This window comes from Oncorhynchus mykiss, chromosome 11, assembly GCF_013265735.2.
Source record: "Oncorhynchus mykiss isolate Arlee chromosome 11, USDA_OmykA_1.1, whole genome shotgun sequence".
Lineage (NCBI taxonomy): Eukaryota > Metazoa > Chordata > Actinopteri > Salmoniformes > Salmonidae > Oncorhynchus > Oncorhynchus mykiss.
In genome coordinates this window covers 65592681-65881038 of record NC_048575.1, presented here as the reverse complement: position 1 = coordinate 65881038, position 288358 = coordinate 65592681, and the positions used below count along the sequence as shown (strand labels likewise).

At 44.2% G+C, this 288358-nt stretch overlaps 4 protein-coding genes across 15 annotated transcripts; all 4 read right to left on the bottom strand.

The window, feature by feature from the left end:
- Nucleotides 1–22588: 22588 nt before the first annotated feature.
- LOC110536247 (neuropeptide FF receptor 1) lies at nt 22589–95729 on the bottom strand. 3 transcript variants are annotated; one of them, XM_036936147.1, is made up of 5 exons: nt 80700–83151; nt 80181–80416; nt 45778–46202; nt 28108–28207; nt 22589–27759 (listed from the first exon to the last, which is right to left on the bottom strand). In XM_036936147.1, the coding sequence occupies exons 3-5, from the start codon at nt 46154–46156 to the stop codon at nt 26739–26741; spliced, it is 1500 nt and encodes a 499-aa protein (XP_036792042.1). In that variant the 5' UTR covers nt 46157–46202; nt 80181–80416; nt 80700–83151; the 3' UTR covers nt 22589–26738. The 3 variants fall into 3 exon arrangements, 1 of the variants encoding a protein (XP_036792042.1); XR_005034719.1 differs by lacking the exons at nt 22589–27759; nt 28108–28207; nt 45778–46202 and adding exons at nt 57616–59117; nt 89016–89069; nt 95361–95729 and having other exon boundaries at nt 80181–80394; nt 80700–80783; XR_002475390.2 differs by lacking the exons at nt 22589–27759; nt 28108–28207; nt 45778–46202 and adding an exon at nt 57616–59117 and having other exon boundaries at nt 80700–83116.
- A 22675-nt stretch (nt 95730–118404) lies between these two features.
- Nucleotides 118405–204350, bottom strand: LOC110536245 (methylcytosine dioxygenase tet3). 6 transcript variants are annotated; one of them, XM_036936140.1, is made up of 12 exons: nt 201698–204350; nt 190034–190765; nt 180890–180949; nt 149701–152575; nt 135765–135855; nt 130191–130284; nt 128920–129128; nt 128147–128297; nt 127824–127913; nt 125695–125832; nt 125119–125479; nt 118412–124762 (listed from the first exon to the last, which is right to left on the bottom strand). In XM_036936140.1, the coding sequence occupies exons 2-12, from the start codon at nt 190421–190423 to the stop codon at nt 123084–123086; spliced, it is 6138 nt and encodes a 2045-aa protein (XP_036792035.1). In that variant the 5' UTR covers nt 190424–190765; nt 201698–204350; the 3' UTR covers nt 118412–123083. The 6 variants fall into 6 exon arrangements, with proteins under 6 accessions (XP_036792039.1, XP_036792038.1, XP_036792040.1 ...); XM_036936141.1 differs by having other exon boundaries at nt 202334–204350; XM_036936144.1 differs by lacking the exons at nt 190034–190765; nt 201698–204350 and adding an exon at nt 181755–182114 and having other exon boundaries at nt 118405–124762; nt 180852–180949.
- Nucleotides 204351–204478: 128 nt separating this feature from the next.
- Nucleotides 204479–214059, bottom strand: LOC110536244 (AP-3 complex subunit mu-2). Of its 3 annotated transcripts, none has more exons than XM_021621922.2 (9): nt 213944–214059; nt 213183–213467; nt 212805–212976; nt 212368–212505; nt 212146–212231; nt 211500–211633; nt 210659–210866; nt 207933–208077; nt 204479–207534 (listed from the first exon to the last, which is right to left on the bottom strand). In XM_021621922.2, the coding sequence occupies exons 2-9, from the start codon at nt 213453–213455 to the stop codon at nt 207434–207436; spliced, it is 1257 nt and encodes a 418-aa protein (XP_021477597.1). In that variant the 5' UTR covers nt 213456–213467; nt 213944–214059; the 3' UTR covers nt 204479–207433. The 3 variants fall into 3 exon arrangements, with proteins under 3 accessions (XP_021477597.1, XP_021477598.1, XP_021477596.1); XM_021621923.2 differs by having other exon boundaries at nt 213710–214051; XM_021621921.2 differs by having other exon boundaries at nt 213694–214050.
- Nucleotides 214060–214923: 864 nt separating this feature from the next.
- kat6a (K(lysine) acetyltransferase 6A) lies at nt 214924–275173 on the bottom strand. 3 transcript variants are annotated; one of them, XM_021621915.2, is made up of 17 exons: nt 274864–275173; nt 271526–272942; nt 245755–245863; nt 245355–245470; nt 245000–245081; nt 244493–244607; nt 243711–244057; nt 243327–243439; nt 242322–242437; nt 242038–242179; nt 241034–241195; nt 240324–240417; nt 223927–224158; nt 223529–223712; nt 222720–223427; nt 222289–222556; nt 214924–220488 (listed from the first exon to the last, which is right to left on the bottom strand). In XM_021621915.2, the coding sequence occupies exons 2-17, from the start codon at nt 272183–272185 to the stop codon at nt 217181–217183; spliced, it is 6756 nt and encodes a 2251-aa protein (XP_021477590.1). In that variant the 5' UTR covers nt 272186–272942; nt 274864–275173; the 3' UTR covers nt 214924–217180. The 3 variants fall into 3 exon arrangements, with proteins under 3 accessions (XP_021477590.1, XP_021477595.1, XP_021477593.1); XM_021621920.2 differs by having other exon boundaries at nt 243720–244057; XM_021621918.2 differs by having other exon boundaries at nt 271526–272939.
- Between the last annotated feature and the right edge of the window lie 13185 nt (nt 275174–288358).

Sequence of the window (288358 nt, the reverse complement as noted above, 5' to 3'; positions counted from 1 at the left end):
TTTACCTACCTCATCCCCATACTGTTTTTTAAAATGTACTTTTCTGCTCTTTTGCACACCAGTATCTCTACTTGCACATGATCATCTGATAATTTATCACTCCAGTGTTAATCTGCTAAATTGTAATTATTCGCTCCTATGTTCTATTTATTTTCTACCTCCTCAAGCCTTTTGCACACAATGTATATAGACTCTTTTTTTCCTACTGTGTTATTGACTTGTTTATTGTTTACTCCATGTGTAACTCTGTGTTGTTGTCAGTTCACACTGCTATGCTTTATCTTGGCCAGGTCGCAGTTGTAAATGAGAACTTGTTTTCAACTAGCCTACCTGGTTAAATAAAGGTGAAATAAAATCAATTTAAAAAAATGTCAACCCCAATACATATATATGTTATTAAAATGGCTTAAAGTACCACCACCGATTTCTATATGGCTAGCCATGCTAACATCTTATACGGACGGGAGATAGCATATAGCATAATTTTTTTCTAACCCCCAAAAATTATTATTTCGAAAACAACTAAATATATACAAATTGGATTTTAGTAACCACATTGTGGTAACAGATTTTTAAAAATATACACTTTGTAAGAACAGATTCTTTGAACATCCGCCAATGATGCTGTCCTTGTTCTTCCCCCAACTGTCTGTGTTCCATTGATCTCTTTACCGCATATACAGTAACCAGTCAAAAGTTTGGACACACCTACTCATTCAAGGGTTTTGCTTTATTTTTACCATTTTCTACATTGTAGAATAACAGTGAAGACATCAAAACTATGAAATAACATATGGAATCATGTAGTAACCAAAAAAGTGTTCAATCAAAATACATATTAGATTGTAGATTATTCAAAGTAGCCACCCTTATGTTAGATAATTACGGTATAGCCTACACACGTGACAGTTAATTGACACGTGGTGTGAGAAGGTGCTATATCGGCCCTGTAATGGCCTTTTGAGGTGGGGTGATCAACTTGCTTGGTAGAAAATAACTGGAACAAAAGACATGGCTCTGGGCATATGCTGTAGGTCTACCATGCTGTTCCTTCTAAAGTGTTAAAAACACAGGGTTGCAGAAATCAGCCAGCAAGCCCTCAGCGGATGGCATGTCCCCACAGATAGCTGACAGTGTAAGCCTGTGATGCATTTTAAGCCTGTGATGCGTTCTGCAGCTTTTAGCACATCCTGTATATTCTTCTGCCTTCCTGGAATTGATTCAAACTGCTCTTCATCACTGTCTTCCACCTTTATCTCTCTCCCTGGCATTCACTCCTAGTCTGAATATCATTATTTTTAGCTAACATTCCACTCCTTGGCACTCCTGTCTGGTAAGTGGGAATAAAATGGATTTAATTGTAATTTTTGGTTAATGATTTACACAAAATACTGTAATGTCAAAGTGAAAGAAAAAGTAAAGCAGTAAAAAAATGTAAAACTAATATACTACAGTATATCTTGATTAGATACGTATTCAACCCGAGTCAATACATGTTATAACATTTTAACCTATAATCTATAACCTTTGGCAGTGATTACAGTTGTGAGTCTTTCTGGGTTGTGAGTCTTTCTTTTACAATATAAGCTCTGGTAAATTGATTGTTGATCATTGCTAGACAGCCATGTTCAAGTCCTGCCATCGATTTAAGCCAATTTAAGTAAAAACTAACCAGGCCACTCAGGAAAAAAAAATTATTTAAATGTTTTATTTCACCTTTATTTAACCTGGTAGGCTAGTTGAGATCAAGTTCTCATTTACAACTGCGACCTGGCCAAGGTAAAGCAAAGCAGTGCGACGCAAACAACACAGAGTTACACATGGAATAAACAAACAAGAGAGTCAATAATACAATAGAAAAAAGTCGATATACAAATGCAAATGAGGTAGGATAAGGGAGGTAATGCAATAAACAGGCCATAGTGGCAAAATAATTACAATATAGCAATTAAACACTGGAGTGCTAGATGTGCTAGATGTGCACCCCAGTAGAGATACTGGGGTGCAAAGGAGCAAAATAAATCAAATAAATATCAGTATGGGGATGAGGTAGTTGGATGGGCTATTTACAGATGGTCTATGTACAGGTGCAATGATCTGTGAGCTGCTCTGACAGATGGTGCGTGAAGTTAGTGAGGGCGATATGAGTCTCCAGCTTCAGTGATTTTTGCAGTTCGTTCCAGTCATTGGCAGCAGAGAAATGGAAGGAAAGGTGGCCGAAGGAAGAATTGGCTTTGGGGCTGTGCTACGGGTGGGTGCTGCTGAAATATACCTGCTGGAGAGTGTGCTACGGGTGGGTGCTGCTATGGTGACCAGTGAGCTGAGATAAGGTGGGGCGTTACCTAGCATAGACTTATAGATGACCTGGAGGCAGTGAGTTTGGCGACAAGCAAGGGCCAGCCAACGAGAGCCGAAGTCAAGGTTCGGTAGGATAGTCAGTTTTACGAGGGTATGTTGGCAGCATGAGTGAAGGATGCTTTGTTGCGAAATAGGAAGCCAATTCTAGATTTGATTTTGGATTGGAGATGCTTAATGTGAGTCTGGAAAGAGAATTTACAGTCTAAACAGACACCTAGGTATTTGTAGTTGTCCACATATTCTAAGTCAGAACCGTCCAGAGTAGTGATGCTGGACGGGCGGCAGGTGTGGGCAGCGATCAGTTGAAGAGCATACATTTAGTTTTACTTGCATTTAAGAGCAGTTGGAGGCCACGGAAGGAGAGTTGTATGGCATTGAAGCTCGTATGGAGGTTAGTTAACACAGTGTCCAAAGAAGGGCCAGAAGTATGCAGAATGGTGTCGTCTGCGTAGAGGTGGACCAGAGAATCACCAGCAGCAATAGCGACATCATTGATGTATACAGAGAAAAGAGTCGGCCCTAGAATTGAACCTGGTGGCACCCCCTTAGAGACTGCCAAAGGTTTGTCAGACTGAACTCCGATTTGTCAGACTGAACTCTGTCAGAGAAGTAGTTGGTGAAACAGGCGAGGCAGTGATTTGAGAAACCAAGGCTGTTGAGTCTGCCGATAAGAATGTGGTGATTGACAGTCGAATGCCTTGGCCAGGTCGATGAATACAGCTGCAAAGTATTGTCTCTTATCGATGGCGGTTATGATATCGTTTAGGACCTTGAGCGTGGCTGATTTGCACCCATGACCAGCTCGGAAACCAGATTGCATAGCGGAGAAGATCGGTGGGATTTGAAATGGTCGGTGATCTGTTTGTTAACTTGGCTTTCGAAGACCTTAGAAAAGTAGGGTAAGGATAGATATAGGTCTATAGCAGTTTGGGTCTAGAGTGTCTCCCCCTTTGAAGAGGGGGTTGACCGCGGCAGCTTTCCTATCTTGGGGATCTCAGACGATACGAAAGAGAGGTTGAACAAGCTAATAATAGTGGTTGCAACAATTTTGGTGGATAATTTTAGAAAGAGAGGGTCCAGATTGTCTAGCCCGGCTGATTTGTAGGGGTCCAGATTTTGCAGCTCTTTCAGAACATCAGCTATCTGGATTTGGGTGAAGAAGAAATGGGGGAGGCTTGGGCAAGTTGCTGAGGGGGGTGCAGGGATGTTGACCGGGGTAGAGGTAGCCAGGTGGACAGCATGGCCAGCTGTAGAAAATTGCTTATTGTCGCAGATTTATCGGTGGTGACAGTGTTTCCTAGCCTCAGTGCAGTGGGCAGCTGGGAGGAGGTGCTATTACTCTCCATGGACTTTACAGTGTACCAGAACGTTTGGGAGTTTGTGCTACAGGATGCATATTTCTGTTTGAAAAAGTTAGCCTTTGCTTTCCTAACTGCTCTGAAAAGTTGCATATCGCGGGGGCTATTCGATGCTAATGCAGTCTGCCACAGGATGTTTTTGTGCTGGGCAAGGGCAGTCAGGTCTAGAGTAAATTGAGGGTTATATCTGTTTCTGGTTCTAAATGTTTTGAATGGGGCATTCTTATTTAAGATGGTGAGGAAAGGACAGGGTGCCCGTAAACAGGGTGCCAGTGTTTACGGATTTGGGATTGTACCTTGTAGGTTCATTGATCATTTGTGTGAGAATTGTGAAAGCAGGTCCTCCAGCATTCAAGTGACCAGTCCGTCATTCTCCTCCTCGATCATGAGATGGTGGGGTTATGGCGTTGGAGCCATGGGAGGCCGTGAAGCCCCCCTTGATCACAATAGGGACAAGGCCCTGCCTGCGTCACAGCTGCGGGGAGGCATGTGACCCCTACCTCCATGGGTTCAGGCTCTGATACAGAGTGGTCACTGAGGAAGGGAGAGAAGTGATGAGGGTACCGACGCTCCCGAAGGTTATCCAGACAGATGGCTATTGCGATAAGTGCGTCCAAGGAAAGGATGTCGTCTCGACATGCCAGTTCCGTCTTGACCACCTGGTGCAGTACTCTTCTGGCTCATTCCATCCGCTGGATGCTGTTACTGTCCGGAAGGTCAGCGCGTACTCTGCAGCGGTCTGGTCATCCTGCCCCAGTTGGAATAGGCGCTCACCCCCTTCTCTGCCCTCTGGTGGATAATCAAAGATAACGCTGAACAGAGCCATGAACCCCTCATATGAAGCCAGCTCCTCCTCTCCTCCTGATGGCCGTATCTCACTCCAATGCTTGCACAGTCAGCAGAGATATAACCATGACAACGGTTAGGTGTACCAAACTACTAACATTCTTTATTTAAACTTTTTTATTTATCAGATTAACTTCCGGCAGGTCAGCGCGTACTCTGCAGCGGTCTGGTCATCCTGCCCCAGTTGGAATAGGCGCTCACCCCCTTCTCTGCCCTCTGGTGGATAATCAAAGATAACGCTGAACAGAGCCATGAACCCCTCATATGAAGCCAGCTCCTCCTCTCCTCCTGATGGCCGTATCTCACTCCAATGCTTGCACAGTCAGCAGAGATATAACCATGACAACGGTTAGGTGTACCAAACTACTAACATTCTTTATTTAAACTTTTTTATTTATCAGATTAACTTCCGGCGCAGACAGAGATGATCCAGAGAAACCCTGGATCATTGTTATTCTAACTTCCTCAACGCATATAAGGCCCCCCCCCCCGCCCTCCTTTCGAAAGCTGACCACGACTCCATTTTGTTGCTTCCAGCCTACACACCCACGCTCAGGTCTGTTCAACGCTGGTCCGACAAATCTGATTCCACGCTTCAAGACTGCTTCGATCATGTGGATTGGGATATGTTCTGCATTGCGCCCAACAACAACATTGACGAATACACTGATTCGGTGAGCGAGTTCATTAGAAAGTGCATCGGCGATGTTATACCCACAGCAACGATTAAAACATTCCCAAACCAGAAACCGTGGATTGATGGCAGCATTCGTGCGAAACTGAAAGCGTGAACCACTGCTTTTAACCAGGGCGAGGTGACAGGAAACATGACCGAATACAAACAGTGTAGCTATTTATTCCCTCCGCAAGGCAATCAAAAAAGCTAAGTGTCAGTATAGAGACAAAGTAGAGGCGCAATACACAAGAGGTATGTGGCAGGGTCTACAGTCAATCACGGATTACAAAAAGAAAACCAGCCCCGTCGCGGACAAGGATGTCTTGCTCCCAGACAGACTTAATAACTTTTTTGCTCGCTTTGAGGATAATACAATGCCACTGACACGGCCCGCTACCAAAACCTGCGGACTCTCCTTCACTGCAGCCGACGTGAGTAAAATATTTAAATGTGTCAACCCTCGCTAGTCTGCAGGCCCAGACGGCATCCCCAGCCGCGTCCTCAGAGCATGCTCAGACCAGCTGGCTGGTGTGTTTACGGACATATTCAATCAATTCTCATCCCAGTCTGCTGTTCTAACATGCTTCAAGAGGGCCACCATTGTTCCTGTTCCCAAGAAAGCTAAGGTAACTGAGCTAAACGATTACCGCCCCGTAGCACTCACTTCTGTCATCATGAAGTGCTTTGAGAGACTAGTCAAGGACCATATCACCTCCACCCTACCTGACACCCTAGACCCACTCCAATTTGCTTACCGCGCCAATAGGTCCACAGACGATGCAATCGCAACCACACTACACACTGCCCTAAATACCTATGTGAGAATGCTGTTCATCGACTACAGCTCAGCATTTAACACCATAGTACCCTCCAAACTCGTCATCAAGCTCGAGACCCTGGGTCTCAACCCCGCCCTGTGCAACTGGGTACTGGACTTCCTGACGGGCCGGCCCCAGGTGGTGAGGGTAGGTAACAACATCTCCACTCCGCTGATCCTCAACACTGGGGCCCCACAAGGGTGCGTTCTGAGCCCTCTCCAGTAATCCCTGTTCACCCATGACTGTGTGGCCATGCACGCCTCCAACTCAATCATCAAGTTTGCGGACGACACTACAGTGGTAGGCTAGATTACCAACAATGATGAGACAGCCTACAGGGAGGAGGTGAGGGCCCTCAGAGTGTGGTGCCAGAAAAATAACCTCACACTCAATGTCAACAAAACAAAGGAGATGATTGTGGACTTTAGGAAACAGCAGAGGGAACACCCCCAATCCACCCGATGTCACAGGAAGGCCATAAAGATCATCAAGGACAACAACCACCCGAGCCACTGCCTGTTCACCCTGCTATCATCCAGAAGGCGAGGTCAGTACAGGTGCATCAAAGCAGGGACCGAGAGACTGAAAAACAGCTTCTATCTCAAGGCCATCAGACTGTTAAACGCCACCACTAACATTGAGTGGCTGCTGCCAACATACGGACTCAACTCCAGCAACTTTAATAGTGTAATTGATGGAAATGTATGTTACATTTTTTTTTATCACTAGCCACTTTAAACAATGCCACTTAATATAATGTTTACATACCCTACATTACTCATCTCATATGTACGTATATGTATATACTGTACTCTATATCATCTACTGCATCTTGCCATCTTTATGTAATACATGTATCACTAGCCACTTTAAACTATGACACTTTGTTTATATACCCTACATTACTCATCTCATATGTATATACTGTACTCTGTACCATCTACTGCATCTTGCCTATGCCGTTCTGTACCATCACTCATTCATCTATCTTTATGTACATATTCTTTATCCCTTTACACTTGTGTGTATAAGGGAGTAGTTGTGGAATTGTTAGGTTAGATTACTCGTTGGTTATTACTGCATTGTCTTAACAAGATGCACAAGCATTTTGCTACACTCGCATTAACATCTGCTAACCATGTGTATGTAACAAATTAAAATGTATTTGATTGTCTGTTGTTTTTATGATGTAGTTTTCCTTAAATCGTTTTTAATCATAACAAGAACATCTTTGTAACGGATGTCGTCTGGAGATAGAGAGGCGGACCAAGGCGCAGCGTGGTAAGTGTTCATGTCTTTTTAAATAAACAAACTGAACACTGGAACAAAACAATAAACGATGTGAACAAAACAAAACAGTACCGTGTGGCCAAAACACTCGGAACACGGAAACAAACACCCACCAACCAAAAGTGAAACCCAGGCTACCTAAGTATGATTCTCAATCAGGGACAACAATTGACAGCTGCCTCTGATTGAGAACCATACTAGGCCGAACTCAAAAACAAACATAGAAAAACAAACAGACTGCCCACCCCAACTCGGTAGCGCCGGACAGGCGGGAGAATCCGGCAGCTCCGGAATGAAGGGCGATTCCGGCATCGCCTGGCTGGCTGACGGCTCTGGCGGCTCCTGGCTGGCTAGCGGCTCTGGCGGCTCCTGGCTGACTGACGGCTCTTGCGGCTCCTGGCTGACTGACGGCTCTGGGGGCTCAGGACAGACTGGCGGCTCTGGCGGCTCAGGACAGACGGGAGACTCTGGCGGCTCAGGACAGACGGGAGACTCTGGCGGCTCAGGACAGACGGGAGACTCTGGCGGCTCAGGACAGACGGGAGACTCTGGCGGCTCAGGACAGACGGGAGACTCTGGCGGCTCAGGACAGACGGGAGACTCTGGCGGCTCAGGACAGACGGGAGACTCTGGCGGCTCAGGACAGACGGGAGACGGGAGACGGGAGACTCTGGCGGCTCAGGACAGACGGGAGACTCTGGCGGCTCAGGACAGACAGGAGACTCTGGCGGCTCAGGACAGACGGGAGACTCTGGCAGCGCTGGGCAGCAGGAAGGCTCTGGCAGCGCTGGACAGGCGGGAGCACCTGTAGGGAGAAGATGGAGAGACAGCCTGGTGCGGGGGGCTGCCACCGGAGAGACCGGACCGTGAAGGCGCACTGGAGCTCTTGAGCACCGAGCCTGCCCAACCTTACCTGGTTGAATTCTCCCCGTAGCCAGGCCAGTGCGGCGAGGTGGAATAGCCCGCACTGGGCTGTGCTGGCGAACCGGGGACACCCTGTGTAAGGCTGGTGCCATGTACGCCGGCCCAAGGAGACGTACTGGGGACCAGATGCGCAGAGCCGGCTTCATGGCACCTGGCTCATTGCCCACTCTAGCCCGGCCGATTCAGGGAGCTGGGATGTAGCGCACCGGGCTAAGCACGCGCTCCACCACCATAACACGGTGCCTGACCAGTACGACGCCCTCTCTCTCCACGGTAAGCACGGGGAGTTGGCACAGGTCTCCTACCTGACTTCGCCACACTCTCCGTGTTCCCCCCTCAATACATTTTTGGGGCTGCCTCTCGAGCTTCCAGCCGCGCTGCCGTGCTGCCTCCTCATACCGGCGCCTCTCTGCTTTCGCTGCCTCCAGCTCTGCTTTGGGGCGGCGATATTCCCCTGGCTGTGCCCAGGGTCCTTTGCCATCCAGAATCTCCTCCCAAGTCCAGTTCTCCAAATATCGCTGCCTCTCCTGCTGTTGCTCGTTACCACGCTGCTTTGTCCTTTGGTGGTGGGTGTTTCTGTAACGGATGTCGTCTGAAGATAGAGAGGAGGACCAATTTTGCGGCGTGGTAAGTGTTCATGTCTTTTTAATAAACAAACTGAACACTGAAACAATAAACGATGTGAACAAAACGAAACAGTACAGTGTGGCCCAAACACTCACACGGATACAAACACCCACCAAAAGTGAAACCCAGGCTACCTAAGTATGATTCTCAATCAGGGACTACAATTGACAGCTGCCTCTGATTGAGAACCATACTAGGCCGAACTCAAAAACCAACATAGAAAAATAAATATAAACTGCCCACCCCAACTCATGCCCTGACCATACTAAAACAAAGACAAAAACAAAGGAACTAAGGTCAGAACATGACAATCTTTAACCATTGGAACTTTTGATAGCTAAGGATTTCGCAATGAGGTTAGCTTTTTCGGCTGTGTCCCGGATTCCTGCTAAAAAAACACAATCATGCTAACAGAGCAAGATAACGCTAGCATTGCTAGAGACAAAACACCAGTGTGGTATTTATGTCTACATCTGGGCTCAAATGCACTAGGTATGAGATGATATCTACGCAAGATGAGTCAAATAAGATGGAACTGATGAATGAACATAAATTCTTTGTCTATTCCAAATGTATCATCATCAAGCAGCTTGGGGAAGAAATTCTCCGGCTGCTAGCTCAGCTGTGGGAAAACAAGATGGGCTTTCCAAGTACCTCAATGCAGCCCAGACACACAGAATTTCAGTTCTGAAGGGCCGACCAAGGTCCACTGTCACCAAGGCTCCTATGTCCAAGACATCAACTCCCCCCTGCCTAAAGTTCTAGCCAACTTCTCTAATATTGTCACCATTGTCACTCACGTTGGATTTAATGACATTTGCTTTCGGAAATATGAGGAACTGAAGAAGGACTACAACATTCTCTTGATCAGCCTGGTTTGCACAGGGAAGAGAACAGTCATCTCTGGCCCCCTGCCATGCTATAGAAGGGGTTCCGAATGAGTTTTTGAATAACTCTGCAAAGACAGGAATGTCTCCTTTTGTGACAATTTTGACTTTCTGTGGGAGCAACCAACACTCTTTAAAAGAGATGGGATTCACCCTAACCACAGTGGTTCCAGGATTATCTTAATCAACATAGTGAACTGCTTAAGAGACTGACGCTCTGGTTTTGTTAGCGCTCCAGTCCTCCCTGTCATAATAAGCAACAGAGGACATGGAAATTATATTATATCCAAGAGAAATAGAAGTGCATTAAATGTAAGTAATGTAATGTAATGTAATGTAAATGTAAGTAACCTAATCTATGTTCCTTTAACTGTTAGCTCCGAGGGTATTGTCTGCAATAATTATATGTACATAGAATTTAATTCCACAATTTGCAATGAAACCGTGTGCCTTAGGAAGAAGCCCACTGTGGGCAGCCCACTCAGTACCATTAACTCAAATGTAAATGTCACTGACATGTCTATTCTGGATCAGCTTCTCAGAATAGCACTAAAAACAAACAAGCAACCCAGAAAAGGACCCCAAAAAATCCCATAATAACATACGTAGCCTGAGAAACAAGGTTCATGAAAATGACAACTTACTAACGTCAGAAAACATTCATATTCTGGCCATCTCTGAAACACACTTAGATCATTCATTTGATGATGCATTAGTAGCTATACATGGTTATATATATTAGAAAGACAGTGCAAATGGAAGAGTAGTTGCCATGAAAATACAGAGTCATATTCCTGTTAGGCAGAGAGAGGATCTCATTCTCGTAGGATAGTTGCTCTAGACCACCAAATGCTAAAAATCAGTATTTGGAATAAATGTGTGAAATTTTGGATAATGTTTGTGATTTTAACATAGAGGTACACTACCGTTCAAAAGTTTGGGTCACGTAGACATTTCCTTGTTTTTGAAAGAAAAGCACATTTTTTGTCCATTAAAATAACATCATATTGATCAGAAATACAGTATAGACATTGTTACTGTTGTAAATGACTATTTTAGCTGGAAACGGCAGATTTTTTATGGAATATCTACATAGGCGTAGAGGCCCATTATCAGCAACCATCAATCCTGTGTTCCAATGGAACGTTGTGTTATCTAATCCAAGTTTATAATTTTAAAAGGCTAATTGATCATTAGAAAACCCTTTTGAAATTATGTTAGCACAGCTGAAAACTGTAGTGCTGATTAAAGAAGCAATAAAACTGGCCAGATACACTAATTGCGTATCTGGAGCATCAGCATTTCTGGGTTTGGCCAGAAACAAATAACTTTATTCTGAAATGTGTCAGTCTATTCTTGTTCTGAGAAATTATGGCTATTCCATGCGAGAAATTGCCAAGAAACTAAAGATCTCATACAACGCTGTGTACTACTCCCTTCACAGAACAGCGCAAACTGGATCTAACCAGAATAGAAAGAGGAGTGGGAGGCCCCGCTGCACAACTAAGCAAGAGGACAAGTACATTAGAGTGTCTAGTTTGAGAAACAGAGGCCTCACGAGTCCTCAACTGGCAGCTTCATTAAATAGTACCCGTAAAAAAACACCAGTCTCAACGTCAACAGTGAAGAGGCGACTCCGGGATGCTGGCCTTCTAGGCAGAGTTCCTCTGTCCAGTGTCTGTGTTCTCTTGCCCATCTTAATCTTTTATTTTTATTGGCCAGTCTGAGATATGGCTTTTTCTTTGTTTCTTGACCTAAGAGTTGAGGAGAGACTGACTGCATCACTTCTTCAAATTATAAGAAACATTCATGTGTTGAAAATCCCAAATAGTTTGCATAGTCAACTTACACACAGCTCTGACACACACACTTACCCCACCAGACATGCCACGAGGTATTTTCACAGTCCCCAAATCCAGAACAAATTCAAGAAAGCGTACACTATCAAGGTCAAATAGGCATTGTGTCATGAGGTGTTTTTGAAACCAGGTTTGCTTTTAATTTGAGCAATATGAGATGGAACGGAGTTCCATGCATTAACGGTTCTATATAATACTGTACGCTTTCTTTATTTTTAATTGTTATTATTATTATTTAAAAAAAAAATTTTTTACCCCGTGGCCTCCCGGGTGGTGCAGTGGTTAAGGGTGCTGTACTGCAGCGCCAGCTGTGCTATCAGAGACTCTGGGTTCACGCCCCAGGCCCTGTCGTAACCGGCCGCGACCGGGAGGTCCGTGGGGCGACGCACAATTGGCCTAGCTTCGTCCGGGTTAGGGAGGGCATGGCCGGTAGGGATGTCCTTGTCTCATTGCGCACCAGCGACTCCTTTGGTGGGCCGGGCGCAGTGCGCGCTAACCAAGGATGTCAGGTGCACAGTGTTTCCTCTGACACATTGGTGTGGCTGGCTTCCGGGTTGGATGCGCGGTGTGTTAAGAAGCAGTGCGGCATGGTTGGGTTGTGTATCAGAGGACGCATGACTTTCAACCTTCGTCTCTCCCGAGCCTGTAAGGGAATTGTAGCGATGAGACAAGATAGTAGCTACTAAAAACAATTGGATACCCCGAAATTGGGGAGAAAAAGGGGTAAAAAATAATAATAATAACAATTAAAAATAAAGAAAGCGTACAGTATTATATAGAACCGTTAATGCATGGAACTCCGTTCCATCTCATATTGCTCAAATTAAAAGCAAACCTGGTTTCAAAAACACCTCATGACACAATGCCTATTTGATCTTGATAGTTTGTGTGGATGAATTGGTATTGATATGTAGGCTGCGTGTGCCTTTTGTTATTTATTTTTGAATTGATGTAGTTCGGTCCTTGAGCTGTTCTTGTCTATTAATGTCTATCAGGTATTTCCAAACTGGGGTACGTGCAAGGAGAGACAAGCCCCATACTATTGTGGAGGACTTATTCTTCCTTCTGCCGCGGACATGGCTGGGACAATGCTGGGGAAAATAACTATCCAGACAATGCCTTCATCAAACAACACTGTTTCACGACGCATCAGTGATATGGCAGGAGATGTTTTGAAACAATTACTGCTTCGCATATAAGCCAGTGAATTATATGCTTTACAGCTGGATGAGTCAACGGACGTGGCGGGCCTGGCACAGGGTATCGTTATATTTATGGGGGATCAAATAAGGAGGATCTCCTCTTCTGCAAACCACTGGAAACCAGAACAACATGAGAGGATATTTTTTAAGTACTGGACAGCTTTGTGACATCAAATGGACTTTGGTGGTCAAGACATGTTAGTATCTGTACTGATGGTGCAAAAGCCATGACAGTGAGACATAGTGGAGTTGCTCCCGACACCACTTGGGTATACTGCAGCATCCACCGAGAGGATAATGCTGCCAAGGGAATGCCTGACAGCTTGAAAGACGTTTTGGACACTACAGTGAAAATGGTTAACTTTGTTAAAGCAAGGCCCCCGAACTCTCGTGGATTTTCTGCACTGGGCAGCAACCATGTAACGCTTTTACAACATACAGAAGTGCACTAGTTATCAAGGGACAAAGCATTGACAAGTTTTTTTTTATTGAGAGACAAGCTTAAAGTTTTCTTTACTGACCATAATTTTCACTTGTCTGACCGCTTGCGTGATGACGTGTTTCTCACACGACTGGCCTACCTGGGTGATGTTTTTCTCTGAATGATCTGAATCTAGGATTACAGGGACTCTCCGCTACTATATTCAATGTGCTTGACAAAATTGAGGCTATAATTAAGAAGTTGGAGCTATTCTCTGTCTGTATTAACAAAGACAACACACAGGTCTTTCCATCATTGTATGATTTTTGTGATATGGCGAAGCACCTGAGTGAGTTGGGTGCGCAATTACGCAGGTACAGTTGAAGTCGGAAGTTTACATACACCTTAGCCAAATACATTTTAACTCAGTTTTTCACAATTCCTGACACTTAATTCAAGTAGGAATTCTCTGTCTTAGGTTAGTTAGGATCACCACTTTATTATAAGAATGTGAAGTGTCAGAATAATAGTAGAGTGAATTATTTATTTCAGCTTTTATTTCTTTCATCACATTCCCAGTGGGTCAGAAGTTTACATACACTCAATTAGTATTTGGTAGCCTTGCCTTTAAATTGTTGAACTCGGGTCAAACATTTCGGGTAGCCTTCCACAAGCTTCCCACAATAAGTTGGGTGAATTTTGGCCCATTCCTCCTGGCAGAGCTGGTGTAACCGAGTTGGGTTTGTAGGCCTCCTTGCTCGCACACACTTTTTCAGTTCTGCCCACACATTTCAAATCAAATCAAATCAAATCAAATTTTTATTTGTCACATACACATGGTTAGCAGATGTTAATGCGAGTGTAGCGAAATGCTTGTGCTTCTAGTTCCGACAATGCAGTAATAACCAACAAGTAATCTAACTAACAATTCCAAAACTACTGTCTTGTACACAGTGTAAGGGGATAAAGAATATGTACATAAGGATATATGAATGAGTGATGGTACAGAGCAGCATAGGCAAGATACAGTAGATGGTATCGAGTACAGTATGTACAAATGAGATGAGTATGTAAACAAAGTGGCATAGTTTAAAGTGGCTAGTGATACATGTATTACATAAGGATACAGTCGATGATATAGAGTACAGTATATACGTATGCATATGAGATGAATAATGTAGGGTAAGTAACATTATATAAGGTAGCATTGTTTAAAGTGGCTAGTGATATATTTACATCATTTCCCATCAATTCCCATTATTAAAGTGGCTGGAGTCGAGTCAGTGTCAGTGTGTTGGCAGCAGCCACTCAATGTTAGTGGTGGCTGTTTAACAGTCTGATGGCCTTGAGATAGAAGCTGTTTTTCAGTCTCTCGGTCCCAGCTTTGATGCACCTGTACTGACCTCGCCTTCTGGATGATAGCGGGGTGAACAGGCAGTGGCTCGGGTGGTTGATGTCCTTGATGATCTTTATGGCCTTCCTGTGACATCGGGTGGTGTAGGTGTCCTGGAGGGCAGGTAGTTTGCCCCCGGTGATGCGTTGTGCAGACCTCACCACCCTCTGGAGAGCCTTACGGTTGAGGGCGGAGCAGTTGCCGTACCAGGCGGTGATACAGCCCGCCAGGATGCTCTCGATTGTGCATCTGTAGAAGTTTGTGAGTGCTTTTGGTGACAAGCCAAATTTCTTCAGCCTCCTGAGGTTGAAGAGGCGCTGCTGCGCCTTCTTCACAATGCTGTCTGTGTGAGTGGACCAATTCAGTTTGTCTGTGATGTGTATGCCGAGGAACTTAAAACTTGCTACCCTCTCCACTACTGTTCCATCGATGTGGATAGGGGGGTGTTCCCTCTGCTGTTTCCTGAAGTCCACAATCATCTCCTTAGTTTTGTTGACGTTGAGTGTGAGGTTATTTTCCTGACACCACACTCCGAGGGCCCTCACCTCCTCCCTGTAGGCCGTCTCGTCGTTGTTGGTAATCAAGCCTACCACTGTTGTGTCGTCCGCAAACTTGATGATTGAGTTGGAGGCGTGCGTGGCCACGCAGTCGTGGGTGAACAGGGAGTACAGGAGAGGGCTCAGAACGCACCCTTGTGGGGCCCCAGTGTTGAGGATCAGCGGGGAGGAGATGTTGTTGCCTACCCTCACCACCTGGGGGCGGCCCGTCAGGAAGTCCAGTACCCAGTTGCACAGGGCGGGGTCGAGACCCAGGGTCTCGAGCTTGATGACGAGCTTGGAGGGTACTATGGTGTTGAATGCCGAGCTGTAGTCAATGAACAGCATTCTCACATAGGTATTCCTCTTGTCCAGATGGGTTAGGGCAGTGTGCAGTGTGGTTGAGATTGCATCGTCTGTGGACCTATTTGGGCGGTAAGCAAATTGGAGTGGGTCTAGGGTGTCAGGTAGGGTGGAGGTGATATGGTCCTTGACTAGTCTCTCAAAGCACTTCATGATGACGGAAGTGAGTGCTACGGGGCGGTAGTCGTTTAGCTCAGTTACCTTAGCTTTCTTGGGAACAGGAACAATGGTGGCCCTCTTGAAGCATGTGGGAACAGCAGACTGGTATAGGGATTGATTGAATATGTCCGTAAACACACCGGCCAGCTGGTCTGCGCATGCTCTGAGGGCGCGGCTGGGGATGCCGTCTGGGCCTGCAGCCTTGCGAGGGTTAACACGTTTAAATGTCTTACTCACCTCGGCTGCAGTGAAGGAGAGACCGCATGTTTTCGTTGCCGGCCGTGTCAGTGGCACTGTATTGTCCTCAAAGCGGGCAAAAAAGTTGTTTAGTCTGCCTGGGAGCAGGACATCCTGGTCCGTGACTGGGCTGGATTTCTTCCTGTAGTCCGTGATTGACTGTAGACCCTGCCACATGCCTCTTGTGTCTGAGCCGTTGAATTGAGATTCTACTTTGTCTCTGTACTGACGCTTAGCTTGTTTGATAGCCTTGCGGAGGGAATAGCTGCACTGTTTGTATTCGGTCATGTTACCAGACACCTTCCCCTGATTAAAAGCAGTGGTTCGCGCTTTCAGTTTCACGCGAATGCTGCCATCAATCCACGGTTTCTGGTTAGGGAATGTTTTAATCGTTGCTATGGGAACGACATCTTCAACGCACGTTCTAATGAACTCACACACCGAATCAGCGTATTCGTCAATGTTGTTGTCTGACGCAATACGAAACATGTCCCAGTCCACGTGGTGGAAGCAGTCTTGGAGTGTGGAGTCAGCTTGGTCGGACCAGCGTTGGACAGACCTCAGCGTGGGAGCCTCTTGTTTTAGTTTCTGTCTGTAGGCAGGGATCAACAAAATGGAGTCGTGGTCAGCTTTTCCGAAAGGGGGGCGGGGCAGGGCCTTATATGCGTCGCGGAAGTTAGAGTAACAATGATCCAAGGTCTTTCCACCCCTGGTTGCGCAATCGATATGCTGATAAAATTTAGGGAGTCTTGTTTTCAGATTAGCCTTGTTAAAATCCCCAGCTACAATGAATGCAGCCTCCGGATGAATGGTTTCCAGTTTGCAAAGAGTTAAATAAAGTTCGTTCAGAGCCATCGATGTGTCTGCTTGGGGGGGGATGTATACGGCTGTGATTATAATCGAAGAGAATTCTCTTGGTAGATAATGCGGTCTACATTTGATTGTGAGGAATTCTAAATCAGGTGAACAGAAGGATTTGAGTTCCTGTATGTTTCTTTCATCACACCATGTCACGTTAGTCATAAGGCATACGCCGCCGCCCCTCTTCTTACCAGAAAGTTGTTTGTTTCTGTCTGCGCGATGTGTGGAGAAACCCGTTGGCTGCACCGCTTCGGATAGAGTCACTCCAGTGAGCCACGTTTCCGTGAAGCAAAGAACGTTACAGTCTCTGATGTCCCTCTGGAATGCTACCCTTGCTCGGATTTCATCAACCTTGTTGTCAAGAGACTGGACATTGGCAAGAAGAATGCTAGGGAGTGGTGCACGATGTGCCCGTCTCCGGAGTCTGACCAGAAGACCGCCTCGTTTCCCTCTTTTTCGGAGTTGTTTTTTTTTTGGGTCGCTGCATGGAATCCACTCAGTTGTCCTGTTTGTAAGGCAGAACACAGGATCCGCGTCGCGAAAAACATATTCTTGGTAGTACTGATGGTGAGTTGATGCTGATCTTATATTCAGTAGTTCTTCTCGACTGTATGTAATAAAACCTAAGATGAGCTGGGGTACTAATGTAAGAAATAACACGTTAACATTTTCTATAGGACTGAGGTCAGGGCTTTGTGATGGCCACTCCAATACCTTCACTTGTGTTCTTCGGCTTGCAAGCCTCCCCCTTTTTCCTCCAAACAAAACAATGGTCATTATGGCCACACAGTTGTATTTTTGTTTCATCAGACCAGAAGACATTTCTCCAAAAAGTACAATCTTTGTCCCCATGTGCAGTTGCAAACCGTAGTCTGTCTTTAAGGCTTTTTTGGAGCAGTGGCTTCTTCCTTGCCGAGCGGCCTTTCAGGTTATGTCGCTATAGGACTCTGTGGATATACAATGTGATTTTCTGGATTTTTGTTTTAAATTCCGTCTCTCACAGTTGAAGTGTACCTATGATAAACAATTACAGACCTCTACATGCTTTGCAAGTAGGAAAACCTGCAAAATCGTCAGTGTATCAAATACTTGTTCTCCCCACTGTAGATACTTTTGTACCTGTTTCCTCCAGCATCTTCACAAGGTCCTTTGCTGTTGTTCTGGGATTGATTTGCACTTTTCACACCAAAGTACGTTCCTCTCTAGGAGACAGAACGCGTCTCCTTCCTGAGCGGTATGACGGATGGGTGGTCCCATTGTGTTTATACTTGCGTGCTATTTTTTTGGACAGATGAACGTGTTATCTTCAGGCGTTTGGAAAGTGCTCCCAAGGATGAACCAGACTTGTAGAGGTCTACAATTTTTTTCTGAGGTCTTGGAGGATTTCTTTTGATTTTCCCATGTCAAGCAGAGGCACCGACTTTGAAGGTAGGCCTTGAAATACATCCACAGGTACACCTCCAATTGACTCAAATAATGTCAGAAGCTTCTAAAGCCATGCCATAATTTTCTGGAATTTTCCAAGTTGTTTAAAGGCACAGTCAACTTAGTGTATGTAGACTTCTGACCCACTGGAATTGTGATACAGTGAATTATAGGTGAAATAATCTTTCTGTAAACAGTTGTTGGAAGAATTACTTGTGTCATGCACAAAGTAGATGTCCTAACCGACTTGCCGAAACTAAAGTTTGTTAACAAGAAATTTGTGGAGTGGTTGAAAAACAAGTTTTAATGACTCCAACCTAATTGTATGTAAACTTCCGACTTCAACTGTACTTTCTCGAAACGGATGACACAAACAACTGGATTCGTTATACCTTTCATGCCCTGCCTCCAGTCCACTTAACCATATCTGAAGAAAAGAGCCTCATAAAAATTTCAACAAGCAGTTTTGTGAAAATATAATTTAATCAGAAGCCACTGCTAGATTGGGTTGCGCTCAGAGTATCCTGCCTTGGCAAATCTCGCTGTTAAGACACTGATTCCCTTTGCAACCATGTACCTTCAGTGTGTGAGAGTGGATTCTTGGCCCTCACTAGCATGAAAACTAAATATAGGCACAGACTGTGTGTGAAAAAACACTGAGACACTCTCCAATATAACGCAACATTGCAGAGATATGTGCTTCCTTTCAAGCACACTCTTCTCATTAAGATGTGGTGATCTATTCACATGTTTTTATGAACAAATAAGGTTTTATATGTAAGATGGCTAAATAAAGAGCAAAATTATTGATTATTATTATTTCTGCCCTGATCCTGTAAGAGCTCTTTGTCACTTCCCACGACCCGGGTTGTGACAACAACTCGTAATTTGAGAGTGCGCTGACCCTGGTGCTAGAGGGGGTACGCAGCTGGAGGTTGAATGTTTGAAGGAGTTCGGGTTTGGGAACCACTGTTCTGTATCATGTCATGTTTCATGTTTTGTATGGACCCCAGGAAGAGTAGCTGCTACTTTTGCAACAGCTAATGGGGATCCTAATAACATACCAAAAATGCTCATGTGCCCACTCAAAAAGAAGCTCCAAGCTGTAACCAGCACCTTCAATCTGGTTCAAGTCATCAGTCTACCTACCAAGGCATTTACAAACAGAACAGGAACGACATCATTCACGTGTATTGATCACATCTTTACTAATCCTGCAGAAATATGCTCTAAAGCAGTATCCACACCCATCAGATTTAGTGATCACAATATAATAGCCAAATCTAGAAAAACCAAAGTTCCAAAGTCTGCAATTAAAATTGTGTATAAACAATCATACAAGAGCTTTTGCAATGATTCCTTTGTCGAAGATGTGAAAATTGTTGGTCTGATGTGTGTAGTGAGAAGGATCCGGACGCTGCAGTATTTATGAAACTGCTTCTTCCGGTTACTGATAGGCATGCAGCCATCAAGAAACTGATTGTTAGAACTGCCAAATCCCCATGGATAAATTATGAATTGAAAAACGGTATGGATGAGATAGATGAGGCAAAGGGAATAGAAAATGAGTCTGACAACACAGCAGACTGGCAAACATAGATATAATTGAGAAATCACATGACTAAACTAAATAAAAAGAAGAAGAAACTATACTATGGAAAAAAGATACATCAATAATTATAGTAAAAAGCTCTGGAGTTTTTTAAATTAAATTCTCGGCAAGAAAGCAAACTCGGATCCATCTTTCATTGAGGCAGATGGCTTGCTCATAACAAAACCCTTTTGATATTGCCAACCACTTTAATAACTTTTTTGTTGACAAGATTAGCCAATTTTGGCATGACATGCAAAAAACAAATGCTCAGCCTTCATATTCATGCATAATGGACCAAATAATGAAAGACAAGCACTGTAGATTTGAGAGGTGAAAATATTGTTGCTATCTATAAATAAGGACAAACCACCTCGTACCGACAACCTAGATGGTAAATTGCTGAGGTTTGTAGCGGAATACATTGTGAATCCTGTTTGCCACATCTTAAATTTAAGCAGAAGGCGTGTGCCCTCAGACATGGGGTAGGCAAAGGTTATTCTGCTACCCAAGAATAGGCTGACCAATCAGACTTTTACAAGTGCTAAGCAAACTTAGGGAAAAATTGTGTTTGATCAAATACATAGTTATTTTACATAAAACTAAGACTTTCAGCATGCTTATTTTTTTATTTAACTAGGCAAGTCAGAACAAATTCTTATTTACAATGACAGCCTACCCAGGCCAACCATCCACTAACCCAGACGACGCTTGTGCTCCCCCTATGGGACTCCCGATCTTGGCCGGTTGTGATACAGCCCGGGTCTGTAGTGACGCCGCTAGCACTGCGTTGCAGTGCTTTAGACCGCTGCGCCACTCGGGAGCTTATAGGGAAGGGCACTCAACATGCTCGCCACTGACTCAAATGACTGATGATTGGCCGAAAGAAATTGAAAGTAAGTAGATTGTGGGAGCTGTTTCGTTAGACTTCAGTGCAGTTTGTGATGTCATTAATCATAACCTATATGCCTTATTATGGATTGAGAGTTACCTATCTAAAAGAACACAGAGGGTTTTCGTTAATGGAAGACTATCTCATGCAAATTCAGTTGAGTGTGGTGTACCGCAGGGCAGTGGGCAGTGCAATAATTTGTTTTCTGTTTTTACAAACTAACCTTGAATAAAGCCTGTCTGTCTATGTACGCTGACGACTCAACAGATTACACGTCGGCTGCAACAGTAAAATAAATAACTGAGACACCTAACATAGAGCTCCAGTCTGTTTTAGAATGGGTAACTAGCAACAGGCTAGTGATAAATATTTGAAAAACTAAAAGCATCATTTTTGGTACAAATCACTCGCTCAACACTAAACTTTATTTAGATCTATTATTGAATAATGTTGCTGATAAGAGAAGACTAAACTGCTGGGTGTAACCCTAGATAGCAAGCTTTCATGGTCAAAACCTATAGACTCGCTAAAATGGGAAGAGGTCTTCTCCATGATAGGGCATTGCTCTGTCTTCTTGACATCTCAGTCAACCAGACACGTCCTACAGGCCCTAGTTGTCACACCTGGACTACTGCCCAGCTGTGTAGTCATGTGTGGCAAAGGAGGACATACTGTAGGTAAATTGCAGTTGGTCCAAAACAAAGCAGCACGTATCTCACTTAGATATACATGCCGGGAAAGTGTCAGCAACATGCATGGCTCAAAGTTGAGGAGAGATTGACTGCATCACTATTGGTTTTTGTGCGAGGTATTGATTGATGTGTTGAAGGTACCGAACTGTCTGTTCAACCAGTTGGCACACAGTTCGGACTCTCATCGGTAGAGCACAAGACATGCAACCAGAGGTCTCTTCACAGTCCCCAGGTCCAGAACAGAGTCTGGGAAACACACAGTATTAAATAGAGCCATGGCTACATGGAACTCTCTGCCACCCTAGGTAAAGCAAGCTAGCAATAAAACCAATAAAAAAGCACAGATATTTTATATATGTTGTATTGCAATTTGCACTGTATTAGACCTAGATATTGTGTGTATGTACTGATATGTGTGACATTTCACATTTATGTATTTCAGTCCTTGACTAATAATGTTCTGTGCTATGTATTATGTCATGTTTATGTGGACCCCAGGAAGAGTAGCTGATGCTTTTGCAGCGGCTAATGGGGATCCTAATAAATACCAAATACCAAACAACTTGTGTACATTCTTGAAAAATATAACTTATAAATGTCTCATGAGTGTAGTTCAACTGTTGTGCCGCATCAGAATCCAAAATATTAACTTGTTTCACTCCAATGTTTGTAAACAAAGTAAATGTTAACTACTATATAACCTCAAAACATGGTTAAAACTACAATGTTTTACACCATGGATGGTCAGTCCTTGCATCCATAGCTCTGTCTATGAATTTGAGCGTGGTTACATTTCTCTAGCCCCATCCCTCAGATTTGTTCAGAAACAGGGCGTGCAGAACTCTTATTGTTTCTACTGCTGATTGCCGCTATAAAGCTAGTACACCCTGGTAAAACTGCCACATCCATTTTTGGACATTACAACAACAAAGATGTTACTGCAAACAACAAACAGTTTTTTCCCCCGCTCTGACGTCATTGCATGTGGGATAAGCAGAAGAATATGTACAGCATTTTTTTTTTTCACCATTCTGCCAGACGCTACTCTCAACAAAAACAATAACAGACACTGTGGAGAATAGTTGCGCTGTTTACCCAAATGCGGTATGATCTTTAAGAGAAGGATGATTAGAAAACTTATATCATATTTTTTAAGTGCAGAACACCTTACACTGCATTTTCAAAATACATTTATTAAGCAATGTTCCTCCACCCACTTTATAGACTATTTTCAATGCAAGGCACCATTTAAAACACATGGTGGAGTATCAATTTACATGTAGCATAGCAACCAATTATCACAATTACCATGTTCATGTTTCAAGACAGATTCAATTAATAGCACTGATTACTTTCAATTTGATTTGATTGAAATCTGTAATATGAATAATTTTGACTAATCTGTCATTGCAACATGAACTCAGGTTAAACATGGTTTGTTATGATAAAACAATTACTCCCAGAACATCAATAATATCAGGATACATAAACATAAATTTTCAAACACGACTCCCACTACAAATAGATAACACAAACAGTAATCTGACAATCATAAGATGTAATGGGTTAATTACATTGATCCTGCATTAGTATATACAAAGTGGCTCTTATCCCATCGTTAAATAAAATATACAAAATGCCATTTGGGTATTGTAAAAAACATTCTACTACAACCTGGTAGTCTTGCCTCACAGGAGAGGCTTCCAGTTGTCAGAATTATACCTGTGTCAGCAGGCAGTAAGTAGCCTTCTGTCTGTGTCAACTGCATAAACACTTCCATTACAGATTGGGTCAATACAATTTCCAATTTAATTCAGGAGGTAAACTGAAAATCCAATATTCCTCAAGGTTTTCCAGTGAGATGTGATCTCCAAAGTGCAAAGGGCATGAGGACTTAAGGTTGACATTAGGATTGGGCCAGAGCTTATCTGGTGCCATGCCACTGCCTAAACAAAGCTACCCTGTCTTCTGTTTTCCTCTATTTCTTTCTCAGGAGGATCATGTTGAAGACAGGCCTGAGACCTCAGCCGTGCTACTACCTGTCTGGACAGCACCTAATCCAGTTTGGACATCCTTTGTTGTTCTGACAACAAGCTTTTTTCAGTTTTTGTCCAATATTTATTAAATTTACTGAGGGTCTCAGCAGATCCTTGTTTTTATCTGTTATTTCTACTCTGGTCCTGCTGGCACTGTTTTTTTACTCCCACACATCACCACAGAGGAAATGTTATTTGACAAAACTGACACATTTGAAATAAACCCCAACCCTGCTTCCTTTAAACAAAAAACAGTTGCATGCATTTCCAGTCTGTAAATGGGAGAATCTGAAAAGCCGTTGACGCCATGCTTTCTCCTTTCGCCCCATCCCCTCCTGCCCACAAAGCTCCCACCACAAAATAAACCACATAATACAATATACTGTGCACAACACAAATGTGGAGGCTTGCAGTACACCAAGCAGCATAACGCCATAGCAACCATACTGTGTAAAGACTAACACAAACATTATTCAGCAGATCTTTTTGCAAGCAAGCCGCTTTGATATTTAAACAGTTGCAAATGAGGCTGTTATCTTTTTTTAGATTGTATTTGTCTTATCAGGTTACGGTTTGTTATCTTGTGTTCTATAAAATATTAGCTAGATTGAGTTTTGTAAGGACTTGCCAGATGATTACCATTAAAACTATATTAGTAGTAAATTAATTAGGTCTCTATGGGTACAGTAACCATAACGACATTGCTTAACAATGACATATGGAATAGAAAAATAACAATTTTTTTTTGTGTCATACCACTGACCTGAGCGTGCTTTTCAGTTGAATTAGTGCTCTGTCTTTTCAGCACCTGAGTATGTCTACCCAATGATGTACGGTGGGGTTGAAATTATTGACACCCTTCAAAATAACCGTATAAAATAAACAATTCAAATACTAAATTATATTGTATGCTGGAAAAATTTTGGAAATTATATTATTTTATACTAATTCAGAGAAAGAGATCGTTTAATAACAAGTAATACTTTTTTATAAAAAAAATATTGACACCCCCGTTTTCAATACCTTTCAATACCTCACCCTGCGAGGATAATGGCACTGAACCTTTCTAAAATGTTTTATGAGTTGGAGAACACATTGGGAGGGATCTTAGACCATTCCTACATACAGAATCCTTCCAGATCCTTGAAATCCTTTGTCTGCACTTATGGACTACCCTCTTCAATTCAAACCGCAGCTTTTCCATGGGTTTCATGTCCGGAGACTGAGCTGGCCATTGCAAAATGTTGATTGTTGTGTCCAAATAAACATTTCTTTGTGAATTTTGATGTTTTATATTTTGTATTAAAATGTTTAAGTTCAAAGTATGCATTAAGGTGTCTGTAATAAAATGTTGTTTGCAAAACTAATGTACACAGGAATATTTTTTTTTTTTTTTTACAATGGTGGAGGAATACAAAAATGGCTGCATAGTGGCTTCAAAACAGCAGCCCCTGTCAATCCTCTAGTGTTTATACTAGGGATGTATATAAACTCTAGATTGCAGATGCTATATATTGGCCAATGAGAGGCTTTGAAGTCACTGGACGACCATATTGATTTTCCTTAGAAGAAGCAGTCCTCCAAAGGAATAAATGGAATTCTACTGTATTTCAATTAAATGTTTCAAGCACACAAAGACATGTATTTCATAGTGGGGACAGTAACATTAGGTACTGTCTAGAAATGATACTTTAAGAAAAATGTTTTTACATATTTTTGTATTTGTATGTTTTGCTCACATAATATAATGTAAAGGTAGCCTCAGTGATATGATATAGATGCATAAAGTAAACATTGTAGTGGGTATAGAGCGTTGATGAGCGAGGCTCATCTTTTCTGTTTTTTTTGTTGCCCTGGCTACTACGCTGTGAACAGCATGAATGGCACCCCGTCAGTCATCTAGTGTATATATAAATCATTGCTTTATACCAGGGGTTCTTAAACTTTTTCAGTTTGAAACCAAAATTAGAAGTGTAACGTCCTCCAGTGACCCAAATCGTCCTTCAATTACCCAAATGAAGAATAAATCATGTGTGATTAGAGATGTATTCTCATAACTCTTGACCCACCTCTCACATGCCCAGGGCCCACATAGGGTCACGATCTACAGTTTAAGAAACCCTGGTTTATACACATACATTTGGTCCTACCAAACTCTAGGCAAGGCATATTAATATTTCCCTAGTTAGAAAAACTGTCTGGCTAGCCCTTAGCAATATTTGTGAGCGTTTGTTTTGTTTGACTCAGCCCCTTTTGGTGTTTTCATCAGTCCTATAGAGTAAGGGCATTCTCAGAAAACTTTAACAACACCTTACATAAAATACATCTTTCTCACTCCTTATTAAACTGATATGCTTGTTCAGTAACATGTACAAATGTATTGATCAATAAATAGTTTGGTCCCTGTTTTCACTAGCGACAGGGACTAGATTTCAGTCCAATACTGCTTCTCCAAAACAGTTATTTTCCACCTGTATACTTTTTAATAGTTGTTTAAAACGTATAACTTATTGTGTTAGTCATTACTCTTATTTTACTTTTTTTTTTAAATATTTCACTGCAATGTTGAGGTAGCTCGCAAGTAAGTATTTAATTGCACCGCTTACCTGTGTATACGATGAATAACCTTTGATTTAATTAGATATCATTTGATTTGTTGTGCTCTGTAGTATCAGATAATGCACTTCCCCTCTGTGCGGAAATTTGTTTTGCTTCAAGTTTCAAGATTGAATTGAACCAAACTGCCTTTTTCTGAGGCATTATGTTCTTTGAGACATTTTAAGAGACATCTATATTGTTGACAGTGTTCAGATTGAGACTACTTTAGGGCTAAAACGTTGACATTAAATAGTCTCAACTATATCCCCTCTCGTTGTTTTGCTGACAATGTTCAAAGAAATCTTCACTGAGCAAAACAGAATTAATTTTCCACTAATTCATATTACAAGCAAAAACAGAATAAGGGTATCACCATGATTGATGTATTTGCTTTGCTTTGCTTTGTTCTCTTTCTTTTCAAGTCTATCTTTGGTGTTTGGAGAGTACTTAGTGGCTCTTAGATTATAGTTTGTCAGACATTTTCAAATCCCTATACAATCTAATCTAATGTTGAGATGAGTCCACTTCCTTCACAATGAGTTCACACATGCCATCTGAAAGAAAATAAAATAAGATGGTGCCTATCTTTTCTATGCATTAAGTATGCGTTTAGATTGTAAATGTAATGTACATCTAAACGTAAAATATTATTAGGGATGCTGAAAGCACCTCCACGGTTTACATCCCCACTAATGATCCCAGGCCTGACAAACTCCCATTGGGCTGGTCTGCTCGTCAACCTGTAGCCCCTTTTTGTTCATCCCATTTCCATTCCCTATTCCTCCGCCTGCCCCAGTCCCCCCAACCTCAACATGGACCGTGTTGCTTCCCACCTTAGAATTCTTCTTCAACTCCAGCTCAAGGTGGACAGAGTGCATCACATTACCATCAGTATACACTTTGTTTCTAGCCCCAAATGGGAGAGGATTGGGGTTGCTTGTAGGCTCCCTCAGGCCGCCTCCACCCTCTCCACCATTACCCCCACCCCCTGCTCTGCCTTCCCGGTTTCCCCTCCCTGCTACCTCAACCCTATTTCCCGGGCGGCAGCAGGAGTTGGTCTGGTAGACTGCCTGGAAGCCCCTCTTGAAGTTCTCATTGAAGTATCCGTAGATGATGGGGTTGACAGAGGAGTTGGAGAAAGCCAGCCAGTGGGCGAAGGGGAAGATGTATCCTGTCAGGAGCTCCAGCTGCTCCTCGTCCAGCCCTGCGTAGTCTGTCAGCAGCATCAGAGTCCACAGGGGCAGCCAGGACAGCATGAACAGCAGGGCTACTACGATCAGCATCTTGATCACCTTGATCTTCTTCTGTGAGATCAGATGCCTGCCCCCCTCATGCCTGGCTCGAGGAGGAGGATGTGCTGCATCCTGAGGCTCTCTTCTTGACACCACGGAGGTGTAGAGCTTCACGCCGATGCGTCCGTACATGACAGTGATGAGAGCCAGGGGCACCAAGTAGATGTGGGCGAACAGCACTGTGGTGTAGACCTTCCGCATCTTCGGGTCGGCAAAGTTCTCGTAGCAGGAGTACAGGGGGTAAGTCTTGTTGTAGTCCTGGTTATACACCATGTAGTGATCGGCCACTTCCACCACGGTCAGGGCAGCTGCTGAGGGGCACATGATTACCACAGCCAGGACCCAGATCATCGCTATGGTCACCTTGGCAACTATTAGGGTGAGTTTGGGTTGAAAAGGGAACACAATGCAGCGGAACCTGTGGAGAGCGGAAATAGACAGAGGAAAAGGAAGAACACTTGCTGTTTGTTTTTTTGGGGCAAGGCAAATCTATTTCAAATCTGTGTGAACTTCCATATTTTATCAACAGCTCTGCAAACCTCTCTCTATCCTGCCTTCTATCTATCCAGCCATCCAATCAACAAGTTTAAACAAGTTAAAATAATGAAGCAAATAAACTGTAAAAGAGGTAGAGGAAGAGGCATTGGCAAACCTAAAAAAAACATTAGGTCATTTATGGATCAAATCTACTATTCTCCATTCACCACCACCACCTCTCCTTCACACCACATGCCCCTGCCTCTCTGTAGATCTCCATCATACCAACCTGTCTACTGCAATGGCCACCAGGGTGAAGACTGAGGCAGCTACAGACATCCCCTGCACCAGACCACTCATTTTACACACAGTGTTGGTAAACGGCCAGCCTGTCAACAAAATAAATGACAATTACCAACAACATCATCTTGTAAAATAATTGTAAATAAAAAATATAGACTTTCCCAGCAGCAATTTGTGTAACTTGAGTGTGTACAGTACTAGGCCATATACAGCACAGTGGAGAACACGTGTGTGTTGAGTGGTTAGATTCTGCACAAATGGGAGTATAGATTTGACCCTTCTTCATAGAAGATCTGTGTTCAGTGAAATGAATGACAATGAATGATCTGGCCTAATCGTCAATAGAGTATAGTATTAACATACTGCCATTTAATTTTCACCCAGTTATTTATTTTTCTTTTTTTCTTTAACCTTTATTTAACTAGGCAAGTCAGTTAAGAACAAATTCTTATTTATGAGGACGGAACCCTACCCAAACCCTAACCTCGACGACTCTGGGCCAATTGTGTGCCGCCATATGGGACTCCCAATCACAGCCGGTTGTGATACAGCCTGGAATCTAACCAGGGTCTGTAGTGACACCTCTAGGACTGAGATGCAGTGCCTTAGACCGCTGTGCCACTCGGGAGCCCAAGTTTGTGTGGCTGCAGGCAAGGGAAACATTCTGTTTTTAGTGTGCTTTGTATCATATTGTACAACAGCTAATGAAACTAACACTGTAAAAATGGGATTGTTTTTTATTTATCAGTGTTATTTCCTCGTAGTTGATGTTTAAAAATAAAATCCACACAGGCCCTTCTAATCAGCAGGCTTTGCATGGGTGGAGCTTTGGCTTCCCTGGTGACATCACCAGGCGGTATAGTCCGGCGGCTAAAATTTTTGGAGAATTGTGGCTTTTGTGATAGAGGCATCAAATTTTACACAGCTAGGAGTAGTCCTTGTAAGTATTTTAAGCTATACTGCCATCGCATATGTTTTCATATTACCCCAGCTCCCTGGGGCCATATTAGACAAGAGTCACATGGCTATATCATCATAGATAATACAGTGCCTTAAGAAAGTATTAATACCACATTTTGTTGTTACAGCCTGAATTCAAAATTGATTCAAAAAAATATTTCACCCATCTATACACAATACCCCATAATTACAAAGTGAAAACATGTTTTTAGACATTTTTGAAAATATATTGAAAATGAAATACCGAAATATCTAATATACATGAATATTCACACCCCTGATGCAATACATATATGTTAAAATCACCTTTGGCAGCGATTACAGCTGTGATTCTTTCTGGGTATCTAAGAGCTTTGCCCACCTGGATTGGTTGTCAATCATTGCAAGACAACCATTTTCAAGTTTTGTCATTGATTTTAAAACTGATTTAAGCCAAAATTGTAACTCGGCCACGCAGGAACATTCACTGTCTACTTGGTAAGCAACTTCAGTGTAGATTTGGCCTTGTGTTTTAGGTTATTGTCCTGCTGAAAGATAAATTCATCTCCCAGTGTCTGGTGGAAAGCAGACTGAACCAGGTTTTCCTATAGGAATTTGCGTGAGCTTAGTGCCTTTCCGTTTCTTTTTTATAGTGAAAAACTCCCCAGTCCTGAACAATCACAAGCATACCCATAACATGATTCAGCCACCACTATGCTTGAAAAATGGAGAGTAAAACTCAGTAATGTGGTATTGTATTTGCCCCAAACACAACACTTTGTTTTCAGGACATAAAGTTAATTGCTTTGCCACATTTTTGGTAGTATTACTTTAGTGCTTTGTTGCAAACAGGATGCATGTTTTGGAATATATTTGTATTCTGTACAGGCTTCCTTCTTTTGACTCTGTCAATTAGGTTAGTATTGTGGGGTAACTACAATGTTGCTGATCCATCCTTAGACTGGTTTCCTTCCTCTCCTGCAACTGGGTTAGGAAGGACGCCTCTATATTTGTGGTGACTGGGTGTAGTGATACACCATATAAAGTGTCATTAATAATTCACCAAGCCCAAAGGGATATTCAATGTCTTTTTATTTACCCCTCGACCAATATGTACCCTTCTTTGTGAGGCATTGGAAAACCTTTCTGTTCTTTGTGGTTGAATCTGTGTTTGAAATTCACTGCATGACAGAAGGACCTTACAGATAATTAATTGTGTGTGGGGTACAGAGATGAGGTAGTCACTATTATTGCACACAGAGTGAGTCCATGCAACTTGTTTAAAAATGTTTAATCCTGAACTTTTTTAGACTTGCCATAACAAAGGGGTTGAATACTTAATGATTTAAGTAATTTCAGCTTTTCATTTTGTATTAATTTGTAAAAATGTCAAAAAAACATAATTCCACCTTGACATTATGGTGTAGGCCATTGAGAGAATGTCCCAACTCATTCCATACATTGAAACTAGTTCAGTGGAGTTTACTCTTTCCATCTTTCTCCCTGTAGCAAGCCTCGCTCTTCTCCGCTGTGAGGAAATGGGTGTTTCAGAAATCTGTGAATCATGGAAAAATACAATGTTTTACTGAAAGCGTACCGCCAAATTGGCTATTTTTATCAAAAGTATTATCGGTTTTGTCACGCCTACTCACGCTCTCGCTCTCCGGCGCTCAATGTCGCTGGTCTACTAACCACGGGCCCTGGCAACCATTATTACGCACACCTGCTCCCCATCATTACGCACACCTGGACTTCATCATCACCTTGATTACCTTCCCTCTATTTAGTCCTCAGTAATATGGCAGTATTGGTGTGTTTTCATGTTCAGTACGCATCCCCTGTTTTGTTCATTTGCCTTGCATCATTGTTAGTATTCTCCTCTCCTTCTGCACCTACTTCCTGAGTCTCTGCGTATACGTGACAACTTGAGTCAGGAAATGTGTACCTTTGCAATTATTTTATAGCATTATTTTATGTGACCATCTGACAAGAGCAGAGATGGTTAACAGCTAAGCATATGCGCTTGTTGGGGGATCCCTGCTATGTAAAAGGACACTACATCCCCTTACTTTTTGGTGGGAGAAGGAACTGGTTTGTGAGAAAGGAATAACAAGCTCCCCCCTCCTTGCAAGTATCACTGCTCTTTATTAAGCTTTACATACTGTCTTCAAGGCCTTCGTCAAAGGTTAATAAAGAGCAGTGTGCGGGTTTGTTCTTTTTTCTCATCTTATTCAACTGTTACCATGCACCTGCAACAAAGATAGCTCAGATGTGCGAGTGCCTTTAGAACGAACTGGTTCAAAAGTTTAGAGAGTTATCAAAGGTAAAGTTTGTTCTGAAATGTGGAAATCTTAAGAGCTGGTGTTCGGTCCCTGGTTGCAATTTATATATGCAATCTAGGGAAGAAGGCACAAAATGTCACAGATGCAGAAAATTGTTCATAGCAATTAGAAGCAAATACGATGTAAATATTACGTTGCTAAAGTATTACGTTGCTAGGTGTCTGTGGTAAGTACTTGAACGGCGGCGACTATGAAATAGATCGAAAATTATGGGGACAGATCCCCGAAGAGTACTCAAAGATACAGCTACACCATGGACCATGTTACACCATGGACTGGATCTGGTGCAGGGCCAAAATACAGAGCCGTGTTTGAGAAGAAAAAGCAGCAAAGTGATCGTGTGGAGGTTCAGTTACGGACAAATATATTGGCACCCTTACACTTTTCTTAAATAATTCCCTATTTATTCTAAAAGAAGTTGAAATTTAAAATAAAATGTTGGTCTCCACACCTTGGTATTGGATTTCCAACATGACAGAACCAATTTTATTTTTGTAAATTTAAGTTAAATAAAGACAAAGGGCATGGTCAAAATGATTGGCAACCCAGAGCTAGTACCTGCTAGTAAATGCTATTTGTAGCCATTGATGGGCTTGCTGCATATTTCTACTGGCAACAGGGAGAGGGAGAGAGCAAACTTGATGGGAAGATGGATGGAGACAAATACAGGACCATTCTGGAAGAAAACCTGATGGAGTCTGCAAAAGACCTGAGACTGGGATGGAGATTTGTCTTCCAACAAGACAATGATCCAAAACATAAAGCAAAATCTACAATGGAATGGTTCAAAAATAAACATATCCAGGTGTTAGAATGGCCAAGTCAAAGTCCAGACCTGAATCCAATCGAGAATCTGTGGAAAGAACTGAAAACTGCTGTTCACAAATGCTCTCCATCCAACCTCACTGAGCTCGAGCTGTTTTGCAAGGAGGAATGGGAAAAAATGTCAGTCTCTCGATGTGCAAAACTGATAGAGACATACCCCAAGCGACTTACAGCTGTAATCGCAGCAAAAGGTGGCGCTACAAAGTATTAACTTAAGGGGGCTGAATAATTTTGCACGCCCAATTTTTCAGTTTTTGATTTGTTAAAAAAGTTTGAAATGTCATTCCACTTCATGATTGTGTCCCACTTGTTGTTGATTCTTCACAAAAAAATACAGTTTTATATCTTTATGTTTGAAGCCTGAAATGTGGCAAAAGGTCGCAAAGTTCAAGGGGGCCGAATACTTTCGCAAGGCACTCTAAATAAGGGATACAGAGTATATTGAAAGCAAGTACTTCCACAAAGGTATGATTGAGTTAATTAAGAAATGAACATCCCATAATGCTTAGGGTCATGTATAAAAATGCCAATTTGCCCATTATTCTGTGTAACAGGCTAAAAGACAAGATCTAATTTACTTTGAAAGAGGGGTCTCAAAGAACCATAGGGGGTTTAAAGTGTGTGTGTGTCTCAGTCACCAGATCTCAACCCAAATGAACACTTATGGGATATTCAGGAGCGGCACCTGAGACCGCTTTTTCTATGACCATCAACAAAACAACACATTTTTGTTGTGGAAGAATGGTGTCGCATCCTTCCAATAGAGTTACAGACACACGTAGAATGTATGCCAAGGCACATTGAAGCTGTTCTTGCTTATGGTGGCCCAACACCCTATTAAGACACTTTCGGTTGGAGCTTCCTTTATTTTGGCAGTTACATGTATATGTTTCCTTTTTAATAAGTGGCAAAAAAGTGCCCAGAAATCTATCCAAATTTCTGAATATCGAATATACACTGAACAAAAATATAAATGCAACATGCAATGTTTTTTTTTATTTTACTGAGTTGCAGTTCATATAAGGAAATCAGTCAATTAAAATAAATTCATTAGTCTATGGATTTCACGTGACTGCGAATACAGATATGCATCTGTTGGTCACAGATACACTACATGGCCAAAAAGTATGTGGACACATGCTCATCAAATATCTCATTCCAAAATCAAGTGCATTAATATGGAGTTGGTCCCCCCATTGCAGCTATAACAGCCTCCACTCTTCTGGGAAGGCTTTCCATAGATATTGAAAAATTTCTGCGGGGACTTGCTTCCATTCAGCCACAACAGCATTAGTGAGGTCGGGCACGGATGTTGGGCGATTAGGCCTGGCTCGCAGTAGGCATTCCAATTCATCCCAAAGGTGTTAGATGGGGTTGAGGTCACGGCTCTGTGCAGGCTAGTCAAGTTCTTCCACACCGATCTCGACAAACCATTTGTATATGGACCTCACTTTGTGCACGGGGGCGTTGTCATGCTGAAACAGGAAAGGGTCTTCCACAAAGTTGGAAGCACAGAATCGTAGACTGTCATTGTATGCTGTATGAACCATGAAAAACAGCCCCAGACCATTATTCCTCCTCAACCAAACTTTAAAGTTGACAATATGAATTAGGGCAGGTAGCTTTCTCCTGGCATCCGCCAAACAAAGATTTGTGTGTCGGACTGCCAGATGGTGAAGCATGATTCATCACTACAGAAAACGCGTTTCCACTGCTCCAGTAGCAGTGAGCATTACACCACTCCAGCCGACGCTTGGCATTGTGCAGGGTGATCTTAGGCTTGGTTGCAGATGATTGGCCATGGAAACACATTTCATGAAGCTCCCGACTAACAGTCCTGTGCTGACGTTGCTTCCAGAGGCAGTTTGGAACTTGGTAGGGAGTGTTGCAACCAAGGACAGACAATTTTTACGCACTACACGCTTCAGCACTCGTCGGTCTCGTTCTGTGAGTTTGTGTGGCCTACCACTTTGCGGCTGAACCGCTGTTGCTCATAGACGTTTACACTTCACAATAACAGCACTTACAGTTGACTGGGGCAGCTCTAGCAGGGCAGAAATTTGATGAACTGACTTGTTGAAAAGGTGGCGTCCTATGACGGTGCCACATTGAAAGTCACTGAGCTCTTCAGTACAGGCCATTCTACTGCCAGTGTTGGTCTACAGAGATTGCATGGCTGTGTACAAAATGTTATACACCTGTCAGCAACGAACATGGCTGAAATAGCCAAATCCACTCATTTGAAGTGGTATCCACATACTTTTAAAAGTAGTTTATCATTGTAATCAGCATACTTCTGGGGAACATACATCAGTTTTTAGAGTGTTTACTATACATGTAAAATATTGTAACTAGGCATGAGGACATTACAAAAAAACTAATTTGGGTCACTATATCAGGTGTGTTTCCTAATCGATTCCACGATTGATTAATGATGTTTGTCCCCCATGAGACACTGCAGATGCAGAAGCATACTTCACTTTCTCAAAATACCAGAATGAATCTAAGATAACACAAGAAACCTGTAATACATTTTTGCATAGGATGTTTTAGTTGCGCAATTTTATATCTAACTAAGCTGTTTGGTGCAGTATTTCTCAAGTTCAAAAATGCGCAAAATGTTGTCTTATGTAAACAAATTCAGAGCTGATGGGAAGGTCTGTCTCACTGTCTATGTTATTGGAGAGAGCCTTCACTGCAGTTTTTCACCTCATGTTAGTGGGCAAATGGACATTTTCAAATCATCACCCAACCTTAATTTGCTTCAAAGGGGTTGTTGCTTTTTAAAGGCCGTCACTCTTTAAAGTAGACCAATATACAGCATATTTGTGTTCTCCACATCACCCCACACATTTTAAGCTATCATTGGGCTTTATTTACCTTTTATTTATGGAGATATGGACATGTGCCTACTGTCCAATATGGCCCCATGGACCTACTGTCCAATATGGTCCCATGGACCTGGTTGGTGGCCATATTTGAAATGGTTGCTAGGGGGGGTAATGGACAAAATCTGTGATGGCACTATAGCCCAACATAATTATTTAGACATGCCCTAGCGGTGTGTACAATTTCGTGCCTCTTATTACAAACTTGTCCCCTACAATCAGACCACTCCCAGACAGTCCAAGCAAAATTCTTGAGTGGCCTAGTTACAGTTTTCACTTAAATCGGCTTGAAAATCTATGGCAATACTTGAAAATGTCTGTCGAGCAATGATCAACAACCAAACAGACAGAGCTTGCAGACTTTTAAATAGAATAATGTGCAAAAAATTGTCAAAGTCGTAGACTGTTAGGGTATAGACTGTTAGGGTCACTTGAAGTCACAATGAATATAGGAATACACACACTCCGTCTCTGAAGCATAGTAGATGAGTGTGTGGTGACGGCAGTGGGGATAAGTGACAGGGCTTAAGACACCCATTAGCTAATGGATCTCTGAGAGAAGAGAAACTTCCTCTCTCTCTCTCTCTCCTCCCTGCCACACATCACACCCCCCACTGCACTTAACCCCACCGGTCTCATCCCGTCCCTCCCCTCCTCCCTCCCATCCCCCCCTCTGTCTATCAGGCTGTCAGGGGTTGGAATGGGTGGGGGGTGGGATCCTGCCCTCCTCCTAATGCAGGCATGTGATTGATAGATGACTAAGTGAAGATATAATTTAGCAATCAGGGCTGCTGGGCTATTTATCCTGGCTGACAAGGGGGTCGTTAAGCATAGAGCATGCTTGACCTGTGCCTGTGAGGAGGCTGTCGCAGGGTATTGAAAGGGAGGAGGTCTAAATATAATACACTTATAGCTGCCATTCAAACAATACACACTCCACACCAGACAAGGTGCACTGATGGGCCTAGGATCACTAGTCTAACCATGTTTTCAGTGTGTACGACATTTGTCTCAATTCTTCTCTCGTCCCCTCTTTTTTTTCTATTCCTCCACTTTCTCAATAGTGTGGGACTATGGTTACGCGCAATGCTGTCGGGGGTACACCAAATAAAAATGTGATTCACATTTTCAAAAAAGTACATTTATATTTTCCAACAGGGCTATACATTTGGGTGACGTTTTTTTCTCGCCTCAGTAGCCTTCTTTCCCTGCCAAAAATAAAATTAAACCATCTAGTGTTCAGAGAAATAACGCCACAATGTCAAATACAGGTAGCTTAGTCAAATAATTAACAAACCAATCACATTAACCGTTACTCTCTCGCGGGAAACCTTCACTCTTGCGCAGACATTTAGAAATGAAACATAACAATTTGAAAAATAAGCCACAAGAGTTTTTTGAGCGAGAATAAATATGACTTTCGAGTAGAGAGACGTGTATAAAAGCAACAGACACCATTAATAAGAAGGGGCTAGAAGCATCTTATATGGTGAGCTACCGAGTGGCTAGGACAGGCAAGTCCCATACTATTGTGGAGGACTTTTAATTCTTCCTGCTACCGTGGATATGACTGGGACAATACTGGGGGAAAAGGCCCAAAACAATATACAGACAATGCCTTCATCAAACAACACTGTTTCACGACGCATCAGTTACATGGCAGGAGATGTTTTGAAACAATTACTGCTTCGCATACAAGCCAGTGAATTGTATGCGTTACAGCTGGATGAGTCAACAGATGTGGCCGCCTGGTACAGCTCCTGGTATATGTCCGTTACGTTTATGAGGGATCAATTAAGGAAGACATCTTCTTCTGCAAACCACTGGAAACCAGAACAACATGATAATATATTTTTTAAGTACTGGACAGCTTTGTGACATCAAATGGACTTTGGTGGTCAAGATGTGTTGGTATCTGCACTGATGGTGCAAAAGCCATGACAGGGAGACAGAGTGGAGTGGTAACGAGCATGCAAGCAGTTGCTCCCAACACCACTTGGATACACTGCAGCATCCACCGAGAGGCTCTTGCTGCCAAGGGAATGCCTGACAGCTTGAAAGACATGTGGACACTACAGTGAAAATGGTTAACTCTGTTAAAGCAAGGCCCCTGAACTCTTGTGTATTTTCTGCATTATGCAACGATGTGGGCAGTGACCATGTAACGCTTTTACAACATACAGAAGTGCACTGGTTAACAATCGGCAAAGTACCGACAAGTTTTTTTTAAATTGAGAGACGAGCTTAAAGTTTTCTTTACTGACCATAATTTCCACTTGTCTGACCGCTTGCATGATGACGAGTTTCTCACACGACTGGCCTATCTCGTGATGTTTTTCTCTCGCCTGAATGATCTGAATCTAGGAATACAGGGACACTCCGCAACTATATTCAATGTGCGGGACAAAATTGAGGCTATGATTAAGAAGTTGGAGCTATTTTCTGTCTGCATTAACAAGGACAACACATAGGTATTTCCATCATTGTGTAATTTTTTGTGAGCAAATTAATTCTAGCTTACGGACAATGTCAAATGTTATATAGCGAAGTACCTGAATGAGTTGGGTGTGCAATTACGCAGGTACTTTCCCGAAACGGACGACACAAGAGGGCCTCATCGAAATTGCAACAATCGATTCTGTGAAAATATAATTTAATCAGAAGCCACTGCCAGCAAATTGCGCTGTTAAGACACTGATGCCCTTTGCAACCACGTACCTACAGTTGAAGTCGGAAGTTTACATACACCTTAGCCAAACACATTTAAACTCAGCTTTACACAATTCCTTACATTTAATCCTCGTAAAAATTCCCTGTCTTAGGTCAGTTAGGATCACCATTTTATTATAAGAATGTGAAATGTCAGAATAATAGTAGAGAAATGTAATTATTTCAGCTTTTATTTCTTTCATTACATTCCCAGTGAGTCAGAAGTTTACATACACTCAATTAGTAGCATTGCCTTTAAATTGCTTAACTTGGGTCAAACATTTCGGGTAGCCTTCCACAAGCATCCCACAATAAGTTGGGTGAATTTTGGCCCATTCCTCCTGACAGAGCTGGTGTAACTGAGTTGGGTTTGTAGGCCTCCTTGCTCGCACACAGTTTTTCAGTTCTGCCCACACATTTTCTATAGGATTGAGGTCAGGGCTTTGTGATGGCCACTCCAATACCTTGACTTTGTTGTCCTTAAGCCATTTTGCCACAACTTTGGAAGTATGCTTGGGGTCATTGTCAATTTAGAAGACCCATTTGCGACCAAGCATTAACTTTCTGACTGATATCTTGAGATTTTGCTTTAATATATCCACATAATTTTCCTACCTCATGATGCCATATATTTTGTGAACTGTACCAGTCCTTCCTGCAGCAAAGCACCCCCACAACATGATGTTGCCACCTCCATGCCCCATGGTTGGGATGGTGTTCTTTGGCTTGCAAGCCTTCCCCTTTTTCCTCCAAACATAACGATGGTTTATTATGGACAAATAGTTATATTTTTGTTTCATCAGACCAGAAGATATTTCTCCAAAAAGTACAATCTTTGTCCGTGTGCAGTTGCAAACCGTAGTCTGGCTTTTTTTAATGGGGGTTTTGGAGCAGTGGCTTCTTCCTTGCTGAGCTGCCTTTCAGGTTTTGTCGATATAGGACTCGTTTTACTGTGGATATAGATACTTTTGTACCCGTTTCCTCCAGCATCTTCACAAGGTCCTTTGCTGTTGTTCTGGGATTGATTTGCACGTTTCACACCAAAGTACGTTAATTTCTAGGAGACAGAACACATTTCCTTCCTGAGCGGTATGACGGATGCGTGGTCCCATGGTGTTTATACTTGCGTACAATTGTTTGTACAGACGAAATTGGCAACTTCAGGAGTTTGGAAATTGCTCCCAAGGATGAACCAGACTTGTGGAGGTCTACAAATTTTTTTCTGAGGTCTTGGCTGATTTCTTTTGATTTTCCCATGATGTCAAGCAAAGAGCCACTGAGTTTGAAGGTAGGCCTTGATATACATCCACGGGTACACCTCCAATTGACTCAAATGTTGTCAATTAGCCTATCAGAAGCTTCTAAAGCCATTACATCATTTTCTGGAATTTTCCAAGCTGTTTAAAGGCACAGTCAACTTAGTGTATGTAAACTTCTGACCCACTGGAATTGTGATACAGTGAGTTATACGTGAAATAATCTGTAAACAAGTGATGGAAAAATTCATGCACAAAGTAGATGTCCTAACCGACTTGCCAAAACTATAGTTTGTTAAGAAATTTGTGGAGTGGTTGAAAAACAAGTTTAAGTGACTCCAACCTAAATGATATGTAAACTTCCGACTTCAACTGTATGTGAGAGTGGATTCTCGGCCCTCACTAGCATGAAAACTAAATACAGGCACAGATTGTGTGTGGAAAATGATTTAAGACAGACTCTCTCCAATTTAACAGTTACGTGCATGCTTTCAAGCACACCCTTCTCATTAACCTGTGGTAAGTTATTCACAATTTTTGATGAACATATAAGGTTATATATGTAAGATGGCTAAATAAAGAGCAAAATGATTGATTATATTATTATTTGTACCCTGGTCCTATAAGAGCTCTTTGTCGATTACCACGAGCCGGGTTGTGACAAAAACTAACACTCATTCTTATGTTTAATAAATGTATCATATAGTGTGTGCGTGGCAGGCTTACAATGTTGGCAAAAACAACATTTGAGAGTGCGCTGACCCTGGTGCTAGTAGTGACGCCTCTAGCACTGAGATGCAGTGCCTTTGACCGCTGCACCACTTAGTTACCTGTCCTCTGTTTAGAATATAAAAAATAAACATGTCCAAACATTCTAAATGTATAATGTATTTGATTCATACATATTTCTTAGTCTCGTATCACCAAAAGAAGCCAGATTCTTCAGGTCTGGGATAGGACTAATTACCGGAATCTGTGTCATCCCCCCATTCAAGGAAAATGTTATTCAATGTTGCTCAGTGACCTCCCACCTTTTAAGTTAAATGTTATCCTACAGGTCGATGTTGTCCACTACAGCAGAACAGGTCCACTCCCAGGTAGGTCACCATGTAACACTACAGCCTTTGTGTTCTGTCGAGGGGTCAAGAGTAACTAACCAAGTCTGTAGTGGTGCTGGGCCCTAACTAGACAATGGGGTCAGGAGAAATACTGAAGGACAAAGTTGTCATTGTATAACATTGCTGAGAAAATTACTGCTTCTCTATTGGTTTTCTTCTCTCTGTTCCTGCTTATCTACGTGCTACCCCTAGCATGTTGTGTAACAAAGCTTTACACAGGACAATCCATATGCGTTGATCACTGATGCTCAACAATTGTGTTTACTGGCAGTTTATTTGCATGTTTAGACATGAAGTGCAGCGAACCTATTATTGTACTGTATACCTTTTATATCCAGTCATGGTGGTTACATCTTTACCTGCCTCCCACCCTGCCACTCTACTCCTCTATCCATAGCTTGGATCTCATTATGGAGGAAGTTTGCAGCACTGATGTTGCCGTGTCCCTGGTCCATTCATTATTCATACAACAACAGACTGAGACTGGCCTGACCCACAGAGATAAAGGCTGGGGAGGAAGGAGGGATGAGTGGAGGAGAAGAGGAAGGCAGACCCAAGTCATAGACTGTTATCTCTGCTACCGCACGGCAAGCGGTACCGGAGTGCCAAGTCTAGGTCCAAAAGGCTCCTTAACAGCTTCTACCCCCAAGCCATAAGACTGGTGAACAATTAATCAAATGGCCACCTGGACTATTCACATTGACACTCCCCCTTTTGTTTTTACTCTGCTGCTACTCGCTGTTTATTATCTATGCAAAGTCACTTTACCCCTACCTCCATGTACAAATTACCTTGACTAACCTGTAACCCCGCACATTGACTCGGTAACAGTACCCCCTGTATATACAGTAGCCTCGTTATTGTGTAACTTTTTATTTTATTTTTGACTATGTTATTTAGCAAATATTTTCATAACTCTATTTCTTGAACTGCATTGTTGGTTAAGAGCTTTTAAGTAAGCATTTCACTGCGGTATTCGGAGCATGTGACAAATACATTTTGATTTGATTTAAAAAATGGACAAATGCTCTTAGAGACTTACCCAGAAAACTCACAGCTGTAATCACTGCCAAAGGTGATTCTAACATGTATTGACTCGGGTTGTGAATACTAATGTAAATTAGATATTTCTGTATTTCAATTTCAAAAATTTCTCAAAACATGTTTTCACTGTCATATTGTGTGCAGAGAACTTTACATTTTTTATCCATTTTGAATTCAGACCGTAAAACAAAATATGGAATAAGTCAAGTGGTGTGCATACTTTCTGAAGGCAGTGTACTTAATTGTGACCCAGAAATGATTCAATATTGAGACCAAGCCCTTGCCTGTGAAGCCCTTTCTACTTTGTGCATGCTATATGAACAATGATGAAAGTGTTTTTGTTAAGAGAGGGATATGATTTTTGAAACTATAATAGGAAATTGTTTCTATAACTGCACAGTAAGTAATCACCGCCACCTTGAGTGAGGTCAGAGAGCATGTCAGCCTGACGGAACAGCCCTTTTGAATGAACTGTATAAAATGATGAGTTAAGAATTAACATACCAGAGAGACGTTGAGCTGCAGCTCACATTTAAAGTGGTTTGAACTCAGAATCTCAACACGAGGTAGAGATGATAAACTCACCTCTCGGACAAATCACTGGTACGGCTGATTAGCTGCCCTAAGTAAAGTATCTAGAAACGCAAATTTAAGCGGGACCATTCTACTACTCTCTTCAAACCATCATATTCCGCTACTCTCATCACCCCACTGGGAACCATCAACATGGCAGGCTCGCCTATCTTCAAAGAAGCATCTTTCAGGGCGAATTGGAGGAGAATAAACTTGTAGTTCTGTTCAGAACTACACAACAAGTCACCGGATACCGGATGACTGGAGAACAACATTAGAAGATGTGTGGGGACACCTTTTTGACAATCAAGGCCTTAGAAGCATTCTGAGAAAAGGCCCAACCCCCTTTCCAAGGTTGCCCTGTTCAGATAGATACACAGCGAACAACACGGGAAACAAAAGGCATTTTTCACGTGAATACATTCATGATTTTTCTCCAAGCAGGTGGTGGTTCGTGTATAAAGTATAAGTGAGACTAGTTTCTAAATGTAGCAACGTTAAGTGTCTCTGTCCCTCTCTTCCTTTCTCTCCATGTCTTTTGTAACAAGCAGCCATATTGTTGTCAGTCCACCAGGGACCTGTTTCTTATGTATTAAGTGTATATGTCTATCCTGTGTTACTATTTAGTTAGCTAGTAAATAAATAATTAAACCAAGTTGTGTAGTACTGAATCATCAGTAAGGCTCAGGTTTTTGCAGATGAAAGGATACAACTGTTCAGAAGGATGATATGATATGAGGTTATGATTAATAAGTTGACTGTTTATGGATGTGATAGTTGTTTTATTTGTTTTTAACTAGGCATGTCAGTTAAAAACTTATTTGGAATAGGGGGCAGAATTTTCAATTTTGGATGAATAGCGTGCCCAGAGTGAACTGCCTCCTACTCAGTCCCAGATGCTAATATATGTATATTATTAGTAGTATTGGATAGAAAACACTCTGAAGTTTCTAAAACTGTTTGAATGATGTCTGTGACATCATTCAACAGAACTCATATGGCTGGCAAAAAATCCAAACAGGAAGTGGGAAATCTGAGGTTTGTAGTCTTTGAACCAGCCCCTCTCGAATTCACAGTGGGATATGGGTTATTTTGCACTTCCTAAGGCTTCCACTAGATGTCAACCGTCTTTAGAACGTTGTTTCAGGCTTCTACAGTGAAGGGGGGCCTTATGCAAGCTGTTTGACTAAGGGGTCTGCCAGCAGCCTCATTCTCAGTCACGCGCATTTCACATGACAGGTAGCTCTCGTTCCATTGCTTTTCTCCAGACAATGGAATTCTCCGGTTGGAACAGTATTGAACATTTATGATAAAAACATCCTAAAGATTGATTCTATACTTAGTTTAACAAGTTTCTTCGACCTGTAATATAACTTTTTGAACTTTTTGTCCGACTGGACCTGAAAGCGATTTTGGATTTGTTTACCAAACGCCCTAACAAAAGAAGCTATTTGGACATAAATGGACATAAATAGACATTATTGAACAAAACAAACATTTATTGTGGAACTGTGATTCCTGAGAGTGCATTCTGATGAAGATCATCAAAGGTAAGATAATATTTATAATGCTATTTATGACTAATGTTGACTGCGCAACATAGTGGATATTTCTTTTGGCTGGTTTGGGCTCTGAGCGCCGTTCTCAGATTATGCTTTTTCCGTAAAGTTTTTTCTAAATCTGACACAGCGGTTGCATTAAGGAGAAGTATATCTAAAGTTCCATGCATAACACTTGAATTTTCATCAACATTTATAATTAGTATTTCTGTGAATTCCTGTGGCTCTCTGCAATATCACTGCATGTTTTGGAACTACTGAACATAACACGCCAATGTAAAATAAGATTTTTGGATATAAATATGAACTTTACCAAACAAAACATACATGCATTGTGTAACATGAAGTCCTCTGATGAAGTCCTCTGATGAAGATCAAAGGTTAGTGATTAATTGTATGTAAAGCATTTTTGAAATCAGACACTGTGGCTGGATTAACAAGACTTTTCTTTAAAATGGTGCCTAATACTTGTATGTTTGATAAATTTGATTTATGAGATTTCTGTTGATTTGTATTTGGCACCATGCAATTTCATTGGCTGTTGGCGAGGGGTTCCGCTAGCGGAACGGGGTTCCCCAGTCCTAGACAGGTTAAGAACAAATTCTCATTTACAATGACAGCCTAGGAACAGGGGCAGAACGAGGATTTGATCTAACAACCTTTCGGTTACTGGCCCAATGCTCTAACCACTAGGCTACCTGCCGCCCCATAGGTAAAGACCTTTAGAGTTTAATTCGGGAGAAGGTAACTCTAGAACTGCTCTAGTGGTGCCCCAAATCCCAATTAGTTAATTGTTACATGATTCATTCAATTGGGTAACAATTAAACATAGTTAGTTAATTAGATAAATAACAGTCATCAGATTAATGAAAGTAAATTCATGACAAACATGTCAAAATACTGCACCAGTTTTTAAAGGCACCAACTTCGTGGAATGACCCTGGTACGTCCATTTTTGGACTTATAAATGAATGATGTATGCATTGATTCTTGAAGAATATAACTTATAAATGTATCATGAGCTTAGTTCAACTGCCGTACCACATCAGAAACCAAAATAAAAGCTTGTTTTCATTCAAAGTACATGTTCACACCTGAAATTCTGATGAATCTCTGTTGCCTCTACACTAAATGTCTAAATTGATAATTGTACATTGGCCTATGTCTAATATGATCAGTGTACAGTAGGGTAACGTGGGGTAAATCCCCCCCCCCCCCCCCCCATTTTAATTTTCCAACACTTTCCCTGGCTGATTCATAATGATGTGGCATCAACTATGCATGGACATTTTAATATGAGGATTAATTAATTAATCATATTATCTAATTCACTTTCTAGCAATGTCATGTTAATTATATGGACAGGCAGGATTTGAATTGGCATTCACATTGGTCTTGGGTTGACAAAAAGATAGTGGACAAGTATAACATTTTTAATGCTTATAGGCATCCATTGGTCCCTCCAAAATCTAAACCCAGTCTATGAACAATAACATATTAATGTTTGCTTATGTGCTTTCTTTTTGATGAGTCATTCAATTCACAAATTACTTTAATATCTACATACCAGACCTGAGTGGAAATGGATCTGACTCAATCTTTAGGTCTGATATTGATGTGTCACGGATATTACACTATTCATGGATTGTTTCTAGAGTGGAATTAAGTTTGTAGTTAAATTCACATTGATCAACACATTCACCTTGATATAGAGTTAAATGAATGGGATGTAATCAGTGGTGTGAAGTAAAAATACAACTTAAGTAGTTTTCGGGGTATCAGTACTTTTCTTTACAATTTATATTTTTGACCACTTTAACTTTTACTTCACTACATTCCTAAAGAAAATAATGTACTTTTTACTCCATACATTTTCCCTGACACCCAAAAGGACTTGTTAAATTTTGAATGCTGAACAGGACAGGAAAATTGTCAAATTCACACATTTATCAAGAGAACATCCCTGGTCATCCTACTGCCTCTGATCTGGCGGACTCACTAAACACACATGCTTTGTTTGTAAATGATGTCTGAGTGTTGGAGTGTGCCTCTGGCTATCCATTAAAATAACAAGCTTAATATAAGGAATTTGAAATGATTTATACTTTTACTTTTGATACTTAAGTATATTTTAACAATTACATTTACTTTTGATACTTAAGTATATTTAAACCAAATACTTTTATACAAGTAGTATTTTACTGGGTGACTTTCACTTTTACTTGAGTCATTTTCGATTAAGGTATCTTTACTTTTACTCAAGTATGACAATTGGGTACTTTTTCCACCACTGGATGTAATAGAGTTGATGAAGCTGAGTTGCATTATCCTGCTCAGTTGCATTCGCCAAACTCAGACAGAGTTGAGTTCACCAGCTTAGTTAAACCAAGTTGCTTTACCTACCTGTGATGAGGTTGTCCACAAGAGTAGTGGGGATGCAGAAGATGCCCACCAGCAGATCGCTGACTGCCAGGTTGAGGATGAAGAGGTTGGTGACGGTTCTCATGCGACGGTTCCCCAGCACGATCAGACACACCAGTACATTACCCACCATGCACAGCAGGAAGATGAACAGGTAGGCCAGGATGAAGCTAGCAGCCACAGGGAGGGAGTGCTGGTAGTAAGGGAAGTAGGTGATGTTGTTGGTGGTGGTGTAGTTGGAGTCGTTAATAGCTCTGTGATGGAGGAGGAGGTGATTGGAGGTGGTCAGGGCTGTCATGGTGTCTGAGGAGCCCTCCAGTTCAGTCAGTCCCTCCTCTTCACCACTGTTCCACACCTCCATCACTTCTTCCTTCTTCAGGATGGATTGGTCTGATAACACACTACACCTTGTGACACAAACAAAAACATACAATCAGGAACTATTGTGAAATTCTAATGTATTCATTCACTGTGTATCCATACAGTGTGTGACAGTGCTGGCCATACCCTGTGCACGTCAACAAGATTAAATAACTGGACTGATAAAAATGGTCAAAATCAAATAAATATTTATTAGGCTATAAAACAGATGGTTTTAAGGAAGTTAAAACACACCATGCTAAAAGCTTATTAAACACAACAAAAACTGTTGCTGCAGAGCACATATCATGTCTACATCTCCCTCCCACTGTTCAAATAGACAACCTTTCAAGACACAGACCAATTAACACACTCAAAGGTCAACACACCTGAACACACTCAAATTGACAACAAACGACTGACTGTTGAAGATGAAGTTGATGGTAAATGTTTAAATATATGGAATGGTTTGAACAACGAAACTGTTTTGGGCCCAATTAACACACAAGTAACAGAATCGCACATTTAAAAGGTATAAATGAAGATGCATTGAATGCAATAAAATTAATCTTCACACAGTGTACAGTGCCTTGCGAAAGTATTCGGCCCCCTTGAACTTTGCGACCTTTTGCCACATTTCAGGCTTCAAACATAAAGATATAAAACTGTATTTTTTTGTGAAGAATCAACAACAAGTGGGACACAATCATGAAGTGGAACGACATTTATTGGATATTTCAAACTTTTTTAACAAATCAAAAACTGAAAAATTGGGCGTGCAAAATTATTCAGCCCCTTTACTTTCAGTGCAGCAAACTCTCTCCAGAAGTTCAGTGAGGATCTCTGAATGATCCAATGTTGACCTAAATGACTAATGATGATAAATACAATCCACCTGTGTGTAATCAAGTCTCCGTATGAATGCACCTGCACTCTGATAGTCTCAGAGGTCCGTCAAAAGCGCAGAGAGCATCATGAAGAACAAGGAACACACCAGGCAGGTCCGAGATACTGTTGTGAAGAAGTTTAAAGCCGGATTTGGATACAAAAAGATTTCCCAAGCTTTAAACATCCCAAGGAGCACTGTGCAAGCGATAATATTGAAATGGAAGGAGTATCAGACCACTGCAAATCTACCAAGACCTGGCCGTCCCTCTAAACTTTCAGCTCATACAAGGAGAAGACTGATCAGAGATGCAGCCAAGAGGCCCATGATCACTCTGGATGAACTGCAGAGATCTACAGCTGAGGTGGGAGACTCTGTCCATAGGACAACAATCAGTTGTATATTGCACAAATCTGGCCTTTATGGAAGAGTGGCAAGAAGAAAGCCATTTCTTAAAGATATCCATAAAAAGTGTCGTTTAAAGTTTGCCACAAGCCACCTGGGAGACACACCAAACATGTGGAAGAAGGTGCTCTGGTCAGATGAAACCAAAATTGAACTTTTTGGCAACAATGCAAAACGTTATGTTTGGCGTAAAAGCAACACAGCTGAACACACCATCCCGACTGTCAAACATGGTGGTGGCAGCATCATGGTTTGGGCCTGCTTTTCTTCAGCAGGGACAGGGAAGATGGTTAAAATTGATGGGAAGATGGATGGAGCCAAATACAGGACCATTCTGGAAGAAAACCTGATGGAGTCTGCAAAAGACCTGAGACTGGGACGGAGATTTGTCTTCCAACAAGACAATGATCCAAAACATAAAGCAAAATCTACAATGGAATGGTTCAAAAATAAACATATCCAGGTGTTAGAATGGCCAAGTCAAAGTCCAGACCTGAATCCAATCGAGAATCTGTGGAAAGAACTGAAAACTGCTGTTCACAAATGCTCTCCATCCAACCTCACTGAGCTCGAGCTGTTTTGCAAGGAGGAATGGGAAAATTTTCAGTCTCTCGATGTGCAAAACTGATAGAGACATACCCCAAGTGACTTACAGCTGTAATCGCAGCAAAAGGTGGCGCTACAAAGTATTAACTTAAGGGGGCTGAATAATTTCTGAATAATCCAATAAATGTCGTTCCACTTCATGATTGTGTCCCACTTGTTGGTGATTCTTCACAAAAAAATACAGTTTTATATCTTTATGTTTGAAGCCTGAAATGTGGCAAAAGGTCGCAAAGTTCAAGGGGGCCGAATACTTTCGCAAGGCACTGTATCTCCAGTGCTTTGAACTTTTCTGTAATTTGTGTAAGAATTTTTCATAGCCTACTTATACTAAACAAAAATATAAATGCAACATGTAAAGTGTTGGTCCCATGTTTCATGAGCTGAAATAAAATATCCCAGAAATGTTCAATACTGTATGCACAAAAAGTTGTGTTCACAAATTTGTTAGTAAGCATATCTCCTTTGCCAAGATAATTCATCCACCTGACAGGTGTGGTATTTCAAGAAACTGATTAAACAGCATGATCATTACACAGGTGCACTTTGTGCTGGGGACAATAAAAGTCCACTCTAAATTGGAGACTTAAATACCCTGACCAAGTGAGATATACATGGCGGAGGCTTAATCAAGCTAGTCGTCTCGACTACTTTCTTATGTCATTCTCTCAGGCACTTAAAGTTAGAAAAGTGTTGATAGGGGACAGAATGCGGTCGGATCATCACATAATTGGCATATGTATTACCCGTACAATATTTCCACGTGGGCGAGGATATTGGAAATTTAATCAAAGCCTATTAAACTGCCTTTTTCCAGACATGACATAGGTACAGCAGATCCCCTTATTGTACGGGAAACTTTTAAGTGTGCCATTAGAGGCCATGCAATTCAGTACTCATCTATAAAACAAACGCAATTTAGATCAAAAGAGTCCATATTATCAAAGGAAATTGAAGGATTAACAGTACAGTTAGATATCAATAAAAACTGTAAAATAGAGGCACAGAATAAGTCAGAGGAAAAACTAAAATAAATGGAGGAACTTATTCAAGAAAGATCCAGTGTAATATATTATAAAAATAAAGCGAACTGTATGGAATATGGGGAAAAATGCACCAAATTATTTTTCAATCTTCAACATAAGAAATGCTACCAAAAAAATGTATTAAAACTTGTTACAAATGATGGAGTCATGCATGGTTCACCAAATTATATTTTGAAAGAGGAAGTAAAGTACTTTAAGAATATGTTTTCATTTCAGTCTCCTCCATCTCCACTAACAAACTAATTGTATGGATTTTTTCCCTAATAATAATGTAAAATTAACATCTGTACAAGGCCAAACATCATGTGAAGGCCAAATTACAGAGTAGGAACTTCTTGATGCAATTGGGGCCTTTAAGGATGGGAAAAAGTCAGGGCTATATGGCATACCAGCAGAAGTATACCAATTTATTTTTGATCTACACAGAGGACCATTATTAGCATGTTTTAATCACTCCGATATAAAATGGTAGATTATCAGACACTCAACAAGAAGGTCTGATTTCATTATTACTGAAACAGGACCCAAATGGTATATATAAAGATCCAGTCCATTAGAAAAATTGGAGACCTCTTACACTTCAGTGTTGCGATGCAAAAATCCAAGCAAAATGCTTGCCGCATAGAATTTAAAAAGTATTGTCAGATATTATTCAACCTAATCAGACATTATTTTTACATGGACGATACATTGTAGATAATATAAGACAAGTACTGGAAACAATATAAAACTATGACATTTCGGGGACACCAGGCCTGGTTTTCATAGCTGATTTTGAAAAGGCTTTTGATAAAGTACGACTGGAGTTTATATTTAAATGTCTAGAATATTTCAATTTTGGGGAATCTCTTAAAAAATGGGTTAAAATTATATATAGTAACCCTAGGTGTAAAATAGTAAATAATGGCTACATCTCAGATTGTTTTAAACTGTCAAGAGGAGTAAAACAAGGTTGTCCACTATCGGCATATCTATTTATTATGGCCATCAAAATGTTAGCTGTTAAAATTAGATCAAAACAATAATATTAAGGGATTAGAAATCCATGGCTTAAAAACTAAGGTGTCATTGTACGCTGATGATTTGTTTTCTTTTAAAACCATAATGATAATCTCTCCACGGCCTCATAAAGGATCTAGATACTTCTGCTATCCTCTGTACTGTATTGCGTATTGGATCATTCAAAAAATGCTAATTCTACATTACCATGTAGTTTACCAATTAAATGGTCTGACGGAGATGTGGACATACTCGGTATACAAATCCCAAAAGAAAGAAATGATCTCACTCCAATACATTTTTATAGAAAGTTAGCAAAAATAGATAAGATCTTGCTACCATGGAAAGGAAAATACCTGTCTATATGTGGAAAAATCACCCTGACTAACGCTTTAGTCATATCACAGTTTACCTATTTGCTTATGATTTTGCCTACACCTAGTGACCTGCTTTTAAATTATATGAACAAATAATATTAAATTATTATTTGGAATGGAAAGCCAGACAAAATTAAAAGGGCCTATTTGTATAATGAATATGAATTCGGAGGGCAGAAATGATTAAATATTAAAGCATTAGACCTCTCACTAAAGGCATCATTCATACAAACGTTATACTTAAATCCAAACTGGTTCTCTAGTAAATTGGTAAGAATGTCTCATCCTGTGTTCAAGAAGGGCCTTTTCCCTTTATTCATATTACACCTGCTCACTTTCGGTTGTTTGAAAAGGAAATCATCTCCAAAATATCGTTATTTTTTAAACAACAAGTTGGTTGCAATTTCACTTTAATCCACCTGAAAAGACAGAACAAATAATTCAACAAATAGTGGTTCAACTCAAATATACTAATTGATCAAATATATAGATTTTTTAAAGGTATAATTTTTGTGAATGATATCATAAATAGGACTGGTGGAGTTGTCACACATACAGCTAACACAGACATGGACATGTCTGCTCTACCCAAAATTGCAGCATTGCCACAAAAATGGAAGAGGCAAGTAGAAGGGGAAAAGGGAAGGAACTTGTATGTCAGCCCTGTATTAAAGAACATAAATGGTTAAAGAAAAGTGTGATAAATAAAAAATTTAAAATGTCATTTAACTTCTTCGGGGTAGGGGGCAGTATTCAGAAGTTTGGATGACTGAGGTGCCCAAAGTAAACTGCCTGCTACTCATGCCTAGAATCTACGATATGCATAGAATTGGTAGTATTTGATGGAAAACACTCTGAAGTTTCTAAAACTGTTTGAATGATGTCTGTGAGTATAACAGAACTTATTTGGCAGGCGAAACCCCGAGCACAATCCATCCAGGGGAAAAAATGGAGGTCAATCTGTTCTCCATTAGTTTTCTATGGCAAGCCCGTTTTAATAGAAATATGATTGCAGTTCCTATTGCTTCCACTGGATGTCAACAGTCTTTAGAAATTAGAAAGAAGTCACAATAATTATTTTAGCAAAAATGTTTATTTTACAATCTGTAGAAGCTATGAGAATAGAACGTTTCAATACTTTTGTGAAGCATCACTGCACAGTTGAAAAATATATGGCAAATAGAAATCCAAAATGGATTATGTTGAGAGATAGATGGGAGGGGTTGAATGGAGCTGAAGGGTGGGATTAATAACAAGATAACCAATGTAAAACATACAGGGTCTGTAAAATGTATATAGGTTCAGAACTTTTGTGAAATATCACAGTTACAAATAGAACTGGATCAAACTGGATGGACATCAGAAAGAGAGGAAGGACTAAAAACAAATAAAATATAACTATTATAAAATAAAATGTGTATAAGATATAAAATGAAGGTATAAGCCTAAGTGTTTATTGGTTTACTCCAATTGGGGGAAGGGTGGTAGGGTTTGCGGGGAACAATAAAGGTATATTCTATTCTAAAAAAAAGTATGTACTGTATGTCTAGATAGGTATGTATATATGTATGCATGCGTGTATATATATTTACCCCAAAAATATATGGGGGATTGGAAATGATGCAGACAATTACATTGATGGAAGCAACATTCTTTCCGCAATATTAATGATCCACAACAAAAAAAAAACTGAAAAAAAGTGCAGTTTTGTCACACAACCCAATGTCACAGATTTATCAAGTTGAGGGATTGTGCAATTGGCATGCTGACTGCAGGAATGTCCACCAGAGTTGTTGCAAGGGAATTTGTTAATTTCTCTACCATAAGCCACCTCCAACGTCACAAGGGCCCACCCAGGAATGCGTCCCTGACCAGTCATGCGAAATCCATAAATTAGGACTTAATACATTTATTTCAATTGAATAATTTCCTTCTGTGAACTGTAATTCAGTACAATGTTCGAAATTGTTGCTTGTTGTGTTTATATTTCCGTCCAGTATACTTTGGCCAATACATCACTTCATACTTGGTAGTGCACAAGTTTGGCTATTGGGACAAAGACAATGTAATCTACCTTTGATCTGGGCTTGAGGACATTGCTTTCAGAATGAATAACAATGATCTCATATCACAAATGTTTCATTGTAGTAATGTACGCTTACCTCATACACACTGAGATGAAGCACAAGGATGCAATTATGTGCACATAAAACTCAAGTCCACATCTACAAACTAGAGTGATGACTATTTTTACAGTATATTCAGAAAATAATATAAAAAAGTACTATAATTTAGAACAAATCCATATAGAAAAGTGGTAGTAATTGGCTCAGCTGGACACCTCAACCACTCAACCTGTCCTTGCAGGAATGAAATATTGGTAATGACTCATATTTGTTTCATGACTTATCTTGAGGCTGGTGAAATGATGAAACAGCCATTGAAATGGAAGCTCTTCAAAACATGAGGCAGAACAATACATTATGTTACCTTCTTGATAATGTAAAAATTACTGCAAACATCACTGAAGCCCTTTTGACCAATAAGCAAGCAGGTCTAAATGACGCTTCGAAATGTACTGTAAATATACTTTTTTAAGTAACAAAATGCCCACACCCACCCCTCATAGAACTCACTCAAAATGAGTGTTTATGAGCACGAATAACAATTACTCTAGCAACTATAATGGAGAGGCGTGACACTCCACATTATAGTGTTTATAAACATAGATAATGACTTTGCCACTTAGTAAATGCCACGCAGGGCTACAGGCCAGAAGGTTTAGGGTTGCTGACCACCACAGACGAGCTCACTCTCCCTGCCTATAGGCCTACCATACTATCAGCGCTGGCTGCATACAATCAGCTAGGGGGAAATCAGATTTAACATTTTGATGCCATATTTATAGTTCTATAAAATATATGCAACACATTTTCCACCAATAGGTTTGTGTGCCAATGTACCACACAACCAATTAACAAAGCATACCGACTTTGGGTGTTTCGATATCATGGTTTGCCTTTTCAACACCTAAATAAATATACTATGACTATGTCAATCTCGACAAACAGAAAATACATCCATCCATACCTTATAGGCCTAACCAGTATTGAAGGCTTGGCTTGTCATGAAACCTTTTGGTGTTTTATAACGATTTCTCTTTCCATTCATCAAATGGACGCTGCACAGTTTGGGTTTTGTCAGTTAAAAACAATGACTTTCAGAAAGTATTCATACACCTGGACTTATTACACATTTTGTTGTGTTACAGCCTGAATAAAAAATGGATTAAATAAAAATTCTCTCACCCCTCTACACACAATAAATACCCCATAATGACTAAGTGAAAACATGTTTTTTATTAAATGTTGCTAATTTATTGAAAGTTATATACAGAAATATCTCACTTAAATAAGTATTCACACCACTGAGTCAACACGTTGTAAAAGCATCTTTGGCAGCAATTACAGCTGTGAGTCTTTCTGGGTAAGTCTCTAAGAGCTTTCCACACCTGGATTGTGAAAAATTTGCCAATTATTCTTTCAAAAATTCCTCAAGCTCTGTCAAATAGGTTGTTGATCATTGCAAGACAACTCAGCCACTCAGGAACATTCAATGTATTCTTGGTAAGTAACTCCAGTGTATATTTCATCTTGGGTTGTAGGTTACTGCCCTGCTGAAAGGTAAATTAATCTCCCAGTGTTTGCTGGAAAGCAGACTGAACCAGGTTTTCCCTTTAGGTTTTGCCTGTGATTAGCTCCATTCCATTTATTTTTATCCTGAAAAACTTCTCAGTTCTGAACAATTACAACCGTACACATAACATGATGCAGTCACAACTATTCTTGAACATATGGAGAATTGTACAAAGTAATGTGTTGTATTGGATTTGCCCAAAACATACACTTTGTATTCAGGACAAAAAGTTAATTTATTTTCCACATTATTTTAGTGTAAACAGGATGCACGTTTTGTAATATTTTTATTCTGTACAGGCTTCCTTCTTTTCACTCTGTCAATTGGGTTAGTATTGTGAAGTAACTATAATGTTATTGATCCATCCTCAGTTTTCTCCAATCACAGCCATGAATTAAACTCTAATGGTTTTACAGAGCGGTTTCCTTCCTCTCAGGCAACTGAATTAGGAAGGACGCTTGTATCTATGTAGTGACAGGGTGTTTTAATTCACCATCCAATGTGTAATTAATAACTTCCCCATGATCAAAAGGATATTTTTTTACCCATCTACCAATAGGTGATCTTCTTTGTGAGGCATTGGAAAACCTCCCTGGTCTAAGTTGTTGAATCTGTGTTTGAAATGCCCTGCTCGATTGGGGGACCTTACAGATAATAATTGTATGTGATTTTTAAAAGTGACCGGGATTGCACAATAAAGTCGGGGACTTATTTCCATTGTAGTCCCTATTTTTTACATAAATACATATGAAATTACATAGATAGACACATTACAGAAATAAAGTGGTTATGGTTGGTATGGCTTTGAGTTGCTATGGTAGTTTTGTTCCACTCAACAGCGCCTGTAGATAAACACAATTTCTTACCAGATAAAGTCTTACATTTAAAAGAGTGAATATTAGAGTCTCTGGCTCTGGTATTATGCTGGTGGACATCTCTAACAAATGTAAAATAGTTAGATAGGTACCTGGGGGCTGAGTCCATGAAAATTCTGTGGACCAGACCATGTTAATTAATGATACTTTTTTCGCCCCACAGATTGAGCATTTTAAGCAGCTAAACTGGCTATCTCCAGATGAGTATGAGGGGGTGGGGGCATAATCAAAGTGACACTGGACTAGTGCAGTCTTTAGGGTGTCTATAGCTAGGTTTTCATCCAATTGGTGACACATTTCATACGAATGTCTAAAATCAGCATATGCACATTTTCGTTTCCACCAAATTGACTTGTTGCAGATAAAAGTCTGTGCCTAAATACATTTAAAAATAACTGTGTTTAAAAATAATAAAATATAAGTTAAATGGGTTTGTGATGGAACATTTTATGTTTGTGCTTTTATAATAACCAATGTCTTTGTACTGTTTGTGCTTTTCTAATAACACATTTCTGTGTTCATGCGAGTGACTGACTAGTGGGGATTCGTTCAGTGTTTTCAATTTGGCAGTAAGCCCAGAACCTTTTTTTGAGAACGAAATTCTCTCAGTTTCAAGGTCTCAGCTTGGAGAGAAGAAGCCTCATGACGTATTGGTCAGTCACATGCATGAACCAAGCGTTAATGATTAATTAATTATGAATGATGAATAAGCTAAATCACGCCTGTAAGCAGTATAAGAGATCTAAACGGGACTGCCCCGAGAGAGCTCCTAACAGATATGTGCTATGGTGCCTCTACAGTTAACTGTTAATAAACAATGATTAATTGAAGATTGATTTCGCGTGTCCCTGTGTAGAATTTCCATGACATGTTTCCATCGCATTTTGAGCTCTAGGCCTACTGGTGGTTTTGTCACAAAAAAAATGTTGCGTAGTTATAGCAAATGTGCCCACTAGTGTTGGCACGTGCGCTCTAGTCAATAGCTCGCAGATACAGTGCGGTATAGCCTAAATTATGTGATAACTATGGGTAAGAACAATAATATTTGTATTTGTCAAATGGCAGCCAAGCATCGATCATCATGTCACCAAAGTCAGACACTCGATATTTATTGGAAAGGTGCATCAAGATCACTGTGCAATTTCCCCACCCTGTGAAGTTCATAAGTTATTTAATCTGTAGCCTAATAAACTACATGGTTTCCCAAGTCGTAATGGGAGGACCACACACACCATACTGTATCATCACATGGCTCCCAAGTGTACTTCAATACGATGGTTATTATAGCAATATTTGCGCATAAAGGCATTTACACCTCCATTTCTCTCCAAAAATATTTTACAGACGGAAAAGGATCTGACCATGTCAAACAAACAAAGTCTCTGTTGGCATTTATAAACTGTACTGAAAATTCCTGTCTCCATCACAGGTGTCGTGATTTTTATTTTATACATAATGAGTTTACCCACATAACTATAGATGGAAACATGGTCATTAGCTTGGTTTCCATCCAATTGGAAACAGATTTTTACGTGAATATTCATCAAAACAAGGCTCACATTTTCCCACCAGAGATGTGTTTCCATCAAATTGACCTGTAGTGGATAAAAGGCTGTGGGTGATGACATAGTGATATAATATACAGTAAGGAGAAAAAGTATTTGATAACCTGCAAAATTGGCAGTGTTCCTACTTACAAAGCATGTAGAGGTCTGTCATTTCTATCATAGGTACACTTCAACTGTGAGAGACGGAATCTAAAACAAACATCCAGAAAATCACATTATGATTTTTAAGTAATTCATCTGCATTTTATTGCATGACATAAGAATTTGATACATCAGAAAAGCAGAACTTTTTGCAATTACAGGGACCATAAGTTTCCTGTAGTTCCTGACCAGGTTTGCACACACTGCAGGGATTTTGGCCCACTCCTCCATACAGACCTTCTCCAGATCCTTCAGGTTTCAGGGCTGTCGCTGGGCAATACAGATTTTCAGCTCCCTCCAAAGATTTTCTATTGGGTTCAGGTCTGGAGACTGGCTAGGCCACTCAAGGACCTTGAGATGCTTCTTACGGAGCCACTCCTTAATTGCCCTGGCTGTGTGTTTCAGGTCATTGTCATGCTGGAAGACCCAGCCACGACCCATCTTTCCTATTGTTGATTGTGAGGTTATTCTAAGACAGCAGGACAGCAGCCAAGTCGATAACCACCATCATGGGACCAGCCTTAACACAGTTAAGTTAGTCCAGGGTCTAAACGTGGCCGATCTTGAGTTCAGTTGTATCCTACTTTTCTTTAATCAATTTATTAGAGTTATCTCTTTAATTAATCTCTTCTAGTTCAGCGTCAGTTTGACATCATCTTGATTGTTATGTTCATTGGCTTTCTGAATTACCGTCTTGTCTCTCAGTTGACAAATACTCAGTTCATTTCTGTAATATCTCTTGGGAAATGTGAAGATAGTGATTCAATCATAGAAAATTGTGTGCTAAGTGGTTTGTGAGAATATTGTTAAGTAAATGTGTACTGTACAGTAGACACGTCAATCTATCTCCAATTAAATGAGACATTCAGTTGGAATCATTCTAATTGTCACCATGACTATTTCTTCACGCAATATCGGTACATTTAAATGTTTTCATGCCATCTATTGAAAACTTTTTTATTTTACTTGGTACTTATTTTAGACATGATGCTGTAGAATTGAGTTCTCAGAAAAATATAATCAAAGCTAGTGGGCACTCATAGGAAAGGACATGGTGGGTATAATGGAGCAGTAATGCCATGCCCATTTTGAATAAAACATTAGATAAGGCAAGAAAAATGTCACAGTAAAGTTTTAAACCCATTTACTGAGGCAGCTTTATGGTTGCATTTGACATCTGGGAAAGTTTACTTTTCAAAATGATTTCCAAGACCACAACCACTTCCCCTTAGACTCATCGATCCTTCAGTTCATATTGCATCCTTGACGGAGTCGTGTACAATGATCATTACATGCTCTCTATGGCTGCGTTTACACAGGCAGCCCAATTATGCAATTTTTTCCCCCCGCTAATTGCTATTTTGACAATAATTGTGCAAAATATCAGAATTTGGCTGTCTTTGTTAACATAGCCATTTTATGCTCTCAAAGAATTGTACAATGAGAGACATTTATAATAAGTGACCTTAACCTGACATTTTTTCTGTCATTGCCTTTTGCACAGATACATACTGTACCTTCCTGAAACAGCATACTAGAAGGCCACGGAAAACAGTGAACATATTGTTTGTGTTCCCCTGCTCTGACGTTGATGCCGTATGCCAGATCTTACAACACCTGGATAGGTGTTTTACCTATCCGCTAACCACATATGCTGTCGCAATCTGGTGCCCGACTGCACAGTCGATGATATGGCACGCAACCATTGGTAGACGCATGCAACGTCAAACCAGAAGAACGCAAGCATTGCTGACCCTGGCCTGACATATATAGAGGTTGTGTCCGTAATCAAATACCTACAGTATACTTGCATTCTAAATAGTAGACATTTAGTGTATGCGAAAATATAACCTTTTATAGTATGTGAAATGTAATTTTTAAAAAATATAGTTTAAATGCCAGGATGTCATACTAATTTGTCCAGATCTGCAATAGGCTAAATAGCAATCATATCACACAAAAACATTCTAAGCTGCATACACTTTTTATATGAACCGACATGAACAAATCGGAATAGCTGATAGGGCCGCCGGGCTCTGCTGCTGCCTATATGCTCACTACGGAAGTTGTGCGGGTATCAATGTTTACAACTTCGATGAGAGGATGAAGCGGAACCATCCTTCTGGCCACGAAAAGAGAGAAAAAAAACACCATGAAAGTGAATTGCGGGAACAGCAATCAGGTAAACTTGTGTTCTCTCCAAGTTTGATGTCAGCAAATAACAGTAAAGTTGATGTGCTAGCTTGCAGTGCATCTCTCTCTAGTCTGTCTGTCTTGGTAACCTAGCTGGGCAGTGCATCTCTTGGTCGGTCTGTGTCTTGCTTGTTTACCAGCCACTTCCAGGGGTGTGTTCAGTTACTTGGTGCCTGACAAAAGAGAGGGAAACACAACTATTTATTACATTTGATAAATATGTGTGTGCACAAAATTAAACTCGGGCTTTCCAATAGCAACCTCTGTGGGGACCAGTCCAGACAATATACGGGCGTGATGACACTCCTCATAGGCGCACAATTTCAAAACAAGACAATGATTATCTAGTCTCTCAGTCAAGGTTTAGTTACAACTCTGGACTAATGCAAGATGGAAAGCAATGGATTGACATTGACTATTGATTTATATATTGAATTTGAAATGTTGATTAGCTGGGCATATGGATGCTGATCTCTCAGTAAATAACCAAGTATTCAGCCAAGCCATAGTATAAATACTGTAGTATTTTATATTTGAAAATGTATAAAAGGAAATCTGGGGAAGACCGTTTGAATGGCCTAATGCAGCTGATAAATTAATAATAGTATTGTTATCTATAATATACAGGTGCTATGCTTAAGTTTGTCAGCAGAGGAGATGCTGGATCATCAGCCAGTACAAGCACAGACTCAGTTGATCCACATCCAGCCAGTACTAACACAGACCCAGTACAAAATGGCTTGACATTAACCAGGTTTCCATCCAACCTTTTTATGCGAGTAAAGTAGCATACATGTCTGATAAAATGTCAACACATCAAAGAATGCAGTCTACAAATGAAATAAGTTATGATGAACTTCACATGATGGTGAAAGTGCACAGTGAGGAGGTTGATGCTCCTGTCGATAAATATTGAGGGTCTTATTCTGGTGACATGATGATCGATGCTTGGCTGCCATTTGACAAATAAAAATTTGTCAAATAAATTTGACAAATAATCTTGTGACAAAACCATCAGTATGCCTAGAGTTGAAAATGCAATGGAAACCCATTTATGTTGTATTTGTTATTGGGTACATGGGAATTTAACCGCAAACTGTATTTTTATGTGTACTACATATTTACACACAGTCAATTTGATGGAAAGATAACTGATTGGAAAATGCTCCAGGGTTTCCCTTAGCTTGTAATTGTCGGCATTTGGCCAAAATTTTTTGTTTTAAGCCCATAAATCAAATTGTATCAGGCCAACTTGTCCAAGAGAGGCTGTCTATCATAGCCCACACCCCGAATTCGCACTTCAGCAGCATTTTCTCACACCTTGTGTGCACTTGATGCTGAGGAGAGAGCAAAAGAGGAGCCTTGACCTAGGCTACTTTTGATTGCGAAGATGGAGGCTTTTTTCATTGAAGTAAAACAAAAAGTTAGAGGAAAAAAAGTATGCATGGCAAGTGAAAAGCCTACAAGGGGAATTTAATGTAAGTTTTAATGGATGTAGTGGAATAACCTGAGAATGCAGGCTACTATGCAACTCCCTATTATTATTGTATACCATTGTTATCATTGTAGGCCTATTTGTTAATCTAAACCAGTTCTTTCAATATGCAAAACCTGTTTTGCTTAATTCTGTTGAGACATATTCATTGGCTAAATTAAATTAGATCTGTCTTTTTAATTGTGTGCTCCATATTTAGTTTGAGGTCTGTTGTAAAATAAATAACAGCCTATTTCTGTCAAAAGTTTTGTGAAGGTTTAAACCAGTTTGAAAGTGTTTGGTTTCATTCTGTTGAGCCATGTTCTTTGGCAAAATTAAGTTCCAACTGTAATGGTGTGTTTGCCACAATATTGCTTGTATTTCCCCTATAAACAATAGCTTGACTTACAGTGCCTTGCAAAAGTATTCGGCCCCCTTGAACTTTGCGACCTTTTGCCACATTTCAGGCTTCAAACATAAAGATATAAAACTGTATTTTTTTGTGAAGAATCAACAACAAGTGGGATACAATCATGAAGTGGAACGACATTTATTGGATATTTCAAACTTTTTTAACAAATCAAAAACGGAAAAATTGGGCGTGCAAAATTATTCAGCCCCCTTAAGTTAATACTTTGTAGCGCCACCTTTTGCTGCGATTACAGCTGTAAGTCGCGTGGGGTATGTCTCTATCATTTTTGCACCTCGAGAGACTGATTTTTTTCCCCATTCCTCCTTGCAAAACAGCTCGAGCTCAGTGAGGTTGGATGGAGAGCATTTGTGAACAGCAGTTTTCAGTTCTTTCCACAGATTCTCGATTGGATTCAGGTCTGGACTTTGACTTGGCCATTCTAACACCTGGATATGTTTATTTTTGAACCATTCCATTGTAGATTTTGCTTTATGTTTTGGATCATTGTCTTGTTGGAAGACAAATCTCCGTCCCAGTCTCAGGTCTTTTGCAGACTCCATCAGGTTTTCTTCCAGAATGGTCCTGTATTTGGCTCCATCCATCTTCCCTGTCCCTGCTGAAGAAAAGCAGGCCCAAACCATGATGCTGCCACCACCATGTTTGACAGTGGGGATGGTGTGTTCAGCTGTGTTGCTTTTACACCAAACATAACGTTTTGCATTGTTGCCAAAAAGTTGAATTTTGGTTTCATCTGACCAGAGCACCTTCTTCCACATGTTTGGTGTGTCTCCCAGGTGGCTTGTGGCAAACTTTAAACAACACTTTTTATGGATATCTTTAAGAAATGGCTTTCTTCTTGCCACTCTTCCATAAAGGCCAGATTTGTGCAATATACGACTGATTGTTGTCCTATGGACAGAGTCTCCCACCTCAGCTGTAGATCTCTGCAGTTCATTCAGAGTGATCATGGGCCTCTTGGCTGCATCTCTGATCAGTCTTCTCCTTCTATGAGCTGAAAGTTTAGAGGGATGGCCAGGTCTTGGTAGATTTGCAGTGGTCTGATACTCCTTCCATTTCAATATTATCGCTTGCACAGTGCTCCTTGGGATGTTTAAAGCTTGGGAAATCTTTTTGTATCCAAATCCGGCTTTAAACTTCTTCACAACAGTATCTCGGACCTGCCTGGTGTGTTCCTTGTTCTTCATGATGCTCTCTGCGCTTTTAACGGACCTCTGAGACTATCACAGTGCAGGTGCATTCAGACTTGATTACACACAGGTGGATTGTATTTATCATCATTAGTCATTTAGGTCAACATTGGATCATTCAGAGATCCTCACTGAACTTCTGGAGAGAGTTTGCTGCACTGAAAGTAAAGGGGCTGAATAATTTTGCACGCCCAATTTTTCAGTTTTTGATTTGTTAAAAAAGTTTGAAATATCCAATAAATGTCGTTCCACTTCATGATTGTGTCCCACTTGTTGTTGATTCCTCACAAAAAAATACAGTTTTATATCTTTATGTTTGAAGCCTGAAATGTGGCAAAAGGTCGCAAAGTTCAAGGGGGCCAAATACTTTCGCAAGGCACTGTACTTTTGATATTACCCTAATAAAGTTGAAAAACGTTTGTGAACGTTTGGTGTGGCTATTATTCATCTTTAGCTACTGCAAGCCTATGATATTAAGGCAGTGTGGCCGACGCTCCAATTAACTCTTGAACTTGAAGTGAGGGAGAATGTTCCTCATAAGTAGCTATCAGAAAAGTGAGTGCTAGTAAGAAAAGACAAATGATAGTGTTTGTTCAAGAAGACAATAGACTGAAGGTAGGGAGGGGCATCACTTAGTCATACACACTGTCAATCTGTACCTACACAGTATGCTTGTTACATCTCTTTAACCTGAATCACACTAAGAGTGTGCAGTATAATGCCTATCTGAAGGAAGCAGCTGGTATTCTGAATGAAACACAAATTGTATTGTTGCTGGGATGGGGACTGATAAATTGCCTACAGGTGGAGAGGTTGACTTTCCCAGCAGTTTGTATCAGAGGGATGTCTACAACAGAGGGAAGCAATGTTTTCTTATCAACTTCTTATCAGACCCTACTGGGCATTTCCATGTAAAAGGATCCATGAGCACCAACATGTGATAGGAGCATAACAAATTGGATGTCAAATGAAAGCTAAGAATCTATATTTTATGGGAAATGAAGGCATAGATACATTTTTCAACCATTTTCCATCTTTGAAATTAGGCATAAGTAAAGGCTTTGATTTCTGGTCAAACAGACGGAAAAGATGTCTTAGGAAAAAATTCTTAAAAGCTACCAGAAATACATCACAACACAATGTTGACGTAAAGACTCCTGCCAACTAACATCAACACTCTTAAGGGGGGGGGGGGGGGGGGAGAAATTATTTCCCTTCTGTAAGTATAAGAAATATTGCCTGGTAGACATTTCCTAAGAACCCTCATGTAATTCCATTACCAAAAACCCACATATCTAAGATATTTTCACATTTGTCTCCCTAATGTGGAGGGAGGATAATGAAAGTTCACAGAAGTAACAAGTAATGGAAAACCTACCAATTAGTTAGTGATTTTACTGATATATTTTTTTAAATGAATTATTTAGTAGTACAAATCTAAGGGATTTACTGCAGCTGAATTAGCAAAAATGGGAAATCATAAGTTACAAGCCACAGTTGTCACCTGCTAAAATCCTCCCTTCCACCGGCATACTGTTATGTTCAGCGGAAAGCTGTTCTTTCTTTCTGTCGTCTGGTGGTCAAACCAAGAATGTGACAAATCTGGACAATCACACCCTCCCAGTCTCTCTCTCTTCCTTTATCTCCCTCTACTTACTGTCACCTCTCCCAGCTCTTACTGCCACCTACACATGTGTCCCCTCACTTTCCATTTTCTTTAACCAGCATCCTCAGCCACTGAACACCAACCGACACCGGACTTCCATGGGTGTTGAAAAGTGGTTGAAATTTGGTCAGTCCACCTTGGCCTTGATGTTAATGTCCACAGACAGACCAGACTGGACCAAATCTGAACCTATCATAGATGTATGTTTCATAAGTTTGGATAGCACAGTACAGTGAGTAGAGCACAGTAGAGTACAGTCCAGTACAATGGTAAAGTCCAATACAATACAGTAAAAGAGTATAGCAAAGAAATGTAGTATAGTACAGTAGAGTATTTGTACTGTACTCTAGTGTACTGCTATGCTCTACTTTACTGTACTCTGCTGCACTGTCCAAACTTGTGAGACATCGGGAGAATGACATTCATATCCATAATTATGCATTTCTGTATAGTACAGATCAGGCACCCATTGATTTCATTCCATTACCGGGTGTAAATCCACTTCACTTACTGTAACCAAAATAGATTTGTTCAAACTTAAGGTGTCATGTCATAGCTGACACCCCAGTCTTTCTGCAGACATCTTTGAATTGTAATTCGGGACAGATATTTAACAGAGTTTCTGAAAAACGTGGTCGCATTAAAACCTGAGAGAATATCGTAATTCCTTTAACAAAGTTTGTGTCTGCACAGTTCTTCCACTAAATAAGTTTTTGTAAATTTTTTAGTGGACACAAGTAGTTCTTGTGCAAAGAATATGGTTTGTTCAACACTGAAATCAATGGATTTGAGTCAAAGCGTAATTCCATAGCCCTACTGCAAAATACTGTACCTCTCATACAAAATACAGTGGTTGACTTGTTGCTGACCTCTGGAACGTAGTGTACTGTACTCCTGGAGAACATGGCATCCACTCTAAAGACCCTGGGTCTCATAAAGTAGGCCTAAACAGTGGGTATCATTGTAACGTTCGTCGTCCTCGGATGAGGAGGAGTAGGAGAGATCGGACCAATATGCAGCGTGGTTAATTTATTCAACAGAACACTAAACTAAATAACAACGGCGAATGAAACGAAACAGTTCTGAAAGGTGACATACAGAAAACATTCGCCCACAAAACACAGGTGGGAAAAGGCTACCTAAGTATGATTCTCAATCAGAGACAACTAACGACACCTGCCTCTGATTGAGAACCATACCAGGCCAAACGCAAACACAACCTAGAAAAACAAACAGACTGCCCACCCCAACTCACGCCCTGACCATACTAACACAAATACAAAATAAAGGAACTAAGGTCAGAACGTGACAATCATAAGTATTCACCCCCATTATATTTATTTATTTAAAACTTTTTTTTGCGTCAAAGGGATTGAAAGTAGTGATGCACCGATATGACATTTTTGGTCGATACCGATATCCAATATTTTCCTTGCCCCCCAAAAAACGATACCGATATTTAAAATTTTAGCAACCTTTTATGCATTTTAGTTCAATTAAATAGTTAACACACACACACACACACACACACACACACACACACACACGCATAACAGTCCTTGGTTCGAATCCAGGCTGTAACACATTCGGCTGTGATTGGGATCCCATAGGGTGGCGCACAATTGGCCCTGCTTCGTCTGCATCACCGTCATTGTAAATAACAATTGGTTCTGAACTGACTTGTCTCGTTAAATAAAAGGTCTCACACACACACTGACCAAAAAGTTATTTTGTTGGCATTTACGTATGTCCCCATTACCAGTAAAACATAATCAAAACCCATTTCTTTCACTTACTTGCTCTGCTGTTTTGTTGTTCATTTGATCAGTCATTTCATTATCAACAAGGATTTCTATGGAACGCCGTTTGGGTCTTTGCATGTCAAAAAAATATACTCTATTTGACATGTCATGACCTATCAGGACCTGAATATGACTGCAAGTCACGTAATTTAACGCATTCATACATTTCTTACGTAGTTATTAAACATTGATTACACTAGCACTCATATTTCATATGTCAAAACGATTCATTGATACGTATGCAATGATGCTGGTAAAGTTGTTTCACGCACCTACAGTGCTGGTCATAAAAAAAAGCTAGCTAGCTCATGGATGCAAACAGTGGCGGCAGGTAGCCTAGTGGTTAGAGCATTGGGCCAGTAACTGAAAGGTTGCTAGATCGAATCCCCGAGCTGACAAGGTAAAAATCTGTCCTTCTACAAGGCAGTTAACTCACTGTTCCTAGGCCGTCATTGTAAATGAGAATTTGTTCTTAACTGACTTGCCTACTTAAATACATTTTAAAAAACAATGTTCTTCCCCAAAAGCATAGCAAAATGTCAATCTGTTTCAGTAGCTATATAGTAAGCTAGCTAACTATATGGCTTGGTGTCACCATCTAAAATAAACCTAATTTATAAGACAGTTCTTATTTGATTAATGGTGGTCGGACCCATCTATGTGAAGCTAGCCACAATAGTGGACATTGCCGTTAGCCTTCAAAATAAGAGTATGCCATAATTCTACTATTTCTATTAATTTGCATCACTGGCAATGACAGTTTTATTTTGAAGGCAAACCGCAAATTCCGCTATTGTGCCTAATCCTTATTGTGGCTAACTTCACAACACATAACCCAGTCCGGTCGAGCCTCACCAGCCAGATGAACCTAGCTGGCTGCTTATAACGTTGGGCAACAGGGTTAAGTAGCTGGCTAGATATTTATTTTCATGAACTGAAGTTCAATTTCAACAGGCGAACAACAAGTGGCAACCTAGCTAATACTTACTCACAAGGACTCCTAAATCATTGCTAAGAATAATGAAAATTACTGCAGTTAATACTGGTCATTGTTTTCAGACTGGTTGTATTGGTGCTAGCTAGGTACCAAGCTAAAACTAGCTACTCCAGGAAGTTGCGGTCGAACAAATTATGCTTTACTACCAATGCGGTATTGTAAACACATCTTTCGTGGTCGGCATTTGCTTGTTTGCAGACTTTTTTGTACAGCTTTGACAGTGCTACTGTATCTTTTTTGACACGCAAAGACCCAAACGGCGTTCCATAGTATGCATGTCATGTAGCTCCGGTAGGGCAACATCAGAAAATAGCGCACTTGGTAGTGTGCACCAGTGCTCGACCAGTCGGCGAAAGCCAACATCACCCACAACGAAGGGCAATGCATTCCATTATCTTGGCTTTCATGGATTTCACCTTTGAGTTGTCTCGCTGAAATGTTCTTACTCTTTCAAATGACTGCTCGATCCACACAACAGACATTGGGTGGGCTAGGTTAAGAATGCTATGTTGCACGTGTAGCGCAACATTTTAATGTTATATAGGTATGCACGGTAGCTTTGACATTCGTTTTTGACATCTGCGTTAAACTAGACATCGGCTGATACCGATGTTGGCATTTTTAGCTAATATCGGCCGATTCTGATATGTTCACCGATATATTGTGCATCCCTAATTTAAAGAGATTACATTTTTTTTGTAATTTACCTACACAAAACACTCCACATTGTCAAAGTGAAAAGAAAATTCATACATATTTTTACAAGTTCATTAAAAAAATCTTTTTTTTTTCTTTTAAAGGATTCCGCCCCTTTGTGAGGCGGCAGGGAGCCTAGTGGTTAAAGCGTTGGGCCAGTAACTGAAAGGTTGCTGAATCGAATCCCCGAGCTAGCAAAGTACAAAGTAAAAAGTTGTTCTGCTCCTGAACAAGGTAGTTAACCCACTGTACCCAGGTAGGCAGACATTGTAAATAAGAATTTGTTCTTAATTGACTTGCCTAGGTAAATAAAGGTTAAATAAAACATTTAATAAAAAATAGTTTAGGCAAGCCTAAATTAGTTCAGGAGAAAAATGTGGCATAACAAATGACATAATTTGGCCTCACTGGGTCAAATAATAGGGGTTGACAATTTTTTAATGACTAACCCTTCCTCTGTCCCCTACACATACAACATCTGTATGATTCCTTGGTCAACCTACATGGAAAAAAAATACTACAGTTTACTAATGAATACTAACGTGTAGAACTATATAGTCAACTGTAGTATACTGTAAAATTCTATACACTAATATCCCACGATCATGTGTAGTATTAATATAGAATGTTGTAGTATACTGTAGAATTGACCTGTAAATACTACAGTATTATCCGAAAACAAAACACTGTATAAAAAATGTCAGCAAAAACCCTAATCCACCAAATCACTACACTTTTTTAATCATTGTAAATAATACAGGATAAAAATGTAAAGATACCCTGCTCATTCTCCTCCCCCATACCCTGCTCATTCTCCTCCCCCATACACTTAATAGGAACCAGTAACTTTGAGACAAGAAAACTTGTTCAACTTAATATTAAAACGTGCTCTTTATGAAAGAATATTACAATTAGGTGAAATAAATGAATACAATATTCATCAAGTTACACGACTCAAAAGGCACTTAATTGGTGGAAATACCCAGACGCCCTTATCCAGAGGGTCTTACAGTTAGTGCATCTATCTTAAGATAGCTACAGTGGGGCAAAAAAATATTGTCAACCACCAATTGTGCAAGTTCTCCCACTTAAAAAGATGAGAGAGGCCTGTAAATTTCATCGTAGGTACACTTCAACTATGACAGACAAAATGAGAAAAAAAATCCAGAAATTCACATTGTATGGATTTTTAATGAATTTATTTGCAAATTATGGTAGAAAATACATATTGGGTTAATAACAAAAGTTTATCGCAATACTTTGTTATATACTCTTTGTTGGCAATGACAGAGGTCAAACGTTTTCTGTAAGTCTTCACAAGGTCCACACACTGTTGCTGGTATTTTGGCCCATTCCTCCATGCAGATCTCCTCTAGAGCAGTGACGTTTTGGGGCTGATGCTGGGCAACACGGACTTTCAACTCCCTCCAAAGATTTTCTATGGGGTTGAGATCTGGAGACTGGCTAGGCCACTCAAGGACCTTGAAATGCTTCTTACGAAGCCACTCCTTCTTTGCCCGGGCGGTGTGTTTGGGATCATTGTCATTCTGAAAGACCCAGCCACGTTTCATCTTCAATGCCCTTGCTGATGGAAGGAGGTTTTCACTCAAAATCTCACAATACATGGCCCCATTCATTCTTTCCTTTACACGGATCAGTCGTCCTGGTCCCTTTGCAGAAAAACAGCAACAAGGCATGATGTTTTCACCCCCATGCTTCACAGTAGGTATGGTGTTCTTTGGATGCAACTCAGCATTCTTTGTCCTCCAAGCACGACGAGTTGAGTTTTTACCAAAAAGTTATATTTTGGTTTCATCTGAACATATGACATTCTCCCAATCTTCTTCTGGATCATCCAAATGCTCTCTAGCAAACTTCAGACGGGCCTGGACATGTACTGGCTTAAGCAGGGGGACACATCTGGCACTGCAGGATTTGATTCCCTGGCGGCGTAGTGTGTTACTGATGGTAGGCTTTGTTACTTTGGTCCCAGCTCTCTGCAGGTCATTCACTAGGTCCCCCCGTGTGGTTCTGGGATTTTTGCTCACCGTTCTTGTGATCATTTTGACCCCACGGGGTGAGATCTTGCGTGGAGCCCCAGATCGAGGGAGATTATCAGTGGTCTTGTATGTCTTCCATTTCCTAATAATTGCTCCCACAGTTGATTTCTTCAAACCAAGTTGCTTACCCATTGCAGATTCAGTCTTCCCAGCCTGGTGCAGGTCTACAATTTTGTTTCTGGTGTCCTTTGACAGCTCTTTGGTCTTGGCCATAGTGGAGTTTGGAGTGTGACTGTTTGAGGTTGTGGACAGGTGTCTTTTATACTGATAACAAGTTCAAACAGGTGCCATTAATACAGGTAACGAGTGGAGGACAGAGGAGCCTCTTAAAGAAGAAGTTACAGGTCTGTGAGAGCCAGAAATCTTGCTTGTTTGTAGGTGACCAAATACTTATTTTCCACCATAATTTGCAAATAAATTTATTAAAAATCCTACAATGTGATTTTCTGGATTTTTTAAAATATTTTCTAATTTTGTCTGTCATAGTTGAAGTGTACCTATGATGACAATTACAGGCCTCTCTCATCTTTTTAAGTGGGAGAACTTGCACAATTGGTGGCTGACTAAATACTTTTTTGCCCCACTGTAGGAGAGACAACCGCATATCACAGTCATAGTAAGCAAAACATTTTCCTCAGTAAATAGCAACAGCAAAGTAAGTATCAGCAAAGTCAGTGCTAGTAAGAAAAGACAAATGCGAGTGTTCGTTCAAGAAGACAATAGACTGAAGGTAGGGAGGGGCATCACTTAGTCATATACAGTTGAAGTCGGAAATATACATACACTTAGGTCGGAGTCATTAAAACTTGTTTTTCAACCACTCCACAAATTTCTCCTTAAACTATAGTTTTGGCAAGTCAGTTAGGGCATCTACTTTGTGCATGACACAAGTAATTCTTCCAACAATTGTTTACAGACAGATTATTTCACTTATAATTCACTGTATCACAATTCCAGTGGGGCAGATGTTTACATACACTTAAGTTGACTGTGCCTTTAAACGGCGTGGAAAATTCCAGAAAATGATGTAATGGCTTTAGAAGCTTCTGATAGGCTAATTGACATCATTTGAGTCAATTGGAGGTGTACCTGTGGATGTATTTCAAGGCCTACCTTCAAACTCAGTGCCTCTTTGCTTGACATCATGGGAAAATCAAAAGAAATCAGCCAAGACCTCAGGAAAAAATGTGTAGACCTCCACAAGTCTGGTTCACCCTTGGGAGCAATTTCCAAATGTCTGAAGGTACCACGTTCATCTGTACAAACAATAGTACGCAAGTATAAACACCATGGGACCACGCAGCCATCATACCGCTCAGGAAGGAGACGCGTTCTGTCTCCTAGAGATGAACGTACTTTGGTGCGAAAAGTGCAAATCAGTTCCAGAACAACAGCAAAGGACCTTGTGAAGATGCTGGAGGAAAAAGGTACAGAAGTATCTCTATCCACAGTAAAACATGTCCTATATCAACATAACCTGAAGGGTCGCTCAGCAATGAAGCAGCCACTGCTCCAAAACCGCCATAAAAAAGCCAGACTACGGTTTGCAACTGCACATGGGGACAAAGATCATACTTTTTGGAAAAACGTCCTCTGGTCTGATGAAACAAAACTAGAACTGTGTGGCCATAATGACCATCGTTATGTTTGGAGGAAAAAGGGGGAGGCTTGCAAGCCCAAGAACACCATCCCAACCGTGAAGCATGGGGGTGGCAGCATCATGTTGTGGGGGGTGCTTTGCTGCAGGAGGGACTGGTGCTCTTCACAAAACAGATGGCATCATGAGGTAGGAAAATTATGTGGATATATTGAAGCAACATCTCAAGACATCAGTCTGGAAGTTAAAGCTTGGACACAAATCGGTCTTCCAAATGGACAATGACCCCAAGCATACTTCCAAAGTTGTGGCAAAATGGCTTAAGGACAACAAAGTCAAGGTATTGGAGTGGCCATCACAAAGCCCTGACCTCAATCCTAGAGAAAATGTGTGGGCAGAATTGAAAAAGTGTGTGCGAGCAAGGAAGCCTACAAACCTGACTCAGTTACACCAGCTCTGTCAGGAGGAATAGGCCAAGATTCACACAACTTATTGTGAGAAGCTTGTGGAAGGCTCCCCGTAACGTTTGACCCAAGTTAAACAAAGGTAATGCTACCAAATACTAATTGAGTCTATGTAAACTTCTGACCCCCTGGGAATGTGATGAAAGAAATAAAAGCTGAAATAAATCACTCTATTATTTTTCTGGCATTTCACATTCTTAAAATAAAATGGTTATCCTAACTGACCTAAGACTGGGAATTTTTACTAGGATGAAATGTCAAGAATTGTGAAAAACTGAGTTTAAATGTATTTGGCTAATGTGTATGTAAACTTCCGACTTCAACTGTACACTGTCAATCTGTACCTACACAGTATGCTTGTTATATCCCTTTAATCTGAATCACACTAAGAGTGTGCAGTATAATGCCCAACTGAAGGAAGCAGCTGGTATTCAGAATGAAATACAAATTGTATTGTTGCCGAGATCGGGACTGATAAATAGCTGACAGGTAGAGAGGCTGGGTTTCACAGCAGTTTGCATCAGAGGGCTGTCTACAACAGAGGGAAGCAATGTTTTCTTATCAACTTCAAGACCCTACTGTAATATACCTCTCATACAGTTGTTGATTTGCTGCTGACCTCTGGAATGTACTGTACTCCTGGAGAATGAGTTCCACTCCAAAGACCCTGGGTCTTATAAGGCTCATATATAATAAGTATTCACACCCCTTGGATCTTTCAAATTGTTTTTTTTGTATTACAAATTGGGATTGAAATAGATTTACTGGTCACTGATCTAAACAAAACTCCATAATGTCAAAGTGAAAAGAAATTTGTACACATTTTTACAAATTAATTGAAATGAAATAACTTAAATATAGTCGTTGCATAAGTATTCACCCCCTTTGTTTAGGTTAGGCTAAATTAGTTCAAGAATAACATTTGGCTTAACAAATCACATAATAAGTTACATGAAATAACAGGGGTTGACAATCTATTCCTCTGACCACCATGCATACAGTATAACAACTGTAAGGTCCTTCAGTCAAATACTGAATTTCAAGCACAGATTCAACTTCAAAGACCAGGGAGCTTTCCAAATGCCTCAAAGAAGGGTAGTGATTGGTAGATGGGTAACAATAGCACATTAAGACATTGCATATCTCTTTATGCATGGTCAAGCTAATGCTTATGCTATGGATAACGCAATAAACCACCCAGAAACATCAAAAAGATAGCCATCATTCTGAACTGTGCTGCGGGACAGGAAGAAAGCAGTTTTAATGGTGACATCCCTGAGCAGTTAAGTCGTTCAATGGCTGCGATGGGAGATAACTGAGGATGGATCAACAGTAGTGACTATACAATAATGACAAATGACAGAGGGAAAAGAAGAATACAAATATACAGAATAGAAATATTCCAAAACATACATCCTGTATGCAACAAGGCACTAACGTAATACTGCAAAAAAACAAGGCAAATTAATACAGTTTCTGGCAAAGCCTTATATTCGGGGCAAAATACGACACATCACTGAGTAGCTGCCTCCTTATTTTCAAGCATGACGGTGGCTGCATTATGGTATGGGTATGTGTGACATCACCAAAGACTGGGGAGTTTTTCAGGATAAAAAGAAATGAGGTGGAGCTAAGCACAGGCAAAATCCTAGAGGAAAACCTGTTTCAGTCTGCTTTACACCAGACACTAGGAGAGGAATTCACCGTTCAGCAAGATAATAGCCTACAACACAAGGCCAATCATACATTGGAATTGCTTACCAAGAGGACAGTGAATGTTCCTGAGTGGCCAAGTTACAGTTTTGACTTAAATCTGCTTGAAAATCTATGGCAATACTTGGAAATTGTTGTCTAGCCATGATCCCCAACACCTTTTAAAAAGAATAATGTCCAAATATTGCACAAACCAGGTTTGCAAAGCTCCTACAGATTTCTACTAGAAAAGTCACAGCTGTAATAAATGCCAAATGTGTTTCTAGCATGTATTGACTCAGGGGGGTGAATACTTATCTAATCAAGGTATATTAGTGTTTTGTCATTAATCGCTAATAAATGTTAGAAGTGTTCTTTTAATCCCACTTTGTAACAATAAAATATTAAGAAATGCAATACTTATGATACCCAATGTATATTTGTTGTTGTAGTTGAACTGTGGCGCCTACTGTGTGTTGACCTGGAGGATATGCTGTATGTATCTAGTCAACTCTAAAGACCCTACAGTGGTTATTATTTAAAAAAATACAGTTGTGTAATTCTAAAGCATATGATTGTGGTTCACCTAGATAATATTCTGTCCAAGTAGTGAACTCCAAAAAATCTGTGTTTCATAAAGAAAATACAGTTGCTAAACTCTGGAATGTATACCAAATACCTGTAGGCTATGACTTTCTCTGGTGTAATTGTGGAATGCCTCAGGCTAGTCGAAACCGATTTCCTCTAGTCTGTTGTTTTGACAGTAGAATAAGTATAGAAAAGGTCAACTGCACTAACCTCTCGATCTCTGACCTGTTCACACTCGCTTACAGATTGTAAAACAAAGTATACCCAATCAAAGTCATCACAGAAACAGTTATTCTTTAAGTCATTTCATATTTGGTCATCACCAAAAGATGGACATAGCCTGTGTTAATCTTTGTGCTTTATTATTTTATGAAGAGTTCTGAAGTTATGTGCACAGAAAGCATCCCTTCAGTGCCTCTATTGTGTCCTCAATCCATAAATTGACAGTTTTGACAAGAGGTTTGCTGCTTTCAAATGCTTTACGTTAAGTTTGAAAGGGCTGGCTGAATTTGCTTTACTGTCAAGGCATCATTGATATTTCCATGGTATTTAGCCAGGTCTTTCTTCTTTCCTGCGTGTCATTCAGAATGGTTATTCAATACAAAAGTGTAATTTGTGCAGTTTCCAAATATGAAATATAGTCAGATTTGACCATTAAAAAAGGTCATCTGTCCTGAAGCACAGTAAAATAATCTTTGAAATTGATGTAACTGAATGATCAGGGGTATATTTCAGAAATGTATTTCATTATTACATGGGTTATTATTACTTTAGATGATGGCTGATGAATTTGGCACCTGGCGTCACCCTGCAAGAGTTTGTCAAATTAAAGAACAGCTGAACTCATCACTTCCACATTTGTTGGTCGGCTGCTTATTAAGCAAAACAAGATTTGCGGCTTGGGGGTGTGGTTCCAGTCTGTGGTGATATTTGCCAAATAAAGGGCGAGGGAGAGCTTTGTATGTGTCTCTGTGTGTGAAGTAAAGGTGGTCCAGAGTTTTTTTCCCCTCTAGTTGCACATTTGACATGCTGATAGAAATGAGGTAAAACGGATTTAAGTTTGCCTGCATTAAAGTCCCCGGCCACTAGGAGCGCCGCTTCTAGATGTGCATTTTCTTGTTTGCTTATGGCCTTATACAGCTGGTTGAGTGTGGTCTTAGTGCCAGTATCTGTTTTTTTTGCTATTTAGTGAGTTATTATCCCAGTTATAGCTCATTTGTAGTCAGAAATGTGGGAGTGATTGCTTCCAACAAGAGAACAAAATGTGAACATTTCTAGCCAAAAATTCTTACACGGCGACATTCGAGAAATTGGTTTATAGAACAGCACATGAATAGAACACATAAATTAGTTACAAGCACAAATATTTAAATTTCCATTACAGCGAGTCAAGTAAACAGCTGTTTTTTTATGTCTTAAAGGGGCAGTGTTGTATTTTGAGACTAGGCTTGAATAAGCTAAGTAGCCATAGGCAGAGGGTGGCATAATTTGTCTGATTCTCTGTAATAATGGTATGGGAATAATAATGCATTTTATTTTGTCAAGTGGTTTCTTGCATCAAACAACACAACAAAATGTTCAGTCACCTCCTTGTCTGAAGGACAAGTGGATAAACAGGTTAATGTCAAGCCCTGCATGTTTTTTTTCAAAAGTCTCACGGAATGTAGGCCTACATGGAACACTACACATTGGCTACTACTGTAGGCTGAATGATATAACTGCTATTTCCATGTGAAAATATTTATGTGACGCATTTTCTACATTGTTTTGTATTGTAGGCCACTCTGGTAGGCCTACATTATGATCAAATAGCTACAGTAGCCTACAGTACTTAGCCACTTAAAACGGTAAAGTGGTTACAGCCTCAGTGTTCACATTAAACATGCGCCGGAAGTTGCACCAAATTTTGTGAACTTTGAAGTTTGAGCTCGGCAGAACTGAAATTTGCTTGGTGCCGGAATTTATTTAGGGAAATCTGTCAATAAGGAGTTTTGTGGTTTTTGGCCAATATACCACTTCTAAGGTCGGGCCTAAGAACAGCCCGTAGACATGGAATATTGGCCAATTAATCGACATGGCCGATTAATTAGGGCCGATTTCAAGTTTTCATAACAAATTAGTAATCAGCAATTATGGCCGATTACATTGCACTCCACGAGGAGACTTGCGTGGCAGGCTGACCACCTGTTACACGAGTGCAGCAAGGAGTCAAGGTAAGTTCATAGCTAGTATTAAACTTATCTTATAAAAAACAATGAATCTAACAAAATCACTAGTTAACTACACATGGTTGATGATATTACTAGTTTAACAATGCTTCCTGCATTGCATATAATCAATGCGGTGCCTGTTAATATACACTGCTCAACAAGTCAATCACACTTCTGTGAAATCAAACTGTCCACTTAGGAAGCAACACTGACTGACAATACATTTCACATGCTGTTGTGCAAATGGAATAGACAACAGGTGGAAATTATAGGCAATTAGCAAGACACCCCCAATAAAGGAGTGGTTCTGCAGGTGGTGACCACAGACCACTTCTCAGTTCCTATGCTTCCTGGCTCATGTTTTGGTCACTTTTGAATGCTGGTGGTGCTTTCACTCTAGTGGTAGCATGAGATGGAGTCTACAACCCACACAAGTGGCTCAAGGAGGTGCAGCTCATCCAGGATGGCACATCAATGCGAGCTGTGGCAAGAAGGTTTGCTGTGTCTGTCAGCGTAGTGTCCAGAGCATGGAGGCGCTACCAGGAAACAGGCCAGTACATCAGGAGACGTGGAGGAGGCCGTAGGAGGGCAACAACCCAGCAGCAAGACCGCTACCTCCGCCTTTGTGCAAGGAGGAGCAGGAGGAGCACGGCCAGAGCCCTGCAAAATGACCTCCAGCAGGCCACAAATGTACATGTGTCTGCTCAAACGATCAGAAACAGACTCCATGAGGGTGGTATGAGGATCCGACGTCCACAGGTGGGGGTTGTGCTTACAGCCCAACACCGTGCAGGACGTTTGGCATTTGCCAAAGAACACCAAGATTGGCGAATTCGCCACTGGCGCCTTGTGCTCTTCACAGATGAAAGCAGGTTCACACTGAGCACATGTGACAGACGTGACAGTCTGGAGACGCCGTGGAGAACGTTCTGCTGCCTGCAACATCCTCCAGCATGACCGGCTTTGGCAGTGGGTCAGTCATGGTGTGGGGTGGCATTTCTTTGGGGCACCGCACAGCCCTCCATGTGCTCACCAGAGGTAGCCTGACTGCCATTAGGTACCGAGATGAGATCCTCAGACCCCTTGTGAGACCATATGCTGGTGCGGTTGGCCTTGGGTTCCTCCTAATGCAAGACAATACTAGACCTCATGTGGCTGGAGTGTGTCAGCAGTTCTTGCAAGAGAAAGGCATTGATGCTATGGACTGGCCCGCCCGTTCCCCAGACCTGAATCCAATTGAGCACATCTGGGACATCATGTCTCGCTCCATCCACCACAGACTGTCCAGGAGTTGGCAGATGCTTTAGTCCAGGTCTGGGAGGAGATCCCTCAGGAGACCATCCGCCACCTCATCAGGAGCATGCCCAGGCGTTGTAGGGAGGTCATACAGGCACGTGGAGGCCACACACACTACTGAGCCTCATTTTGACTTGTTTTAAGGACATTACAAGTTGGATCAGCCTGTAGTGTGGTTTTCCACTTTAATTTTGTGTGACTCCAAATCCAGACCTCCATGGGTTGATAAATTTGATTTCCATCGATAATTTGTGTGATTTTGTTGTCAGCACATTCAACTATGTAAAGAAAAAAGTATTTAATAAGAATATTTCATTAATTCAGATCTAGGATGTGTTATTTTAGTGTTCCCTTTATTTTTTTGAGCAGTGTATCATCGAATCACAGCCTACTTCGCCAAATGGGTTATGATTTAACAAGCGCATTCGCAAAAAAAAGCAATATACCTAACCATAAACATCAATGCCTTTCTTAAAAATCAATACACAAGTATATGTTAGCAGGCAATATTAACTAGGGAAATTGTGTCACTTCTCCAGCGTTCTGTGCAAGCAGAGTCAGGGTATATGCAGCAGTTTGGGCTGCCTGGCTCGTTGCAAACTGTGTGAAGACCATTTCTTCCTAACAAAGACCATAATTAATTTGCCAGAATTTTACATAATTATAACAGTGAAAGTTGTGCAATGTAACAGCAATATTTAGAATTAGGGATGCCACCCGTTTGATAAAACACGGAACGATTCCGTATTTCACTGAAAGAATAAACGTTTTGTTTTCTAAATGATAGTTTCCGGATTTGTGTGTTTATATTATAATTAAGTCTGATTTGATATTTGATAGAGCAGTCTGACTGAGCGGTGGTAGGCAGCAGCATGCTCGTAATCATTCATTCAAACAGCACTTTCCTGTTGTCGTGTCTTTGGCTATGCCGGGTTAAGTGACATGACATGCTATTCTATAAAATCCTTTCTCCGTAATTAATATTACCTGATTGAACTAATCATGTAAATGTAATTAACTAGAGAGTCGGGGCACCACAAAATAATGTTTATAGAGCTGTTATCTTCCGAATAAACTCAAAGACCTAGTAATATTTTACATCAATAGCCGTCAATATTAATCGTCGCCTTAATTCAGTCTCATCTGAAAGTTGTAAATTCTTGGTTATCTTCACGAACCCTGGCTAACAAGTTGAATCAGCAATATAAAATTAGGTTTAATTATTTATTTACTAAATACCTTACTAATCACACAGAATTACATGTACAAATAATGAATCATACCTTGATGACAAATTACGTCATAAAGGAAAACGTCCCTAGCGGGCGGAACAGATATGACAGCTGGTTACACAAAAGAAAAGGGGCTGGGTTTGAGTGAAAGAGCGGGAAGACTGAGGGACAAAGGGAGAAGCTGTGCTATCGTAAATACAGTATCTTATGCATTCTAAATTACCGCTCATTTGGAAAAGGAAAATGCAATAAATATTTACTCTGAGCTGCACTTCGGTAGGTTGGTGGTAGATGGAAGGCCGTGTTGCCAAACAGTCCTTTGAAGAATGTCTCTGGTGGTCAATTGGATACGTGGTAGTAACGTCGTTGTGTGGTAGACTGGATACTCTGTCTGTTCTTTCCTAGCCCGCGTTTGCAGCTACTGTGGCTAACTCAACGGCTAGGAGGTATCACTTCTGTAGTGAATAAGAGTTCAAAGTTCATACCATTCGCAACCAAAGCTCACGCTGAGGTTGGCTTAGTTCTGTAGTTGACATGTTAGTCCTTTTAACGCAGAGGCTGCAGACCTCACATACTTGGAACAGGAGGTTATATCGTCACCAAGGCTTTATATAGGAAGTGGAGGAGGCCGTAGGAGGGCGTGTTTGAAAAGTTTTATAACCCATGTCCCTTCACAGGGGCGCCCCACTGATTGAGCAGAGCCCTAACCCAAATCTCTCATTTGGAAGCTAAAATTACATTTAATCGCTTCACCAATAATTGTATATTCAAACATTTAAATTGAACAACAATTCCATGTGAATCGAATAACTCTGATGTGTAGACTTTCCACTGTAGAGTTCATGTCATCTTATCATTGATGAGAATGTCTCAGATGACAACCGAACTGACATCATATTCATTAAGTAACACCGTATATGTTCAATTGGTCAGATTACCAGAATATAGTTAATTTCCCCCCACTTTCTGATGTTCCCAGAATCTCTGTTAACCAAGGGGTTTTCAAATGTCACATCAGTAGGGTAGAGAGAGGAAACAGGGGGGAAGAGGTATTTATGACTGTCATAAACCTACCCCCCAGGCCAACGTCATGACACTGTGTTTGCCAGCAGCTCTTCACAATGCTTGAAGCACAGCGCTGTTTATGACTTCAAGCCTACCAACTCCCGAGATTAGGCTGGCAATACTATAGTGCCTATAAGAACTTCCAATAGTCAAAGGTATATGAAATACACATGGTATAGAGAAAAATAGTCCTATAATTCCTATAATAACTACAACCTAAAACTTCTTACCTGGGAATATTGAAGACTCATGTTAAAAGGAACCACCAGCTTTCATATGTTCTCATGTTCTGAGCAAGGAACTTAAATGTTAGCTTTCTTACATAGCACATACTGCACTTTTACTTTCTTCTCCAACACTGTGCTTTTGCATTATTTAAACCAAATTGAACATGTTTCATTATTTATTTGAGACTAAATTGATTTCATTTATGTATTATAATAAGAGTTCTTTCAGTCCTGTTGTAATTGTCATTAGCACACAAACACACACATACACAATAATTTTTGGTCCTCCAATAATCAGTATCGGCATTGAAAAATCATAATCGGTCGACCTCTATGGCCAATACACCACACTTCCTGGGGCCTTGTTGCTTAATCGTACCCTGGCAGTTATTGTTAAAAAAAATTAATAGGATGGGAGACCCATGGTATAGGCGGCAACCGCACAGAGACAACGCGTGTTTCAATAATCGTCAATAACAAATTGTTTTAACCTAAAGCATTTAATAAAGACATGTATATTATGGGGAATTGGAATGAGAGGGTTACTTACACAGTGTTGGGAAAGGATCACAGCAGTGATTAAATGAGGGTATGAGGCATGAGTTGAGGTGTTCAGAGACTTGACTTCAGTGCAGGACAGGGGTTGAGGTGTTCAGAGACTTGACTTCAGTGCAGGACAGGGGTTGAGGTGTTCATAGGCTTCAGTGCAGGACAGGCTCATCATGGATGGATGGATGGTGTTGGAGCAGAGCTCAACTCTTCCACTGAGGGCAGGACAGGATTTGACTGGGGAGACCAAAAACAATAACAAAATACACTACACAGACAAAATATCAAAACATTTGTTTGTCCAAGGAGTAAAATAATTGATGTAATGTGATTGTGATCAACTCTACATACAGTAATGAGAAAATGTACAGGTCTACTCACTAAATGGCTACTTTGTTAGATTCTTCAATGGTTGGAGAGGAAACATTCAATATGCCAGTGGTTGTGCGGGCAATATGAGACACGGCTTCAGTTAATGTCAAGAGAGTTGATAATGGTAGTGGAGTAGAGTGGTCATTACCTCTTTACATTTTTCTGAAATTCACTGAGTAGGATGGTCCTTCCCTTCCTCCTCTGAGAAGCCTCCACTGTTGTGTATGGTTTCCTAGAAACAAGGGTGTCTCAACTTATCCCACTCCCCCCTTATCACAATGTAAATCATTTAAACATTTGTAGGCCAATATTGAAACTCGGTAAAATGACCCATAATGCTCATTGACTGGACATCAAATTACCATGACAATTATGCATCACAATAGTCAAATGTACAGTATTTATGCAACATGCAGCAGTTCACTGTATCCATCAACTGCACTGCTGCTGCACACAGCATATGAGTAGCCCAAGCAGTCTGATTTTGCGTAACCGCATCCACTATAGCGTCAAGTTCCTTCTAATTGGCTTAAACAGAATGAGCCTATCCCCCAGAGCCATTGAAGACTCTCCTACATACATTATTGTACAGCCAGAGAGAGCCTCCTTCATGTGTATTAGTGATCAGTCAAATCACTACTAGTTAATGTCCTGTTCCTTGCATCCATCAACTATATTTAAAGAAAAAGTGAGCAGGTCACACCCGGTAACTGGCTAAATTATTTTACAAAGAAATCATGCTGTGACCAGGTGCTAGAATACTGAAAGACGAATCATCCTGTGACAAGACTATAGGCACTATTATTAGAATGTCATCACCACCTCCACAGTGTGAGAGTAGAGATCAATGTCAAGGACAAACTGGTTTCAAGCAGTGTTCGAAAGTTATTATTCTGTAGGTCAGGACAACTCCTGTGGCGGTAAGTGATGTGAGTAGCTGAGTCATAGCCTCTGGACTGATTCAATGCCGTTATTCACATACGTTTTTTACTGGTGTCAAGTTCAATGGTTCAGAAGTCTATACCTACCCATCTTCTGTAATTGTCATGCAAATATTTTTTTTATATTTCCCTTATTATCTGAGGTAATGGTGATAAGAAGTTATGGTTATGTCCCAAATGACACCCTTTCCCTTTAGGGGAAACTAGAACAAAACAAATATACCTTGATTTGTGGGATTTTCACTAAATGTAATCCATAGTGTTACGTCTGCCCTGCCACACCCTCTACTTCTCATACTGTGTCTCCCTAACCTGCCACCACTCCCCCAGTGCTCTCTCCCTCTCTGTGTGGGTGTATCTGATTGTGTGAGTGGAAACAGGTGTGCTGGAGTCAGAGCAGATCCCCACCAGCTGCAACCTGTTCCATAATCAAGACCTCTACAAATACTACAAATAGTCCTGCCACTCCCATCCTGCCAGATTGTAGCCTCTGTTCAGTCAGTCTGCATTTCAAGCAGTTTTTTCCTGCATAGATCTCGTTATCCTGTGGTGCTCGTTTTCCCTAGCCTGACGCTGCATTTCTCTCCGCTACAGTTCCGTCCGCTCTGACTCTGGTCCCTGTGTCACCAGTCCCTCATCTCGTCAGTCTTGCTTCTCGCCCTGGACCCCCCAATATACTGCTTCCTTGGATTCTGCTCCGGACCAGCTTCCCCTTCCCCTACTCCCCTTGCCCCAGTTCCTGGTTCCCTGCTACCCAACCGAGCTCCCCCTGGCCTGCACCCCATCTCCCCCTGCTTTACAATAAATACCTTGGTTACCTTATCCCTGCCTCCTCGTCTGAGTCTGCACTTGGGTTCACCTGCTCCACCCCGCTTAACACATAGAAGGGTGTTTTGGGGGAAGTGTTGTTGATATGACATTTGTATGTTAATAAAGCATAATTGAAATAATTAATTGAAGTTGAAACGTGAGATTTTGGCCTTAACCAGACTTCCTTTATGAATTGGTGTCATGAAGCTTTACCACTTGCTCTAATATAAGCAGTGTCTTCATTTCAATTAAATTTAAAAATATCAAAGTTCAATAGTGGGATCTCTGCAACTTTTAGTTATGATCCAATATGTAACCATTAACAGAATGTGAAAATAGATTCAAAATGGTTGCCCTCTGCTGGCGATTCGAAGGACGTGCAATGACCAGTAAAAGGAGGGATGTGATTGATTACATTGCCTACCATGTCAATTTCTCTCAAAAAATGGGCCATAACTTTCAAACTAGCAGAGATCCCACTGGAACTTTGATATGCCCGTAGAGTGGATAGGTTCAACAATATATATATTTGACTAGCCAAATTAAAAACTGTATATATATATATTCATTTATTAATGTCTGAATATTTTATGCAAGAGCATTTTTATTTAATAAAAAAATACTCATCACAGAGCAAGAGGTAAAGCTTCATATATTACCAATTTTTGCTTTGTAGCTCCTACAGATGAATCATTACGGTCTTAAAGGAGGCCTGGGTAAGGCCAAAAAGTCAACTATTCAAACATATATTCATTATTTGTCAATGATGCTTTAAGATATAAATATCAAAATCAATGTCCTTTGAAAGCTTACAAAAAAGGTTGTCAAACTATTTTATAATTCAACTCAAATGTTTATCATTCTCCCATATGTTGTAGCATAGACCCTAGTTTACATTGTCTGATCTGTTTGTGTTGTGCCAGTCATCGGTTGAGACACAGCATTCTCTTGAATATAGGGTCATTTCAAACCAGAGAAACTGATTTGGTCTCCTTCCAACAAAGGTTCAGCTTAAACAGGCTTCATAAAGCGTTCATAATGCCTTCATAAAATGGAAAAGCTGTGTGACATAACCCATGTCAAATCAGACATAACCCACCATGTCAAAAATTACATGAACCTGTTCTTTATGAAGTGTGGCATAAAGGCATTATAAATCACATTAAAATGGAGGCTTCACAAAAAATGTATAACCTTGTCATGCATCTTGGTAGAGCATTGCAACACCAGGATAATGGTAAAGATTCCCAGGATCACTGACACATCAAAATGTAAGTCACTTTGGATAAATGGTTTATACAAGTATTACTCTAAACTCTTTCTAGGATGGCCCAAACAATGTTGGACCTGATCTCAACTTTCCCCCAAATGCTGTGCTGCAGAAGAATACACACTCTAAAAAAGTTGATAAGGCACTTTAAAATCCAATTCTGTTTTTTTACTACTCAGTTTTCTACGTTTTGTTTTTTCAGGTTTCGGATTTGCTCCATTTTATTTCAGGTTTCTCCAGAAAATATAAAGTTTGGATTTCCTTGGATTTTCTGTGTTCAGAATAATGGCTAAATCACACCAGGGGACCAATTTTGAGGTATGGGAAAAATGAAGGAAACTTTTTTTTTTGTGTAGTTCCCTTTCATTCAGTATGCATGCACCATCTGGTTAGCAGTGTTTCTGTAGTTCAGTAAACGCACATGTTATGGAGTTCGACAATCAAATGACCACTTCTGGTGCCACTGGGCAGTGAAAAAAAATAGTAAGTTAAAATAATTTGAATTCCAATAAAGAAAGGTTGTAGTAGTTGTATAAGTGTTAGATTACGTACAGTGCACTCAAAGTATTCAGACCTCTTGACTGTTCAACATTGTTACAGCCTTATTCTAACATTGATTAAATCGTTTTCCCCCCCTCAATCTACACACAATAGCCCATAAAGACAAAGCAAAAACGGGTTTTTAGAAACATTAATATATATAAACTCCTATAAAAATGTCCTCTCACTGTCAACTGCGTTTATTTTCAGCAAACATGTGTAAATATTTGTATGAACATAAGATTCAACAGACAAACTGAACAAGTTCCACAGATATGTGACGACCAGAAATTGAATAATGTGTCCCTGAACAAAGGGGGGGGGGGGGGGGGGTCAAAATCAAGAGTAACAGTATCTTGTGTGGCCACCAGCTGCATTAAGTACAGCAGTGGATCTCCTCCTCATGGACTGCACCAGATTTGCCAGTTCTTGCTGTGAGATGTTACTCCACTCCACCAAGGCAAGTTCCCAGACATTTCTGGGGGGGAATGGCCCTAGCCCTCACCCTCCGATCCAACAGGTTCCGGACGTGCTCAACGGGATTGAGATCCGGGCTCTTCGCTGGCCATGGCAGAACACTGTCTTGCAGGAAATCACGCACAGAACGAGCAGTACGGCTGGTGGCATTGCGATACTGAAGAGTCATGTCAGCATGAGCCTGCAGGAAGGGTACCACATGAGGGAGGAGGAAGTCTTCCCTGTAACGCACAGCATTGAGATTGCCTGCAATGACAACAAGGTCAGTCCGGTGATGCTGTGACATCGCCCCAGACCATGACGGACCCTCCACCTCCAAAATCGCTCGCTCCAGAGTACAGGCCTCTGTGTAATGCTCATTCCTTCGACGATAAACGCAAAGCCGACCATCACCCCTGGTGAGACAAAACCGTGACTCTTCAGTGGAGAGCACTTTTTGCCAGTCCTGTTTGGTCTAGCGACAGTGGGTTTGTGCCCATAGGCAATAACGTTGCTGGTTATGTCTGGTGAGGACCTGCCTTACAACAGGCCTACAAGCCCACGGGCCAGCCTCTCTAAGCCTATTGCGGACAGTCTGAGCACTGATGGAGGGATTGTGTGTTCCTGGTGTAAGTCGGGCAGTTGTTGTTGCCATCCTGTACCTGGAGGTGTGATGTTCGGATGTACCGATCCTGCGCAGGTATTGTTACACGTGATCTGCCTCTGCGAGGACGATCAGCTGTTCGTCCTGTCTCCCTGGAGCGCTGTCTTAGGCGTCTCACAGTACGGACATTGCAATTTATTGCCCTGGCCACATCTGCAGTCCTCATGCCTCCTTGCAGCATGCCTAATGCACGTTCACACAGATGGGCAGGGACCCTGGGCATCTTTCTTTTGGTGTTTTTCCAGAGTCAGTAGAAGGCCTCTTTATAGTGTCCTAAGTTTTCATAACTGACCTTAATTGCCTACCATCTGTAAGCTGTTAGTGTCTTAATGACAGTTCCACAGGTGCATGTTCATGAATTGCTCATGGTTCATTGAATAAGCATGGGAAACAGAGTCAAAACCCTTTACAATGAAGATCTGAAGTTATTTGGATTTTTACGAATTATCTTTGAAAGACCGGGTCCTGAAAAAGGGGCATTTCTTTTTTTGCTGAGTTTATACACTGCTCAAAAAAATAAAAGGGAACACTTAAACAACAATGTAACTCCAAGTCAATCACACTTCTGTGAAATTAAAAACAGTCCACTTAGGAAGCAACACTGATTGACAATACATTTCACATGCTGTTGTGCAAATGGAAGACAACAGGTGGAAATTATAGGCAATTAGCAAGACACCCCCAATGAAGGAGTGGTTCTGCAGGAGGTGACCTCAGACCACTTCTCAGTTCCTATGCTTCCTGGCTGATGTTTTGGTCACTTTGAATGCTGGAGGTGCTTTCACTCTAGTAGTAGCATGAGACGGAGTCTACAACCCACACAAGTGGCTCAGGTAGTACAGCTCATCCAGGATGGCACATCAATGTGAGCTGTGGCAAGAAGGTTTGCTGTGTCTGTCAACGTAGTGTCCAGAGCATGGAGGCGCTACCAGGAGACAGGCCACATCAGGAGACGTGGAGGAGGCCGTAGGAGGGCAACAACCCAGCAGCAGGACCGCTATCTCCACCGTTGTGCAAGGAGGAGCACTGCCAGAGCCCTGCAAAATGACCTCCAGCAGGCCACAAATGTGCATGTGTCTGCTCAAACGGTCAGAAACAGACTGTATGAGGGCCCGACGTCCACAGGTGGGGGTTGTGCTTACAGCCCAACACCGTGCAGGACGTTTGGCATTTGCCAGAGAACACCAGGATTGGCAAATTCGCCACTGGCGCCCTGTGCTCTTCACAGATGAAAGCAGGTTCACACTGAGCACGTGACAGACGTGACAGAGTCTGGAGACGCCGTGGAGAACGTTCTGCTGCCTGCAACATCCTCCAGCATGACCAGTTTGGTGGTGGGTCAGTCATGGTGTGGGGTGGCATTTCTCTGGGGGGGCCGCACAGCCCTCCATGTGCTCGCCAGAGGTAGCCTGACTGCCATTAGGTACCGAGATGAGATCCTCAGACCCCTTGTGAGACCATATGCTGGTGCGGTTGGCCCTGGGTTCCTCCTAATGCATGACAATGCTAGACCTCATGTGGCTGGAGTGTGTCAGCAGTTCCTGCAAGAGGAAGGCATTGACTATGGACTGGCCCGCCCGTTCCCCAGACCTGAATCCAATTGAGCACATCTGGGACATCATGTCTCGCTCCATCCACCACGTTGCACCACAGCCTGTCCAGGAGTTGGCGGATGCTTTAGTCCAGGTCTAGGAGGAGATCCCTCAGGAGACCATCCGCCACCTCATCGGGAGCATGCCCAGGCGTTGTAGGGAGGTCATACAGGCACGTGGAGGCCACACACACTACTGAGCCTCATTTTGACTTATTTTAAGGACATTACATCAAAGTTGGATCAGCCTGTAGTGTGGTTTTCCACTTTAATTTTGAGTATGTCTCCAAATCCAGACCTCCATGGGTTGATAAATTTGATTTCCATCGATAATTTGTGTGATTTTGTTGTCAGCACATTCAACTATGTAAAGAAAAAAGTATTTAATAATAATATTTAATTCATTCAGGTCTAGGATGTGTTATTTTTTTTATTTTCTTTGAGGAGTGTATGTTACATTTACATAAGTATTCAGCCCCTTTGCTATGAGACTCGAAATTGAGCTCAGGTGCATCCTGTTTCCATTGATCATCCTTGAGATGTTTCTACAACCAGGAGTCCACATGTTGTACATTCAATTGATTGGACATGATTTGGAAAGGCACACACCTGTCTAGAAGGTCCTACAGTTGACAGTGCATGTCATAACAAAAACCAAGCCATGAGCTCTGAGACAGGATTGTGTCGAGGCACAGATCTGTGGAAGGGTACAAAAAAACGTGTGCAGCATTGAAGGTCCCCAAGGACACCGTGGCCTCCATCATTCTTAAACGGACAATGTTTGGAACCACCAAGACTCTTGCTAGAGCTGGCTGCCTGGACAAACTGAGCAATGGGAGGAGAAGGGCCTTGGTCAGCGAGGTGATCAAGAAACGGATGGTCACTCTGACAGAGCTCCAGAGTTCCTCGGTGGAGATGGGAGAACCTTCCAGAAGGACAACCATCTCTGCAGCACTACCCAAAGCACACAGCCAATACAACACAGGAGAGGTTTTGGGAAAAGTCTCAATGTCCTTTAGTGGCCCAGCCAGAGCCCGGATTTGAACCCGAACTAACATCTATTGAGGCCTGAAAATAGCTGTGAAACGATACTCCCCATCCAACCTGACAGAGCTTGAGAGGATCTGCAGAGAATAATGGTATAAACTCCCAAATACAGGTGTGCCAAGCTTGTAGCATTATACCCCAAAAGCCTCAAGGCTGTAATCGCTGCCAAAGGTGTTTCAACAAAGTACTGAGTAAAGGGTCGGAATACTTACGTAAATGTGATATTTAATTTATTTATTTAGCAAAAATTGCTTCATCATTATGGGGTAAGTCTCATTTCAAACAAAGCATTACAGGACACTACATAATGTGTCAATATGTAGGTTAAAAGTTCTGCTGATTTATGAAAGTTCTCTCATGATCCAAAGGTTACTGTAGGGTGTGAAGTTCTTACATAGGTTGATGGAACTGCAAAGCTTGCGTTTGTGTATGTCAGAGCCGAGATGATTTGGAGTAGTCCTACCATACCTGAGACTACCGCACCAGGTAGTCCTCTTCTGTTTACAAGATGGAGACCAAACTTGATTACAACCTGTTACAATGGTGCCAACATTTTGTGGCTGATCTTTCAGCGGTAGAGAGGGTGAATGTGTCAAAGACCTGACTGGGCCCAGCACCCCACGGTATGGTTTGTTATATTGTTGTCAAAGACCTGACTGGGCCCAGCACCCCACGGTATGGCTTGCTATATTTTTTGTGTGCGTGTTTGTGAGGAACATTTAACTTTGTTTCACAACAAAGCCATTTTCAATTTCCTTATGTTGGTGGCTTTCATCAAGGTAATTGTTGCCTGGTGTCACATTAGTCACATTACTTCTCTTTAGAGCGTGTGTCATCCTGCAGCACAACATGTCACCCTTTATAATGCACATGTTTGTCATATTCAACATAGTGGATTGTCACATTTGACATTGGTGATTGTTACACAGTTATGTCACATTTGTGAACCCTTTTATTAATCACGACATACTGTTATAGATGCTTTATAACACATTTATGTAGTTCTTATGAAAGCATTATGAAGTCTTTATGAAGCCTTTATTAGCTGAACGTAATTTAAAGTGGGACCAGAGAATTCATAGAATGGACCTATCCCTTCAGACCACTGCAATTTAGATGGTAAACTTTAACATAACATTACTAACCTTTATTTTAGCAGGGAGTCCCATTGAGACCAATGCCTCTTTTCCAAGGGAGCCCTGCATAAACAAAATTTAAGAAAAATGTAATACATTCAAACATACAACGTACACTGAGTGTACAAATATTAAGAACACCTGCTCCTTCCATGACCAGGTGAACCCAGGTGAAAGCTATGATCCCTTATTGAAGTCACTTGTTACATCCACTTCAAATCAGTGGAGACAGATTAAAGAAGGATTTTTAAGCCTCGAGACATGGATTGTGTATGTGTGCCATTGAGGGTGAATTGGCAAGACAAAATATTTAAATGCCTTTGAACATGGTAGCAGGTGCAAGGCGCGCCAGTTTGTATCAAGAACTGCAACGCTGCTGTTTTTTTTTCACTCCAGTCTCCCGTGTGTATCAAGAATGGTCCACCACCCAAAGGACATCCAGGCAACTTGACACAACTGTGAGAAGCAGTGTCTCAGCCAGCCTTGACCGGGAGACCCATGAGGTGGCACACAATTGGCCCAGCATTGTCCGGATTAGGGGTGGATTTAGATTTCCTTGTCCCATCACGCTTCAGTGACTCCTTGTGGCGGGCCAGGTACCTGCATGCTGACTTTGGTCGCCAGCTGGACGGTGTTTCCTCTGACATAATTGGTGCAGCTGGCTTCCGGGTTACACCCTGACTACACCGCTCTCATCGCGTGCATAATAAATGTAGAAATCTATATTATTCAATTATTGCACCCACTGCGCGTGCGTGCCAATGAGCGTCTGCGTTGCCAAGGACTAAAATAGAAGTTTGTGCTATTTGTGAAGCAGATCGCACAGAAAGTCCTTTCTCTCCAATCTCCTCATTGGTTTATAGAAGCAGGTACCCCACGTGCCATCTCCTCATTGGTTATACCCACGTGGGTGACAAAGACAAACGTGGTCAGTGGCGGCAATGCACCTAATTTCTGAAAGTTGCCAATCGCAATATAAAGTCCTGAGAAGAAAAGGCCTGGAAGGAGGAGAGATGACTATAAACGATTCGGTTGACCGTTTTATGTGTGGATTAATTGGCGGAGTAAAGGAACTTGTGCATTTCAGGTAAAATAACAACTCAATGTTTATATCCCAGGACAAATTAGCTAGTAACAGCAAGCTAGCTAAATAGGACAAATTAGCTAGCTTGCTAAATTGCCATAAATGTTTCATGCATTTTGACCTGTCCCCAAATTAATGTAATTGGTTCAGAGTTTTTTTAAATATTTTAACCTGCGTGCAGTGATCGCGTTTGGTGTGGGGGTACAAAATAAATGTATGCACGATGGCGCACACGCGCAGCCGTTTTGGGTTCCGTGTAAAGCAAGCAGTGCGGCTTAGCAGGGTAGTGTTTTGGAGGAGGGATGGCTCTCAACCGAGGGATGGCTCTCAACCTTTGCCTCTCCCGAGTCCGGAGGAGAGTTGCAGAGATTGGACAAAACTGTAACTACCAATTGGATATCACAATATTGGGGAGAAAAAGGGAGGGGGTACAACAACAAAAAAGCTCTGCAGATCATTCCATACAAAGAGTGAGAGTGGCTCCCCCTTTGAAGAGGGGGATGACCGCGGCAGCTTTCCAATCTTTAGGGATCTCAGACGATACGAAAGTGGTTTGAACAGGCTAGCAATAGGGTTTCAACAATTGTCGTGGATAATTTTAGAAAGAGAGGGTCCAGATTGTCTAACCCAGCTGATTTGTAGGGGTCCAGATTTTGCAGCTCTTTCAGAACATCAGCTATCTGGATTTGGGTGAAGGAAAAATGGGGGAGGCTTGGGCAAGTTGCTATGGGGGGGGGGGTGCAGAGCTTTTGACCGGAGTAGGGGTAGCCAGGTGGAAAGCATGGCCAGCTGTAGAAAAATGCTTATTGAAATGATTGATTATCGTAGATTTATCAGTGGTGACAGTGTTTCCTAGCCTCCGTGCAGTGGGCAGTTGGGAGGAGGTGCTCGTATTCTTCATGGACTTTCAGGTGTCCCAGAACTTTTTGGAGTTAAAGCTACACGATGCGAATTTCTGCTTGTAAAAGCTATCCTTTGCTTTCCTGACTGCCTGTGTATATTGGTTCCTAACTTCCCTGAAAAGTTGCATATTGCGGGGGCTATTCGATGCTAATGCAATACGCCAGAGGATGTTTTTGTGCTGGTCAAGGGAAGTCAAGTCTGGAGTGAACCAAGGGCTATATCTGTTCTTAGTTCTAAATGAATGGGGCATGCCTATTTAAGATGGTGAGGAAAGCACTTTTAAAGAATAACCAGGCATTCTCTACTGACGGAATGAGGCCAGGTCGATTAGAAAGGCATGCTCACTGAAGTGTTTTAGGGAGCGTTTGACAATGATGAGGGGTGGTCGTCTGACCGTGGACCAATTATGGACGCAGGCAATGAGGCAGTGATCGTTGAGATCCTGGTTGAAGACAGCAGAGGTTTATTTAGAGGGCAGATTGGTCAGAATGATATCTTGAGGGTGCCCATGTTTACGGATTTAGGGTTGTACCTGGTAGGTTCCTTGATTATTTGTGTGAGATTGAGGGCATCGTTCTTAGATTGTAGGATGGCCGGGGTGTTAAGCATATCCCAGTTTAGGTCACCTAACAGTACAAACTCTGAAGATAAATGGGGGGCAATTAATTCACATATGGTGTCCAGGGCAGAGCTGGGGGCTGAGGGGTGTCTATAACAAGAACTGTTTGTCGGGAGCTTCATGAAATGGGTTTCAATGCCCTAGGAGTCGCACCCAAGGCTAAAATCACCATGTGCAATGCCAAAATAGGTCAACTTTGAAATCACTGCACTAAACTTTGAAATCAGTCAAATCGAGAAGGAAAATATTTACACAAGAAGCAACCTAATATCACACAGTCAACTCTAGTCATTTTGTAAATTCACCATTCTGCGATTCTCACTTTTAAATATTGCACAGTTTTCAACACAATGCTCTTTATGTCATCCAAAAGTCAACCAAAATATAAAATCAAAAACAAGCAAGTATAATTGCGTATAGTATAATTTTGGAATGCGGTATACACATTCCCACCAAAAAGATAAATACACTCACTACATGACCAAAAGTATGTGGACACCTGCTCGTCAAACAACTCATTCCAATATCATGGGCATTACTATGGAGTTGGTCCCCCATTGCTGCTATAACTGCCTCCACTCTTCTGGGAAGGCTTTCCACTAGATGTTGGAACATTGCTGCAGGGACTTACTTCCATTCAGCCACAAAATCATTAGTGAGGTCGGGCACTGATGTTGGGCGATTAAGCCTGGTTCGCAGTCGGGGTTCCAAATTATCCCAAAGATGTTCGATGGGGTTGAGGTCAGGGCTTTGTGGAGGCCAGTCAATTTCTTCCACACCAATCTCAACAAACCATTTCTGTATGGACCTCGCTTTGTGCACGGGGGCATTACCATGCTGAAACAGAAGAGGACCTCCCCCAAACTGTTGCAACATAGTCGTAAGCACAAAGTAATCTAGAATGTGATTGTATGCTGTAGCATTAAGATTTCCCTTCACTGGAACTAAGGGGCCTAATCCAAACCAAAAACAGCCCCAGACCATTATTCCTCTTTTGGCAAACTTTACACTTGGCACTGCTTTGGGGCAGTTCTCCTGACATCCGCAAAACCCAGATTTGTCCGTTGGACTGCCAGATGGTCAAGCATGATTCATCACTCCAGAGAACGCGTTTCTACTACTCCAGAGTTCAATGGCGGCAAGCTTTAAACCACTCCAGCAGACGCTTGGCATTGCACATGGTGATTTTAGGCTTGGGTGCGGCTGCTCGGCCATAGAAACCCATTTCACAAAGCTCCCGACAAACAGTTATTGTACTGACGTTGCTTCCAGAGGCAGTTTGGAACTCGGTAGTGAGTGTAGCAACTGAGGACAGAACAATTTTACGCACCTGTCGGTCCCGTTCTGTGAGCTTGTGTGGCCTACCACTTCGCAACTGAGCCGTTGTTGCTCCTAGACATTTCCACTTCACAATAACAGCACTTACAGTTGACCAGGGCAGCTCTAGTAGGGCAGAAATTTGACAATTTGACACGTTGAAAGTCACAGAGCTCTTCAGTAAGGCCATTCTACTACTGTACCAATGTTTGTCTATTGAGATTGCATGGCTGTATGCTCGATTTTGAACACGCGTCAGCAACGGGCATGGCTGAAATCGCCAAATCCACTCATTTGAAGTGGTGTCAAAATGTGTGGATTTGTCAATATCAGAACTTTTCAAAATGCACATAACGGTTCTTTGTTGCAAAGGTTCACCTTCCTCCAAAGGACCCTTCTATGGATTCCGTTTTGTGAAAATCTCTAAAATCATGGTATTTTTTGTTGTAGTTTCATGAGGAATCACCCATGATGCCTGGAGCAACACACACTTATGCCAATATCATCTGCTATCAAGGACAGTGAAGAGTATTTTAAGTTTGACTCCTCAGTCCTCACTGGACTAGCAGAGTTATAAAATGATTTTTTTCATGTAGTTGTCAAGTGTACATTTTTGCAGATACCTACCCATGTACTGAACTTTTAAGAAATGTGCTTTGTTATTTCTGACTATGGGGATAAAGGCTCATTTGTAGCGGCACAGTTGAGGTAGACAATTCTCTCTGACACATCACCTCTGTACTCATCACCTCACTAAAGGAGTCAAAGCTGTGTCTCTCATTTCAGTCCATCTTCACCTCAAATACAAGATAGAAGACGGGATTTCCACTCAACAGCAGCACTACACAGTAAGGCTACTTGAGACTGAAACCATGCATCCTTGGCCAGTTCACACCACTCTTGGCTAAATGTCACCCAGTGAATTGTTACACATACTCTCATTTCTAGCACACACTGAAGCAATTACTCATATCTTTATAGCATATACTGTATTTGGTACAAAGTATCACACATTCAACGATATTGTAACTATTTTTTAAGATCACTAAGCACGTTTCCATGCAGTTTTTATGCGAGTTAAGTCATATCATATACACAAAAATTAATGACAGCTGTGATGGAAACAGGAAGTATAAATGTCAACTGATAATTTGTTCTTCACATGGTGGGATCTTTTTGGGTCGGTAAAAGGAATTATGCGGGGGAAAAATAAATCGGTGGAAACTCCATTATGCGGAAATAGAGATACAATAAATATCATATAGAAGTAAATTTGGAGTCACGAGATTATATATCGTATGTGGTCATCCCACAACGATTTGGGAAAACATGCAGTTTATTAGGCTACAGTTGAAATAAATGAAATTATCAGGCTGGTGAAAGTGCGCGGTAACGAGTTCGATGGCGCTTTCCCAAAAAAATATCGAGGGTTTTATTCTGGTGACATGATGATCGGTGCTTGAATGCCATTTGACGAAAACAAATATTCTCGCTCTTATCCATAATAATAAAATCCTTGACAACCCGCACAGTGTCTGTGCGCGGTTGGCTAGAGCGCAGGTGCCAAGACCAGAGTAGGCACATTTGCTATTTAACGCAACAGTTTTCGTGACAAAACTATCCATAGAGTTGAAAATGCGATGGAAACACATTGAACTTTAAGTTGTAATGTACTGAATAAAAATCTAAGCGAAAAAGTACTCTGTGTGCATTACCTCATTAGCTGATTTTTATCCGCAACAAGTCCATTTGGTGGAAACATAACACTGGGTTGGAAAAGGCTCATATTTTCTTTATGCGGATTCTAGAATATTCATATGAAAATCTGTCTCCATTTGAATGGAAACCCAGTTACTGGTTTAAAAATACTCTTTTAAAAAAAATCTCTCCCCCTCGCTCCAAAGTGTAACTGATTTGAAAAAATATGGGAATTTCAAATGAGGGGAAGGCAAATAGCCTAATCTTTAATACCCTAAAAAATGAATATTTTCTACGGTCATGTAGATGGAAAATATTGGATAGTAAATATTTATTCTGGCTGGCATAGCACACCGACCTAACATAAACCAATGTTTGTGCAAATGCCTCGTTGTATGCAAGTAAAAGTAATTCAATATCTGTGAACTTACCTTTTTATTGATCGTTTCGTCCCAAAAATATATTTATATGAAAATGTATTGCTTCAGGTCAACCTTTTTTTCTGATTGAGAGCAATGCTACTTTAATTTACAGGTTAAACAAAATATACTCGTTTTGTTCTAAAAACCCACGAAGCACAGCTGCTAGCATGCGTCTAGAATCTTGCGGATAAAAATATATACTTTACAAAAGGTAATGCAATATTAGGCTACTTCTGAGAACATACATGCGATTCATTGACAGTTATTGACCCATGCAGCAATAACGCCCAAACATTTGAGAAAAAGCCTACCTTCTTGAGCGAGCGCTTCACTCCAATTACTTTGACAGAAGTTGAAAATAGTTATAAGCTATGCAAATGTTGATGAATAAACACGCCACGAGTGGTTGTCGCAGAATAGCCTAGACGTTTTCCCAATTAAACCAAATCGAGTTGCAGGAATTGATTATTCATTGCTGATCAAATTTAGCAAACTCAACGCGACATGCGGCTTGGCGAGGTAATTCCATATTTCTCATCTTAATGCCTCGCCTCTCAAGTCCAACTGAGCTACTGAGTTTAGGGAGCTGTGTCAATCACACAAAGTCCATGGGAGCAAGTACCCACCTAACAAGCATACATGCCTAGCATAGCCTACTGTGCACGTCCCTTCACCATACACACTCCCTCCACCCGGCACGCACGTGCACACGCACGCACTAAACCTCTCCCCTTGAGAACTGAGGTGGTTTTCTGACACTCTGAATTCAGTAAGCCCTACAATAGCTATTTTTTCAATACTGTGTCAAATTGTTGAAGTTCTAACTTGCCAATTAAACTCATTCCCACAAGGGGCTGAAGGCACATAAGCCCACACCATGTGGTGAATTCAATTCTCAGCTGGAATGGTGAACAAGGCTGATTCATTAATTGCTAATTCAAGGACACTATGAGAGCCAGATTCAAGCAAATCAGTATTGTCCAAAACTCCACCACTGAAATACACCCTTTATTTTCACCCAGCAAACGTTGTTTGATTAATTCATCATATTACCGTTGGTTACAGGATGGGTTAGAGAGGGGGGCTTGGGGGGGTGGGGAAGGCAGATGGACAAGAACCCATGCAACATGTTAATTACACTAAAATAGATTTCACCCATTGAATTGTGTTTCGTATCTATCTATACCATGAATACTATGATCAATCTTACAGTATTTTCCTGAAATGCACAGGATCTGAATACATCTCATGATCGCACAAGCACACTGAATTGAAAAATGTATTTAGCCAGCAATCTCAGTTCGAAATGGGATGTAAACAGGGATGGAACCTAAGGATTTTAGGCACTGGCCAGCCGGGCTAGTAGACTCCAATTTTGACTCTCCCGGGTCCAAAATCTGTGCCATGCGATATCTTAAAATACAACATTTCACTTGCTGGTGGGCTCATTGGGCACATTTTCTACTAGCCCGGTCTGAAGGGCTAGCGGACTAGCTTAATTTCCATCCCTGGATGTAAACAAATACAAAACAGATACAGTATGTCCATGTTCTTGCCCCCTCTTAGAGCAGCAAGAAGACCAAATGGAGGCTGATTTTAGCTAGATGCAATTATCATTATGAAATTGATTTAGATTATTAATGAAGATTCAGCAGCACAAAGTCCATAGTAAAGTAGATGGACAGCCCACCCCAAAATAGTATTCTATCGGTGCACACTAGTTAAATCAACGTTGTTTCAACGTTATTTCAATTAAATTACATTGAACCGACATGGAATAGACATTGAATTGACACCCGTTGGGTATTGCTCTGCACAGACTCATTTCGTCCGCAGACGAGTTCAGTGTAAAGAGATTCAACAAAGTAACCACAGGTGGCCATAATGACTATTTCCAGACCACAAGTAGTCACCCAAATGAAAGCTATTCTAAACAGGCAGGTAAAATACCAGTCTATGGATACATTACAAGCCAAGGTAGGCAACCCAATTTGCAGTGTGTCCTTCTGGACATTAGTGTGAAGACAGGATATGGCCCTTGGGATGAAGAGAGTTTGACCAACCTTCCCTAAAAGTGTTAAGAATGGCTCCGGCGGGGATGGCTGCAATTTTACAGGCTCCTAACCAACTGTGCCATTCTGTTCGCAACTTATTTTGTACATAATGTTGCTGCTACCGTCTCTTATGACCGAAAAAAAACTTCTGGACATCAGAACAGCGATTACTCACCTCGAACTGGACAAATATTTTTTTCTTTAATGAGACCGACACGAAGGATATAATGCTTTCTCGGGAATGGGCCCAAATCACTTTTATTTGTGTGAAGAAAAGATGTAGAAAAAGAGGATGGAGGTCGGGCTGCCTTCTGAGAATTCGTAGGCAAGTAAGTAAACCTCCACTGCCATCTTTTATTTTTAAAAATATTTAAATATTTCACCTTTATTTAACCAGGTAGGCCAGTTGAGAACAAGTTCTCATTTACAACTGCGACCTCGCCAAGATAAAAGCAAAGTGACACAAACAACAGAGTTACACATGGAATAAACAAACATACAGTCAATAACACAATAGAAAAGTCTATATACAGTGTGTGCAAATGAAGTATGATTAGGGTGGTAAGGCAATAAATAGGCCACAGTGGCAAAATAATTACAATTTAGCAATTAAACACTGGAGTGATAGATGAGCAGAAGATTAATGTGCAAGTAAAGATACTGGGGAGCAAAGGAGCACAAAAAAACAATATGGGGATGAGGTAGTTGGGTGGGCTATTTACAGATGGGCTATGTATACAGGTGCAATGATCTGTAAGCTGCTCTGACAGCTGATGCTTACATTTAGTGAGGGAGATATTAGTCTCCAGCTTCAGGGATTTTTGCAATTCGTTCCAGTCATTGGCAGCAGAGAACTGGAGGGAACTGGAGGGTGACCAGTGAAATACACCTGCTGGAGCGTGTGCTACGGGTGGGTGCTGCTATGGTGACCAGTAAGCTGAGATAAGGCAGGGCTTTACCTAGATGACCTGGAGCCAGTGGAGAGTTTACAGTCGAACCAGACACCTAGGTATTTGTAGTTGTCCACATATTCTAAGTCAGAACCATCCAGGGTAGTGATGCTAGACGGGCGAGCAGGTGCGGGCAGTGATCGGTTGAAGAGCATGCATTTAGTTTTACTTGCATTTAAGAGCAGTTGGAGGTCACAGAAGGAGAGTTGTATGGCATTGAAGCTCATCTGGAGGTTTGTTAACACAGTATCCAAAGAAGAGCCAGAAGTAAACAGAATGGTGTCGTCTACGTAGAGGTGGATCAGAGAATCACCAGCAGCAAGAGGGACATCATTGATGTATACAGAGAAAAGACTCGGCCCGAGAATTGAACCCTGTGGCACCCCCATAGAGACTGACAGAGTTCCAGACAACAGGCCCTCTGATTTGACACACTGAATTCTGTCAGAGAAGTAGTTGGTGAACCAGGTGAGGCAGTCATTTGAGAAACCAAGGATGTTGAGTCTGCCCGATAAGAATGTGGTGATTGACAGAGTTGAAAGCCTTGGCCAGGTCGATGAATACAGCTGCATAGTATTGTCTTTTATCGATGGCGGTTATGATGTCATTTAGGACCTTGAGCGTGGCTGAGGTGCACCCATGACCAGCTAGGAAAACCAGATTGCATAGCGGAGAAGGTATGGTGGGATTCAAAATGGTCTGTGATCTGTTTGTTAACTTGGCATTCAAAGACTTTAGAAGGTAGGATAGGTCTGTAACAGTTTATTATTTGGGAGCATTGCCTTTAAATGGTTGAACTTGGGTCAAACGTTTCAGGTAGCCATCCATAAGTTGGGTGACTTTTGGCCCATTCCTCCTGACAGAGCTGGTGTAACTGAGTCAGGTTTGTAGACCTCCTTGCTTGCACACGCCTTTTCAGTTCTACCCACAAATTGTTTATAGGATTGAGGTCAGAGCTTTGTGATGGCCACTCCAATACCTTGACTTTGTTGTCCTTAAGCCATTTTGCCACAACTTTGGAAGTATGCTTGGGGTCATTGTCTATTTGGAAGACCCATTTGCGACCAAGCTTTAACTTCCTGACCGATGTCTTGAGATGTTGCTTCAATATATTCACATAATTTTCCTACAAAAAGTATTTAGTCAGCCACCAATTGTGCAAGTTCTCCCACTTAAAAAGATGAGAGAGGCCTGTAATTTTCATCATAGGTACACTTCAAATATGACAGACAAAATGAGAAAAAAAATCCAGAAAATCACATTGTAGGATTTTTTATGAATTTATTTGCAAATTATGGTGGAAATTAAGTATTTGGTCAATAACAAAAGTTTATCTCAATACTTTGTTATATACCCTTTGTTGGCAATGACAGAGGTCAAACGTTTTCTGTAAGTCTTCACAAGGTTTTCACACACTGTTGCTGGTATTTTGGCCCATTCCTCCATGCAGATCTCCTCTAGAGCAGTGATGTTTTGGGGCTATTGCTGGGCAACACGGACTTTCAACTCCCTCCAAAGATTTTCTATGGGGTTGAGATCTGGAGACTGGCTAGGCCACTCCAGGACCTTGAAATTCTTCTTACGAAGCCACTCCTTCGTTGCCTGGGCGGTGTGTTTGGGATCATTGTCATGCTAAAAGACCCAGCCACGTTTCATCTTCAATGCCCTTGCTGATGGAAGGAGGTTTTCACTCAAAATCTCATGATACATGGCCCCATTCATTCTTTCCTTTACATGGATCAGTCATCCTGGTCCCTTTGTAGAAAAACAGCCCAAAAGCATGATGTTTCCACCCCCATGCTTCACAGTAGGTATGGTGTTCTTTGGATGCAACTCAGCATTCATTGTCCTCCAAACACAACGAGTTGAGTTTTTACCAAAAAGTTATATTTTGGTTTCATCTGACCATATGACATTCTCCCAATCTTCTTCTGGATCATCCAAATGCTCTCTAGCAAACTTCAGATGGGCCTGGACATGTACTGGCTTAAGCAGGGGGACACGTCTGGCACTGCAGGATTTGAGTCCCTGGCGGCGTAGTGTGTTACTGATGGTAGGCTTTGTTACTTTGGTCCCAGCTCTCTGCAGGTCATTCACTAGGTCCCCCCGTGTGGTTCTGGGATTTTTGCTCACCGTTCTTGTGATCATTTTGACCCCACGGGGTGAGATCTTGCGTGGAGCCCCAGATCGAGGGAGATTATCAGTGGTCTTGTATGTCTTCCATTTCCTAATAATTGCTCCCAATTGCTCTGTTTCCCAAAACGATCGTTATTAATATTGCACTTGAAAACGCTCATAATGCCGGCATCAGACAACTCATAGAACAGCTAAGTGTGTAGTTAAATTCATTTTTTGCCCTCCCGCATAATTTTATACACAGAACATATTCGCTAAACATAGAATCACATGGTTTATGCAACTCTCTGTGAAGGCTGATAACTTCAGAACAAAGTTAACTACAAATATAGTGAACAAAAATATAAATGCCACATGTAAAGTGTTGGTCCCATGTTTCATGATCTTAAATAAAAGATCCCAGAAATGTTCCATGAACACAACAAGCTTATTTCTCCAAAATTTGTTTGTGAGCATTTCTCCTTCGCCAAGATAATCCAGCCACCTGACAGGTGTGGCATATCAAGAAGCTGGTTAAATGTCATGATCATTACGCAGGTGCAGCTTGTGCTGTCGACAGACATTCCTGCTGTTCCAGAGCTGTTGAGAATTTAATGTTTATTTCTCTACCATAAGCCACCTCCAACGTCATTTTAGAGAAATTGGCATTACGTCCAACCAGCCTCACAACCGCAGATCATAAGTAACCACGCCATCCCAGGACATCCTCTCGGTTTCAACTGTACTGGGAAGATGGCGTCGTGTGGTAACGAACTGAACACAATTGCATTTTATCTATGGCAATTTGAATGCACAGAGATAACGTGACGAGATCCTGAGGCCCGTTGTCGTGCCATTCATCCACCGCCATCCCATTATGTTTCAGCATGATAATGCACAGGCAAATGTTGCAAGGATCTGTACACAATTCCTAGAAGCTGAAAATGTCCCAGTTCTTCCATGGCCTGCATACTCACCTACATGTCACCCACTGAGCAGGTTTGGGATGCTCTGGATCGACGTGTACGACAGAGGGTTCCAGTTCCCGCCAATATTCAGCAACTTCGCACAGCCATTGAAGTGGAGAAGGAGATGTGTTGCACTGCATGAGTCAAATGGTGGTCACACCAGATACTGACTGGTTTTCTGATCCACGCCCCTATCTCTTTTTTTAAGGTATCTCTTCTTTAAGTCATGTGAAATCCATAGATTAGTGACTAATTAATAAATATCAGTTGACTGATTTCCTTATATGAACTGTAACTCAGTCAAATCTTAGAAATTGTTGCACTGCCTTTGAAATGGATACAAACAAGCGATGTAGGCTATACAAAATACTTCAATTGAAAACCGAGATGACTGCATAAAAACAGTAGGCTATAGGTCTATTTCAATCAAATACATTTCATGTTCAATGAATTGAGTTCTATTTTGCTACATGTGGGCTACTGCCTGTAATTTGTCTCAATACATTTCATGATGTGTAGCCTAACAGGTGAGCAATAATATTCCAATAGGGTTAGGAGGTAATATCTCTCTAGGAGCTGATCCGTTATCAGTATTGTGAAATAATTCTAAAGTTATAGCTTCAATCAGCAGTTGAAACAATAACAACTCACATCCTCACCCCTTTTACAGTAAAAGGCTGAGTAAAAAGCGGAGGGATGATGCTGGAGAAATTGTACCACTCTTAAATTAATAGAGAGAACTATAGATTCAAGGACTGACAATCCATGATCTAAAAAGTATAGTTTAATCATGTTATGAGGCTATATAGTGTTTTTTTTACATTTACTTTCTTTACAAACATTGGCGTAAAACAAGCTTATATTTTGGGTTCTGATGGGGTACGACAGTTTAAATAAGCTCATGAGGCATTTACACTGAGTGAACAAAACATTAGGAACATCTTCATAATATTGACTTGCACCCTTTTTGCCCTCAGGACAGCCTCGATGCTTGAGGACATGGACTCTACAAGTTGTCTGTCAAAAGCATTCCACAGGGACACTGACCCATGTTGACTCCAATGCTTCTCACAGTTGTGTCTAGTTGGCTGGATGTCTTTTGGGTGGTGGGCCATTTTTTATACACACGAAAAACAGTTGAGTGTGGAAAACCCAGCAGTATTGCAGTTCTTGACACACACAAATCGGTGCGCCTGGCACCCACTTCCATACCCAGTTCAAAGGCACTTACATTTTTCTCTTGCTCATTCACCCTCTGAATTGTGCATACACAATCCATGTCTAAATTGTCTCAAGGCTTACAAATAGTTATTTAACCCCGTCTCCTCCCCTTCATCTACACTGATTGAAGTGGATTTAACAGGTCACATCAATAAAAGATCACCTGGATTCACCAGGTCAAACTACTGTGTGCTATGGAAAGAGCATGTTTTGCACACCCAGTGTATAAGTTATATTCTTTAAGAATCAATGCGTACATATCATTAATTTACAAGTCCAAAAATGGATGTAGCAACTGCAGATTGCCTCTTTATTAAGGAAAGATTTGAATGGAGAAAACTGATCCAAGAGCAGTGCTCTCTTTCTTTTGATCATATCAGTATGGACACATGCTCCAACCAGGCACTTAGCGACCGTTCTCTCTGCGTGGTATGTTACATCTTCGTGTTGTAAGAAACAAGCATCGTTAAAACAGTGTAAGCAGTGTTTATCTCTATCTTAAACATATGTTTTTTTGATGGGGATTTTTAAAATATGCTAATTCGATTTCCGAGGGGGTGCGGACATTGTCTCTAGGGGACAACACTGATCAAATGTTTTCACACTTTTACAGTGTTAGTTTCATCAACTGTTGTACAATATGATACAAAACAGAAGAAAAACTTCATTTTCACTGCCCGGGACCTTTAAGGAGATGGATTGTGTGTAAAACCCTGCATCAGACTAGCTTCTTGTCCAGGGGGTGTACTTGTAAATCAAGCTATGTTACGCTAAAAACAGCCTATGGGCTGTCTAGCTTAGACAAGGCTTACTTACTGAATGCTTGTTGCTCTGTCAATCTAAGAGACCATGGTGCAGATGGAGAGGAAACATCCCCCCACAGACAACAGGCTGCCAATTAAATTCAGGAATGTTTTTATTAATTGAACTGTGTCATGTAGAGCAGGTGGACAAGACACTGTTATAAGTGACGCAGGGAGACGGATGATCACGTTGTCATGAATGGATGTTTTCTGGTTGATGTATTAATTATCAGATATTTTGGATGTTTGTATAATTGGGATGCAGTTGTTGACTTGGCTATTCAATTTATGCAATGTGGTTGAGTTCAGATGGTTAGGTAGAGAGCATAAAGACACATTTCCATTCCATTAAAAAAGGATTAAAAGCTTTCTTTCTAATTAATAAGTACTAGAATTACTATAACTTACAGCACTTTCATTAGAGCTCTTTACACAGGCCAAACTATGGATTATGGCCTAATTACGCGTACTTGAAATGGTGAATTAATGCCAAAATGGTTCACCTTTGTTTTCTTGTCGATCTACACAACCTACTCCACATTTAAGTGAAGGAGAAAAACAGAAACATTTTCTCTTCACACCACAGAGTTAATACTTGGTCGAAGCACCTTTGGCAGCCATTGCTGGCAAGAAAATACTGTAATGATTTTGCTGATAGCTGATTTACTTAGAATGATTGTGAGTTATGTGGTTTCTTACCTAGCTACCTTATTAAAGTTGAATGCACTGACTGCAAGTCGCTCTAGGTAAGAGTGTCTGCTAAATTACCAAAATGTTAATGCAAAATGTCTATCCCGTGTCCATTCCCAGAGGGATCACATACGCATAGATCTACTAAAAATGGATGCACTCTGTGTCCTGAAAGTCCCTTTATAGACAGTATAAAAAATGTATTAAATTGTGATTATTATGGGGTCACTGGTTTACACACAATACCCCATAATGGTCAAAGTGGAATTATGTTTTTAGATTTTTTTTTACAAGTTAATACAAAATGAAAAGCTGAAATATCTTGAGTCAATAAGTATTTGACCTCTTTGTTACGGAAAGCCTAAATAAGTTCAGGAGTAAAAATGTGCTGAACAGGTCACATAATACGTTGCATGAACTAGCATTGCAGTGCTAGAGGCGTCACTACAGACCTGGGTTCGATCCCGCTGTGTCGCAGCCGGCCGTGACTGGGAGACCCATGAGGCGGCGCACAATTGGCTCAGTGTCGTCCGGGATAGGGGAGGGTTTGACCAGCAGGGATGTCCTTGTCCCATTGTGCTCTAGCGACTCATTGTGGCGAGCCGGGCCCATGCACGCTGATTTCGGTCACCAGTTGTATGATGTTTCCTCCGGCACATTGGTGGCGCTGGCTTCTGGGGTAAGCAAGCAGTGTGTCAACAAGCAGTGTGGCTTGGAAGGGTCGTGTTTCGGGGTACGCATGGCTCTCGACATTCACCTCTCCCGAATCCGTACAGGAGTTGCAGCGACAGGACAAGACTGTAACTACCAATTGGATATCATGAAAAAGGGGTAAAAAGTACCACATAAAAAATGAATGACTACATAATCTCTGCACTCTGCACATATTTTGTCTGATTTTAACATTGTTATTGAACAGCTATTAATCTGGCTTTTCTGTTTGATCAAATCCATTAATAAACTGACAAAGGCACATTGTCGACAAGCAGACTGCACTTGACTTTTAAAGGCAATTTTCTTTTGTCGTTTTGTTGCTCAGTCGAGCAAATAATTTCAAACACAGATTCAACCACAAACACCAGGGAGGTTTTCCAATGCTTGCAAAGAAGTGCACCAATTGGTAGATGGGGAAAGAATTGAATATCCCTTTTGAATTACACTTTGGATGGTGTATCTATACACCCTGTCACTACAAAGAAGTAAACTGCTCAGGGATTTCACCATGAGGCCAAATGTGACTTTAAAACAGTTAGAGTTTAACGGCTGTGATAGGAAAAAACGGAGGATGGATCAACAACATTGTAGGTACTCTACATACCTAACAAAAAGAAGGAAGCAGAATAAAAAACATTGCAAAACATGCGTCCTATTTGCAACAAGTCACTAAAGCGCTAAAGTGATACTGTCAAAATGTGGCAAAGCAATTCATTTTTTTTGAATGAATACAAAGTTTTATGTTTGGGGCAAATATAACACATTGCTGAGTACCACTCTTCATATTTTCAAGCATAGTGGTGCCTGCATAATGTTATGGGTATGCTTGGAAAGGTTGTAAAGGATTGGGGACTTTTTCAGAATAAAAAAAAAACAGAGCTAAACACAGGCAAATTCCAAGAAAAAAAAAACTGGTTCAGTCTGCTTTCCACCAGACACTGGGAGATTAATTCACCTTTCAGCAGGACAATAACACAAGGCCAAATCTACACGAGAGTTGAATAACAAGAAGACAGTGAACGTTCCTGAGTGGCCGAGTTACAGTTTTGACTTCAATCTGCTACAAAGTCTATGACAAGACCTGAAAATGGTTATCTAGCAATGATCAACAACCAATTGGACAGAGCTCGAAGAATCTTGAAAATAATAATGGACAAATGTTGCACAATCCAGGTGTGCAAAGCTCTTAGAGACTCACCCAGAAAGACTCACAGCTGTAATCACTGCCAAAGGTGTTGGTGTATTGATTCAGGGGGGTTACTTATCTAATCAAAATATATTAGTGTATCTTTATTTTTTTTATTTTTTTTTACAAATGTTAGAATTGTTCTTCCACTTTGACATTACATATTATTTTGTGTAGATCATTGACAAAAAAATGACAATTCAATATTTTTTAGTCCCACATTGTAACACAACAAAATGTGGATACTTTCTGAAGGTACTGTATCTGCTAAGTAACATATGCTATTATAAGTGACCCACGTTTCTAATATTGATTGAGGTACTACAGATACGGCATAATGTAGTACTGTATTTTAAATCCCAAAACATTTCTGACGCAAAAGTCTACGCTCTCTTCCAATTCTGTAACACTCTCACACAACATATTGATGTTAATGACTATTTTAATGGAAGAGTGACCAACTGCATAAAGAAGGAAGAACGGCACACAACCACAACAGTGGATTCATGTGGAGTAGTAGCCCGTTGTATAAAACATCTTATGGATTTCACGGGTCTCTCGCTGCCGATTTGGTTCTGGGCACCGAGATTAGGGTTTCACTTAAGATGTTTTATGCATCTGGACTTCTCCACCCTAAGACACCATCTGTTTAGTAGTCTGTAGCAGGGTTCTAGTGTGAGACAGACGATGCTGTCAATATGGGAGATGTATTGATGCTATATTACTATAGGCTGCTCGGACAGCCCAGGGTTCTCACAGACTATTTGATTGATCTGGCATTGTGTCACCTCTGTCTTATGGATAGAAAGCCTGAGTCAAGCTAGGGCCCTTAAAATGGTCTCAGACTCAACAGGACACTGTGCAACTGTCCAGAGAGCATAATCAGGTGAGCTCTCAGGACAGTTATGAAACCTTTCCAACCTTTTTCTGAATGAATCACACTAACACTGTGTGGTGTCTTGTGCGAAGGTGTGTCTACCATAGCTAGACATCTGCTTTGTGTAACTAATCAGGTCACCGACCTGGGCATGAAGACATGACATCTACATAACATCACCTCACACTCACAAAGCAACTTCCAACCAATCGCTCTACCAAAACCATGGTCTTGGACTGGTTGAGCAAAAGAAAGTCTCAGGCAGGGTGAAGACACTGCGCAATGCTCGCTCTGGTGCTCGGGCAAACGACTAGTAATACTACATCTTAGCTCACACATGCACACATACAGTGAGGTCCGAAATGATTGAAACCCTTGATAAAGATTATAAAAAATGACTGTATAAAATAAATTATTCAAATACAGCTTCAAAAAATGGGGAAGTTATTTTATTTAATACTGATACCTCACCTTGCAAGGATAACGGCACTGAGCCCTTTTCTAAAATGTTTTATAAGTTAGAGAAAACATTGGGAAGGATCTTAGACCATTCCTCCATATAGAATCCGTTCAGATCCTTGATATCCTTCACATGCACTTATTTATGGACTGTCCTCTTCAATTCAAACCACAGGTTTTCAATGGGTTTCAAGTCCGAAGACTGAGATGGCCATTGCAAAATGTTTATTTTGGGGCCAATTAACCATACCTTTGTGGATTTTGATGTGTGCTTGGAGTTATCCACTTGCGGCCAAGTTTCAACCTCCTGGCAGAGGCAAAGAGATGTTTTGCTAAAATGTCCTGCGACTAGGTAAAGTTCATGATGACATTAACCTTAACAAGGGCCCCCGGGCCAATGGATGCAAAATAGCCTCATAAAATCGAAGATCCACCACCATATTTTACAGTAGATATGGGGTTATTTTCTGCTCATGCATTCTCATTTCGAAGCCAAACCCACCACTGGTGTGCGTGCCCATCTGACCAAAGCACCAGTTCCAATCCAAGTGTCAATGCAGTTTAGCAAACTCCAGGCATGTGTTGGATGACATGAAAATAGAGCTCTTTGAAGCTCTGTCGCTATCGTTGGACCAGCCAGAACAGAACCCCAATAGGATTAAGATTTGAAACTCTCTCTGACCTGGGGTAAAATAATATATTTCCCAGTACTTAAGTTTACTTTAGTTATTGCCTTAAAGGGACAGTGTTTAATTTGGGAGTGTTTGGGAGTGTTTCAGTGAACTTTATTTTGGGACATGAAGAGTTTCCAAGCCACCTGTTAAGCCTTTTGAGTTAATAAATCCCCATTTGAGAACTGAATTGCCTTGCCTGACTCTTGGTTTTCCACTACTGCACGTGACACACTCTTCCATCTACGGAGTTGTTACAATTTGTTAAACAAAATCTCTTTCTCTCAGCAATTGTATTAGTATAAAATAGTATAACTTCCCAGTTGTTTAGAGTATACAATACAGCTACATTTTATAGTTATTTTTGCATATCTTTAACAAGGGTGTCAATCATTTCAGACCCCACTGTATGTACACACAGACACACACGTGTGCAAGTAAGCATTTCATTGTACCATGTGTATCCTGTGCATATGACAAATACATTTGACTTCTATAGGGTACATCTGTTCCACTTGAGAGCAGCGGGTGTGTTTGACAGTCTTAGCCAACAATCAACCTACCATCATGGCTTAGAAATCCATTGGCTATGCTCCTTTTATCTGTACACTCTTAGAAAAAAAAATTGCAATCTAGAACCTAAAATGGTTATTTGGCTGTCCCCATGGGATAACCTTTTGAAAAACCCTTTAGGTTCCAGGTAGAATAACCATTTTGGGTTCCATGTAAAAACCCTTTCCACAGAGGGTTGTACATGGGACCCAAAAAGAGTTCTACCTGGAACCAGAAGGGGTTCTCCCTGGCACCAAAAGGGGTTATCCTATGGGGACAGCTGAATAACCCTTTTGGAACCTTTTCTTCTAAGAGTGGTAGCCATAGCAAACAGACTATCTGTATAGATGTGCTTCAATGATTTCAATGCATATTCAATGCATCAATATGCTGTGCAACCATCTCAGTGCTTTGCCTTGCATTCCAGAATGTGCATCACATTCCAAGAGTTTAACGCTCCATTAAACAATGCTCCATCGAAGGGGCGTTTGACCTTCGATCAAATGTGTTATCTATTAGACTGCATTATCTGTATTTCATTTATATTTTAGTGCTGTAGTCTAACCTTACATGCAGGCCTGACATTAGGATAGCTATGAGGCTCATGAGCGAGAAAAAAACGATGATACTTTGGGACCAAATTAATGGTAAATTGATGAGAAATATATGATGAAAGGTTTTCCAAGGGAAATGGCCTGGTACTGACATTTTCAGGGTTTTCAAGAATTGCTGAATTAAGGATATTCTCTGTGTTGGCTGGTTGGGAAATGCTTCTAATATACAAAATAACAGGTGGGAACCTACTGTAGATGTGGCACCTATGTAAGCAATTGTTTATGTTTTTGTGACGGTTTATGGAATTTGAACAGCATGGCCAGTCTTTGGCAGCAGAGTCAACCCACTGGGCACACACTGGTTGAATCAAGGTTATTTCAATGAAATGATGTTGAATCAACGTGGAATAGACATTGTATTGAAGTCTGTGCCCAGTGGAAAATGCCTCGTGTTATCGTGCTCTTGAACTTTAAATAGATTTTCCTCGATTGTCCGCTTAAAAATGACTGATCCCGGTCACTGTCATTACATCCTGCAGGGCTTTGACTTGCTAACTGTACAAAAAATGGCGAGACACTCAGTCAATGACATTGAACAAAGGGCAAGTCTTCAGTTCCTATTGATTTTTGCCACAAAGTGCTTCTTGGCAACATATGCTTTTTGGACAATTATTTCCCATTGAAGACATGATTGAAGAAAAATAGTTTTTTGACCTCCCTGGACTGAACAATGAAAAGGGGCTGGACAAAAAGAAAAAAAGGGTATCCATCCATCCTGGCTCTTGAAACAGAGACAGAGAACGTGTGTTTTTCATAGCGTAAAACATCAGGTTTTACATTAACAACTGTAACTATTTTTGCCCAAGGCACATGTAAACACAATGTTGAATGAATAGCACTTAAATAGAATAAAATATGGGATGTGTGGGATGTAACATACAGATGTAGGATCTTAATTTAACCTATATTGTCACAGAAACAGGATTTGAACTTTTATTCCATGATGTTGCTTGATTGGTGGATCAAATTTGCTGATCAAAATGAGGCTACATGAAAAGCGGAATACTGTTAATATAACCATGTTTCAGTGCAGGTTTTCAGTGAAATTATGTAAATCATGAAGCTCATACGCATATCCTATGGCACAGGAAAATTCTAAGCAACAAAAGAAGAGTGATCAAATTAAGATCCTTAACCTGTATGCATCAACTGACTTACTAGGAAAAGTGGGCATCCATTAGAAGGTTTTAAGGTACCAGGACTCCTGTGCATAGCCTGTGTATCCTTATCCTGTACATAGCAATAATAAAAACTTGGAACCAGCTTAAGTGCCGCTTTAGATACATAGATACTCTTTTGAGTGTCCATTTCCTCAATACAAACCTTTTTGTAGGGTAAACAACTGGACCTTGTAAAATAGAAATCAAAACTGTATGTTCGTCAGAGATACAGTAGATGGGAGGGGTTGAGGGTAGCTGAAGGATGGGGCTAAAAACAAACAAAAGATAACTCATGTAAAATATACTGTGTCCGTAACATGTACAGTATATAGTATGTATAAACTAGAAGTAGAAGCCTAAGTGTTATTGTCTATTAGTTTACTCCAATTAGGGGAGGAGTGGTAGGGTTAGGGGTAAATTATACAAAAATACAGGACAAGTCAAAGGTTTGGACACCTACTCATTCAAGGGGTTTTCTTAATTTTTACTATTTTCTACATTGTAGAATAATAGTGGACATCAAAACTATGAAATAACACATTTGGAATCATGTAGTAACCAAAAAAGGGTGGCTACTCTTCAAAGTAGCCACCCTTTGCCTTGATGACAGCTTTGCACACTCTTGGCATTCTATCAACCTGCTTCACCTGGAAGGCTTTTCCAACAGTCTTGAAGGAGTTCCCACATATGCACTTGTTGGCTGCTATTCCTTCACTCTGCAGGTCCAACTCATCCAAAACCATGCACTCCATCACTCTCCTTCTTGGTCAAATAGCCCTTACACAGCCTGGAGGTGTGTTTTGGGTCATTGTCCTGTTGAAAAACAAATGATAGTCCCACTAAGCGCAAACCAGATAGTTTTTATTGTGCCATGACACTGTGCGCATGAGCCACATTTGTAGTTCCCATTTGGGATAGGTGTTAAGAGATTTGACATGTCCTCTGAGCCCACTCAAACACTCTTAACATCTATCCCAAATGGGAACTACAAATGTGGCTCATGCACACAGTGCAATAGCACCATAAAAACATATTTCTTCAGACACCCACATACAGGTCAAAAGATCCCTATTAGGAGTATCATCTCATGCAACACCAAGGGAGTAATCTACCTCATCACCTGTTCATGTGGAAAAGCCTATGTAGGACAAACAAAAAGACAATTAAAACACCACATAGATGAACACGGCAACTCAATTAGGTGTAAGAACATTGACTATCCAGTAGCAGCTCACTTTGTTGAAGCTAACCATCCCATCTCCTCCCTCAAATACACAGGCAATGAGCATGTTGCTCTACCAAGGAGAGGAGGTAACATTGAGATCCTACTACTACAGAGGGAGGCCTACTGGATATCTAAAAACATTGACCCCTAGTGGTCTGAATATTGACTTTGATCTCAGGCCCTTCTTATGAACACATTTTCCTTTATGAACAAGTCTTATAAATTGAGCAAATATTTTTTGTCTTTTTACAGCTTTTTAGCGTACACCTAATATGTTCCCTCTGTTGATGATGTTCGTTATATATTAAGGTTGAACCAATATTACATGTAACAAAAATGAAATATGAAATTATGTGAAATTGAATGAAACAATAATGTATGTTGACGCTAATAGGATGTACTATATTCCATTATGTTTCTATATGATAACAATAGCATAATATATGTAATATGCCATATACTATTTTTAACAGTTTCACTAATTCATTTGAATTAACTTAGTCATTATGACACACCCCTCTGTCATTGGTTACACTAATTGCACTGTGTGTCTACATAACCTGGTTCAAGTATTCAAGACATTACCCTGAGGAAGGCACAGTGATGCCGAAATGTTGGCAAATACCTGTTAAATTGCTGGGAGTTTAAACATGGAGTGTGCGACTTTCTTCATTTTGATAGTTTATAGTTTATTCGCCGTTAGTCAGCACCTCCACACAAGCTAATATTCTAGGTGTGCGCCAGCTCATGGTTTTTTATCTACTTTAAATAATCTAAAATATATTTTGATTTGTTTAAAAACAAATTGGTTTCTACATCATTCCATATGTATACGTATTATACGTATTATTCCATAGTTTTGATGTCTTCACTATTATTCTACAGTGTAGAAAAGAGTAAAAATAAAGAAAAACCCTTGAATGAGTAGGTGTGTCCAAACTTTTGATTGGTACTGTATATATGCAAAAAAATATATGGGGGATTGGAAATGATGCAGACAATTACATTGATAGAATCCACAATCTATTTGCAATATTAAGGCTGTTCCACCCCCCTCAAATGATTATTATTATTTTTAAAACAACTGGACCTTGTCTCTTCAGATAGGGTCATTCTATTTATATGGTGCCTTTGCCTTGCTTTTATGAAATTGATTTCTGGAGAAGCCCAAAAAAGCACTGCGTCATTTGCGCTACACTCTGGCGGGCATACGTGCTGATCTGCCCTGAGTTCCCTCCAGATGTGAAAGTGTCTATTTATTTGAATGTATTCTATGCTTTTCTCATCTTCACATTTGAATGGCAGTTCAGCCCAGGGAATAAAATCATCATATTTTGCATATCATCATGCCTTGCCCCCTGCTCCTGGGCTCTTAGGACCCGATTCAGAATTACTGTCGGAAATCTATTTATTTTTTTACACGTTTTGCTTTAAGCACTTCTCAGTAGTTGGTATTCAGACTCAACATATTTTCAGGTGGGTAACGGGCTTTGCAGATGTTGTTCCCTTGCACATGCTAAATAAATTTAATTCAGCCACTGAAGCCCTCTCCCTTGCTGGCCAACAAATGTTCTCATGGAGTTTTTATTCAATAGTGTTTTCAGTACATTTATCTAAAGCCATCCCTTTAAATAGGGTGTACCTTTAATTAGGATTTCCGGGAACACACTCAGCGTCATAACCATGTCATAATATGTCATAACAGCTGACATAACTTGTCTTAACCTGTCATAATATGGTCATATCACTGTCATGACCCATATATTTACATCTGTTGTAACATATATCGTCTTATTTTATGGTTGTTTATGACACCACACAAGAGTGTCAAAACCCACATTAATACAAATGTGTTTTTTCCCTGCCAAGAAGTTTCCTTTCATTTGAAAGTTGATTTATTTTGCCCTTTGCTGTGTTATAATAAATGTTTTGCAGTCATGTTTTTTTTCTTCATCTTATTTTAAACAACTTGCAGGAAATGTACTTTATGACACTGTCATGGAGCATTATGACCCTTCTGTGTCACTTTACTTGGACTAATAAAATACACTTTATGACACTGTCATGGAGCATTATGACCCTTCTGTGTCACTTTACTTGGACTAATAAAATACACTTTAAGACACTGTCATGAAGCATTATGACCCTTCTGTGTCACTTTACTTGGACTAATAAAATACACTTTATGACACTGTCATGAAGCATTATGACCCTTCTGTGTCACTTTACTTGGACTAATAAAATTCACTTTATGACACTGTCAAGAACCATTATGACTATCATAATCACACAGTGCATTCAGAAAGTATTTAGGCCCCTAGACTTTTTCCACATTGTTACTTTACAGTCTTATTCTAAAATGTATTAAATTGTTTTTTCTCCCTCATCAATCTACACACAACACCCCATAATGACAAATCAAAAAGAGGTTTTAAGAAATTTTACATAAGTATTCAGACCCTTTGCTATTAGACTCGAAATTGAACTCAGGTGCATCCTGTTTCCATTGATCATCCTTGAGATGTTACTACAACTTGATTGGAGTCCACCTGTGGTAAATGAAATTGATTGGACATGATTTGAAAAGGCACAAGCTTGTCTATCAGTTGACAGTGGAAGTCAGAGCAAAACCAAGCCAAGAGGTCAAAGATATTGTCCATAGAGCTCCCAGACAGGATTGTGTCGAGGCACAGATCTAAGGAAGAGTTGCAGAGCATATCTGCAGCATTGAAGGTCCCTAAGAACACAGTGGCCTCCATCATTCTCAAATGGAAGAAGTTTGGAACCACCAAGACTTTTCCTATCGCTGGCCACCCGGCGAAACTAACCGACCTGATGGTCACTCTGACAGAGCTCCAGAGTTCATCTTTGGGGATGGGAGAATCTTCCAGAAGGACAACCATCTCTGAAGCACTCCACCAATCAGGCCTTTATGGTAGAGTGGCCAGACAGAAGCCATTCCGCAGTAAATGACAGCCCACTTGGAGTTTGCCAAAAGGCACCTAAAGGACTCTCAACCCATGAGAAACAAGATTCCCTGGTCTGATGAAACCAAGATTTAACTCCTTGGCCTGAATGCCAAGCGTCACGTCCGGAGGAAACCTGGGACCATCCCTATGGTGAAGAATGGTGATGGCAGCATCATGCTGTGGGGATGTCTTTCAGCGGGTGGGACTGGGAGACTAGTCAGGTGTTTTGCGGGTACTATTTAATGAAGCTGCCAGTTGAGGACTTGTCCTCATCTGTTTCTCAAACTATACACTCTAATGTACTTGTCCTCTTGCTCAGTTGTGCACCGGGGCCTTCCACTCCTCTTTCTATTCTGGTTAGAGACAATTTGCTCTGTTCTGTGAAGGGAGTAGTACACAGCGTTGTACAAGATCTTCAGTTTCTTTGCAATTTCTCACATGGAATATCCTTAATTTCTCTAAGCAAGAATAGACTGACAAGTTTCAGAAGAAAGTTCTTTGTTTCTGGCCATTTTGTGTAGTCGAACCCACAAATGCTGATGCTCCAGATACGCAACATAATTGCAAAAGGGTTTTCTAATGACCAATTAGCCTTTTAAAATTATAAACTTGGATTGGCTAACCCAACGTGCCATTGGAACACAGGAGTGATGACTGCTGATAATTGGCCACTGAAAGCCTATGTAGATATTCCATTACAAATCAGCCGTTTCCATCTACAATAGTCATTTACAACATTAACAATGTCTACACTGTATTTCTGATCAATTTGATGTTATTTTAATGGACAAAAAAATTGCTTTTCTTTTAAAAACAAGGCCATTTCTAAGTGTCCCCAAACTTTTGAACGGTAGTGTATGTGGGTATAACTGACGGTGGCTACCGATAGTGGCTAATATTTAACATGATACAAATTGCAGTGAAAAGTCTAGGCATAGGCAAGTCTAGGCAATTAAAACATTCTAGAAATCATAAATCAGCTCGGTAGGTTTGGGGCTATAATGTCATCTACAAGTGGATACAGAAGCCTATAGCTTGGGTCTCCATATTTCATATTTGCAAGTTATAAGGCCAGCGTTTCATTTACTGTGGAAAAGGTGATATGTTGATAAGCTTCAGTTTGCTGCCATGTTACTGGTTTCACATGTGTCTTCAGCGATTATAAGGTAAAATGCACTATATATACACAGAAAGTATGTGGACACCCCTTCAAATTAGTGGATTCAGCTATTTCAGCCACACCTTTGGCTGACAGGTGTATAAAATTGAGCACACATCCATGCAATCTCCATAGACAAACATTGGCAGTAGAATGGCCTTCCTGAAGAGCTCAGTGACTTTCAACGTGGCACCGTCAAAGTACATTTGTCACATTTCTGCCCTGCTGAGCTTCCCCGGTCAACTGTAAGTGCTGTTATTGTGAAGTGGAAATGTCTAAAAGAGCAACAACGTCTCAGCCGCAAAGTGGTAGGCCACACAAGCTCACAGAACGGGACCGCCGAGTGCTGAAGCACATAGCGCGTAAAAATCGTCTGTCCTCATTTACAACATTCACCACTGAGTTCCAAACTGCCTCTGGAAGCAAAGTCAGCACAGGAAGTGTTCATAGGGAGCTTCCTGAAATGGGTTTCCATGGCCGAGCAGCTGTACACAAGCCTAAGATCACTATGCGCAATGTCAAGTGTCGGCTGAAGTGGTGGAAAGCTTGCCGCCATTGGACTCTGGAGCAGTGGAATCGCGTTCTCTGGAGTGATGGATCATGCTTCCCCATCTGGCAGTCTGACGGACAAATCTATGTTTGGCGGATAACATGAGAACGCTACCTGCCCAAATGCATAGTGCCAACTGTAAAGTTTGATGGAGGTGGAATAATGGTCTGGGGCTGTTTTTCATGATTCGGGCTAGGCCCTTTAGTTCCAGTGAAGGGAAATCTTAACGCTGCAGCATACAATGACATTCTAGACGATTCTGTGCTTGCAACTTTTAGACAACTGTTTGAGGAAGGCCCTGTCCTGTTTCAGCATGACAATGTCCCCGTGCACTAGACTGGCCTGCACAGAGCCCTGATCTCCTCAACCCCATCGAAACATCTTGCAGCTGTATTGGAACGCCGACTGCGAGCCAGGCCTAATCACCCAACATCAGTGCCCGACCTCACTAATGCTCTTGTGGCTGAATGGAAGCAAGTCCCTGCAGCAATGTTCCAACATCTAATGGAGGCTGTTATAGCAGCAAAAGGGGGGACCAGCTCCATATTAATGCCCACGATTTTGGAATGAGATGTTCGACGAGCAGGTGTCCACATAATTTTGGTCATGTGGTGTGTATATAAAACAATTGTAATTTATATTTACGATCCCCTTATCCAAACGGAATACTCATTTATCTAGCTCGTATCAATTTGTAAAATTGCAGTGCATGAAGAATGGTGTTATTTCTATCAGAGAAAAAGAAAGTAGATGTTGTTTCACTTGGAACCGACAGGTTGCGCAACCTTATTCATCGTTTCATCGCGCGTAAAGGTGGTGCAATTATGAGGGAATTAAGTCAAGTTCAAAATATGGTGTATCTGTAGACACACCGCAACACCTTCATTTCTTTGATCTCCCAAAACGAATAGCGTTTGAATAGCATGCTATTCTCATGCTTAAGTTCAACGTCAGAACACACGTAGAGGAAGCTGCATAAGAAAAGGGAATAACATTCCATTTGGAATTGGCCCCTTATTGCACAAGTATATGTGCAGACAGACAGACACCTATTGAACATCATATTGCTGTGCTGCCCTCATGTGGACGTGAAGAGTTAACTGAACCATGGGTTGTGTGGTTGTTATACTAGTTCAAAACTAATATACTATTTACTGTCATACAAGTCAGAAAGTATTCAGACTTGTTCCACATTTTGTTACGTTACAGCCTTATTCTAAAATGGATTAAATATATTTTTTTCCTCATCAATCTATACACAATACCCAATAATGACAAAGTGAAAACAGGTTATAGAAATTTTAGCAAATAAAAATAAAAAACAGAAATACCTTGTTCACATAAGTATTCAGATCCTTTGCGGTGAGACTCGAAATTGAGCTCAGGTGCATCCTGTTTCCATTGATCATCCTTGATTGGGAGGTGACCAAGAACCCGAGGGTCACTCTGGCAGTGCTCTGAAGTCCCTCTGTGGAGATGGGAGAATCTTCCAGAAGTACAACCATCTCTGCAGCACTCCACCAATCAGGCCTTTATGGCCAGGATGATGCCACTCCTCAGTAAAAGGCACATGACAGCCCGCTTGGAGTTTGCTAAAAGACACCTAAAGGACTCTCAGACCATGAGAAACAAGATTGACCAAGAACCTGAGGGTCACTCTGGCAGTGCTCTGAAGTCCCTCTGTGGAGGGTCTGATAAAACCAAGATTTAACTCCTTGGCCTGAATGCCAAGCATCACGTCTGGAGTTAACCTGGCACCATCCCCACGGTAAAACATGGTGGTGGCAGCATCATGCTGTGGGGATATTTTTCAGCGGCAGGGAACGGAGCAAGGTACAGAGAGATCCTTGAAGAAAACCTGCTCCAGAGCGCTCAGGACCTCAGACTGGAAGGTTCACCTTCCAACAGGACAACGACCATAAGCACACAGCAAGACAACGCAGGAGTGGCTTCGGGAGTCTCTGAATGTCCTTGAGTGGCCCAGCCAGAGTCCGGACTTGAGCCCGATCTAACATCTCTGGAGAGACTTGAAAATAGCTGTCCAGCGACGCTCCCCATCCAACCTGAAAGAGCTTGAGAGGATCTGCAGAGAAGAATGGGAGAAACTCCCCAAATACAGGTGTGCCAAGCTTGTAACCCAAGAAGACTGGAGGCAGTAATCACTGCCAAAGGTGCTTCAACAAAGTGCAGAATGAAGGGTCTCAATACTTATGTAAATGTGATATTACATTTTTGTATTTCTTAAATGGTTTTTGCTTGTCATTATGGGGTATTGTGTGTAGATTTATGAGGGGAAAAAACTATTTAATCATTTTTAGAATAATGCTGTAACGTAACAAAATGTGGAAAAAGTCAACAGTTCTGAATACTTTCTGAATGCACTGTATATAGCAAAAATGTTGATCATAACACTAATTATTTTTAGTTTTTTTTTTTATTATCTCGCAACATAAAACAATATTGTGGGTTGTACCACATACATTATGTATTCACATAGTACACCATACAGCTACAAAGAGAGACTGAACAAAAACAAAGAAACAAATCTTTTTTTCCTTTTTTTTTTTTTTACATACTGCATACTTGACATGAAAAAATAGAACCATGAACAATCTTCAAACTCAAAAAGGAATGTAGCTGCCAGATGTGATGTTGTGTTTATTTGGGACAGGATATAAGCCTGAGCCCAGATTGAGTCCAGCTTGAGTCCACCCTAAACCCAGCTTGATTCCAGCTTGGAAGAGTGGGCAGATGGGGTGATCAATGAAGATCAGTACTGAGAGCAGAGTATACATCCTGATAATATTTGTGTGTGTGTGTGTGTGTGGGGGGGGAGTGTGAGAGAGAGAGAGAGAGAGAGAGAGAGAGAGAGAGAGAGAGAGAGAGAGAGAGAGAGAGAGAGAGAGGAGAGAAAGACAAAGTATGAGATAAAAATGGAAAATATGTGAAGTGTGTATAGGTAAGGAGTTAGCGAGTGTATAAGTATGTAAGTAAATACGTCTATGAGGGAGAAACATGCAGGTTGGGGTTTATTGTCATAAGTCTTGCCCTGGATGCAGAATTGAGCTGTTTCCGCTAGATGGGCCAGCTGCAAAGTCAAAATTTGCTATATCGTTGTAATGTTTGAAAACAAACATTTGCTTTTTGGTCTTCAATTTAGGTAAGGGTTATTTATGCATTAGGGTTAGCAGTGTGGTTAAGGTTAGGGATAAGGTCAGGTTTAAAATCAGATTTTATGACTTTGTGGCTGTGCCAGCTAATGAACACCCTGCAGAGCTGCCTCCAGTACATGAGTAATCTCAATAAATGCCAACCTGTGAGAAACATAGGGAGGAAGTATGCTCATTGTTCCAATATCTTAACATTCTCCCATCACCATAAAAATGTACAACATACCCAAAAGAGTAATGTATAATAGCTTCCAGCACATACACTGCACCAAGTTTTTAATTAAGATAACAGTCTGTTCACTTCAATATAATATGATTCTCCAATCCCCATACCAGTTAAAGCGAGAATAGAGTCCCTTTTCAAGTAGCTTATGTGGACATAGGATTAACAAAAGTTGTGTATGAACTGTGTGAGTAGTTCAATTCAACAGTTTTCTTATTTTTTATTACCTTGAACATGAATGGGAAATTCCCATTAAATCAGCACCGGAGTAGTTCCATCATTGAAACTGCAATATTCAAAGAAATAGTTTAGCTCAGAAAAATATCAGTGATATAAATCATGTCCCCCCCCCCCCCCCATTTTATTCCACAGTGAAGTTAGGGAGTAGCACCATAGCATTAGCCTCCCAAAAAATGTTGTACAAATGAAATATTAATATGCAGTATATATGATCAGCACCCATTATTACATAGATCATAAATATGACTGAATCATTATAACTGTGTGTCGATCATGCCATGACGTTATTAAAGGGGGAGTTTGTTCTAACGGTGGGAATATAATAGCCATATTCCCCAGGTCCCTAAATTAGTCAAAGTCCTGTTGGTCATGTCTGTGACAATCTACAACAACCAACAAAAGATATTACAAACTAAACTACCAGTTATTATCTGGTGTCTTCCATTAATACACTGTACCTTCAGTCTGGTACTACAAGTGTTAAGTTGTCATGGTTCTCCATTACTGTTACATCTTTTACTACTGTTAAAATCACTATCATTGATAATACCACATTAAAAACAAGTTACGGTGGTGACAACCTCTCACCTCAGTCTAACACAATGGACAAGACAGATTGCTGGGGCTACACCTCACCTCTGTCACTAGAGTTCTCTCATACAAGCACTTCTGACAACTTTGATTCGGCAACTGTTTGATTCTTGTGTTAAAAAACAAGAAATACTTTGTTTCTCATTGGTTCTCAGTGTGGAATGGCTAGATATCATACTCTGGCTTATAAATGGCCTGATTACTGATTACGTCAATCTTTTCTCATGAAGGAAGGGTGGCTGGTTGGTTGCTGTCAGAGGTATCGTGTAGTACAGTACTTATGAAATCAGGACAGCAGTATTGAGTATACATCTACAGACATAACAACACATTGGAAAGTTGTTTTCTGTTACTAAAGGCTGTCTGGCAAACTGACTGGACTAAAAAGCCTGGAATCATTTATGATTTAGTCATTATCCCTCAACAGTTAAATAATCTTACCTAAATATTTTAAATATGTACATTTTTTTTTTATCTCTCTTGAGAGAGAAAAAAAAGTTTAAAAAAGTAAGCTTCAAGTTGTCAATAATCTGTTCTCTTTTTCTCTCAATGAAATCAAGATTAAAAGTGCTTTTATAAAATATTTTCTTCTGTATGTACAATTTCTATTAGCTATAACAAAACAAAAAAACAATAACAACAATCATCATCATCATTATCATGTAATAAATAATAAAAAAGTGGATTAAAATGAGTTTGTAGAGCACATGGGGAATCTGGACTAATATTCATCATGTTCCTCTGACCTGGTGCCTGTGTGTGTGTGTTTGTAGTGTCTCGGCAACGTTGAGGTAGAGAGAGCTCTATCTCGACCACTTCATAAGCCCCAAGCAGGCTCTGACACGCAAGCAATGCAGAGGCAGCCATGATTGGTGAATAAGGATTTACTGGCTCTGTCGTGACAGTGTGTGCATAGAGACAAACCTTGCTCTGCTTCAAAACGAATAACAGCACCAGGCAAAAGCAGGACTCGCTGACTGAGCCCTTTGTGTGTCAACATGTGTAGGGAAAGCACCAGTGTGTTTAGGAGGGCATTTCTGTCCACACACTATTCCCATCAATGTCTCCGGCTTCAGGATAAAGGGCTTGCGTGGCCCGTGCTGCCTGTGGTCATTGGAAGGACCAGACTTTGGCGGCCATGCTTCGGTCGTTTAAAGCAGTAAGGCTGTATGACAGGAGCTGTGCTGGCTGGATGACAGGAGCTTTGTGTAAGTGAGAGTTGGTGTCTGTGTGTATCAGTGCACCATTTTACAGGGGTCACTGCTGCCCTCTTGTGCTTCAAATAGAAAGCGCTCACTAATCCCCACAGGAGCCATAGAACTGGAGGGATAGATCTCTCAACCAACACCTGAAGGAAGATGAGGACTTCTACTGCCGGTTGTTCTCACTCTACATCTATGCTATAAGAGCACCCTTATATTCAGCATCTAGTGCCTGTTGTTCTCACTCTACATCTATGCTATAAGAGCAGCCTTATATTCAGCATCTAGTGCCTGTTGTTCTCACTCTACATCTATGCTATAAGAGCAGCCTTATATTCAGCATCTAGTGCCTGTTGTTCTCACTCTACATCTATGCTATAAGAGCAGCCTTATATTCAGCATCTAGTGCCTGTTGTTCTCACTCTACATCTATGCTATAAGAGCAGCCTTATATTCAGCATCTAGTGCCTGTTGTTCTCACTCTACATCTATGCTATAAGAGCAGCCTTATATTCAGCATCTAGTGCCTGTTGTTCTCACTCTACATCTATGCTATAAGAGCAGCCTTATATTCAGCATCTAGTGCCTGTTGTTCTCACTCTACATCTATGCTATAAGAGCAGCCTTATATTCAACATCTAGTGCCTGTTGTTCTCACTCTACATCTATGCTATAAGAGCAGCCTTATATTCAGCATCTAGTGCCTGTTGTTCTCACTCTACATCTATGCTATAAGAGCAGCCTTATATTCAGCATCTAGTGCCTGTTGTTCTCACTCTACATCTATGCTATAAGAGCAGCCTTATATTCAGCATCTAGTGCCGTGAAGAAGAGATGAATGGAGAGACTGATATGATCCCTGTAAAAGGGATAAAGATCAATGAAGCACCACAGCAGTAGAGTGAGGCGGATCGGTGGGGTGAGAGTAAAAATGGAGAGAGAAGAACCCTTCTCTTCACAGCAAGGCAGACATGACAGGAGTTGGTTTAAAAAAGGCTTTGTGGGATGGTTCAGAGAAGTTTCTGTGGGTTTCTCTTCCCTCTTTTGGTCAAGACTAATGATTGAAATGTAAAACGTGTATGTCATGCTTGTTGGAAAGACAGTCTTGAAGAGCCTTGCAGTGCTGAGAACGGCCTTTCTGCAAGTACAGTTACAAACATTTCAAAAGCCAAAGGGAAAAAAGCAAGACAGACCCCTCGGTAAAAAAACACACAACATAAACAAAATAATAATTAATAACAACATGAAAAAACAACCACATCAATAAACAAACAAATCAAATCAGCATCTTCATAATAATAATAATAATACCTGTAATAACAACATTGACAGTAACAATAACAATCGTAATAATATTGATAATAATAGTAATAATTAGGAGGATCATTAAAATTCTATGAAGAAGGAGAAGCAATGGAGTCCCTCCCGCAGAGGAGAGAGAAAGAGCACCACAGGCAGTGTGTCTGTCTGGTCCAGGGTCGGGCCCATACTGCTGCCTGACATGAGGTAAAAAACAAACAAAACAAAACAAGGATTCAAACCAGTAGTCCCCCTCCTTCCAGCCCAGAGCACCAGAGTGAGAAAACAGAGCAGGAGGAGGATGGAGATACACAGGACTAAAGGAGGGGTTGTCCGCTCCACCAGCCTGTGTGTCCGTCTGTCTGTTCATCATCACACAAAGTGGCTGTAGGGCCCAGTGAGGGTGGTAAAGGCATAGGGGGACACAGTGACCGTGGAGGTGGTGTGGTGGGTGGAGGCCAACCGCGTCACCATCCCCATCACTGGCCCCTCCGTGGTCTGGCCAGGACCTGGGCTGGCCCCTCCTGCCGTGGCCCCCAACTTGCGTTTCTTCCCAGGTTTGATGTCCTCGTAGGGCAGCCCCAGTAGTGCTGCCTCCTGCTGCCTCTCTCTAGCCCGCTCCGCCAGCATCTTCATCTTGGCCTCCCAGAGCCACTGGCCATGGCAGGGCTGGTTCATGTTCTTGTGTTGGTAGAACACCAGGGAGATGCGGGTGGGGTGAGAGCGGTCGGGCCTCTTGAGCGGCGTGGTGGCGTGCAGCTCACGCCGGGCACACTCGATCAGGATAGAACCGTGGGCGGGTGCCACCGCCACCCCTCCGATGCTGGGGTCCAGGAAGTTATGCTCGCTGTCCGACCACTGCTCTTCCTCATCCAGGTCGCGACCTCTCTGGCTCTCGACGTCGCTCGGGGTCTCGGCCCGATTAGGGTCCCAGCAGGCCTCTGGGGTTGGAGACTGTGTACCTGCCATGGATCCTCCAAAAGACTTCCAGGCCTTCTCCTGGAGACCTAGAGGGGTCGAGCTCCGACTCTCGCCCGCTTTGGAGCATATCTTGTCGGGGAAGTCTCTGGCGGTGCTAGGGCAGTACCCAGCAGGAACCATGTCCATGGGCCAAGCCTTAGGCTGAGGGCTGGGAGCAGGGCTGTCCCAGTGGCGGGGGGTGCCGGGGTGTGGGGAAGGAGAGGGTGACGGGGAGGGAACAGGGGAGGCCTTGGGGGTGTTGGGGCCAGGGTAAGAGTTCCATTGCTGGGGGTATGGGGAGGGCTGTTGTGGGGGATACTGATGCTGCTGTTGGGAGTATGGAGATTGGGAAGTCTGGTGAGGTCCCTGCTGGTGGACCTGCTGCTTGTCTGAAGTGAAGGGAGCCCCCGGGGGGCATGGTGGTTGGGGGTTGCCTTCCCAGCTGCCTGGTACCATACTCCCGTTGGGCTTGTGCCCGGACCAGGGCCCTCCAGGCTGTGGGGTGGGGATGGGAGTGTCGGGACAGCTCTGGGTATTGCCCCCCTCACACACTGGCACATCCATGGGCTCCTGCTTGATGACAGGGGTCCCTCTGTGGGAGGGCTCTGAGGAGACTGAGGAGGGACGTGATTGGTTGTAGTCAGGCTGGTGGGGGTGTGGGTAAGCGTTGCATTGGTGTTGGTTGGCTGGGTCTCCATGCTGCTGCTCAGGGAGGCCTGGGCCTGAGTAGGAGTGTGCCAGCTTGGCCTGGAGGCTCTGAACGTCTGGCTTCTTGTCCACAGGGCCGGGGGAAGCATTGTGCCCTGCGTGATGCCAGGAGCTGTTACGGCCCTCGTAAGTGAGCTCACGGGGGAAAAGTGTGTTAGGGTTGGGGGGATAGTTGTAATAGCCGTACGGCAGTGCTGAGGGTAGATTGGGGTGGTAGCCATTGACAGGGCCTGGTGGAGGTGGAAGTGCAGGGGGCTGGCCATTGGAAGGGGGGCCTCCCCGTGTGTAGTAGCCAGGGTGGGAGGGGTAGACGTGGTAGGGGTATTGGCACTGGTCCACTGCCTCCTTCTTTATGGTGGGCTTCACCTCCTGCTTAGGGATCACTGTGGGGGAGAGTAGAGGAGAGAGGGGTGATAAGACATGAGATAATCACTTGCCTCTGCACAAATCTGTGGTTTTTATGGTTCACTTGGTTGGAGTTTTACTTAGAACACCAGTAGTGGGTTTGATTCCTGAATGGGCTGCATACTGTATGCTGACTAGCTATAAGTCTTAACCCCAAGGTCAGATTGGATTAAATATACTCTCCTCCTATGACCATATTATTATCGTCATTTTGTAAAGTTGGCTGGAGTTTTGTTTAAAACACCTGAGTTCTGGGTTTATTATTAGCATAAAGCTCACAACACTCATGAAGCCACTCTCCCATGTTTCTAGTAGAGTTCAGGGGTTATCTCGCCTTTATTGCCATGCTGTCTGACAGGGGAGCCAGCGTGCCGGACCTCCGTCTTGATCACCGTCTTATCCGGCGTCTCCGTGGGCGTTGGCAGCTGCTGCTTGGCCTTCTTCTTCTCCGAGGCGCGGTTCTTAGCGTCCAGGCGGCGCTGGCGGCAGGACTTGGCGGGCTCAGGCAGCTTGCGGACCTCACGGCGGAAGTTGCTAAGCACCTGAATGGCGCCAGTGCGCATCTTTTGCCGCTGACCCTCCTCGCTGCCAAACTCGTCTGTGAGGGCGGCCTTGTAGAGGGGAAGTACATGGAGCTGCTCGTCCTCTGGGATCTCCCCCACTGTACGGTTGTCCTCTTTAGTCAGAGTGCACACCTTGGGGAGGGGGAGGTTAGTGTGGGACACTCACTGTCTGTACCAATCCAAACAGTCTCTATACCACCATACGCCCCGGCCACACATTCAAACACACACAGCAGAGCATCCATTCAATGTCCACACAAAGAGAGGGAAAGAGTGAGAAAGAAGACAGACTGAAAGCTATTAAGACAGTGACAGAAAGAGAGAGAGGTAGGGCCTGTGTGTCGTACCACAGTGCAGCCGTTGTAGAGGTTGTGCTGGTCCTTGTGAGCGTGGGCACAGAAATCCATGCAGGCGGTGACACCAGAGAAGGGCCGGCCCTCCTTTAGACCCAACCTGCAGTCTGGAGCAGTCACCTCATTCTGACACTGAGGGACAGGAGAGGGTACACAGCAAGGTAAGGATGGGAATACTCTACAGACTATGTCTAACACTCATATCATCCTTGAGTTTATAGTGTGTACTTTTGGGGGAAGTATACCAAGTAATTCTCCAGTAGAGTGTAAAACTACTGAGGGACACGGGGAAGAGGATGGTCAGCATGTCAAAGGACACCATGTTACACAGACTATACATTCTAACACTGAGGGACACGGGGAAGAGGATGGTCAGCATGTCAAAGGACACCATGTCACACAGACTATACATTCTAACACTGAGGGACACGGGGAAGAGGATGGTCAGCATGTCAAAGGACACCATGTCACACAGACTATACATTCTAACACTGAGGGACACGGGGAAGAGGATGGTCAGCATGTCAAAGGACACCATGTCACACAGACTATACATTCTAACACTGAGGGACACGGGGAAGAGGATGGTCAGCATGTCAAAGGACACCATGTTACACAGACTATACATTCTAACACCGAGGGACACGGGGAAGAGGATGGTCAGTATGTCAAAGGACACCATGTTACACAGACTATACATTCTGACACTGAGGGACACGGGGAACAGGATGGTCAGCATGTCAAAGGACACCATGTTACACAGACTATACATTCTAACACCGAGGGACACGGGGAAGAGGATGGTCAGCATGTCAAAGGACACCATGTTACACAGACTATACATTCTAACACTGAGGGACACAGGGAAGAGGATGATCAGCATGTCAAAGGACACCATGTTACACAGACTATACATTCTGACACTGAGGGACACGGGGAAGAGGATGGTCAGCATGTCAAAGGACACCATGTTACACAGACTATTCATTCTAACACCGAGGGACACGGGGAAGAGGATGGTCAGCATGTCAAAGGACACCATGTTACACAGACTATACATTCTAACACTGAGGGACACGGGGAAGAGGATGGTCAGCATGTCAAAGGACACCATGTCACACAGACTATACATTCTGACACTGAGGGACACGGGGAAGAGGATGGTCAGCATGTCAAAGGACACCATGTTACACAGACTATACATTCTAACACTGAGGGACACGGGGAAGAGGATGGTCAGCATGTCAAAGGACACCATGTTACACAGACTATACATTCTAACACTGAGGGACACGGGGAAGAGGATGGTCAGCATGTCAAAGGACACCATGTCACACAGACTATACATTCTGACACTGAGGGACACGGGGAACAGGATGGTCAGCATGTCAAAGGACACCATGTTACACAGACTATACATTCTAACACCGAGGGACACGGGGAACAGGATGGTCAGCATGTCAAAGGACACCATGTTACACAGACTATACATTCTGACACCGAGGGACACGGGGAACAGGATGGTCAGCATGTCAAAGGACACCATGTTACACAGACTATACATTCTGACACTGAGGGACACGGGGAAGAGGATGGTCAGCATGTCAAAGGACACCATGTTACACAGACTATTCATTCTAACACCGAGGGACACGGGGAAGAGGATGGTCAGCATGTCAAAGGACACCATGTCACACAGACTATACATTCTGACACCGAGGGACACGGGGAAGAGGATGGTCAGCATGTCAAAGGACACCATGTTATACAGACTATACATTTTAACACCGAGGGACACGGGGAAGAGGATGGTCAGCATGTCAAAGGACACCATGTTACACAGACTATACATTCTGACACTGAGGGACACGGGGAACAGGATGGTCAGCATGTCAAAGGACACCATGTTACACAGACTATACATTCTAACACTGAGGGACACAGGGGGAGGAGGATGCCATATCCAAGAGCAACCTGTTACTACACACAACATATCAAAAACTCATAGCATCCTGCAGCTTGTGTCGTTTACTATTGGAGGGATAGTCTACTATTTAGAGGGCTCTGGCGCTATAACTTAACAGCTGCAGCTAGGTGAGGGTGGGTGTGAAGGCAGGTGTTACCTGGTTATTGTATGCCTGTGGGGCCAGCTGCTTGTACAGGGGAGCCAACTCAGTGGCCAGATCCTGGAAGTTATCCCTGAGTTGATCCTCCTGACACACACACACACACACACACACACACACACACACACACACACACACACACACACACAACAGGTCAGCATAACCACATGAGTAACAGTTTTATCTTGGTGTGGTGCTGTCAATAATATAGCAGTGCTGTGAAGGTGGTATCAGAGTTGTGTGTTCCACAAGCCCGTTCTCCACAATTGAGGTGCCACCAACCTCCTGTGAGATAGACCATAGATCTCGTGGTCCCTTACCTCTTGGGGGTGGTCTCCTGCCAGTCTGAACTTGCGGGGTGTTTTGCTGCGGGCGTACTTGCAGCCGTTAAAGTACATGCTCCAGGAGCAGCCGAAGGAGAAGGAGGCTCCACAACTGTCAGGATCCTTGCCTTGGCACGCACACGTACGACTGCAGGCAGGCAGGCCAGGGGCGACAGAGCACGAACACAGTCAGCACCACTCAACGAACACAGACAGACACTGACACAGTCATCTTTATCATTCTGGAACAGATGCCTCAGTGCATTGAATATCAGTTAAAAAAAAGGATAATGAAGTGATCTGCAGTCCAGAAGTAGAACTAGAATCACATATCAACTTATTATATTATTTCAATCTACAACAGCGATTATCATGCACAGATGTTTCGGCTGAAAGCCTCCCTCAGTGTGCCATCTAAATGGCAACGCACTGCACTGTATAGCCTCAAGTTTAATGCTAATTTAACAGAAGAACATGAGCATATTCAGATAAGTGCTGTCACTTATTCAGATGAGCCATGGGCCTGTGCTGTCACTTATTCAGATGAGCCATGGGTCTGTGCTGTCACTTATTCAGATGAGCCATGGGTCTGTGCTGTCACTTATTCAGATGAGCCATGGGTCTGTGCTGTCACTTATTCAGATGAGCCATGGGTCTGTGCTGTCACTTATTCAGATGAGCCATGGGTCTGTGCTGTCACTTATTCAGATGAGCCATGGGTCTGTGCTGTCACTTATTCAGATGAGCCATGGGTCTGTGCTGTTACTTACTCGTCGTTGAGTCCACAACGGCGGCTGGTGGGGTTGCCAAACTTGGTGATGGTGGCGGAGAGCTCTCGGTAGAGCTTGTCACCTAGCGCCCGTGGCACGCCCTCCCACGCCATGATAAGGATGATGATGACAGTGTTGGGACAGTGGTGACCCGGCCGGGGACGCACCAGACACAGCAACTTCTCTGTCTCACTGCCTCGACGAATCACCTGAGATGAGGAGAGGGGGAAAGAGAGAAAGGGTGAGAAAGAGAGAAAAAGAAAGAGAGAGAGAGAAAGAGAGAGAGAAAGGGTAAGATCGACACCGGTCTTGTCTTCCCCAGCTCCCTCCCACCTTGTGTCTATATTGTCACTAACAACCTGTCTTCTCCTCTACTCTCTCTATAGTGTCTGTTTTGAATCCATAAAGCCATTAGCAAGGTGTCAGAGGGAGTGACAGAGGTGGATAACCCCAACTGGGAAGGATAGGGAACAGGGAGACCCCCTGCTGCACCCCCTACTGCTTTACTGTCTGGGGGTGAGGCTGTGGTGTCTGAGGGGTTGAGGCTGTGGTGTCTGAGGGGGTGATACTGTGGTGTCTGAGGGGGTGATACTGTGGTGTCTCTGGGGGTGAGGCTGTGGTGTCTCTGGGGGTGATACTGTGGTGTCTGAGGGGGTGATACTGTGGTGTCTGAGGGGGTGATACTGTGGTGTCTGGGGGGGGGGTGAAACTGTGGTGTCTGAGGGGGTGAGGCTGTGGTGTCTGAGGAGGTGAGGCTGTGGTGTCTCTGGGGGTGAGGCTGTGGTGTCTCTGGGGGTGAGGCTGTGGTGTCTCTGGGGGTGAGGCTGTGGTGTCTGTGGGGGTGAGGCTGTGGTGCCTGTGGGGGTGAGTCTGTGGTGCCATCTACTCTACTCTTATTCATTTTTGCATGTTTTCTTTTACCTCATGGCTCTTAGTATATAGAAGAGAAAATATATTATTGTCTGGTGTCTGTTGGTATTAAAATGCACAGACAATAAAGATGCAACAAGTCTAATGAAACATTGTGTGATGATATGAAAGTTTTTGGTTGCCTACACTAGTGTTTTGTGTTAGCCCAACGAGGGCCAGTCTGTTTGTGCTACCATGCCAACCATTTACACTAATTTTCAATTTTCATGTTTGGCAACAGTGGAGTTGGCAAGAGCCCAAACAGATCTGGGACCAGGCTAGTGTTGTTTAGGGTGGTTAGGCTTGAATTGTTCTGTGAAAGATATAGGTTCAGTTTGTAATGTATGGCTACTTGTACTCACCCACTTGGCAATGGGACATCCCTGAGAGCTCTTGCCTTCCCGGCCGGTATAGACCACCTTCTCAATACGGATAGCATCTCCCTTCTCTCCATACCTACACAGAGAGACAGAGCACAGTGTGAGTGTGTGTGTCTTACTGAACATAACAGTTTAACTGTATTGTATAGTGTTCATTATAAACTGGGTGGTTTGAGACCTGAACACCTATTGGCTGACAGCCGTGGTATATCAGACCGTATACCACGGGTATGACAAAACATTTATTTTTACTGCTCTAATTACATTGGTAACCAGTTTATAATAGATAAAGGCACCTCGAGGGTTTGTGGTATATGGCCAATATACCACAGCTAAATCAAATCAAAATCAAACTTTATATTTGTCACATGCACCGAATACAACAAGTGTAGTCTTTACCGTAAAATGCTTACTTACAAGCCCTTAACCAACAGTTCAGTTCAAGAAGAGTTAAGACAATATTTACCAATTTACCAAGTAGACTAAAATAAGAAGTAATAATAAAAAGTGACACAATAAGAATGACGAAGCTATATACAGGGGGCACTGGTAACAAGATAGTGTGCGGGGGTACAGGTTAGTTGAGGTTATTTGTACATGTAGGTGGGGGTGAAGTGACTATGCATAGATAATAAACAGCAAGTGGCAGCAGTGTACAACGGGGGGTCAATGTAAATCGGTGGCGATTTTATTAATTGTTCAGAACAGCCCTTAGCCGTGGTATATTGGCCATATAACACACCCCTGGTGCCTTTTTGCTTAATTATAAAACACTTTCACATTGTGCCTAAAAACACACCTTAGCTGTGGTATATTCACATTTATCACACCCCCTCTGGCCTTATTTCTTAATAAGCAAGTAGCCTATGTGCTTCTGCAAGACCATAATGTAAGCCTTTGGTCTCCATGAGAGTTGGACGTGTCTTGTCAAACAAAGACCCCACAAGCTGGCTGACCCTGGCTGGCCAAGAGGAGTGTTCACAGAGGCTTACAGTAGCAGCCAAAGACCAACATAATCAGACCTAAATCTGACCCTAACCGTAATCCTTATGCCAACCCGAGCTGACAAGGTAAAAATCTGTTGCTCTGTTCCTGAGCAAGGCAGTTAACCCACTGTTCCCTGGGCGCCAAAGCGTGAATGTTGATTATGGAGGCCCCCCGCACCGCTGAACCAGAGGGGTTGGGTGGAAGACACATTTCAGTTGAATTTCAGTTGTACAACTGATTAGGTATCTGATTAGGTATCCCCCTTTCCCCTTCCCTTACAACCTTTTAGGATCAAATAGAGTGTTTCTTTGTAGTCTTAAACAAATCTATACACCTCACACACATTGTTATGGGCTTAAAAAAGAAGACACATTTACCATGTCAGATATAATATATTACATTTAGAGTTTGCATCCCAATATTACACTTTATATACACTGCTCAAAAAAATAAAGGGAACACTTAAACAACACAATGAAACTCCAAGTCAATCACACTTCTGTGAAATCAAACTGTCCACTTAGGAAGCAACACTGATTGACAATACATTTCACATGCTGTTGTGCAAATGGAATAGACAACAGGTGACCACAGACCACTTCTCAGTTCCTATGCTTCCTGGCTGATGTTTTGGTCACTTTTGAATGCTGGCGGTGCTTTCACTCTAGTGGTAGCATGAGACGGAGTCTACAACCCACACAAGTGGCTCAGGTAGTGCAGCTCATCCAGGATGGCACATCAATGCGAGCTGTGGCAAGAAGGTTTGCTGTGTCTGTCAGCGTAGTGTCCAGAGCATGGAGGCGCTACCAGGAGACAGGCCAGTACATCAGGAGACGTGGAGGAGGCCAAAAACCCAGCAGCAGGACCACTACCTCTGCCTTTGTGCAAGGAGGAGCAGGTGGAGCACTGCCAGAGCCCTGCAAAATGACCTCCAGCAGGCCACAAATGTACATGTGTCTGCTCAAACGGTCAGAAACAGACTCCATGAGGGTGGTATGAGGGCCCGACGTCCACAGGTGGGGGTTGTCCTTACAGCCCAACTCCATGCAGGACGTTTGGCATTTGCCAGAGAACACCAAGATTGGCAAATTCGCCACTGGCACCCTGTGCTCTTCACAGATGAAAGCAGGTTCATACTGAGCACATGTGACAGACGTGACAGAGTCTGGAGACGCCGTGGAGAACGTTCTGCTGCCTGCAACATCCTCCAGCATGACCAGTTTGGCGGTGGGCCAGTCATGGTGTGGGGTGGCATTTCTTTGGGGGGCCGCACAGCCCTCCATGTGCTCACCAGAGGTAGCCTGACTGCCATTAGGTACCGAGATGAGATCCTCAGACCCCTTGTGAGACCATATGCTGGTGCGGTTGGCCCTGGGTTCCTCCTAATGCAAGACAATGCTAGACCTCATGTGGCTGGAGTGTTTCAGCAGTTCCTGCAAGAGGAAGGCATTGATGCTATGGACTGGCCCGCCCGTTCCCCAGACCTGAATCCAATTGAGCACATCTGGGACATCATGTCTCGCTCCATCCACCAACGCCAGTTGGCGGATGCTTTAGTCCAGGTCTGGGAGGAGATCCCTCAGGAGACCATCCGCCACCTCATCAGGAGCATGCCCAGGCATTGTAGGGAGGTCATACAGGCACGTGGAGGCCACACACACTACTGAGCCTCATTTTGACTTGTTTTAAGGACATTACATCATAGTTGGAACAGCCTGTAGTGTGGTTTTCCACATTAACTTTGAGTGTGACTCCAAATCCAGACCTCCATGGGTTGATAAATTTGATTTCCATTGATCATTTTTGTGTGATTTTGTTGTCAGCACATTCAACTATGTAAAGAAAAAAGTATTTAATAAGAATATTTCATTCATTCAGATCTAGGATGTGTTATTTTAGTGTTCCCTTTATTTCTTTGAGCAGTGTATATCACAGAAGACTGAAATATAACAAAATCGTTTGACATTTTGTTTAAATATTGTTTAGTAATTTTGAAATTAGGAAAAATATTAATAACACCCATGAGGCCACTAGAGGGCGATTTGGTCATTTGACTTCAGAAAAGGGCTACTCCTAACCCTTACAGTAACCCTAGCAAGCGGTTGCATTTCAACAGAGTTTGTTGATATACTATCTGCTATCTAGAACCTAAGAGTGTGAGCATCTGTAGATCATTTATAGGGGACTATCCAAATAAAGTGCAACCACACGAATGTGTGTTTGCTCGGTGTGTGTATGCGCCTGGTTACGTTCTGGCGTGTGTCTCTCTCTCTTCACAATGTGCAGGGGGTTGGATTAACTACCAGCATTACTCAGATGTTCGCCCACAGCTCACCCATTCCTCCCTGTGTATCATACATGTCATGTTGATAACGTCACTCCTGAGCGGGTCTACTATGGTGGGACACATGTGGCTCTGTCCTGAATGGGAACTCATTCACCAATCACCAGCCAGTCGGAAGGAGTGGGCTTGGCCTCCGTAGGGGTGGGCCAATGGGGTCAGAGGTGGGTTCAGGGGTCGGGAGAAGACTATAGAGGGCTTTAGTTCTTAAGTCACCTCTCAAATACAAACAAAGAGGGATCTTCCCCTCTTCTCCTCAGCCATCCCCCGCATCTGCTACCCCACCCTCTCTCGGGAGAGTGATGAGTCACTGGTCAATGGGAATTATCCTCTGTTACTATAATGGCCAGTCACTCTCGACCCCGGTCCCCTATACAACAATGTATGGGACATGCACTAAGCAGCCCCCCCCCCCCCATGTTTAGTCAACAAAAACACTGATCCCAAGACATTCCAGCTGCCAATGAACTATTCCTGTTTTGTCAGTTGAGACTTCCCCGACTTTTAGGGTACTGAATTGGTCAATGTGATTAAGTAGCTACTGTATGTAATGTTTCCATTCACTAGTTTCACGTTACAATACTCCCAAGAGAAAGCCTCAAACCGAGTCTATCTATTTCCTAATGCAAATGTATCCCTGTTTGACTCTCTCTCAATTTCTCCCCCCTTCTTTCTCTCATTGCTCTCTACCACTGTGTCTGTTCCTCTCCTCTGTCTCTTCCTCTCGTCTCTTCATCTCATCTCTGTCTCTCCTCTGATTTCGCATTTCAGTCATTTAGCAGACACTCTTACACAGAGTGATTTAAGGAGCAATTAGGGTTATGTGCCTTGCTCAAGGGCACATAGACATATTTTTCACCTAGTTGGCTATGGGAATCGAACCAGTGACGTTTCGGTTACTGGCCCAATGCTTTAAACCGCTAGGCTACCTCTCTCCTCATCTCCTTTCCTCTCCTCTCCTCTCACTTTGCCTATCCCTCTTTTCTGTCTAATCAGCTGATGCTGATAGTTCCTGTTCCTCCAATTGGATTCTGGGTCAGGGATTCCCTGGGGACAGGATCAGAGGAGTGGGGAGGGGAGAAGGGGATGGAGAAAAGGGAGAGGGGGATAGACCACAGCGCTGGGGGAGAGGGAGAGAAATAAAGAGAGAGAAAGGGAGGCAAGGAGAGAGGGAGAGAGAGTGATGCTAGCTCAAAGCTGTGGGAGGGTTGGATGCCAAGACAGTAGGCCATAGCCAGCAGCTCTGGATAACCTCCTGTTCACAGGCAGAGGTGACGAGAAAGGGAGAGGAGAGAGGGAGAAAGAAAGGGAGGGAGAGGAAGAGAAGGACAGGAGAGATGGAGGGGGAAAGGGAGAGAACAGCTAACTCTGTTCCAGGAAAATCAGGAGGCTGCCATCAAGAGTTTTGTGGCTATAATCTAGGGGGCTAAAATCCCTGAACAAGCACACTACAACAGTATTCTGTAGTGTTTCCTCCACCCATCTATTCCCTGATATTTCCCTTCAGGTTAAGGCTATTTCAGTCCTTGCTCCTTTGCACTATGTCTTATCTATAGGGAAATACACTACATATACACAAAAGTATGTGGACACAGCCCACAGCTATGCAATAAAACATTGTCAAAAGAATGGCCTTACTGAAGAGCTCAGTGACTTCCAACATGGCACCACCACGGTCAACTGTAAGTGCTGTCATTTTGAAGTGGACACGTCTTGGAGCAACAAAGGCTCAGCCGCAAAGTGGTAGGCCGCACAAGCTCACAGAACGGGACCGCTGAGTGCAGAAGCGTGTAAAAATTGTCTGTCCTAGGTTGCAACACTCACTACCGAGTTCCAAACTGCCTCTGGAAGCAATGTCAGCACAAGAACTGTTCGTTGGGATGAAATTGGTTTCTATGGCTGAGCTGCCGCATACATGCCTAAGGTCACCATGCGCAATGCCAAGCGTCGTCTGGAGTGGTGTAAAGCTCGCCGCCAACGGTCTCTGGAGCAGTGGAAACGCGTTCTCTGGAGTGATGAATTACGCTTCACCATCTGGCAGTCCGATGGACGAATCTGAGTTTGACGGATGCCAGGAGAACGCTACCTGCCCCAATGCATAGTGCCAACTGTAAAGTTTGGTGGAGGAGGAATAATGGTCTGGGGCTGTTTTTCATGGTTCGGGCTAGGCCCCTTAGTTCCAGTGAAGGGAAATCTTCGCTACAGCAAGTCTGCTCCAGAAGTCTCACCTGGTCTCCATCAGCTCTCGTATGGAGGCCACAGTGGGCCCGGAGCCCAGGTGATTGTAGTACGGACCCTCATCCTTCTCCAGGACTTGCTCTGGGAAGAGGAGAGAGAGAGAGAATTACAAAGAGTTCACAATGCAATATAGTACACCTCTAATTCAACCACATACTTTTTTACTTCGTCACAATAATATCTGTATTATTTGGATTAGTGCAGGGCTGTTCTGTGACATTTAAGGTATCAGAAGTAGTAGTGATTGCTTATTCATATCTAACAGGCCATGGAAACCAAGAGGGACCATAGATAGGTGTGACTGAAGATAGATTTAAAGCCACACACACTTCCTCTAACCTGAAACTGACTATGTTATGACTGGGGTATAGTCGGGGTGGGGGCACTACATTAGAACCAAGGCTGTTTGAGAGAGTGAATGAATCAGTGTGTGTGGTGTGTGTGTGTTTAACTCTTCTTGTGGGGACCAGAAGTAGTAGTAAACAAACAAACATTTGACCAACTGGGGACATTTTGTTAGTCCCTGCAAGATCAAATGTTACTTCTACGGGGTTTGACAGTTAATTACTTCTCACGGTAATTGACAGTTAATTAACATAAACATGTTTAGCATCTCCAGGCCTCCACACATACAAGCCAGTGATGCATGCCTTCGAAACATCTACGTTTAAAAAAAGTCTAATGAATCAATTTAATAATAACCATCACAATAAATCCATCATTTATTTTAGTCAGGTCTAAAGAAACATGATATGAAGAAAATGTATTTCAGGAGAACAGAATATGAGTCGGCCTACTGTATGTTATCTGGCTGTGCTCCATGCCATAGGCTGTAGGCTTGTTCATTCAGCTGACAATATCCGCTTATAAATCCCCTCCATTATTTTTATTTTATATGATTTTATAGTAAGAAGAATATAATTGAACTTCGCTGAATGAAATAGAAAGGATATTTTTCCCATTAAGGAGCGAGTGCACATATGAAGTGGCTATGTTGAGCGTAAAAGTGATCATTTGAAACAGGTCCTATAGGGTATGTTAGATTTAGAGTTATTTGGCAACTTTAGTTGTTAATGATACAAACCGTAGAAATCAGAACATACAGTATATGGGCTACATGATGTGACTATAGGCTATTGATGGTTTGATAAAGTATCAAAAAAAGGTTGATCTCTGTTCCTTGTCTCAGGCTGCACAACTGTTCTCTCAAGTATTCATATTTTCAACCATGAGACTGTTCTCAATTTAATCTGGTCTTTACTAATATGTTAAACTAGTTGTGATTTATAATTGTCCATTATCAAAACGGGCAGGAACAGGGGCAGGGAAAAAGACCAAGCATATTCTGAAAGTATTCAGACCCCTTGACTTTTTCCACATTTTGTTACATTACAGCCTTATTCTAAAATGTATTAATAAAAAAAATGTCTCAATTTACACACAATACCCCATAATGATAAAGCTAAAATAGGTTTTGAGAAATGTTTGCAAATGTATTAAAAATAAGTATTCAGACACTGTGCTAGGAGACTCAAAATTTAGCTCATGTGTTTCTACAACTTGATTGGAGTCCACCTGTGGTAAATTCAATTGATTGGACATGATTTGGAAAGGCACACACCAGTCTATATAACGTCCCACAGTTGACAGTGCATGTCAGAGCAAAAACCAAGCCATGAGGTCGAAGGAATTGTCCGTAAAGCTCCAAGAGAGGATTGTGACGAGGCACGGATCTGGGGAAAGGTACCAAAAAATGTCTGCATCATTGAAGGTCCCCAAGAACACAATGGAAAAAGTTTTGAACCACCAAAACTCTTCCTAGAGCTGGCCGTCCAGCCAAACTGAGCAATCGGGGGAGGTGACCAGGGAGGTGACCAAGAACCCAATGGTCACTCAGACAGAGCTCCAGAGTTCCTCTGTGGTGATGGGAGAACCTTCCAGAAGGACAACCATCTCTGGAGCACTGGAGAAACAATATTCTCTGGTCTGATGAAACCAAGATTGAACTCCTTGGCCTGAATGCCAAACGTCTGGAGGAAACCTGGCACCATCCCTACGGTGAGGCATGGTGGTGGCAGCATCATGCTGTGGGGATGTTTTTCAGCAGGTAGTGACTGGGAGACTAGTCAGGATCGAGGGAAAGATGAACGGAGCAAAATACAGAGAGATCCTGCTCCAGAGTACTCAGGACCTCAGACTGGGGCAACAACCCTAAGCAAACAGCCAAGACAACACAAGAGTGGTTTCAGGACAAGTTTCTAAATGTCCTTGATTGACCCAGCCAGAGCCTGGACTTGAACCCTATCAAACATATCTGGAGAGACCTGAAAATAGCTGTGCAGCGACGCTCCCCATCCAACCTGACAGAGCTTGAGAGGATCTGCAGAGAAGAAATGGGAGAAACTCCCCAAATACAGGTGTGCCAAGCTTGTAGCGTCATATCCAAGAAGACTCAGGGCTGTAATCGCTGTCAAAAATACTTCAACAAAGTACTGAGTAAAGGGTCTCAATACTTCTGTAAATGTGATATTTCCGGGCGGGTTTTGTGGATAAATGTAGAAAAAAAAATCGAACAACCTGTTTTTATTGTGTGTAGATTGGTGAGGAAGTAAAACCATTTTAATCCATTTTAGAAGAAGGCTGTAACGTAATAAAATGTGGAAAACGTCAAGGGGTTCGAATGCACTGTATCATCTGTATTCGCAAGCTTTTCCGCCAATCCGTTTTGTAGGCTACTTTGGTTTTATAGCGGAGCATGTGCTTAATATGAGTAGTTAAGCATTAAATATAAGAAAATGTATTTCACTCCATACATCAACCTCTATTTGAGGAGCATGCTCTCGCTGCCTGACAGGGGATATTCCAGTCAAACTCTGTATGCCTTGGGCTCTCCAACCCTGTACCCATGCTTCATTTTGGATACTAAACATATACGACATGACCAAAGGTTTGTGGACATCAGCTCATCGAACATCTCATTCCAAAATCATGTGCATTCCTTTGGAGTTGTTCCCCTCTTTGCTGCTACAACAGCCACCACTCTTCTGGGAAGGCTTTCCACTAGACGTTGGAACATTTGCTGCAGGGACTTGCTTCCATTCAGCCACAAGAGCATTAGTGAGGTCGGGCACTGATGTTGGGCGATTAGGCCTGGCTTGCAGTCGGCGTTCCAATTCATCCCAAAGGTGTTCGATGGGGTTGAGGAGGTCATGGCTCTGTGCTGGCCAGTCAAGTGCTTCCATACCGATCTCGACAAACCATTTCTGTATGGACCTCGTATTGTGCACGGGGGCGTTGTCATGCTGAAACCGGAAAGGGTCTTTCCCAAACTGTTGCCACAAAGTTAGAAGCACAAAATCGTCTATAATGTCATTGTATGCTGCAGCGTTAAGATTTCACTTCACTGGAACTAAAGGGCCTAGCCCGAACCATGAAAAACACCCCCAGACCATTATTCCACCTCCATCAAACTTTACAGTTGGCACTATGCATTGGGGCAGGTAACGTTCTCCTGGAATTCGCCAAACCAAGATTTGTCCGTTGGACTGCCAGATGGTGAAGAGTGATTCATCACTCCAGAGAACGCGTTTCCACTGCTCCAGAGTCCAATGGCGGCGAGCTTTACACCACTCCAGATGACGCTTGGCATTGCACATGGTGATCTTAGGCTTGTGTACAGCTGCCCGGCCATGGAAACCCATTTCATTAAGCTCCCAACTACCAGTTCTTGTGCTGACATTGCTTCAAGAGGCAGTTTGGAACTTGGTAGTGAGCGTTGCAACTGGCCTACCACTTCGCGGCTGAGCCCTTGTTGCTCCCAGACGTTTCCACTTCACAATAACAGCAATTACAGTTGACCGGGGGAGCTCTAGCCGGGCAGAAATTTGGCAAACTGACATGTTGGAATGCAAGTCACTGAGCTCTTCAGTAAGGCCATTCTACTGCCAATGTTTGTCTATGGAGATTGCAAGCTGTGTGCTCAATTTTATACACCTATCAGCAACAGGTGTGTCTGAAAAAGCAGAATCCACTCATTTGAAGGGGTATCCACAAACTTTTGTATAGTATATTTACAACAGTTTAGTGTATTTAGTGTAGTTTAGTGTATTTCACCAAACTGTTGACAGCCCGTCAGCGTGCTTGAGAAAGGAATAAAGGAGAGAGAAGGAGATGGAAACTCATGATGGTGAGATATTCTGAACAGCTAAAGGTAATGTGTCACCCATTTCATTATGAAAATAAACAATTCCCTATTACTAGGCTATTCAAAATCAAATACAAATTCACTGTATAGGCTAGACCAAATATGTAGCAGACATGTTAACTCCGTTAAGTTTGATGTTTTTCTGCCATGCGTAATATGTGATAGGCTATGTATTGATGGTACGCTTTTCATGTGATTTTCAATAGCATTTGCACTGATGTCAGTGGTTAGATGGACAATAGAGCCCTGAGTACCAGGCAATTAGGACCTGGTGGTCATTAGCAAGTTGGGTACAACCAAAGAATGTCCAGAGTGCATAAAAGGAGATTACTGTAACTCAACGGTCACTCAAAACTTTACTGCGTTCATGACTCATGATTTCCGGTGTGGTGGTAATACGGTCACAGCAACAGCCCCAGTCAGGTTACTTACACATGGGGTGTTTCAGTGTGGTGTTGTCAGGGGAGTGTGTAGGCTTCACTATGGAGGCCCGTTGTCTGGTGCCCTTGGCTTTTGATAACAGCCAACAGCCTTACAGCACAGCAACTGTTCCTTGCATCTCTCAGTCTCCCTAAAGGGCTTTATTGGCATGGGAAACATATATGTTTACATTGCCGAAGCAAATGAAATACAAATGTACAGAAAACATTACTACATTCACAGAAGTTCCAAAGGAATAGAGACATTTCAAATGCCATATTATAGGTATGTACAGTGTTGTAATGATGTGCTAATAGTTCAAGTACAAAAGGGAAAATAAATAAACGTAAATATGGGTTGTATTTACAATGGTGTTTGTTCTTCACTGGTTGCCCTTTTCTTGCTGCTCTGATGGCACACCGTGTACTCTCATGAGTGTCAGGTTCTTGTCCAGTTCTGACATTTAGGTCGCCACATACTAGTACATGTCCCTGGGCCTGGAAATGATTGATTTCCCCCTCTAGGATGGAGAAGATGTCTTCATTAAAGTATGGGGATTCTAGTGGGGGGATATTTTAATTGTTTTATTTAATTTTTAATTTCACCTTTATTTAACCAGGTGGCTAGTTGAGAACAAGTTCTCATTTGCAACTACAACCTGGCCAAGATAAAGCATAGCAATTCGACACATACAACAACACATGGAATAAACAAAACATACAGTAAATAATACAGTAGAACAAAAGAAAACAAAAAGTCTATATACAGTGAGTGCAAATGAGGTAAGTTAAGGAAATAAATAGGCCATGGTGGCGAAGTAATTACAATATAGCAATTAAACATTGGAATGGTAGATCGGCAGAAGATTAATGTGCAGGTAGAGATACTGGGGTGCAAAGGAGCAGAATAAATAAATACCAGTATGGGGATGAGGTAGATAGATAGATGGGCTGTTTACAGATAGGCTAAGTACAGGTGCAGTGATCTGTAAAATGCTCTGACAGCTGGTGCTTAAAGCTAGTGAGGGAGATGTGAGTCTCCAGCTTCAGAGATTTTTGCAATTCGTTCCAGTCATGGGGAGCAGAGAACTGGAAGGAAAGATGACCAAAGGAGGAATTGGCTTTGGGGGTGACCAGTGAGATATAACTGCTGGAGCGCGTGCTACGAGTGGGTGCTGCTATGGTGACCAGTGAGCTGAGATAAGGCGGGGCTTTACCTAGCAGAGACTTGTAGATAACCTGTTTCCAGTGGGTTTGGCGACGAGTATGAAGCGAGGGCCAACCAACGAGAGGGTACAGGTCGCAATGGTGGGTAGTGTATGGGGCTTTGGTGACAAAACGGATGGCACTGTGATAGATTGCATCCAGTTTGTTAAGTAGAGTGTTGGAGGCTATTTTATAGATGACATCACCGAAGTCGAGGATTGGTAGGATGGTCAGTTTTACGAGGGTATGTTTGGCACATGAGTGAAGGATGCTTTGTTGCGAAATAGGAAGCCGATTCTAGATTTAATTTTGGATTGGAGATGCTTAATGTGAGTCTGGAAGGAGAGTTTACAGTCTAACCAGACACCCAGGTATTTGTAGTTGTCCACGTATTCTAAGTCAGAGCCGTCCAGAAGGTTGCAAAACCGGAAGGTTGCAAATCTGTCGTTCTGCCCCTGAACAGGCAGTTAACCCACTGTTCCTAGGCCGTCATTGAAAATAAGAATTTGTTCTTAACTGACTTGCCTAGTTAAATAAAGGTACAAATAAATAAAAAGGGGCCAGAAGTATACAGAATGGTGTCGTCTGCGTAAAGGTGGATCAGAGAATCACCAGCAGCAAGAGCAACATCATTGATGTATACAGAAAAGAGAGTCGGCCCGAGAATTTAACCCTGTGGCACACCCATAGAGACTGTCAGAGGTCCAGACAACAGGCCCTCCGATTTGACACACTGAACTCTATCAGAGAAGTAGTTGGTAAACCAGGCGAGGCAATCATTTGAGAAACCAAGGCTGTCGAGTCTGCCAATTAGAATGTTGTGATTGACAGAGTCGAAAGCCTTGGCCAGGTCGATGAATACGGCTGCACAGTAATTTCTCTTATCGATGGCGGTTATGATGTCGTTTAGAACCTTGAGCGTGACTGAGGTGCACCCATGACCAGCTCTGAAACCAGATTGCAAAGCGGAGAAGTTATGGTGGGATTCGAAATGGTCAGTAATCTGTTTGTTAACTTGGCTTTCGAAGACCTTAGAAAGACAGGGTAGGATAGATATAGGTCTGTAGCAGTTTGGGTCTAGAGTGTCACCCCCTTTGATGAGGGGGATGACTGCGGCAGCTTTCCAATCTTTGGGAATCTCAGACGATACGAAAGAGAGGTTGAACAGGCTAGTAATAGGGGTTGCAACAATTTCGGCAGATAATTTTAGAAAGAGAGGGTCCAGATTGTCTAGCCCGGCTGATTTGTAGGGGTCCAGATTTTGCAGCTCTTTCAGAACATCGGCTATCTGGATTTGGGTAAAGGAGAAACGGTGGGGGCTTTGGCGTGTTGCTGTGGAGGGTGCCGGGCAGTTGACCGGGGTAGGGGTAGCGATGTTGAAAGCATGGCCAGCCGTAGAGAAATGCTTATTGAAATTCTCAATTATAGCAGATTTATCGGTGGTGACAATGTTTCCTAGCCTCAGAGCAGTGGGCAGCTGGGAGGAGGTGCTCTTATTCTCCATGGACTTTACAGTGTCCCAGAACTTTTTTGAGTTAGTACTACAGGATGCAAATTTCTGTTTGAAAAAGTGCCTGTGTATATTTGTTCCTAACTTCCCTGAAAAGTTGCATATCACGGGGGCTATTCGATGCTAATGCAGAACGCCACAGGATGTCTTTGTGCCGATCAAGGGCAGACAGGTCTGGCGTGAACCAAGGACTATATCTATTCCTAGTTCTATCTTTTTTGAGAGGGGCATGCTTATTTAAGATGGTGAGGAAGGCACTTTTAAAGAATAACCAGGCATCGTCTACTGACGGGATGAGGTCAATGTCATTCCAGGATACCCCGGCCAGGTCGATTAGAAAGGCCTGCTCGCAGAAGTGTATCAGGGAGCGTTTGACATCGTTTGTTCCCAGACCCTTTACGGATGCAGGCAATGAGGCAGTGATCGCTGAGATCTTGATTGAAAACAGCAGAGGGGTATTTGGAGGGCGAATTAGTTAGGATGACATCTATGAGGCTGCCCGTGTTTACTGATTTGGGGTTGTACTTGGTAGGTTCATTGATAATTTGTGTGAGATTGAGGGCATCAAGCTTAGTTTGTAGGATGGCCGGGGTGTTAAGCATGTCCCAGTTTAGGTCACCTAGTAGCACGAGCTCAGAAGATAGATGGGGGGCAATCAGTTCACATATCAGTTCGAGGGCACAGCTGGGGGCAGAGGGAAGTCTATAGCAAGCGGCAACAGTGAGAGACTTGTTTCTGGAAAGGTGAATTTTTAGAAGTAGAAGCTCAAATTGTTTGGGTACAGACTTAGAAAGTTATACAGAACTCTGCAGGCTATATTTGCAATAGATTGCAACACCGCCCCCTTTGGCAGTTCTATCTTGGCGGAAAACGTTATAGTTAGCAATGGAGATCTCAGGGTTTTGGTGGTTTTCCTAAGCCAGGATTCAGACACGGCTAAGACATCTGGGTTGGCAGATATAGGTAGCACACATGGACATTTTTCTCTGTTTACATCATTTCCTTATTCATTTCCAGCCAGATGTGAAATGTTCTTGTTGTGACTAATTTAATAGAGTGGGTTAGGTCTGCTCTATACCAAATTAGCATACCCCCTGAGTCTATTCCCTGTTTTACACCTGGTAGTTTGGTGGATGGGACTACCAGCTCTCTGTAACCTAGAGGGCAACCAGTAGGTCCGTCTCCTCTATACTATGTTTCTTGTAGGATGACAATGTCTGTATTTCCAATTTCTTTGGTGAAGTCTGGGTTCCTGCTCTTTAGACCAAAGGCAGATGACCTCAGACCTTATTTAATCCAGGATGAGATGGAGAAGGTTTTGTGTTTCATAGTGTCTAGTGTTGTTTTCGTGTGGTTTAGGCTGGGACCATTACAGTAGGTGTGAGCCGAGCATGTTGAGCATCTGCTACATACCTCTTAGGTCACGGGATGGTGTTTGGGCGGGTATACTAGTGGGGTTGGGCCTGTTGCTCTGCTCACAGCCTGGGCATATATGCAACTTTTATGTTGAGGTCTTTGCTGCAGGGGCATTTGGGGCATAAGACTGATCTGGAGGGCCTATATAAGGTGTTGCTAGGGTTTGTTTGGGGAGGGGTCAACTGGTTGGGGTGGGGATGTAGCTGGTGGTGCTGTGGTCTAGGTGTAGGTCCTCTTGGTGTGGATCCTGTTGGTGCAGATCCTCCATCACGCAGTTCTGGGAGAGTGTCTGGCGGGGTGTCCGTTTCTCTGTTGCTCCTATATGAGGTGCTGGGGCTGCGGTTGAGGGTGACATCCTTCAGTGTCCTGGCAAAGGTGGGGACTGCTGCCTTGTAGAGGTGGACCTGGTCATAAAGGCTGGAGGAGTGGTTGGTCAGCTAAACATTTGGTTTTGAGGCACAGTCCCAGGAAATGCTTGCATTGACCCGCTGCATACTTGCAGAGTGAAAGTATTTTTGTGGTAGCAGGGTGGAGATAACCATTTGTGCATTGGGGGAAAGTGGAAGAGGGTTTTTCAATCACTCCCTTGAGGGCTGTGGCCACACTTTCCTGCTGGGCTCTCAGGTCATTTGTGCCTGTGTGTATTATAATGTGGCTGGGGGCACTTAGTCGGTCCTCTGACAGCAGCCCCAGGGTACGCCGGGTGTTCGGACACCAGAGTTTAGCCACATGGTGTTTTGGAAAAAGTTTCCTCTCATCAACATATTTCCCATTTGAGTCAATTAGGAGCACAATCTCTGTCTTTTGTGTGTCCTCAGTGGGTGTGGGGGTGTTGTCAGGAGAGCTATCCAGTGGGCTGACAGAGGGATGCCAGTGGGGGGAGGCTGCTGAGTTGGTGGATCCTTCCTTGTCTGTCCTGCTATGGTGTTAAGGCTGTGGTTGAGGTCTGAAGTGGGCTGTTTTGTTGGGTTCTCTAGGGGGGTGGCTAGCTCTCTAATGAGTGGTTATTTGTCGCACCTCAGCTTTCTCACCTTCTCCTGCAGTGCTGCTAGCTGGGCTGTGTGTTCCGGGGGGATGCTCGTCTGGTGTGTGTGTCTGTGCTGCCTAGACTGTGTGGACTAACTCTCTGAGCACCACCATGTCTCTCTCCAGCTCTCTGAGCTCCACCATGTCTCTCTCCAGCTCAGTGAATGTATCCCTCTCAATGAGGAGCAGTATGGTTGTGGACCTGGGTGTGTTCAGCACTGGGGGGGGGGGGGGGGGGGGGGGGGGGGTGACTATCCTCATCTGCAGGAGGTGTGATCAAACTCGCTCGGGGTGGGGGCGTCATTACCAAGAGAACTTCTCTCTTCTCATGCCATGCTCTCGCTTTGATGAATTCTGTCTCCCTCTTCCCCTCTCTCTTCCTCACTGCGCTGAGCACACTAAACTGTTTAGAGAAACACTGGCTCTGCTTACCACTGCTGAACACTTAAAAATGTTAAATTAACACACCATCAGACCATTTAGACAACTGACACGGAACACTAGAAAACTTTGACAGTAGTGACTTACAGGACTACAATATATAAACATACACTGCTGTAGACTACATAAACTACTATCCAGGTCTACAGTATATCTACCACAGTACTTACTGTATATGTCAAGCTAGTCTCTGTATGTCAGAATCTGAGCAGTGGCCTAATATTGACCAGTGCACTAAATAGGAAATAGGGTGCCATTTGGGACGAAGTCAAAGAGACTGTGTCCCACTCTGTCAGACATGTAGCCTAGACAGAGTGTCTGCTCTGTGCTGTCTGCCAGCCAGATCCACACAGCCACCCCAAAAACACACAATGGACACAATGGCTGCCCTATTGTTACCGCTGTCTCTCTATGCACATTGCACTATAACTTACTGGAGAGTAGTGGCTCGGGACGCACATCCCAGCAACATACATACACCCACCCTGGCTGGCTAGCAACACACATTCTCAGACACACTCATTAGATGTCCAGCAAGAAGAGCTGGAGAATAAGTGATTGGACCACCTGATGAACAGTAGTAACAGCCTCTATACACCAAGAAAAAAGGGTTCCCACAGGAGAACCCTCTTAGGTTCCAGCTACAACCCTTTTGAGTTCCATGTAGAACCTTCTGTTCAAATGATTCTACATGGAACCGAATCGGGTTCTACCTGGAACCAAAAAGGGTTATCTTATGGGGACAGATGAATAACCCTTTTCGGTTATAGAGAGTACCTTTTTCTAAGAGTGTACATCGGCTGCTGTATAGCCTCAGCCTCTGCTGTACAGTATGTGAAATGTCTTTAATTAACACTAAATGTATGCGATCATAGGATACACTTCCACACTTCATCCCCTAGGTGGCAGCAACCGGGTCTAGGTGCTGAGCCAAGGTTTGATAAGCACATCAGGTTCTGCCAATGAACCCTCCAGAGTCTAAGCCCGGTCTAAGCCGAGGGAGGGTCTAAGCTAACATATGGAAATGTTTTAAGATGGTCATACAAAGGATCATTTAGCTATTTGATTAAACATTAAGATACCAAGGATCACATTGGCATTACTGCTATTAGCCAATATAAACACATTGAATAACAGATTCACTACAACATATAGTCTCCAAAAAATCTAAAGGAAGTTTATTCTGAATGTAATTATCCCTTTATTTTAGGCACTGGTACTGTATACATATAGATGTGTCCAAACTGGTCAGAAGTTTGGACACGCCTACTCATTCCAGGGTTTTTCTTTGTTTTTACTATTTTCTACATTGTAGAATAACAGTGAAGACATCAAAACTATGAAATAATATATGGAATCATGTAGTAACCACAAAAGTGTTAAACAAATCATGATATATTTTAGATTTCAGATTCTTCAAAGTAGCCATCCTTTGCCTTGACAGCTTTGCACACTCTTGGTATTCTCTCAACCAGCTTCATGTGGTAGTCCCCTGGAATGCATTTCAATTAACAGGTGTGCCTCGTTAAGAGTTAGTTAGTGGAATTTCTTTCCTTCTTAATGCGTTTGAGCCAATCACTTGTGTTGTGAAGAGCTAGGGGTGGTATACAGAAGATATACATATTTGGTAAAAGACCAAGTTCATATTATGGCAAGAACAGCTCAAATAAGCAAAGAGAAAGTTTGTTCATCAGAGTTACCAGCCTCAGAAATTGCAGCACAAATACATGCTTCACAGAGTTCAAGTAACAGACACATCTCAACATGAACTGTTCAGAGGAGACTGCGTGAATCATGCCTTCATGGTTGAATTGCTGCAAATAAACCACTACTAAAGGACATCAATAATAAGAAGAGACTTGCTTGGGCCAAGAAACACGAGTAATGGACATTAGACATGTGGAATCAGTCCTTTGGTCGGATGAAGAAGAACCCTTGAATGAGTTGGTGTGTCCAAACTTTTGACTAGTACTGTATATACAAAATTATGTGGACACCCCTTCAAATGAGATGATTTGGCTATTTCAGCCACACCCGTTGCTGACAGGTGTATAAAATTGAGCACAAAGCCATGCAATTTCCATAGACAAACATTGGCAGTAGAATGGCCTTACTGAAGAGCTCAGTGACTTTCAACATGGCACCGTCATAGGATGCCACCTTTCCAAGAAGTCAGTTCGTCAAATTTCTGCCCTGCTAGAGCTGCCCCGGTCAACTTTAAGTGCTGTTATTGTAACGTGGAATCTAGGAACAACAAAGGCAAATTGGTAGGCCACAGAAGCTCACAGAACGGGACGGCCGAGTGCTGAAACGTGTAGCGTCTGTCATCGGTTACAACACTTACTACTGAGTTCCAAACTGCCTCTGGAAGCAACGTCAGCACAATAACTGTTTGTCGGATGCTTCATGAAATGGGTTTCCATGGCAGAGCAGCCGTACACAAGCCTAGGATTACCATGCGCAAACCAAGCGTCAGCTGATGTGGTGTAAAGCTCACCGCCATTGGACTCTGGAGCAGTAGAAACGCGTTCTCGAGTGGTGAATCACACTTCACCATCTGGCAGTCTGACGGACAAATTTGGGTTTGACGGATGCCAGGAGAACACTACCTGCCCCAATGCATTTTGCCAACTGTAAAGTTTGGTAAAGGAGGAATAATGGTCTGCGGCTGTTTTCCCTTAGTTCCAGTGAAGAGAAATCTTAACGCTACAGCATACAATGACATTCTAGACCATTCTGTGCTTCCAACTTTGTGGCAACAGTTTGGGGAATGCACTTCCCTGTTTCAGCATGACAAAACCCCCGTACACAAAGCGAGATCCATACAGAAATGTTTTTTTGAGATCGGTGTGGAAGAAATTGACTGGCTTGCACAGGGCCCTGACCTCAACCCCATCGAACATCTTTGGGATGAATTGGAATGCCGACTGCGAGCCAGGCCTAATCGTTCAACATCAGTGCCCAACCTCACTAATGCTCGTGGCTGAATAGAAGCAAGTCCCCGCAGCAATGTTCCAACATTAGTTCAAAGCCTTGCCCAGAAGAGTGGAGGCAATTATAGCAGCAAAGGGGGACCAACTCCATATTAATGCCCATGATTTTGGAATGAGATGTTCGACGAGCAATTAGATTTCAACGGTGGACGCGGCGGTAGGCTAAGGTCCTCAGTCAGAGTGCCAGCTTGGAGAGCCGTGAGGCTGCTGGTTTTGGTTGCCATGAGGCCTTTCGTTTGTTTTGAATCTTTAGTTTGGGCATGCCTGTTTGTAGTTTTCAATTTTGTATGTTCATTTTTGTCACCATCTGAACCAACAATAATTCACATGGACTGACAGACCAAGAGGTCAAGATAGAGAGCAGGACCTGGACCAAGGTAAGGTTGCGGTCTCCCTGGGCATCTAACAAAATGTTGATTTCTCACATTAATACACACATGAAGACCATGTATCTAGGCCTAAGACACCTAGACATAACAAGTGCAGAAAAATCTGTAGGCTAGTTATTGGTTTTGTAAGTCTTTTAAATGAGTTTGTGTGTTTCTATACTATATACTTTAATTATATACCAAATATACCAACAACATTTGTGTGCAGCCCAAGCCCACTCACTGGGAGTGTACAGCCATGTTTAACTCTACGGGGCCAACAGTGGTCTAAATGTAGCTACATTAAAACGGTTCAATACAAACACAGACACACACCACTCACCGACACAGTTGCAGGTGGGGAACTCAGCCTGGAGGTCCTTGACGGGCATGTCTAGCAGGCTCTTAGTGGGCGTGTCCAGGTAGCGTAGTGGAGACTCAAGGAAGCCTTTTAGGGAGGGGTTAAGGGGGAATCCGTCTTTAGTGGGCGTGTCGTCCTCGCCCCCATCAGAGAATAATCCAGTGGTGGAGAGGACAGCTACGTTCCCATTGGTCTCAATCTTCATGCGTTTGGGCAGCTGGGACGGGGAGAAAGGCAGCTTGGTTGCCTCCCGCTGCTCCTCAATGGGGCTCTCAGTGGAGGGCTGTGTGGTGGAGGTTACTTTACTCATACTCCCTGACTCCTCCTTGTCTGCAGGTGGGGCTGTGGTAGGAGCTAATGGAGCAGCGCTGGAGGACTGAGTGAGGGTAGCGCTGGATGGTGATGGGGGCCTGGCTTGTCCTGAGTTAACTTTGGGCTGAGACTCTGTCACCACGGGCTGGGCTGAGGCTGAGGGGGCTTGGTCCTGGGGCTGGCTCTGGATCTGTGAAGGGCAGGGCTCTGGGGCCGAGGATGAACTGTCCCCGAACTCTGCCTCAAACTGGCAGATCAGCTCCTCGAACTTGGGGTCCAGGGAACTGAGGCCTGGTATGGACTGAGAGGTGGTGGAGGTCTGTGTGGCGCTGGCCTCCGCTGAGCTTGCTGGGATGTCCAGGGCTACAGGGAGAGGCTGAGGGGTTGAGACGTCTGGAGTGTTTACAGACAAGGCAGCGACAGAGGGTGCAATAGAAGAGTTTAAAATGGATACCTGAGATTGGGCTGGGGCAGGGAGGCCTGCGGCAGCCTGAGTGGGGTTACTGAGGAGGGGGAAGGTAGGGAGAGGGAGAGAACCTGGGTGGGCGCTGGCCAGAGGCAGGGCTCCGGTAATGGTGAGGGGAGACGGTTTCTGTATGGAGATCTGTCTGTGAGGCAGGAAGGTTGGCAGGGAGACCTTCTGCTTGGTCTTCTTGATAACTATCGTCTTGGGTTTGGGGCCTGGCTGGAGCAGCATACCACCCCCTGCGTGCTGCTTGAGGAGCGGAGATGTCCCCGCTGTGCTCTTCCTCCTCTTGGTCTCCTGCTTGATGGCCACGGGGACGGGGTGGCCCTCGGGGCCCATCTGTTGGGGCCACCACTTGCGGAGGTTCTGGCAGGCCTTGGCGGGACGCAGAGGGCAGAGGCCTGGGAGGCCGGGAGAGTTGGAGAAGAGGTTCCTCTTGTGGTGAAGGTGCTGCTGCAGAGCTGTCTGGGTGGAGTGGCGGATGGCTGCGCTGCCTAGGGAGAGAGGAGGACCAGGGTACCTAGGCTGCTGCTGGCCATTCATCAAGCTGTAGCAGCCCCCCATGGAGGCGCAGGCAGAGCTCTGGTACTCCCCGGAGTCTACCTCCTGCTTGACCCGAGGCATCCCTGGTTCCTGCTTGATGTGGTGGTGTGGGACGGGCAACTTGAAGGGGCCGCTTATGTACTTTCCGCTGGAGTCCCCGAGTAGCTGTTTGAGCTCGGACATGGGGTCGCCAGTGCTGTGGCCACCGGACTGAGGGGCGAAGCGAGGCTGCTGGGAATCTGAGTTCATCCACTGATTCCTCTGCTCTTGGGATCCCTCAGGGCCCTGCTGCTGCTGCCACTGCTGGTGGTGAGGCAGGAGGCTGCCTGCCTGGTGCTGCAGGGGGAAGGGTGAAGTGGAGGACGGGAGATGGGAGGCGTGGGCCGGATGACCATGGGACTGGGGTCTGTGCTGCTGCTCCCGCGACACAGGGCTCGTTTGGGGCTGGGGGTATAGTCCAGGAGGGACGGATTGTGATCGCGAGGAGGACAAAGAGGAGATGGGGTTGGAGGAGGAGGGGTTCAGGCGGGTGCCATGCTGGAGGTGTAGAGGGGGGTGTTGAGGTTGGCTGGTGGAGGAGGCCTGGGCAGGAGGGACCACGGTCTGGGGGACAGTGGCAGACAGCTGGGTCAGGGCCTCGATGGCAATAGCCGTCTGCAGACTGACGTTCTTCTCCTTGGCGATGAAGAGGACCTGAGGGGAGCAGGGGATAGGGGCTGGGTGTTGGCCCTGTTGATGTGGGTGTAGTGGTGGACCGGAGGGAGGGTTACCTCCATTGACATGGGGTTGGGGGTGGGGGGGCTGCTGTGAGTGTGGGGGCTGTTGATGAGGCGGCGTGTCAGTGGTCATCTTGGAACAGGGCGTGGTGTTGTCCCGCTCCTCCCCTGCCCATGTCTGTTTGATCCTCTTCTCCAGCCACTCCAGGTAGTCCGGGCAATCTGGCCCATCACAGTCACAGTTGGGGGGCTTGTGGCCGTGGCGCGCCTGGCTCAGGGCATTCTGCAGGGTGTTCAGGTCCTCTGGGGGGCTAGCCTGGTTTTCCCCTTCTGGGGCTTGGAGTCTGTCTTGAGCCGTGGCCCCCTCACCAGTGCCCATCTCCTGGTTGAACTTCTCATACAGCTGGATGGCATGGGACTGGGGCTCAAGGTGACCTGAGGGGGGCAGGGAGCCAACACTCACGCTGGCTGAGAAGGCTACCAGGTTGCGTGCAACCTCCATGTCTGCCTCATGGACAGGCTTCCCAGGAGTCCTACCACTACTGGTCCAGCCATTGCAGTGCTGTTGCTGCTGGGGTTGGGTGGCTTTGCTGTGCCCAGGTACACAGCCCTGTCCTGGGGAAACACTCCTTGACCGCTGGGGCTCCCTCTGGGGCTCCAGGCCAGCTCCACCCTCCTCATGGGTGTCCCTGGGATGCCGGCTCACCCCATTGGTCGGTTCCAGGCTCAGTAAACAGCCTTCCTCGAGGCGGTCATGTGCCCCAGTTTCCATCTGGCCTCCTCTTCTGGGGCCATCCACTGAACGAGCGTCCGAAACAGTCTGAGTGAGAGGACACAGGTTAGGGACAAGGAGCCAGAAAAACTAAATAGGAACTTTGCATCAACATGGAATAAACAATAGCAATCAATATACAAAATCATATAGTTTAAACATGTTTACAACTAGTTTCTTCAGTTGATCATCTTAATATAACATTATACTCAAACAAAACATTCACAGAGAACAGACAAATAATAATGATTATGATAGGGCACTGGCTAAAAATCTCTCTCTCTGAGTGTTAAAGTCACATCACAGTAATATGCACACTATATGCACACACACTCAAACACACACAATTCAGGGCCATTATCTCAACATCTATTCTATATGAGGAAGAACAAGTGAAAGGCGATGGAGAATGAGGTGAACTACAGCATCCATTGTATAGTGCATATCTACCATTCACTTCTATAATTACTGGTAATAAACTTGCAACTCAACTTCCCCGTTTGAATGTCAACATACTGTATATTACCAGTCTATAAATGTCAATTAGCTCTCTGTGTTGTCAACGACTGTCTACTATATTGGCCAAATGAACAGTGTTGTCTGAATCAGGTTAGCCAAGCAGGATTCCTGGTTTCTGATCCTTTGGTCCTGAACCTCTCCCCCCTCGGGCCTTTATGACAACGGACTGTCTACTGTATCTCTACAAGACTGCAGCATTCAACACCTGTATGTCATATCACCATGATGTAAGACTAAACACAATCAATGCATGATGCATTGCAATACAAATGTGTGAAGGATTGAGAGAGCAAAGATGTAGCAAAGAGTAGCTATTGTTAGTATATGGTTACGTTCTTGATGCCCTTTCACAAGTGTGCTTAATAAGATGATAGTAGCGACAGCCTTCGATTAGCGTCCATTAGAGATAGAGCATAGTGCTGATGATCTCATCTGGGGGTTGAACCTGCTCATTGTGTATGTGTGCCATTCAGAGGGTGAATGGGCAAGTCAAATAATATAAGTGCCTTTGAACAGGGTATGGTAGTAGGAGCCAGGCGCACTGGTTTGTGTAAAGAACTGCAACGCTGCTGGGTTTTTCACACTCAACAGTTTCCCGTGTGTATCAAGAATGTTCCACCACCCAAAGGACATCCAGTCAACTTGACACAATCGTGGGAAACATTGGAGTCAACATGGGCCAGCATCTTTGTGGAACGCTTTCAACACCTAGTAGAGTCCATGCCCCGACATATAAAGCTTGTTCTGAGGGCAAAGGGGGGGGGGGGGGGGGGGGGGGGTGAAACTCAATATTAGGAATGTATTCCTAATGTTTGGTATACTCAGTGCAGCCCTCTCAACATAACACTGACTTTAAAAAATGCATCAGATCTCTGCTTGAATCGTGTATCTGCACTGTTTCAAGCTCAGTTAAAGGGATACTTTGGGATTTTGGCAATGAGAGAATGCCAAGTGTGCAAAGCTGTCATCAACGCAAAGGGTGGCTACTTTGTAGAATCTCAAATATATAATTTGTTTAACAATTGTATGGTTACTACATGATTCCATATGTGTTATGTAATAGTTTTGATGTCTTCACAGTTATTCAACAATGTAGAAAATAGTAAAAATAAAGAAAAACCATGGAATGAGTAGGTGTGTCCAAAATTTTGACTGGGACTGTAGTTCAACAACTACACAGAGACACAAATCTATGTCACACTAAATATCACAATAACCAAATAATACATTTAACATTTTTTATTTGCCTCTGAACATCTTCAAGTCTTATTCTAGAAGTTTCACATCTACAATAGCCTAAACTAAATAAGGAAGTATTCAACATGGCACTATCTAATGGACCTGCCAGAGCAGGGAGGGCAGTGCGGCTACAGCAGGTAAGTCCTGCCCTATTGTTCAGACAGACAGATATTAATAAAGCCTGAAGCATTGTGAGCTCAGACAGACAGAGCTCTATAAGGATTACACACAGTCATAATAATGTCCACCTCACACACATACAGTATGCTGTACACACACACACACACGTACTACACACACATATACAGGTAGACATAAAAGGTAGGCTACACCATTAAACATGTCTAGAAGAGAGGAACTAGACTGGTTTGTTGTTTGAGTTATGACCCAACAGGTCTGTGTACAATGCTAGTCGGTTTACAATGCAGACTTGATCATATCTACAGTATGTTCACAGTGAGAACACAGCTCTCGCTTGTAGTTCATATAGTTGGTTAACAGCTGAAGTAGAAAGACATCCTGCTTTTCCTGTGGTTTGAATATATTTAAATGGGCCTTTTGAAGTATCTTATTGGATGGGCCGCTTGCTCAGGCCCTTATAATTCACCTTTTGTTCCGGGTGTCTGGTGGGGGTCCCTGGAGGGGTGGGGGGAGGACAGCCGGCCGACGATAAGTGAGAGGCCCCAAGTTGCCCTACCGCAGACTGAACTGAGACGGGGTTGTGAGTAACAAGAGTTTGGATAACTTGTCTGTTGAATCAGCGGTCACTAAAATGCACAACCCAACAACCCACAGTCAGTCGCATTGCTGCTCTCGTTTCCTCTTTTCATACAGTTGATACACTGATACTCTTTTTCACTCTTAAACACATACAATAACAATTGTATCGTTGCTTTGTACGTCTCAAACTGAAACTTACAGGGATCTACTGTGCAAACAATAACACAACCATAATGACAGTTCTCATAACCGGTTAACTGGGACTTTCGAGATACATTACATGACCAAAAGTATGTGGACACCTGCTCATTGAACATCTCATTCCAAAATCATTCATATGGAGTTGTTCCCCCCTTTGCTGCCACAACAGCATCCACTCTTCTGGCAAGGCTTTCCACTAGATGTTGGAACATTTCTGCAGGGACTTGCTTCCATTCAGCCACAAGAGCATTAGTGAAGTCGGGCATTGATGTTGGGCGATTAGGCCTGGCTCGCAACCGGTCTTCAAATTCATCCCAAAGGTGTTTGATGGAGTTGAGGTCAGGGTTCTGTGCAGGCCAGTCAAGTTCTTCCACACCAATCTTGACAAATAATTTCTGTATGGACCTCGCTTTGTGCACGGGGGCGTTGTCATGCTGAAACAGGAAAGGGTCTTCCCCAAACTGTTACCACAAAGTTGGAAGCACTGAATCGTCTAGAATGCTGTAGCGTTAAGATTTCCCTTCACTGGAACTAAGGGGCCTAGCCTGAACCATGAAAAACAGCCCCAGACCATTATTACTCCTCCACCAAATTTGACAGTTGCCACTATGCATTCAGGCATGTAGCGTTCTCCTAGCATCCGCCAAACTCAGATTCATCCGTCAAACTGCCAGATGATTCATCACTTCGGAAAATGTGTTTCCACTGCTCCAATGGTGGCGAGCTTTACACCATTCCAGCTGGCGCTTGGCATTGCACATGGTGATCTTAGGCTTGGCGCGGCTGCTCGGCCATGGAAACCCATTTCATGAAGCTTCTGGCGAACAGTTATTGTGCTGGCGTTGCTTCCAGTGAGTGTTGGTAGTGAGTATTGCAACCGAGGACAGACCATTTTTTACACACTAGGTGCTTCAGCACTTGGCGTTCCCGCTCTGTGAGCTTGTGTGGCCTATCACTTCGCGGCTGAGCCATTATTGCTCCTAGACGTTTCCACCTCACAATAATAGCACTTACAATTGACCTGGGCAGCTCTAACAGGGCAGCTCTAACAGGGCAGCTCTAACAGGGCAGCTCTAACAGGGCAGTTCTAACAGGGCAGCTCTAACAGGGCAGCTCTAACAGGGCAGCTCTAACAGGGCAGCTCTAACAGGGCAGCTCTAACAGGGCAGCTCTAACAGGGCAGCTCTAACAGGGCAGCTCTAACAGGGCAGAAATTTGACGAACTGACTTCTTGGAAAGGTGGCAGCCTATGATGGTACCACGTTGAAAGTCACTGAGCTCTTCAGTAAGGCCCTTATACTGCCAATGTTTGTCTATGGAGGCTGCGTGAATTTATACACCAGGCAACGGGTGTGGTTGAAATAGGCGAATCCACAAATTTTAAGTGGTGTCCACATATTTTAGTATATATAGTGTATATTTAGCCAAATGAGACTGTCACGAATACCTTCTCTCTCTCTCTCTCTCTCTCTCTCTCATGCACGCCGTACTACACACTGCACTATACACACTGTGGCACGCTCACACCTGCAGGTACCTACCACGGTGCTTCTGACAGTGCAGACCATGTGCTTGAAAAACTATTTACAGCATGCCAGAGCCTACTCTCTCCTGTCAGGACACTCAGTCACACACACCCTACTCTCTCCTGTCAGGACACTCAGTCACACACACACACACCCTACTCTCTCCTGTCAGGACACTCAGTCACACACACACACACACACACACACCCTACTCTCTCCTGTCAGGACACTCAGTCACACACACACACACACACACCCTACTCTCTCCTGTCAGGACACTCAGTCACACACACACCTTACTCTCTCCTGCCAGGAAACTCAGTCACACACCCTACTCTCTCCTGCCAGGACACTCAGTCACACACACACACACCCTACTCTCTCCTGCCAGGACACCCAGCCACACACACACACCCTACTCTCTCCTGCCAGGACACTCAGTCACACACACACACGGCGCTTCCATTCCAAAACATCAACACGCCAAACTAGAAGAGACTGCCTAACCTGTTAGACACCACAGTCACTGAGACTAGTCCCTTCAAACAACATGCAACTGTACCACTACTACACGTCTATCCCCACCTCCATTAGACCAAAACAGATGCCCTCAAGGTTGACAGCACAAAGCAAAAAAATGAGGGAGGGAGGGGAGGAGGTGGGCATAAAGCCTGGGAATAGACAGCTGAACATAAATCCACACATTTAGACACACTCCCTCCCTCCTTCTCCCACCCCCACCCCCTCCCTCCCCCACCCCCAACCCCACTCCCTCCCTCCCTCCTTCTCCCACCCCCAACCCAAACCCCACTCCCTCCCTCCTTCTCCCACCCCCAACCCAAACCCCACTCCCTCCCTCCTTCTCCCACCCCCAACCCAAACCCCACTCCCTCCCTCATTCTCCTACCCCACTCTCTCACTCCACCCCACCCCACTCCTTGTTTCTTCTCCCACCCCCAACCCCACTCCCTCCACTGCCTTGTCTCTCACAGAGAAAACGTGAAAGAAGAACCATGAGAAAAAAACAGCAAAGAGCCCCAGACAGCTCCAGTACTTACATGGGTCTAGACGTCCTGACAGTCGTAGTGGAGAAACACAGAGGGGAGAAGAGGTAAAGAGGAGCATAGAATAGTGATGCTAGGAGCCACTAGCAATCTGGCGGAGGCTTTTTTTAATAGTCAGTGCGGCACACATTCATAAGAGCTGACACGCACGCACACACACACACACACACAACTCCCCCAACACGCTCGCTCTCTGTCTCTTCTTACGGCCGTCGCTTTCGGTTCTCTGCCTTTTCCTCTCCCATTATCCCTCTCTGCTCCTTCCTTCCTTCCTTTTTCCTTTCTCTTACGCGCACAGTCTGGATCTCCTTGCAGCCCCCACCTTCCCCTCTCTCCCTCCCTCCGCTCCTCTACCTCTCGCTCAGTCAGTCTCTTTCTCCCTCTCCTCCCCCTCTCTCTTCTGTGTGTGCAGAGTGAGAGGCCATTTTCTGAGGCACAGTGGGCACGTAAGAGGGAATGGAGGAGTGTGCAGCTAGCAGAGAGAGGGAGAGAGAGAGAGAGAGAGAGAGAGAGCTGGGTGTTGGAGGCTAGTGGCAGCCCTAGAAACAGCAGCAGAGCTGTTACCAGGCAATTCTCTCTCTCTCTCTCTCTCTCTCTCTCTCTCTCTCTCTCTCTCTCTCTCTCTCTCTCTCTCTCTCTCTCTCTCTCTCTCTCTCTCTCTCTCTCTCTCTCTCTCTCTCTCTCTCTCTCTCTCTCTCTCTCTCTCTCTCTCTCTCTCTCTCTCTCTCATTGAAAACTAACACTTTGAATACATAACAATGTGTTTCATAAAACATGACGTTATATGTTTTAGTCCATCCAGTAACGTCTAATAATTTGGATATCTGAGAGCGGAGCGGTTTTTGAGCACGGAGGTGATGGAAGACGCTAGACGCAGGCAAACGCCAATCTCAGCAGCCCTCTCTGAACATTAACAGGAAAATTGAAAAAATGAAAGAAAAACAACTAGAATCTCTGTAGGTGGTTTGAATCTGATCAATTCAGACTAGTCTTTCTCCTGTGAGACAAGCTGTACTTCCATCTTTACGTCTGTTTCTGTCATAGTCCCTTGGCCGCCACAAAGCCGATGACCATCTCTCTGTTTGTTTCTCTGCCTTTTACCACAACTTTGTTAATAATAACTATTTATTTCTCTACAGGTCTGTTACCTTCACTGCCGGCTGATGTGTCGCTCATTGCGAGGTAATACCGGGGGAAGAGGAGCAGTCTAGAACTTGTGAAGGCGAGACAGTGCACAGCGAGTCTCCTAAATACCAGAGGATAGCGATGGCTTGAGATTACTTTAAAAAGGTGCCAATGCGTTTTACACTCAATCGTTTCTAATGCCTTTCATTTCCTGATTCATACACTTGAAAGACGAAGAGAATGGAGGATTGAATGTGATTGAGAGAGAGGGATAAAGACTAGAGGACTAGAGGCTGGGGAACAGGACAAGCAGCGGTCGACGACAGTTTGGCAAGATACTAACCACAGGGATAAAGGGAGCTAGAGAGACAGTAGAGAGGAGAGGAACATAGAGGGGAGAGTAAGGAGAGATGTTGAGCTACAGAAATGCAACACTCACACACACATAACAACCTAGTAAGTTGTCTTATTCATGTGACTTCGGCTCTAGCAAGAGAGGAGACCATGGATACGAGAAGAAAGCGGGAACAGAGATCGAGCGGCTTGTCGCTTGACAGAGACCGTCCGCAGTGACATGGTGGTACTAGAGACGTCGACAAACAGCAACATCATTTGCAACAAAGCCTAAGAGGACAGAAACGATTCCGGCGTCTCTCCTTCTCCATAGCGTGGCTGCTTTGCCTCTCCTTCCAGTCGGCCGGGTTGGTCTTTCAGTCTCACTCGGTCCTTCCAATGTTTTTCCAACGTTATCCCCTCACCATTGCTCAGCTTTAGCACCATCGTCGCTGGCTCGCTCCACTGGTTCATGCTGCCCCTCTAACCGCCCTTCTCTGCACCTTCTCTTCTCTCTGTCCTCACTCTCTCCTTCAGCAGCACTGCTAGAAGTTTGGAATCGGATTTATGGCAGAAGAGGGGGAAAAAACATGGCCGACGTCTCTTCTCTCCTCCATGCAGATGAGATCCTTGCCGGCTCCTGCGCAGTATCGTTCTCTTATTATCCCTCACTGAGCATGTGAGCGCTGCGCACTTGCTGGATTAACTTGAGTAACCTCTCCCTCGATCTCTCTCTTTCACGCTCTCTTTTTTTGCTCCCGCTTTCTCTCTCACTAGTTCGGTTTCCGTCCCTTCCTTTGCTTTCCTTCGCTCCAGGTTCATCGCAGTCAGTGTCTCTCCAACCCTTTGAGGCTTTTACTCTCTGGCCCTGTTGTTCACAGTCCTCCACCAGCGCTGTCTGGCACACACTCACAACCCAAAGACAAACACGGCACAACCCAAGCCGGTGCCTAGTAAAGGGAAGTTTGTTATGTCACATGCCCAGGAAGCACCAATGAGAGAGAGAGAGAGAGAGAGAGAGAGAGAGAGAGAGAGAGAGAGAGAGAGAGAGAGAGAGAGAGAGAGAGAGAGAGAGAGAGAGAGAGAGAGAGAGAGAGAGAGAGAGAGAGAGAGAGAGAGAGAGAGAGAGAGAGAGAGAGAGAGAGAGAGAGAGGGGGCAGGTGGGCGTAAGAGCTAGTGAAAGCATGTAGTTATGACATAGCTGTTACATCATCAGAATCTCACAACCTCGCTCCCACCCTGCCCACCCGCTCGCACAGGCTGGGTGGATGTGTCATATGACAGTGTGTAGACCCCCCCCCCCCCTCCCCCATCACACACACACACTCATTCATCCACCCTCCTGACTACGCTTGCTCTCTCCCCCAGTACAGTGACACAGCATTTCTTGCGCTTAGAGCGAACTTAACCCTCTCCATTCTCTAGAATAACACACTCTCTTGTTGTGAGCAGATGAGCATGTAAAACAACAAAATAAGCAAACTGTGTATCACCGCGTACCACTCGCCAGTTTTTAGAACCAGAAATGCTACATTATTTCACTTGAATACAACATGAATATGAATTCACAAAATTAATTTGATTAGCCAAACCTATTTCTAAAAAGCTGTTCTCGCTATGTCATATAGACAGTTGGAGTTCGGTTAAATAATCGTGATGCTTTTAAGCAACCAGTTGGCCACTATATACAGCAAATGCATCTACTAATAGCAGTCTACACTCCAATTCTCCTGTCAGAACTATACTGTTTTTTAAATGAATTTCTTTCCCAAAAAAGTAAGCAAACATAATCAATGTTTGTTACGGTAACCCTGAGGTATTTTTAGGTTAGTGCTACTGTTTTGTGATAGACCGCCAGGGAAGAGCAGACCAGCAGCCATCATACCTCAGACAACAGACCTACTTATCTAGTATGGCAAGACCGCCACCTCCCTGATGAGCCCTGTTGGCCCTGGTAGTCACCTCAGTACGTCAGAGTCACTTCAGTTGACGGCCATGTCCGGACTGTATTGTGGACCCATAAAGGGCTGTTTTCTGGACACAGATTAGAATTTCCATTGAGTTTGTTTCTAATCCAAGACTAGTCCAAGACTTAATCTGTGTTCAGCAGTGGTGCGTAATCATGGATGCCAAGGGAAGCCAGGCTTCCCATAAAGTAACACACTCCTCCCCTCCAGCTTCCCCAGTGATTTTACCCTCGTACCCTTTCTCGTAACCAGCCCTTTATGTGTCGGATGGGGACAAACTAACATCCACTCTTTTCAAAGTGAAATTTAAATAACACAGTTGAAATATTATGGGGTATTGTGTGTAGATGATTTTTAATTTATTAGGATCCCCATTAGTCGAAGCCAATGGTGACAGCTAGTCTTACTGGGGTCTGACACATAACGAAAAATACAAAATACTTTACAATTGACATGAATTTAAAAACATTAACATGTAGTGTGTGTGTGCATCTATCAGTTACACATACATGTCAGTACATACACACACCAAGTAGGTCACATGTCAGTACATACACACAACAAGTAGGTCACATGTCAGTACATACACACAACAAGTAGGTCACATGTCAGTACATACACACAACAAGTAGGTCACATGTCAGTACATACACACAACAAGTAGGTCACATGTCAGTACATACACACAAGTAGGTCACATGTCAGTACATACACACAACAAGTAGGTCACATGTCAGTACATACACACAACAAGTAGGTCACATGTCAGTACATACACACAACAAGTAGGTCACATGTCAGTACATACACACACCAAGTAGGTCACATGTCAGTACATACACACAACCAGTAGGTCACATGTCAGTACATACACACAACAAGTAAGTCACATGTCAGTACATACACACACCAAGTAGGTCACATGTCAGTACATACACACACCAAGTAGGTCACATGTCAGTACATACACACACCAAGTAGGTCACATGTCAGTACATACACACCAAGTAGGTCACATGTCAGTACATACACACACCAAGTAGGTCACATGTCAGTACATACACACCAAGTAGGTCACATGTCAGTACATACACACACCAAGTAGGTCACACGTCAGTACATACACACAACAAGTAGGTCACATGTCAGTACATACACACCAAGTAGGTCACATGTCAGTACATACACACACCAAGTAGGTCACATGTCAGTACATACACACCAAGTAGGTCACATGTCAGTACATACACACACCAAGTAGGTCACATGTTGTGTGTATGTACTGACATGTGACCTACTTGGTGTGTGTATGTACTGACATGTGACCTACTTGTTGTGTGTATGTACTGACAAGTAGGTCACATGTCAGTACATACACACAACCAGTAGGTCACATGTCAGTACATACACACAACAAGTAGGTCACATGTCAGTACATACACACAACAAGTAGGTCACATGTCAGTACATACACACAACAAGTAGGTCACATGTCAGTACATACACACAACCAGTAGGTCACATGTCAGTACATACACACCAAGTAGGTCACATGTCAGTACATACACACCAAGTAGGTCACATGTCAGTACATACACACCAAGTAGGTCACATGTCAGTACATACACACAACAAGTAGGTCACATGTCAGTACATACACACAACAAGTAGGTCACATGTCAGTACATACACACAACAAGTAGGTCACATGTCAGTACATACACACAACCAGTAGGTCACATGTCAGTACATACACACCAAGTAGGTCACATGTCAGTACATACACACCAAGTAGGTCACATGTCAGTACATACACACAACAAGTAGGTCACATGTCAGTACATACACACAACAAGTAGGTCACATGTCAGTACATACACACAACAAGTAGGTCACATGTCAGTACATACACACAACAAGTAGGTCACATGTCAGTACATACACACAACCAGTAGGTCACATGTCAGTACATACACACCAAGTAGGTCACATGTCAGTACATACACACCAAGTAGGTCACATGTCAGTACATACACACCAAGTAGGTCACATGTCAGTACATACACACAACAAGTAGGTCACATGTCAGTACATACACACAACAAGTAGGTCACATGTCAGTACATACACACAACAAGTAGGTCACATGTCAGTACATACACACAACAAGTAGGTCACATGTCAGTACATACACACAACCAGTAGGTCACATGTCAGTACATACACACCAAGTAGGTCACATGTCAGTACATACACACCAAGTAGGTCACATGTCAGTACATACACACAACAAGTAGGTCACATGTCAGTACATACACACAACAAGTAGGTCACATGTCAGTACATACACACAACAAGTAGGTCACATGTCAGTACATACACACAACAAGTAGGTCACATGTCAGTACATACACACAACAAGTAGGTCACATGTCAGTACATACACACAACCAGTAGGTCACATGTCAGTACATACACACCAAGTAGGTCACATGTCAGTACATACACACCAAGTAGGTCACATGTCAGTACATACACACACCAAGTAGGTCACATGTCAGTACATACACACAACAAGTAGGTCACATGTCAGTACATACACACAACAAGTAAGTCACATGTCAGTACATACACACACCAAGTAGGTCACATGTCAGTACATACACACACCAAGTAGGTCACATGTCAGTACATACACACACCAAGTAGGTCACATGTCAGTACATACACACCAAGTAGGTCACATGTCAGTACATACACACACCAAGTAGGTCACATGTCAGTACATACACACCAAGTAGGTCACATGTCAGTACATACACACACCAAGTAGGTCACACGTCAGTACATACACACAACAAGTAGGTCACATGTCAGTACATACACACCAAGTAGGTCACATGTCAGTACATACACACACCAAGTAGGTCACATGTCAGTACATACACACCAAGTAGGTCACATGTCAGTACATACACACACCAAGTAGGTCACATGTTGTGTGTATGTACTGACATGTGACCTACTTGGTGTGTGTATGTACTGACATGTGACCTACTTGTTGTGTGTATGTACTGACAAGTAGGTCACATGTCAGTACATACACACAACCAGTAGGTCACATGTCAGTACATACACACAACAAGTAGGTCACATGTCAGTACATACACACAACAAGTAGGTCACATGTCAGTACATACACACAACAAGTAGGTCACATGTCAGTACATACACACAACCAGTAGGTCACATGTCAGTACATACACACCAAGTAGGTCACATGTCAGTACATACACACCAAGTAGGTCACATGTCAGTACATACACACCAAGTAGGTCACATGTCAGTACATACACACAACAAGTAGGTCACATGTCAGTACATACACACAACAAGTAGGTCACATGTCAGTACATACACACAACAAGTAGGTCACATGTCAGTACATACACACAACCAGTAGGTCACATGTCAGTACATACACACCAAGTAGGTCACATGTCAGTACATACACACCAAGTAGGTCACATGTCAGTACATACACACAACAAGTAGGTCACATGTCAGTACATACACACAACAAGTAGGTCACATGTCAGTACATACACACAACAAGTAGGTCACATGTCAGTACATACACACAACAAGTAGGTCACATGTCAGTACATACACACAACCAGTAGGTCACATGTCAGTACATACACACCAAGTAGGTCACATGTCAGTACATACACACCAAGTAGGTCACATGTCAGTACATACACACCAAGTAGGTCACATGTCAGTACATACACACAACAAGTAGGTCACATGTCAGTACATACACACAACAAGTAGGTCACATGTCAGTACATACACACAACAAGTAGGTCACATGTCAGTACATACACACAACAAGTAGGTCACATGTCAGTACATACACACAACCAGTAGGTCACATGTCAGTACATACACACCAAGTAGGTCACATGTCAGTACATACACACCAAGTAGGTCACATGTCAGTACATACACACAACAAGTAGGTCACATGTCAGTACATACACACAACAAGTAGGTCACATGTCAGTACATACACACAACAAGTAGGTCACATGTCAGTACATACACACAACAAGTAGGTCACATGTCAGTACATACACACAACCAGTAGGTCACATGTCAGTACATACACACCAAGTAGGTCACATGTCAGTACATACACACCAAGTAGGTCACATGTCAGTACATACACACACCAAGTAGGTCACATGTCAGTACATACACACAACAAGTAGGTCACATGTCAGTACATACACACACCAAGTAGGTCACATGTCAGTACATATACACACCAAGTAGGTCACATGGGGGAGAGGTGTTGTGCCGTGATGTATTTTTGTATTTATGTTTTTTAAACCAGGTTTGCTGTTCACTTGCGCTGTATAAGATGGAAGTTCCATTTACTCATGTCTCTGTATAATACTGTATTTAAGATGGAAGGGAGTTCCATTCACTCATGTCTCTGTATAATACTGTATATAAGATGGAAGGGAGTTCCATTTACTCATGTCTCTGTATAATACTGTATATAAGATGTAAGTTCCATTTACTCATGTCTCTGTATAATACTGTATATAAGATGGAAGGGAGTTCCATTTACTCATGTCTCTGTATAATACTGTATATAAGATGGAAGGGAGTTCCATTTACTCATGTCTCTGTATAATACTGTATATAAGATGGAAGGGAGTTCCATTCACTCATGTCTCTGTATAATACTGTATATAAGATGGAAGGGAGTTCCATGCACTCATGTCTCTGTATAATACTGTATTTAAGATGGAAGTTCCATTTACTCATGTCTCTGTATAATACTGTATATAAGATGGGAGTTCCATTTACTCATGTCTCTGTATAATACTGTATATAAGATGGAAGGGAGTTCCATTCACTCATGTCTCTGTATAATACTGTATATAAGATGGAAGGGAGTTCCATTCACTCATGTCTCTGTATAATACTGTATATAAGATGGAAGTTCCATTTACTCATGTCTCTGTATAATACTGTATATAAGATGGAAGGGAGTTCCATGCACTCATGTCTCTGTATAATACTGTATAAGATGGAAGGGAGTTCCATTCACTCATGTCTCTGTATAATACTGTATATAAGATGGAAGTTCCATTTACTAATTTTTCTGTATAATACTGTATATAAGATGGGAGTTCCATTTACTCATGTCTCTGTATAATACTGTATATAAGATGGGAGTTCCATGCACTCATGTCTCTGTATAATACTGTATATAAGATGGAAGTTCCATTTACTCATGTCTCTGTATAATACTGTATATAAGATAGAAGGGAGTTCCATTTACTCATGTCTCTGTATAATACTGTATATAAGATGGAAGGGAGTTCCATTTACTCATGTCTCTGTATAATACTGTATGAGATGGAAGGGAGTTCCATTTACTCATGTCTCTGTATAATACTGTATATAAGATGGAAGGGAGTTCCATGCACTCATGTCTCTGTATAATACTGTATATAAGATGGAAGGGAGTTCCATTTACTCATGTCTCTGTATAATACTGTATATAAGATAGAAGGGAGTTCCATTCACTCATGTCTCTGTATAATACTGTATATAAGATGGAAGGGAGTTCCATTCACTCATGCCTCTGTATAATACTGTATATAAGATGGGAGTTCCATGCACTCATGTCTCTGTATAATACTGTATATAAGATGGAAGGGAGTTCCATTCACTCATGTCTCTGTATAATACTGTATATAAGATGGAAGGGAGTTCCATTCACTCATGTCTCTGTATAATACTGTATATAAGATGGAAGGGAGTTCCATTCACTCATGTCTCTATATAATACTGTATATAAGATGGAAGGGAGTTCCATTTACTCATGTCTCTGTTTAATACTGTATATAAGATGGAAGGGAGTTCCATTCACTCATGTCTCTATATAATACTGTATATAAGATGGAAGGGAGTTCCATTTACTCATGTCTCTGTTTAATACTGTATATAAGATGGAAGGGAGTTCCATTTACTCATGTCTCTGTATAATACTGTATATAAGATGGAAGGGAGTTCCATTTACTCATGTCTCTGTTTAATACTGTATATAAGATGGAAGGGAGTTCCATTTACTCATGTCTCTGTATAATACTGTATATAAGATGGAAGGGAGTTCCATTCACTCATGTCTCTGTTTAATACTGTATATAAGATGGAAGGGAGTTCCATGCACTCATGTCTCTGTATAATACTGTATATAAGATGGAAGGGAGTTCCATGCACTCATGTCTCTGTATAATACTGTATATAAGATGGAAGGGAGTTCCATGCACTCATGTCTCTGTATAATACTGTATATAAGATGGATGGGAGTTCCATGCACTCATGTCTCTGTATAATACTGTATATAAGATGGAAGGGAGTTCCATTTACTCATGTCTCTGTATAATACTGTATATAAGATGGAAGGGAGTTCCATTTACTCATGTCTCTATATAATACTGTATAAGATGGAAGGGAGTTCCATTCACTCATGTCTCTGTATAATACTGTATATAAGATGGAAGGGAGTTCCATTTACTCATGTCTCTGTATAATACTGTATAAGATGGAAGGGAGTTCCATTCACTCATGTCTCTGTATAATACTGTATATAAGATGGAAGGGAGTTCCATGCACTCATGTCTCTGTATAATACTGTATATAAGATAGAAGGGAGTTCCATTTACTAATGTCTCTGTATAATACTGTATATAAGATGGAAGGGAGTTCCATTTACTCATGTCTCTGTATAATACTGTATAAGATGGAAGGGAGTTCCATTTACTCATGTCTCTGTATAATACTGTATATAAGATGGAAGGGAGTTCCATTTACTCATGTCTCTATATAATACTGTATAAGATGGAAGGGAGTTCCATTCACTCATGTCTCTGTATAATACTGTATATAAGATGGAAGGGAGTTCCATTTACTCATGTCTCTGTATAATACTGTATAAGATGGAAGGGAGTTCCATTCACTCATGTCTCTGTATAATACTGTATATAAGATGGAAGGGAGTTCCATGCACTCATGTCTCTGTATAATACTGTATATAAGATAGAAGGGAGTTCCATTTACTAATGTCTCTGTATAATACTGTATATAAGATGGAAGGGAGTTCCATTTACTCATGTCTCTGTATAATACTGTATAAGATGGAAGGGAGTTCCATTTACTCATGTCTCTGTATAATACTGTATATAAGATGGAAGGGAGTTCCATGCACTCATGTCTCTGTATAATACTGTATATAAGATGGAAGGGAGTTCCATTTACTCATGTCTCTGTATAATACTGTATATAAGATAGAAGGGAGTTCCATTCACTCATGTCTCTGTATAATACTGTATATAAGATGGAAGGGAGTTCCATTCACTCATGTCTCTGTATAATACTGTATATAAGATGGAAGGGAGTTCCATGCACTCATGTCTCTGTATAATACTGTATATAAGATGGGAGTTCCATTTACTCATGTCTCTGTATAATACTGTATATAAGATGGAAGGGAGTTCCATGCACTCATGTCTCTGTATAATACTGTATATAAGATGGAAGGGAGTTCCATTCACTCATGTCTCTGTATAATACTGTATATAAGATGGAAGGGAGTTCCATGCACTCATGTCTCTGTTTAATACTGTATATAAGATGGAAGGGAGTTCCATTTACTCATGTCTCTGTATAATACTGTATATAAGATGGAAGGGAGTTCCATTTACTCATGTCTCTGTATAATACTGTATAAGATGGAAGGGAGTTCCATTCACTCATGTCTCTGTATAATACTGTATATAAGATGGAAGGGAGTTCCATTTACTCATGTCTCTGTATAATACTGTATATAAGATGGAAGGGAGTTCCATTCACTCATGTCTCTGTATAATACTGTATATAAGATGGAAGGGAGTTCCATGCACTCATGTCTCTGTATAATACTGTATATAAGATGGAAGGGAGTTCCATTCACTCATGTCTCTGTATAATACTGTATATAAGATAGAAGGGAGTTCCATTCACTCATGTCTCTGTATAATACTGTATATAAGATGGGAGTTCCATTTACTCATGTCTCTGTATAATACTGTATTTAAGATGGAAGGGAGTTCCATTTACTCATGTCTCTGTATAATACTGTATATAAGATGGAAGGGAGTTCCATTCACTCATGTCTCTATATAATACTGTATATAAGATGGAAGGGAGTTCCATTTACTCATGTCTCTGTATAATACTGTATATAAGATGGAAGGGAGTTCCATTTACTAATGTCTCTGTATAATACTGTATATAAGATGGAAGGGAGTTCCATTCACTCATGTCTCTGTATAATACTGTATATAAGATGGAAGGGAGTTCCATGCACTCATGTCTCTGTATAATACTGTATATAAGATGGAAGTTCCATGCACTCATGTCTCTGTATAATACTGTATATAAGATGGAAGGGAGTTCCATTTACTCATGTCTCTGTATAATACTGTATATAAGATGGAAGTTCCATTCACTCATGTCTCTGTATAATACTGTATATAAGATGGAAGGGAGTTCCATTCACTCATGTCTCTGTATAATACTGTATATAAGATGGAAGGGAGTTCCATTTACTCATGTCTCTGTATAATACTGTATATAAGATGGAAGGGAGTTCCATTCACTCATGTCTCTGTATAATACTGTATATAAGATGGAAGGGAGTTCCATTCACTCATGTCTCTGTATAATACTGTATATAAGATGGAAGGGAGTTCCATTCACTCATGTCTCTGTATAATACTGTATATAAGATGGAAGTTCCATTTACTCATGTCTCTGTATAATACTGTATATAAGATGGAAGGGAGTTCCATTCACTCATGTCTCTGTATAATACTGTATATAAGATGGAAGGGAGTTCCATTTACTCATGTCTCTGTATAATACTGTATATAAGATGGAAGGGAGTTCCATTTACTCATGTCTCTGTATAATACTGTATATAAGATGGAAGGGAGTTCCATTTACTCATGTCTCTGTATAATACTGTATATAAGATGGAAGGGAGTTCCATTCACTCATGTCTCTGTATAATACTGTACGTTTCCTTGAATATGTTCTGGACCTGGGGACTGTGAAAAGACCCCTGGTGGCATGTCTGGTGGGGTAAGTGTGTGTGTCAGTGCTGTGTGTAAGTTGACTATGCAAACAATTTGTAGTTTCTTAGCAAAACAAGAAGTGACGCAGTCAGTCTTTCCTTAACTCTTCAACAAGATAGACTGGCATGCAGAGTATTAGATGAGTGAGAAAAAAATATCAATATAATCCATTTTGATTTCAGGCTGTAACACAACATAATGTGGAATAAGTCAAGGGGTATGAATACTTTCTGAAGGCACTCTGTGTTCTCCTAAAGCCCTAACAGACATAACAACCTGGTTTACTCTCTAACCACAAAGCACACAACTACCACAGACGACTTCATAGAAAAGTGAGTGCTCTGCTCTCAAAACAATACAGGGTTGTTCCATAGCAACAACTGATAAACTGACATAGTGAATAATAACAACACAGGTGCTGTTTGATGAGGGACACCTAAAGAAGGAGAATGTGATGATTCCATAAACAGACGTAGTGAATAATAACAACACAGGTGCTGTTTGATGAGGGACACCTAAAGAAGGAGAATGTGATGATTCCATAAACAGACGTAGTGAATAATAACAACACAGGTGCTGTTTGATGAGGGACACCTAAAGAAGGAGAATGTGATGATTCCATAAACAGACGTAGTGAATAATAACAACACAGGTGCTGTTTGATGAGGGACACCTAAAGAAGGAGAATGTGATGATTCCATAAACAGACGTAGTGAATAATAACAACACAGGTGCTGTTTGATGAGGGACACCTAAAGAAGGAGAATGTGATGATTCCATAAACAGACGTAGTGAATAATAACAACACAGGTGCTGTTTGATGAGGGACACCTAAAGAAGGAGAATGTGATGATTCCATAAACAGACGTAGTGAATAATAACAACACAGGTGCTGTTTGATGAGGGACACCTAAAGAAGGAGAATGTGATGATTCCATAAACAGACGGACAATTCAACACGTACAGTAGGAGTACTCTATTTGAACATGAGGTGCGTGGTATGTGGTATCTCAGAAATGAAATTAACTTAGACAATCATCAGGAGGTGTGATTCAACATCTCAACTCCTCCATCTCCGTCTCTCACTCTTCCACACACACATGCACAGAGCAGAGTATTGGCCTTGTAGGAGTGCTGACAGTATAGAGAAGTGCAGCTGTGTTCACATTTTTACCATGACTACTAGTCTGACTCATCTTCTAACACACACACACACACCAACACATGTATGTACCTACTTTACCAAGACCAGTGGAGGCTGGTGGGAGGAGCTGTAGGAGGATGGGCTCATTGAACTGGCCGGAATGGAATAATCGGAACGGAGTCAAACATGGTTTCCATATGCTTGATGTGTTTGATACCGTTCCATTTCAGCCATTACAATGAGCCCATTCTCCTACAGCTCCTCCCACCAGCCTCCACTGATCAAGACAGGTGGGGTGAATCTCAATGATGTAAATGACAAAACATGAAAAACAGAGCATATGATTTATTTCTACAGGGTACAGAGGAACCCAGCTCTCAGTGTAGAAGATGGCAGGTGTAAGACATCAGGTAGTCCTAGCGGATGATGCAACCACATGCAACCCTCTCCCCTCATGTGTAGGGAGGCTTGTGTCAGAACAACCACTGTGTCTTCCATTCAGGTCCCATCTTCTCTAACAGCAGAGGACTATGCAGTATACAGTGCATATCTTCTTCTGGAGGAACACAGCCTAGGTCATCAATAGATGACAGAGTCCAGACACCCAAATCAGATCATTGCTCTGTGTTCCTGACAGAGCAGGGTCCAACCCCCACTCTGATGTCTTCCCGTCAGTCCCTGACCCACATTACACACCCTCCTCCCCTCCAGCCTCATACCATCAAGGTCATCTGTTCTGACCCACATTACCACATTACACACCCTCCTCCCCTTCAGCCTCATACCATCAAGGTCATCTGTTCTGACCCACATTACCACATTACACACCCTCCTCCCCTCCAGCCTCATACCATCAAGGTCATCTGTTCTGACCCACATTACCACATTACACACCCTCCTCCCCTTCAGCCTCATACCATCAAGGTCATCTGTTCTGACCCACATTACACACCCTCCTCCCCTCCAGCCTCATACCATCAAGGTCATCTGTTCTGACCCACATTACCACATTACACACCCTCCTCCCCTCCAGCCTCATACCATCAAGGTCATCTGTTCTGACCCAAATTACACACCCTCCTCCCCTCCAGCCTCATACCATCAAGGTCATCTGTTCCTACCCACATTACCACATTACACACCCTCCTCCCCTCCAGCCTCATACCATCAAGGTCATCTGTTCTGACCCACATTACCACATTACACACCCTCCTCCCCTCCAGCCTCATACCATCAAGGTCATCTGTTCTGACCCACATTACCACATTACACACCCTCCTCCCCTCCAGCCTCATACCATCAAGGTCATCTGTTCTGACCCACATTACACACCCTCCTCCCCTCCAGCCTCATACCATCAAGGTCATCTGTTCTGACCCACATTACCACATTACACACCCTCCTCCCCTCCAGCCTCATACCATCAAGGTCATCTGTTCCGACCCACATTACCACATTACACACCCTCCTCCCCTCCAGCCTCATACCATCAAGGTCATCTGTTCTGACCCACATTACCACATTACACACCCTCCTCCCCTCCAGCCTCATACCATCAAGGTCATCAGTTCTGACACACATGCTCCATGTGACACACACACACACACAGACATGCATAAGCACACAGGCTGAGAAACACACACAGGCAAACACACTAACGGTCACATAAACAGGGGAACACACGCAAATGAACATTTAGAGGATTGTTCCTCTATCTGTACACAGAAGAGTGAATACTGCAGAGTACAGGCTGGCTGGCTGGCTGGTGTAACACATTGGATTGTGCTCTCACGCATACATACACAATGACAGAGGGTCAGTGGGTGCATCGGTGAGGATGAATGCTGAGTGGGACTGAAAGTGTAGCATAGAAAACAGGAATAACAAAAATATCTGAGAATCTATCCTCATCCATCTTTCTGCTCACTAATTCTGTTTTTCCCCTACTCTGTGTTGTCCCTGACCTGTGGGCTCCTACTCTGTGTTGTCCCTGACCTGTGGGCTCCTACTCTGTGTTGTCCCTGACCTGTGGGCTCCTACTCTGTGTTGTCCCTGACCTGTGGGCTCCTACTCTGTGTGGTCCCTGACCTGTGGGCTCCTACTCTGTGTTGTCCCTGACCTGTGGGCTCCTACTCTGTGTTGTCCCTGACCTGTGGGCTCCTACTCGGCTCTGGGCAGGAACAGAATTGGGCAGAGAGAAACACATAGGGGGACACAGAGAGGGGGACACAGAGAGGGGGACACAGAGAGGGGGACACAGAGAGAGGGACACAGAGAGGGGGACACAGAGAGAGGGACACAGAGAGGGGGACACAGAGAGACGTATGGTGGCGGTGTAGGTTATCCACCTGAGGTTAGGTTATCCATCCGCCCTCCCTGACACGAGGCATGTGCAAGTCAGCACGCGCGCACACAGCCCACCTGGGGGTGTGAGGTCTGCCTGCCTGCCCCACTCCACCACTCCTCAGAAAGGGAGAGAGGAGGAGAGGAGGCATGAGGAAGGAGAGGGGAGGGAGAGGCCAGGGTGGAGTCACCAAAAACACTCCAGCACCAAGAGAGGGGGAGGAAAATGAAGAAGGAATAGTGTTTTTAAAAGAGTGGTCTTTGTGGGAAAGACTTGGGACTGAATGGAAAATAGAGGGAAATATGAGGAGGCAAGGAATGGGTGGAGGGAAGAGGGGAAGAGGGTAGAGAGATGGGGGGAAGAAAGGGTGAAAGGGTTTAACGTAGTGAACAAAAGGAGGAAATAATACCCTCACAAATGGTTCAAATACTGTATTTGACAAACAGTGGAATGGATAGCAGATGATGTCACTGTAGTTAGATGAAGTCATACTGTTTAAATCTCACAATAGCACCTTCTTTCAGTTGGATTACTTTGGGTAGGAATCTGACCAAGACCCATGCATCAAAGACAGACAGACAACAATCAGTAGGCTACAGCAGTACAGTGAAGGAAAATACAAAAAAATAATACAACTATGGTGCAACAATCTAACACCAATGAGAGAGAGAGAGAGAGAGAGAGAGAGAGAGAGAGAGAGAGGTGGGTGAGAGAACTAGAGAGAGAGAGGTGGGTGAGAGAACTAGAGAGAGAGAGAGAGGTGGGTGAGAGAACTAGAGAGAGAGATGTGGGTGAGAGAACTAGAGAGAGAGAGAGAGAGAGAGAGGTGGGTGAGAGAACTAGAGAGAGAGGTGGGTGAGAGAACTAGAGAGAGAGAGAGAGGTGGGTGAAAGAACTAGAGAGAGAGAGAGAGAGGTGGGTGAGAGAACTAGAGAGAGAGAGGTGGGTGAGAGAACTAGAGAGAGAGAGAGAGAGAGAGGTGGGTGAGAGAACTAGAGAGAGAGAGGTGGGTGAGAGAACTAGAGAGAGAGGTGGGTGAGAGAACTAGAGAGAGAGAGAGAGAGAGAGAGAGGTGGGTGAAAGAACTAGAGAGAGAGAGAGAGAGGTGGGTGAGAGAACTAGAGAGAGAAGTGGGTGAGAGAACTAGAGAGAGAGAGAGAGAGAGGTGGGTGAGATAACTAGAGAGAGAGAGGTGGGTGAGAGAACTAGAGAGAGAGGTGGGTGAGAGAACTAGAGAGAGAGAGGTGGGTGAGAGAACTAGAGAGAGAGAGGTGGGTGAGAGAACTAGAGAGAGAGAGGTGGGTAAGAGAACTAGAGAGAGAGAGGTGGGTGGGAGAGAGCTAGAGAGAGAAGGGAGAGTGAGCTAGAGAGAGAAGGGAGAGAGAGCTAGAGAGAGAGAAGGGAGAGAGAGCTGAAGGGAGAGTGCTAGAGAGAGAGAGAGAAGGGAGAGAGAGAGCTAGAGAGAGAGAGAAAAGGGAGAGTGAGCTAGAGAGAGAGAGAGAAGGGAGAGTGAGCTAGAGAGAGAGAGAGAAGGGAGAGTGAGCTAGAGAGAGAGAAGGGAGAAAGAGCTAGAGAGAGAGAGAAGGGAGAGAGAGCTAGAGAGAGAGAGAGAGCTAGAGCGAGTTAGAGAGAGGAGATAGATATAAATATATAGAGGGAGTTAAAGCGAAAGAATAGAGAGAACCTTCCCCTGCACAGTGGCATTTTGCCAGCCTTGTCTCTCCCAGGAGTCAGGCTAAGATTAGCTCCCCATATGTTCAAGTCAGGCGTAGCCCGTTTTAAAGGGCCAACGCTCGCCTTGCCTGTAGCACTGCAGAGAACACACCATCAATCCCTGTGCTCTGTCATGCTTTACATCAACCACTACATACCATACATATCCAATAACCATGACGTCTGTTGTAAAATATCTAACGTTTTCAAGCCATATTGTATCGTCTATATACCAAGCTTGTAGCCTAGCAGATTGTATCCATGTGTCTAAATCGTTTCCAGACATCACACCCAGCAACACACCAGACATGCCCCCAAGCAACACACCAGACATGCCCCCAAGCAACACACCAGACATGGCCCCAAGCAACACACCAGACATGCCCCCAAGCAACACACCAGACATGACACCAAGCAACACACCAGACATGCCCCCAAGCAACACACCAGACATGCCCCCAGGCAACACACCAGACATGCCCCCAGGCAACACACCAGACATGCCCCCAGGCAACACACCAGACATGTCCCAAGCAACACACCAGACATGTCCCCAAGCAACACACCAGACATGTCCCCAAGCAACACACCAGACATGTCCCCAAGCAACACACCAGACATGTCCCCAAGCAACACACCAGACATGTCCCCAAGCAACACACCAGACATGTCCCCAAGCAACACACCAGACATGCCCCCAAGCAACACACCAGACATGTCTCCAAGCAACACACCAGACATGTCCCCAAGCAACACACCAGACATGTCCCCAAGCAACACACCAGACATGGCCCCAAGCAACACACCAGACATGGCCCCAAGCAACACACCAGACATGGCTCCAAGCAACACACCAGACATGACTCCAAGCAACACACCAGACATGACTCCAAGCAACACACCAGACATGACTCCAAGCAACACACCAGACATGACTCCAAGCAACACACCAGACATGACCCCAAGCAACACACCAGACATGACCCCAAGCAACACACCAGACATGACCCCAAGCAACACACCAGACATGACCCCAAGCAACACACCAGACATGACTCCAAGCAACACACCAGACATGACTCCAAGCAACACACCAGACATGGCGCCAAGCAACACACCAGACATGGCGCCAAGCAACACACCAGACATGTCTCCAAGCAACACCAGACATGGCTCCAAGCAACACACCAGACATGGCTGGCAGCAACACACCAGACATGACTCTAAGCAACACACCAGACATGGCTCCAAGCAACACACCAGACATGGCTCCAAGCAACACACCAGACATGGCTCCAAGCAACACACCAGACATGGCTCCAAGCAACACACCAAACATGACACCAAGCAACACACCAGACATGACACCAAGCAACACACCAGACATGGCCCCAAGCAACACACCAGACATGGCCCCAAGCAACACACCAGACATGGCCCCAAGCAACACACCAGACATGGCCCCAAGCAACACACCAGACATGGCCCCAAGCAACACACCAGACATGACTCCAAGCAACACACCAGACATGGCCCCAAGCAACACACCAGACATGGCTCCAAGCAACACACCAGACATGACTCTAAGCAACACACTAGACATGGCTCCAAGCAACACACCAGACATGGCTCCAAGCAACACACCAAACATGACACCAAGCAACACACCAGACATGACTCCAAGCAACACACCTGACATGCCTCCAATATCATGAAAACTCAAAACAAAGCTACAGGGATACGTTCTAAATTGTGACATGTAATAATCATGGTTTGGCAGGATTCATGACAGTACTATACACAAACAGTTCCCAGTCAGAGAGGGAGAGTAGCCAGCAGAGGGGTGAGAGTTAAACACATGCCACTACAGCCTCTTCCTCCTCCCCCATTCATTTTTCGTTAACTACTCAGCCATTCTATACTCCAGGAGAAACCAGACGCCAGCCGGCACGGGCGAGAGCCACAACACTACAAACATGCTACACCATTTCCAGGGCACCGTAAACTCAGTCAGCCCCACAGACAGGTCCGATGAAGGGGAAGAGACACCACTTAGGCCAAGCCATGGGTCCTCAGTCAGCCCCACAGACAGGTCCGATGAGGGGGAAGAGACACCACTTAGGCCAAGCCATGTGTCCTCAGTCAGCCCCACAGACAGGTCCGATGAAGGGGAAGAGACACCACTTAGGCCAAGCCATGGGTCCTCAGTCAGCCCCACAGACGGGTAAGATGAGGGGGAAGAGACACCACTTAGGCCAAGCCATGGGTCCTCAGTCAGCCCCACAGACAGGTCCGATGAGGGGGAAGAGACACCACTTAGGCCAAGCCATGGGTCCTCAGTCAGCCCCACAGACAGGTCCGATGAGGGGGAAGAGACACCACTTGCAGGAGAGTCCATTATAGAGTGTTCATTAGAGCAGAAACATGCAACAGGGATGCTGATGATACTCAACCCCTTCTTGACATTTGAGTGGTCCCTGTAGACTGCATCAGGGGAGGAGCACGAGTTGGTGAATACAGAACATGAATCCAAATGTCATTTAGGTTCCCACTGAGGCTCAATATGTTTCATGCACATCTTGGTTGGGGAGTATTATGGGGTGACAGACACTTGATTTCAAGTGGTATTAAACAGGTTTTATTGATAATTAAAGAATATCTGACGTAACCAATGGAAATACAACCAAATGGAATAATTGTTCTTCGTGCTCTACAGATACGTTCCTAAGAGCTGTTTTCTACAGAACACAGGTGCATCGTGATTCTTCATTGAAAGCTCTGACATTTGTTCTCTACATGTGGGCAGTCTTTTCAAAACTCCACCTTCTCAATCCAACAAACAGTCCATGGCCTATTGCCAACAAGCTGAATGGAATAGCTATCCAGAAACACCACACGCTTCCTGTAAATACTACATACACATCGCTCCCACACACACACGCAACCCATCTCAACACATGACCATCCTAGAGGGAGGTCATGCCATGATGTCATCTGCCACTCACTGTTGCCACAGAAACGAGGTCACGGCTAACCCTTTCTAAATCAAGGGAGGGGATTCCGCAACATGGCACCATATTCCATTTATAGTGCACTATTTTTGACCAAGGCCCATAGGGTGTCATTTGGTACACACCCTGGTTAAACCAAACCCGCTAGCACAGTACTTTCCATCTGTAGTCAGAAACACAATGACTCGGTGTCTTTGTTCCATCCACCTTTCCGCTTTACAGTCTATGTGTATTTGCGCATGGTGCAGGTGCACATTTGATGAATGAACAGGAAACACTTCATTTGAAGAGAAGAGAAATCACACCAGCATGGTAACTGTGGTAACTAACACTGCTCTAGCATTTCCTGAAAAGCTACTACAAAGTGTTAGAACCCTACTACAAAGCCCAGTATAATCCTTCTAGAACTGAAAATGTATACATTGAATGTGTATATTTATTTGTATATCGTATGTATATACAATGTAGAATTAAAGAGTGAAAACTAGATTTTTATAGAGTATGCTGAAGTGATTCTTCAACGGGGGGGGGGGGGGGGGGGGGGGATGTTTGTATGGATGGGGTGAGCCGGCCTTGACTATTTTCCAGAATGACGTTTTAGCATTTGTGGCACAAATCCCATTCAAGTCATGGGACCGATATTAGCATTTTTCGAGCATCATGTCCAAATCATCCAAAAATTTATTGCGAAGCTCACCAAAGTCACGTATAGATGATTTGAACATGCAAACAATGCTAATAACGGCCCCATGACTTTAATGGGAATTGTGTCACAAATGCTAAAATGTTAGCATTTGGAAACACTGCCAGACACGGACAAATAAACTAAACCCAAGCATGGATTGCTGTCATACCTTGTACATAGACTGCTTACAGGGTAAGGAAACCAATTGTTCATTTTGTAATTTGGGTGAACTCTCTCTTTAATCATGACAACAGATGGTGCCCAAGAGCCTTAGCTGATAAGAATGTAGCCTATCAGCAAACCTGCGGAAGTTCACTGAGGTCAAAACTAACATGACAACCATTTCTCTGACTGTCTGAACATGTCTAACTGAAACGGTGAAAACAGTCAGTTCAACAAGAAAAGCCTTCAACTAAATTCTGCCCAAAATAAAGTGACTGTACAGAGTATACAGAGGTACACATGTCAAAACTCAACATTGACAACCAGTCTAACAATGACAGAATGCTCCAAAAACAGACACGTGTCAGAATATTGGACATTGATCAGCTTTGCCAGTCTCCTGCTATAAACAGACTGCCAGTTCAGCAACAGCACGGACAGAATGTTCTGTCTGAAACCGTAGCAGATTCACTCCGTATATAAACACACCAGCGTGCCACGACTTGGTAGACCAGGGAACAACAGCCCGCCAGCGCTTAGAGGCCACGTGCTACAGGTTACCACACACACACACGCACACGCGCATGCGTGTCTGTGTGACCCACTAACTTTTAGCTCAGCTGACTTCAGAACTCTGAGAGGAGGGCCTGCCCCCTGTCTCCTGAGCCTACGGTTCCTCCTCCTTTCCTCCTCCTCTCGCTGGCCGCCTTTCTCAGCACATGCCTGACTCTGCCGCCAATCGCCACCCAGCCCGGGACGCTTTAAAATCCGACCCAGCCTTGCCGCCAGCCACTTAATCACAACAACCTAGTGCACGACGCAGCCGCCAGAAAGCCTGAGCGCTGAACTAGCAGCCATGCAGCGAGCTAGAGGGGGAAGAGAACTAACTACACACTGCACTACAGTATGTGTTGGTTTACACACCTGACTTTAAACACCTCTCCTCTATGACACAGAGCTCAGACAACTCTGAACACAAACCAAACATGGTCACCGGCGTGAGCGCCAACAGACAGATGCCATGGGCACGACAGTGGATGTCTATTTACAGTATGTCTGTTTGTAGATCAGGGGCAAGTGTGAAGCTCACTAATATGATGCATAAACATGAACATGTGCTCTCACACACACACACACACACAGACACACACACTAAAAAAGCTGCAGCAGTATATAGCCTACCTCCCTTCCCAATGTATGGAAAGCTACTACTCGAACCCTACTAAAGTCTTTATTTTAAACCAACAACACCAAGACAACAAAACAGACAAGGGACATCACAGACAGATGAGAGACCAGCAGGAACACAAGGACTGAAGCTCTCCAATCACACTAATAACAAAGAAATAGACCAGATATTACACCCACCAGCTCTGTCTATCTGCCCCAGGTCGAGTCTCTCTTACCTCTGTCCCCAGATTGGCCTTTACAAACCAGGCTTTACTGTTGTCCTCAAAATGTTCCACCTTTCCAGCCATTCAAAACAGGTAGAAAGAGAGAGAGGAGGGAGGGAGGGAGGGAGAGAGGGGGGGGGGGGGAACAACAATCAATAGAATAATATGATGAGCCTTTTTAAAGAGGTGTCACTCCACACATGACTGCCTAAAGAATATTTATATTCATTCATCTTTCCCTATATAATCCCATTGTCATATTCTCCCCTCCTGACAGAAAACAACCCTAACACATATCACTTCCATTTGTCTTCAAATGCCAAGCTGGTGCTTCCTCACTGCTGTGAGCAAGAGTGAGAGAGTGAGAGTGAGAGTGAGAGTGAGAGAGAGAGTGAGAGTGAGAGTGAGAGTGAGAGAGAGTGAGAGAGAGAGAGAGCAAGGATTCTGTTTTAATGATAAAATGATGTAATGCATCATGAAAGAGGAGAGCCTCTATTCACGATTGTAGCTACTGTATTTGCCTTTAAATATCACCATGACCTCATATCAACTTAATATTTCAGGTAAATGGTCATGAATTATTACATGTTCATAATTCATATACAGTTTATATTCATGTATAGATTACTGTCAATAAGAGAATAAAAGCAACGTTCAGACACTGCAATGGGGTTGTTACATTTACAGTAATCATTTAAGTAATGAAACAATAGCTGCAGTTTACATTTGTCCACCTAACCCTACCCCCATCTAGCTGTTTAGAGTGCCGGCAGTGTTTTGTCTCCAGCTAACCCTCCTGGTCTCTCCGCCCCCCTCTACTCTATCTCAAATATACCCCCCTCCAGGGCCGGCATTCTGCCTGGTAATTAATATTTACCCAGTGAGCCAATCTGCCTTGGTGTGCTTCTCTCTCTCTCCGTCGGCTGGCCGTATCCCCATCAGAAGACTTGAGCTTCCTCTCGTCTAACCCCTACTATCACTCTCTCGTCTTTGCTCCAATCCATTCAGGAAGCCATCTTGTGTTTTAAATCCTGTTTTACTTCAGCCCAAGTACAAACACACATTCTCTGTCCCTCCCTCTCTCCCTCGCTTGTTCCCCTACACCAATAGGTCTAGCGTGCACACACACGGGAGTTTTTTTTTAAAGCCAGCCTCTGATCGCTTTCACTGCTGCACTACACACTACCTCCTCCCACTCCCTCTTTAATCTTTTAACCCCCCTCCTCCCTCTGTCTTTCCAGCGAGTAAAGCTAACTGCATTCGTGTTGTGAAAACTCCCCCCTACCCCTTCAACCATACACTCGCATGAAAACACACACACGGCGAGACGTCACGCTACACATAGCACACAAAGAGAGTCAAGCAACCAATCAGCAGCCATCCTGAGCTCTGCTGCTAGGGTGAAAGAGAGAGAGAGAGAGAGAGAGAGAGAGAGAGAGAGAGAGAGAGAGAGAGAGAGAGAGAGAGAGAGAGAGAGAGAGAGAGAGAGAGAGAGAGAGAGAGAGAGAGAGAGAGAGAGAGAGAGAGAGAGAGAGAGAGAGAGAGAGAGAGAGAGAAGGTGGACTGGGGGATGGGACCTCTCTATGGCTGTCAATTATCTCCTGGAGCTCGGCTTTCCTAAACAATGACTCTGGTATGTGGTATCACTGAGGACCATCTGTGTCAGGGCTGCCTGCAATAACTGGACTGGACTGCACAGTGCAGAGTGCGCATGCACACCCACACACGCTCCCTGTGTAGCGGGGAACAGACACTTACACAGCACCACAGCCATTTAAACATGCTGACTCAACATCCACATACACGGACAGTGTAATGTAGCAAACACTAGTCATTGACAAAAGATGAAATTAAAGAAAACACATTGCCTATTTTGTATCATTCTAACAAAATAACCCCCAAGGTAATACAATAAAACTGCTCCCCCTCCATTCTGCAGAGGAGTTTTTCTCTTTTAGGAACCTGACCCTGCGAGACTAATACACCGATCATATCTAGGAGGTCTGGGGGGGAAGTGTTTTGCTTATGTCAATTTAAAGGGAGAGAGAGATGTCCTGCTAGTACCGTCTCAGACCCAGGTAAAAGGTTCATATGCTCTCTGTTTAGTTTTTACTGACACTAGTAATGGGTCTGTGAATGCCAGTGAACTATTGGCATGAGCAGAGTTGTATCTAGGGTTTTGTCAGGTTCTTATACTTCCCAATCAGAGTGCCAGGCAACAAATATACTGTATATGGGCTTACCTGGATATAGTGTTGCTGTATAGTGGCAACATTTTATTTTTTACAAGTGACAATTCTTTGTTGAAAAAGCACGAATCACCAAAACAGAATGACGAAAGAGAGAGTAGAAAACGGGGGGAAAAAATGGCATAGAGAAAAAAGACTGGGTAAAAGTCAAACGGAGTGAACGAGTTCATGTTGAGGACGGAGAGAGAAAGAGAGAAAGAGAGAAAGAGCGGGACTGGAGTGGTAGTAAAGCAGTCAGTGAGTAACACAGCGTTTGTAATGTCTGTCTGAGCCACAGCCTCTTATATGGCTGGTGTGTGAAATCCCCTGTTCTGACGTCACTCACTGGAGACGCCCGCTGCCTCGTGTGTGAGAGTGTGTGTGTGTGAGAGAGAGTCTGTGTGAGTGAGTGTGTAACGTCTGCTCCCGCTTCCCCCCCCCCTCCCCCTGGCGCTTGAGGGCGCCAAGCTGCCCTGCATCACGCACTCCTGACATCTATTACGCACACCTGCCTTCCCTTGTCACACACATCAGCGATATTTGACTCACCTGGACTCATTCATCACCTGTTTATTTCCTCCCCTATATTTGTCAGTTCCCTGCTCTGTTCCCCACTGCTGTATTGATTGTTTTTGTCTTTGTTACCCTTGTGCTGACGCTGTTCCCGTCTGGTTCCATGTCTGTTCCTTATTAAATGTTTGACTCCCAGTACCTGCTTCTCCAGCGTCATCCCCATGTGACAGACTGTGTGTGTGGGGGACAGCGAGAGCAGATGCGCAGCGTGGCTGTGTTATGGGTGGTGACCGACCAACATCGTCATGCATCTGACGGCGTGCCATGCCTTTCTTGTGTGTCTGTGGCACGCGGGAGAGTGCTCTTGCTCTGCAGTGCTTACATTAATTAAAAATATATCTGTAGTAAGGTCTGTTAGACATGCGACTCTGAGTCGAGACTAACGCAGAAGTTTGTGGACTACTCAGTCTCACATAATTTACCTTATATCTCCAACCCATCTCAATACTCAGTACTGACTGACGTGGTCACACTACACCCGGCAACCCTAGACGGCCATCACCATGTCTTTACACACACACACACACACGTACAATCCCATCTGCGCAATGACATTACTGTAATCCTGATATAAAAAACAAGACCCCCCATAACTAAATCTCAGCGTATTCCCACGTACCCTGTCAGTCAGTCTCCCTCACCCCCACTCACACAAATGACAGTGCCTGGTAACACAGGCCTCACCATCCTCCCTATCAACCCTGCTTATACCAGACTGAACAAATTAAACAAGAATGAGTGGTGTTCAGTCTGGTGTAAACAGGTTACCAACCCCCCAGGACTCTCCTCACTCACCCAGACCTGTGACAACCCACCTCCACTCCCACACCCATCTAGACTGAGGAACAGAATCAGGGGGAGGGAGACTCATTGCAACCACTTTAATGATGAGTTGTAAAGATCTACAATTCAAAGGAGGGTGGGGGGTGGGGTGGGGGGCCGGCTGTAATTACAACACTATTAACAGTATTATTTCAGGTCTGACTCCATCCACCCTGTCCTCTCATGTGACCATGCCTCTGGTCTCTAGAGTCTCCGGTTAATCCCTAATAACAGCCACTCCCCTCCCTCTTCAACAGCACACACACAACACTGGCTGTCACCCATCACTACATTGAACTAAGAGAAGTGTGATCGCTCCTGTCATATGTACTGCTCACAGCTTATTAGGCCTGGTTCACAGTCGGGTATGTGATCAAAACATGCCACATGGTTATTGTAAGAAGATGTCTAAATTACGTACTTTTTTTTTACTTGGCTTAATACAGGCTAAATAAAAGAGGCAGTAGACCTATAAAACATCATATACATCTTTAAATATAGAGTAATGTACAGTTGAAGTCGGAAGTTTACATACACTTAGGTTGGTGCCATTAAAACTAGTTTTTCAACCACTGCACACATTTCTTGTTAACAAACTATAGTTTTGGCAAGTCAGTTAGGACATCTACTTTGTGAATGACAAAAGTAATTTTTCCTACAATTGTTTACAGACACTAGTTTAGTTTACATACACTAAGTTGACTGTGCCTTTAAACAGCTGGGAAAATTCCAGAAAATTATGTCATGGCTTTAGAAGCATCTGATTGGCTAATTGACATCATTTGAGTCAATTGGATGTGTACCTGTGGATGTATTTAAAGGCCTACCTTCAAACTCAGTGCCTCTTTTCTTGACATTATGGGAAAATCAAAAGAAATCAGCCAAGACCTCCATAAGTCTGATTCATCCTTGGGAGCAATTTCCAAATGCCTGAAGGTACCACGTTCATCTGTACAAACAATAGTACGCAAGTATAAACACCATGGGACCACGCAGCCATCATACCGCTCAGGAAGGAGATGCGTTCTGTCTCCTGGAGATGAACATACTTTGGTACAAAGCAAATGAACTTGTGAAGATGCTGGAGGAAACAGTTACACAAGTATCTATATCCATAGTAAAACGGGTCCTGTTTCGGCAACCTGAAAGGACTCTCAGCAAGGAAGAAGCCACTGCTCCAAAACCACCATAAAAAAAGCCAGACTAAGGTTTGTAACTGCAAATGGAGACAAAGATCTTACTTTTTGGAGAAATGTCCTCTGGTCTGATAAAACAGAAATATAACTGTTTGGCCATAATGACCATTGTTATGTTTGGAGGAAAAAGGGGGAGGCTTGCAAGCCAAAGAACACCATCCCAACCCGTGAAGCATGGGGGTGGCAGCATCATGTTTTGGGGGTGCTCTGCTGCAGGAGGGACTGGTGCACTTCTCAAAATAGATGGCATCATGAAGTAGGAAAATTATGTGAATATATTGAAGCAACATCTCAAGACATCGGTCAGGAAGTTAAAGCTTGGTCGCAAATGGGTCTTCCAAATGGACAATGACCCCAAGCATACTTCCAAAGTTGTGGCAAAATGGCTTAAGGACAACAAAGTCAAGGTATTGGAGTTGCCATCACAAAGCCCTGACCTCAATCCTATAGAACATATAGAATCCTATAGAATAAACACCATGAGATGTGTGGCCAGCTCTCATCTGGAGAGGACAATGAAGGATGGAGATGAATAATAATAGATTTATTTTATATTGCTCTTTTCATACAGAATCTCAAAGTCGCTTTCAAATTTTTTAAATAATTCAGGGAGCTAGTAGTTGATGGGAGAAGGTCTTCCACAGCCAGACCATGATGCAGTTCAGTACAGGGGTAGCGTGAGTGGAGGTGTCGACGATGGTCTAGCCAGGGAGGGAGAAACATCAGACAGGCAGGCCCGGAGCTTTTCATCAGACACCTCTGTCTCTGAAGTTCACAGCTAGTACTTCTCCTCTGTAGGAAGGCTGGAACATCCACTACCGAAAGTGTAGCACGCACTTGTGATGCTTTGGCAGCTATAAGCGCCTGAGACCACCACACCTCGGCAGTAATCAGTAAGTGTCCTACGAGGCGAGCATCTGTCATCCCCTCATACAGTCCACATCCTTCCAGAAACAGGGGCAGGTGGAATAAAAAGCCACTGCTGTGTTGATCAGGCGTTGATGCATCATTCAAATTAGATTGGTCAGCTAGCTAGCCAATCAAACAGACTTCCCATCATCAGTCCTGCAACTCCATGGGTCACCACCAGATATTTTAGCTCAACCTTCAACAGGTTTTCACCCCACACAATTTTTATTTTAAATGCAAAAAAAAAAAATATATATAAAAATATGTACAATATTTACAGAGCTCTCTGCCAAGGCTTCCTCATGGCTCCATGGCAACCACAGATGCCAAGGCGATGGGGACTCAGAGAAGACAGAGGTGAGGGGGATGGGAGGGAGATGGGAGGGAGCTGTTCAACCTCTGTGCTCAATACAGTTCACCTAAGGAGCACAGCTACAGCCTCTTCTCTCTGTCCATCCAACTCATGGCTGGCCATTACAATCTTACACTGTAAATACAGTCTGCGTTATAGCATGGCCCATACAAACACCCACCGCACACACACTCTATCCCTGTGTGTTAGGTGTGTAAGAGTGACGGGGGGAGGGAATTTTCAGGTTCAGATAGACAGACATTATTAGTCACACATCACCTATAACTCTGATATCTCTAATCACACTGTTACCAGGGTGCAATGGTTTGTTTCTATGAGAAAATCACCATCAATATACAGGTAACTACCAAAATAAAGGAAATACTCCTGAATTTGTATAACAATGCCCAATTTGCCATTATTTTGTCTACCATGGCTAGAAGAGATGTCAGTGACTTTGAAAAGGGGGTCTCAAAGAACCATAGGGGGTTTAAAGTGTGTGTGTGTCAGTCACCAGATCTCAACCCAAATGAACACTTATGGAAGATTCTGGAGCGGTGCCTGAGACAGAGTCTTCCACCACCACCAAAAAAACAAAAAACATTTATTGTAGAATAATGGTGTCACATTCATCCAATAGAGTTTCAGACACTTGTAGAATCTATGCCAAGATGCATTGAAGCTGTTTTGGTGGCTTGTGGTTGACAAACACCCTATTAAGACACTTTATGTTGGCGTTTCCTTTATTTTGGCAGTTACATGTTCCAACACTGTTAAGTTGTTGGTCTAACTTATAACTAGATCTACAAAGCTAAAAAGACAGATACAAAAACAGACAGATCAGTATTAATGGTTAATAAAAATGATTTAGGGCAGACACTAGTCTGGATCAGACCCTAGCTAGGCCTACTCCAGGTTAAACAGAGGTAGAGTTCTCCTACGAGGTCACTGGTCTGTGGCATAGGATCATCTTTCCAGTCCATAAACACTAGCTGGGCTGCTTCTGTATTCCTCTCTTGAGACAGATAGAAGAGGTCATGAGTATCGTGTTAGATATAACTGGGTGTTTCTACAATGTAGGTCCCTGAATATACAGTTACTATAAGTCAGGGTTGTCAAACTCATTCCACGGAGGGCCATGTGTCTGCAGGTTTTTGGTTTTTCCTTTCATTTAAGACCTAGACAACCAGGTGAGGGGAGTTCCTTAACAATTTGTGACCTTAATTCATCAATGAAGTACAAGGGTGGAGCAAAAACCTGCAGACACTCGGCCCTCCCTGGAATGACTTTGACAAGTGCTGTATGCGAATGCAGGATGATAAATTAGGATATGAATTGGATATGGATATGAATTGAAGTCATTCCCACTAAAGCAGGACTACTGGAATGTCTGGGTTACAAGTTACAACTCCTCTCCATGACCCTCATCTTAAATATGACCACATTTGAGGTCTAGGTAACCAATCAGACTGGGAAAGTGACAGTGTGAAAACAAAGGGGACAGAGTGACAGTGCAGGGGAGGGCAATCCAGGAGGTAAGCCAATATTTCCTGTGATTAACTGAACCTCTTCCCCCCTGATCAGATCTTATCCTCTGTCCCCAAGGCTATAGGCCACCATGTCCAAAATGTTGCCCATGTCTCTGTGTACAGCCCCCCCTCCCCTTTCTTAAACACACACAGAAAGGGAAGAAGGGAGGAAAGAGTAGATGAGCAGCAGCCTCTTTCCTGTGGCCTTGCCTAGCCAGTTCACAGTTTTTCCTGAGCCCTTCCTACTCGCTGCTGACTATTTATTTACATTCTTCCTGTCCTCCTGCCTCTTAGCCCCATCCCCATCCTGTGTACTCACCGCACTCCCCTCCTCCCTCCGGGGCCCTGGTCCTAAGGTCAACCCCCACACCCTCCCTCCACCGTTGCACTGACCCTAAGGTCAACCCCCACCCTGATCCTACCTTTCAACCCCATCCCCCGTCCTGCGTACGCACCGCACACACACACCCTCCCCCCTCCTCCCTCTGTGACCCTGGTCCTAAGGTCAACCACTACACCCTCCCTCCTCCTCCTCCCTCCCTGGCCCTAAGGTCAACCCTCACTCTGAGTGGCCCTGGCCCTAAGGTCGACCCTCACTCTGAGTGGCCCTGACCCTAAGGTCAACCCTCACTCGGAGTGGCCCTGGCCCTAAGGTTGACCCCCACCCTGAGTGCCAGTGCGGGGCTTCAGGAGTCAGGGAAGAAAACGCAGAAGGAGCTAGAAGGAATTCTTGTTGAATGGAAGGAGGAACCAAACACAACCCTCATCTTCATTATTCCACAAACAGAGCTAATGGAGAACGTTGGGGTGGTTGCTTACATTGGCACAAAACCTTAGTACTTGGCCAAACCAAAATGTAATGTATTAAGCTTTCTAGAAGTCAAAATCTTCTGCAATACATGTAAATCTAGTTTATATCTACACACGCACATTGCCACAGGCACACACACTTCAGTGGACATCTCATCTGTTTCCCTGACCTTTAATGACAACCCGCTGGTCAAACAGGCTGGAAATCTGCTGAGGAATTATGACTGGTTTACAACGTCTGTCTGGGACAAGGACAGGTCCACTAGTTGCTCAACAACTTAGCTTGAATTTTGTCTAAGTTGTCCATTCAGACATGCTATTTGTTATGACTTAGGTGGTCTGATGAAAACCTAAGACAGCCAGCTACATGCACTTGAAAATCTGTCTTTGACAAACTCAAAAAGGAAAGTTAGCTGTTTTAAAATGAATGTGATTAATCAGTTATGGAACACAAATACCATCCTCCTCTGTTGTGGTACGTCCACATATGGCCATTATCTGTATACAAAACTCAACCTATAAAACCCTTAAATGTTTAAACTGTTAAATTTATATGGATCATGACATTTACATTTTAGGGCCCTATATATTAGAGACATTTTCTAGTAAAGATTTACAACTTCAATTTCCCTCAACCAGCTCCAAACAGTCTCACACTGACCTAGGAGAAATAGCCACTGGGAATATATCATGAAAATGTGTGTTAGTTAGAAGTCTGGTCAGTCATTTCCACTCACCTCCCAGTCCTTCTGTCCCTTCATCTTCAGCTGGTCACATTTACGCAGCTTACAGATCTGCTTCCCAATCTTACGGTTCATACAGTTGCTGCAGGTGCCACAGTTCTCCTTCTGCATACAGGGGCCACACACGCCGCACCGCCTCCTCTTCTTTCCCTGGGGGGCCGCGAGGGCCTCTCCATGGGTAGGGGGCCCAAGGGAGAAGAGACCCCCCTGCTGGTGCTCAGTCTGGATGTACTTGTAGTGAGGGGACAGGGGCATTCCCGGGCCCTCCATGGCTTTCCCCGGGCCCCGCAGAAAGATCTGGGTTGTGGTCTCATCACCATCCAGGGAGAATTCATAGATGTCCTGGAAGTGTGGGGGGCCAGGCCCTCCCTTGGCCCTGTGCATGCTGACAGACAGTCCAGCCTAAAGCCTAGCTGCACTGTCCTGGTGGCAATGTGAAGGATACAAACAGAACAGCACAGTAACAGAGTAGTGTAGTGTAATGGTCTGGAGTTGGGGAGGTAGTTGTTGTAAGAGCTGAGAAAGGCTAAAGAGTATGTTAGTCCATCCTGTCCTGTCAGTCTTCTGGTTGGGCTGCTGGATGAGATAGGTCATTGGTGATAGAGCATCTTTCCCAGCTACCCAGCGGGATGGACAGGGGTCAGCCATAACCACAACAGGGGAGGAGGTGTCAGAGGAGCCATGGTCTGGTCTCACCTGTCCAGCAGTAGCCTACCTGGGTGCTTTCTGAAAGTGGGAATAGACGGCATGGGAAAGAAAGATGGAAAAGAACAGTTAGGCCTACTTACAATGAACAATTGAACAATTGTACAATTTTGTGTCTGTTCATAGCTGTGGGAAGATGTTTTGAGTCGGGGGTGCTGGGGGGGGAAGAGGAAAAAAATAATTCATCTATAATCGCATTTGCTAATGGCATACAGTTGAGCAGAATCATTTTGGAGATTTCCATACAATGGATTTTTTGTTGTTGCATGGTCTGGACAAAACATTTGCCTTTTTTAAACGTATTTCTACATCCATAGCAGAATGTTTGTTTATATCGTACAAATGGCCAAATGCAGGCTACTGTGCAACTCACTAATCAGGTAAGATGCAATTTAAAAAACGTTTTTTTTCTTCTCGTATTTATAATCATTGTTATAATCATAATCCTTATTATTGTATATCATTGTTATTATTGTAGGCCTATTAATTCATCTAAACGAGTTCTTTAAAAATGCAAAACATGTTTAGTTTTCATTCTGTTGAGGCATTTTCATTGGCTAAATTAAGTTCGATATGTTTTTTCAATTGGGAACTACATATTTAGTTTAAGATAGGCCTTTTATTAGCCTATTGCTGTCATTGGTTGGGTACGGTAGGCACTAGCTTTTCTAGGTAATTGCTGCATTCTAACTTTTGTGAAGGTTTAAACCAGTTCACAAGTGTTTTGTTTAATTCTGATGAGCCATTTTCTTTGCAAAATAAAGTTCCAACTGTAATGTTGTGTTTGCAGTGATATAATATCCTTCGTGTAGTTTCCCTATAAACAACGGCTTGTTTTACTTTTGATATTACCCTAACACTGTCATGTTGTGTCTTGTCTCTGTCCTTTCCCTTCACCCTGTCTCCCTCTGCTGGTCGTTGTTAGGTTACCTTTTCTCCCCCTCTTTTCCCCCAGCTGTGCCTTGTCTCCTCCTAACCACCTCGTCACCCCTTTTCCCACCTGTTCCCTTTTTCCCTCTGATTAGTCCCCTATATCTCTCTCTGTTTTTGTTCCTGTCCTTGTCGGATTCTTGTTTGTTGTGTTTCATGCCTGAACCAGACTATCGTCATGTTTGCTGTAACCTTGTCCTGTCCTGTCGGAATCTGCCGGTCTATCTGAGCCTACCTATGTTTGGTTATTAAAGAAGCTCTGTTTAAGTTAATTCGCTTTTGGGTCCTCATTCACTCACCGTAACAGAAGAATCCGACCAAGAATGGACCCAGCGACTTCGGATCCTCTCCACTCAGCCGTCGGGATCCAGGGAGCGATGCTAGGCAGACACGAGCAGGAAGTGTCTGCTGCTCGACATGCCGTTGAGACCCTGGCCACCCAAGTCTCCAACCTCACAGAACAGGTTCACCATCTCCGCCTCGATCCACCGGCCACTTCCAGGGCTTTCGAATCTCCGGAGCCCAGAATCAATAACCCGCCGTGTTACTCTGGGGAGCCCACTGAATGCCGCTCGTTCCTCACCCAGTGTGATATTGTGTTTTCTCTCCAGCCCAACACTTACTCCAGGAGCACTGCTCGTGTCGCCTACGTCATATCTCTCCTTATTGGACGGGCTCGTGAGTGGGGCACGGCAATCTGGGAGGCAAGGGCTGAGTGTACTAACCAGTATCAGGACTTTAAGGAGGAGATGATACGGGTTTTTGATCGATCTGTTTTTGGGGAGGAGGCTTCCAGGGCCCTGTCTTCCCTATGTCAAGGCAATCGATCCATAACAGACTACTCTATTGAGTTTCGCACTCTTGCTGTCTCCAGTGGCTGGAACGAGCCGGCCTTGCTCGCTCGTCTTCTGGAGGGTCTCCGCGCAGAGGTAAAGGATGAGATTCTCTCCCGGGAGGTTCCTTCCAGCGTGGATTCCTTGATTGAACTCGCTATTCGCATTGAGCGACGGGTTGATCTTCGTCACCGAGCTCGTGGAAAGGAGCTCGCGCTCTCCGTCGCCCCCCTCTCCGCATCACTACCATCTTCCTCTGCCGGCTCGGGTGCTGAGCCCATGCAGCTGGGAGGTATCCGCATCTCAACTAAGGAGAGGGAACGGAGAATCACCAACCGCCTCTGTCTCTATTGCGGTTCCGCTGGTCATTTTGTCACTTCATGTCCAGTAAAAGGCCAGAGCTCGTCAGTAAGCGGAGGGCTACTGGTGAGCGCTACTACTCCTGTCTCTCCTTCAAGATCCTGCACTACCTTGTCGGTCCATCTACGCTGGACCGGTTCATCAGCTTCCTGCAGTGCCTTAATAGACTCTGGGGCGGAGGGCTGTTTTATGGACGAGACCTGGGCTCGGGAACATGACATTCCTCTCAGACAGTTAAAGGAGCCCACGGCCTTGTTCGCCCTGGATGGTAGTCCTCTCCCCAGGATTCAGCGTGAGACGCTACCTTTAACCCTCACTGTTTCTGGTAATCATAGTGAAACCATTTCTTTTTTAATTTTTCGTTCACCTTTTACACCTGTTGTTTTGGGCCATCCCTGGCTAGTTTGTCATAATCCTTCCATTAATTGGTCTAGTAATTCTATCCTCTCCTGGAACGTCTCTTGTCATGTGAAATGTTTAATGTCTGCTATCCCTCCTGTTTCCTCTGTCTCTTCTTCACAGGAGGAGCCTGGTGATTTGACAGGGGTGCCGGAGGAATATCACGATCTGCGCACGGTGTTCAGTCGGTCCAGGGCCACCTCTCTTCCTCCACACCGGTCGTATGATTGTAGTATTGATCTCCTTCCGGGAACCACCCCCCCCCGGGGTAGACTATACTCTCTGTCGGCTCCCGAACGTAAGGCTCTCGAAGATTATTTGTCTGTAGCTCTTGACGCCGGTACCATAGTCCCCTCCTCCTCTCCCGCCGGAGCGGGGTTTTTTTTTGTCAAGAAGAAGGACGGGTCTCTGCGCCCCTGCATAGATTATCGAGGGCTGAATGACATAACAGTGAAGAATCGTTATCCGCTTCCTCTTATGTCTTCAGCCTTCGAGATCCTGCAGGGAGCCAGGTTTTTTACTAAGTTGGACCTTCGTAACGCTTACCATCTCGTGCGCATCAGGGAGGGGGACGAGTGGAAGACGGCGTTTAACACTCCGTTAGGGCACTTTGAATACCGGGTTCTTCCTTTCGGCCTCGCTAACGCTCCAGCTGTCTTTCAGGCATTAGTCAATGATGTCCTGAGAGACATGCTGAACATCTTTGTTTTCGTTTACCTTGACGATATCCTGATTTTTTTCACCGTCACTCCAGATTCATGTTCAGCACGTTCGACGTGTCCTCCAGCGCCTTTTAGAGAATTGTCTTTTTGTGAAGGCTGAGAAGTGCACTTTTCATGCCTCCTCCGTCACATTTCTCGGTTCTGTTATTTCCGCTGAAGGCATTAAGATGGATCCCGCTAAGGTCCAAGCTGTCATTGATTGGCCCGTCCCTAAGTCACGCGTCGAGCTGCAGCGCTTTCTCGGCTTCGCGAACTTCTATCGTCGTTTCATCCGTAATTTCGGTCAGGTGGCAGCTCCTCTCACAGCCCTTACTTCTGTCAAGACGTGCTTTAAGTGGTCCGTTTCCGCCCAGGGAGCTTTTGATCTCCTCAAGAATCGTTTTACATCCGCTCCTATCCTTGTTACACCTGACGTCTCTAGACAGTTCGTTGTCGAGGTTGACGCGTCAGAGGTGGGCGTGGGAGCCATTCTTTCTCAGCGCTCCCTCTCTGACGACAAGGTCCACCCATGCGCGTATTTTTCTCATCGCCTGTCGCCGTCGGAACGTAACTATGATGTGGGTAACCGCGAACTGCTCGCCATCCGGTTAGCCCTAGGCGAATGGCGACAGTGGTTGGAGGGGGCGACCGTTCCTTTTGTCGTTTGGACTGACCATAGGAACCTTGAGTACATCCGTTCTGCCAAACGACTTAATGCGCGTCAGGCGCGTTGGGCGCTGTTTTTCGCTCGTTTCGAGTTCGTGATTTCTTATCGTCCGGGCTCTAAGAACACCAAGCCTGATGCTTTGTCTCGTCTCTTCAGTTCTTCAGTAGCCTCCACTGACCCCGAGGGGATTCTCCCTGAGGGGCGTGTTGTCGGGTTGACTGTCTGGGGAATTGAGAGGCAGGTAAAACAAGCGCTCACTCACACTCCGTCGCCGCGCGCTTGTCCTAGGAACCTTCTTTTCGTTCCCGTTCCTACTCGTCTGGCCGTTCTTCAGTGGGCTCACTCTGCCAAGTTAGCCGGCCACCCTGGCGTTCGGGGTACGCTTGCTTCCATTCGCCAGCGTTTTTGGTGGCCCACCCGGGAGCATGACACGCGTCGTTTCGTGGCTGCTTGTTCGGTCTGCGCGCAGACTAAGTCCGGTAACTCTCCTCCTGCCGGCCGTCTCAGGCCGCTTCCTATTCCCTCTCGACCGTGGTCTCACATCGCCTTAGATTTTGTCACCGGACTGCCTTCGTCAGCGGGGAAGACTGTTATTCTTACGGTTGTCGATAGGTTCTCTAAGGCGGCTCATTTCATTCCCCTTGCTAAGCTTCCTTCTGCTAAAGAGACGGCACAAATCATCATCGAGAATGTTTTCAGAATTCATGGCCTTCCGTCAGACGTCGTTTCGGACAGAGGTCCGCAATTCACGTCTCAATTTTGGAGGGAGTTTTGCCGTTTGATTGGGGCTTCCGTCAGTCTCTCTTCCGGCTTTCACCCCCAGTCTAACGGTCAAGCAGAACGGGCCAATCAGACTATTGGTCGCATCTTACGCAGTCTTTCTTTTCGTAACCCTGCGTCTTGGTCAGAACAGCTCCCCTGGGCAGAATACGCCCACAACTCGCTTCCTTCGTCTGCGACCGGGCTATCTCCTTTTCAGAGTAGCCTCGGGTACCAGCCTCCGCTGTTCTCATCTCAGTTCGCCGAGTCCAGCGTCCCCTCCGCTCAGGCTTTTGTCCAACGTTGCGAGCGCACCTGGAAGAGGGTCAGGTCTGCACTTTGCCGTTATAGGACGCAGACTGTGAGGGCTGCTAATAAGCGTAGAACTAAGAGTCCTAGATATTGTCGCGGTCAGAGAGTTTGGCTCTCCACTCAGAACCTTCCCCTTAAGACGGCTTCTCGCAAGTTGACCCCGCGGTTCATTGGTCCGTTCCGTATTTCTCGGGTCATTAATCCTGTCGCAGTTCGACTTCTTCTTCCGCGATACCTTCGTCGCGTCCACCCGGTCTTCCATGTCTCCTGCATCAAGCCCGTCCTTCGCGCCCCCGCTCGTCTTCCCCCCCCCCCCCCCATCCTTGTCGAGGGCGCACCCATCTACAGGGTCCGTAGAATTTTGGACATGCGTCCTCGGGGCCGTGGTCACCAGTACCTCGTAGATTGGGAGGGGTACGGTCCTGAGGAGAGGAGTTGGGTTCCCTCTCGGGACGTGCTGGACCGTGCGCTGATCGAGGATTTCCTCCGTTGCCGCCAGGTTTCCTCCTCGAGTGCGCCAGGAGGCGCTCGGTGAGTGGGGGGGTACTGTCATGTTGTGTCTTGTCTCTGTCCTTTCCCTTCACCCTGTCTCCCTCTGCTGGTCGTTGTTAGGTTACCTTTTCTCCCCCTCTTTTCCCCCAGCTGTGCCTTGTCTCCTCCTAACCACCTCGTCACCCCTTTTCCCACCTGTTCCCTTTTTCCCTCTGATTAGTCCCCTATATCTCTCTCTGTTTTTGTTCCTGTCCTTGTCGGATTCTTGTTTGTTGTGTTTCATGCCTGAACCAGACTATCGTCATGTTTGCTGTAACCTTGTCCTGTCCTGTCGGAATCTGCCGGTCTATCTGAGCCTACCTATGTTTGGTTATTAAAGAAGCTCTGTTTAAGTTAATTCGCTTTTGGGTCCTCATTCACTCACCGTAACAAACACAAAAGTTTCTAAATTGTACCCAACCAATGACAGCAATAGGCTAATAAAAGGCCTATCTTAAACTAAATATGTAGTTCCCAATTGAAAAAACATATCGAACTTAATTTAGCCAATGAAAATGCCTCAACAGAATGAAAACTAAACATGTTTTGCATTTTTAAAGAACTCGTTTAGATGAATTAATAGGCCTACAATAATAACAATGATATACAATAATAAGGAGAAACTTTTGTGAAAGTTCGGTGTGGTGTAGCTATTAGCCTATTATACCACTGAACTACATGACCATTCAAACGTTTGGGGTCACTTAGAAATGTCCTTGTTTTTGAAAGAAAAGCAAAAGAAAATGTACATTAAATTAACATCAACTTGATGAGAAATACAGTGTAGACATTGCTAATGTTGTAAATGACTATTGTAGCTGGAAACGGCTGATTTATGGAATATCTACATAGGCGTACAGAGGCCCATTATCAGCAACCTCCTGTGTTCCAATGGCACGTTGTGTTAGCTAATTCAAGTTTATCATTTTAAAAGGCTAATTGATCATTAGAAAACCCCTTTTGCAATTATGTTAGCACAGCTGAAAACTGTTGTCCTGATTAAAGAAGTTTGATTACAGGGTCAAAATGGCCAGAAACAAAGAACTTTCTTCTGAAACTCATCAGTCTATTCTTGCTCTGAAAAATGATGGCTATTCCATGTGAGAAATTGCCAAGAAACTTAGATCTTGTACAACACTGTGTACTACTCCCTTCACAGAACAGAGCAAACTGGCTCTAACCAGAATAGAAAGAGGAGTGGGAGGCCCCGGTGCACAACTGAGCAAGAGGACAAGTACATTAGATTGTCTAGTTTGAGAAACAGACGCCTCACAAGTCCTCAACTGGCAGCTTCATTAAATAGTACCCGCAAAACACCAGTCTCAACGTCAACAGTGAAGAAGCGACACCGGAATGCTGACCTTCTAGGCAGAGTTGCAAATAAAAAGCCATATCTCAGACTGGCCAATAAAAATAAAAGATTAAGATGGGCAAGAGAACACAGACACTTGACAGAGGAACTCTGCCTAGAAGGCCAGCATCCCGGAGTCGCCTCTTCACTGTTGACGTTGAGACTGGTGTTTTGCGGGTACTATTTAATGAAGCTGCCAGTTGAGGACTTGTGAGGTGTCTGTTTCTCAAAGTAAAACACGTAATAATAAAACTAATAATAAATACACAATGAGTTACGCTAACTTAGCTATATACTCGGGGTACTAGTACTAAGTTGATGTGCAGTGGTACGAGGTAATTGAGGTATATATGTACATATAACTAGGAATAAAGTCATAGATGATAAACAATAGCAGCAGCGTATGTGCTGAGTCCCAAAATAAGTTCATGCAAAAAGGGTTCATGCAGATCATCCAGGTAGCTATTTGGTTAACTAACCGACTTGCCAAAACTACAGTTTGTTAACAAGAAATTTGTGGAGTGGTTGAAAAACGAGTTTTAATGACTCCAACCTAAGTGTATGTAAACTTCGACTTCAACAGTATATTTAGCGGTCTTATGGCTTCAGATCCAGACTTGGTTCATCGCTACCACTTCCTGTGTGGTAGCAGAGAGAACAGTCTATGACTTGGGTGGCTGGAGTCTGAACATTTTTAGGGTCTTCCTCTGACACTGCCTGGTATAGGAGGTCCTGGATGGCAGGGTGCTCGGCCCCAGTGAGGTACTGGGCCGTACGCAGTACCCTCTATAGTGCCTTGTTGTTGGATGCCAAGCAGTTGCTATACCAAGCGGCGATGCAGCCATTCAAGATGCTCTCAAATGGTGCAGCTGTATAATTTTCTGAGGATCTGAGTGCTCATGCCAAACCATTTGAACGTCCTGTGGGGGAAGAGACGTGGTTCCCTATTCACGACTGTGTTGGTGTGTGGACCATGATAGATCCTTAGTGGTGTGGACACCATGGAACTTGAAGCTCTCCATATGCTCCACTACAGCTCCGTCGTTGTGAATGGGGACCTCCTCCTTATAGGCGGTCTCATCGTCATCAGTGATCAGGCCTTACAGTCATGTAGTCGGCAAACTTAATGATCGTGTTGGAGTCGTGTGCGACCAGGCAGCTGTGGGTGAACGGGAGGGGAGTACAGGAGGGGACTAAGCACGCACCCCTGTGGTCATCTGTACTTTGTTGAAGCACCTTTGGCAGTGATTACAGCCTGGCATCTTCTTGGGTATGACACTACAAGCTTGGCACACCTGTATTTGGGGAGTTTTTCCCATTCTTCTCAAGCTCTGTCAGGTTGGATGGGGAGCGTCGCTGCACAGCTTTTTTCAGGTCTCTCCAGAGATGTTAGATAGTGTTCAAGTCCGGGCTCTGGCTGGGCCACTCAAGGACATTCAGAGACTTGTTTCAAAGCCACGCCTGCATTGTCTTTGCTGTGTGCTTAGGGTCATTGTCCTGTTGGAAAGTGAACTTTTGCCCCAGTCTAAGGTCCTGAGCAGGTTTTCATCAAGGATCTCTGTACTTCGCTCTGTTCATCTTTCCATTGATCCTGACTAGTCTCCCAGTCCCTGCTGCTGAAAAACATCCCCACAGCATGATGCTGCCACCACCATGCGTGAAGCATAGGGATGGTGCCAGGTTTCCTCCAAAAGTGACACTTGGCATTCAAGCCAAAGAGTTCCATCTTAGTTTCATCAGACCAGAGAATCTTGTTTCTCATGGTATGAGAGTTCTTTGGGTGTCTTTTGGCAAGCTCCAAAAGGGCTGTCATGTGCCTTTTACTGAAGAGTGGCTTCCCTCTGGCCTATCTACCATAAAGGCCTGGTTGGTGGAGTGCTGCAGTAATCGCTGCCCTTCTGGAATGTTCTCTTATCTCCACAGAGGAAATCTGGAGCTCTATCAGAGTGACCATCTGGTTCTTGGTCACCTCCCTGACCAAGGCCCTTCTCCCCTGATTGCTCAGTTTGGCCGGGTGGCCAGCTTGGTGGTTCCAAACTTATTTCAGGAATGATGGATGCCACTGTTCTTGGTGACCTTCAACGCTTCAAAAAAAATGTGGTACCCTTCCCTAGATCTGTGCCTCACACAATCCTGTCTCGGAGCTCTACGGACAATTCCTTCGACCTCATGGCTTGGTTTTTGCTCTGACATGCAGTGCTAACTGTGGGAACTTATATAGACAGGTGTGTGCCTTTCCAAATCATGTCCAATCGATTGAATTTACCACAGGTGCACTCCAATCAAGTTTTAGAAACATCTCAATGATGATCAATAGAAACGGGATGCACCTGAGCTTGTCACACCCTGATTTGTTTCACCTGTCTTTGTGATTGTCTCCACCCCCCTATAGGTGTCACCCATCTTCCCCCTAATCCTGTGTATATATACCTATGTTATCTATTTGTCTGTTGCCAGTTTGTTTTGTTTCGTCAAGCCTACCAGCCTTTTCGCCTCTGTTCCTGTCTCTCGATTGTTCCTGTTTTCTAGTTTTCCCAGTATTGACATGTTCTACCTGCCCTGACCCTGCCTACCTTTGCCCCACCTATCTTGATTACTGACCTCTGCCTACCCTGAGCCTGCCTGCCGCCCTGTGTCTTTGCCCCATCTACCTGGATTACTGACCCCTGCCTACCCTGAGCCTGCCTGCCGTCCTGTGTCTTTGCCCCACCTACCTGGATTACTGACCCCTGCCTGCCCTTGACCCGTCTTTCGCCTGCCGTCCTGTCTTTGCCCCACCTACCTGGATTACTGACCCCTGCCTGCCCTTGACCCGTCTTTTGCCTGCCCCTGTTGGAATAATAAACTGTTGTTACTTCGATGTTGTCTGCATCAGCGTCTTACCTCAAACGTGGTAGAGCTCAATTTCGAGTCTCATAGCAGTGTCTGAATACCTATGTAAATAAGGTATTTCTGTTTTGTTTGTTTTTTTAATACATTTTCAAGAATGTCTAAACCTGTTTTCCCTTTGTCATTATGGGGTATTTTGTGCAGATTTATGAGGGGGGGGGGGGGGGGGGGGGGATTATTTGATCCATTCTAGAATAAGGCTGTAACAAAACTAAATGTGGAAAAGGAATTTGGCATGCATGCTGCCCAAATTGTTGTCTTCCCAAGAACTGCTTGTGATAACTTTATCCACAGCTCTGCATTTTTATATTTTTTTAGCTATTGATCCTCTGCAGCTAAATTATGCTCTCTGGTGTAGTATTTTGAATGATTGTATTTATGTCTGTTCAGACAGGAGTAATATCATTTTGGGCGGGGAAAAAAATGTATAGCCTAATTTTGCCAAAATTATTTCAATTTACCAGCGGGTGCTGCAGCACACCTACTTCCCGCAGCTGTTCCATTTAGGCCTATAAACTCTGGGAAAATATGACACGCCATAATAACAAAACAAACTCACCTGTCATTTCCCCCAACAAACCTTAATCAATAACTGCTTTACTGGGAAAGACATGAATCTCACCTAATGACAGTTATTAGTAGTCTAGACCTGTCATTTGAAATGGCTGGGGATGCCAGAAAGATGTCATGCTCATGGGTCGATATGGGAATATGCTGAGTTCTATAATGGCGAGTCCTCTCATGAGGAGGCTTTGTTTGCCCTCTCTCTATGAATGAGAAAGGGGGTCTCGTTGAACCCGCGAAGGTGCTCTTTGTTCCGCAGTCAGACTCCAGTCAGCCGTCAATAAACTGCAATGTTGTTTTAACTGTGTCGATAAGTAGGCAACTTGTTTCTCCGTGGCAGTAGCATTACGCTCATGTTGAATCACTGCTGTAGCATGCTGCTGTGCATATAAAAAGACACACCGAAATATGTATAATGAGACTTTCTAATTGAATGAGCTCGAACGACTGATATAGCTTAGTTATTATTAGGCTCATTAATATACTGAAAACTGTCAACGTGTCTGAAATTCGAATGAAAATACTTTTACAAAGCCAAAAAAGCATCAGTTGTGCAAATCGCCCTGGAGAACCAAACATTTTATTTCTTACTTTACTATTGCAATATTGTCAATCATCCCAAACATTGTTTTTAATTTCGTTATTTTTGCTACTTACTTTCTTCGTAGTCTTGGGCAGCATCAGTCAGATGCAACCGAACGTTTCCACAAAGTAACACGCTCCGCCACCCTTCCCAAATAAGCACGTGGCTTATTCAGCAATTTATAACCGGTCTTTTAACTGGCCGGAAAGCCACCGCTGCACAAGACTGTTACAGTCCGGTTATTACTTAAGTATAAAACCATTTTTATATAGTTTACAGAAGTGTCAGGTAAAAGGGGTGGAGGGGGAAAAACATCAAATAAGGAAGCCCCCCCTAGACTTTCAAAACATCACCACAGGAAGCAAAATAGACAAGAACAATGATTAAAGGAGAAAAGTGAGAAAAACATCAGATACAACAATACACAATTAGATGGGATCATTACATTTACATAAACCCTATTATCTGTCAGATCGAACACGTTATAAATCTGTTAGGGCATGTTTGAAGTCACAACTAATAATGGAGTTTATCAGTGGCCCCAATGTGTATTTGACTAATTGCTTTACTGGTGAGAAACTACTTACTTTCACTGGGCAAATAGCCTACACGTCTAGATTTCTTTTGACAACAAGCTCTTAGGCTGTTAGAGAGGCCGATGGTCGTAGAAAGTAAAGTAAATAGAGAAATGTAGTTAATAGGATACATACCACGTTTGAGGGTGGTTCTTTAAATGGTTCGACTTTTCACCTAAGACAACGTTTTTTTTTTTAAGTGAGGGGAGAAAAACAGCAAAAAACTCCCTCTTCAAAGACTTAGCAAAAGTCGACATACTAATATTGAAATGTTATTTGAAGGTGAATTATAATAATGTGAAAAGTTATTAAAAATTAAAGTAACTTACAGCAACTCAACTCCCAGAATAAAAACAAACAATAACCCAATAAGTGATCAGATGAAGAAAAAAAATCGCGATTGTCTTACATTTATTTAAACACTTATTCGCGTATGAGTCGTCGAAAGTCTGAGGTCTGGTTAGAGTTAAAAGACGAAGAGGAGGAGGAAGAGAAGAAAAGGTTGTGTTGATGTTAAAGTGATCAGCAAATTACGGAATGGAGTTCGATAAATGCAGTGGAACAACAGGGTTAACTCTTCGCCCCCTGGGACAACGTCATTCTCATCTCAAACAGGACACATTTTTTGCGTTTTACACAAACCTTCAATAGAATTCAAACATGCAATGACATCAGTTATAAATTATGGCATTACTTTTCAGAAGCTAAGTTAGCTCATCTGATATGTGTTATGTCCTCCTGATCAATTTTATGAAAATGTTATTAAAATTAAAATAAGTATTGGCCATGATGGCATTATCCATAGAACGCCTAGTATTAGTAATTGGCGTTAGCCATGTCTTAATGTTAAGACAGAAGAATTTGAGAGGAATGTTCATTCTAGCCTATGCAGGATTAAAGTCGATTTAATTTATTTGTTACTAGTACAGGACACCCAAGTGTGCGCACGCATGTTTTTTAAACTACAAAAATTACAGGCTAGCCTACTCTGCTGACACTGACAAACAGAGCAATAAAAACGATGTGTGATCCATATAATCGGCCTATGAAAAGGGGAGACACAAATACAATATGACAACCATTTAATCTGGAGGGGGATATTACAGTCCAAAAACAAACAAAAGTGGCAATGGCCCAATTATAAAGAGGGTCAATATGCACTCACCCGGATATGGCGGATGTCTCAGCTGGTGCCAATATGCTACTGTTCGCTCAATTAAATTAAGAATTTTGATAACTCAAAGACAGATTGGAGTGTTTTCATTGTCATCTCTTTACAGCAATAGCCATTTGCTTTCAAAACAAGTTTTTCCGCGATTGTATTTTTAAATATTGTGATATGCCTGGCTGGGTCTCTCTGCTTTTCACCGACAGTCGCAATTTAACAATAATCTATTTGGTAACTGCAGCACGCGCAGTCTAAATTGCGGGCCCTTCCGACAGTAGGCTATCCAATATAAAACAATCCACAGCTTTTTTTAAATGATTCTTTGAGGCCAAATCATGCTGTATGGGGTAGTAGCCTATTTCGAATGATTTATATATATTTCTATATAGACAGGACTAAGCTAATTAGGCTATATAATTTTGGCAATTTACTTTAGGGAAAGCCTTATGGACACGCTGCCTATTGCTTTTAATGTGCAATAAACACAACCAGTCGTGATGTTTCCACCTGATTGTCAAACAAGCACTTAACAGAGCCGCTCCTGTAGGCTACCTGCGCGCATTCGTTCACTCACAAAATAATTTCAGCATTCAGACCCAAACGTTGCACTGTTCACCCACAATTCGATGAATGGAAAGAGACATCAGTTACAAAACACCTACGTGTAGTGTAAGGAAATTCTGAGATTGTCATTAGGTCTACACTTGTAGCCTGAATTGATGCATCCACTGTTGTTCACGAGCGCCTCCGTGTCAGCCACTCTTCCCTGCCTTGACAAAATGTAAGTGTTATAAAACCACAACGCAATTTGGAGCGGATACTACTCGGCTTCCAGTCAATTCACTAATTGGTCATGCTGCTATGTTAAATAATGGTGCAATAGCCTACATTTGTTTGGGCATGTTGTATTAATCGTGATAGGCTCGTGTTTTACCGGTACGGCATACCCCCACTATTTATTTAACCTGGATGCAGTACCTGACCACACCGCCTTACTTTAACCCCTGACCCGATGACATGGGGTAGAAAACAGACCCCATAACATTCGTTTCCCATTTTTGATGATACTTTACTTCAAGATCATTGTATTGAAATTAAGTGAAACTAAAAAGGATGGCATGAACCTTTAATCAAACCTCACATACATCATCATAAATGGGCTCTTATAATACTCAAGATGATTTTTAGACAGAAATGTGTTTGTTGTAACAAACATGTAGACAAATTAGGTTATTTTAGTTGGTACAACCACTACATTGATTTGTGATGTCCTGGTATCTATCAGAGTGGACACAATGGACTGGATAATTCAACGTATATCATATCACTTCTTAATTCTTTAATGTCATAGCATTGTAAAACTAAATTTGAATTAATTTGACAAACACACAAACAAACGCTGTAAACCCACCAACCGTGTCATCAAACTGCAGTATGGAGTCAGTCAGTATGGAGAACTTATAGAAAACATACCTACACAGAGGAAAGCCAGGCCATTGTGAGTAACAGCTTCAATAACATCATAGGGGGGCAGCATGTTTCATGTTATTGGTCTTCATGATGCTCAAGCCTCTGTAGAATTCACTATAGAGTAATAAAGATACATTTGAGCTGCATGATATGAGCTGGGTTATTCAGCATGCGATTTGGTGCTCGTATCAGGATTATATCATTGTTGAATAAATAATACTTTAAAAAAGGCCATCAGGATGGATTAAGGTGGATAAAACATCAGGTAGGCCACAGCAAGGTGCTCGACCTGACGCCTTTACATGATATAGAAAAAGAGCGAAAAACAGTAACATACTGTGTCAACCTTATCCTACAAACCACTAGATTGGATTTGAGAATGACATGGTTATGCCTACAGTATTAACTGTTGACAGAACAATAGGCATGGTAGTGAATGAGTCAGGCGGAGGAATTTCATGTTGCATTCTCAAACTCCAGCACGTGACTCCAGAGTTGATAACAGAAAGACACAGAAATGCATTTGGTTTGGAGGACCGAAGAGAGAAGTTCAGAAAACAGGGAGCATTGGAATAAGTAAAGGGAGAAAGTAGCAAGGGAATACAGAATTTAGAATAACATGTAATATAGGTAGAGCCAGGAACTTATCCAGTCCTGGCCATGTGACCTGACCAGAAGAAACTCTGGGATCCCACTAGATAACACAACCACAAAGTCAGATTCTACAGCCTCAAAGTCAAAATTGATGGAAAAATATATATATTTGGTCTTACTTTAAGGTTAGGGTAAAATCAGATTTTAAGAAGATTCATTGTAGAAATGGGCAGGGCTTAGCCATAATTTCTATTTTGCCCTGTTTATCAAGTGTCGGAAAAAACTTGTCAATAATCAACTGACTGGCTTTCTTGATGTCTATAGGATTCTCTCTGGTATGCAATCTGGTTTCCGCTCAGATTATGGATGTGTCACTGCAACCTTAAAGGTCCTCAAAGCTTTCTTAGTGTCCAACAAGCTTTCGCTACCCTTAACCTTGTTCTGAACACCTCCAAAACAAAGGTCATGTGGTTTGGTAAGACGAATGCCCCGATTCCCAAAGGTGTTATTACTACCACTGAGGGTTTAGAGCTTGAGGTAGTCACCTCATACAAGTACTTGGGAGTATGGCTAGACAGTGCAGTCCTTAACTCAGCACATAAAGCTGCAGACTAAAGTTAAATCTAGACTTGGTTTCCTCTATCGTAATCGCTCCTCTTTCACTCCAGCTGCCAAACTAACCCTGATTCAGATGACCATCCTTCCCATGCTAGATTACGGAGACATTATTTATAGATTTGCAGGTAAAGGTGCTCTCAAGCGGCTAGATGTTCTTTACCATTCGGCCATCAGATTTGCCACCAATGCTCCTTATAGGACACATCACTGCACTCTATACTCTTCAGTAAACTGGTAATCTCTGTATACCCGTCGCAAGACCCACTGGTTGATGCTTATTTATATAACTCGCTTAGGCGTCTCTCCCCCCTATCTCAGATGTCTACTGCAGCCCTCATCCTCCACATACAACACCCATTCTGCCAGTCACATTCTGTTCAAGGTCCCCAAAGCACACACTTTCCTGGGTCGCTCCTCTTTTCAGTTCGCTGCAGCTAGCGACTGGAACAAGCTGCAACACTCAAACTGGACAGTTTATCTCAATCTCTTCATTCAAAGACTCAATCATGGACACTCTTACTGACAGTTGTGGCTGCTTTGCATGATGTATTGTTGTCTCTTCCTTCTTGACCTTTGTGCTGTTGACTTTGCCCAATGTTTGTACCATGTTTTTGTGCTGCTACCATTGTTGAGTTGCTGTTATGTTGTTTTAGGTCTCTTTTTATGTAGTGTTGAGTCCCTCTTGTAGTGATGTGTGTTTTGTCCTATATTTATATTGTATTTATTTTTTAAATCCCAGGCCCATGTCCCCGCAGGAGGCCTTTTGTCTTTTGGTAGGCCGTCATTGTAAATAAGAATTTGTTCTTAACTGACTTGCCTAGTTAAATAAAGGTTAAACATTTTTAATAAACTCAATAAATAATTATGACAGTGTGGCTGTGTTAACTCGAATTGACCCAAACTCTGGGCCGTTGGTTATAAGGAATGGATGGGAGCATGAGAAGAAAAGTAGTAGCAGATGAATCACACAAACCATTTTGCCTGCTATTCTCACTCACAAAAGGAACTCAAAGGGTAGCAAAGAGATTGGAAAAAGGAACCAGAAATGACACAACAGAGAGACCAATTCCAGGCTTTAGCTTACTAAAAATGCTGTAGACACATTGAGACGGATAGTCTCTTATCGCCACCTATTTGACTGTGCAAACAACTCCATTAAATATGCTTGTGTGTCGTGTCACACATTCTGTGGTAGCTAGTTCAGTTAGACAGCAGAGCCCATAGTTTGTGTGGATAAATCCTGAAATGCATTTACACAGGGAATGTACCATAGCCACTCCCTTCCCTATATTTTCTGTATTTATTCCCCACCATCGGAAACCTCCCCCTCTCTCTTTTACAGTAGTAGTATTGGTGCAGAGGCCAGAGAGCGGAGAGCCGAGCCTCTATGTCCGCACCTGGAATTTGCCGGCCTTGGTCATGTACTTGATGCCTTTGAATGGTTTGTATTTCTCCCCGTACATATCCAACCGATTCACCTTCAGTCCTGGAGAAGAACAAGTCAATTAAAAGAGGGAAGGTGTCACATTGCTATTTAATATCTATTCTGCAGAAAGTCATAGAAATCATTGATTTGGCCATTGCAAGAGAAGTAGCACACATCCCTCTTGGAAACAGATGCAAATAGAGCAAATACAAAGAGTATCTTGTCTCCATCTAGTGGTAGAAGGTGTCACTGTGAATAAACTGTGTGGATGTCATGTGGCTGACTAATATGGAGTTGGTAGATACAATATTAATATATTATCTAGGGTTAGATATTTCTACCATCACAAAATTATTATGGTTAAGAATATGGGCGAAGTTAACTAATACTAGTTCAGCGGCTAAGGAGCAACTGCTACTCTAGAGTGTAATAACCAATTCTGATAAGGTGCGTTTAACCTGAAAGGGCCGACTGTTGGATCTTGAACTGGATGTTGATGGTGGGGTTCTCGTCTGGCTTGGAGGCCCCTGCCTGCAGGCTCATAGAGCCCTTTAGACTAGGCAGCTTCTGAGGGTTGATTTTACCCACGTCCCATGACAAGAGCTGCAAAGGGACAACACAGCAGCCTTCCACTGTTATTCCCACACAGGGAGAAGGGTATTGTTTTGAACGCAAACAGGTGGGTGCGAGGAGGAATTAACCAATTAATTAAATGTAAGATTATACAGTCATTCGGAAAGTATTCAGGCCCCTTGACAGTTCACATTTTATTACGTTATAGCCTTTTTTTTTTTTTTAAATCCCTCATCATTTATACACAATACTCCATAATGACAAGGCATAAACAGGTTTAGAAATGTGATATTTTTAATGAATTAACAAACATTTACATACGTATTCAGACCCTTTACTCAGTACTTTGTTGAAGCACCTTTGGCAGCGATTACAGCCTCGCGTCTTCTTGGGTATGACCCTACAAGCTTGGAACACCTGTATTTGGGGAGTTTCTCCCATTCTTCTCTGCAGATCCTGTCTGGTTGGATGGGATGAACGTCGCTGCATAGCTACTTTCAGGTCTCTCCAGAGATGTTTGATCAGGTTCACGTCCGGGCTCTGGCTGGGCCACTCAAGGACATTCAGAGACTTGTCCCGAAGCCACTCCTGGCGTTGTCTTGGCTTTGTGCTTAGGGTCGTTGTCCTGTTGGAAGGTGAACCTTCACCCGAGTCTGAGGTCCTGTGTGCTCTGGAACAGGTTTTCATCAAGGATCTCGCTGTGCTTTGCTTAGTTTATCTTTCTCTCAATCCTGACTAATCTCCTAGTCCCTGCAGCCGAATGATGCTGCCACCACCATGCTTCACCATAGGGATGGTGCCAGGTTTCCTCCAAACATGACACTTGGCATTCAGGCCAAAGAGTTCAATCTTGGTTTCATCAGAACAGAGAATCTTGTTTTTCATGGTCTGTGAGTCATTTAGGTGCCTTTTGGCAAACTCCAAGCAAGCTGTCATGTGGCTTTTACTGAGGAGTGACTTCTGTCTGGCCACTCTACCATAAAGGCCTGTTTAACAGTCTCAAGGCCATCAGACTGTTAAACAGCCACCACTAACATTGAGTGGCTGCTGCCAACATACTGACTCAACTCCAACCACTTTAATAATGGGAATTGATGTAAAAAATGTATCACTAGCCACTTTAAACAATGCCACTTAATGTTTACATACCCTACATTACTCATCTCATATGTACAGTGCCTTGCGAAAGTATTCGGCCCCCTTGAACTTTGCGACCTTCTGCCACATTTCAAGCTTCAAACATAAAGATATAAAACTATTTGTTTGTGAAGAATCAACAACAAGTGGGACACAATCATGAAGTGGAACGACATTTATTGGATATTTCAAACTTTTTTAACAAATCAAAAACTGAAAAATTGGGCGTGCAAAATTATTCAGCCCCCTTAAGTTAATACTTTGTAGCGCCACCTTTTGCTGCGATTACAGCTGTAAGTGGGGTATGTATGGGGTATGTCTCTATCAGTTTTGCACATCGAGAGACTGAAATTTTTTCCCATTCCTCCTTGCAAAACAGCTCGAGCTCAGTGAGGTTGGATGGAGAGCACGCCCAATTTTTCAGTTTTTGATTTGTTAAAAAAGTTTGAAATATCCAATAAATGTCGTTCCACTTCATGATTGTGTCCCACTTGTTGTTGATTCTTCACAAAAAAATACAGTTTTATATCTTTATGTTTGAAGCCTGAAATGTGGCAAAAGGTCGCAAAGTTCAAGGGGGCCGAATACTTTCACAAGGCACTGTATATGTATATACACTGTACTCTATACCAGCTACTGCATCTTGCCTATGCCGTTCTGTACCATCACTCATTCATATATCTTTATGTACATATTCTTTATCCCTTTACACTTGTGTGTATAAGGTAGTAGTTGTGGAATTGTTAGGTTAGATTACTCGTTGGTTATTACTGCATTGTCGGAACTAGAAGCACAAGCATTTCGCTACACTCGCATTAACATTTGCTAACCATGTGTATGTGACAAATAAAATATGATTTGATTGGTGGAGTGCTGCAGAGATGGGAGAACCTTCCAGAAGGACAACCATCTCCACAGAGGAACTCTGGAGCTCTGTCAGAGTGACCATCAGGTTCTTGGTCACCTTCCTTGGTTTTTGCTCTGACATGCACTGTCAACTCTGGGACCTTATATAGACAGGTGTGTGCCTTTCCAAATCATATCCAATCAATTGAATTTACCACAGGTTGACTCCAAGATGTAGAAACATCTCAAGGATGATTAATGGAAACAGGATGCACCTGAGCTCAATTTCGAGTCTCATAGCTAAGGGTCTGAATACTTATGTAAATAAGGTATTTCTGTTTGTATGTATTTGCAAAAATTTTGAAAAACCAGTTTTCGCTTGTCGTTATGGGGTATTGTGTGTAGATTGATGACAATTTTTATTTCATCCATTTCAGAATAAGGCTGTAACGTAACAAAACGTGGGGAAAAAAATCAAGGGGTCTGAATACTTTCCGAATGCACTGGATACCCTTTTGTATGTTTACAGCAGACACTAAACCTGTCAGGTAAATCCATGTCTGCATACACACACACAGACTGTCACTCCCTTTCTCACACACACACACTCCTTTTCCCACCACCTTACCTTAGTGACAGGGTCGAAGTTGTATGTCCCCTGGGAGGGGTTGAGGTTGGTGTTGAGGACTCCTCTGGGTAGCTGGCTGCTGATTAGAACAGCCTCTAACCCCTTCCCCATGGTCTGCTTGGGGCCCAGGGTCAGCTCAAAGCGGCCCTGAGAACTACCCTCCCTAAACGTGATGTTGTGCTTGACGTACACCGGGATGGCCACCAGACTGAGGGGCAGACACAGAGAGTGTCAGAATAACACAGGTAGGACGGGCACAGAGACAGAAACAGCACAAAGCACACTGAACACAAAGTGTGCAAGTAAGTGAATAATACTGAAAGAACAAGTGAATTATTTTCTGCACAGATGGCAGTTTGTTACAACTTTTAAACATGAAACTTCAAACAAAAAATGTGGATATATAATGTAAACATTAAGAGCATTACCATACTGGCATTGCTGTAAAATATTGTTTCTGGGTTTTCCCAAGCCAAACCACAAGTGAATAATGATCCAATCTATACCAATAGATGTCCGCAACACTATACTATTATACTTACATCTAATGCTTTGCCAAAAACATCAATTTAATAATTCATGTAACGTTAAACCAAACACAGGACTTCATCTAGCTAACATTTTACAACAACTCGAGTTTTAGTTTGAGCCCCAACTACAATGTCAAATACCTTGTTGACCTTAATGGGTGGAGACTGAATTAAGACAATGAAAAGAAAAAGAAAACATTCAGATACTGTGTGTGTGTGTGTGTGTGTGTGTGTGAGAGAGTTATGCCTTGAGCACATAACATGATGTTTAGTCTGGCTTTGCAGAGGTAAAAAAAGAGCGCAGTACTGACTTCTGGCAGCTGACGTGATAGGAGAGCAGCCGGAAGTTTCCGTCTGGGGGGATAAAGGAGAGGATCCTCTCAGCTTCCCAGCGCTTGAACCTCACACACGGGTGGAAGCTCACATCATCTAGCAGACGAGGGTTCTGAGACAGGATCAGACAGGTGTATCAAGATAGGGGGGAGGGGGGGGGGAAACAGACAGGACCATTTTGACAGTTATTCAGTACAATAGTTAAAAATATGGTTTCAAGACAGAAGAGAAACAGACAGGAAGTCTACAGTTACACAATACAGGTCAAAAACATTACAAACATGAATTATTTCATAAGGAAAGAAAGAGAGGGAAAGGTTATTTGCTAAGGACAAGAGTGGATATAAACTACTGGCTAGAGCACGAGTGGGCAAACTACGGATCTGGCCCGCAAGACCATTCAATGGGTTAAAAAACAAACACGCCAGGCTACTCTTGAACATCTAAATAATGGACATATAATATCAAATTACTGCCCTTTTTCTTGACCTTAAATTGCTTTTGACAAAACAAACAGGTTTGGGGAAAAAATCTGTGCAGCCATCCGCTGAAATTTGAAACCCTGATGTGGCCCCCGAGCCAATATTATTGCCTACCCCTGGGCTAGAGAGAGAGAGGACCCACCATGAACGAGAGAGTGAGGTCAGGCATGCCTGTTAGTTTCACACAGGCATCAATCACCCCCTGGATCTCTGCTGTGATAGTGGAGCCTAACAGTGTGTGAGAGAAACATGGAGAGAGATGGAGAAAGAGTCAATCAGAATGTCAAGATCTGTGTTTCTGTTGTTTTTAATGGGTCAGGTCAGGTTTAGCTGACAGCATGATGGGGCAGTGGGCCAACTATACCTGATTTATCAATGATGGCATCAATCTCCTCCACTACATCAAAATAGGCCTCATTGTTGGTATACTTGACTCCAGTGCGTCGCCATGGCACTACAGACAACTGTCCAGTAGGGAGCTGCTCCCCTACATTGGTGCTGCCTACAGACAACAGAACAGTCAAATATGACACAAACATGATGTACACATTCAGATAGTTGTGTACAGTGACAAATGAAAAGTTAAAAAACATACAGTATTATTTCCAATGCTGCCAATAATATGTAAATAATTATGAATAATTAAGAAATAATGTAAATAATGATGAACACACATGTCATGACCAAGGGCCTGTTTTTCATGGTCAGGTTATGTGGTATAATACTATGAGGTTTTTAATGGTCAGGAAAAAGTGATGACATAGTGACTGTGTAGAGGCAGACATGGTAATCTTCAGGCACCTGTGATGGTGTTAACCACTGTGCGCAGGATGGTGGGTGGCTTGATGAGCTCTTTGAGGATGTTGGACTCTGTGGCCAGGGGGAAGCCATTGTCCAGCATCTCTTCTAGCAGCTCATATACTACCACCACATTGTCCTTGATCGCTGCCTCTGTGCACACCCCAAAATAGTCCTAATAACAGGGAGGGATGAGTATATTCTGATCAATGACTTACGACTTCCTTTAAAAAGTAAAAACACTTGTAACTTAACAATAAGACAATCAGAAACTCAGAGAGAGTGATCAGTTAAGACTCTAGCCTGCTGGACAGATTACATTGCAAGGTAGACCTAGGTGGTGATGAAGAGCCTAAAAAAGTTAGTATACCAAGTACAAACCTGGAATGTATCAACTACCCTGTGTAGGAACTCGATGACAAAGAGCGGCGGCACCTCGCTCTGGATGACCGCCACAAAGTAGATGCGGTGCCTGAGGACGCTGATGAGGTAGTGGTGGGGGGTCGGGATTACCGGGGGCACATTCTCCGGCTCACTGGCGCGCTCTTGCGCCTCGAAGAAGTAGTCGCACACGGAGCGGCTCACAACGCTCTTCCAGTGTTTCTCCAGGAAAATGTCCCCGGAGGAATTCACGAGGAACAGGCTGTGGATCATTTTGGCTGGAAACTGAGATAGGAAAATAAGAATTTAGCGACTCTAAAACGGTTTTAGCTATACCATCCCATGCAGTTGGAATAAAGTCTGAGTTACGCCGCGCTTGTGGTGCCTTCAATAAATATAGACATACATATATGAGCAGTGACAATGTTTCATGTTGGGTGACACGATTTCATTAAATATTCGGTCCTGCTATCAGGTTCCGCAGTGGGCGGCCGTGCTACGGGTAGGTTACCTGCATGCACACGAACCTGTGCAGTAATAAGATGAGTCGACGGTAATATGGTATTTTACTGGAAGACGGGCCTGCATCTGTGTCCCTACAACATCCGTGATTCAGACCCTCCTCCCGCCACACACAGTTGTTTTGTGACAGCAGGCGATCCCGTCATTCAGCGATGGTGAATACCGAGAACGGAATTATTCATGCAATGCTCTCAATATTTTACTGTTATTCCGTCTGTTTAGAAAGTGTAATTACATACCAAAGACAATCTATTGGTGTTTTCCTCTCGCCTTCACCTTTTCTCAATGAAAGATTAGAAAATGCCTTCGCTTCTTCTCCGTTAGCTGGAACGGAATGAGGAAGCTGACACCAGAGAGGACCAATCGGAGACGAGAAACAGAAAGAATCGCCCGCCTCTCCCAAATAGTGATTGGTCCAAAGTGCGGAAGAGTCTTTAACATCAGACTCGGAATTCGATTGTAATTGGACAGCGCCTATTAAACGCCAGATGAACATGCACCTTGATTGGCTCACCAAAACGGTTGTGTCTGACATTTTGTGTCAAGACATCGTCCACGGATCGTATCAGATTTCATATTGTGGATACATTTTGTGGATACATTCTATTCATGAGAAATGCATTTTTAAATGGTCCTCTGTAGCTCAGTTGGTAGAGCATGGTGTTTGCGACGCCAGGATAGTATTATATTTTTGTATTTTAAAATAGCGAAGGCTACTTGAATATGTTACACATAATAGGCCACTAATGTGATACATATGTGCAATAGAGATAATAGGCCAACTGTTAAATCAGTATATCATCTGACCCTTTGACAGTTCCCTATGTGATTCTGTAAATGATAAATAGGATAATATAATCGCTCACTCTGGCTTATATTGAAGATGTAGCAGGTATTGAAGATGTGGCAGGTGTCTTGACAAGTAGAAAGCTGTTGATGGGGCTGATGGTACATTTTCTTCATAGGGTTCCTTTGAATGGAATGTCTGACTTTTTGCAGTCACCGACGAGCCTTTGATCCACTCTTCTGTGCACTGGATCTTATATGAGCCCGCTTCGCATAGCAATATTTACAGGCGTTTTATCTGCAAAGAAGCACAAATAATGTAAGCAAGCAACATTCGTTTCTAAATAAATAAACTATTATCATTGCCAAGGAGCAATTATTAGAATTGGTAGGAGTCAGAACAATAGAGCCAAGAAATACCATGACAACATAAATGGCTCAACATAATTTATTTTTTGTTTTATGTTAAAATGTACAGAGTTCTTTGAAAGTACTTGCTAAGAAAGAAAAAACTAATAAATGGAAATACATACAGGGACTAAGTAGAGATCGAGGCAGCCGGGCGCTATCAACCTTCACAAGGCACCCAGCCAGCCCCATTCCTCTCTATATCTTGCGCTCTCTCTTAGCTTACAACGCACCATGTACAATTACAAAGGATACAAAAAGGGAAGCGATATAAACAGACAAATATACTGAGCTCATTTTTACATGCCTCTTAAATGTAAAGAAGTCGTCCTATTCACACACAAATAATCCAAACAAAAGAACAGCTAAGTGACCTTTAGATATTTGTTTTTCCTTTTGTTTTAAAATAGCATTAATATACTACACAAAGATAGAAAACTCTAGAGATGAGTGGAATGGAGAGGTTAAAGGCATCTTAAATTCACTAAAAGTGAGTGGTATTTTTTTTTTTTTTTTTTAATTTCTTTATAATATTACCTCAAGAGTCAAGCTAAAAAATATGTATTGTTTTTGTTCCTGAAACAGAAGTGAAAAAAATGACAGTACCAATATCAACGTCAGAATTTCTTTATATTATAGAAAAAACATTCTCTACAATAGGTTCTAAAGTCAAAAAGAGTCAGCTTGTGTCATAAAAGAAAGCTGCCCAGTCTGATAAAATTCAGAGAAAATAAAACAAACAAACGAAAAACAATACACACAAATAATATATGAAACGTCAGGTCTGTAAGAAAAGTATCCTCATTTTGACTTTGAATACTGGAACACTGAGACAACTGGGTAAATTCTTAACCCACCCTCCCCATCCTAACACGGTAACCATCCAGATGTTTGCGTGTGTGGTGGGCGTACACAATGCACAGTATTTGGCATTGGCCACCTCTCTAGATGCTGATGGTCCATAGAGCTCAGACATCTCTATTAGTCAATGGGAGTGCACGTTAGACTTGCACAGATTAACTGGTTAACAGAAAACACCCTTCAGAGAGGATGCCTGTCACTAACACTTAACGAAGCAGCTCAGCTGATTTCCAACAGCGGATGTTCCTTAAAGCAGTGAGTTTGACCTCAAATCTCTGTGTATTTGTTTATTCCATGGAAGGTAAACTGCATGGGGCTGACAGATGTACACCATCAATGGAGTAAAAAGGCCTAATAGCCTTCTATGGAGTGTGATGAAAAACGTGTGAATGCTGCAATGGGAGACTGGTGGACTGTGCTGTGAATCAACAGGAAGTACCAGAACATTTACACCTAATCATTTCAGAACAAACAGCTACAGCATCCTGTGGGTGATGCTGAGATTACTACTGGTTTATTTATTTATGGACAGACTAATGGACCCCTCGTCTCTGCTCCATCAATGTATTCCTCTGTTCTGCCCTGATACACACCGTCTCACCTGGAAGACCCTCCACACTTGTTACTCTGTTGTTCTCCAATGAGGCCCCACTTCTACTCATATCTGAGACAAATGCCACGGCTCACCGTGTGTGTGAGAACGTGTCGGAGCTAGAGGGTGAACCACCATTCCAGTATGCCACGACCAAAGCATAGACAGGTTGGACTGCACACAAGTTATTTTCAACAGCTGTCAAAATAAAAACAAAAGTATTCAAAATAATAATACAATTAAAAAAACAAGTCCATCTACAATTATAATCATAGTCTCTTTTTTAAAGGTAAGGCTTCCTATTTCAATTAAAAGATTGTGTGCATGGTTTCATATATTTAGTTAACCACTTTTTTTTCCTTTCTCAGTTTTGACAATGTAAGGTCCTCCAAAGTCCATCTTCCTCCTCCACCTCCTCCACTCTCTGCCAGGTAAACAGTGGAGAGGAGCTCTTCCGTTAGCGTAGAAACTGTGCCAGAGGAGCATGTCGTTTAGGTCTGACTAGACTAGAGCAGTCTGCCATACAGTACCAGGGGACCATTTAGCCGTGATGTATTGCCCCAGCTCTGCCAGCTCACTCCCTACACAGCCAGCTTGGGGGGGAAATGTGTCCAACTGAATGGAACAAAATGACAACATACAAAGCAGAAAAACATAGTCCTCCCTCTCTTTGCGCTCGCTCGGGCTTTGGAGAGGGTGGATACAACAGTAAGTCATTCAGTAAAGAGAGGCAGAGTCCCTCCCTCCATCAGCGAGTGTCAGGTCAGGTTGGAGAGTGTTCCTCCCATCTCCGTCTCTAGAGCTGCGGTGTTGTTCTTCGGTGCTCTGCTCATCTGCTCATGTAAGGCGACTGTTTGGGGACGCCGGCGTAGCTGTGGTGGGTGGGGCCCGTGTACATCATGTTGCCGTGGTGATTGGGCTGCATAGGCTGCTGTGGGTACCCCTGTCCCCCCATCATGCCCATCTGCATCTGCATGGGGTACTGGGTGGGCTGGTTCATGTAAGGGGGGTTCCCATGGTAACCACTGTTCATCATGGGCTGTGGCATGCGGTAGCCTGCCGACATGGCGTTCAGCTGGTTCATGTTCATGGTGTTGTAGCCGGCCGGCGTGGGCATGAGGTTGGGCATCATGCCACGCTGCACAGCCAGGGTGCGGGGCGAGCCCTGCATGGCCACGGCCCCAGAGCTGCGTCCGTACAGTTGCTGCTGGTGCGGGGAGGGAGCGGGGGCCAGCTGGGCCTTGGAGCGGATGGAGATGTGGCCCTTCACCGTGGCCATTTGGCCCTGCAGCCGCTGGGTGTGGGGCGGGGGAGGCAGGCCGATGTTGCTGGAGGGCATGTTGCACTGCAGCTGCAGGGAACCCAGGTTCATGGAGCCAGAGCTCAGTTGGGGAGGGGGGGTCATGGTGGCCTGGCCCTGGGCTAAGGGAGGGAGTGGGGAGGGGGAGAGCTGGGCCAGCCCGGGGTTAGACAGAGAAACACTGGTGGCGTAAGATGTGACAGAGGCCGAGTGAGAGTAGGGCATGGCGTGGGGGTCCATGATGGTGTTGGTGAGCTGCTGCAGCTTAGCCAGGCTGAACGTGGCCGAGGGCTGGGGGTAACCCCCTGCACCAAAGTCCTGGCCCATCCTCTCATACAGGCTGCGGCCCCCTCCCTGGGAGGCACTCTCAGGGATCTCCATGATCATAGGCGTGGAGCCAAAGCCGTTCCCCATACTGCACTGGGACAGAGGTTGCTGCTGCTGGGGCGGGTGGGGGGTTGGAGGGGCCGAGGGCGGGGGGTGGGGAGCCTGCTGCTGCTGCTGCTGCTGAGGGGGCTGATGCTGCACCTTTTTCTGGGACTGCTGGCTGGCGCTGGGCAGCCTCTCGATCACACAGCTCTGAGGGGACTTGATGCCTTGGTGGGTGTTGGCAGATGGGGGACGGGGTGGCGGCGGGGGCACGCTGTTGTTGCCACCATTGTTGCCTCCCGGCCCGTTATTGAGCCCTGGTCCAGTTTGTTGGATGAGACTGCAGCTGCCCATGGCGAGCTGTGATGTCACTGCGCCGCTGGAAGACGTGAGACAGGGCGCCGGGACAAAGGAGCAGCTGCTGCCCTGTGAGGAGGGTGTGACCGAGCTGGAGGAAGAGGAGCCCGTCGATGATGAGGAAGAGGCAGCCACAGCCACCGCCGCATGGTTACTGCCGTTGTTCCCTCCCCCGTTGCCCCCGCCGCCCATGGTGGAGTCGTAGCTGCTGGGATTGTCGTAGTTCTCTGTGGTGCTCTCGATGCTGCCCAGGTCACTGAAGCCACTGTCCACCACCTGCTGGGAGTGGTCAGACACCGACGGAACGTCCATCATGGGACTGGTCTCCATGTTCTGCTGGGATGGGGCCGACAAGGAACTGGGGTGTTCAGGAGTGATCTGGGTGTACCCTCCACCCGTTGCCCCTGTTCCCCCAGTAGGGCCTGGTGTGCCCCCTCTTTGCTGCCCCAGCCCAGATTCCATCATGCCTGCTGGGCTGTTGATGGAGCGGACTGACTGGCTGGGTAAGGGGGGCATGGGGGGGTTAGTGTGGGGCAGGGGGCTGCTGTGCTGGGAGGTTCCACACTCCTCCACCAGGGCAAGGTGGGTAGTCTCCTCCTCGGCCTCCCCGGCATGGCTGTAGCTCTGTAGGGTGCGGCAGGCGGCCAGCGTCTCTTCACAGTCCTGGTAGGCTCCGTGGGAGACCCCGTGGCTCTCTGGCTCCTCGTCCTGGGCCTCTCCCTGGGTCAGAGACTGGACCGCCTGCACCGTCTCCAGGTCCAGCTCGTTGCTGTGGTGGTGCTGACCATGGTGGGACCCGTGGTGGTGGCTCAGCTCCTCCTTGAAGGAGTCAGGGTGCTGGTGAGGGTGCTGGGGCTCCATCAGCAGCGTGACAGTCTTGTCCTCAGGGTGCAGAAGCTGCAGCTCCAGGGGCTCAGAGGGGACTGAGATGGCCGTCACCGTTTCCACCGCCGCGGCCGCTGCTGCTGACTCCTCTGCCTCCCGCCGCCTTCTCTCGTCCTGTGCCGCGTCCAGAGGCCGGCACTTCACCTCCTGCAGCTCCTCCGCCTCTTCGTCCTCCTCTTCGTCCTCCTCCTGCTTGCTGACGTAGGAGTCTCTGGCCTGCACACTGCCCTGCATGTCTAAAAAACCTTCCCCGCCCTGGGGTTCTTCTTTGACGGGAGGAGAGCAGGCGGGGGAGGTAGTTTCTTCCTCGTCGTCTTCATCCTCTTCCTCAGAGTCCTGGCTCTTCCGCTTTTTGTTGTTGCTCTTGTCCTCCAGGTGTCCGTCTCCTTCATCGTCTGCATCGTGGTCATCGCTGCGTCTGCTGCCTGAGCCCGGCGTGGCCGCAGTCCTTCTGCTGCTGGTGCCCAGGGTGGCACACTCTTCATCCTCCCTCTCCTCGTCTTCCTCATCCCTGTCGGCCATGACTCTGTCCGTGTCTGGTCTACTGGGCTGGGGAGCCCTGGGGCCTCCGGTAGAGGACGGAGAGAGCAGGGAACGGGACGGTGGATGGCTGAGCTTGTCCTCTACCCAGCCCCTCGCTGTCTCCTCCTCCTCTTCTGGCTCTGAGACAGTGGGCTGCTTTGGGACTGGTTGTTGTCGTAGGGCTGGGTTTTTGGGCGGTCTCCCCCGCCTCTTGGGGATTCTCTGCTCCACGGGCTTGGGGAGGTAGTCATCCTCTTCATCAGAGTCTTTGTGTTTGTCGTTGTCGGTAGCTGTGGCTCTGGAGGCCCTCTTGCATGCTCGGTCCTCTAGCTGCTGGAGGGGCTTGTCTAGCTGCTGCACCCCTCCCAGACCCAGCCTCTGTCTCTCTGCCTCCTGCCTCTCGGCCTCCTCCTGGGCCCGCTGTAGGTACCAGCTCTGGGGCTTGCGGCCCGGCTTCATCTTGATCTTGGGGGGTGGAGGGTCCCCTGAGTTGGTCAGGCTAGTGTCCCCTGCATTCGGCTTTGCCCCGCTGCCAGGGGGAATGCCCGGCTGTTTAGTACAGTGCAGGGGCTTACGGGGCTTGCCCTTGGGCCAGCCTTTCTTCTTCTTGACGGGGGTCTCTGGGTTGGCCACCGGGGTCTCTGCTGAGACCGTGGGCTCTGGGTTCCGTAGGAAGGACGCTGGCTTCAGAACAGGAGTGGGTTCTGTACAAGAACAGAGAATGGGAGAGAAATCCATTGTTACACATGCATATCTACTCAAGCAAGTACTGTATATCAATGCCTAGCTAACATACAGCTCTGCTCCAACATGTACTATACACCAACACCTTGGTATATACAGTGCCTTGCGAAAGTATTCGGCCCCCTTGAACTTTGCGACCTTTTGCCACATTTCAGGCTTCAAACATAAAGATTTAAAACTGTATTTTTTTGTGAAGAATCAACAACAAGTGGGACACAATCATGAAGTGGAACGACATTTATTGGATATTTCAAACTTTTTTAACAAATCAAAAACTGAAAAATTGGGCGTGCAAAATGATTCAGCCCCCTTAAGTTAATACTTTGTAGCGCCACCTTTTGCTGCGATTACAGCTGTAAGTCGCTTGGGGTATGTCTCTATCAGTTTTGCACATCGAGAGACTGAAATTTTTTCCCATTCCTCCTTGCAAAACAGCTCGAGCTCAGTGAGGTTGGATGGAGAGCATTTGTGAACAGCAGTTTTCAGTTCTTTCCACAGATTCTCGATTGGATTCAGGTCTGGACTTTGACTTGGCCATTCTAACACCTGGATATGTTTATTTTTGAACCATTCCATTGTAGATTTTGCTTTATGTTTTGGATCATTGTCTTGTTGGAAGACAAATCTCCGTCCCAGTCTCAGGTCTTTTGCAGACTCCATCAGGTTTTCTTCCAGAATGGTCCTGTATTTGGCTCCATCCATCTTCCCATCAATTTTAACCATCTTCCCTGTCCCTGCTGAAGAAAAGCATGCCCAAACCATAATGCTGCCACCACCATGTTTGACAGTGGGGATGGTGTGTTCAGCTGTGTTGCTTTTACGCCAAACATAACGTTTTGCATTGTTGCCAAAAAGTTCAATTTTGGTTTCATCTGACCAGAGCACCTTCTTCCACATGTTTGGTGTGTCTCCCAGGTGGCTTGTGGCAAACTTTAAATTACACTTTTTATGGATATCTTTAAGAAATGGCTTTCTTCTTGCCACTCTTCCATAAAGGCTAGATTTGTGCAATATACGACTGATTGTTGTCCTATGGACAGAGTCTCCCACCTCAGCTGTAGATCTCTGCAGTTCATCCAGAGTGATCATGGGCCTCTTGGCTGCATCTCTGATCAGTCTTCTCCTTGTATGAGCTGAAAGTTTAGAGGGATGGCCAGGTCTTGGTAGATTTGCAGTGGTCTGATACTCCTTTCATTTCAATATTATCGCTTGTACAGTGCTCCTTGGGATGTTTAAAGCTTGGGAAATCTTTTTGTATCCAAATCCGGCTTTAAACTTCTTCACAACAGTATCTCGGACCTGCCTGGTGTGTTCCTTGTTCTTCATGATGCTCTCTGCGCTTTTAACGGACCTCTGAGACTATCACAGTGCAGATGCATTTATACGGAGACTTGATTACACACAGGTGGATTGTATTTATCATCATTAGTCATTTAGGTCAGCATTGGATCATTCAGAGATCCTCACTGAACTTCTGGAGAGAGTTTGCTGCACTGAAAGTAAAGGGGCTGAATAATTTTGCACGCCCAATTTTTCAGTTTTTGATTTGTTAAAAAAGTTTGAGATATCCAATAAATGTCGTTCCACTTCATGATTGTGTCCCACTTGTTGTTGATTCTTCACAAAAAAATACAGTTTTATATCTTTATGTTTGAAGCCTAAAATGTGGCAAAAGGTCGCAAAGTTCAAAGGGGCCGAATACTTTCGCAAGGCACTGTAAATAACCGCTCTGTTAGCCCTAAGGACTCCTATGGCCTCACCATCCTCCTCTGACTCTGTGAGGTTGGCTCGTTGGGCTCTCTTGGGCGGTGTCTCTGTGTGTCGTAGGGCGGAGCGGGCCGGGGGGTAACATCTCAGGGGGTGTCCCAGGGGACTCTCCTCCTCTAGCCGGGGCATGGGCCTCTCAGAGTCAGAGTCTACGAAGGGCTCGTCCAGCACCTCGGTGGTTTCAGAGATGGTCTCTGTCACCACGCTGCTGTGGGCGTGGCTGTGGCTGCGCTGACGCATGCGCCTCTTCCTCAACGGCTTCTGTGGAGACATTGGAACAGCTATTGAAATATAATACAGACATTTTTTGGCAAACAAGCAGTAAGTAGTAACAAATAATCTTGCAAATGTTTCTTTAGAGGTTCCTACTATCTCATCATTTCAAGTGACCTGTATCAAGAAGAACTTTATTCTTTCCATTCACCTTGCACTTGAGCCCCAGGGTGGGCTTTGTGAGGATGGGTGGGGAGTGAGTCCCCCTCTCCTCGTCATCATCATCTTCATCCTCCTCCTCCTCCTCTTCCTCGCTGCTTTCACTGAAGCAGCTCCGTCTGACTGGAGGCGGGTCGCTGAGCCTGGGCGCCAGGGGCAGCTGGGGCAAGGTTTCTCCGGGACCCTCACTCAGCCTGCGCTTGGGGCCCTTCTTCTTCCTGGGAGGGCGCCCTCTGCTGCGTGGGGGAGGGACAGCAGGGTGCCTGCCAAGCATCTCTAGGGGCCTGAAGGTACCTGTAGAATCAGCCAGATGTCTGTCTAAAGAGAACAGGGAGGGTGGGCTGCTGCCAGAGGTGGAGCTGATTTTAGTGCCCTCAGCCCTGTCCTCCTCCTCATCGAAATCCTGCACCTCCAACCGTATCTTTGGAGGTCGTCCCGGTCCCGGCCTCCTCTCAGTCCGTGGCCCGTCCTTCACCTTGCCCCAAGGCCAGTTCTTGGGTGGGCGGCCCCTGCCCCTGCGCTCTCCGTTGGCGGGGGGAGGGGACCGGTGGTCGGGGACGGGCGGGGGACAGCGGACTGGGGAGGAGGCCGGAGAGCTTTGGCTGGTGGGGAACCCCGGGAAGCACTTTATCATCTCCTCTTCTTCCTCTTCTCCTCGGACCAGCCAGGGGAGTGGAGACACTTTGTGGCTAGGCTTGATCTGTAAAATATTAACTAAATTTACCTCTAATCCATTCAAGTCATTGTTGTAATGTCATTCATCTGAAATAAAAAAATATACTGAAGCATTATTTTATGCACCTCCTTGCAGGTATCCTCTCCTTCCTCCTCCTCCTCCTCCTCCTCGCCCTCTGAAACCACAGTGTTGGTGACGATGACGGGGGTCCAGCGGAGACAGTCCGGGTCCACCTCTAGCAGCCGGGGCCTGGCGGTGAGACAAGCCATGTGGCTGGACACCAGCTTCTCCTTACGCACCAGGACTAGCCTACAGGGGGACAGAGACAGTTTGGTTAACTCTACAGGGAGGGAAGAACTACTCTGAACAAATGACGGCTGTCAAACAGACGCGTTCTATGCTGTAGAATCATCACGCCAGCTTTCAATGGGCTTGTAGTTTAGCAGGTTGTTGCTAATTTCTGCATCGTTAAATTTGTGTCATCATGATTATGCCTCTGAGTGTGTGTGTGAGAGTTTCTCACCGCTCCCCTCTCTGCTCCAGCATGTTGAGGTGGTGCAGCGTGGCAGTGATATCCTGGGGGCAGATGCCAGTGATCTTGCTGAGGCGTCGGATGGTGAGCTGGCGGTCGCGGACCTCATGGAGACACTCCAGCACCACGCTGCGCCAGTAGGCCATGTATGACAGACGACCCAGGTCTGACAGGGGCTTCTCTGGGGAGCCGGGCTGGCCCTCCTGCTTGGACAGCAGGTAGCCTGGAAGGGAAGGGGGAGGGGTGAGAACAAGATCAATGTTAAAAAATCGGTAGACTATACAAGGTCAATTGACATTGGTGTATACAATTCAGCCTATGACTGTTGGTGTATAAAATTCAGCCTACGACTGTTGGTGTATCCAATTCAGCCTATGACTGTTGGTGTATCCAATTCAGCCTATGACTGTTGGTGTATCCAATTCAGCCTATGACTGTTGGTGTATCCAATTCAGCCTATGACTGTTGGTGTATCCAATTCAGTCTATGACTGTTGGTGTATCCAATTCAGCCTATGACTGTTGGTGTATCCAATTCAGCCTATGACTGTTGGTGTATCCAATTCAGCCTATGACTGTTGGTGTATACAATTCAGTCTGACTGCTGGTTTATACAATTCAGCCTATGACTGCTGGTGTATACAATTCAGTCCGACTGTTGGTGTATACAATTCCGTCCGACTGCTGGCGTATACAATTCAGTCTGACTGCTGGCGTATACAATTCAGTCTGACTGCTGGCGTATACAATTCAGTCTGACTGCTGGTGTATACAATTCAGTCTGACTGCTCGTGTATACAATTCAGTCTGACTGTTGGTGTATACAATTCAGTCTGACTGTTGGTGTATACAATTCAGTCTGACTGTTGGTGTATACAATTCAGTCTGACTGCTGGCGTATACAATTCAGCCTGACTGATGGCGTATACAATTCAGTCTGACTGCTGGCGTATACAATTCAGTCTGACTGCTGGTGTATACAATTCAGTCTGACTGCTCGTGTATACAATTCAGTCTGACTGCTGGTTTATACAATTCAGCCTATGACTGCTGGTGTATACAATTCAGTCTGACTGTTGGTGTATACAATTCAGTCTGACTGCTGGCGTATACAATTCAGTCTGACTGCAGGCGTATACAATTCAGTCTGACTGCTGGTGTATACAATTCAGTCTGACTGTTGGTGTATACAATTCAGTCTGACTGTTGGTGTATACAATTCAGTCTGACTGCTCGTGTATACAATTCAGTCTGACTGTTGGTGTATACAATTCAGTCTGACTGCTGGCGTATACAATTCAGTCTGACTGCTGGTGTATACAATTCAGTCTGACTGCTCGTGTATACAATTCAGTCTGACTGCTGGTTTATACAATTCAGCCTATGACTGCTGGTGTATACAATTCAGTCTGACTGTTGGTGTATACAATTCCGTCCGACTGCTGGTGTATACAATTCAGTCCGACTGCGGGCGTATACAATTCAGTCTGACTGCTGGCGTATACAATTCAGTCTGACTGCTGGCGTATACAATTCAGTCTGACTGCTGGCGTATACAATTCAGTCTGACTGCTGGCGTATACAATTCAGTCTGACTGCTGGCGTATACAATTCAGTCTGACTGCTCGTGTATACAATTCAGTCTGACTGTTGGTGTATACAATTCAGTCTGACTGTTGGTGTATACAATTCAGTCTGACTGTTGGTGTATACAATTCAGTCTGACTGCTGGCGTATACAATTCAGCCTGACTGATGGCGTATACAATTCAGTCTGACTGCTGGCGTATACAATTCAGTCTGACTGCTGGTGTATACAATTCAGTCTGACTGCTCGTGTATACAATTCAGTCTGACTGCTGGTTTATACAATTCAGCCTATGACTGCTGGTGTATACAATTCAGTCTGACTGTTGGTGTATACAATTCCGTCCGACTGCTGGTGTATACAATTCAGTCTGACTGCTGGTGTATACAATTCAGTCTGACTGCTGGCGTATACAATTCAGTCTGACTGCTGGCGTATACAATTCAGTCTGACTGTTGGTGTATACAATTCAGTCTGACTGCTGGTGTATACAATTCAGTCTGACTGTTGGTGTATACAATTCAGTCTGACTGTTGGTGTATACAATTCAGTCTGACTGCTGGCGTATACAATTCAGTCTGACTGCTGGCGTATACAATTCAGTCTGACTGCTGGCGTATACAATTCAGTCTGACTGCTGGTGTATACAATTCAGTCTGACTGCTGGTGTATACAATTCAGTCTGACTGCTGGTGTATACAATTCAGTCTGACTGCTGGTGTATACAATTCAGCCTATGACTGTTTGTATATACAATTCAGTCTGACTGCTGGTGTATACAATTCAGTCTGACTGTTGGTGTATACAATTCAGCCTATGACTGTTTGTATATACAATTCAGCCTATGACTGTTTGTATATACAATTCAGTCTGACTTCTGGTGTATACAATTCAGTCTGACTGTTGGTGTATACAATTCAGTCTGACTGTTGGTGTATACAATTCAGCCTATGACTGTTGGTGTATACAATTCAGCCTGACTGCTGGTGTATACAATTCAGTCTGACTGCTGGTGTATACAATTCAGTCTGACTGCTGGTGTATACAATTCAGTCTGACTGCTGGTGTATACAATTCAGCCTATGACTGTTGGTGTCTACAATTCAGCCTGACTGCTGGTGTATACAATTCAGCCTATGACTGTTGGTGTATACAATTCAGCCTGACTGCTGGTGTATACAATTCAGCCTATGACTGTTTGTATATACAATTCAGCCTGACTGCTGGCGTATACAATTCATTCTGACTGCTGGTGTATACAATTCAGTCTGACTGCTGGTGTATACAATTCAGCCTGACTGCTGGTGTATACAATTCAGTCTGACTGCTGGTGAATACAATTCAGCCTATGACTGTTTGTATATACAATTCAGTCTGACTGCTGGTGTATACAATTCAGGCTGACTGTTAGTGTATACAATTCAGCCTAGGACTGTTTGTATATACAATTCAGTCTGACTGCTGGTGTATACAATTCAGCCTAGGACTGTTGGTGTATACAATATAGCCTATGACTGTTGGTGTATCCAATTCAGCCTGACTGCTGGCAAATACAATTCAGTATGACTGCTGGCGTATACAATTCAGTCTGACTGCTGGCGTATACAATTCAGGCTGACTGCTGGTGTATACAATTCAGCCTAGGACTGTTGGTGTATACAATTCAGTCTGACTGTTGGTGTATACAATTCAGTCTGACTGGTGGCGTATACAATTCAGTCTGACTGCTGGCGTATACAATTCATTCTGACTGCTGGTGTATACAATTCAGTCTGACTGCTGGCGTATACAATTCAGTCTGACTGCTGGTGTATACAATTCAGTCTGACTGCTCGTGTATACAATTCAGTCTGACTGTTGGTGTATACAATTCAGTCTGACTGTTGGTGTATACAATTCAGTCTGACTGTTGGTGTATACAATTCAGTCTGACTGCTGGCGTATACAATTCAGCCTGACTGATGGCGTATACAATTCAGTCTGACTGCTGGCGTATTCAATTCAGTCTGACTGCTGGTGTATACAATTCAGTCTGACTGCTCGTGTATACAATTCAGTCTGACTGCTGGTTTATACAAATCAGCCTATGACTGCTGGTGTATACAATTCAGTCTGACTGTTGGTGTATACAATTCCGTCCGACTGCTGGTGTATACAATTCAGTCTGACTGCTGGTGTATACAATTCAGTCTGACTGTTGGTGTATACAATTCAGTCTGACTGTTGGTGTATACAATTCAGTCTGACTGTTGGTGTATACAATTCAGTCTGACTGCTGGCGTATACAATTCAGCCTGACTGATGGCGTATACAATTCAGTCTGACTGCTGGCGTATTCAATTCAGTCTGACTGCTGGTGTATACAATTCAGTCTGACTGCTCGTGTATACAATTCAGTCTGACTGCTGGTTTATACAAATCAGCCTATGACTGCTGGTGTATACAATTCAGTCTGACTGTTGGTGTATACAATTCCGTCCGACTGCTGGTGTATACAATTCAGTCTGACTGCTGGTGTATACAATTCAGTCTGACTGCTGGCGTATACAATTCAGTCTGACTGCTGGCGTATACAATTCAGTCTGACTGTTGGTGTATACAATTCAGTCTGACTGCTGGTGTATACAATTCAGTCTGACTGTTGGTGTATACAATTCAGTCTGACTGTTGGTGTATACAATTCAGTCTGACTGCTGGCGTATACAATTCAGTCTGACTGCTGGCGTATACAATTCAGTCTGACTGCTGGCGTATACAATTCAGTCTGACTGCTGGTGTATACAATTCAGTCTGACTGCTGGTGTATACAATTCAGCCTATGACTGTTTGTATATACAATTCAGTCTGACTGTTGGTGTATACAATTCAGCCTAGCACTGTTGGTGTATACAATTCAGTCTGACTGCTGGTGTATACAATTCAGTCTGACTGCTGGTGTATACAATTCAGCCTATGACTGTTGGTGTATAAAATTCAGCCTGACTGCTGGTGTATACAATTCAGCCTATGACTGTTTGTATATACAATTCAGCCTATGACTGTTTGTATATACAATTCAGCCTGACTGCTGGCGTATACAATTCATTCATGACTGCTGGTGTATACAATTCAGCCTGACTGCTGGTGTATACAATTCAGCCTGACTGCTGGTGTATACAATTCAGTCTGACTGCTGGTGTATACAATTCAGCCTATGACTGTTTGTATATACAATTCAGTCTGACTGCTGGTGTATACAATTCAGGCTGACTGTTAGTGTATACAATTCAGCCTAGGACTGTTTGTATATACAATTCAGTCTGACTGCTGGTGTATACAATATAGCCTATGACTGTTGGTGTATCCAATTCAGCCTGACTGCTGGCGAATACAATTCAGTATGACTGCTGGCGTATACAATTCAGTCTGACTGCTGGTGTATACAATTCAGTCTGACTGTTGGTGTATACAATTCAGTCTGACTGCTGGTGTATACAATTCAGTCTGACTGCTGGCGTATACAATTCAGTCTGACTGCTGGTGTATACAATTCAGTCTGACTGCTGGTGTAAACAATTCAGCCTATGACTGTTTGTATATACAATTCAGTCTGACTGCTGGTGTATACAATTCAGCCTATGACTGTTGGTGTATACAATTCAGCCTATGACTGTTGGTGTATACAATTCAGCCTGACTGCTGGCGTATACAATTCATTCTGACTGCTGGTGTATACAATTCAGCCTGACTGCTGGTGTATACAATTCAGCCTGACTGCTGGTGTATACAATTCATTCTGACTGCTGGTGTATACAATTCAGCCTATGACTGTTTGTATATACAATTCAGTCTGACTGCTGGTGTATACAATTCAGGCTGACTGTTAGTGTATACAATTCAGCCTAGGACTGTTTGTATATACAATTCAGTCTGACTGCTGGTTTATACAATTCAGCCTATGACTGCTGGTGTATACAATTCAGTCTGACTGTTGGTGTATACAATTCAGTCTGACTGCTGGCGTATACAATTCAGTCTGACTGCAGGCGTATACAATTCAGTCTGACTGCTGGTGTATACAATTCAGTCTGACTGTTGGTGTATACAATTCAGTCTGACTGTTGGTGTATACAATTCAGTCTGACTGCTCGTGTATACAATTCAGTCTGACTGTTGGTGTATACAATTCAGTCTGACTGCTGGCGTATACAATTCAGTCTGACTGCTGGTGTATACAATTCAGTCTGACTGCTCGTGTATACAATTCAGTCTGACTGCTGGTTTATACAATTCAGCCTATGACTGCTGGTGTATACAATTCAGTCTGACTGTTGGTGTATACAATTCCGTCCGACTGCTGGTGTATACAATTCAGTCCGACTGCGGGCGTATACAATTCAGTCTGACTGCTGGCGTATACAATTCAGTCTGACTGCTGGCGTATACAATTCAGTCTGACTGCTGGCGTATACAATTCAGTCTGACTGCTGGCGTATACAATTCAGTCTGACTGCTGGCGTATACAATTCAGTCTGACTGCTCGTGTATACAATTCAGTCTGACTGTTGGTGTATACAATTCAGTCTGACTGTTGGTGTATACAATTCAGTCTGACTGTTGGTGTATACAATTCAGTCTGACTGCTGGCGTATACAATTCAGCCTGACTGATGGCGTATACAATTCAGTCTGACTGCTGGCGTATACAATTCAGTCTGACTGCTGGTGTATACAATTCAGTCTGACTGCTCGTGTATACAATTCAGTCTGACTGCTGGTTTATACAATTCAGCCTATGACTGCTGGTGTATACAATTCAGTCTGACTGTTGGTGTATACAATTCCGTCCGACTGCTGGTGTATACAATTCAGTCTGACTGCTGGTGTATACAATTCAGTCTGACTGCTGGCGTATACAATTCAGTCTGACTGCTGGCGTATACAATTCAGTCTGACTGTTGGTGTATACAATTCAGTCTGACTGCTGGTGTATACAATTCAGTCTGACTGTTGGTGTATACAATTCAGTCTGACTGTTGGTGTATACAATTCAGTCTGACTGCTGGCGTATACAATTCAGTCTGACTGCTGGCGTATACAATTCAGTCTGACTGCTGGCGTATACAATTCAGTCTGACTGCTGGTGTATACAATTCAGTCTGACTGCTGGTGTATACAATTCAGTCTGACTGCTGGTGTATACAATTCAGTCTGACTGCTGGTGTATACAATTCAGCCTATGACTGTTTGTATATACAATTCAGTCTGACTGCTGGTGTATACAATTCAGTCTGACTGTTGGTGTATACAATTCAGCCTATGACTGTTGGTGTATACAATTCAGCCTGACTGCTGGTGTATACAATTCAGTCTGACTGCTGGTGTATACAATTCAGTCTGACTGCTGGTGTATACAATTCAGTCTGACTGCTGGTGTATACAATTCAGCCTATGACTGTTGGTGTCTACAATTCAGCCTGACTGCTGGTGTATACAATTCAGCCTATGACTGTTGGTGTATACAATTCAGCCTGACTGCTGGTGTATACAATTCAGCCTATGACTGTTTGTATATACAATTCAGCCTGACTGCTGGCGTATACAATTCATTCTGACTGCTGGTGTATACAATTCAGTCTGACTGCTGGTGTATACAATTCAGCCTGACTGCTGGTGTATACAATTCAGTCTGACTGCTGGTGAATACAATTCAGCCTATGACTGTTTGTATATACAATTCAGTCTGACTGCTGGTGTATACAATTCAGGCTGACTGTTAGTGTATACAATTCAGCCTAGGACTGTTTGTATATACAATTCAGTCTGACTGCTGGTGTATACAATTCAGCCTAGGACTGTTGGTGTATACAATATAGCCTATGACTGTTGGTGTATCCAATTCAGCCTGACTGCTGGCGAATACAATTCAGTATGACTGCTGGCGTATACAATTCAGTCTGACTGCTGGCGTATACAATTCAGGCTGACTGCTGGTGTATACAATTCAGCCTAGGACTGTTGGTGTATACAATTCAGTCTGACTGTTGGTGTATACAATTCAGTCTGACTGGTGGCGTATACAATTCAGTCTGACTGCTGGCGTATACAATTCATTCTGACTGCTGGTGTATACAATTCAGTCTGACTGCTGGCGTATACAATTCAGTCTGACTGCTGGTGTATACAATTCAGTCTGACTGCTCGTGTATACAATTCAGTCTGACTGTTGGTGTATACAATTCAGTCTGACTGTTGGTGTATACAATTCAGTCTGACTGTTGGTGTATACAATTCAGTCTGACTGCTGGCGTATACAATTCAGCCTGACTGATGGCGTATACAATTCAGTCTGACTGCTGGCGTATTCAATTCAGTCTGACTGCTGGTGTATACAATTCAGTCTGACTGCTCGTGTATACAATTCAGTCTGACTGCTGGTTTATACAAATCAGCCTATGACTGCTGGTGTATACAATTCAGTCTGACTGTTGGTGTATACAATTCCGTCCGACTGCTGGTGTATACAATTCAGTCTGACTGCTGGTGTATACAATTCAGTCTGACTGTTGGTGTATACAATTCAGTCTGACTGTTGGTGTATACAATTCAGTCTGACTGTTGGTGTATACAATTCAGTCTGACTGCTGGCGTATACAATTCAGCCTGACTGATGGCGTATACAATTCAGTCTGACTGCTGGCGTATTCAATTCAGTCTGACTGCTGGTGTATACAATTCAGTCTGACTGCTCGTGTATACAATTCAGTCTGACTGCTGGTTTATACAAATCAGCCTATGACTGCTGGTGTATACAATTCAGTCTGACTGTTGGTGTATACAATTCCGTCCGACTGCTGGTGTATACAATTCAGTCTGACTGCTGGTGTATACAATTCAGTCTGACTGCTGGCGTATACAATTCAGTCTGACTGCTGGCGTATACAATTCAGTCTGACTGTTGGTGTATACAATTCAGTCTGACTGCTGGTGTATACAATTCAGTCTGACTGTTGGTGTATACAATTCAGTCTGACTGTTGGTGTATACAATTCAGTCTGACTGCTGGCGTATACAATTCAGTCTGACTGCTGGCGTATACAATTCAGTCTGACTGCTGGCGTATACAATTCAGTCTGACTGCTGGTGTATACAATTCAGTCTGACTGCTGGTGTATACAATTCAGCCTATGACTGTTTGTATATACAATTCAGTCTGACTGTTGGTGTATACAATTCAGCCTAGCACTGTTGGTGTATACAATTCAGTCTGACTGCTGGTGTATACAATTCAGTCTGACTGCTGGTGTATACAATTCAGCCTATGACTGTTGGTGTATAAAATTCAGCCTGACTGCTGGTGTATACAATTCAGCCTATGACTGTTTGTATATACAATTCAGCCTATGACTGTTTGTATATACAATTCAGCCTGACTGCTGGCGTATACAATTCATTCATGACTGCTGGTGTATACAATTCAGCCTGACTGCTGGTGTATACAATTCAGCCTGACTGCTGGTGTATACAATTCAGTCTGACTGCTGGTGTATACAATTCAGCCTATGACTGTTTGTATATACAATTCAGTCTGACTGCTGGTGTATACAATTCAGGCTGACTGTTAGTGTATACAATTCAGCCTAGGACTGTTTGTATATACAATTCAGTCTGACTGCTGGTGTATACAATTCAGCCTAGGACTGTTGGTGTATACAATATAGCCTATGACTGTTGGTGTATCCAATTCAGCCTGACTGCTGGCGAATACAATTCAGTATGACTGCTGGCGTATACAATTCAGTCTGACTGCTGGTGTATACAATTCAGTCTGACTGTTGGTGTATACAATTCAGTCTGACTGCTGGTGTATACAATTCAGTCTGACTGCTGGCGTATACAATTCAGTCTGACTGCTGGTGTATACAATTCAGTCTGACTGCTGGTGTAAACAATTCAGCCTATGACTGTTTGTATATACAATTCAGTCTGACTGCTGGTGTATACAATTCAGCCTATGACTGTTGGTGTATACAATTCAGCCTATGACTGTTGGTGTATACAATTCAGCCTGACTGCTGGCGTATACAATTCATTCTGACTGCTGGTGTATACAATTCAGCCTGACTGCTGGTGTATACAATTCAGCCTGACTGCTGGTGTATACAATTCATTCTGACTGCTGGTGTATACAATTCAGCCTATGACTGTTTGTATATACAATTCAGTCTGACTGCTGGTGTATACAATTCAGGCTGACTGTTAGTGTATACAATTCAGCCTAGGACTGTTTGTATATACAATTCAGTCTGACTGCTGGTGTATACAATTCAGCCTAGGACTGTTGGTGTATACAATATAGCCTATGACTGTTGGTGTATCCAATTCAGCCTGACTGCTGGCGAATACAATTCAGTATGACTGCTGGCGTATACAATTCAGTCTGACTGCTGGCGTATACAATTCAGGCTGACTGCTGGTGTATACAATTCAGTCTGACTGTTGGTGTATACAATTCAGTCTGACTGGTGGCGTATACAATTCAGTCTGACTGCTGGCGTATACAATTCATTCTGACTGCTGGTGTATACAATTCAGTCTGACTGTTGGTGTATACAATTCATTCTGACTGCTGGTGTATACAATTCAGCCTATGACTGTTTGTATATACAATTCAGTCTGACTGCTGGTGTATACAATTCAGCCTATGACTGTTGGTGTATACAATTCAGCCTATGACTGTTGGTGTATACAATTCAGTCTGACTGCTGGCGTATACAATTCATTCTGACTGCTGGCGTATACAATTCAGTCTGACTGCTGGCGTATACAATTCAGTCTGACTGCTGGTGTATACAATTCAGTCTGACTGCTCGTGTATACAATTCAGTCTGACTGCTGGCGTATACAATTCAGTCTGACTGTTGGTGTATACAATTCAGTCTGACTGTTGGTGTATACAATTCAGTCTGACTGCTGGTGTATACAATTCAGTCTGACTGTTGGTGTATACAATTCAGTCTGACTGTCGGTGTATACAATTCAGCCTAGGACTGTTGGTGTATACAATTCAGTCTGACTGTTGGTGTATACAATTCAGTCTGACTGTTGGTGTATACAATTCTGTCGGACTGCTGGTGTATACAATTCAGTCAGACTGCTGGTGTATACAATTCAGTCAGACTGCTGGTGTATACAATTCAGTCAGACTGTTGGTGTATACAATTCAGCCTATGACTGTTGGTATATACAATTCAGTCTGACTGTTGGTGTATACAATTCAGCCTAGGATTGTTGGTGTATACAACTCAGTCTGACTGTTGGTGTATACAATTCAGTCTGACTGCTGGCGTATACAATTCAGTCTGACTGCTGGTGTGTACAATTCAGTCTGACTGCTGGTGTATACAATTCAGTCAGACTGTTGGTGTATACAATTCAGCCTATGACTGTTGGTATATACAATTCAGTCTGACTGTTGGTGTATACAATTCAGCCTAGGATTGTTGGTGTATACAACTCAGTCTGACTGTTGGTGTATACAATTCAGTCTGACTGCTGGCGTATACAATTCAGTCTGACTGCTGGTGTGTACAATTCAGTCTGACTGCTGGTGTATACAATTCAGTCTGACTGTTGGTGTATACAATTCAGTCTGACTGCTGGTGTATACAATTCAGTCTGACTGCTGGCGTATACAATTCAGTCTGACTGCTGGTGTATACAATTCAGTCTGACTGCTGGTGTAAACAATTCAGCCTATGACTGTTTGTATATACAATTCAGTCTGACTGCTGGTGTATACAATTCAGCCTATGACTGTTGGTGTATACAATTCAGCCTATGACTGTTGGTGTATACAATTCAGTCTGACTGCTGGCGTATACAATTCAGTCTGACTGCTGGCATATACAATTCAGTCTGACTGCTGGCGTATACAATTCAGTCTGACTGCTGGTGTATACAATTCAGTCTGACTGTTGGTGTATACAATTCAGTCTGACTGCTGGCGTATACAATTCAGTCTGACTGCTGGTGTATACAATTCAGTCTGACTGCTCGTGTATACAATTCAGTCTGACTGCTGGCGTATACAATTCAGTCTGACTGTTGGTGTATACAATTCAGTCTGACTGTTGGTGTATACAATTCAGTCTGACTGCTGGTGTACACAATTCAGTCTGACTGTTGGTGTATACAATTCAGTCTGACTGTCGGTGTATACAATTCAGCCTAGGACTGTTGGTGTATACAATTCAGTCTGACTGTTGGTGTATACAATTCAGTCTGACTGTTGGTGTATACAATTCAGTCAGACTGCTGGTGTATACAATTCAGTCAGACTGCTGGTGTATACAATTCAGTCAGACTGCTGGTGTATACAATTCAGTCAGACTGTTGGTGTATACAATTCAGTCAGACTGTTGGTGTATACAATTCAGCCTAGGATTGTTGGTGTATACAACTCAGTCTGACTGTTGGTGTATACAATTCAGTCTGACTGCTGGCGTATACAATTCAGTCTGACTGCTGGTGTGTACAATTCAGTCTGACTGCTGGCGTATACAATTCAGTCTGACTGCTGGCATATACAATTCAGTCTGACTGCTGGCGTATACAATTCAGTCTGACTGCTGGTGTATACAATTCAGTCTGACTGCTCGTGTATACAATTCAGTCTGACTGCTGGCGTATACAATTCAGTCTGACTGTTGGTGTATACAATTCAGTCTGACTGTTGGTGTATACAATTCAGTCTGACTGCTGGTGTATACAATTCAGTCTGACTGTTGGTGTATACAATTCAGTCTGACTGTCGGTGTATACAATTCAGCCTAGGACTGTTGGTGTATACAATTCAGTCTGACTGTTGGTGTATACAATTCAGTCTGACTGTTGGTGTATACAATTCCGTCGGACTGCTGGTGTATACAATTCAGTCAGACTGCTGGTGTATACAATTCAGTCAGACTGCTGGTGTATACAATTCAGTCAGACTGTTGGTGTATACAATTCAGCCTATGACTGTTGGTATATACAATTCAGTCTGACTGTTGGTGTATACAATTCAGCCTAGGATTGTTGGTGTATACAACTCAGTCTGACTGTTGGTGTATACAATTCAGTCTGACTGCTGGCGTATACAATTCAGTCTGACTGCTGGTGTATACAATTCAGCCTATGACTGTTGGTGTATACAATTCAGCCTATGACTGTTGGTGTATACAATTCAGCCTGACTGCTGGCGTATACAATTCATTCTGACTGCTGGTGTATACAATTCAGCCTGACTGCTGGTGTATACAATTCAGCCTGACTGCTGGTGTATACAATTCATTCTGACTGCTGGTGTATACAATTCAGCCTATGACTGTTTGTATATACAATTCAGTCTGACTGCTGGTGTATACAATTCAGGCTGACTGTTAGTGTATACAATTCAGCCTAGGACTGTTTGTATATACAATTCAGTCTGACTGCTGGTGTATACAATTCAGCCTAGGACTGTTGGTGTATACAATATAGCCTATGACTGTTGGTGTATCCAATTCAGCCTGACTGCTGGCGAATACAATTCAGTATGACTGCTGGCGTATACAATTCAGTCTGACTGCTGGCGTATACAATTCAGGCTGACTGCTGGTGTATACAATTCAGTCTGACTGTTGGTGTATACAATTCAGTCTGACTGGTGGCGTATACAATTCAGTCTGACTGCTGGCGTATACAATTCATTCTGACTGCTGGTGTATACAATTCAGTCTGACTGTTGGTGTATACAATTCATTCTGACTGCTGGTGTATACAATTCAGCCTATGACTGTTTGTATATACAATTCAGTCTGACTGCTGGTGTATACAATTCAGCCTATGACTGTTGGTGTATACAATTCAGCCTATGACTGTTGGTGTATACAATTCAGTCTGACTGCTGGCGTATACAATTCATTCTGACTGCTGGCGTATACAATTCAGTCTGACTGCTGGCGTATACAATTCAGTCTGACTGCTGGTGTATACAATTCAGTCTGACTGCTCGTGTATACAATTCAGTCTGACTGCTGGCGTATACAATTCAGTCTGACTGTTGGTGTATACAATTCAGTCTGACTGTTGGTGTATACAATTCAGTCTGACTGCTGGTGTATACAATTCAGTCTGACTGTTGGTGTATACAATTCAGTCTGACTGTCGGTGTATACAATTCAGCCTAGGACTGTTGGTGTATACAATTCAGTCTGACTGTTGGTGTATACAATTCAGTCTGACTGTTGGTGTATACAATTCTGTCGGACTGCTGGTGTATACAATTCAGTCAGACTGCTGGTGTATACAATTCAGTCAGACTGCTGGTGTATACAATTCAGTCAGACTGTTGGTGTATACAATTCAGCCTATGACTGTTGGTATATACAATTCAGTCTGACTGTTGGTGTATACAATTCAGCCTAGGATTGTTGGTGTATACAACTCAGTCTGACTGTTGGTGTATACAATTCAGTCTGACTGCTGGCGTATACAATTCAGTCTGACTGCTGGTGTGTACAATTCAGTCAGACTGTTGGTGTATACAATTCAGCCTATGACTGTTGGTATATACAATTCAGTCTGACTGTTGGTGTATACAATTCAGCCTAGGATTGTTGGTGTATACAACTCAGTCTGACTGTTGGTGTATACAATTCAGTCTGACTGCTGGCGTATACAATTCAGTCTGACTGCTGGTGTGTACAATTCAGTCTGACTGCTGGTGTATACAATTCAGTCTGACTGTTGGTGTATACAATTCAGTCTGACTGCTGGTGTATACAATTCAGTCTGACTGCTGGCGTATACAATTCAGTCTGACTGCTGGTGTATACAATTCAGTCTGACTGCTGGTGTAAACAATTCAGCCTATGACTGTTTGTATATACAATTCAGTCTGACTGCTGGTGTATACAATTCAGCCTATGACTGTTGGTGTATACAATTCAGCCTATGACTGTTGGTGTATACAATTCAGTCTGACTGCTGGCGTATACAATTCAGTCTGACTGCTGGCATATACAATTCAGTCTGACTGCTGGCGTATACAATTCAGTCAGACTGTTGGTGTATACAATTCAGTCTGACTGTTGGTGTATACAATTCAGTCTGACTGTTGGTGTATACAATTCAGTCTGACTGTCGGTGTATACAATTCCGTCAGACTGCTGGTGTATACAATTCAGTCTGACTGCTGGCGTATACAATTCAGTCTGACTGTTGGTGTATACAATTCAGTCTGACTGTTGGTGTATACAATTCAGTCTGACTGCTGGTGTACACAATTCAGTCTGACTGTTGGTGTATACAATTCAGTCTGACTGTCGGTGTATACAATTCAGCCTAGGACTGTTGGTGTATACAATTCAGTCTGACTGTTGGTGTATACAATTCAGTCTGACTGTTGGTGTATACAATTCAGTCAGACTGCTGGTGTATACAATTCAGTCAGACTGCTGGTGTATACAATTCAGTCAGACTGCTGGTGTATACAATTCAGTCAGACTGCTGGTGTATACAATTCAGTCAGACTGTTGGTGTATACAATTCAGTCAGACTGTTGGTGTATACAATTCAGCCTAGGATTGTTGGTGTATACAACTCAGTCTGACTGTTGGTGTATACAATTCAGTCTGACTGCTGGCGTATACAATTCAGTCTGACTGCTGGTGTGTACAATTCAGTCTGACTGCTGGCGTATACAATTCAGTCTGACTGCTGGCATATACAATTCAGTCTGACTGCTGGCGTATACAATTCAGTCTGACTGCTGGTGTATACAATTCAGTCTGACTGCTCGTGTATACAATTCAGTCTGACTGCTGGCGTATACAATTCAGTCTGACTGTTGGTGTATACAATTCAGTCTGACTGTTGGTGTATACAATTCAGTCTGACTGCTGGTGTATACAATTCAGTCTGACTGTTGGTGTATACAATTCAGTCTGACTGTCGGTGTATACAATTCAGCCTAGGACTGTTGGTGTATACAATTCAGTCTGACTGTTGGTGTATACAATTCAGTCTGACTGTTGGTGTATACAATTCCGTCGGACTGCTGGTGTATACAATTCAGTCAGACTGCTGGTGTATACAATTCAGTCAGACTGCTGGTGTATACAATTCAGTCTGACTGCTGGTGTATACAATTCAGTCTGACTGCTGGCGTATACAATTCAGTCTGACTGCTGGCGTATACAATTCAGTCTGACTGCTGGTGTATACAATTCAGTCTGACTGCTCGTGTATACAATTCAGTCTGACTGCTGGCGTATACAATTCAGTCTGACTGTTGGTGTATACAATTCAGTCTGACTGTTGGTGTATACAATTCAGTCTGACTGCTGGTGTATACAATTCAGTCTGACTGTTGGTGTATACAATTCCGTCGGACTGCTGGTGTATACAATTCAGTCAGACTGCTGGTGTATACAATTCAGTCAGACTGCTGGTGTATACAATTCAGTCCGACTGTGTATTATAAAAAAATGCTACTATCTCTATCACAACACAGTGGTTCAGCTTTCCTCAAAACAACCACCTTCTAAAGCATCCCATTCCAAACAGCTAAGCGGAGTAGGAAGGGGCCAATGAGGTTTCACTTATTCAACTCAACAAGGAATTGGCCTGGACATTATTCATTACAGCTACTTTTAATCAGATCCCAAAGTGTTGCTAGTTCAACTCAATGGGATTGACTGTTATTCTGATGGCATTGACCCAAAACTCAACAGCAGCTTAGAGCAATTTGCACTGCATCAAAGAGGAGCTGTAGCTGAGCCTGGGCGGAGCTCCTTACTGAAGTCGATGAGGAAGCGACCGTAGCCTTTGCGCTGGTACTGGGGAAGAATCATGATGCAGGACACGTTGTACTTCTGTTGACAATGCTTCTCCTGGAGGGGGAAAGAGAGCGTGAGAGATTCCAATGAGGGGGGGGAAAGGCATGGTTATGTACTCTTGAGAAAAAGTAGAGGTCTGTGTGTGTGTGTGTGTGTGTGTGTAAAGATCATTGCAGTGTTTTGGCAGCTATTCTGTATGTTAATAAGAGCAACTGCATCCGTACAGACAGTAAGCGGTGAGACAGAGCATCAAAGCAGCAGAGGTTTCTCTGCATACTGAGGTATTTCACTAGCATACTGAGGTATTTCACTAGCATACTGAGGTATTTCACTAGCATACTGAGGTATTTAACTAGCATACTGAGGTATTTCACTAGCATACTGAGGTATTTCACTAGCATACTGAGGTATTTCACTAGCATACTGAGGTATTTCACTAGCATACTGAGGTATTTCACTAGCATACTGAGGTATTTCACTAGAACAGAATGAAGGTGCGTCCAGACACTGATCTAAAGACAACTTTGTGCAATTCCACTAATGGTTGAGGTTAGGATTTATGGGAGGGTAAGCTGATCCTAGATCTGTCCCTAAAGGTAACTTTAGGGTTTAACCGGTTGTGATTATTTATGGATGTGTTTATTTTGGATGATTTGGTGGTTAGACGTACCTTAGAAAAGTAGCCCACCAGGTGGCAGCCCTTGCTGTCATTCTGTGTTAGAACGTAGAAGAGGAAGGGCTCCACGTCGTAGTACAGCGTCTTGTGATCCAGGAACAGCTTGGCCAACAGACACAGGTTCTGACAGTAGATTGTGCTCATGTTCCCATCCACCTGAGAAAACAAAACAAACACACCATGAATAAATTAAATGAATGAAAACCTGTATTGCCTGAAAGGAATCTGATTTGCATGACATGAGCACAGAGAGCAACCACCAAGCTGCCAAGACAAACGTGCACATGAATATACCAAATACAAGTATTACATGAGTTTGCCTACAATTATCCAAGTTCAAAAGGGCAGTCTTGACTGCACCATTCAGCCCGTTTCCGAACCTTAAAATGAGTAACTATGAGACAGACACACGTGGGATATGGGAGGAGGGGACTAGTCTCAGACAGTAATGACAATGATGCGAGCCATGGCATCTCTGGTGTCCATGGCTGGGAGAGAGAGAGGAGGAGAGGGGCTCCCTGGCACATAGCCTGACATCCCAGCTATTCTACTCTGCTGCTGAGTGAGGATGAGTCAGTAGGGGACGAGTCAGGACGGGACGGGCTGCAGAGGCAATGAAATCAGAGCTGCAGACGCCATCCTACCAGACAGACGGACTGCCCCTCAATTAGGCTGCGTTTACACAGGCAGCCCATTTCTGATCTCTTTTCCACTAATTGGTCTTTTGACCAATCACATCAGATGTTTTTACATCAGCTCTTTTTCAGTGCCGATCTGATTGGTCAAAAGTCAAATTTGTGAAAAAAAAGATCACAATTGGGCTGCCTGTGTAAACGCAGTATGTAGAGTTCTCAATTCTCAACCTTCAGTCCACAGAGTCTTTGTGACACTGAGCACAGGATGTGGCAGGAGCGGTGTGGCTTGTGGCAGGGCGGTGGCCTCCATTTGCTTCTCTCTCTTTCTCTGTCTGTATTCCTCTGTCTCTCAGTCTGTCTCACCTCGAACACGGAGACACCATCCTTCCTGTAGATCTCATTGGCTGGAGGGTGAAACCAGGCACACTTCCTCATGTGCTGGAAGAGGATGCTGCGACTCTTCACGTAACGCAGGCAGAACTCACACAGGTAGAGCTTAGGCAGTCTGGGACAGGAGATGGAGGGAAATGGATGAGGACCAGACAAGAGCAAAACTGACTTTAAGTCATTAACATCAATTATACGAACACAAACTAACAGTGGACTGACTCAAGAGTGGAGCATGTGAAATGTTTGTGCTCGTTTACCTGCTGAACTCTTGCGGATACGGAGAGGAGTACCAAGTCTGGATCTCAAACTTGCCAAACTCGATGACAGACGGGCAACGCATTTGGGGATCTGGAGGGCCGGTCACCCCCACTTTCTGCATAGGCAAGAGAAAGAGAGAGAAAACGAGAGCAGAGAAGGGGGGTTTAGGTTTGGAGCTCCAGTATCAAGTGAAGGCCAGTTTTTCAAACAGGGGATTAAGAAAAGAACATGGATCAGACCGAGATTACACACCAGGGATTACTGGGCCTCTGACTGCCCCTGCCTAACCCAGCACGGTATGCCCGACACACACACTAGGGCCTGGCACGCACCGGCACTCAAACACACAGTGACAGAAAGACATATACACACGCCAAGGCACACCCACACAGTAAAACAAACAGGCACACCCACTCCGGCTCCTGTGCAGCTGGCACCCTGACGCCTGCTTACATAATTATTATTAGCTCTCTGGTCTGTCTTGAGTGGAAACTCCAAGCATCTGCCACTGGGTTCTGCCGACACGCGCTGGTAATCACACACTCCCAAACAAAAACACACACACACACACGGCCAGTCGACCCTGCCTACAGAGTCAGGTCTGCTTTGAATGTTTTTCACTGACTGATGTGAGAGAGGATCCACTCTCAGAGGAACACAAACAGGTTCACAATGGGTCTAGTCTACAATGTAATTGTAAACAAACCACAACAGGAAACCATCAATTATAAAATACGAAGTTGAAATAACGCTGAGCTTGCACCTACTTTTCACCAGCCTTTCCTATTCTCCTAAGACAAGAATCAAACGCTGCGTTGGGACAGAGTGTTTCTCCTGTGATGTACGGCAGTGATCTGAAGCTCTGATCTGTCTGTGCCGGTGAGGGATCACAACGAATAGATAGATCAGCTCTGCCCTGACAATGCACTGAACCACAGTGCCCCCTCTCTCACACACACACACACACACAAAAACACTTTTTTTGTCTCCGTCTTTGTGGTTACCTGTAGCGCCAGCTCCTGGATGTGTCTGAAGAGTTCCACGTCTTTCTCTGTCAGGTTCTCGTGTCCTGGTAGCTTGTCCTCATCCTCACGCCAGTCACTACTGTCCTGATTGTCTGTGAAGGACAGACAGAGGGGGACAGTAAGTTTGTGGGACACTTACAGAAAGAGGACAGTATATTCATGTTTTAAGGTTCTGACTGACACACAAAGTGCTAGAACTGACAACTGTGTGGACACTGGGCCAGTTCTCAAAGACCAACAACCACTATGCAGGTGTTGAGTCTGTCTGAAGGACATAGTATGAAGTACAGCTTTTGACTGATACAATTACAGCCACTACAACCCCTCATTCACCCTCAGTATTCAATGCATTATTCAGCATACCCTCCTCACCTGTCCTGTCGTCCCCCTCTTCCTTGCGTATGGCCTTCTTGCGGATGCGGTATTGCTGGGAGTAGTCCACCTCGTGCTGGGCCTTGCGTCCGTCAGGCGAGGGCGTGAAGAACTTTGTGAGTGCGTCAATCAGGCCCTTGGTCTTCTTGTTGAAGCGAAGGCCTCCCTGCTCCGACGAGTCCTCTCGTAGGGAGAACAGCAGCCGGTCGTCGCCAGGATAACCCTCGCAGGACGAGCTAGACGACGAGTGTGGGGAGGAGGAGCCCTGCGAGCGACGCCCCCCCTTCCGCCTGCCACGCCCACCCGGCTCTCGCAGCTTCTTGAATGGCCTGCCCGGTCTGCAACAGGAGACAGGACTATTCAGACACCCACAAGCTAATAGCAACACCCTATATAGACTAAGGCCTGGTCATTTGGAATACATTTACATAGCAACATGAGCAACAGAAGACAGTCAAAAATGTTTTGGCTGTGTTTCCAATGATCAAGTATTGTCAACAAAAGAGTACGGCTAGGTTCCCCACTTCCACATTAAACAACTCCATTTGGTTGATCAGCGAGTGTCATATAGCTAGATTCTAGGCTCCAAAGAAGCTTCATTTATGGCATGAAACTCAGCTCTTAGACTAATAGGCAGTCATTAAAAACAGTCTGACTGGCCAGTGAAACTCTAGTGGGGCTGATCTGAAGCGACCCGCTGTGTTTTACAGGTCTAGTACCGTGTCGTACTGCTAGCTCCCAGACGGTGCTGCTCTCTTCATGTCGTTACTAACCTGTTCTTGGGTCGTCCCAGTGGTGCGTTGTAGCGCCGTTTGATTTGTGCTGCCTTTTCATGCAAGAGCTTTCTTCCCTTTTTCCTGGGCTGACAGATCTGACAGATCCACATGCCTGGTGGGAGAGCAGAACAGATCAGAAGAGATCCGACAAGAAGAGATCCGATCAGAAGAGATCAGGAGTGTATTAGCTTAGCTGGCCTGAAACCGCTTCTTCAGTACTACCACCATACACTGACATCACTACACATTAGCACCAGCATTAAAACCACAATAAAGATCCATGTCATTACACTGGTGGAAAGAGGTACCATCTTGGTTTGTGGTCCTTCTGAGCTTTGTCATTTGTTCCCAATTATCTCATGGCCATAGTTGTTTAGATATACAGTGGATCCATTTACTGCACAGAGGTAGGAATTTCCAGGGACAGCGCATGTTTAAGTGGGTTTTATTAGGTATATTAGGAGGGTTAGGAGTAGGAGAAGAAGTAGTGGAGAGGGGGGTTACCTTTTGGCATCCGCATCAGTGGGGGGTCACAGCACTCCATGTGGAACCCCCGGTCACAGGAGTCACAGAACAACATGTTCTCCTAAACGCACACACACACACATACACACACAGTAAAAATTTGGTCACTCCCTGCCGTCATGTTTACATAGTTGACATTTCCACCATTTGCATATTTCCCCCCAACCAGAACTGTACTGTACTTGGCAGGTCTGAGGAGAGAGAGAACCATCTGCAGCAGCTGTCTAAAATAGTTCTGTTTGTTGAAAAACAATAGATCTGATTCCTACGTATTGTGCTGAAGTACAGGCAGACACACTGGCTGACACAGCGACACACGGACACAAACACTCACTGCGTTTTTGCCTTGATCTTGACAGTTGCTGCAGGTCTTGCATTCGATGCACTGCCACCACAGAGCTTTGACTCGCACAGTGAGCTCTGGTGAGAACTTTAGACAGGACGGGTGGCCTAGGGGACACAGTTCAACAGAGCCACACACTCACTATCCTGACAACCACAGGACACCACCACCTCACAATAGCAAAATATTACACTCAAAAGGCCCTATAGAGCCTAAATCAACCATGACAACAAACTACCAAATTCAGACATCTACGAGAGCCAACCTGTGAAATTATAGGTTTAACTAAAGTTAAGACAAATCCAATAGAATAAGGTGCAGGCAGAAGTAGCAGGCAGTGCTGCCTTGATGTCTCAGCATATAGAAACCGTGCTGCCACAGTGCGACTCACCGCTGTTGCCACAGTCTGCACAGGAGATGAGCTCCTCTGGCTTCTTGTCTCGGTTCGACTCCGTAGTGCCCAGGCAGAAGCTGCAGATAGGGATGGGCTCTGCCACAGGCTGAGAGATGGAGAGAAAGAGGGAGGGGGGCAGAGAGAGACACACACACACAGAGGGAGAGTCACTTATTAACAGTTCCATTGTACCAGACAGAGGGGTAAAACAACAGCGCATCGTTGTGTCCACATTCAGATCACTGTCAATGAGCCTGCTGTGAGGAGAAGGTTTGAACCAGCCACAGAGACAGCAGTTAAAGTTCAATCAGACAGGAAATTAATACAGTTAATTTGTCAGTGAGATTAAGTGAATGGCAGAGGCAGCAGACTCTTCCCTGGTGAGGATGTTGTGATCTAACAGATCACCATTAAAGGCGATGATGATGATAATGAAAGCCTTCCTATACTACAGAAGATCAAGGCCCATATTATTCACAAAGTGTCTCAGAGTAAGAGTGAGGATCTAGGATGAGTTTTGCCTTTTCAATTATAATGAACGGACACATTATCTTAGATCAGCAGTCCAACTCCAACATATGGGCCCAGAGATAATAGTTTCTACAGTACCCAGAGGTCTTGGTTCTGCTCCTAACTGACTGCTTGATCAGACCTGATCTGATACTAGAACATGTCGCATGACCTGAATGAACCGTCCCTGCCTTGACTCGGCTTGAATGGCTGCACAACATTCCCATTTCATTTCCAGAGCAGCGCTGCGCAGTGTGAGTAAGGCTGGGATACCTGTTAGTATTGTGGCAAGGAAACAAAACAACAAGCGGATTCAACTTTTTTAGGAGAACAGCCCTAATGTTGGAAACATCATTATGTTGTTATCAAGAGTCACATTTATTTATTTTCCAAGCTGTAGCAAACAATATTTTATATACAGCAGGTTTTTAAAATAACGAAAGAGTTACATCTGCTTCGTGATTTCATTTTTGCCTTGGAAAACAATATAGTGATCCTGGTATCGTCCCAGCCTTAAGTCTGAGGCCACTAAAGTCCTGTAACACACCATCTGACATGTGCTTCTGGGATGCCATAAATCATTCAGCATGAGAAGAGGAGAGCCACCCAGGACCCTTTCTCTGAGACACACACACGCATCCTCACAGTCATAACAGACACAGGGCAGCTACACAGAGTGAGTCACACACCATTGTCTTCCCTGCACACACAGAGGGGATAAAAACAGGAGGAGGGATGTGATGGTTCTCCTTCAATATCCCTGGAGCCTTGGAGCCCAGGGGAGTAGTCAGTGGTGGAGGGAGGCTGATGACTAAAGCCCAGGGGAGTAGTCAGTGGTGGAGGGAGGCTGATGACTAAAGCCCAGGGGAGTAGTCAGTGGTGGAGGGAGGCTGATGACTAAAGCCCAGGGGAGTAGTCAGTGGTGGAGGGAGGCTGATGACTAAAGCCCAGGGGAGTAGTCAGTGGTGGAGGGAGGCTGATGACTAAAGCCCAGGGGAGTAGTCAGTGGTGGAGGGAGGCTGATGACTAAAGCCCAGGGGAGTAGTCAGTGGTGGAGGGAGGCTGATGACTAAAGCCCAGGAGAGTAGTCAGTGGTGGAGGGAGGCTGATGACTAAAGCCCAGGGGAGTAGTCAGTGGTGGAGGGAGGCTGATGACTAAAGCCCAGGGGAGTAGTCAGTGGTGGAGGGAGGCTGATGACTAAAGCCCAGGGGAGTAGTCAGTGGTGGAGGGAGGCTGATGACTAAAGCCCAGGGGAGTAGTCAGTGGTGGAGGGAGGCTGATGACTAAAGCCCAGGGGAGTAGTCAGTGGTGGAGGGAGGCTGATGACTAAAGCCCAGGGGAGTAGTCAGTGGTGGAGGGAGGCTGATGACTAAAGTCCAGGAGAGTAGTCAGTGGTGGAGGGAGGCTGATGACTAAAGCCCAGGGGAGTAGTCAGTGGTGGAGGGAGGCTGATGACTAAAGCCCAGGGGAGTAGTCAGTGGTGGAGGGAGGCTGATGACTAAAGCCCAGGGGAGTAGTCAGTGGTGGAGGGAGGCTGATGACTAAAGCCCAGGGGAGTAGTCAGTGGTGGAGGGAGGCTGATGACTAAAGCCCAGGGGAGTAGTCAGTGGTGGAGGGAGGCTGATGACTAAAGCCCAGGGGAGTAGTCAGTGGTGGAGGGAGGCTGATGACTAAAGCCCAGGGGAGTAGTCAGTGGTGGAGGGAGGCTGATTACTAAAGCCCAGGGGAGTAGTCAGTGGTGGAGGGAGGCTGATTACTAAAGCCCAGGAGAGTAGTCAGTGGTGGAGGGAGGCTGATGACTAAAGCCCAGGGGAGTAGTCAGTGGTGGAGGGAGGCTGATGACTAAAGCCCAGGGGAGTAGTCAGTGGTGGAGGGAGGCTGATGACTAAAGCCCAGGGGAGTAGTCAGTGGTGGAGGGAGGCTGATGACTAAAGCACAGGGGGCTGAGAGGTAGGAAGCCTGGACTGGGGTTAGGCTATGGAGCTGGCGCAAAGGGCTGGATGCTGGGGCGGGGGGGGCTTTCTGTAAGCCGGGCCCAAAAAATAAATACAATTGTTGCCAGCCAAAATGTCTGCAAAAAAATGTTTCCATCACAAAATAATGTGTTTCAATCATTGATGGAAGAAGTCAATGTGCTCCAACTTAAATATATTTCATAGACCTTCAAGCTACTTGGAAATGTGTCTGTTTATTTTTTATCAAGCTAAAAGACTGGGCAAAATTGGTGAAGATTGTGTTGATTATCCCCGTTTCCAGTGTGCCCGGCGAGAGGGAATTCTTTCTCCAAAACAGAGTAGAAGACGGTCTCAAGATGGCATCTTGTTGAGGACAAAGTAACGAGGCTGATGTACATCTCAAGCCACTCCAAGGAGTTGGACAGTTTTGACTTCCCAACAGCAGCGGCTCACTTTGAGCAGGTCAAGGTCCGCGCAAACTCAAGTAAATTTGATGCATATTATTGTGTTGGTCAGTCCCGGTCCTAGAGATTCCACTAACGCCCTAAGCAAGATCAACATATGCCGTCCGAGTCATGTATAGATAGTATAAAGATCTGGAATGGACAGACTAGAGTAGAGTAATAAATGTGGATCATGCGCAATTGGTGCATTTCAGTTGAGCTTATTCAGTAGCAATTGGAAACAACACATTGTTGAAAACTATTCACGTGGGAGAGTTACAATGTTGCAATTACTTGGCAGGCAACTGCCTATAGTAGGAAACAGAGTTATCAATAACCCATGTATATCACACGACGATAGTGTTGACCCCACGATAGTTCAAATTACAACAAACAGAACATTTATTAACATCATCCAGTAGAACTGTAAAAAGAGCTTTCATGAATGCGTGGCACAGGCCTCGTTTCACAGGCCTCGTTTCACAGGCCTCGTTTCACAGGCCTCGTTTCACAGGGCTCGTTTCACAGGGCTCGTTTCACAGGCCTCGTTTCACAGGCCTCGTTTCACAGGCCTCGTTTCACAGGACAGTTGGAAAAATAAGCTTTCTCTCAATGAACCAGCCTTAACGAATAGTTTATTTACATATTGAATTTGATTGTCCAACATCAGTTTTATAATTTCTTCATTTTGTGGCCACCCTAGAGCAGCCTCTTTCCACTGCTGTGGTGCTGAATCGCAGCGGGAATGGGAAGTGGGACGGGACGGCCCGACTCTGGTGTTCCTAGACAGCCATGTTTTGTTAAATCAAATCAAATTTTATTTGTCACATACACATGGTTAGCAGATGTTAATGCGAGTGTAGCGAAATGCTTATTAGGCCTAATTCAAATGTTCATGCCTAGGCTAAATTCAATTAGAGAGGCCTCAATTATATTTGAAAACATTGGTGTTTTCTTAATTAAAATGTTCATATATTTTATAGGTCAGGTTGTTAGAAAATTATACTATACAAAATGTATATTTTGAAGCTGTGTTTTATTACTGTGTAGGCAACTTGTTCTGGGTTAAATGTTTCTTTCTGCTTTTAAATGATATTAATGTATAATTTATAGGAGGAATGAAGACTTCAGCAAAACCTGTCATGTTGGTATAAGAACATCGTTCTACTTTATTTTATTACAACTTTCTATTCTTTTAAGATGAACTACAATAATGGAAATGTCATTTTGAGCACCGTGGATGAACGCCCTAATACATATGGATGTCCGCTAAATTTATCAAATGTCGCCAAATTTTCCTGATGGAAACCCTGCTGGGTAGGATAAGGCTGAGGGCAGGGGCAAAGACATTCCTGGCTGACTGCACATAGCTCCACGCAGGGATGGAAAAGCAGGTCCAAGCAGGGGAGAGGAGGAGAAAAGACAGTCCGAAGAGCTTGATTTATTGGGTTCATTTCCCTCTGACTCAGGCTCCCGCTTGCATGCAGGGACTCCTCACATTGAGAACAGAGAGAGAAAGCAAGAAAGAGCGAGGAGAGAGAAAAAAAAATGTAGAAAAGAGAAAGGAGGGAAAATATGGCAGCAGTCCTTTGTGCAGTCTCCCAGAGACCAACACCTCAATCATTCCTGCCAGTTAACCCCTTCCCTCCCAGTGGAGGTTGCCCTGTGTGTGCTCACTCACTCGCTCTCTCCACGCTCGAACAGCTAGCGCATGCAGAGCACAGCCATCGGGCGCATGCAGAGCACAGCCATCGGGTTTCATACACACACATTACAGTGTGGGGTTTCATTGGTGATATGACTCAATTACTGACACTAAAGAATAAATAAATAGTTTTCCAAGACAATATGTGTGGGACAAATGGTGTACATTTTCCTGAAATTCCTCACGGAGGCATGCTTTCTTTTTTAAAAGCCCCCCAAAAATGCTATTATCACATATACAAGATAGATACAGTGAAATGTGTTGTTTTACAGGGTGGTTTTTATAGTTGTCCAGCACCCCTGGAGCAAATTAGGGTGAAGTGCCCTGCTCTAGGGAACATACACAGATTTTTCACCTTGTCGGCTCAGGTATTCGACCCAACGATCTTTCGCTTACTGGCCCATTGCTCTAACTGCTAGGCTACCTACAGCCCTAACCTTCTGTAAGGTTAGCAATATATTTCCCTAAAGATATAGTCTTCTACTTTATAAGCCATAAACTTACAGACTGGTGAGTCAGTTACATGGTTGGCAGAAGGTGACATTCAAGTCCAGAATTCCCACAACAGTGTTGTTGACCTGTATGCTACTATGTACACACTAAATAAGAGATGATTTCAGCAGGCAGGAAACGTTAGTCACAACACAGACAAGCCTATAACTCATCTCACCATGTCAACGCAACAGCAGAGTAATCTCTACATGCTTGAACAACTACAGACAGAGTCTAGATAAGCATCCTTCAGGTTAGAGTGAGGGCTCAAGCCCTTTATACCCAGACAGGTAGAAGTACCCCTACCCCTACTCTGTCCTGACATCTAGCCCTCTGTCTTACTAAGGCCAACACATGAGCAAAGACAGAGCCTAGTTAATAAGGATTTATAGTATAGTCCTAGATTTTCCACGTTAGCTGTCCCATTACGAAAGATACACTGGCTCATGCTACGGTAGCAGATGTCCGTAGTGTACAACAGTGGATCTCAACTGGTTTTGCCTCAGGACTCAAATTGAATCAGGTTGTCTCAGTCACAATCCAATATTCACATTACGATTTTGGTTGGCAAAATGCAATCTGGAAAACAGTTACTTAAAAAAAAAAATGTGTTTTACTGTTTATTGCTGTATTGATAGTAAATGTACCAATTATATAACAAGGGAACAATAGTCCCACCTTTTTCACAGTCAATAATTTAACTTTACCCATATTATTGATGCAGAAGGTTAAGCTCACTGGTGTGAGACCTCAAAATCCACAAAATCCTCTAAATAGTGCTGCTAATAACTCTATATTGAAGATACTGTGATTGAAGAAAAATTGCTTAACTCCATTAAATATTTTAAATAAATTGATGATTTATCATTGCTACACACTTTCTACCTGGTTTTAGTCGTTTATAAGATACATCGCTACCCATTCAAAATCTCCTGCGATCTAAATGTGGGTCGAGACCCACCAGTTGAGAATCGCTGGTATACAATACCCTAGCTGAGAGATGCACTGTGAGAGTGGCCTGGTTTCTCCTTGGCCATTTGCATTGGGTGTAATAGAGAAGGAACAAGTGAAAGGGAGAGGACAAAGGATGAGATAATGAGAGAGAGAACAATGAAGAGAGGACGAAAGGATAAGGATGTAGGGAGGGAGGAAATAGGATGAGAGAAAGAGAGAGAGGGAGATAGAAAAGATGCCCTGTTGTCCTTGTCTCATGTCAAGTCAAGGTTCTCATTAACATGTGAAACCTATTTCACCATCCAACCACCAGGCAGCGCTGAGCTGCCCCTCCTCCCGTCCCCAATACAGACTCAGCCCCCTCACCACAACCTCATTGATCACCGTTACAGGCCAGTCGCTCCGCAGCACATGCTCGGCCACTCGCACACTCTCGTCACGGGGAACACACACACGAAACACACAACCTCCAGGCATAGCAGGAATGGAGTGGATGACTTAACATAGCTAGCTATACATCTTCCGATGGCTCAAATGGTTGAGTGGAGAATGGTGTTAGGAACACCCAAGTAGTGGGATTGACTCCTGCATGGGCCAATGGACCACATATCCTGAATCACTGTATTACTGACTGAAAGTCTATTTGGATAATAGCATTAACTAAATGACCTTATTACACGCGTTGGGATTTTGGTTTAAATAGACATGCTTCCTGCCGGTCTAGCTGTTAGAAGCAGTGAAGCACCATACAGTAGGGAGGTTAATGAGGTAAAAGGCTAAATCAGTAATCACTGTATCAAAAAGGTACGAGTTGGCCGTGTGTGTGCCAGCTAAAGACTTCCCAGATGGAGAACACATTGGCCCTATTTGCTGGGTTCTAGTTCTACATAGCCCCGCAGTCATTCTACGCCAACAAGCATTCTCATCACTCTCTCGTGCCGCAGCCACTTTAACCCCAGTCAGCCTGATAATGGCAGTCCACCAGACTACTGCCCAGATGCTGTCTGTGTGTGTGTGGGGGTGTGACTCATACACCTCTAGGGCAAGTGGGGACACCTGGCCAGTGAAATATGAGCTCTGTTAGATTTCATTAGTGACACACCAACACTAACAACCTGCTCATACTACATCCCTATTTAAAGGCCAAGCATAGGCCAAATACATCCATAACCTGAGAGAAGTAGAGGTCAATGGACATGGCCTTTGAGCACAGAGTAGAAGTAAATTCAAATGATGTCTCCTATCTAAGGACTCCAGGTAATGCATTGGGTTAAATGTAAACAATAGCTGTCTCCAATGCAAATCAACCTGCACTTTCCCCAGACTCCACCATAATATGGTTTAGTCTACTAACAAATAAATCAGCCCTGTATTGTCCATCAATACTTTCCTAAACACTACTTGATCCAATGGCTTAGCAGACTGCTAACAAATATCTGCTCTCTCTATTGCAAACCTGATACTCAACAGGCTTCAAAGACATTGTCATCATGGCTCTGGGATATGGACCTCTTTCTGGACCCCAGTGGTGTCCACTGTCCACTACTGAGAGAAATGTCTCACTTCTCAGACACTTCTCTGACCTGGCCAGCGCCTCTCTACACAGAGACCGCACTGGCGATGTAGCGGTGGGGGAGACCGCACTGGCGATGTAGCGGTGGGGGAGACCGCACTGGCGATGTAGCGGTGGGGGAGACCACACTGGCTATGCAGCGGTGGGGGAGACCGCACTGGCGATGTAGCGGTGGGGGAGACCGCACTGGCGATGTAGCGGTGGGGGAGACCGCACTGGCGATGTAGCGGTGGGGGAGACCACACTGGCTATGCAGCGGTGGGGGAGACCGCACTGGCGATGTAGCGGTGGGGGAGACCGCACTGGCGATGTAGCGGTGGGGGAGACCGCACTGGCGATGTAGCGGTGGGGGAGACCGCACTGGCTATGCAGCGGTGGGGGAGACCACACTGGCGATGTAGAGGTGGGGGAGACCACACTGGCGATGTAGCGGTGGGGGAGACCGCACTGGCGATGTAGCGGTGGGGGAGACCGCACTGGCGATGTAGCGGTGGGGGAGACCGCACTGGCGATGTAGCGGTGGGGGAGACCGCACTGGCGATGGAGCGGTGGGGGAGACCGCACTGGCGATGTAGCGGTGGGGGAGACCGCACTGGCGATGTAGCGGTGGGGGAGACTGCACTGGCGATGCAGCGGTGGGGGAGACCGCACTGGCGATGTAGCGGTGGGGGAGACCGCACTGGCTATGCAGCGGTGGGGGAGACCGCACTGGCGATGTAGCGGTGGGGGAGATCACACTGGCGATGTAGAGGTGGGGGAGACCGCACTGGCGATGCAGCGGTGGGGGAGACCGCACTGGCGATGTAGAGGTGGGGGAGACCACACTGGCGATGCAGCGGTGGGGGAGACCGCACTGGCGATGTAGCGGTGGGGGAGACCACACTGGCGATGTAGAGGTGGGGGAGACCGCACTGGCGATGCAGCGGTGGGGGAGACCGCACTGGCTATGCAGCGGTGGGGGAGACCGCACTGGCTATGCAGCGGTGGGGGAGACCACACTGGCGATGCAGCGATGGGGGAGACCACACTGGCGATGTAGCGGTGGGGGAGACCACACTGGCGATGTAGCGGTGGGGGAGACCGCACTGGCTATGCAGCGGTGGGGGAGACCACACTGGCGATGCAGCGATGGGGGAGACCACACTGGCGATGTAGCGGTGGGGGAGACCGCACTGGCTATGCAGCGGTGGGGGAGACCACACTGGCGATGCAGCGGTGGGGGAGACCGCACTGGCGATGTAGCGGTGGGGGAGACCACACTGGCTATGCAGCGGTGGGGGAGACCACACTGGCGATGCAGCGGTGGGGGAGACCGCACTGGCGATGTAGCGGTGGGGGAGACCGCACTGGCTATGCAGCGGTGGGGGAGACCGCACTGGCTATGCAGCGGTGGGGGAGACCACACTGGCGATGCAGCGGTGGGGGAGACCACACTGGCGATGCAGCGATGGGGGAGACCACACTGGCGATGTAGCGGTGGGGGAGACCACACTGGCTATGCAGCGGTGGGGGAGACCACACTGGCGATGCAGCGGTGGGGGAGACCGCACTGGCGATGTAGCGGTGGGGGAGACCGCACTGGCGATGTAGCGGTGGGGGAGACCACACTGGCGATGTAGCGGTGGGGGAGACCGCACTGGCTATGCAGCGGTGGGGGAGACCACACTGGCGATGTAGCGGTGGGGGAGACCGCACTGGCGATGTACCGGTGGGGGAGACCACACTGGCGATGCAGCGGTGGGGGAGACCGCACTGGCGATGTAGCGGTGGGGGAGACCGCACTGGCTATGCAGCGGTGGGGGAGACCGCACTGGCGATGTAGCGGTGGGGGAGACCGCACTGGCGATGTAGCGGTGGGGGAGACCGCACTGGCGATGTAGCGGTGGGGGAGACCGCACTGGCGATGTAGCGGTGGGGGAGACCGCACTGGCGATGTAGCGGTGGGGGAGACAGCACTGGCGATGGAGCGGTGGGGGAGACCGCACTGGCGATGGAGCGGTGGGGGAGACCGCACTGGCGATGTAGCGGTGGGGGAGACCGCACTGGCGATGTAGCGGTGGGGGAGACCTCACTGGCGATGTAGCGGTGGGGGAGACCACACTGGCGATGTAGCAGTGGGGGAGACTACACTGGCGATGTAGCAGTGGGGGAGACCACACTGGCGATGTAGCAGTGGGGGAGACCACACTGGCGATGTAGCGGTGGGGGAGACCACACTGGCGATGTAGCAGTGGGGGAGACCACACTGGCGATGTAGCAGTGGGGGAGACCACACTGACCCAAGGCACATAATCCTTGTTTACTGGTATGTTGTATTTATGTCCTGTGTTGCGCTAAGGCATTACTTAGCAGATACAAACACTAGAGGGTTGTAATGTTAGCTAAAAGGGGGAGCTAATATCCATGTGAGACGTTTCAGTAATTAGTCTACACAGGGAGAGCGGTATGCCATTATGGTTTGAAAGTGACTGAGATAAAAACACAATTAGGCTCCAATTAGGCCTACAACTCATTCATAGGCAGACAACCAACCTGCTAGCACACTGAACAGAATGAATCAGGTCAGTGAGAACACTACACGGTCACCCCAACCCAATCAGTTGCTTATATTTTCACACGTCCCTCCCCTGAAACAGCAACATCAGTGAGGAGAACTTTGCTTCACCCGGGTCCAGCTGCTGTGAAAAGGGCAAGCACAGGGCCACGATCGCTCTTCACCTCACCTCCCTCCCCGACGCCATAACAATTCCCATCCTATCCCAGTCCCATAGCCTCCTAATGGCCCACTAGGCTCATAACTACAGCTGGCTCTGGGTGGCTCATCTCAGGAAAAGCAATGAGGTTTGCTATCTATACATCTGTGACCCTTGACTGACTCCACACCCCCCTTGCCTCCCCCAATATGGCCCGGTAGTGACCCCCTATTAGGGGGAGAGAGTGGGTCTGCAATAATGTTTGAATGGAGCTGTGTGACACAGTCATTCGGTGTTGAGTACACAAATCTCCCCTGCCATGGGGTCAAAGCCGGTGCTTATCCATTTGTTTTGCTTTTTCCCCCCCTCCCCTTCAATCTCTCCCCTCACCCACCGCTCCCATTCTAAATTACAACCACTAGCAATCATGAAGGCAATATGGCACTGATGAGCCTTTGCCTGAGTGAGAGGGAGAGAGAGAGTGAGAAGAGGGAAGCGTGAGCGTCACACCCCAACAGTCACACACACACAAACACACAGTGGGATAAGCTAGAGGACATGAGGCTGACAGAGGCTCTATGGCAGAGACATGGTGAGGCAGCTACTTTAATACTGCAAATAGCAGCATAAGAGGAACAGAGCTGTGTAGTCTGGAGGTTGCCTGAATGCCAAAGAGAAACATTCAAATCACTCCCAGCCAGCAAGGAAGCTGCTTTAGTTGCAGTACATCCAGAGTTCACCATGCAATGGCTCCAAACAACAAATGAACACCACTACAAATGAGCCTGTTTACTCAACTAAGTCAGAGGGATCACTGTCTTAAAAGGATAATCCACCTCAAACCACTAATTCCTATGATTAACAGTGTTAAATAATACTAATTAGGGCTGGGAACTTCCAGGGACCTCACGATACGATATTATCACAATACCGCGATTCTCACCATTCTATATGTATTGCGCTTCCGATACTATATTTTAGTGATGATGCGATGTTCCAAACATATTGCACACCATATATTTGCTGCAGAAGGCCAAGAATGCCATGAGAAAATGAGTTTTGATCAGTCATGGAAATAAAAGTGCTGGGCCGAGTTAAAGTTGTCTGTCAGAAGTATTACAATGTAAATGTTATTTTAATCCATCTGTCTGCATATTTCAAGACGTCATATGAGGGTGCAGTGAGACACTTTTCTTGTTAACACAATGGAAAATGGAAATGCTTTATTATCTAAATGTTGAAAGTGCGTGGGCAATGAAGAGAAACAAAATGGTGCAGTCTGAGGCCATGTGGCGTAGTGATGCAGGCACTGGAGATGGGGGTGTGAGCATGTGGGTCTGGGAAGGTGTGATGTAGCTGATGTTTGTGTGATGTCTTTTGTACAGTGCATTCAGAAAGTATTCAGACCCATTCCCCTTTTCCACATTTTGCTACTTATTTGCCTTATTCTAAAGTGTTTAATTTTTTTTCCTCAATCTACACACAATACCCCATGATGACAAAGCAAAAACAGGTTTAGAAATGTTTGCAAATTTATGGGGAAAAAAACAACCCAGAAATAACTGATTTACATAAGTTTTCAGACCCTTTGCTATGAGACTCTAAATTGAGGTCAGGTGCATCCTGCTTCCATTGTTCATCCCTGAGATGTTTCCACAACTTGATTGGATTCCATCGGTGGTAAACTCATTTGATTGGACATGATTTGGAAAGGCACACACCTGTCTATATAAGGTCCCACAGTTGACAGTGCATGTCAGAGCAAAAACCAATGCCACTAAGTCGAAGGAATTGTCCGTAGAGATCAGAGACAGGATTGTGTCGAGCCACAGATCTGGGGACCGGTACCATTGAAGGTCTCCAACAACACAGTGGCCTCCATCATTGATGGATGACCAAGAACACGATGGTCACTGACAGAGCTCCAGAGTTCCTCTGTGGAGAAGGGAGAACCTTCCAGAAGGAGAACCATCTTTGCAGCACTCCACCAATCAGGCCTTTATGGTAGAGTGGCCAGACGGTAGCCACTCCTCAGTAAAAGGCACATGACAGCCAGCTTGGAGTTTGCCAAAAAGGCACCTAAATGACTCACAGACCATGACAAACAAGATTCTCTGGTCTGATGAAACCAAGATTGAACTCTTTGGCCTGAATGCCAAGCGTCACGTCTGGAGGAAACCTGGCACCATCCCTACGGTGAATCGTGGTGGTGGCAGCATCATGCTGTGGGGATGTTTTTCAGCGGCAGGGGCTGGGAGACTAGTCAGGATCGAAGGAAAGATGAACAATGAACGAAGTACAGAGAGATGCTTGATGAAAACCTGCTCCAAAGCACTCAGGACCTCAGACTGAGCGAAGGTTTACCTTTCAACAGGACAACGACCCTAAGCACACAGCCAAGACAACACAGGAGTGGCTTTTCTGAGTTTTCTGAATGTCCTTCAAAGTACTGAGTAAAGGGTCTGAATACTTATCACATTTACATAGTTTTTTTATTTTGAATAAATGTGCAAAGATTTTTTTTTTAACTGTTTTAGTTTTATCATTATGGGGTATTGTGTATAGATTGATGAGGGGAAAAAAGGTAAATCCATTTTAGAATAAGGCTGTAACGTAACAAAATGAATGCACCATGTATGTGTGTTTTGTATTGTTATTTTTTTTAAATGTTATAATCTTACAACAAAAAGGAAATGAAAGTGCTGAAAACAAATTGGCTCCGTATTTAACCTGGAGAACAAGCTACAGAGGAAAAAAATTGGCGTTTTGGTGCAAGTACAGCCAACTAGCGCAATAATTTTGCATATTGTCAAAATGATATGATAGAACGGAAAAAATAATATTCTGATATGTAAATATATTCATCCCCCCCATCTCTAACACTACTATGTGAAAACAATATTTTTGTTGAACAAATGTTTCATTTTGTCGTTAGAACAAGATTGCTAGGAACATGTTGGTTGAAGCTCGGTTGAAGCTCAAGTGGACTACAAAACCCATAATGCAAAGGTTGCTACCAACTAATGTAGGTACACACAATAATACAAGTCAATATCAGCATGTGAAGTACAGTAGCTAGCTACCTGTGAAATATCCTAAACAAACTGCACTATCAATTTAAGAGTCTCACCAAGTTCAGCTTGCAGTTCCTCTCTGCCCAGAGTACGTTGCTATGGCAACAATGGCCAGTTCCCACGTTTCCCACAGACACACAAGCCGCATTGCGAGATAGTACTTGAAAGAGAAACTGAGTTTAAATATTTGGTACACCGTATAGAATGAGCACATCTAAGCAAAATCTCTACTTAGTCATGAGGATATTGATAGTATGTCCATACCATCTATTGGCTGATTTGGCAATCTGGAAGTAGGTAATTGTCTTAAAAGCATTATTAAATGTTATCCTCTATCTCCAGTGACAAGAACCATGTACAGTAGCTATGATGTGTTCCTACTCAATTTCCGGATTTCACAGAGGGACAACATGAAGTTAAATCACGGGGAAAGTTTTTATTTTGCCCACTGAACACAGGCTTTCACCAAGTGACAGGAGTTTCATGTTCTTATTTTATTTCTGGTGGTGGATTATCCCTATAAATGGAGGCCATCTGGGCCAGAGGGTCAGTAGTGAGTTAGCCTACATGGCAAACAACCAGCAGGTAAATCAGGCATGTGACTCCTGGCTGCTCCCACCACCTGGCAGAGATAATCTTAGAATGCGTCCCAAATGGCACCCTATTCCCTATATAGTGCACTACTTTTGACCAGAGACCTAAGGGCCATAGTCATATACATTGCTCAAAAAAATAAAGGGAACACTTAAACAACACAACGTAACTCCAAATCAATCACACTTCTGTGAAATCAAACTGTCCACTTAGGAAGCAACACTGATTGACAATCAATTTCACATGCTGTTGTGCAAATGGAATAGACAACAGGTGGAAATTATAGGCAATTAGCAAGATACCCCCAATAAATCAGTGGTTCTGCAGGTGGGGACCACAGACCACTTCTCAGTTCCTATGCTTCCTGGCTGATGTTTTGGTCACTTTTGAATGCTGCCGGCGCTTTCACTCTAGTGGTAGCATGAGACGGAGTCTACAACCCACACAAGTGGCTCAGGTAGTGCAGCTCATCCAGGGTGGCACATCAATGCGAGCTGTGGCAAGAAGGTTTGCTGTGTCTGTCAGCGTAGTGTCCAGAGCATGGAGGCGCTACCAGGAGACAGGCCAGTACATCAGGAGACGTGGAGGAGGCCGTAGGAGGGCAACAACTCAGCAGCAGGACCGCTACCTCCGCCTTTGTGCAAGGAGGAGCACTGCCAGAGCCCTGCAAAATGACCTCCAGCAGGCCACAAATGTGCATGTGTCTGCTCAAACGGTCAGAAACAGACTCCATGAGGGTGGTATGAGGGCCCGACGTCCACAGGTGGGGGTTGTGCTTACAGCCCAACACCGTGCAGGACGTTTTTCAGTTGCCAGAGAAGACCAAGATTGGCAAATTCGCCACTGGCGCCCTGTGCTCTTCACAGATGAAAGCAGGTTCACACTGAGCACGTGACAGACGTGACAGTCTGGAGACGCCGTGGAGAACGTTCTGCTGCCTGCAACATCCTCCAGCATGACCGGTTTGGGTCAGTCATGGTGTGGGGTGGCATTTCTTTGGGGGGCAGCACAGCCTTCCATGTGCTCGCCAGAGGTAGCCTGACTGCCATTAGGTACCGAGATGAGATCCTCAGACCCCTTGTGAGACCATATGCTGGTGCGGTTGGCCCTGGGTTCCTCCTAATGCAAGACAATGCTAGACCTCATGTGTCTGGAGTGTGTCAGCAGTTCCTGCAAGAGGAAGGCATTGACTATGGACTGGCCCGCCCGTTCCCCAGACCTGAATCCAATTGAGCACATCTGGGACATCATGTCTCGCTCCATCCACCAACGTGGCTTTGCACCACAGCCTGTCCAGGAGTTGGCGGATGCTTTAGTCCAGGTCTGGGAGGAGATCCCTCAGGAGACCATCCGCCACCTCCTCAGGAGCATGCCCAGGCGTTGTAGGGAGGTCATACAGGCACGTGGAGGCCACACACTACTGAGCCTCATTTTGACTTGTTTTAAGGACATTACATCAAAGTTGGATCAGCCTGTAGTGTGGTTTTCCACTTTAATTTTGTGTGACTCCAAATCCAGACCTCCATGGGTTGATAAATTTGATTTCCATTGATAATTTGTGTGATTTTGTTGTCAGCACAATCAACTATGTAAAGAAAAAAGTATTTAATAAGAATATTTCATTCATTCAGATCTAGGATGTGTTATTTTAGTGTTGCCTTTTTTATTTTTTTGAGCAGTGTATATAGGGAAGAGGGCAGCATTTGAGACATAGCCTTGCAGTATGAACTGAAAGCCTCACAAGACAAACCCCTTGTACGGCAGAGAAGAGTAGAGCAGAACCGAAACGTACTACTCAACCAGTCACAACAGAGTCTGTCTGGAAAGCAGGAGGAGGATCTTTCAGATCAATACACTACAGGCCTGTCATCCCTGCTGTGACCTGGATATCATCCCATGGCTGATAAGTGTGTGTATTGCACACAGTGTACAAAACATTAAGAAAAGCTTCCTAATATTGAGTTGCACCCCCGTTGTTGCCCTCAGAACAGCCTCAATTCATCAGGGCATGGACTCTACAAGGTGTTGAAAGCGTTCACAGGGATGCTGGCCTATGTTGACTCCAATGCTTCCCACAGTTGTGTCAAGTTAGCTGGATGTCCTTTTGGTGGTGGACCATTCTTGATACACATGGGAAACTTGTGTGGAAAACCCAGCAGCGTTGCAGTTCCTGACACCAACCAGTGCGCCTGGCTCCTACTAACATACCCTGTTTAAAAGGCAGTTCAATCTTTGGACTTGCCCATTCACCCTCTGAATGGCACACATACACAATCCATGTCTCAACTGTCTCAAAGCTTAAAAACCTGTCTCCCCTTCAACTACACTGATTGAGATGGATTCAGTGACATTAATAAGGGATCATAGCTTTTACCTGGTTTCACTGGTCAGTCAGTCATGGTTTTGTACATTCAGTGCATTAGTGTAAGGGTGCGTACAAGCACATGGTTGTCTGTGGACACGAGTGTGTACAGTATGCCAGCTTGCGTGCACTTGTGTTTGTTCACAGTGCATGCAGAGGTGCGTATGCATGCCATACGTGTATGCATTCCTGAATGTAATGAGTGTTAGCTAGTGTGCAAGTATGAGTGCGGTCCTGCCCCTAGGAGAGGTTAGTTCCCATCCGGCTGATGTCTATCGGGTTACACTGTGGGTGTGTCTTCTGTCGCCTGCATGTCTGCTCTTCTGCCTCTTCTTTCTCAGAACATGAATCAGCCAGGCCTCTTCCTCTGGCACCAACACCTCTTCTCCCTCCCTCCCCCTCTCTCTCACCCCCTCTCAATTCAATGGGCTTTATTGGCATGGGAAACATATGTTAACAATGCCAAAGCAACTGAAGTAGATAATATACAAAAGTGTAATAAACAATAAAAATGAACAGTAGACATTACACTCACAGAAGTTCCAAAAGAATAAAGACATTACAAATATGCACAGTGTTGTAACGATTCTTGCTCTCCCCCCTCCATGTCCACCTCCTCCCTCCACCCCTCTCCCTGTGTGTGTGTGTGTATGTGTGTGTGTGTCCCCACCCCTCTCCCTGTGTGTGTGTGTCCCCACCCCTCTCCCTGTGTGTGTGTGTCCCCACCCCTCTCCCTGTGTGTGTGTGTGTGTGTGTCCAACCCTCTCCCTGTGTGTGTGTGTGTGTGTAACCAACCCTCTCCCTGTGTGTGTGTGTGTGTGTGTGTGTTTTCCCCAACCCTCTCCCTGTGTGTGTGTCCCCCCACCCCTCTCCCTGCGTGTGTGTCCCCCCACCCCTCTCCCTGCGTGTGTGTCCCCCCACCCCTCTCCCTGTGTGTGTGTGTGTGTGTGTCCCCAACCATCTCCCTGTGTGTGTGTGTCCCCAACCCTCTCCCTGTGTGTGTGTGTGTCCCCACCCCTCTCCCTGTGTGTGTGTGTGTCCCCACCCCTCTCCCTGTGTGTGTGTGTGTGTGTCCCCACCCCTCTCCCTGTGTGTGTCCCCACCCCTCTCCCTGTGTGTGTGTGTGTGTGTCCCCACCCCTCTCCCTGTGTGTGTGTGTGTGTGTCCCCACCCCTCTCCCTGTGTGTGTGTGTGTGTGTCCCCACCCCTCTCCCTGTGTGTGTGTGTGTGTGTCCCCACCCCTCTCCCTGTGTGTGTGTGTGTCCCCACCCCTCTCCCTGAGTGTGTGTGTCCCCACCCCTCTCCCTGTGTGTGTGTGTGTGTGTGTGTCCCCACCCCTCTCCCTGTGTGTGTGTGTGTCCCCACCCCTCTCCCTGTGTGTGTGTGTGTGTGTCCCCACCCCTCTCCCTGTGTGTGTGTGTGTGTGTCCCCACCCCTCTCCCTGTGTGTGTGTGTGTCCCCACCCCTCTCCCTGTGTGTGTGTCCCCACCCCTCTCCCTGTGTGTGTGTGTGTGTCCCCACCCCTCTCCCTGTGTGTGTGTGTGTGTCCCCCCACCCCTCTCCCTGTGTGTGTGTCCCCCCACCCCTCTCCCTGTGTGTGTGTCCCCCCACCCCTCTCCCTGTGTGTGTGTGTCCCCACCCCTCTCCCTGTGTGTGTGTCCCCACCCCTCTCCCTGTGTGTGTGTCCCCACCCCTCTCCCTGTGTGTGTGTCCCCACCCCTCTCCCTGTGTGTGTGTGTGTGTGTGTGAGTGAGTGTCCACCCCTCTCCCTGTGTGTGTGTGTCCCCTCCCCTCTCCCTGTGTGTGTGTGTGTGTCCCCACCCCTCTCCCTGTGTGTGTGTCCCCCACCCCTCTCCCTGTGTGTGTGTCCCCCACCCCTCTCCCTGTGTGTGTGTCCCCACCCCTCTCCCTGTGTGTGTGTGTGTCCCCACCCCTCTCCCTGTGTGTGTGTGTGTGTGTGTGTGTCCACCCCTCTCCCTGTGTGTGTGTGTGTGTGTCCCCACCCCTGTCCCTGTGTGAGTGTCCCCACGCCACTCCCTATGTGTTTCTTGTGTCCCCTCCCCTCTCCCTGTGTGTGTGTGTGTCCACCCCTCTCCCTGTGTGTGTGTGTGTCCCCACCCCTCTCCCTGTGTGTGTGTGTGTGTGTGTGTCCCCACCCCTCTCCCTGTGTGTGTGTGTCCCCACCCCTCTCCCTGTGTGTGTGTGTCCACCCCTCTCCCTGTGTGTGTGTGTCCACCCCTCTCCCTGTCTCCCCATCCCTCTTCTTGTGTGTCCCCACCCCTCTCCCTGTGTGTGTGTGTGTGTGTGTGTGTGTACCCACCCCTCTCCCTGTGTGTGTGTGTGTGTGTGTCCACCCCTCTCCCTGTGTGTGTGTGTGTCCACCCCTCTCCCTGTGTGTGTGTGTGTGTCCACCCCTCTCCTTGTGTGTGTGTGTGTCCACCCCTCTCCCTGTGTGTGTGTGTGTGTGTCCACCCCTCTCCCTGTGTGTGTGTGTGTGTCCACCCCTCTCCCTGTGTGTGTGTGTGTGTGTGTCCACCCCTCTCCCTGTGTGTGTGTGTGTGTGTCCACCCCTCTCCCTGTGTGTGTGTGTGTGTGTGTCCACCCCTCTCCCTGTGTGTGTCCACCCCTCTCCCTGTGTGTGTGTGTCCACCCCTCTCCCTGTGTGTGTGTGTCCACCCCTCTCCCTGTGTGTGTGTCCACCCCTCTCCCTGTGTGTGTGTGTCCACCCCTCTCCCTGTGTGTGTGTGTCCACCCCTCTCCCTGTGTGTGTGTCCACCCCTCTCCCTGTGTGTGTGTGTGTCCACCCCTCTCCCTGTGTGTGTGTCCACCCCTCTCCCTGTGTGTGTGTGTGTCCACCCCTCTCCCTGTGTGTGTCCCCACCCCACTCCCTGTGTGTCCACCCCTCTCCCTCTGTGTGTGTGTCCACCCATCTCCCTGTGTGTGTGTCCACCCTGTCCCTGTGTGTGTGTGTCCCCACCCCTCTCCCTGTGTGTGTGTGTGTGTGTGTGTCCCCACCCCTCTCCCTGTGTGTGTGTGTCCCCCCACCCCTCTCCCTGTGTGTGTCCCCCCACCCCTCTCCCTGTGTGTGTCCCCCCACCCCTCTCCCTGTGTGTGTCCCCCCACCCCTCTCCCTGTGTGTGTCCCCCCACCCCTCTCCCTGTGTGTGTGTGTCCCCACCCCTCTCCCTGTGTGTGTGTGTCCCCACCCCTCTTCCTGTGTGTGTCTGTGTCCCCACCCCTCTCCCTGTGTGTGTCCCCACCCCTCTCCCTGTGTGTGTGTCCCCACCCCTCTCCCTGTGTGTGCGTGTCCCCACCCCTCTCCCTGTGTGTGTGTGTCCCCACCCCTCTCCCTGTGTGTGTGTGTGTGTCCCCACCCCTCTCCCTGTGTGTGTGTGTGTCCACCCCTCTCACTGTGTGTGTGTGTCCCCACCCCTCTCCCTGTGTGTGTGTGTGTGTGTGTGTCCCCACCCCTCTCCCTGTGTATGGGTGTGTGTGGGTGTGTGTGTGTGTGTGTGTGTCCAAACCCCTCTCCCTGTGTGTGTGTGTCCCCACCCCTCTCCCTGTGTGTGTGTGTCCCACCCCTCTCCCTGTGTGTGTGTGTCCACCCCTCTCCCTGTGTGTGTGTGTCCACCCCTCTCCCTGTCTCCCCATCCCTCTTCTTGTGTGTCCCCACCCCTCTCCCTGTGTGTGTGTGTGTGTGTGTGTGTGTACCCACCCCTCTCCCTGTGTGTGTGTGTGTGTGTGTCCACCCCTCTCCCTGTGTGTGTGTGTGTCCACCCCTCTCCCTGTGTGTGTGTGTGTGTCCACCCCTCTCCTTGTGTGTGTGTGTGTCCACCCCTCTCCCTGTGTGTGTGTGTGTGTGTCCACCCCTCTCCCTGTGTGTGTGTGTGTGTCCACCCCTCTCCCTGTGTGTGTGTGTGTGTGTGTCCACCCCTCTCCCTGTGTGTGTGTGTGTGTGTCCACCCCTCTCCCTGTGTGTGTGTGTGTGTGTGTCCACCCCTCTCCCTGTGTGTGTCCACCCCTCTCCCTGTGTGTGTGTGTCCACCCCTCTCCCTGTGTGTGTGTGTCCACCCCTCTCCCTGTGTGTGTGTCCACCCCTCTCCCTGTGTGTGTGTGTCCACCCCTCTCCCTGTGTGTGTGTGTCCACCCCTCTCCCTGTGTGTGTGTCCACCCCTCTCCCTGTGTGTGTGTGTGTCCACCCCTCTCCCTGTGTGTGTGTCCACCCCTCTCCCTGTGTGTGTGTGTGTCCACCCCTCTCCCTGTGTGTGTCCCCACCCCACTCCCTGTGTGTCCACCCCTCTCCCTCTGTGTGTGTGTCCACCCATCTCCCTGTGTGTGTGTCCACCCTGTCCCTGTGTGTGTGTGTCCCCACCCCTCTCCCTGTGTGTGTGTGTGTGTGTGTGTCCCCACCCCTCTCCCTGTGTGTGTGTGTCCCCCCACCCCTCTCCCTGTGTGTGTCCCCCCACCCCTCTCCCTGTGTGTGTCCCCCCACCCCTCTCCCTGTGTGTGTCCCCCCACCCCTCTCCCTGTGTGTGTCCCCCCACCCCTCTCCCTGTGTGTGTGTGTCCCCACCCCTCTCCCTGTGTGTGTGTGTCCCCACCCCTCTTCCTGTGTGTGTCTGTGTCCCCACCCCTCTCCCTGTGTGTGTCCCCACCCCTCTCCCTGTGTGTGTGTCCCCACCCCTCTCCCTGTGTGTGCGTGTCCCCACCCCTCTCCCTGTGTGTGTGTGTCCCCACCCCTCTCCCTGTGTGTGTGTGTGTGTCCCCACCCCTCTCCCTGTGTGTGTGTGTGTCCACCCCTCTCACTGTGTGTGTGTGTCCCCACCCCTCTCCCTGTGTGTGTGTGTGTGTGTGTGTCCCCACCCCTCTCCCTGTGTATGGGTGTGTGTGGGTGTGTGTGTGTGTGTGTGTGTCCAAACCCCTCTCCCTGTGTGTGTGTGTCCCCACCCCTCTCCCTGTGTGTGTGTGTCCCACCCCTCTCCCTGTGTGTGTGTGTCCCCCACCCCTCTCCCTGTGTGTGTGTGTGTGTCCCCACCCCTCTCCCTGTGTGTGTGTGTGTGTCCCCACCCCTCTCCTTTTGTGTGTGTGTGTGTGTGTGTGTCCCCACCCCTCTCCCTGTGTGTGTGTGCGTGTCCCCACCCCTCTCCCTGTGTGTGTGTGTGTGTGTCCACCCCTCTCCCTGTGTGTGTGTGTGTGTCCCCACCCCTCTCCCTGTGTGTGTGTGTGTGTGTCCCCACCCCTCTCCCTGTGTGTGTGTGTGTGTGTGTGTGTCCCCACCCCTCTCCCTGTGTGTGTGTGTGTGTGTGTGTGTCCCCACCCCTCTCCCTGTGTGTGTGTGTGTCCCCACCCCTCTCCCTGTGTGTGTGTGTGTGTGTCCACCCCTCTCCCTGTGTGTGTGTGTGTGTGTCCACCCCTCTCCCTGTGTGTGTGTGTGTGTCCACCCCTCTCCCTGTGTGTGTGTGTGTGTCCACCCCTCTCCCTGTGTGTGTGTGTGTGTGTGTGTGTGTGTGTGTGTCCACCCCTCTCCCTCTGTGTGTGTGTGTGTGTGTCCCAACCCCTCTCCCTGTGTGTGTGTGTGTCCACCCCTCTCCCTGTGTGTGTGTGTGTGTGTGTCCCCACCCCTCTCCCTGTGTGTGTGTGTGTGTGTGTGTGTCCCCACCCCTCTCCCTGTGTGTGTGTGTCCCCACCCCTCTCCCTGTGTGTGTGTGTGTGTCCCCACCCCTCTCCCTGTGTGTGTCCCCACCCCCCTCCCTGTGTGTGTGTGTGTGGGTGTCCCCACCCCCCTCCCTGTGTGTGTGTGTCCCCACCCCTCTCCCTGTGTGTGTGTGTCCCTACCCCTCTCCCTGTGTGTGTGTGTGTGTGTGTCCCTACCCCTCTCCCTGTGTGTGTGTGTGTGTGTGTCCCTACCCCTCTCCCTGTGTGTGTGTGTGTGTGTGTGTGTGTGTCCCTACCCCTCTCCCTGTGTGTGTGTGTGTGTCCCTACCCCTCTCCCTGTGTGTGTGTGTGTCCCTACCCCTCTCCCTGTGTGTTTGTCCCTACCCCTCTCCCTGTGTGTGTGTGTGCGTGTCCCTACCCCTCTCCCTGTGTGTGTGTGTGTCCCCCTACCCCTCTCCCTGTGTGTGTGTGTGTGTCCCCCTACCCCTCTCCCTGTGTGTGTGTGTCCCCCTACCCCTCTCCCTGTGTGTGTGTGTGTGTGTGTCCCTACCCCTCTCCCTGTGTGTGTGTGTGTGTGTGTCCCCCTACCCCTCTCCCTGTGTGTGTGTGTGTGTGTCCCTACCCCTCTCCCTGTGTGTGTGTGTGTGTGTCCCTACCCCTCTCCCTGTGTGTGTGTGTGTGTGTCCCTACCCCTCTCCCTGTGTGTGTGTGTGTGTGTGTGTCCCTACCCCTCTCCGTGTGTGTGTGTGTGTGTGTCCCTACCCCTCTCCCTGTGTGTGTGTGTCCCTACCCCTCTCCCTGTGTGTGTGTGTCCCTACCCCTCTCCCTGTGTGTGTGTGTGTGTCCCTACCCCTCTCCCTGTGTGTGTCCCTATCCCTGTGTGTGTGTGTGTGTCCCTACCCCTCTCCCTGTGTGTGTGTGTGTGTGTGTGTGTGTGTCCCTACCCCTCTCCCTGTGTGTGTGTGTGTCCCTACCCCTCTCCCTGTGTGTGTGTGTGTGTGTGTGTGTCCTTACCCCTCTCCCTGTGTGTGTGTGTGTGTCTACCCCTCTCCCTGTGTGTGTGTGTGTGTGTGTCCCTATCCCTGTGTGTGTGTGTGTGTCCCTACCCCTCTCCCTGTGGGTGTGTGTCCCTACCCCTCTCCCTGTGGGTGTGTGTGTGTCCCTACCCCTCTCCCTGTGGGTGTGTGTGTGTCCCTACCCCTCTCCCTGTGGATGTGTGTGTGTCCCTACCCCTCTCCCTGTGGGTGTGTGTCCCTACCCCTCTCCCTGTGGGTGTGTGTGTCCCTACCCCTCTCCCTGTGGGTGTGTGTGTCCCTACCCCTCTCCCTGTGGGTGTGTGTGTCCCTACCCCTCTCCCTGTGGGTGTGTGTGTCCCTACCCCACTCCCTGTGGGTGTGTGTGTCCCTACCCCACTCCCTGTGGGTGTGTGTGTCCCTACCCCACTCCCTGTGGGTGTGTGTGTCCCTACCCCACTCCCTGTGGGTGTGTGTGTCCCTACCCCACTCCCTGTGGGTGTGTGTGTCCCTACCCCTCTCCCTGTGGGTGTGTGTGTCCCTACCCCTCTCCCTGTGGGTGTGTGTGTCCCTACCCCTCTCCCTGTGGGTGTGTGTGTCCCTACCCCTCTCCCTGTGGGTGTGTGTGTCCCTACCCCTCTCCCTGTGGGTGTGTGTGTCCCTACCCCTCTCCCTGTGGGTGTGTGTGTCCCTACCCCTCTCCCTGTGGGTGTGTGTGTCCCTACCCCTCTCCCTGTGGGTGTGTGTGTCCCTACCCCTCTCCCTGTGGGTGTGTGTGTCCCTACCCCTCTCCCTGTGGGTGTGTGTGTCCCTACCCCTCTCCCTGTGGGTGTGTGTGTCCCTACCCCTCTCCCTGTGGGTGTGTGTGTCCCTACCCCTCTCCCTGTGGGTGTGTGTGTCCCTACCCCTCTCCCTGTGGGTGTGTGTGTCCCTACCCCTCTCCCTGTGGGTGTGTGTGTCCCTACCCCTCTCCCTGTGGGTGTGTGTGTCCCTACCCCTCTCCCTGTGGGTGTGTGTGTCCCTACCCCTCTCCCTGTGGGTGTGTGTGTCCCTACCCCTCTCCCTGTGGGTGTGTGTGTCCCTACCCCTCTCCCTGTGGGTGTGTGTGTCCCTACCCCTCTCCCTGTGGGTGTGTGTGTCCCTACCCCTCTCCCTGTGGGTGTGTGTGTCCCTACCCCTCTCCCTGTGGGTGTGTGTGTCCCTACCCCTCTCCCTGTGGGTGTGTGTGTCCCTACCCCTCTCCCTGTGGGTGTGTGTGTCCCTACCCCTCTCCCTGTGGGTGTGTGTGTCCCTACCCCTCTCCCTGTGGGTGGGTGTGTCCCTACCCCTCTCCCTGTGGGTGGGTGTGTCCACCCCTCTCCCTGTGGGTGTGTGTCCACCCCTCTCTCTCTCTCCCTCCCTCCCTCCCTCCCTCCCTCACCCAGCCCTGCAGCTGGTCACCAGTCTCTATCATCCTGGCATGATACTCACTGGGCCCCACGTGACTTTTCCCTGACCACCTCTTTCCCCTCTCTTTCTCCTCCTGCTGCAGGCCTGAGACAGAGGGCTGTAGAGCAGCACCCGACCCTGGCAGCTGCCCACAGATAACTAAGCCCACTGCTTATAGGGCACTCCGCTGACCCTGCTTACTCCTGGAGTACACCACCACTACACGCTGACCCGGCCCCTGAAAGAGACAGCGAAAGCCGGACCCACTGACTGCCACAGCGATGCTACGCTGGTCGTCTCCCCCATGGTGCGTCTCTGACCTGTGGACGGACCTGTTTCTCTTTCACAGCTCTCCGTCTGTCTGTCTGCCAGTCAAGGGCCAACTTGGCTACAATGTGTTGCTTTAAGTCGATCATGTAAATCACACAACAGAGCTCAGAACTCTATCAGCTACGTCCCCTGCCCTTTATTCACAAGCTAATCTATGAAATGTATTAAACCATTTAAATGCTCTCAACTTTAGTTTTTGTATACAAGGAACACGTGTACACCTAAGTTAAATGTAGGCGGATGCAAACATTTAAGAACATAATTAAAATTGAGTTATTAAAGCTAGAATCTTTCAATTTTTCTAGGCGCACTGCCCACAAATGTCAAGTCCCACAGGAAAATATTTAGGTGCATATGTGAGTAAAATGGATGCACTGTAAGTCCCTGCATTTGACACCACTTACTCCAACAAAGACATTATCAATCAAACCACGCTGTGCAAACAGTGTGATCACTCAATATGGAAGTTAATGCCCTGGAAGGAGTTAGAGGGATGTTGTTTGTGTACTGTGCCCTGACCTGGCTACTAATTGCATGAGATAAAGTTACATTTTTGCCATTGCATCTTCAATGGCAGCCCTACAACCACATGGGAAACCACTTTTTAAAATATCATTCTAGCTCTGCTAAGATTGATTGTGTGCTGCCTTCAGCCTTCATAGACTTCAACCATCTCCCTGATCACCTTCCTCTGATCAAGCCATGGACTGTCCCTCTGTCTTAGAGGATGCATGCTCTCAGACTTGACCTCTATTGGGTGACCTAACTAAGGCTAGGCTACTGTTTATTGCTTTTGAAACGCTTTGAGATTTTTATAAAAAGCGCTATAGAAATGTAATTAATTATCACTTATTCTTTCCACTGCCACAGGGGACAAAAATGACAGATTGCTCTTTTTACAGTTATCCGTTTTCACTTACACTGTAGGTTTACAGAGACATTACATTGTGTTTATATTTGAGAAAGTGAATGTAGGTGCATGGCTTACCTTGTCCTTTTCGTGTGGCAGCAGGCGGACAGGTGGGAGGGAGTCCAGCGCCACGGTGCCTGTCCCATCCAACTGGGAGCTACGGCTGATGAGGTGGAACAGCGGCCCATTCTTGGCCACCCTGCCGTGGGCACACGCCCGCTTCAGTGCCACTCTCAGCTGCTGGTGGAACAGCCCGGGCCCCATGGAGCCACTGCCAGACAGGTAGGCCGCCACATCACCCTGGCACTTGAGGAAGCGCTCAACACTTTTTAGAGTGGAGCCCCCTGGCTCATGGAGCCCCTCCAGGGAACGCTTGATCAGCTTGTTCCAGTCCAGCCCTGGTTTCTTCCCAGAGCGATGGTGGCTACCGCCATGGCCCACATGCCCATGATGACCACCCCCTCCTCCACTGCTGCCCAGGCGGGGTTTGGGGAAGGCCAGGCGGCCGGGGTTCTCCGGATCCTTGTAAGAGTTGAGGCCCTTGTTAGAGACTTTGAGGATGGTACCATCCTTGACACTGAGCTCCAGCTGCTCCAGTATAGTTTTGCGGTCCAGCCCGTGGGACATGGACACAGCGTTGCATATCCTCTCCTCCGATGGCCGCTGCTTCTGCTTCTTCACCTTCTTGATGGCCTCCAGGATCCAGGTGGTGTACATTGGGTTGGCCAGCTTCACCATGACTGCGGCTGGAGGTCGCAATGACGACACACACACAAACACACGCCCGTAGCGGGCAAAGGGTAAGAATCCCGCGGCCCAGGCCGCCTCCTCCTCCTCCTCCTCCTCCTAGCCCCTCTGTCCGAAGACTATCCTTTGTCCCGGGGCCGCACAGTGAGTCCCTCAGAGCCTGGTCCTGAGCAGCACGGCAGGGAACAGCTCACCATAGCATAGGCTCCACCGCCAACCCACCCAATAAAGCTTGGTCCACCCACTACCCTCTCCCGGCAGGGTCAGTTAGCCTGGAGGAGAGCAGTGTCGTGGAGCAGCAGGTACTAGACTAACTCTGGAGCTGTGGTGGACCCACACACACTACAACAATAACACTTAGGTTTCTCCCACTACTGCCTGTTGCAAAGGGCCGAGGGACAAACGGCTACAACCTGAAGATTCAGTCTCCCCTCAATGTAAATAAGAGGCTCTCAGTGTGATGTGGACACCTTGACTGTCATCTTTAGTTGAAGATCAGTTGTACTGTAAGGGTAGAATCAGGACAGTGGGGGAAAAAAGTTCTGTAGATTATTGGAATAAACTATTTTGCAGAAGGATGTAAATGTATTTCATCCGTGCGGCTCCACTCCTTCACCCTCTCTCTTCTTCGCTCTCCAGCGGTATCCACTTGTTCTCCGACCTGGAAGGGGACAGATCTCTCACCCCAGGGAGCAGCGAGGGCGGATCACCTTCATGCACAGTCAACTTCAGCAGGAAACGCACCCTGCTGAAACAAAGGACACAAACATGGAAGGGTCAGAAAGTGTGTGCAAGAGAGAAAGCAGCAAGACGGTCATATTCTGCAGGCAAAAACTGAAAGAAAAACATCTTTAAGTTTTGTATTAGAGTTGCGGTAATTCTGCCGTTTCAAAACATTTGCTTCCTTTAGTGCCTACTGAATGTAACCCTCAAAAGACATGTACTAAGACACTCAAACAACAGCAGCATGTAAACAAAGTCATGCTTGGCAACTAAACACAGAGACAGTTAGGGAGCACACATCTTGTATGAGATGGATACATGCTGCCTGAAGTCTAGATCAACATTACCTGACATGAGCACCGTTTATAACACTGAACATAACAAATACATTTAGGATGGGAAAAGAAAACCCTGAGCAGAGGGCATAGTTAGCTCAGAAAGACAGTGCCAGACTAGCGCCTGAGTAGGTAAACATCAGCCACTGTGATGATCTCTAATGTATGTATGTATATGGAGGTAACTTTACATTCTGTTCTCCATTTTTGTGTAAATTCAGATTCTTTAAACCACAAAACCAGAGCAACTCTCATAAGTATCATAGTAAACATTAGGGAAGAAAGCCCTACCTCCTTTATTTACATGTTATAGTATATTATCTTTATATACCTAAGAATTTCACAACATGGGCTCATGAATTGGGTCCGAAAACAGACATTGATAAAAAGGTCATAACAACAACAGCCCAGATTATGGAGAACGGGATACATTGTTGTTGAATTCTTGACATTATGATTTTGCCAAGCCACATGGTTCTCACTTTGAACAGCAAAACAAATCAACTAAAATAGCTAAATAAACGGAACACTACTAGCTATCCACATCTCGTGTTTTCAGTGCCTTGGCTTGATTTCAGCAAGCACGCTAAAGTTAGATATATTTGTATTCCATGCACAACAAACAAGATCTTGGATTACATTTGTGCAGTAGCTGATTAATATAGATCGTTTTTTTAAGTGACCTAAGGTAGCTAACGTTAGATGTGTTCGTTATCTAGCTAAACATCTCTCATATTACTGGTAGCTAGCTATAGTAACCATGTTAACGTTAGCCATTTATTTGAAAACAGATTGGTGTTACCGTTACTATATACCAAAGTTAACTAACAGTAGTTAACGTTAGCTAGCCAGCCAAGCAATAGCCGAGTGTCTCACTTTCTCAACCTACTCCTCTATTTACTCTCACTGATATGATAGGCAATAGGCTGTGTTGCTACAAACCTACCCGCGAACTGATATTGCTAATTTGCTTGCTAACAGTAACGAAATAGCTCAAAACAGTAACAACGTGTAGCTAGCTAGCTGTCTTAAGGAAACCAGTGCTTTGACACAATCAACAATGACAGATTCCTACAACGCCCGAGGTTTCAAACAATAACACAGGCAACAATCACAAGGAACAATCTAATTTAGAATAGAATGGATGATATTCACGATGAGATCGCTGACTGCAAATGCACAATGTAAGTTGTAAACGGCCATAACCGCTATCGGGAAAGTGCCAAAATGACGACTTGATAGTGGATAATTTTTCAACGTTACAATATATGTTCTATGGCCGTTCGGCCTCCTTCGCCTCGGCTCTGGGTGGAAATATTTCCCGGCAAGACGCGTGTCTACACACGGCTACCTATCCCTCACCTTTCCTTACTTCCTTCCTGCATCACCCACCCACATAGTGCCTGCGGACTGCGATGCGGTGAAGACAAGGCCGTTGGAGCGAAGTAGGCCTCGGCTCGCCCCCTCCCTCCCCCCTCGCGATCTTCATCTCCCCGTACCCCGTTCCCTCTACCTCTCGCGTTTCCCAGAAAGCTACCACTGGTCCAGTTCGGGTTTCAAAAGGAAGCTCGGAGACCTTGTAATATCCTCTCCCCACTAGCCGCTACTCACCGGAATTTCGTGTCGAGTTGCCGAAGAGAATGTGCCAAAAATCCTTCGAATCCGAGACAACAACAAGCCCAAAAATGCAGCCAGAGACCAGAGGCTCCAAAGCTGACGCCATCTTTGAGTGAAACAGCAGCTCAGCTAGTGGGGGAGGGGGGAACAGTCGGGGCCAGGGACCGTCTGCGTCGTTCAAACTGCAAAGCCGAGTGGACAGGAAAACTCAATGCAAGGGGAGAAGGGGGGGACAACGGAGTTGTAGCTGTGAGGGGTAGATGTCGGTTGAACACATGAAATGGAAGAAAGGGAGGGACAGATGGTGGAGCAGAAAAAAGGATAGAAAGGTGTTCTTGCTGTCTCCACTGGGCGCGCGCGCACACGGAGAGTGTCATTTAAGGGAACGTCTGAATTTATACATTTTACAGCTGGCTCGTGAGAGAAAAATCAAAGCAACTCAGTGTGGTTTTAAATGAGAGGGTATTTAAAGATCAAAGCGAGAACCCTCTCTACACAGACCGGTAGGTTCTGCAATCTATTGTAGAGGCTCTGTTATCTATTAGAGCAGGAGAATGAACCAGCAAAGATACAGTGCTCCAAATAAATATCGGAGGCTTGTTACTAATATCCGAATACACTAGTATCACAAAAGCGTATCTTTTTAGGTTGGTCGCTGGTTCCTTGCCAGTCAGATTATTATGGCTAATATTATCATCCCACACAAAAAAAAACGCTTATTTTAAATGAGCGCAATGCCGAGCAGCAGAGAACGACACCGGAAGAAACGACTATTAATTGGAATTGACAGGTGAATCTTGTAACACCTTTTCCCGCTCATGAATGTTCTGCATTTCAGAAGCGGAGCTGTTTTCAAACAATATGATATTGTTTGAAATGATATAATATTTTTCATTTGCATATCATTTGGACATTTAGGGAACATTTCTTGATATCTCACTACACGATCTCTGAATCTACAAGTGCCACATTATGTGCTAAGTGCATTATGTCTTGTAGGGCTACATCATGCATGGTTCAGTGTAATGCTATCAGTGAGTGATCTTATTTATACGATTTTATATGATCATATCAACAATATATAATACATTAAAATTGTCACATCCTACTGGTCACAGAGGTCAATTCAACGTATTTTCCACATTGGTTCAACGTAATTGAATTGAAATGACGTTGAAACAACGTTGAATCAACCAGTGTGTGCCCAGTGGGTTGGAACTGAAGACATGAATTACATTCTTTAGTTTGGTCTTTGTTGAATAGAAAACATCAACGCCTGCCTGTATATCAACCAGGAAAAGACCAGCCCTCCCTATTAAAACTCCCTATTCATGATGATCTTATGATCTCCCTGGACGCTAAATTAAATTATGTGAAGCATTGTTTAAAATGATTAGCACCCTGCAGTCCTCAAGAGAGGGATTATCAAGTCATAAAGGGAGCAATTAGATCATAGGAGGTTTTCACTGGTTAGAAAAACCATATGAGACAAAACATATGCACATTAAAGTAGCTGCCCGTATGACACAGTAAGTAGGTAGGTAGGTAGGAATGTAGGCTGGCAGGCTATTGTAGTAGCTTTTGACAGAAGATAAATATATGAGTGCAAAAAACATTCTAAACCAGCATGAAACTACCATTATCACATCAAATCAAATTTTATTGGTCACATACACATATTTAGCAGATGTTATTGGTCACATACACATATTTAGCAGATGTTATTGCGGGTGCAGCGAAAGGCTTGTAAATGGCATACATCTTAAAATATTAGAAAATGGTATCTTTCAAATATTTCAGTACTATAGTGATCATAAAATGAAACTGAACATAAGTTTGTTGAGATATGCATTGAGACCATAATCCCCCAAGTGCACAACATGAACATAAACATATAGCAATCAACATCAATGAATAATGTCATGCACTGTGACAGAGATCTATGACAGAGATCATATCAATTAATGCAGAAGTCTGGTTTAACAAAAACAGTGGAAACACCCCCTGGATGCAGATCAACCGTGGGACTTTTGTTTTGGTCCATGCTGCTGTTTACATTCTGGCCTATGAGGGGTTCAGAGAGGGCATTATATATTCCAGACTCTGACATTGCTCATTCTATTTCTTTATTTCTTAAAAAAAAAAAAATGTTAGGTCATTTTACTGCACTGTTGGAGCTAGAAACACAAGTTTTTCGCTGCACCTGCAAATCTGTGTACGTGACCAAAGGACTTTGATTTGATTGGATTTTTACAGACAGGCAGGGTGCACAGACAGGAGGAGAGGTACTTAGCAATAACTGCCAATAGCCTTGGCAGCTATAAAGACGGTCAGACAACTTGATTTTGAGCAGTAGAGTAAGACAATATCACAGAGTATCAAATAACAAATGAAAACATAAGGGAACATGAAAAGAAAATCCTTCTATGCCTGTTGCATTTAGTCAAAGAGAATACTTTATTTTGTAAATGAAGACAAACACTGCTGACATTACATACATGCATTCATGTGTAAAGAGGGTTGAATAGTCAGTGCAGCTGTGAGTAACTGACTGCAGTCAATCTGTGCAGTGGTGCCGCCGGACCCATATAACTGTGCAAAGTTCCTGTTTTGGGGGTTGGGTGAGTGAGAGCTGTTAAGTCCTGCACAGATAGCTAGGCAGTGGCCAGGACTGCTTTTGTCCATGTGAACTAGCAAGCTTCCTGCTGTGGCTGGCTCCTAGCCAAGTCCCAAAACCCCACAGCTCACACCCCTCCCATCCTGGAATGGGCTGCTGAAACATAAAAAGGAAATTTCCAGGCCTGTCCGGCAAGAGCATGCCCCCACCCATCTCCACCCCCATGGCCCCTAATTCCCTCCCCTCCCTCAATCCAAAGGGGACAGAGAGCAGCTGGAAGGTAAAGTGCAGCTTGTTGGAAACCCAGAGCCAGGGCCCCGCCTGACTGGACACACTCCAGGGATTGAGGTTTGAATTTAAAGTCAAGCCAGACACCTCTCACACACTCACAAAGTGGTGGAGAACTCTTTGCAGTCTTTCCTCTTTCTGAAATTCAGCTGAAAACACAAACTCCTCTGCTAGTAACTTAAAGTACTTTTAAAGTGCCTTGAAGTACACTTCTCTGTCATAGACATTGCCCAATTGAAAGATAAAGGAAGAGGTTGTTTGGAAAACTCTGAGGTTTGACAAATCAATTGTCTCGCTGACTGTGCCTTGCAATCCTTTCAGTGTGAGTACATTTAGAGATGTGCCACTGACAAGGTAATTTACATGAACAACTCATTCTGACTGTAATATAATGAATCCTAAGTGGTGGAGTTCTGTATTCAGTAACAATGACAGACAGTAGCACTACAGTACTGACATATCTATGACAAAGAGCTTTGTCAACTGTAACAAATCTGCATGTATATGAAGGAACCTGTTGGTTCAAAACAGGAATATTACTCTGTCATAATGCAAGGCATTACTGTGACATATTCATTGTTGTACAGGCAATTTGGGTCCCTTTGGTACTGCTACCATAGCCAAACCCTGTTGGAGAGAATCCATTGGCCAAGGCATCATTCCAAAACACTGCTAGTTTTCCATACCCCAAAAGCACAGAATTCTCAAACAAGTCGAGACCTTACAGCGGGACGCATGTCATAATTTAACGCCTCCCTTTAAGAGAGGAACATTATTGAAGGTGGTAAAACACATTTGGTGGTTTAACTCTGGCTTAGCTCCATTTCTGCCATGGGCATGTTCCTAGGGGGATAAACAGCCCCCAGTCCATTCAGTGTGTTGTTGGACCCCCTTTGTCTTTCCCAGACACAAACTGGGTTAAGGCTAGGACTCTCCCCTGGGGCTATAGTCCCTGATACACAGTGGTACCACATGCTGCCCTGCCTGAGAGGAGTCAGCCAAGGGATAGAGGCCCCAAGTTGTATTTATCCGGAAGGTTCTTCAAGCAGAGAAGAATGCTGCAATATACTGGATGATCAGTGTTTCTGTTTACTATTTACATATTTATTTAGAATATTTCAAAAGAAAAAACAAGCATTACACACAGAAAAAGTTGCGAGATTGGTGTACCCCATGTGATTTATGTCTTCTACAGTATGTCTTCTCCCACAAAAATAAGCTTGATTATTTCCATGGACCAGTCAGTCTATAGACCTTGAGTTGTAATGTGTAGTCTCATACACTGAGCAGGATGCACCTCAGACAACAATGCCCCCTCCAAGACCCTTTCGCATTCCTGTGGGCCCTATTGGAGGGCTGGGGACTTAACCTCTGGAGCTCATTGTCTGCACTGCTTCTCTTCCACTCTGTCTCTGCAGACTCCCATAGTATATCCCCATTTTCTCCCGCAACACTTACTTTCTCAATAATCTCCTCAATAACTAGTATCACCACTGCTTCTGCTTTATTAGCTTCATTATGAGTTGGGATGAATGACTACTGGGGGCATGTGGGTTTGTCAATTAATGAACCTATAGGTAATGGAGAGTTCTTTGATATCTTAAGTGTTCTGTGGATATGCCTCTCCTTGAGTACTCCCTGTTAACATCATTGATACGTATTCAAGATTATGACCCATATGACATTTCAACATGGGTTACTTTTAAGTTGAGCCCTTATGTCATATATCAAATAAAACACATGGTGTAAGTCCTCGCTAAGTATTCTATGATCCTCATGATTCATTTAGCCATTCAAGATAGCACATAATTAGGATCAGGTTTGTGTACAGATCTGTATGTTTGTCTCCCCCCTGTGTCGACCAGGGGAAACTAGAAAGATCGGGGGGAAATACGTTTAGGGCATATTTTTCTCATAAGATGCAGTAACGTCTCCCATAATGTACTATAGCCATGATGTCAGAGATAGTAGAATTGTTCAAATAAATAGGAAATGGGCATGTCACAGCTAATCTACAGGCCCTCTGTCCGCTGCCACATGCCCATAGAAGCCTGTATTTCCTCTATAAGGTCATCAGCCTGCCACAACTTAACCTTTCTCCATCTACATCACAGACACAATTTACCTCCAGGCTAAGTCCCACTCCCTCCCGACCCACTTGGAATCACAACAACCCCTTTTACTGCGGGCAGCCAGCCAGGGCCTGGAAGTCCTCACTGATACCACCGCAAACAGAGAGAGCTTTAAGGTTGTCAATAATGACTCCATTTACTTAACACCGACCCAAACAACTGCTAATTTGTCATGGTTGACGTCTGTCATGAACGGAGACAGATCATTTCTCACAGTCACAACCCCAAAGTTAATTTATACAGAATCAGATCAGGGGCATATTCATTATGGCACACCGTAGCAAAACCTAATGCAACAACCAAAATGAGTGTTTGTTATTGAACCAATGCATGTAGTCCATCCATCTCTGTTTCCGACTGTTTTCTTCTGTTTGGTGCCTAATGAATACTACCCCAGTATATATATTTTTGCAAGCCTTCCTGGGTAGCCTACTTCTATTATCCCTTCAAGGTCACACAGCGTCTAGTTAGTATCATCCCTGTGGTGGGCTAGTCATCTCTGATATGGAGCCTTGTCCAGTGTCATGTTTATATTGACATTTTAGCCATTTAGCAGATGCTCTTATCCAGAGCTTCCCTCAGAAACACACATAGATACACACACACAGGCAAACTACCCACTGAGCACAGACGTCATCAGTTCAATGTCTACTTTTGATTTATATCTGGTTGAGTTGTCAATTAACGTAAATTCTACGTAAAATATAAATAAAATGTCACCATCTCATTGGATTGACATTAAAAGTTAGATGATAAAAAATAGGAAATGGCCTTATGTCGATTACTTTTTGAAAATCCAATCATTTTTACACATTGATTCAATGTCATCACATATATTTTGGGGGGTTGAAATGATGGGGAAAGAACTTTGATTCTACCAGGGTATGTTCCTCACCTCATCCCAAAGACACACCTTGTCAGATTGTGTCTCATCTAGTCCAGACATGCCCAGAACTCTTCTCTTATAGGTGTTCTATATTCTTCAACTGGGCAGCAGCACAGCTCTTCAGTTTAATGGCTGTCCCTCACTCAGAACATATTGTATGTTGGTTTGGCTTGTTAACATACCGCAAGTCACTTGTCAATCAAGTGACCACCACAATCATATTCTACTTAATCTTCTATTCAAATTAGACTTGTGTTTTATTTACTCATATAAAAGCCCTGGGGCGAGTCACCTGCCAGCTAACACCACTACAACCATAGCAGCTGGACAGATCAGGAGAAAAACACAAATAGATTGGAGGAAGCCCACTGAGCACAGACGTCAATTCAATGTCTATTCCACGTTGGTTCAACGTCATTTTATTGAAATGCCGTGGAAACAACGTTGATTCAACCAGTGTGTTCCCAGTGGGAGGGGCCCTAGGAGCCCTTGGTGTTGCAGTAGTCCCCTCCACTCTTTGTTTCCCTCATCCTTCTGCTGTCCTTAGCTTTACAGGAAACCCATGCAGAGCTGAGGGAGAGTGACACCACGCAGCATGAATAATAGAGAGTTGAGAGCACAGATCCTCATCCTACTATAACACTAAGGTCCCGAGGAGCAGATATGAACAGAACTGTTAACACCATTCAGCTCCTTAGCAGAGAAGGGATGTGTGGTGTAGAATGCATGTAACATTATATAAATCAAGTGTTATCTTGTTATTAAGGAACGTTTTCTTTTGCTGGAATAGCTTTTGCACAATGTGTAAAAACAGATGTCGTGCAAGATCTTGTATATCACTCATAAGTACCATAAGTATCAATGACCCCATCGGTAAATGTCATTGTTCCATGAGCAGGAAATAACAATTGTGTTATTTATCACCTGGTGTCACACTCACTTTTTATTTAAAAGGATAGGTCGGCCTGCCAGGCCTATATAGTATATTAAAACCTGAGCTCATAAAGTGGACCTATTCTTCAACAGCTGGAAAGTGCAGTGTAACATAGGCCTACTACACACACACACATTGATGATTGAGAGAGGGAATGATAGAGTAGAAGAGGAGAGGTTCAGTGGAAAGAATGGACTCCATTTTTGTAACTCTCCCTCTCCAGCTGTCAGCCCGCTCGCTATCCCATGGGGGGTTGCCACGGTGACAGGAGGCCACATGTCTTGGGGGCGTCTTTTTGGTCAAAGGACTCCATTGTTCTTGTGTTAAGCCGTGTTCTCTATGCCCGTCTGCCAGGCCCAGGGACAGGGGCTTCACACCCCGACACTCACACCACACACACAGCCCCACTGAACCCATTAAGTAGTAGGAGACGACACATTCAGCCCTACACTGCAATTACAGCACATATCACTTTTATAGACAGAAATTAAGGAACAAAGCTATTTATATGAGTCCAACTACAAGGATAGAACAAAGACAAATTGATCAATGACTCAGATTCTGCTAATGACCTTATGTAAAAAAGACAAACTTATAACAAATAAGAATGTGTGTTGTAGTATTTCTTAGTGTGTTTTTAAAATGGCAGATTATTCCACAAGGGCAAAATATCCAACAATGGATTGAATGTCAAGTAGTTGAGTAGGCCTGATGAATTGAATGTCAAGTAGTTGAGTAGGCCTGATGAATTGAATGTTAAGTAGTTGAGTAGGCCTGATGAATTGAATGTCAAGTAGTTGAGTAGGCCTGATGAATTGAATGTCAAGTAGTTGAGTAGGCCTGATGAATTGAATGTCAAGTAGTTGAGTAGGCCTGATGAATTGAATGTCAAGTAGTTGAGTAGGCCTCATGAATTGTCCTACTGGCTCCACCAGATGGTGACATGTGACCTGGCCAAAAAAACAAGAGGGATCTTGAAATAAAAAAAATAGGTAATAAATCACTGCTTTACCCTTAGTTTACACACTTGACATAGACAAACTATATTTGTCTTGTAATACAGGAAACGAGCACTCCCCCATTCACATCGATGGGGCTGTAGTGGAGTGGGTCGAGAGCTTTAAATTCCTCTGTGTCCACGTCACTAAGGAATTATCATTGTCCAGACACACCCACATAGTTGTGATGAGTGCACGACAGCACCTCTTCCCCCTCAGAAGGCTGAAAAGATTTGGCACGGACCCTCAGACCCTCAGAAAGGTCTACAGCTGTACCATTGAGAGCATCTTGACTGGCAGCATCACCGCTTGGTACGGCAGCTGCAAGGAACAACACTACCCTGAACAGCTTCTACCCTGGAGCCATGGCTGCTAAACCGTTAAATAGCTCAATCAAATGGCTACCCAGACTAGCTGTATTGACATGTTTTTGCAATAACTCTCCTGTGGCTCTACCCACACACTCAAACATATTTACACTGACTACCCACACACTCAAACACATTTACACTGGCTCTACCCACACACTCAAACATATTTACACTGGCTCTACCCACACACTCAAACACATTTACACTGGCTCTACCCACACACTCAAACATATTTACACTGACTACCCACACACTCAAACACATTTACACTGGCTCTACCTACACACTCAAACATATTTACATTGGCTCTACCAACACACTCAAACATATTTACACTGGCTCTACATACACACTCAAACATATTTACACTGGCTCTACCCACACACTCAAACACATTTACACTGACTACCCACACACTCAAACATATTTACACTGGCTCTACCCACACACTCAAACATATTTACACTGGCTCTACCCACACACTCAAACATATTTACACTGACTACCCACACACTCAAACATATTTACACTGGCTCTACCCACACACTCAAACATATTTACACTGGCTCTACCCACACACTCAAACATATTTACACTGACTACCCACACACTCAAACATATCTACACTGGCTCTACCCACACACTCAAACATATTTACACTGGCTTTACCCACACACTCAAACATATTTACACTGGCTCTACCTACACACTCAAACATATTTACACTTGCTCTACCCACACACTCAAACACATTTACACTGGCTCTACCCACACACTCAAACATATTTACACTGGCTCTACCCGCACACTCAAACATATTTACACTGGCTCTACCCACACACTCAAACATATTTACACTGACTACCCACACACTCAAACACATTTACACTGGCTCTACCCACACACTCAAACACATTTACACTGGCTCTACCCACACACTCAAACATTTTTACACTGGCTCTACCCACACACTCAAACACATTTACACTGGCTCTACACACACACTCAAACATATTTACACTGGCTCTACCCACACACTCAAACACATTTATACTGGCTCTACCCACACACTCAAACATATTTACACTGGCTCTACCCACACACTCAAACATATTTACACTGGCTCTACCCACACACTCAAACATATTTACACTGACTACCCACACACTCAAACATATTTACACTGGCTCTACCCACACACTCAAACATATTTACACTGGCTCTACCCACACACTCAAACATATTTACACTGACTACCCACACACTGAAACATATCTACACTGGCTCTACCCACACACTCAAACATATTTACACTGGCTCTACCCACACACTCAAACATATTTACACTGGCTCTACCCACACACTCAAACACATTTATACTGGCTCTACCCACACACTCAAACATATTTACACTGGCTCTACCCACACACTCAAACATATTTACACTGGCTCTACCCACACACTCAAACATATTTACACTGACTACCCACACACTCAAACATATTTACACTGGCTCTACCCACACACTCAAACATATTTACACTGGCTCTACCCACACACTCAAACATATTTACACTGACTACCCACACACTCAAACATATCTACACTGGCTCTACCCACACACTCAAACATATTTACACTGGCTCTACCCACACACTCAAACATATTTACACTGGCTCTACCCACACACTCAAACATATTTACACTGGCTCTACCCACACACTCAAACACATTTACACTGGCTCTACCCACACACTCAAACATATTTACACTGGCTCTACCCACACACTCAAACATATTTACACTGGCTCTACCCACACACTCAAACATATTTACACTGGCTCTACCCACACACTCAAACATATTTACACTGACTACCCACACACTCAAACATATTTACACTGACTACCCACCACACATACTACATACGCCCACACAACAAGAACACACATGCATATTGACGCCACACACTTGCTACATACACTGCTGCCACTGTCTATTATCTATCATGTTGCCTCGTCACACCTACCTATATGTACATAGCTACATCAATTATCTTGTACTCCTGTAGATCGACTCGGTACTGGTACTCCCTGTATATAAGCATGTTATTTTTACTCATTGTTATTCACTGTATTTATTTCCTGTGTCACTATTTATATAATTCTTATATTCCACTTTAACTCTGCATTGTTGGAAAAGGACATGTAAGTAAGCATTTCAATGTTAGTCTACACCTGTTGTTTACATTTGACAAATATCCCATTTTTTGTTATTGGATGGGTTGGATATGGCTCTGGCTACATTTATTATTAGAAAGACATACAGTCATGTGAAAAATTAAGTACATCCCCTGAAAAGTAGTATTTTTTTGTAAATATTTGGACAGATGAAGTCTTTACTTCAACACTATTGACAGATAAAGGTAACCTAATTTAACAAATGAAACAGATTATACTTTGCAATAATTCATTAATAAAAATAAAAAATCTACAGAAATGCAATACCATAATGTGAAAAAAAGAAATACACCCCTAGCTTCAATAGCTGGTGTTGCCTCCTTTGGCTGAAATATCTTCATGTAGCCCCAAACCATAATGCCACAGCCTCCATGATATGAGGTTCTTCTGTTCAAAGGCCGTGTTTCGTTTTCACCAAAGATGTGGCCAAACAACTCCACCTTTGAGTCATCTGTCCAGAGCACATTGTTCCAGTAGTTTTGGTCTTTACCCAGGTGTTGTCTGGCAAACGTCAGTCTTGATTTTCTTTTTTTTGAGAGCAGAGGCTTCTTCCTGACCTCCCATTAGGCCAAGTTTGTGCAGTCTCTTTCTGACAGTTGACTCATGCACTTCGATATTGATTGTGTCTAGAGAGGCCTGTAGATCCCTTGATGTTACCCTGGGGTTCATTAGAGACTTCTATGAGCATCTTTCGGTCAGCTCTTGGGCTGAATGTGGTGGGACGACCTGTCCTAAGTAGAATGCCAGTGGTCTGGAATTTTCTCCATTTGTAGATGATCCATCGGACAGTGGAACAATGTACTTTTTTTTCTGCATAAGGAAATTGCATTTGTGTTTATTTTAATTGTATAACATTTTCAAAGCAAATGTTTTTGTGTGTAATTTGTTAAATTGGGTTACCTTCATCAATGAATGTGGTTGGAATTTAGCTCAAATATCCACGTGTCCAAAAATGTAACCCCCCCCAAAAAAAGACCACTTTCGAAAGGTTGTACTTACTTTTTCCAGGACTGTATATGGCTCTAGATGTAGCCAGTTACATCCCTCTACATAATTATATGGTCACCTCACCTACCTATGAAAATATGGATTTCTCCAAATGTTTTATCATGAACATAGGAGACCAATATTCAATCTACATTTCTGTGGTTAGGTATTTTCTTGTCACTGCACTTGTCTTTGGGATTTAGATGAGGGTAGAATGACCTCTACTGGCCAACTATCAACATACAGAATTAACTGTCCAATTCAAATACAATACATGACCAAAAGTATGTGGACACCTGCTTGTCGAACATCTCATTCCAAAATCAATATGGAGTTTGCTGCTAAAACACACCTCCACCCTTCTTGGAAGGCTTTCCACTAGATGTTGGAGCATTCCTGCGGGGACTTGCTTCCATTCAGCCACAAGAGCATTAGTGAGGTTGGGCACGGAGGCATGGCTTATTCGATGGAGTTGAGGAGGTCATGGCTCTGTGCAGGCCAGTCAAGTTCTTCCACACCGATCTCGACAAACCATTTCTGTATGGACCTCACTTTGTGCACGGGAGAGTTGTCATGCTGAAACCGGAAAGGGCCTTCCCCAAATTGTTGCCACAAAGTTGGAAGCACAGAATCGTCTAGAATGTCATGCTGTAGAGTTAAGATTTCCCTTCACTGGAACTAAGGGGCCTAGCCCGAACCACGAAAAACAGCCCCAGGCCATTATTCCTCCTGCACCAAACGTTACAGTTGGCACAATGCATTGGGGCAGGTAGTGTTCTCCTGGCATCCGTCAAACTCAGATTCGTCCGTCAGACTGCCAGATGGTGAAGCGTGATTCATCCCTCCAGAGAACACGTTTTCACTGCTCCAGAGTCCAATGGCAGCGAGCTTTACACCACTCCAGCCGATGCTTGGCATTGCGCATGGTAATCTTAGGCTTGTGTGCGGCTGCTCCGCCATGGAAACCCATTTCATGAAGCTTCCAACAAACAATTATTTTGATGATGTTGTTTCCAGAGGAAGTTTGGAACTAGGTAGTGAGTGGAACTGAGAACAGGAACTGAGAACAGGAACTGAGAACAGACGATTTTTACGTGCTTCGCGCTTCAGCACTCGGCGGTCCCGTTCTGTGAGCTTGTGTGGCCTACCACTTCGCGGCTGAGCCGTTGTTGCTCCTAGACGGTTCCACTTCACAATAACAGCACTTACAGTTGATTGGGGCAGCTCTAGCAGGGCAGAAATTTGGCAAAGTGACTTGTTGGAAAGGTGGCACATAGGAGACCCCTCCTGTCTCAGCCTCCAGTATTTATGCTGCAATAGTTTGTGTCTCTGACTCTGAATGATCGGCTATGAGCCAACTGAGATTTACTCCTGAGGTGTTGACCTGTTGCACCCACTTCAACCACTGTGATTATTATTATTTGACCCTGCTGGTCATCTATGACTGTTTGAACATCTTAGCCATGTAACGTTACAATCTCCACCCGGCACAGCCGGAAGAGGACTGGCCACCCGTCAGAGTCTGGTTCCGCTCTAGGTTTCTTCCTAGGATCCTGCCTTTCTTGGGAGTATTTCCTAGCCACCGTGCTTCTACATCTGCATTGCTTGCTGATTGGGCTGTTAGGCTGGGTTTCTGTATAGCACTTTGTGACATCGGCTGATGTAAAAAGAGCTTTATAAATACATTTGATTGATTGATCCTATGACGATGGCATGTTAAAAGTCACAAAGCTCTTTAGTAAGGCTATCCTACTGGTAATGTTTGTCTATGGAGATTGCATTGCTGTGTGCTCAAATTTATACATCTGTCAGCAACAGGTGGCTGAAACTGAATCCACTACTTTGTCCACATACTTTTTTATATAGTGTATATGACCCCTGCAAAGACCATTTTGTAATTGCATACATTAGTCGCCTGCTATTTTATTTATTTCTGTATTTACCATATCAATATGTAGAGCCGAATGTTTTCCTTTCCATTAGCGAAAACATCCATTTCATAACTATAAATATTAGGGTGAAAAAGCACGATTCAG

What these genes read in the sequence shown, in the direction of transcription:
- LOC110536247 (XM_036936147.1), bottom strand. Translation starts at nt 46,156, where the DNA reads ATGGAGGTGTGGAACAGTGGTGAAGAGGAGGGACTGACTGAACTGGAG. An exon ending in TGTGGACAACCTCATCACAG is followed by an intron (nt 28,208 to 45,777) that starts GTAGGTAAAGCA and finishes TTTTGTTGACAG; the next exon opens with GCTGGCCGTTTACCAACACT. An exon ending in GTGGCCATTGCAGTAGACAG is followed by an intron (nt 27,760 to 28,107) that starts GTTGGTATGATG and finishes CGCTCTCCACAG; the next exon opens with GTTCCGCTGCATTGTGTTCC.
- kat6a (XM_021621915.2), bottom strand. Translation starts at nt 272,185, where the DNA reads ATGGTGAAGCTGGCCAACCCAATGTACACCACCTGGATCCTGGAGGCC. An exon ending in TCCAGGAGCTGGCGCTACAG is followed by an intron (nt 242,438 to 243,326) that starts GTAACCACAAAG and finishes TTGCCTATGCAG; the next exon opens with AAAGTGGGGGTGACCGGCCC. An exon ending in TGGTGGGCTACTTTTCTAAG is followed by an intron (nt 240,418 to 241,033) that starts GTACGTCTAACC and finishes TTCCCCCTCCAG; the next exon opens with GAGAAGCATTGTCAACAGAA.
- LOC110536244 (XM_021621921.2), bottom strand. An exon ending in TATCACGTCAGCTGCCAGAA is followed by an intron (nt 210,867 to 211,499) that starts GTCAGTACTGCG and finishes TCTGCCCCTCAG; the next exon opens with TCTGGTGGCCATCCCGGTGT. An exon ending in CCAACAGTCGGCCCTTTCAG is followed by an intron (nt 207,535 to 207,932) that starts GTTAAACGCACC and finishes GTTCTTCTCCAG; the next exon opens with GACTGAAGGTGAATCGGTTG.
- LOC110536245 (XM_036936140.1), bottom strand. Translation starts at nt 190,423, where the DNA reads ATGCACAGGGCCAAGGGAGGGCCTGGCCCCCCACACTTCCAGGACATC. An exon ending in CCCCACCTGCAACTGTGTCG is followed by an intron (nt 135,856 to 149,700) that starts GTGAGTGGTGTG and finishes TCCTCTTCCCAG; the next exon opens with AGCAAGTCCTGGAGAAGGAT. An exon ending in CAGGAGACCACCCCCAAGAG is followed by an intron (nt 127,914 to 128,146) that starts GTAAGGGACCAC and finishes TGTGTGTGTCAG; the next exon opens with GAGGATCAACTCAGGGATAA.